Source organism: Aotus nancymaae, unplaced genomic scaffold, assembly GCF_030222135.1.
Source record: "Aotus nancymaae isolate 86718 unplaced genomic scaffold, 86718_ANA_hifiasm-v0.15.2.pri h1tg000025l, whole genome shotgun sequence".
Classification (NCBI taxonomy): domain Eukaryota; kingdom Metazoa; phylum Chordata; class Mammalia; order Primates; family Aotidae; genus Aotus; species Aotus nancymaae.
The window spans coordinates 35440212-35728569 of record NW_026988438.1 but is presented as its reverse complement, the minus strand read 5'-3'; the positions used below and the strand labels follow the sequence as shown (position 1 = coordinate 35728569).

General features: G+C 39.3%; 2 protein-coding genes across 5 annotated transcripts; one reads left to right on the top strand and one right to left on the bottom strand.

Annotated features, from left to right (window-relative positions):
- The first annotated feature begins 89435 nt into the window (after window positions 1-89435).
- Window positions 89436-224657, top strand: PALS2 (protein associated with LIN7 2, MAGUK p55 family member). 2 transcript variants are annotated; one of them, XM_021670160.2, is made up of 13 exons: window positions 89436-89622; window positions 143473-143591; window positions 166750-166902; window positions 174546-174698; window positions 175467-175694; window positions 186599-186640; window positions 188326-188457; window positions 190351-190450; window positions 190787-190855; window positions 192924-193085; window positions 201058-201260; window positions 202649-202777; window positions 217972-224657. In XM_021670160.2, the coding sequence occupies exons 2-13, from the start codon at window positions 143475-143477 to the stop codon at window positions 218146-218148; spliced, it is 1665 nt and encodes a 554-aa protein (XP_021525835.1). In that variant the 5' UTR covers window positions 89436-89622; window positions 143473-143474; the 3' UTR covers window positions 218149-224657. The 2 variants fall into 2 exon arrangements, with proteins under 2 accessions (XP_021525835.1, XP_021525836.1); XM_021670161.2 differs by lacking the exon at window positions 186599-186640 and having other exon boundaries at window positions 89437-89622.
- On the bottom strand, window positions 223706-287989 carry GSDME (gasdermin E). 3 transcript variants are annotated; one of them, XM_064380539.1, is made up of 11 exons: window positions 287760-287841; window positions 279057-279286; window positions 273606-273798; window positions 247647-247818; window positions 245864-245984; window positions 238941-239105; window positions 236749-236876; window positions 234762-234954; window positions 231293-231366; window positions 227562-227810; window positions 223706-226695 (listed from the first exon to the last, which is right to left on the bottom strand). In XM_064380539.1, exons 2-10 carry the CDS (start codon window positions 279265-279267, stop codon window positions 227577-227579), a joined length of 1491 nt encoding a protein of 496 aa, XP_064236609.1. In that variant the 5' UTR covers window positions 279268-279286; window positions 287760-287841; the 3' UTR covers window positions 223706-226695; window positions 227562-227576. The 3 variants fall into 3 exon arrangements, with proteins under 3 accessions (XP_064236609.1, XP_021525833.2, XP_021525832.2); XM_021670158.2 differs by lacking the exon at window positions 223706-226695 and having other exon boundaries at window positions 226890-227810; window positions 287760-287989; XM_021670157.2 differs by lacking the exons at window positions 223706-226695; window positions 287760-287841 and adding an exon at window positions 287411-287479 and having other exon boundaries at window positions 226890-227810.
- Window positions 287990-288358: the final 369 nt, after the last annotated feature.

Genomic DNA, 288358 nt, shown 5'->3' with positions numbered 1-288358 from the left:
TTGTATTAGGTTGCTTTCTAATACCACCTTCAAAGTTAATTTTATTTTATTTAGAAATATTAGATAGCTTGGGAGGGAAGTTTCCTGATAAATTTCGGCCGGTATTTATTCATACTTTCTACCTGTTTAACCCTGTGCTAGGTACTATGACAGCTTTCAAAGCTCATGATTATCTCATCTTGGTGAAGAGGTATTTCATACTTATAAGTGGTTTGCTAACAATGGAAGGAATTACATAATAAAACACATAGAGGAATAATAAAAAAGTAAGTGCCATGCAGGTCATAAGAAGAAAGATATCAAGATTGGACTGAGCTATGATGTGAAAAGGAAGGAGAATTTAAATGTTCAAAAAGAAAGAAGAGGTGATGAGATGAAATGCAGAAGTAACAGCAGGTGCAAATATGATCTATCTCTATTGTCCATATGGATGGGTGGACAATTGGCACATAGGTCAGTTCCAGCCCCTATTACTCTATACTAGTACCAGCTGTATGTAAGTCTGGCATCCTCACTGCTTCATGACTACAATAATGGCAGGGACCATAATGTCCTTATCTACTTAGTGATTTTAAGGGTGCCTGGCCTGTAGTACATGCTCAGCAAACATATGTTTAAATGTTTAAAGGAAAATTGGTTTGAATGGAAAAGCAAGTTAATATGGGGCATAGTGAGTAAATTCAGATTACTCAAGCCCCTGAAAGGCACCTGGGCAATTCCAGCTTCTTTGGGTGGGAACTGCTGGAGTCTGGCATGGGAGTGGCAAGACAATGGGATATTTGGGGAATTTATCAGGCAATAATGTTCAGAATGAATTAAAGGAGGAGAAAGAGAGAAATGAAGGAATAAAGGAGTTGTCTAATCCTCTACCTGTCACTCTTATCTCTCACCCTTCTATCTCATTCATGCTTCTAGAAAGATCTTTGGCATTTTGTTATCTTCATGTCCCATTCACTCCTTAGCTCCTTCAAACTTCTCTTCTGTTCCCACTTCACAGCATTTGACTACTCAATCTCTCTGCAGTATTTAACATCATTAACATTTATCCTTTAAAAATAGCTCTTTTTTATTACATAATTATTGTAACAAATTTAAACAATACTTAAAATGCAAAGAAGCAAGTAAAATGTACCCAAATCTCCTCTTCCAAAGATAATCACCATTAACACTTTGGGGAACATTCTTCCAAACCTCTCTCTAGTCTATGCATACATGCACAAGCAGATGGCTCTGTGCATAGAGATTTACATAAATTGGATCATGTAACACTCATTCCTTGCAGTAACTTGCACTGCTTTTCCTAAACAATAAATATAAATGTCAATAAGCATAAGCATAAGCCTGTGTAACTTTTGATGGGGCATTGTGCTCTAATGTGTCCGCAGCATTATTTATATTACAAGTTCTCCAGACGATGAATGTTAAGTTCGTTTGCAGTTTTTACTATTCTAAACAATGTTTCAGTAAAGACTTTTATGCATTTATCCTTTTGCCATCTGTATTGTATTATTATTATTATTTATATATTTATTTTGAGGTGTAGTCTCACTCTGTGGCCCAGGCTGGAGTTCAATGCTGCGATCTTGGCTCACTTCAACCTCCGCCTTCCGGGTTTGAGCGATTCTCCTGCTTCAGCCTCCTAAGTAGCTGGAATTACAGGTGCGCTTCACCATGTCCGGCTAATTTTTGTATTTTTAGTAGAGACAGGGTTTCGCCGTGTTGGTAAGGCTGGTCGCGATCTCCTGACTGCGTGATCCACCTGCCTCGGCCTCCCAAAGTGCTAGGATTACAGGCGTGAGCCACCATGCCCGGCCCACTTCTTCTTTAAATTCTGTTATACATTACACGTTTTTATAACCTGTCTCTATTGTCCATTGGCTCTAATTTTTCCTGGTCGTCCTGCCTCTCTGAGGTTTCTTGTCAGATTTCTTCATGGGTTCTTTCTCTGGCTTTGGCTTACCCTTTAAACATTCTTATATAATTGATTATCTTTGGCTCATTCTTACCCTTGTTCTATGTCCTTTTCCCAACCAATCTCATTTACTCTCACAGTTTAACTGCATCTAGATGGATAACTACAATTTCCATTTCAGGAACGATGTCAGGATCTTCATTGCTGACAGCTCAGTATATTCAGAAAACTCAGTGTACTCAGTAGCTTTACTCTTCTCTCAAACCTACTCCAATTCCTGCACACTCAGCCATTTTGATGTCTCATACAAAAGCTTGGGGGTCATTTCTTATTCCTTCTTCCCTCATTGCCCTCTGTCCAATGAATCATCAAGTTTGTGAATTCTATCTCCTAAAAAATATTATGAAACGCCTTAAGGTTTTCTCAGGAAGCTACAGAAAGATGTGCTATACCGAAACAAGGGGGTAAACCAAAGAAAGGAAGACATAGTAACCAGTATATAGGGACACCCAAGACAGGAAGCAGAAGCAGGAAATACCCGGGTTGACGGGGAAGAAAGTTCCAAGGCCACAGGTGCGCAGCCAGCCCGGGCAGGACGCTGTCTAGGTGGAGCAGGATAATCGGGGACTCTTGGAGGGATGTTGTCAAAAAGAAAACGAAACTGCTAGAATGTGTAAGGTGTTTGAACATACCGGGAGTTGTTATTACACTTTGACAAAATTTTGGAGATTAATTAAGTGGCGCTTTACAGAAAAAAAAAAAATATATATATATATATATATATATACATGGCTCAACTCTGACTAATAATTCCATAATCATAATTATGATACTGTCAACATAGAATATTGACTTAGTTGAAAACATGGATATAACTACACTGGAATGATGGAATTTTTAAAAAGTGGGTTCCACAGCAGGTCCACATTCATGAATTCAACCAACTGCAGATCACAGATATCTGGGGGAAAAAATGTACTGAACACATACAGACTTTTTCCTTGTTATTATTCTCTAAATAATATGGTATAACAATTATTGACATAGCATTTACATTATATTGGGTATTATAAGTAGTCTAGAGATTATTTAAAATATATGAGGGGATGTGCATATGTTATATGCAAATACTATGCCATTTATATCAGGGACTTGAACATCTGTAAATTTTCATATTTAAGGGAGGTCCTGGAACCAATCCTCCACAGACACCTAGGGACAACAGTATATGCATTACTTTGATTTTTAAAAATAAAAAGAAAGAAAAGTTGAGTCCAGGAGTGGTGGCTTATGCCTGTAATCCCAGCACTTTGGGAAGTCAGGGCAGGTGGATCATTTTAGGTCAGGAGTTCAAGACCAGCCTGACCAACATGGTGAAACCCTGTCTCTACTAAAAGTGCAAAATTAGCCTGGCATGGTGGCGCACACCTGTAGTTCTGTCTCCTAAAAATATTAGGAGAGAGGCTGAGGCAGAGGAATCTCTTGAATCTGGGAGGCAGAGGTTGCAGTGAACCAAGATCAAGCCATTGCACTCCACCCTGGGCCACAAGAGCGAAACTCCATCTCAAAAAAAAAAAAAGAGAGAGAGAGAAAAAGAAAAGTTGAGAAGATCCCAAATATTCAGCAATAGGCAAATAGACAAAAAATATGCCCTTCAAATAGTGGAATATAGGTCACTGTTTAAAAAACAAGGTAGAGATATATGGAAAACATTGAAAATTGTCCAAAATATATTGAAAAATGTAAAAGCAAGTTGCAAAAGGTCATAATGTTATTTTCAGAATGAATCAGATTAGAATAGTAACAAAACCATTCATGATTTAGGCGGTGAAATTTCATGTTTCATGTTACATAGTTTAGTAATGTTTTAATTTTGTACAAGGAAAAGGTTTTGATCTTTTTTTCTAGTTACGAAATTATAATAAACAGGTATTTCTCATATGTACCATGTCCCCTTCATTCCTAATACTTCTGCCTTTTGAAAAGCCCTTAAGTGGCTTATTGACAGCCCCAGAATAAAGTCCAAGCTCATTAGGATGGTATTTAAGACTTTCCAGGAAGGGCTCCTTACTGCCGTGTCTTGTCTGGGCCTTGGCCACTTTCTACCTCACCCTTAGGAGCTGTTTGCACATTCACTGCTTGTCACTCTTGTGCTCACCCTACCCTGCCCAGGTGACCTGTTTCTGCACCATGGTCCCTCCACAGACCTCTCCCTTCCCAATCAGCCTCCACCAGAGTCTAGGAATCTGCTGGGGGAAGTCTAGGTATCAGCTGCTTCAGGAAGCCTCCTCTCCCCGCTGAGCTAGGTTGGAGTCCCACCCCCAAATTCCCCAAAGCAGTTGGTGAATGACCTATCATAGGACTTACTACATTGTTCAGAAGTGATTATTGTTTGTACTAGCCTCTTCTCACTAAACTATTAACTCCAAAAGCATCAAGGCTGTGATTTGCTCATTTTTACATCATCAGAGCCTAGCATAGAGTCTAGCATTTAATGAACATTCAATACATGCTTAAGCTCATTGAATAATTCAGGCACAAGTTGATAAGAATTTGTTTTCTACCCACTAGGGTTAAACATTACTATGAAGCTCTACTTTAAGGGACAAGACACTTTGAAAAATGTCTGTGCACCGGCCATCTCTAATCCAGGATATGGAAGAATGGAAAAAAAGCAGGTACCACTGTTTTCATGCCAAACTTTGTGTGAATGTAGCAGCAATCATGCACCAAATGGTGGAAAGTGTGTGAGCAGGCCACTCGTGACACAAGTGACAATGCTCCCTACTCATTCCCTGTCACTTTCCTGAGCCTGAGACCCTCTCCTCATGTCATCTTAGCCACACAGGCATGCTTCAGAAGGCTTTTCTGTGGAGCTAATCTTTTGACAAGTTCTGAATCCAATCCATGGCATTCAGATTCAGAACCGATAGACCTAACTTGCCCATCATGGTTATACAGTAGAGCCAACATCCATGCTGAAGTCCAAGCAGGTTCCATTTATAACCAGAGTTCTTCAAACTCCACAAGTCTGTGGACTCAAATGGGGTCTCACTAATGGTAATGATCCCAGTTTTACTAGGTAAAATCCAAGTTTCTCTTATGATCTGCCCCCACCAACCTCAACTCATTCTGGTCTCTCCCTTTCTCACTCTTCTGCATCCCTATCAGCCTCTCCCCTTGTTTCACATCGATTACCTAAAGCGTATCCTAGAGCTTAGCAATGCCACAGATATAAATATCAAATATCCTGCATTTTTGAATATTTCTTATGTTGTAGCTTCTTGGTAGAAATAGAATGCAGTCAATCAGTAAAATAAATAAGCACTAGGTTTAAAGTAAACCATTGATAAAAATGAATACCTGTAAGTCACTCCAAAATAATGAGGATAGACTTTTAAAAATAGATCCTGCTTTGTTGATTTGGTTTTTCGACCATGTAAATATTTTACTTAATTATAAAACAAATTTTAAAAACCCAGTTCCCATAAATAAAAGAAACCACACAGACAGAAAAATTTCCAAGTAGTTTTAAACACAGTAACTTTATTGTATACATCCTTAGTGAAATATACCCTACTGAGAAAAACAATTGCAGAAATAAAATATGAAACTGTTTCCAGTATTCTCATTATTGGTGCTAGTGTTGGTATTCCTATTCTGAGACTGTTATATGTATATTGTGGAGGATTTTTTTGAGTAAGTATAATGGTATAATTGATAACAACAAAAAAAATTTCTGGTAAAGGAAATACGGATATAAGATTCATGAGATTGGGCCTGGCACAGTGGCTTACACCTGTAATCCCAGTACTTTGAGAGGCCGAGGTGGGTGGATCATTTGAGGTCAGGAGTTCAAGACCAGCCTAGATAACATAGTGAAACCCCATCTCTACTAAAAATACAAAAATTAGCCGGGTGTGGTGGCAGGCACCTATAATCTCAGCTACTCGGGAGGCTGAGGCAGGAGAATCACTTGAACCCGGGAGGAAGAGGTTGCAGTGAGCCAGGATTGTGTCACTGCACTCCAGCCTGGGCAACAGAGTGAGACTCTGTCTAAAAAGAAGAAGAAGGAAAAAAAAGATTCACGAGGTTAAGTGAAAACACTATAACTCTAAATCGAATTGCAAGTATTAATACAAATTCATGATATATTTTATTTTTAAAATGAATAGCACATTTCCTAGCTCTGTCACACTGAAAAGACCTAGAAACCGTAATAATCCAGTGGCAATGAGCTCCCTGGGTAATCAGATTGTGGTCTTCAAATGCTGTCTTCCAACAAGGAAATCAAGGTTCTTTGGAGAAATGACTGAAACCAAGCCTGGGATTGAAAAGTACAGATGAGCCTAAAGTATTTTGTCAGAACAGATAGCGCAGAATCTGTAAATGGCTTTCAGGGTGATGTCTAAGCAACCAACCTCAATAAGGAAATAAGTGCAGTGAATTCAAATACAGCATGTACATTTTAAATCATTGAGTTTATATTATACTGAAAAAAGAAAAATCTTGTTGTTCACTTTGGAGGATTCTTAGGAGCCAACTAATTGCTTTGAAAACTGGTAAATAAATAAAAATAATTAAGCATCGATCCTACTTTTCTACAAGAACTACACCTCAAGAAAACTAAATAATTGAGAAGGCATTATTGTTATAAAACTATTTTAGCTAAAAATGAAGAAGAAATGTTAGAATTAGAATATCCTCATTTTGCAACATCAAGTGAATTGATCTCATTTATAATAGCCATAAAAAAGAAGCAACCAGATATTATATATCATCCTATGGAAAACACAACATAAGTTAGTCCTACCGAAAAAAAGAAAAAATGAATGTAAATCTGATCAAGTATCTAAATCTAACTACCAATTGGTAAGAATTTAGGGAGCAGAGGTCAATGTTAAATAAACCACAGGGAAACAGTAAACAAAATCCAAAGTTTGGGAAACTCTACAAAAAAATGTTTTAACTCTTCTTTAAGGAAATTTCTAGGAAAAGAAATGGGAGTTAGAGGAGAAACCTAGAGACTGAAGGAAACAGGAAACCTAAGAGACATATAAACCAATCTGTACACTTGAAATCACAATGTATCGATTTTATTTAGATTCTAAACCAAACAAATTAACTATTTAAAAAGTATTAAGATAATTGAGATATTGGGAACACTATGTAGGTATTGATAATGAGGAACTATTGTTAAATTTTTAAATATGGAAACAGTATTATCCTTTATCTTTAAAGAAATTATTATCCTTTGTCTCTTCTAGAGATACCTTGTAAAATATTAGCAGATGAAATTAGATGATGTGTAAAGCTTGCTTCAAAATGATCCAGAGTAGGTATTATGGGTAGGGATATAGGTGCAATATGACTATAAGCTCCAAGTTGATAACTGTAGAAGCTGAGTGACAGGTATTCTGATGTTCATTACCCTATTCTCTCTACGTTTTCACACATTTGAAATTTTCCATGATGAAAGCTTTTTAAAAAGTAGATAAGTATGTGCCATCAAAAAGCGTGAGTCTGGTCTGGAAAAGACATCTTACAGCCATGTTCATAGCAGCATTTTTTTCACAACAGCCAAAGAATGGAAGCAACTCAAATGTCCATCAACAGACGAATAGGTGAATAAGATATAATACATCCATACAGTGGAATATTTGTCTTAAAATGAAGGAAATTCTGCCACATGCCTAAACATGGATGAAACCACAGGACATTATGCCAAGTGAAATAAGCCAGACACAGAAGGACAAATATTGCCTGGTTCCACTTATATGAGGTATCTGAAAGAGTCAAACTTAGAGAAACAGAAAATAGAATGCTGGCTCTCAGAAACCAGGAGGAGAGGGTTGGGAGTTGTTGTTTAATGGGTATAGGATTTTGGTTTTACAAGATAAAAAGAGTTCTGGAGATTGGTTGCACAACAGTGTGAATGTACTTAACACCACTGAACGGTATACTTAAAAATGGTCAGAATGTTAAATTTTATGTTATGTGTGTTTTTCAGTTATAAATCTCTATTTTATTTTTAAGTACATCTGGATCAGCACGATCCTGGGAGAATAGGCATGATCAAAGGAAGACATTATATAAGCAAGACAGTCTTGGGATCATAAAACAGAGACAGTCTTGGGATTATAAAACACTTAGATGGAGTTGGGTGTTAAAGAAGAAGATAAACATGGAAATGCAGTTGAGTTAAGGGGGGAAAAGGATGATAAGGAGCCACTGATCTCCAGAAGAGCCTGGATCCTATAGACACCTGTGCTGGTGTGTATGGAGACCCAAGTACATGAGCCCTCCATGTCCCAAGCTCTATATTACCTCCCTGTATTGATAGTGTAATGCCTGGACAGAGAGCCAGCAGAGCTCATTCTCCTAAGGACCTTCGTAGGTTGGCGTGAACTTGTGGTCAGTGAGCCAGCATGATATCCTGATTCTTCTCCCAACCTCTCACTCTCATTCCAGACTCCCCAGAAATAGTAGACTAGGAAAGATAAAAGTTAAAAATTGCCTTTAAACTTGATGGCTTAGTTTTGACATCTTAACTTGGAGAGGTACATGAACTTTTAGACTGAAATTAACCCTAGAGGCTAATTAATAAAACTTAACACCTAAATGCTTAAGTACTTTTTCAAAACATCAAACATTCTGCTAAAATATAATAAAGTATTAAGGCCAAGAAAGGGGTACTTTATATAATTGGAAAAAGCAGACTATTATGAAACACCCATTAACATTTTTAATACTGATGAATAATAGATTTTTATACAATGTAATTAAACAGAAAAAATAGTGCAGATTAAGCATTAGTGCTAAAAAGGATGTCAGCACTCTTTGCAAAAACATTATGGTGTATTCCCTGTTCAGAACAAGTGTTTGAAGCTAATGAACAAATATCCATTCAAAAAGATTTAGTAGCTAAGAAAATTAAAAATGAATTCTGAATCATTTCTATTCTAGATCGTCTGTTCCAGCGCCCTAATGAATTTGAATAGTGCAACTAAAATTGTAATTCTAGTTAGATCACTGAAGTTTTTTTAAGTATACCTATGCTGCTGTAGTAGTTAATTGGGCTGAAAAGAAGGGGTTGACTAAGGAATGCTGAGAAATGAATAGAATTATTTTTAAAAAATAGATTCTGTCTTACATAACCTTTTCCAGGCTATGTCTGCATATTCTTAATATGTTTTTAATGAAATATCTTTATTATCATTACTTTATCTTTAGCCCAAATGTCTACATCTAAGGTATTTTATTGTCAGTTTCAGAAGTATGAGAGGCTACAGAATGGAAAAGACCACTCAAGGGGCTGGCTAGAGGTGGGGTAGGGGGCGCAGAATGGGCCCAGGATAGGGACAAATTCTAATATCAAAGCAGAGTCAAGAGTATGAATATATTCTATCAATGCAATGACATCAGAGGATCAGGAACCACTCTCAGTGCCCTTCTTTGTATTCCCCTGGCACCCTGGACAAACCTCAAACATTGCCCTAGTAGATGCTATATTACAATTATCAATTTATCTACTGTCTCCTAAATGCTTCTTTAAAATTGCCCTCCTTGACTTATTTGACTTTGTGATTCAAGCCTCTGATGGTGTGTGATACGGAGTATGTATTTAATAATTGCTCTTGGGTATAGAATTAAAAGATGGAATGAATAGTACGTGGTTATCTTCCAAAGCTACTATCTTAGGCTTGATTTTTATCATGAGCTCAAGATCCATATTTCCAGTTGGGTGTTGGACAGCCCTGCCTGCATGCCCCAAAGACATTTTAAACAGATCCAAAGTCACAAGTCACTCACCAACCTCTCTCCCCACCCCCAACACTCGGCAAACCTGTTCTTTCTTCTATTCTTCCTATTCTTTTCCTCAAGTACGTCTTAAAGATTCAAGCAGGCAGAGAAGTTTACAGCAGATAACAGACGCTCATGAAAGAAATATATTTTTCTAGACTTTAGTCTGAACAGACTTTTAATACTGAAGTGATGGAGACCTCAACAATAATCTCAAACACTTCTAAGAAAATGAGATGGATATATGTGGGTTTGCTCCCTTGGCAGTCCTTTCCATAGGGACCTGCCCTATCCAAGCCCTCTGAAGTTCTTTAGGGGCTGCCAATTGCAGGTCTTCACTCCTCTTGTTCACATTTCCCAGTCAGAGTCTCGCTTCCTGGAACCAGCACAATGAGCAGAGACAGTAGTAGGTGGTTGAAGCCGAGTCACTCAATAACCAAGTATTTAAAATTCCAAGAGCTGGCCTGAGTACTGCTCCTCCCAAGGTCAGGGATATCCTTCCTCCTTAAATCTGTGAGCACTCAGGGATTCTTTTAATCAACACTGTTTTCTTGTGTCAAGAGTCTACTGCTAGAACCTAAAATCAAAGAACCCTGATACAAACAAAAATTAAAAAATAGTCAAATATGTATGCTGATATTTTAAATTGTTTTCCAAATGGCTAAAGAAAAGATAGATGTGGAAGTTTTATAATGAAACCCAGGATTTGAGACTCTAAAAGGAAATAACAGGTCTCAGAAAGAGAGGAAGAATCGAGGGAGTAAAATCCTGCCGTCATTTTCATTCTCTCTCTCTTTCTCTCTCTGTTGCATGCACACATGCACACACTCTAGATGACAAAGAAAAAGGGAAATATCTATGGAAACCATTGTGGATATCAAAGAGTTTGGGAGGAGTCCTTATTTTTAAAAGACGTGCAAAACTAGAAGAAGGGGCTCGGAATCAAGGCTAAACGCAAATGATCCTGTGTGAATAGAATTTCAAAGCTCAGATCAAGGTGAAGCTTGTGAAAAATCCTGATATTTGTAGTTGTACATGGAAGATGGAAACAAAAGAAAGTTAAAGAAAAAACTAACATTTTTTTGAGCACTTACTGTATGTAAGGCTCTGTCCTAGGTATTTTACATAGGATGATTCAATTGTGAAAAAAAGAAAAAAAGAAGGGCAGGGATACAGATGGTGAAGTCCTTTGTTTGAGGTCATTAATGTAACCTTAATAGAGGGAAACTTCTTCCCCTAAACTAGAGAAATTTTAACGTTTTATCTGTATCCTGACACTTATAGGCTGAATAAAATATAAATGGAGGCCACTTAACCATATGTCTAAATATTTAGAAGTTGTAAGTCAAGCTTGGCTCATGCCCAGCTCATGTTTCTACCCAAGGGCCCACAGCCATTCCAGGGAATCACCCTTGAAATGCAAAGCTAAAGGAGCCATGCTTTTTCCTGGATGGGGGCACAAATCTACTGGGATAGAGGCGAGATGGAAACTGCTCCTGGGCCCAGGAGCCCAGAGCAGGCACTAGGACAGGGACAAGCCTGGTCATCTGGTCATTATCACCATAGGGAGCCCAGCCGGCTAATTCCTTCAGCTGCCTTGCTTTTCCAACTGAAGCAGTTCGAAAGGCTTCCCAAAATTACTCCTCAAAAACATGCAGTCAGCTGATAAACCCAGTCTGCCCGAACACCTACTCTGGGATATTTGGGGTGGCCAACATTAAACACAGCAGCCCAGCTCTTTGCCGGGTTTCTAGACAGTGGCCATGATTTTCTTCTAACTAATACCCTGTCTTCTGAAGTGGGAGAGTTTCCTTATCCCCCTCACACGGCATGTGCCAGGGGTGTGGCTCACTTCCGCCTGGCTGCTCAAACCCCCAGGGGAAGCATGCAGATGGGCAGGTGCCGAGGCCGCGGAGAGTGCTTTTGGGCTCTGGCCCCACAGCAGCCTCTAGGACTCCTGAAGCCCAAGTGGGCATGTGTTACAGTGTGCTCTTTCAGCTCTGTCATCTGCAGACGGTTTGTGTTAGTCAGCTTAATAGACCCTCTGCCTTATCGCAAGGACGGGCAGCCAGTGTGACAGCTGAGTTCTTGTCCAGTGTACCAGAAGAATCAGATCGCATGTGGGCTTAAAGATTGAGTGCAAGTTTTATTGCGTGGTGGAGGTGGCTCTCAGCGAGATGGATGGGGAGCTGAAAGACGAATGGACTGGGAAGGTGGTCTACCCTGAAGCTGGGCCACCCAGTGGCCAGACTCTCCTCCAACCACCCCCAGCGAAGCTCCGCTGTGTGTCCACGTCATTCCGCAGTTGCTGGTCTGCCGGTGTCTGCTGGTGTGTTCCTCTGCTCGCCTCGATATCCAGCCACTTGTATCTGTGTCCGCTTAAAGTCTCAGGTTTATATGGACACAGGATGGGGGGCATGGTGGGCCAAAAGGCCACTTTATGGGCATGAAAACAGAAATGCTTGTCCTCATTTAGGTCCACAGGCACGGGCCCACGCGTGGAGCCTTTACCAGAGCTCTCTAGCTAGCACTCCCTGCCGCCCTCCTGTATCATTACCCCCTACCCCATCACGTGCTCAGCCCAGCGTCCTCTATCCTCCTGTGAGGCTGGAGTAGGGTCCTGTTCCCACATGTGTCCCTTTACCAAAATTTTCATTTGATCAATCAGTTATCAAATTTTCAAAAAAACCTTAGGAGATATAAAGAAAAAAAGGCATTTCTGTATCCACGTTTGTCATATGTAGAACCCTCTAAAACCTGTGACCAGGGCAGATGCCCCTATTGCTACATGTAATGGTGGTAGCATTTGTATCTATACACCTCTTAAAATGTAGCATGCAAAGTTGAAAACAGCATATAAATGTAATCTGACCAAGGCAGAATATATTGGGGCTATTACTTTCCGTGATCTGTTCTAGCTGTGCAGCCCAAGATTATTAGCTTTTTAAGCAGTCACGTCACATTGTTGACTCATATCAAACTAAGAATTAATCTAAACTCTTAGGTTGCCTTCAAAGGAACCCCTACCAAGCCAGTTCTCTCTTATTCTGTAATTGATGGTTTTGAATCTAAATGCAGGATTTTACATAGAGTACTATTACCTCTTTGCTTATTAGTTCTGAATTTTTGTATGTCATTTGTAGTGTTTGCCATCACTCTTTTACTTCCATCATGGGAAAAATCAGTAAGCTATTCTGTATCTTCATTCAGGTATTTGATTAAAGTGGTAAGTAGGGAAAACAGCAGGTGTAGAATCAATGAGGGAAGCTTAGAGACAGCAGGTTTCAACAGAGCTGTTTTGAAATGTTATTTCTAACAATTAGTTTTCTACCAATGGAATGAACTTCTTGGGAAGATAGGAGAAGAATTCAAGCAAAAGCCAAATGAGACTCAGCAGAGGCTATAGAAAGAATTTTGGGATATGTAGACTTCAAAGGACACTTCTCATTCTAAGATTCCATAATGTTATGATTCTAAGTTCAGAGTTATGAGAGAATAGCTTGGCATTCCTCAAGCCTATGTGGGATTCCTACAGGAAACCTTTCAGTGTCCACCACCTGATGCAATGGCTCCTTTTCAAGGTCGCTTCTCCACTGTGTCCCTTTTACTGTTCTTACCGTGGCCCACCTGTTTTTATATAGTAGTTGTTGGCCTAAGGGCCTCATTTCATCATAAGTTCCTTGCATTTAAGAACTACATTTTATTTATCTTTATTTCTCTTGTACCTGTAGAACCCAATATGTACTTAGTGGGTATAATATTAAATTGCAGGTAGGAAACAAGGGAGTGAGTTGGAGTTTGAATCCAGGAGACACATAGAACCCCCTCAGCAGGTGCTCCATGAAGGCAGAGGCCATGCCCATCTTGTCCTACTCCTCAGCAAGCAGCAGAACGTTTCACATGATACACACTCAGTGAAATGTTTGTAGAATGAAGGATGAGTTGACAAGTTTTCTGAGAAGTAATTCACTTTAATTCATTTCCTGAGTAAGTGATACAGAGTCAAGAAGAAATTATTTAGGCAGTTAGTGAGAGTAAGGAAGTCCTCAGTAAGGTTTTCCTTTTAATGAAAAGCAGCCCCCAAATCATTTTGTTTTCTAACAAAGGTCAGCCTGTAAAATCCAGTTGCAGCTTGCACAGGTGAATGCTGGCAGCTGTGCTAATAGGAAAAGCCTACCTGGGGGCCAGGAATGTCCAGCATGGTGGCTCCATCTTCCCCTTTCATTGTCAACCACCTGCACAGTAAGGAGCGGGCAACATAGCATCGGCCACATAGAGGCTCTACTTGCATAATAAAAGATTCCGGTGGGATGACTAGCTTCCTTGTGCACCATGTAAATGCCACACCTGGTCCAACCAATCTTTGTGTCCTATGTAAATCAGACACCGCCTCCTCAAGCCTGTCTACAAACCCTCTGCACTCTGCCAAGGGCCAAAGTCCCACTCGGGCACCCCTCTGTCTCACAGGAGAGAGAGCTGTTCTCTTTTCTCTTTCTTTTGCCTATTAAATCTCTTGCTCTTAACCTCACTCCACATGTGTCTGTGTCCTTAATTTCCTTGGCATGAGGCAACAAACCTCGGGTATTTACCCAAGACGAGGAGGCCGCTTCAGTAGGGCAAGAAGCGAGAGACCACAACAAGAGCCGAATCTGACATCCTTTTAGAAACACAACCTGAACGGCAAGGCCTCAGTTGTCCGAATTGTTCTGAGAACTCACCCTCAAACCTGCCTTAAGACTTTCCAACCGAGAATAATTATCTGATCTGAGAGCCTCCTGGGGTCTAACAGCTTCCACCTATCATAACCTTTTTTTTTTTTTTTGACAGTCTCTATGGAGACTGGATTTTTTTTTTTAATTGCATTTTAGGTTTTGGGGTACATGTGAAAAACATGCAAGATTGTTGCATAGGTGCATACGTGGCAGTGTGATTTGCTGCCTTTCTCTCCTTCACCTATATGTGACATTTCTCCCCATGCTATCTCTCCCCGACTCCCCACCCTCCGCTGTCCCCCCACTCTCCCCCAACAGACCCCAGTGTATAGTGCTCCCCTCCCTGTGTCCATGTGTTCCCATTGTTCAATACCCGTCTATGAGTGAGAACATGCGATGTTTGATTTTGTGTTCTTGTGTCAGTTTGCTGACAATGATGGTTTCCAGGTTCATCCATGTCCCTACAAAGGACGCGAACTCATCGTTTTTGATGGCTGCATAATATTCCATGGTGTATATGTGCCACATTTTTCCTGTCCAGTCTATCATCGATGGGCATTTGGGTTGGTTCCAGGTCTTTGCTATTGTAAACTGTGCTGCAATGAACATTCATGTGCATGTGTCCTTATAGTAGAACGATTTATAATCCTTTGGATATATACCCAGTAATGGGATTGCTGGGTCAAATGGAATTTCTATTTCTAGGTCCTTGAGGAATCGCCACACTGTTTTCCACAGTGGTTGAACTAATTTACACTCCCACCAACAGTGTAAAAGTGTTCCAATTCCCCACATCCTCTCCAGCATCTGTTGTCTCCAGATTTTTTAATGATCGCCATTCTAACTGGCTTGAGATGGTATCTCAATGTAGTTTTGATTTGCATTTCTCTAATGACCAATGATGATGAGCATTTTTTCATATGTTTGTTGGCCTCATGTATGTCTTCTTTTGTAAAGTATCTGTTCATATCCTTCACCCATTTTTGAATGGGCTTGTTTGTTTTTTTCTGTAAATCTGTTTTAGTTCGTTGTAAATTCTGGCTATCAGCCCTTTGTCAGACAGGTAGGCTGCAAAGATTTTTTTCCCATTCTGTTGGTTGCCGATTCACTCTATTGACTGTTTCTTTTACCGTGCAGAAGCTGTGGAGTTTGATTAGGTCCCATTTGTCTATTTTGGCTTTTGTTGCCAATGCTTTTGGTGTTTTGGTCATGAAGTCCTTGCCTATGCCTATGTCCTGAATGGTTTTGCCTAGGTTTTCTTCTAGGGTTTTTATGGTGTTAGGTCTTATGTTTAAGTCTTTAATCCATCTGGAGTTAATTTTAGTGTAAGGTGTCAGGAAGGGGTCGAGTTTCTGCTTTCTGCATATGGCTAGTCAGTTTTCCCAACAGCACTTATTAAACAGGGAATCCTTTCCCCATTGCTTGTTTTTATCAGGTTTGTCAAAGATCAGATGGTTGTAGATATGTTGTGTTGCCTCCGACGCCTCTGTTCTGTTCCATTGGTTTATATCTCTGTTTTGGTACCAGTACCATGCTGTTTTGATTACTGTAGCCTTGTAGTATAGTTTGATGTCCGGTAGTGTGATGCCTCCCGCTTTGTTCTTTTTGCTTAGAATTGACTTGGCTATGCGGGCTCTCTTTTGGTTCCATATGAAGTTTAAGGTGGTTTTTTCCAGTTCTATGAAGAAGGTCATTGGTAGCTTGATGGGGATAGCATTGAATCTGTAAATTACTTTGGGCAGTATGGCCATTTTCAGAATATTGATTCTTCCTAACCATGAACATGGAATGTTTCTCCATCTGTTTGTTTCCTCTCTTATTTTGTTGAGTAGTGGTTTGTAGTTCTCCTTGAAGAAGTCCTTTACGTTCCTTGTTAGTTGTATTCCTAGGTATTTTATTCTCTTTGTAGCAATTGTGAATGGCAGTTCATTCTTGATTTGGCTCTCTTTAAGTCTGTTATTGGTTATCATAACCTTTTGAGTCAAACTTCTGTTTCAGAGTAGGCTTGCCAGATTTAGCCAACAAGCAAACATCCAGGATACCCAGTTAAATTTGGATTCTAGGTAAACAACAAAAATTTTTTTCAAGATAACTGTGTTTTCCACCATCTTTGAGGCATGCTTATCTTACACTAAAAATGAAAAACTGCCATTATGTGAAATTCAAATTTAACTGGGTGATCTGTGTTTTATCTGGCAATCCTATTTGGGAGGTACATTCTGCACTCACTTTTCACAGAAATTGCCTTTTCTTAAACTGTCACTGGGCCCATGCCCTCCGTCTCATCCCCTTGCACAGCATAGTGTTAAATGCAGGCTGCAGATTATTATGGAAGTAACATTAAACATCGAAGTGCCATTCATTAGCCATCACACTGCATGTGATAAAACCTGTGATCCCATTTAGTACTTGCCCCCATGTTAGAGGGGTAACAGAAAGAAATTGAGTTCCTTTCCTCAGTTTTCACAGGAAGTCATTGTAAGAGCCAGAATTATGATCTAAGATTCTGAATTTGGAGGTTCTCTGAATTATATTGCCTCCCTGTGGAAGACTATATTCTCTTTTGCAGTCCTTCCTCTCTTAAAAGTCTTAAAATTACTTGACAATCCCCTCAGTGTATAGCTAAGGGCGAGAGGGGGTGGGAAGAGCAATGACATTTGCAAAAGGAAAGCATGGCCGGGCATGGTGGCTCATGCCTGTAATCCCAGCACTTTGGGAGGCCGAGGTGGGCAGATCACAAAGATCAAAATCGAGATCAGCCTGGCCAACATGGTGAAACCCCCGTCTCTACTAAAAAGGCAAATATTAGCTGGGCATGGTGGCGCATGCCTGTAATCTCAGCGGCAGGGAACTCCCTTGAACCCAGAAGGCAGAGGTTGCAGTGAGTCAGGATTATGCCGCTGCACTCCAGCCTGGGCGACAGAGCAAGACTTCATCTTGGAAAAAAAGAAAAAAGAAAAAGGAAAGTATCTGTTACATATGAGCTTTCCAGCAGACCACTGCTGTGACCTGAGGCACCTAAATCTGGTGACTCCACTTAGCATCAGAAGGCTAATTCCAAAATGCTCCTTTAAACAGCCCCTGAAGCAAGAGAACAAATACAAGTGATTCCTTGTGGCCTGTTTGTGCATAGCTCTGTGTTGTTCTAGGCCTTAGAAAGATTACAAAGGGAGAAAGAAGAAAAGAAGGAACAACAAGCTGGTTGGCTGATTTTTTTCAACCTTTAAGTCCCCTAAACACTTTAAGTGACATTCACAAATGGCTTAATTTTTGAAAGTTGTTTTTGTGCTGAAAGATTGAATGTTTGATGCCTCAACCCTGTGGCTCTCCCTCCAGCCCAGCCAGGATTCAAAACATCTTTCAGTAAAACCATCTGTTATTTAAAACATTCTTGAGTCTTAAAACATACAAAACTCAAGACCTAACTTCTCATGGAAACCCCAAACACATTCTTTTGGGGCTGGGTTCCTCACAGAGAGCGATTCATAAAACCTTGCTTATTATTTGGAAACAGGTCTGAAGTTGGTCCAGTTTTATCCTTTTCCTGGTTCATCACTCTAATGTATATTAGTGTGGGAACTGGTTATTAACTCCTGAAGCTTCTAGCTGTAATATTGGGCAGAATCCATTTTATTTCATAGCAATGCAGGAGAGACATAACTTCCAGATCAAGGTAATAGCCGTGCGCATGTAGAATTGAACCAGTTTTTCTTTGTCAAAAACTGTGCCACTATTGTCTGAACTATAATCCTGCTTGAAACCTGTTGGAGACCCAGGACATGAAAAATGTCTAGGAATTTTACCGAAAGATCGAGCCACGAGCACACATCTTCTGTGTTATTAAGTATTTGACAACAGGTACCAACCATAGTGACAAGCCCCAACAGTGTATTTTTTTACGGTGAAATATTTTAATGACTTTGGAATAGACTGGTCTGGAAATACCTTCTTTCTATAACTGCCGAGGTACACTGACAAACTCAATATTGTGGTTCAACGATGACAGCAGCTTTTTAAAGCCCTGGCTCACTTCTTTGCTTTCCCACCAGGCAGGCAGCCCCGGTGAGAGAAGCTTCACTTCCCAGCTGGGAGCCGCTCTGTGAACAGGGACACTTTGGGTCAAGGTCCTGCCAGTGTTTGTGTCTCTGAGCTCAAGAACTAAATAACCATTGCTGAACAGCCTTAGATCTTACTCTATTTTGGAAATAAATTAGCAATGTTTAATATTAATGAGGAAAAATTAAGATGTTCTTAATATAGGAGGTACATGTGGCTTTGCATGCAAACAATGTAGCTTCTAAAAGTTCTGATGAAAAGAAAGTGGTAGGCAGAGAGTAACATGATGTTTGCAAATGAGCCCAGCTAGATGAAGAATTTCTGTTCAATAGCCTGCCGGGGCTGTGGTGCAGGGGAAACAGCACGATAAGCTCCAAACTGCTTTTCTGCATGGAGGTAGAAGAATGCAAGATGGGGCAGCTGAGAGGCTGCCATGGCTTTCAAAGAATGAGCTCAAACTGGACCAGACCCTCTGGTGACAGCTCTCAAGAAGGAGGATCAGATACACTCAAAAATGAATGTCTGCATTTCCATTTTTGTGGCTGTGGCCAAATCTGTCCTGTTTCTGGCTGTGGGTCAGCATACTGAGGCAGGGCCCTCAAGATCACAAGCAATTTTGTTTTTGAAAAGCACCAGCCCATTGGAGGTGGATTTTCATGTGCCTGCAAGTGCCATCTAGTAAATGCAACTCACCAGCCGGGACCGTGGAGCACTGAACACACAATAATACAGATGTGGAGCTGAGGAGTGACTGGGTAGAGCCCGACTCTGACATCACCTCTAGGAAGGACAGTGTGGACAGCATCCCTCACGGCTTTACGCTCAGCTAGGGGATATTGATTTTTCGGTAGTTAAACCAAGCACTTCAGGGAACTAAAAATCCACGTGGCACAAAAATCCCTTTCTAGGTAAGATGTTTTAGTTTGCAAATCACCATGAGACAAGCTCAAGTAGAACAGAATCTTATGTTACAGGGCTTTCCAAACCACTCTGATTCTTTCTCCTTCTAAATACCAGCTCCAAGGAGAGCTGAAGGAGTGTCTGCCTGTCGAGGCACCGCAGCCCGGCTGGAGGAAGTCTTAGGCGGGATCAGCATCTATGGACAGCATTTTCTGTATCTGTTTCTGTGAGATGCCCGCGTTCAGCCTGGGGTCTGTCCTAAATGGAAGGCAATTTCCCTCACATTGCCATCCTGTCTTCACCAAGACAAATGCTGAATTGTTTGTTTTCTCAGAATGATATCCTGCGTACCAAAAACTCCAAGATGAAAATGAACCACCACCCCCATTACGGATTCAGTTCCGACATAGCAAGTTGCACAATCTCTTGGGACCACTACCCTTGCCAACCAAAAATTAAAACCAATTTGGCTACATAACAAGGAGCTACAAACATAATTCTTTTTTTCTTAATTTGCCAAGAATTTGATGCTCCTGCAAGGATGAAAGTGAAGCATTCAGAACTGTTTTAAGAGAAAAGAAATTGAGGCTGAAAACATGTTATTCCATTTTCTTTTTGCTGAAGAATCAAAACACTTGATTCAGACCCACAGCAGAAAAGGTTCATGAGTGAGAAGGTATACAAGTTGTACTTTATGCTACCAAAAGCACACATCCATGGTGTTGAATTAGGAAAGGAAAACATTCCTGTGGAGCTGAGAAGACACAGAGGCCCTACCCAAGAGAGTCTGTCAGAAACAGTAAGATTATAAACTGATTTTTGTTGCTGCATCCTTTTAAAAAGGCCTCAGAGGGATAAAAAGAAAGAAAAAGAAAAGAGAGTCTGCAACAAAGATGACTAAAAATGAATGTCCAATCATAGAAACTGTGGTAGTTATTTTTTATGTTTACTGAATCCCTGCTACATGCCACATCTGTTCTAGGTACTTGGCACGTATTGGTATGTTATTAATCCCATTTTACAGATGCAGATGCTAAGAAACAGAGAGGCTGTAGAACTTGCCCAAGGTCACACAGCCAGCAAGTGGCAAAGCCAAAATTTAATGCAGTCTAGCACCAAAACTTGTGTTCTTTCGTTCTTTCTTTCTTTCTTTATCTTTCCTTCTTTCTCTCTCTCTCTCTGTCTCTTTCTTATAATTTAAGTTCTGGGATACATGTGCAGAACACGCAGGTTTCTTACCTGGGTAGACACGTGCCATGGTGGTTTGCTGCACCCATCAACCCATCATCTACATTAGGAAACTCTCCTAATGCTATCCCTCCTGTAGCCTCCCATCCCCCTGTTATCCCTCCCCTGGTCCTCCACCCCCAAACAGGCCCTCGTGTGTGATGTTCCTCTCTTTGTGTCCATGTGTTCTCATTGTTCAACTCCCACTTATGAGTGAGAACATGTGGTGTTTGGTTTTCTGTTCCCATCTCTGTGTTCTTAATTAGCAGACTTTGCTGCCCCTCGGGATCCTTTAATCTTGTTTTTTCCACTCAGATATGATGTGATGAGATACGCATAATAAACAAAGCATTTGGGGTATCCCCAAATTTTGACATACACAATTTTATGGTAACGCAAATAGGGCCCCATATTGTTATTCGTAACATGGCATCTATTAACATGCTTTCCTATGAATGATAAAATCCGTCATCTAAAGGCATCCAATAATACATACAGCTAATCTGTTTAACTGAACATTTTTAAAGACTTAAGTTTTTCTAGACCTCCGCCCCAAAATTAATATTGATAGTGAATATCACTAAAGAACAAATATAAAGAGATTTTGTATTTCTGTTACAAATAGAAAATAAAATATAAATTTTAATCTTATTAATACGAATATTGCAATTTTTACTGGTATCATGCAAGTGAAATCTGCTTTTGAGTCTATGACCATAACTCTTGTGTTATTAGTAACAGATATGTGCACAGCATCACTCTTACGTAATGCAAATATAGATGTATTTTACATATGCCCTTTATCTACCCTTGCATTCTTGCTTGTTAAAAAATTATTCGTTGGTAAAATTTAAAAATAAACAGAAGTACCTGAGATCATGAGTTGCACATTTTAAATCACAACTATACAGCACATCGGTAACTATCAAAAGAAATCATAGCAGAATGGAAAAACATGAAGCAATGTCACTATAGATATAAACTTGAATTAGCTCTGATTTTTTTAAAAAAGAAAAAGAATTTCAGAACCGTATTTTATAATTATTAACCAACTAGTTGCTTGTATTTTATAACTCATTATAACACATCACCGTGTCTTGCTATTATGGTTAAGAGCAGGTGAACTGGATGAATTTTGCCACAGCCCAATTCAGCATTCATTTATTCATTCATTCAGCAAATACTGAGCACCTCCCATGTGTCAGGCTCTGTTTGCCCCTGTGGCATCTCCACCAGAGATTGAGTTCTCTATACTTCGAGCCCAATAAGAATGTTCAGTATATTGAATAATATAATTTTTATTAAATACTCTGGGCTTTGCTGCCTTTTTTCAGCTCTTTTTCTGGGCCTCTTTCCAAATGGGTGGCCCTGCTTTCTCTAGAAGAGCACAGTAGAAGTTAAAGACCTTTAATCCGAATCCAAAGTACCCTCTACAAATTTCGTTTCACTCCTAATTAAATTGGAGCTTAATAATTCCGAAATCTCAGGGACAAAGTACCCCAAGCTTGGTGCTCATTGTCACCTGTCTTTGGCTGTTTGTCATCAGCATGTCTGAAAGCGTCCGCGATCTCGTGTGTCATTGTTGGGAGGCAGATGGAGCAAAAATGAGCTGGGATGGTCACAGTTGGTGGAAGAAATCAACATTCCTCCTGAAAGGCAGACTACTTAAGAAATGATTCATGGGCTTTCACTAAAAAAAAAAAAAAAAAAAAGGCTGTTTACTCCTAACTCCAAAGTCTATTTGGGCTATAGGGAAGTCAAAGTCAATAGCAGAGAGACAAGTCAAGGTGGCAGACCTTGAGGAAAAAAGAAATTATGACTTTATTCTAAGTGCCATAATTAGAAACCTCTGAAAACCTCTCTCTCTCTGTCTCTCTCAGCTATGAATTTCAAAAATATGATGGATTTTTCTGCCTGAAAATAACAGTCTTAAGGATAAAATATCCTTGGGAAATCCAAGAGGAGGCAATTAGCCAACCTCTACAAGGCAATTAGCAGTCAATCAAAGTACTGTTTATTTGCTTTTTATTTAAAAAAAAAAACTTCATTGTTTACACGACTGCATTGAATTTTTATGAAGCCCATAATAGAAACTTACTGACTCATCAACAGAGCTTGAGTTGATTCAGAAAATGCTGCAATAAAAATCTCAACTTGGTATTTTGGGCCTTCTTATAAAAGACAGGGTTTCAGCAGCTCATTAAAACAAATCCTGGATGGACGCGGTGGCTCCACTTTGGGAGGCCAAGGAGGGCAGATCATGAGGTCAGGAGATCGAGACCATCCTGGCCAACATGGTGAAACCCTGTCTCTACTAAAAATACAAAAATTAGCTGGACATGGTGGCAGGTGCCTGTAATTCCAGCTACTCGGGAGGCTGAGGCAGGAGAATCACTTGAACCTGGGAAGCAGAGTTTTCAGTGAGCCGAGATGGTGCCACTGCACTCGAGCTTAGCAACAGAGCAAGACTCCATCTCAACAAAAACAAAAACAAACCCTGAAAACACACTTTATCACTTGAGACGTTTTTCGGGTTGTTGTTGTTGTTGTTTTGTGTGTGTGTGTGTTTGTGTTTAACAATCCTATATCTAGGTTTCTTTTCCTGTATTTAATCATTCAGTGGCATTCTTTGTTCTACCTTGAAATTACAAACAAACAATACACATCACAACTGCAAAATTCATTTAACAGCACAGTGGAGCACATGAAGCACAGGACTGTTGGGAGAGGGATTTTTAACTTATTATGGAAGCACAAAACAAGACGTGTCTAAGGCAGCAGGCTTTCTGCTTTCTGAACAAATGGAAACATGTTCTCTTCCATTGATGATGAGCCACAAGAGGTTGGAGGAACTGGTCTGGTTTAATCCAAAGTCACCTGAAGCCTTGTTTGAAGTTCATTAAGGCAATTCAATTCAATTCAATTCAATACAAATTTGTAGAGCTACCTCATGCAGCGAGGCAAGTGTGCTAAGGGCTATAGAAGCCACAGAGATACTTGAGAAAAGCCCGCCCCTCAGAGCTCAGAAGACTGACATCCCCAGCAGCATCATTTTAAAACCTTCATCTTAATTGCTTTTAGTGATCCTATGAAATACGCTAGGCATAGAACTACCTTGAAAACTAAAGCAAGCCTAAACTGCCTATTTCCTGGAACTTTTGGAACCTATATGTTTTAGATCAAAAGCAAGAAAGAAGAAGTCAAATATTTAATGCACCATTCACTTTGGAAACCTTTTTTTTTTTTTTTTCACATTCTTGGCTTTTATAGCTATGTTATTTTTACGCTAATGTATTTTCTCTGTGATAATAATTTACTAAGTTTTATTAAACTTATTTAGACTGCAAGTATAATTTCATTTTTTATCCTAAGAGTTCTAATTTTTAATTTAATTTTTAATTATTAAACTTTGAAAGAAATGATAGGGGAGATAGAGAATTAAATATTAAAACTTTCAAGTTTAATTCTCTATCTCCCCTATCATTTCTTTTAAAGCCTAATAATAGTAGCTAACATTTATTGCACTTGCTCAAAACCAATCAGCATACGAAGCACTTGAATATATTACCTCATCTAATCCTTACTCTATTTCTATGAAGTGGATATAATTACTATTCCACTTTTACAGACGATGAAATTGAGATTTCATGAAATTAAGCAACTTGTCCCAACCACACTGAGGTATGAATACTGGCTTATTTTCTTCTTCTCTGACCCACTCCTTCTTCCGTATTCCTCAGCTATCACATTCTCCAGCCTTTCCGACTTTGCGTTTATTTGCTTCCTCTACGCTCTTGGCTTCACGTGAACCAGACGGCAGAGCCATTCCCTGGACTTTGCGAGTCCCCAGCTTCTGCCCCAACTCTGAAGTCTCCATCCTTGCTCCAGGCCACAGATCATCAATGTCTACCTCAGGGGTTCTCAACTAGGAGTGATTTTGCTGCTCATGGTGACATTTGGCAGTGTCTGGAGACATTTTGGCATCACAGCTGGAGGTGGCTTGTGGTAGGGATGCTCCTGGTGCCCTGGATAAAGGCCAGGGATGCTGCTGAAGAGCTTAACAATTCACAGGAAATACCAGTCCCAAATGTCAGTAGTGCTAAGGCTGGGAAACCCTGACCTGCATTATCTACTCCATCTATAACATAGGCTCTGTGAGATTGTGAATTGTACGTTTCCACCATCTGTTTCACTGACTCGGTTATCTGTGGAACCTAATCTAACACTTTCATATCCCCAGTGGCCTAGCACAACACCTTATCCAGAACGCTGCTTAGTAGTAGTAGTAGTGATGAGTCATTCTTCTCTTTTTCAACACTTCCTTTGCTGTTCCACAGGTAATTACTGAATATCTTTTTGGGGTGGTACCAAGTTGGACCCTGGGGATAACCTGTAAGCAATAGAGACATGCGTCTGCCTTCAAGAAACTTATAGTCTAGAGGAGAACAGGTGATGAGTGCCAGGGAGGAGATCTGTGGGATCTATGGGTCTAGGGCCAGGAAAAAGCATGGCCGGGATAAATAACTTGGTGGCAGGGGAAACAGGATGGTGAGAGAGGATTCCTGGAGGAAGACAATTAAACATACACCTTAAGGATGACAAAGAGTTAAAGAAAGAAAAAGAAGTCTTCAGCTGGGCACGGTGGCTTACGCCTGTAATCCCAGCACTTTGGGAGGCCGAGGTGGGTGGATTACCTGAGGTCAGGAGTTCAATATCAGCCTGGCCAACATGGTGAAACCCCATCTCTACTAAAAATACAAATTTAGCCAGGTGTGGTGGCATGCGCCTGTCATCCCAGCTACTCAGGATGCTGAGGCAGGAGAATCACTTGAACCCAGGAGGTGGAGGTTTCAGTGAGCCGAGATTGTGCCACTGCACTACAGCCTGGGTGACAGAGTGAGACTCTGTCTTAAATTAAAAAAAAAAAAAAAGGAAGTATTCTAGGCAGGAAAATATTATGTTCAAAGGCCAATGTCAGGCATGTTGCTCATGTAAAGAGACCAACAGGGAGGCTTTGTGTGAGCAACATGGCTGTTTATTTACCCAGATGCAGGTGGGCTGAGTCCGAAAAGAGGGTCAGCAGAGGGCGGTGGGATAGGAATTGGTTTTATAGGCTGGGACAGGTGGTCAGTTAAAGGTGGTAATCTATTTTAGGAAGGATAAGGGCATCATCACAGGATGCATGGTCACGAGAGTAGGGGTCATCTATTGCAAACAGGCATAATCATAAGGGTGGAGGTTATCAGTTACAAGTAGAGGGGAGGGTGAGGTAAATTACATAGTTACAGGGGAGAGGGTCTTGAGAAACCCAGCGTCCAGGGGGGAAATTCCACAAGGCTGAGCAGGAACAATGATCGTAGGTTGCAGCAATTAGTTGAGGCAGGAACAAGTTGTTTGACTTCTTTCTGTGGCCACCTGGTTACTTGTGGTTACTTCAGACTTCCTGGCTTCTGGGGATCATCCAGAGGTATATGTGCAGGTCACCAAGGCTATAATGGGCAGGCTTGGACTTGGAGGGCTGACAGCCAAGAAATAAGAAAATAACACAAATATGAAGCCTATGGTCAGGCGGTGAGGGGAAAGTTAAAGGAAATGAAGGGCCTGTAGGCCACACACAAGTGTTTGAATTTTATATCAAGAATAACAGGAGAGATGTTGGGATGACTACCACCAAAAAAACAAAGGGTAAGTGTTGGCGAGGATGCAGAGGAGTTGGAACCTGTGTGCACTGCTGGCGGAAATGTCAAATGCTGCAGTCACTGTGAAAAACTCTATGAAGGTTTTGCAAAAAATGAAAAATAGAGTTATCATATGACCCAGCAATCTCACTTCTGGTTTTATACCCAAAAGAACTGAAATCACTAAAAATAAGATCTTGAAGAGATTTATGCACTGTCATGTTTAATGTAGCATTATTCACAATAGCTGAAAGATGGAAGCATCCTAAATGTCCACTGAAGGGTGGATGGATAAGAAAGTTCTATATACATACCTACAATGGCATATTATTTAGCCTTTAAAAAAGAGGGAAATCCTGCCATATAGAACAACATGGATGAACTTGGATGATGGTATGCCAAGTAAATATCAGCCATAGAAGGCCAGATACTGCATGATTCTACTTTATGAGGTATCTAAAATAATCAAACATATAGAAGCAGAAAGTAGAATGATGGTGGCCAGGAACTTTCGGGGTTGCAGGGAGATTAGGAGCTTTTCAATGGGGATAAAGTTTCAGTCATGCAAGATAAATGAGTTCTAAAGATCTCCTGTATAACATACGTGTCTATAGTTAACAATACTGTATTATATACTTAAAATTTTTGTTAAAAGGGGTCTATCCCTTAAATTTTTGTTCAAGAGTTAAGTGTTTGGTTATCAAACTGAACTTGGGTCTGCCCACCTGGTGCAGCAAAGTCCAACTTTGTAGAGAGTAATAGAATTTGCAGTGAGAGAAAGGGAGACACTTATTGCAGGGCACCAAGCAAGGAGAATTGAGCAGAACTTTCCAGTGGCTTGGGGTGAGCGTTTCTAAATGCGGGGAGACAGAGGTTACAGGCAAAGTCATAAATCAATACGTGGAGGTCATACATTCATTTGGCCTGAAAAGGCAGGACATCTCAAAGCAAGGACTCACAGGTCAAAGGTGGATTCAAAGATTTTCTGATTTGCAATTGGTTCCGGAGACAAAGCTTTGTGTAAAAACGTGGGGTCAGCAGGAAGAAATGGTGAGCTCTGGCGTGTGGACGTGACTTCCTCCAGGCCCTGGGGAAGAAGTTTATATCAAAGAGTGGCCCTCAGAGTTCAGTCCTCGGCTCCCTCTTATCTCAGGTCTATGTGCCAGCAGATGGCATCTTCCATTTGGTAAGAGTTTGAGTTTCTGAAAAACAATTCAGGGACACATGTTATGTTATCTTTCGTTTCTCTAGGGGACCAAACATTTTGTGACTCTAATTCTTTGACTATTGTTTTAAGGTATTATTACCTTCTTGCCTGTTGGGTTACTCATTTACTTCTCAAAGCTAGTTAAGTGCCTGCAATTTTACTTAAACTCAAGGTTTTTCTCTATTTCTACGCTTGGGGGGGTCCAGCAGGACCCTACACAAAGTTCCTATTCCACCTCAGTTCTTACCACAAAGGGCGGTGAGGCACAAACACACTTTTGGATGTGACGGATATGTTTATTACCTCAATTATGGTGATAATTTCGTGAGTGTAGGCATATATTCAAACTCATCAGATTGTATGCATTAAATACTATATGTGCAGTCTTTGGTATATCAATTATACCTCAATAAAGCTGTTTTTTTTAAAAAAAAGTTTTAAAAAAGAATTTTGGCTTAAAAGACAAGAAAGTCACCCTGGATGCTTTGTGGAGTCTGGGCTGGGAAGTTGTTGGTTGTAACAATCACAGGGAGGGATTTCTTCAGAGCAACAAAGTACTCCTACCATTTGATATTATGGTTTTAAAATATGTAAGGGATGGCTGAGGCCTTTAAATACTAATCAAGGAAGGTAATTGCAAAACGCAAAAGTTTAAATATTTTCCATTTTATTACACTCAGTATGAAGAAAGACTGCATTGCTACAAGGGCATGTTAGCCTAGGGCTAGAACGCTAGGAACAGAAAGTGAACATTCAGCAGTGTGACTTCAGCATTAGTGTCCAGACTTGTAGGTGCAGCCAAATGGTAGAAATAAGCATATTAGTCTACCATAACTTGATGGCACCAGCTGTTAATTTCATCCTGCCTAGTAGACATTCAGTTAATATTTTTTGCTGTGACTTGGATAAAATTGGATTCCATGCTCACCAAACAACTTTCTGATCACAATTTGGCTTCCTGTGAATCTTTTCTATGAGCATAAAATGTACAAATTAGCTGACAAACTTTTGGGTCTGGTTGACATTTCTATTTTTGCCATGATTAAGTTGGCACTATGATTGACAAACCCATATCCATTATGTTTGGTCAGGATAGCCAACACTTGTGGTTGTTTATCTAACATCCCTCTCCCCTTTCCCCATCTAGTCAGTAAAACTTTTTCTAATCAGTTACCTCTCTATGCAGCCCTTGTGCTTCTAGGCTAACTGACGCCACCTCCAACTCAGGGCAGGCCCTGATTGTTTTTAGCCAATAATCACATTACACCACAGCCACAGGAATTGATTCAGATTTTGGCACATGACCTAGCCCAATCTAAACTGAGTGAAACTCAAGAGTCTTGCCTAGAAAACTGGAACAGGAATGATCTCTATTCCTGAGGGTGAAGGAAGAAGCATGTCACTCCTGGACTTCACGGGAAGCCTGTTTGCTATTTTGATGCTTAATTTTATGTGTCAACTTCACTAGGCTATAATGCTCCATTGCTTGGTCAAATAGTCATCTAGATGCTGCTGAAAGGTTTTTAAATGTTTGATTTACTTTGAGTAAAGTAGATTACTCTCCATAATATGGATGGGCCTCATTCAATCAGTTGAAGGCCATAAGAGAAAAACAGTGGGGTTCCCTGAGGAAGAGGGAAGCTGGCTGGCAGGCGGCCTCCAGACAAGGCTTCAGCATGATAAGCCAATTCCTTAAAATAAATATCTCTCTTTCTTTCTCTGTTACTCTCTCTCACCACCTCACTCTCTCTCTCCTCTTGTTTCTGTTTCTCTGGAGAACGTTGACTAACACAGCTTCCACTAATACAGCTACTTTGGTCTGAGAATGAAGCAGACACATAGAGGAGAGCAGAGTGAGACGATAGGAGTCACAAGCCAGAACCTGGACCAAACCCAGTCCAAAGCCCACGTGTGTCAACCAGGATGATCTCAGCAGCCGGGGGCAGAAGACCGAACTACCTTCAACAGTGTGGAAATGTATGCCTTGCAAAGTAGAAATTCCAGTGGTAGAACAGGCTTCAGGTCAATTGATTGAGCAGCTCAATGATGTCATCGGAAGGCAGGTTCTTTGCTTTGCTCTACTATCCAGGGTGCCTCATAGCACCTCTGACACCCTCATACTTATTGGCTAACATTGACATCAGGGCTACTCACTTCCTCTGTCACATCCAGTGGAAGGGATTGGATTTCCATGGTTCTGTTTCTCAAAAATGAGTGTGATTCTTTATATTGCATTAGCCTAAATTGACATAGGTTCACCTGTTCCTGAAACAATCACTGTCAAGGGGGTAGGAAAAGCAGGGAGATTACCATGATTGATATTATGGTTTTAAATTACTCAAGACTGACCCTCAGAGCCTGGCCGGTTCCTGAACCTGCACTGCAGCTACACGAGGAGGATGGATGGACTGGACAGTAGGCAGGCAACAATAAGGCCCCCTGCAGACATCAACTGCTGCATTTTCAGATATATCAGCTAAAAACATTGCCTGTTCAAACACTTTTAAATTGGGTTTTTAGTGATTTACTACCGAAGTCGCCCTAACTGCTACAGCAGCCAATGAACCCATAGTCAAGGTCTGATGGCCGCTGGGTCTCTAGACAAAATCAAGTTCCTGGGCCTTGGGATTGAAGACCAGACCCAGACCCTATTTATTTGAGACAGGATCACACTCTGTCATCCAGGCTGGAGTGCAGTGGTGCAATCATGGCTCACTGCAGCCTTAATCTCTCAGACCAGCCCCTAAATCATAATGAGCTCCTGGGCTGCGTTGCCCTGTGAGGTCTTGTTCCCTAGTCCATGTGTCTACATTACTTGCACCCTCCTTTCACCCATACCACCTGTAAAACTCTCTGGATCTGTCACTCACCCAGCTCATTAGCACCCTCCGAGCCCTACATTCCATCATTAACCACCACAGGGCATCCCCTTCTCCCTGACCCATGGCCCCTGACTTTCCCTCATGTCTTGGGCATGGGTCATCAACCCAGGATTACACCCATTGCATGCTTGCCTTGCTGCCATTACTGGGCTCCCAGAGGGGGAAAAGTACCTAATATTTATCTGTTACCTTACTCAGCACCAGGTGAGATGCTTTCTAATGTAAGTCTCCTAATAACCTTAAGGAAAGGGTATCAGAATCCTTATTTCACAAATGAGGAAACCGTGGCCAAGGAAGGTTAAACAACTTGACCAGGGGCATGCTGCTACGAAGGGACTCAAATGTTGGTTGATCTTCCAAGCCTGCACTCTTTCTGTTGCACCATGAAAAATCAGGCCAGCCTAGTCCACTATAGAATCGTGTGTGTGGCCCAGTTTCCATTTGAAAGTTGTGTGTACGCTATACTATAGACTATTAAGTGTGCAAGAACATTATGTCTTTTAAAAATAATGTACAAAAAGCAGTATCATACTATGCATGTTATCCAGCAAATTGTTCTCACTTGACAATAATGTCCTTCAATGACGTACCTGATTCTTTTTTAATACTTGCATAACTGTTATTTCTAATTCAACGGTGCCCTATATATAATTGCTTATCCCTCCTTTTTTTCTCTATGCTTCAATGACCATTCTTTCAGACATTTTCAGTGGTGTGCTGGCAAATGTTTAACAGTTCACCTTTTAAATTAAAAAATAAAAAATGCAGGCCAGGCACAGTTGCTCATACCACATGCCTGTAATTCCAGCACTTTGGGAGGCTAAAGAGGGTGAATCACTTGAGCCCAGGAGGTGGAGACTGCAGTGAGCTGTAATCATGCCACTACCCTCCAGCCTGGGCAACAAAGCAAGACCCTGTCTCAGGCAAAAAAAAAAAAAAAAAGCAGCCATGATGTGTAACATTTGCTGATTTCCATGATGTAAATAATCCCATCATTGGAGATTTCAAGCCACCCATATGACATCATAGGAGGCAGAGACAGAAAGAGATGTACACCATCTGTTTACCCTAGACTGTCAGGTCAGCTCCAGCACACTGCAGGTGTTACCGTGTATATTCTTTTGAGTGTTTTACAACACAGGGAAGAAAAATATTAAAAGGCAATTATCACTTGCCAGACAGGGGAAACATAACTAGCTTATTAGCTATAATAAAGCTGAACTATTAATTAAATGCATTCCTTTTGGATTCTAAAGAAGGTTCTCTATCTGCTCTCTTAAATAGATTCTGTTTAATTTTTTTTTTTTTATTGCATTTTAGGTTTTGGGGTACATGTGAAAAACATGCAAGGTTGTTGCATAGGTGCATACGTGGCAGTGTGATTTGCTGCCTTCCTCCCCTTCACCCATATCTGGCATTTCTCCCCATGCTATCCCTCCCCAACTCCCCACCCCCCCGCTGTCCCCCCCACTCCCCCACAACAGACCCCCGTATATAGTGTTCCCCTCCCTGTCTTTGCCCGAGTGGTTTAAGATGCCATTTTATCATATACTGAATTTCTTTTTGTGTTGGGGTTAATTTCTGGACTTTCTCTTGTATTTCCATGGCATGTTTGTCTGTATATCGCTACTTTAATTTTACAGGTAGTATATCACGTTTAAGTATGAGACGAGAGCTACTTTCCTATCATAAATATACTTTTCAAACTTTAAAAAAAAAAAAAATAGATTCTGTTTAAAAGTCAAGGGAATTTCAACACCTTTCTTTTCATTTTTCCATCTGAGAAAATTATTTAGACTTGATGTATGACTAAAATATGTTTTAAAGATTCTATAGATTTGCTATGAAATTCACAAATTAGTATATTCAGACACAAACATGACAAAAGAATGCTGACAAAAGAATGCTCTTTGGGATGCTCGTATCATCCAGGCTGAATTACAAGTAGGTGCACAAAAGAACCACCTCCAACTTGAGGATGCATCAGAATCACCTGGAGAGCTCATTAAACAATTTATTGCTGGGTCCCACCCACACGGTTTCAGATTCCAAAGCCCGAGGGTGAGGCCAAGAATGTGCATTTTTCTCAAGTTCCCAGGTAATGCTGATGCTGCCAGTCTGGGGAACCACCACTCCACATAAACTCTGAAGCCAAACCTCAGAGAACCTTCTTCCAGACTCTTCTGTTACGTAAAATTCTGTCACTGGATCAGTTTCTTTCAGCTAGAAACTTTTCTTCTGTTAAACCTCAGAGAGATTTAGAAATAAGGTAAATTCTTAGTAATCAAAGTATTTGAGGCCACATGTGATAGGGAAGTGGCTCCAATTTGTTGTTACGAGGAAAGCACACTGAGGTTTGTTCTCTGAAGAGGAAGGGATGGCCTATGACTGCTATTAGTGCTCACGGAAAGGGTAAACTTTTAAAGTAGTATCCGTTAAAGAGCTCAGTGTCTCATTCACAGTGTTGGTGGGCACACCAGCAACATCTGCGTGTGGATCCTGTCCCTGCCAGTTAACTGACTGTGCAACCTCAAGCGACTTGCTTAACCTGTCAGTGCCTCAGTGTCCTCATCTGTAACATGAAGATGATAATAGTAATAGTTACCTTATAGAGTTATTACGAGGATGTGGTCGGTATAGAATCTGATGTGTGGGAATGACTTCGTGAGTGCTTGTATTATCAATTAGAACTTCAGTTATGTATTAAAAAGAAAGCATTTGGCTGGGAGCAGTGGCTCATGCCTGTAAACCCAGCATTTTTGGAAGCTGAGGTAGGTGAATCACTTGAGGTCAGGAGTTCAAGACCAACCTGGCCAACATGGTGAAACCCCGTCTCTACTAAAAATGTAAAACTCAGCAGGGCATGATGGCATGGTCTGTAGTCCCAGCTACTCGAGATTGTGCCAGTGCAAAAAAAAAAAAGGCATTCTTTAAGTAAGTGAATTTGGGAAACATTGAGTTAAACAATGTAAAGTGTCTTTTTTTGCAGGACTTCTCGGTGCTTTTTATGTGCCCATGTACACTGTGAATTTTCTAAAGGAGGATATAAAACCTACTGTTCCCAGGGATTATTTATTTAGCCACAGAACTTGTGTTGCAAGTAGCATTTTGAGGATAACGATTTTTAGAACATTGTTACAATTATGGTAAAAGACTGGTATTTCTTGACTTAAATATACACTTGATGGAAATCAGCATATGGCTTCAACCTAAGCCATGGGGATAGGATTGGGGTAAATTTAAAATATTCTCCTTACTCATAAGAATTCCTATAGCCCTTCCGAAGTGGTAACATTTCCCTCATTCATTCCTTCATTCTTGCCCGCATTCACTATTTCCAACAAATATTTTTTGAGTACGTCTAAATAACAGGCAATGTAGGTAGTGGGGATTCAAACACTGAATAAAGTATACAAAGTTCCTGTTCTCATGGAGTTTGTCTTGTAGAAAACAGATGATATACAAACAAGTAAACATATAGTATGTCAGATGGTGACAAGTACTAGGGAAAAAATGAGGTAGGGCAAAGGACTGAAGGGCAGTGAGCCATTTAAGCAGAGATCTAGAGGAAATGATAGGGCAAGCTGCAGGGACACCCAAGGAGGAATTCAGAACAGGAAGAGGAAAGTAAGTACAAACAGCTGTCTTAAAGTGGGAGCAAGCCTGATGGCGGAAGTCAAGAAAGTAAATAAGGGAAAGAGAGGAAAAAGAGAAAGTTGGAGGTCAGAGAGGACCTCACTATGGGGAAGACGATGCTAGCTGTCCCACTGAAGAGCAAATCGCCCCAAACTTTGTGGCTTAGAAGAACAATATTTATTTCCTCTCCCCTACAGTTTCTGTATGTGAGGAATTTGAGAGTGGCCTAGCTGGGCAATTCTGACTTGGAGTTCTTCAGGAGATTCAGTCGGGTGTCAGGTGGGACTGCAAACATCTGAAGCCTGGATGAGGCTGGAAGAGGTTCATCACACAGCCAAAGAATTGGTGTCAGCTGGTGCTCAGGACGCTCTGTTCCTCTCTGTGTGGTTTTTCCACAGAACTGCTTGAGGGCTCTGCTGTATAGGTCCAATGGGCTCTTCTTGCCTGCTACACAGACAAAACCGTTATTACTCAACTCAGTCTCCCCAAGAACTCAGAGGCTAGGGTTTTTATTGGGTAAGCAGGGGACTAGGAATGGGTGCTGCTGATTGATTAGGGATGAACTTATAGGTGTGTGCAAAAGCATCCTTGTGAGCTGAGTCTGCCTCTGGGTAGGAGTGGGGCACAGGACCAGCTGAGTCATGAGTCCCAGGTCTGGGTGGAATAGATTGGTTGCCAGAATGCAAAAGTCTGAAAAATATCTCAAAAGATCAATCTTAGGTTTTACAGTAGTGATGCTATCTATAGGAGCAACTGGGAAAGTAATAAATGTTATGACCTCTGCCGCATGACTTCTGATCAGCAAGAGACTATAGAAAGGCAAGCTAGGGGACGATAGCTGGTTATCATTTTGCTATGCCTACATCTTAGCAGAATTCAAGCCCCTCCCACAATTCTAATCTCATGGCCCTTCATTCAACTTACAAAGACAGTTTGGGACCCCAAACAAGAAGGGGACCCGTTTTAGGGAGAGGCTATTATTAATCTCACTTTAAAATTAAGCTGTAAACAAAATTTCTCCCATGGTTAGCTTGGCCTATGTCCAGGATTGAGCAAGGACAGCTGGCAGCCTGTGAGGCTAGAAGCAAGACAGTCAGCCATGCTAGACTTCTCCTGTGGTCATAATATTTGCAAAGGTGGTTTCACCACATGGTTTCTGGCTTCCCTCGCAGGAAATAATCCAAGAGACTGACACGGAAGCCGCAGTGCCTTTTGTGACCTAACTGGAAGTCACACACTGATTCCTGATTCTGCATAGAAGGAATTCTACGGGTAGGAACATCAGGATGTGAGGATCACTGAAAGCCATTTTAGAGGTGAGTTACTGCATCACTGCAAGGTCTTTAGCTTTTACTCTGAGTAACAGGGGAGGTTTGGCATAGAAGAGTAATTTGATCTGCATTACGTTTTACAAGAACTCATCTGTGAGCTGCATTGAGACTAGACCATGAAGGGGGTAGGTTGCAAGAGTCGCAGCAAGAACAGCTATGAGGCAATCTCAAGAATCCAGGTGAGAGGTTCTGGTGGCTTGGACCTAATGGTAGTGGTAAAGGTAGTAAGAAGTAGAAAGATCCTTCTGGCTGTTCTCTGAAGTTAGAGCCAACAGAATTCCTGATGGATTAAAGGTGTGGGCTGTGGAAAAAGAAGAGTAAAAAATGGCTCCAAGACTCTTGATCTTGGAGTAGCCTAATTGAATAGCTATTTCTCTCTTCTGTATCCTAGCACCAGGCCCAACCTTTGCCATGGAAACTCATGCAATTAGGAGGGGAGCTGCCAGGATGTTGATAGAATATTACTCAAAGTCTGTCTAAATGGCACTAATTTAACACTCTGGCATTTTGCATAAAGGAATCCAAGTGTCATTTCAAATAAAATATAGAAACCAAAATTGTTGTAAATCATTAAGAAATTTTAAGGCACGGATGTTCCCAAAACTATGGCTAGGTTAATTATAATCTCTCTGTCCCAATTCCCTTTTCCTGGCAGTTTTTAGATGACAAAATATTGCTCTTCATTTTTTGTTTTAATTCCGCATTAACAGAAAGAGTCCTGGAATCTGTCAGCTGCAGAACATGTTCAACCATTACACAATTTTAAATAATCTTTCTTTCCTTTATAATAAAGGCAATATTTACTTAAAACTTTTAACTTTTCCAAGCATTAAAAAATTGGTCCTTTGATCTGATGTCAGAAACTTTATGTGGAATATTCCAAATCATTGTAGAGATCACTATTCTACAGAACAATGTCAGAGTATATTTACAGCTTAATTGCCTGGGAACTAATCTACTCTAAAAACAGTTTGTCTTTTCTTGAGTTTTGAGACCCTTGCAAATTGGCAAAACAATGTTATTCAAATCTTCTGAGACTCTACATTTAATTCTTGGACAAGCTGTTTGAAAGGATGGTCATTCATTCACTCACTTAGTCAATATTGACCCCCACAGTTACATTTGAGTCTTGTTCTCTGTAGTAGTGATTCACAGGTGGACAAATCCTTGACCTCAAGAAGCCTACACTGTATTGAGAAAGACAGATGAGAAAACTGAAGAGGTGCTACTATAGAGTAAAAGCAGGCCATATAGGAACACATAAGAAAGGCCGTCAGCCCAGTCATGAAGAGTCAAAGAAGGGAGGTTATTAAGCCAAGAACTGAAGCACAGGGATGGGTGCAAGGGTGCCCCAAGAAAGAGGAAATCTGGCACAAGAGAGTGTGAGGCATACTCAATGAACAGCAAGCAATTTAATAAGGCTGAAGTTTAAAGTGAATGGTGGAAAGTGAAAAGACATCTAGAGAAGTAAGCTGGTGCCAATCCAGGGAAAGCTTAACATTTCAAGGTGTTTAGCCAGATGGCAATGGGGACTTACTGAACAGTTTCCAGCAGGGCACCATTAGAATTAGTTCATGTTCACATGTTCTCACTCATAAGTGGGAGTTTAACAATAAGAACACATGAACACAGGAAGGGGAACATCACACACCAGGGCATGTTGGGGCGTGGGGGCATCAGGGGAGGGATACCATTAGGAGAAATACCTAATGTAGATGACAGAGTGATGGATGCAGCAAACCACCATGGCACATGTATAACTATGTAACAAACCTGCACGCTTTGCACATGTGCCCCAGAACATAAAGTATATATAAAAATAAAGAATTAATTGGTGTTTTGGAGAAATCACTTTGTATATAGTTCAGAGCAGGGACGTCAGATAATCCAACCTTTGCTCTACCTCTTCTTCATCCTTCCATTACATTCAAGTAACTATCATTTCTTTCTCGTACCAGAGTATCAGTCTCAAAGAGCCTCTCAATCCATTCTCATAAGTCAACTAAAAATGCAAATCAGATCAGGTTACTCCATTGCTTAAACAATGATTTGGTATCTCATTTCCCTTACAAAGAGGCAAAAAATCTTAATAGGATTCACAAATTCTTGTTCAATCTGGTCCAAGGAACCCATCCAATCAACCCCATCTCTATTTCTTTGGTTCTTTTTTTTTTTTTAAAGATAGGGTCTCACTCTGTTGCCCAGACTGAAGTGTAGTGGCACAATCACAGCTCACTGCAGCCTCAACCTCCTGGGCTCAAGTGAGCCTCCCACCTCAGCGTCCTCAGTAGCTGGGACTACAGGTGCACACCACCATGCCCAGCTAATTTTTTGTAGAGACAGGGTTTTGCTATGCTGCCCAGGCTGGTCTTGGACTCCTGGCCTCAAGTGACCCTCTCTCCTAAGCTTCTGAGTTGTTGGGACTACAGGAGCACAGCACCACACCCAGCTTATTTATTTATTTATTTATTTATTTATTTATTTATTTATTTAGGTTTTTAGTAGAGACAAGATCTCTCTATGTTGTGTAGGCTGGTCTTGGACTCCTGACTTCAAGCAATCCTCCTGTCTTGGCCTCCCAAAGTGCTGGGATTACAGGTGTGAGCCACTTTTCCCAGCTGTCCTTGGTTCTATTCCACTGATGATGAGTTTTCTTCCGGTACCTCCAAGAGACTAAGCTCTCATTTCCACTTTTCAGGATCCCCAAATGGGTTGTTCTCTCTCATATTGGACACATCTGTCTGTGACTTTTATGCCTTATATTAAGATCTCAGCCTAAACTTAACCTTCGCTTTCTCAGAGATGGGATCTCTTGACTAAATGATGCCCCCCACCCCTACACTCTAGACCTCTTGTTTCACCAGTGCCCCTATCACTTAGCACAATACTGCTTAGTGTATCACTCAATCATTATATATTGAATAAATGAATGAAGATAAGGAGAGAATTAGGAGTTAGGAGGCATTGCCTAAACTGAAGGATTAGAGAGAAAGGATTTGAGTTTTGAATGGTAAGAGTGACTAGACTTGAAAATTAACTGGAACAGGGAAAAATAATTGGGAAAAAGAGTAGGCTCTTGTATTAGTCCATTCTCATGCTGCTATAAAGAACTGCCTAAAACTGGAGGTTTAATTGACTCACAGTTCCACATGGCTGGGGAGGCCTCAGGAAACTTAACAATCATAGCAGAAGGGGAGGCAAACATGTCTTTCATCACAAGGCAACAGGAGAGAGAAGTGCCAAGCAAAGGGGGAAAGCCCCCTATAAAACCATCAGATCTCGTGAGATCTTACTCACTATCATGAGAACAGCAGCAATGGGTAATGGCCCCCACAGTTTAATTAACTACCACAAAGCCCTTCCCATGACACATGAGGATTATAGGAACTGCAGTTTGATATGAGATTTGGGTGGGGACACAGTCAAACCGTATCAGCTTTTATGTGTTGGGTTTCCCCACTGTATTGTGCGAGCCTTGAGCAGTACCTGGGACATGGAAGAATACTCAACAAATATTTATGTCAAATGTATGAGGCTGGATGAGTGGAGGCCATCACTCAGGCTTCTGGTGTGGGCTAGTGAGCAGCTCCATTCCCCAAGAGAGGGAAAATGTGAGCAGAAGTGCTTGTTCAGAAAGTGCCTCAAACAGCACTACTCAGCTATTTGCTCTTGAAAAGATGGTACAAGTATTCAGAATGACATTCTATCAATAGAAAGGAAAGCGAATCATGATTATGTGTGAAGTATTACTGGGTTATAGTCAATATTTTGTGTTTATGTTAGTGTTATAATACCTTAAATTTTAACCGGATATTTTTGTTAGAATAACTTGATCTAGTTGACTTCATTTTCTGCTAAGTTGAAGTCGTGATTTCAGATGGGCTGCTCCAGAAACCTGTGACTGACAGTTGCAAAAAATTACTTCCTTCCTCTTAGAGGGGAAAAATTACAAAGATTTTCTAAAAACATCTCCACTGTGACCAGCTATACATCTTTGAATTTCAAAAAATGAAACACACAGAGTTTCCATTTGGAATAGTGAAAAATTTCTGGAACTAGATAGTGGTGATGGTTGCACAACATTTTGAATGTACTAAATGCCACTGAAACGTATACCTTAAAATGTTGACAGTGGCAAATTTTATGTTATGGGTACTTTACTGCAAAAAAGAAGTTCACAAATCATGTGTTCAGCAAAATTAAAAGTTTGACCATCTTAGGCAACTTAGTTAGATATTTTAGAAATGTGAGAAGCTTCACTCTGTGAAATGCTTTTGAAAATCATAGCAGCACAATGCTGTGGAAGTTTTTTTCTGGAAACAAGATTTGGAGCCCAACATCTGAGAAAGGAATGGAATTCAGGTTGTGTGTGACATGACTCTGAAAGTAAGAAAAAGAGAGTCTAAGTAATAACGGAAAACAATCACTTCACAAGCCTAAAGAAGAGGGATGTCCTTGGTTCTCTCTCCATTTAATTCTATTTGCTTCTAGAGTTGTACTCTTAGGGAATCTGGATTCCAAATGCAATTCTGTACTTAAGAAAAGGATATGGTCTATACAGTAGTTTTCAGCTTTGACCAACAAGAACACATTTATTTATTATTTTCCTTCAGGAATTGCATATTTTTGAAAGGTAATGTCTATTAAACAATATCAAAGTATTCTTATTAAATAAAAATTAACTCATTTTCTATTTTTGACTTCTTTGTTATATTATACACATAAACCCACTTATCTGGGTCACTGATTAACACTCTGTAGCCAGTAATACTACACTCAGTTGCTGTAACTTCAGGTATAAGCAAATAATTGACTTCCTGGTTATCTGTCAGTTTTTTAAATCTATAAAGCCTTTAGACATTTTAAAACACTGAAAATTTATTAGGTTTTTAAAACACTGAAAGTAGCTTTGGGCACCTCCCTTGTTACCATTCAGGATCCCTAAATAAAGATTCACCAGTCTAATAATTAGTGTTTATATCAGTTTATCTCAGTGGAGAAGAGGCATCTACCTTTAAAGGGCTTATCAAAATCACCTAAGGGACTTTCGCAAGCTACAGTGTGTATTTCCTTGAGGTCCTGCAGAGAAACTGATATGCCCTCCTTAGAAACAGGGGATGTGGGGATCTTTTTCTTTTTCTTTCTTGAGAATTACTACCATAGCGAGCCTCTCTTACTGAAGAGAGTGATGGTACCTTTCAAGGCTGTTAGGACCAAGTAAAGGGCGAGAATCACACTGATTTATGTAACTCTTCATGTGAGGCTTTCAGGACAAAACAAATTTCTAATGCCAAGTCATTGTCACGTGGCCTATAAACGATAACATGGGCCAAGAAACAGCACATAAAGTGCTCCAATAAATTGGAAGAAAAGTATTTAATGTCCATGAAAAAAAATGAGCAACAAATATTAGAATTAGCAACTAAAGACAATAAAACAATTATTATAATAATATTCCATATATTTAAAAGTTAGAGATATAGAGGACATAAAAACGACACAATATCAAACTTGTAGAGATGATACTACAATGTGTGAGATGAAAAACACTGGATGGAATTAACAGCAGGGCATACAATGCAGAAGAACAATTATTAGTGAACCTGAAGACACAGCAATGGAAACTTCAAAATACAATGAGAGAAAGAGAGTCAGAAAAATAAACAGAACATCAGGGATCTATGGGACAATAACAAGCAGCTGGATGTACATGAAATTGGAGTCACCATGTCTGCAGGTAAGCGGGGGAAACAGAAGAAATATTATTTTTATATGGAACAATGGTTCAAATTTTTTTGAATTTCATGTAAACTATAAACCCATATGTCTAAGAATCCTAACTAACCCCAAGCACAGGAAACATGAGAAAAATGACAGCAAGTCATATTATAATGGAATTGCTCAAAACAAGTGATAAAGAAAAAAAAAATCTAAAAATCAGCCAGAGGGGAAAAAAAGATATGCTACATGTAGAAAGAATAATAATAAGTATGACAGCAGCTATGTCACTGGGAAAAAATTCAAGTGAGAAGAGAAAAGAGCAAGATATTGAAAGAAAAACACTATTAACCTGGGATTCTATACCCAGAGAAAATATATTTTAAAATTGAAAGCTAATTAAAGACTTTTAGACAGGCAACAGATTAAAAAGTTGAAAAAACCAGCAGGCCCACACTACAAGAAATGCTAAGAAAATCTTCAAATACAAAAGAAATGATATAAGATTGAAATACAAAGGAATGATGAGATTAAGAATGGAACTCTGTGGGTAAATGAAATTTTTTCGTCACTTAAATCCCTTTAAAAGATGTAGGCTGTTTAAATAAAAATAATGGCAATGGACTGTAGGCTTTCTGACATTTGTACTGGTGAACTGTATGACAGTAACAGCCCAAAAGTCACATGAAAAGAAATCGTACTTGTTTCTTATCCTATGTCTGAAGTAGTAAAATATTTTTTAGTAAAAATGAATGTTTACTGATATATTTTTAAAAATCAGTAAGAATATGGAAGATTTGAACGATACTATTAGCCAACTTGACCTTGCTGACATTTGTAGAATACTCCATGCAACAAGAGCAGAATACACATTCTTCTCAAGTACACGCAATATTTACCACGAACAAGCAAGCACTCAGAGATTTCATCACCACCAGGCCTGCTTTACAAGAGCTTCTGAAAGAAGCACTACAAACAGAAAGGAACAACCAGTATCAGTCATCCCAAAAACTTACCAAAACGTGAAGAGTATCTCTATAATGAAGAATCTACATCAACTCATGGGCAAAATAGCCAGCTAGCATTAAATGACAATATTGAACTCACAAATATTAATATTAATTCTAAATTTAAATGGATTAAATGACCCAATCAAAGACACAGACAGGTAAATTGAATAAAAAGTCAAAACCCATCGGTACGCTGTATCCAGATCTATTTCACAAGCAACGACATACAAAGACTCAAAACAAAGGGATGGAGGAAGATTCACCAATTAAATGGAGAGCAAAAAAAAAAAAAAAACAGGAGTTGTAACTTTCGTCTCTCACAAAATAGACTTTAATAGTAACAAAGACTAAAAGAAATAAAGAAGGACATTACATAATGGTAAAAGGATCAATGCAACAATAGGAGTTAATGATTATAAATGTATATGCACCCAATACAGGAGCACCCAGTTACATAAGACAAGTTCTTAATGACTTATAAAGAGACCTGGACTCCCGTACAATAATAGCAGGAGATTTTGACACCACATTGTTTATATTCGATGGATCAACGACATAGAAAATTAATAGGGACATCTATGATTTGAACTTAGACCTGGAATAAGTAAACTTAGTGAATATTTATAGAATTCTCCACCCCAGATCCACAGAACATACATTTTTCTCAGTATCATATTACACCTATTTTGAAAGTGACTACATAATTGGAAGTAAATCACTCTTCAGCATTTGCATAGTATTTCACAGACTTAAATGAAATATTGGTTGGCTGTTTGTTTGTTATTTTCTTCCCTTGTTCCTTCCTGTTTCCGTTGTTAAGCACAATTATCAGCATAAAAGAGGTTTTTAATACCTATTTTTAGATTGTATTCCAGCCCGGGCAATAGAGCAAGAATCCTGTTCTCTCTACCCCTTTTTCTTTCTCTTTCTTTCTCTCAAAAAAAAAAAAAAAAAAAAAATTTACCACGGTAGACTATTTTCTGGGTATAAAACAAATCTCAATAAATTCAAAAGGATTCAAGTCATATTGAGTATGTTCTCTAACCACAGTGGAATTGAATAAGAAGACATAAACATCCTTGGAAAAGTCTTCAAATATATGGAAACTAAATAGCCCACTTCTAAACAACCCATGGGTGAAAAAAGAAGCAAAAAAAATTAGAACATATCTTCAACTGACTGACAATAAAAATTCAAAATGCTAGAATTTGTGTCATACTGTTAAAGTAATATTTAGAGAGAAATTTATAACAATGATCACAGTTTTTAGGAGATAGTTTAGTTCTATATTAGAAAAGAAGAAATATCTCAAATCAGTGATCTCAGCTTCAACCTTAAGTAACAAGAAAAAGCAGAGCAAGTTAAACACAAAATAAAAGAAAATAAATAAAGATCAGAGCAAGAATTAATCAAATAGAAAATAAAAAAAATAAAGTCAATAAAACAAAAAACTAGTTGTTTGATATCAATCAAATTGATTAGCCACTAGCTAGATTGATTAGTCAAAAGAGAAAGAAGTTACAAATTACCCTATCTGAAATGTGGGAGGTGGCATCACTGCAAATTCTACAAATATTAAAGGATAACAGTTGAATATTAGGAACAATTTTATACCAATAAATTCAGTAACTTAGATTAAATAGACAAATTCCTCAATAGACACAAACTATCAAAGCTTGCTCAGGAAGAAATAGATACCTGAATTTCCCTACAACTATTAAAGAAATTGAAATTGTAGTTGAAAAATATTTTGACAGAGAAAACTCTAGGCCCACATGGCTTCTTTGGTGAAATCCACCAAACATGTAAGGAAGAAATAATTCTATATAAACTTTTCCGCAAAACATTACTAATACCAAAACCAAATACATAAGAAAATTATAGATCCACCAGGTACAGTGGCTTGCACCTATAATCCTAGCATTTTGGGAGGCTGAGGTGGTCAGATAGCTTGAGCCCAGGAGTTTGAGACCAGCCTGAGCAACTTGGTGAAACCATGCCTCTACAAAAAATACAAAAATTAGCCAGGTGTGGTGGCACACACCTCTGGTCCTGATCTCTTGAGCCCAGGAGGTAGAGGTTGCAGTGAGCCAAGATCATGCCACTGCACTCCAACCTGGGTGACAGAGCAAGACCCTGCCTCAAAAACAAAAAACTATAGACCAATATCCCTCATAAACATAGAGACAAAAGTTTAGTAAATTGCACACAGTTTTTTTTTTAAAGGATAATAAATCATAGCCAACTGAGATTTATCCCAGTATGCACTTTTGGCTTAATATTAAAATTTTTTCTCATGTAACTTATATATTAGCAAACTTTGAAAAAAAAAAAACCTTTGATTATCTCTAAAGATTCAGAGCAAACATATAGACAAAATTTAATATCCATTTCCAATAAAAATGTTTAGCAAATTAGGAGTAGAAGAGGACATCTTCAGCCTGATAAAGAGCATCTAGAAAAAAAACCTGTAGATAAATATCATTCTTAACGGTAAAATGTGAATCTTTCCCACTAAGATCAGGAAAAAGACAAGGATGTCCATTCTCACCACTTCTATGTGACATTTTACTAGAGTTTCCAGTCACTACATTACGGCAAGAAAAAGAAAGAAAGATCACCCAGATTTGAAAGGAAAAAGCATGTTGTCTGTCTATTTGCAGACAACATGATGATCTGTGGAGAAAATCTGGTGGAATCTTAAAAAAAAAAAATTTAAGGGCCAGTAGAACTAAAAAGTGAGTTCAGTAAGGTTACAGTAAGCTTTTTCATTATCATTCATTCCTGATTGATATAGTCTCCGGTTTCAGAACCTTCAAACAACTACTTTCATTTTCAAGCTTTTATCAAAATCACATCTTTTAGTTCCAGTAAGTCTTCTCCAAGGTGGAGAATAAAGCATAGAAACATAAAGAATAAAACTAGGAGAAATTTTGTATTAAATGTTTATATTAAAAATTAATATATACCCAACTAATTATCACTAAATAATAAACATTGCCTCTATCAAAGGAAGTGAGCAAAGGAATAAAGTGGGTCTATAGAACTATAAATGATCAACAAATATATTAAAGAAGTCTATCTTAATAATCAAACAAAAGCAAATTTATACATCATGAGTGCCATTTTTCAATCTGTCAAGTTGGCAAAGTTTAAAATGCAATCCTCAAAATTGGCAAAGGTGCAGTGAGGTAAGCACTTACCAGTGCTGTCTTTGTCCATCCAGGCTGCTATAGCAGAACACTATAAACAATAAAAATTCATCTCTCACAGGTCTGGGGGAAGAGAAGTTCAAGATCAAGGAGCCTGCAGATCAAGGAGCTTGTGTTTGGTGAGTGGCAACTTTCTGGTTCCTAGACAGTGCCTACTTTCTGTGTTCTCACATGATAAAAGGAGTGAAGGGGTCTCTCTGCAAGCCACTTTTATAAGGGGACTAATGTGTTTCATGAGGACTCCACCCCATACCCAATCACCTCCCAAAGGCCCCACCTCCTAATATCATCACCTTGGAGGTTAGGATTTCAACATGTGAATTTCAGGGGGACACAAACATTCAGACCATAGCAAATGCCACTGGAGAGTGTGTCAAAACAGTACAAATTTTCTTGAAAACAATGACTCAAAGATTGGGCAAGAAATTATGTTTATCAAAGCATCATCTGTAACAAAAAGATCAGAAACAACCTAAATACCCAATAATAGGGATGATTAAAGTAATTACGGTGGCTTCACGCCCTAGAATATTTTAAAGCTGTCAAAAATCAGGTATTTAAAGAATAATTAGAAACAAGGAAAAATGCTTACGAAACAGTGCTGAATTTAAAAACAACTAAATAAGCACATGACCCAATTCTGTTAAATACAGAGGGAGAGAGAGAAACTGGGGAATGGAGGGAAATAAAACCAGAAGGAAATATCCACATGTATTATCAATGATTAACCTCTGCTGAGGGGACAGAGGATATTATTAGTAATTTATTTCTTTCCGTGTGTGTGTGTGTGTGTGTGTGTATGTGTATGTCTCCCAATTTTCTTTCATTATTAGAAAGATTAATGTTACTGAATTTTAAGTAAAAAATAAAAATAAAAAATAGGAGAGTGAAAAAAGAAAAGTAGAGAAACTTAATGACTTAAGCTTCTCATACTTAAGTATCTTCAATCTTACTTATCCCTCAAACTCTGCCAGAATTCATAACTGAGCATACCCTCTCAGATGTCCACAGATATTTGAATTAAAAAGCACACAATTAAATTAAAAAGCTCCTCATCTTTTACCACAAATTTGTACTTCTTGTTATTCTTCATCTTATTTAATAAGATCATTCATTCATTAATTTATTTACTTAACAAATATATATTGAGTGTGCACTATGTGGCAGGCACAGTAACAGGCAGTGGTCGAGGGGGTGCAACAATGAATGATGAATACGATGTGGACCCTGCCCTCAACAATCTTCTGGTATTGTGATTAAAATAGACAATCATGCTATGTCATACAACATAAGGTAGATGTTATGTAATGGGAATTTGAACAAGGTGCCACAAGAGTACAGAGGAAAGACAACTAAACTAGCCTCGGATGTTTATAAAAGTCTTTCTACAGCAAATAATACGTAACCTGAGTCCCAAAGAATGAGAAGAGTTAGGCAAGTAAAGGGGAACATGCAGTAGCTTGTGTTCCAGGGCAAGAGATCTGTTGACATAAAGGCTCACTCGGGGAACTGCACGAAGAATTTGAGAATTTAAGAAGGGGCCTGATCATAAAAATCCTTGAAAACCATTAAGGAATTGGGACTTCATTCTGTGTCCGTGAGATACCACTGAAGGGTTTTCACTAGTACTAAGTACTCGTATATCCATGAAGTTACAAATTCTGAGAAGCAGAGCTTCCTCTCTCCCAGATACCCAAGTCCACTCAGTGGACTGAGTCATGGCTGAGCCACATGGCTCCTAAATGAGAGCAGATATCACTTGCTCTTGTGACCATTACTGGCCTCTGCCATATTGCAGCTTCACCATGGTTGCTAGTAACTGCGCCAAAGATCTGTGAATGTCCCCATCTGTGAATGTCTGCATTCCTTTTCAATCACCCTAGCCTCTGATTCATTCAACCTTTATAATGCCTCTCCTGCTGGTCAGTCTATTGTGAAAAAAAAAGAGAAAAGTTCCTCTGTCTGTGGTTATGCTTTGTGGGGGAGGGGGCTGGAAGGAGGGGATGGTGTCCCACAGCAGGGTGGCCTGGGCAGAGTGAAAGCAGAGTTTAGTATCATTGTTCTATTGTTTGCATATCTAGCCATTTTGTCCTTGGGGAGCACTCCCACTAGATTGGATCAGAAGCTTCAAGTAATGACTACCATGATGTCCCTAAGACTAGTTGCTGCCCTCCAACACATAGAACCTACTGCAAAGTCTGGATATTTATGCCAAATTCTTTCTTCCATCAGGTGGCTTGCTCTCAGGAGAACTACAGTCAATCATTTTGATTTGGTTTGTTTAAAATAGCCCAGAGTCAGGTCGGGTGTGGTGGCTCATGCCTGTAATCCCAGCACTTTGGGAGGCCAAGACAGGTGGATCACGAGGTCAGGAGTTCAAGACCAGCCTGATCAACATGGTGAAACCCCATCTCTACTAAAAATACAAAATTAGCTGGGCGTGGTGATGCACTCCTGTAGTCCCAGCTACTCGGGAGGCTGGCACAGGAGAATGTATTGAATCTGGGGGGCGGATGTTGCAGTGAGCTGAGATCGCACCACTGCACTCCAGCCTGGGGACAGAGCGAGACTCCATCTCGAAAAAAAATTATGTAAATAAAATATCTCAGAGTCTGCCGTATAATATATATCTGAATGCCACTTGTAGAAACCCTTTGAGTTCTTTTCCTAGCAGTTTCTAAAGCCCCCTTGCATCAACAGAGCTAAATGGATACCAGAAATTTGTAGTGAAGTGGAATCTCCTGGTTCCATTTACTAACTGCATCTCTGTTATGGCCCAAACAAGACACAAATTGATCCTTACGCAGTGAAAGTTTTAAGGCTACAGACCAGAGGGAAGTGGAATTTAAGATGCTTTTTCCCTCTAGTTTCTTATTTTCATTTTCTAAATTTTTTTCAGAAACCATAGTAACTTGTACAAAATGTTCATAAAAATAAATAAGTACTACTATGATGAAAAAACAAAAAGAATAGGGTGGGTGTTGTAAGGGATGTGGGAAACAAGCATTCTCATATAACTTGGAAGGGAGTAACTTGCCTTTGAAAATCATTTGGCCAAAACTTTGCTACATTCTGTGCCCATCAATCTATCCCAGAGGTTTATTCCCTTAAAGCTATACAAATAGACACATAAGGATGTGCAAGGCAGCATAAGTTGCAGTAGCAAATATCCTAAATGTTCATCACCAAAGGAATGATTAAGTACATTCTGGTATATTCATATAAAGGATGTGGTACTAAATATAAGAAACAGATTTCTGTCTTAGTCCATTTTCTGTTGCTTATAACAGAATATCTGAAACTTGGTAATTTACAAAGAAAAGGAATTTAATTTTTGTGGAGGCTGAGAAGACCATGATTAGAGGGGCACATCTGGTGAGGAACTTCTTGCTGATGGGGACTCTGCAGAATCCAGTGGCAGCGTACTACCTCAGGTCTCTCCTCCTCTTCTCGTCTCCGACACCCCCACCCACTGTCTTATGGTGCTGATCTTCCTTTTCTTATAAAGCCACTAGTCCCACTCCCTTGATAACGTATTAACCCATTAATCCATGCATGGATTAATTCATTCAAGAGGGCTCCACTCACTGCTTAGACTTACTTTCTGCCCTTTACTTTGAAACATCCTTTACTTCCCTTTTCAATTAATGATAATTCATTAGAATTATCATTAATTGACGGTTTTATCTCTGCTACTGCTCCATAGGTTCAATGATAAAAAGGATCTTTTGCAAGTATAGCTCTGCCCTACTTAAAGACATTTTGGTCAAAGACAGACTGCATATATGACAGTCTATAAGATTATAATGGAATTTTTATTTCATATTTTTACTGTACTTTTTCAATGTTTAGATAGGTTTATTTTTTTTTCCAAATTTTTAGGTTCAGGAGGTACTCATGCAAGTTTTCTTACATGGGTAAATTGTGTGTCACGGGAGTGTGGTATACAAATGATTTCATCACCCAGGTAATGAGCATAGTCCCCAATAAGCAGTTTTTTGATCCTCACCCTCCTCCCACCCTCCACCCTCAAGTAGGCCCTCCTGTCTATTGTCCCCTTCCTTGTGTCCATGTGTACTCAATGTTTAGCTCCCACTTACAGGAGAGAACATTCAGTATTTGGTTGTTTCATCCTGCATTAATTCACTTAGGATCTAGGTATAGAATCATATCATCTGCAAAGAAAGACAGTTTGACTTCCTCTCCTCATATTTGGATGCCTTTTATTTCTTTCTCTGGACTGATTGCTCTGGCTAGGAGTTCCAATACTATGTTGAACAGGAGCAGTGAGAGTGAGCACCTTATCTGCTTCAAGTTCTTAAGGGGAATGCTTCCAGATTTTGCTTTGAGTATGATGCCGGCTGTGTGTTTGTCATACGTGGCCCTATTTTCAGATATGTGTCTTCAACGCATAGTTTGTTGAGGGTTTTTAACACGAAGGGTGTTGAATTTTATCAAAAGCCTTTCTGTGTCTATTGAGATGATCAGGAGGTTTTTGTTTTTAGTCCTGTTTATGTGATGAGTCATATTTATGGATTTGAACCAACCTTGCATCCCAGGGGTAAAGCCTATTTAATTATGATAAATTAGCTTTTTGATGTGCTGCTGGATCTGGTTTGCCAGTATTTTGCTGAGGATTTTTGCATCTGTGTTCACCAAGGATATTGGCCTGCAGTTTTTTTGTTGTTATGTCTCTCGCAGGTTTTGGTATCGGAATAATGTTGGTCTCATTGAGTGAATTGAGGAGAAGTCTTTCCTTGTTAACTTTCTGGAATTGTTTCAGTAGGATTGGTACTAGCTCTTCTTTATACATCTGACACAATTCAGCTGTGAATCTGTCTGGTTCAGGGTGTTTTCTAGTTGGTAGGTATTTTATTACTGATTTAATTTTGTAAATTGATACTGGTCTGCTCAGGGTTTCAATTTCTTCCTGATTCCATTTTGGTAGGTTGTATGTTTTCAGGAATGTATCCATTTCTCCCAGGCTTTCTACTTTGTGTGCATGGAGGTGTCTGTAGTTGTCTCTGGGGGTTTTTTGTATTTCTGTGGGGTTGGTGGTAATGTCCCCTTTGTCATTTATGTTTGTGTTCATTTACATCATCTATCTTTTTTTCTATATTAGTATAGCCAGCAATCTATCAATCTCATTTATTCTTTTTAAAAACCAGCTTTTGAGGCCAGGTACAGTGGCTCACGCCTATAATCCCAGCACTTTGGGAGGCTGAGGCAGGCAGATCACCTGAGGTCAGGAGTTTGAGACCAGCCTGACCAGCATGGAGAAACCCTGTCTCTACTAAAAATAAAAAATTAGTGGGCATGCATGCCTGTAATCCCAGTTACTCAGGAGGCTGAGAGAGGAGAATCGCTTGAACCCAAGAGGCGGAGATTGCGGTGAGCCAAGATCACACCACTACACTCCAGCCTGGTGACAGAGGGAGACTCCATCTCAAAAAACAAAACAAAACAGAAAAAACCCAGCTTTTGGTCTTCTTTGCCTTTTATATCGTTTTTTGTGTCTCAATTTCATTCAGTTCAGCTCTGATTTTATTCCTTTTCTTTTGCTAGCTTTGAGATTTAGTTGCTCTTGTTTTTCTAGTTCCTGTAGGTGTGATTTATTAATTTGAGATCTTTCAAACTTTTTGATGTGGGCGTTTAGCACCATAAACTTTCCTCTTAACATTACTTTAGCTGTGTCTCAGAGATTCTAGTGTACTGTATCTTCTTTTCCATTAGTTTCAAAGAATTTCTTGATTTCTGCCTTAATTTCATTGTTTACCCAAAAGTCATTCAGAAGCAGATTAATTTTCATGTAACTGTATAGTTTTGAAAGATCTTGGTATTGATTTCTTTTTTATTGTGCTGTGATCCAAGAGTGTGGTTGGTATGATTTTGGTTTTTTTGAATTGTTGAAAATTGCTTTAAGGCTGAGCATACGGTCAGTTTTAGAGTATGTGCCAGGTGCAGATGAAAAGAATGTACAGTCTGTTGTTGCTGGGTGGAGTGTTCTGAAGATATCTGCTAGGTCTGTTTGGTCAAGTGTTGGGTTTAGGTCCCAAATATCTTTGTTAGTTTTCTCCCTCGATGATCTGTCTAATACTGTGAGTGGGGTGTTGAAGTCTCCCACTATTATTTTGTGGTTATCTAAGTCTCTTCATAGATCTCTAAGAACTTGTTTTATGAACCTGAGTGCTTCAGTGTTGGGGGGGAATATATATTGAGGATGGTTAAGATTTCCAATTGAATTGAACCCTTTACATAATGATGTAATGCCCTTCTTGGTCCTTTTTGATTATTGTTGATTTAAAGTCTATTTCATCTGATATAAGAATAGCAACCCCTGCTCTTTGTTGTTTTCCGTTTGTTTGTCTATCTATAATTTGTATTGTATTCAAGATGTATTAAGAGAAAGCAGTTTGCAACATAGTTATATATAGTGTGGTACCATTTGAGGAGAAAGATAGGTGGATAGGTATATAGACTGATAAATTAAGATTAGCTAGCTACCTAGAAAATGAGATAGATAGGAGAGAGAGAGAGAGAGAGGTAGACAGAGACACAGATAGATAGATATGAATATGCATAGCAAATATCTGGAGAAATGTGGTGGTCTACTGTGACCTGTCACTTATCATTATGTACTATTGTACTTTTCACTGTAAGCTCATTTGCACTCATCCCATGTTTCCTGTGCTCAGTCCAATAGTCCCCAGAACACCAGGCCCTTTTATGAACTCTGACACTTGCTATTTTTTCTCCCTTCCTTTTCCTCCTCATCTGACAAACTCCTTAGGAAGGTTTCCAGCTCAGTGATGGCCCCTCAGTGATGTTGTCTTCAGGGTTCGAGTTCTCTTTTCATTATCTGTTAGCACTTTCCACATTTTATTGTCAGATAGATCGATATATAGGTAGATTTTTTTTAACATGCATACTTTCCTCACTAAAAGGAAAGCTTATCCAAACAGGAAAACCAAGACTTGAAGTCTTTGTATTTAAGAATCTAAAGCCATGCCAGGTACCTAATGAATACCTGCTAAATGTTTGCTATTGAAAAAATAAATGACTTTTTAAAATAAGAAAATCTAACCTCCTAGAAATAAGGAATTAGCATCGACACCATAATCTATTTATAAATCTGGAGTTTCTTTTTAAATAAATGTCTATTGAAAACAAAAACCTCCAGGGCAGGAAGATATTGAGGCCCCGTATTATTAAAATAAGGTGGCAAGTTAAATGGATGCTTTGAAATGTGAATATCTTGAGTAAATGTTCGGTCTTAGTCATTGCTTTAAAGAATTATTCTGCATTAAGCCTTAAAAATCTTTTTCCATTTCAACTAATTTTCCAACTTTTCTTTATATGAGGAAAAGATACAAATGACTGAATTTTATTGGCATTTGTCAGTTCTAATTATATATCCTATTTTAAAAAGAAGCAAATGATCACAGCGTTGGTTAAAGGTCATATATTCTGTGATCTTTTTTTAATATTAGGACTTCTATTCTTGTCTTGTTCTTTTACTGTAATTCAGACTTGAAAAAAAGGGTAAGTAAGGAAAGAAGCAAATTTGCTTGATAGCAAATGCTAATGGTAACCAACTCTCCCCAAAGAGACTACAGTGGAGTGTGAATAATGATATAAATCATAATAGAAAGCAAAAATCCATTCATTTCCACATATAGCATGTGTTGCATGATTTTATGAATGCAGGAGGCATATGGATATTTGATGGATATCATGTTGTATGGATAAAAGTGGTGTGTCTCACAGTCACTGCGGCCTTTAGCAAATGACAATGGAGCTTTTGTAATACTAATATGTTGAAATGTGGTGAATGCAAGGATGCAGATAAATGACAATATATCCTAAAATTTCTGTGGACAGTTGTGAGTTCAAATATCTTCTTCTATTGTCCCATGAATCTACTTCTTACGCCATATGCCCCAACATTTATTTCTAAAAGCATTGACTACTGGAATTGCAGTCTAATTGTTAGGAAGAATATTGTTTTGTTTGGGGAGATAAGATGAGATCTGTCTATTAAGTCTTCAAAATAAACTGCAAATGAATTTTTCTGTAATAAAAAATGACTTGCATTGATAAAATAGGCCATCGACAAATGATTGTTGCTCCTCATCAACATGGATAGATAGAAAGATAGAGATAGATAGACACATATAAAGCTCTCAGTACCTAGTACCAGTCCTTACACAAAATAGAATGCCAATAAATATTTGTTGAATTAAAGACTGGAATTAAGAAAAAATATATTTAGGCCACTCAGAGACATTAGTCTTCCCTTTTTCTAATACTAATCTAATTTTACATTTGCTGAGTGTTGGTGATTCTTGCAAATGTTGTCACACATTCTCTAGGACTTAGCATTGGGGTCCTTCTCAACTTCTTTAGAAGTCAACAGAGAAGCGCCTGAATTTTCAGCATACCAGCACCCACAAACTCTGCCTTCCACTGCCCACCCTACTCACTGAGCCTCAAACAATTTCTTTGGTACTCCATTTGTTTGCTTTTGTGACATTTGTCCCAGGAACTTAAAAAGTATCTTTGTTCATGTTTTTATTGAATTTCAAATTTCAATTGTTTGGAATAAGGAAAAATTTTGCTGAAAAACAAACCTTCTACACTTTATTCCTGAATAATCCAGTGATTAAATAGGATCAGTTGAATATGGCATTTTACTTCTCATTCTAATAAAGAAGTAATAAGTTTCATCTGAGTTTTCAAAATTGAGAAAATTTTGAAGTGAAAACATGTAACTGAATTCATTTTTGAAAATTATTTCTGTTATGACATGATGATTTGAAAAGTTTTTCACAAAACAGCCACGGGGGTCTCTTTAAATACATGATTACTGCTCTCTGCTGCTTAAAACTTTCAATGGTTTCCCATTGACCCTACAACAAGGTCTGAACTTCTCACCCCTGCCTTTAAGACCATGCCTGTCCCATCCACATGTAATTCACCAGTCTTATCCCACACCCTTTCTCCTCAATCCTCAGACTCAGCCATTTGAGCTTCTTTCTGCTAGACTTCCCTCTGCTGGGACCTTCTCACATGGTCTTCCCCAGCCTGCCACACTCTTCTCTACAGGCACCGCCATCTTGACCATACCTGCAACCACCTTCACACCTTTACCTGGGTTTCAGCATAAAATTTACCTCCTCACGTTAATGCTTTGGTTTCCACAGGTTAGCAGTTCCCATAGCATCTAATATTTTTCCTTCACAATTATTTCTATAATGTCTGTCATCCATGCTGAGCTGGACATTCTCTGAGAATGGGGATTGTGACTAACCTTGGCACTGGTGTATCTTTAGCTCAAGCACCATATAGTACCTAACAATGAGTGACATGGTGTTGTTGAATGTGAAATATTAGAAATTACCAGGGTTCAAATATAATACATTCATTTTTAATCTAGATCTAAATGATGGACAAACACTAAATAATGTTTTCTACTGCCCAAAATTCCATGCCTAGAGTCATACTGGACCAGAAGGGGTTGAAGGCCTTCAGCTATGAAGAAAACAAGCCAGAATAAAATTCTTCTTTTTTAAATATTTTACCCATTGTCTTCCTGCTGAGAACCCATAGAGTTCAGCATTGCTTTTTAGGTTTTTTTTTTGTTTTTAGGTTTATTATGAGTTTAGGCACCTTAAGTATTTCAACATTTTAGGGATGAAAGAGAGAAGCAGGGAAGTAAGACACCTCAAAGAGAACGTTGAATCTGACTCACTTTTAACTGCAGACCTTTAGCTGAGTGAGGTCTGTTGGAGAACACTGCCACTGGTCCCTCTGTTGGAGATAGCTTGACTCACAGCTCCTACAGAAAGGCATGCAGCTACCCACCAGCATGTGAACTCCTAGGGGTAGAAAGTGTCAGGGACTTTTGGTCTTTATATCCAAGTGCCTGCACAGCAAGCACACTGGAAATGTTTGGGGTACATTTTTACTATGTTTACTGTGTATCAGGTTTTTCAATTACAAAAGTATGTATATACATGGGTGTGTGTGTGTATATATATATATACACTTTAGTAAATTATATATAGCGTGCATATATATTTATGTAAGTATGCATACCTTATATAACTAATAGCTTTGAAATATTATTTACATACTATACAATTCATTCATTTAATGTATTCAATTCAAAGGTTATTAGCATATTAACAGAGTTGTGCAACCATTACCACAATCAATTTTTTTTTTTTTTTTTTGAGACAGAGTCTCATTCTGTTGCCCAGGTTGGAGTGCAGTGGCAAGACCTTGGCCCACCGCAGCCTCAACCTCCTGGGCTCAAGCGATCCTCATAATGCAGCACCCTGAGTGACTGGACTACAGGTGTGCACCACTATGCCCGGCTAATTTTTGTATTATTTTGTAGAAACAGGTTTTTGCCATGTTGTCCAGGCTGATCTCAAACTTCTGGAGTAAAGCCATCCACCTGTCTCAGGATCTCAAAGTGCTGGGATTATAGGCATGAGCCATCACACCCAGCCACAATCAATTTTAGAACGTTTTCATCACCCTGTAAAGAAATTCTGTACAAATTACTGGTCATTTTCCATTAACCTCCAATCTCCCAGTGCTAGCCAGTCATTAATTGACTTTTTGTCTCTATGGATTTGTCTGTTCTGGACATTTCATATCAATGGAATAATATAATATGTGGGGTGGGGTTTTTTTTTTTTGGTGACTGCCTTCTTTTTTTACCTTAATATTTCAAGATTTATCCGTGTGGTAGCATCTCTCAGTACTTATTTTATATAGCAAAATAAAGCTACTTTATATTTATCTATTCATCAGTTTACAGATGTTTAGATTGTCTTACTCCTTAGCTATTATGAATAATGTTGCTGTGAACATTCATGCACAACTTTTTGTGTGGATATATTTTTTAATGTCTTGGATATATACATAGGAGTATAATTGCTGAGTGATACAGTGATTCTATGCTTAACCATTCCCACCAGCAGTGAATCAGAGTTCCAGTTTTTCTGGACCCTCACCAACACTTGTTATTTCCTATGTTTTCATTTATAACCACCTTGGACAATGTGAAGTAGTATATCATTGCGATCTGGGTTACTTTTTTCCTGATGGCTAATGATATTGAGCATCCTTTGATGTACCTACTGAACATTTATATATCTTCTTTGGCAAAATGGCTATTAAGATTCATTGCTTTTTTTAATAGGGTAATGTTTCTACTACTGACATGTATATATTCTGGATACAAGCTCCTTATTAGCTATTTGATTTGCAAGTGTTTTCACCAATTCTTTTCCCTTTCTCGATGGTATTCTTTGAAACACAAATTTTTTTTTTTTTGAGACAGCGTCTCACTCTGTCATCCAGGCTGGAGTTCAGTGGTGCAACCACAGCTCACTGCAGCCTCAACCTCCCAGGCTTAAATGATCTGCTCACCACAGCCTCTCAAGTAGTTGGAACTATAGAAACACATCACCATGCCTGGCTAATTTTTTATTTTTTATTTTTATTTTTGTAGAGGTGAATTTTTGTCTCACTATGTTGCCCAAGTTGGTCTCAAACTCCTGGGCTCAAGTGATTCTCGCACTGGGATTACAGGTGTGATCCACTATGCCTGGCCAAGTTTTTAATTTTGATGAAGCCCAATTTATCTACTGTTTCTTTTGTCATTTGTGCTTTTAGTAGTATCATATCTAAGAAAACTTTGCCTGACCCAAGGTCACAAAGTTTTACTCCTAGATTTTATTCTAAGAGTTTTATGGTTTTATACCTACATTTACTTTTTTGACCCATTTTGAGTTAATTTTTGTGTATAGTGTAAGGAAGGAGTACAACTTTATTATTTTATATGTGAATATTCAGTTTTTCCAGTATCATTTGTTGAAAAGTTTGTTTTTATCATTGAGTTGTCTTGGCACCTTGTTGAAAATGAACTAACCATAAATGTGAGATTTATTTCTGGTCTCTCAATTCTAGTCTATTGGTCTATATGTCTATCCTTATGCCAGTACCAAAGTGTCTTGATTACTGTAGCTTTATAGTATGTTTTGAAATCAGGAATTATGAGTCCTTCAATTTTATTCTCTTCTTTCAAGATTGTTTTGGCTATTTGGTGTCCCTTGCATTTGCATGTGAATTTTAGGATCAGCTTGTCAATTTCTGCAAGAAGTTTTTCCGAGATTTTAAGAAGAGTTATATTAAATCTGTAGATCAGTTAGAGAATATTTCCATCTTAACAACATTAAGTCTTCTGGTTTATGAACATAAAATGCCTTTCTGTTTATTTAGACCTTAATTGTTTTCAACAATGTTTTGTTGTTTTCAGGATCTAAGTTGTATATTTCTTTTGTTAAGTTTATTCCTAAGTATTTTATTCTTTTTGATGCTGTTGTAAAGAGGATGAATGAATCTCATAAGCAAATTAGCAAATATTTATGTTATATAATATAATTTGGATGACAGTAGGAATATGGAGCTATTTTCTTGGGCATTAGAAATCATATTGTATTACTTAGGCAGTAGTCTACCTTGCCTTCTCCAAAGCATGTTCTTTGTTTTTTTGTAAGCATGTTTCTATTATTGTTGTTATACACATAAAATGTCTAACTCAGTGCTTGAATGATTATTGCTTTCTAATAAATAATAGCTATTTTAATATTATTATCATCATTAATATTAATTCAAAATCCTCAGATCCAAACAGCTCCAAAACCTTTTTTTTTTTTTTGATAATACACATGCAGTGATCTGACCTGAGGTCTTTTAACCTTTAAGTTCAAGAACACACATGCAGGTTTGTTACATAGGTAACTTGTGTCATGGGGGTTTGTTTTACAGATTATTTCATCACCCAGGTATTAAGCCTAGTACCCATTAGTTATTTTTCCTGATCTCCTCCCTCCTCCCACCATCCACCCTCCACTAGGCCCCAGTGTATATTGTTCCCCTCTATGTGTTCACGTGTTCTCATCATTTAGCTCCCACTTATAAGTGAGAACATGTGGTATTTGGTTTTCGGCTCCTGTGTTAGTTTGCTAAGGATAATGACCTCTAGCTCTATCCGTGTCTCTGCCAAAGACATGATCTCATTCTTTCTATGGCTGTATAGTATTCCATGGTGTATATGTACCACGTTTTGTTTATCCAATTCATCATTGGTGGGCATTTATGTTGATTCTATGTCTTTGCTATTGCCAATAGTGCTGCAGTGAACATATGTGTGCATGTGTGTTTATAACAGAATAATTTATATTTCTCTGGGTATACACCCTGTAATGAGATTGCTGCATCGAATGGTATTTGTGTCCTGAGGTCTTTTGGTAGCAAAATCTTATCTGAACTGACTGAGAAGTCATTTGTATCTTTATTTACTGTATAAATAACCATGTGTTTTGCTCTCTAAATATTAATGTATTTATAGTGAGAAAAGATATTTGGCTCAAACTCCTGACCAAGGTTTTCCTATTTCTTGGTCTGAACTCCAAAGGACGTTCTGAATAGAAAAACAGTCAAGTGCCAAGTTAGACATCACAGATACTTAAATGCTAAAATATGCAATAAGGAAAGAGATTATACACACAGACACACACAATTGTATTTAAGGAATATATTACACAACATATGCATATGTATATCACACAAAACATATAAGTACCATCCATTATTCATGAAAACAATATTTATGGAGTGTCTACTATATGCCAGGCACTATTCCCAGCCCTGAGGGTATAGCAGTAAACAAAACAGAGATGTTTGGCTGGGCGCGGTGGCTCACGCCTGCAATCCCAAAACTTTGGGAGGCCAAGATAGGAGAATCTCTTGAGGCCGGAAGTTCAAGACAAAACAGAGATGTTCCATTTTCATGGGACTACTATGTTAGATTACTTTGTATTGACCACAGCAACTAGCACAATGAGAAGCAAACAGGATATGCTTAAACCTCCTGATTATCATGGAAACACTATCCGCATCCATCAGGACTTGATCAGAGGGCACAGTTCCCTGAGAGTTATGGAAGAAGAGGCTTCTGTGTGAAATCGACCTCAGAGAGTTGCAGGAGAACCTGGGGAAAGATCTAGGGAAGTCATTGGAGTCACTGACTTATCAATCTAAGAAACCAACATACCTAGCCACAGCAGCGGGGCAGAGGTCTTCAGTCAGCCTCTGGGGTAGGCTGGGGCAGCTGTTGGCCAACAGTTGAGAAGAGAAGCTGGAGAGGAAACAGGAGAGCAGGACCCACTGACACCACCTGGGCATTTCTTCATCTGTTCATCACTGCTCTGTGACAACCATCAGAGATTAATGGCCACTCCAACTGCCATCCCATCTCATGCATATTCTACAGAGACAAGATTTTCCCAGCATAACCAGGTTGACACAGTACAAAACACCACACCTGCCATCAAGATGACAATATGTGGTGTGGACAGACCCTAGGGTGGTCCTCATAATTTCTGCCTTCTGATATCTGTGCCTTTGATTAATTCCCTCCACTCGAGAGCAGGTGTGACCTGTGGCTTTCTTCTAATCAATAGAATGCAGCAAAGGTAATGGATGTCATTCCTGTGATTATGTTGCATTATGTAAGACATTCTTAGCAGATTAGGCAAGCAAGACTCTCCTGCTGCCTTAAAGAAGCAAACAACCGTGTTGTGAACTGCTAGAAAGAAGGTCACAGACAACTCTGTGATCTGTGAAGGAGCAGCATATCGAGAAAGACAAATCAATCATGGAAATCACACATTCTCACTTCCAGTTTCTAAATATACTGTTTCTTGTTCCATCCTAGTACAGAGTTTCTCAACCTCAGCACTATTAACATCTTGGGCCAGATAATTTTTTGTAGGAGACTGTCTTGTGCGTTGTAGGAGATGTAGCAGCATCCCTGGTGTCTTCCCCCAAATGCTCACCACCCTCCCCCCATTGTGACAACCACAGATGTCTCCAGACTTTGCCAAATGTACGCTAAGAGGTAAAAATGTGACCGCGTGTGGTGGCTCATGCCTGTAATACCAGCACTTTGGGAGGCCAAGGAGGGCATACCACGAGGTCAGGAGATCGAGACCATCCTGGCCAACATGGCGAAACCTTGCTTCTACTAAAATGCAAAAAAAAAAAAAAAATTACCCAGGCATGGTGGCATGTGCCTGTAATCCCAGCTACTTCGGAGGCTGAGGCAGGGGAATCACTTGAACCCGGGAGGCGGAGATTGCAGTGAGCTAAGATCGTGCCATTCATTGCACTCCAGCCTGGTGACAGAGGGAGACTGTCTCAAAAAAAAAAAAGAGGTAAAAATACTCTAGTTGAAAACCACTATTCTTATATATAAGAGCTACTGCAGCACTATGTTTTTTGTAGCCAAAGGGAAATCTTAAAAAAGAGAAAGATAAGCCTTGGGCACAGTTAATTTGCACACTAGAAAATCTGTTTTCTAACTATACACCCCCAATTTCATAGCTGGTGTTTGCAGCCCTAGGTCTAGTGTTTTATTCCACTTTGCCCACCAGTTGATAATGAACAAAGTGCTCATGTGAATACAGTATAGGTACAAATTGTCTGAAAAAGAAAACTATATTTTTAACAATACGTGTGGAAGCATTTGACTTAACCATTAAATAACACAGTGTAGATTTAAGTTCTGTTTAAACAGCTCCCATTCTGCAGGAGAATGCGTGAAAAGACAGACCTTGGGAGCTTCTGTACAAATAACTAAGCATACAGAGGGTCTTTCGAAAATATTTGCTTGAGATTTCAGAATATTTTCTCATCATATTTCAGCATATGCTGCTGTGCTATATAAAGTGTTATGGCCCAGGTGATATTTTTGGATACTAACGCTGATATGAAATCCTATAAGTAGCACCAATTAGGCACAGAATTATTTTGAAACAGATGCCCTATATATAGTGCTGCTAGCAAAACCAGTCTTTTGGTAACAGAGCTCTTTTAAAGTAAAGTCAACCAGAGTAAGAATTAATGAGTGGATAAATTCATTCTTGCAACCAGTCTTTATTAAGAAATGACTACACATCAGGCACTTTTGTTGTTGTCAGAGACACAATAGGTAAAGGGAAGGATTTAATGGCTAGGGCTATGAACATGACAGGCTCATTGTCTCATGGGAGAGACAGAAGAGTAAATGGATGAATAGGTGAAGTCAGTACTGTGATAGGCCATGCACAAGGCACTGTGGGAGCTGATGGAGAAGGCATCTAACTCAGCATGGAGACCAGTGGTGCTCCCATAAAAAGTGAAGGATTTGTTTGTTGTCAGCCAGTCTAAGTGAAGAAGCTGGAGAAATTGTGTGCCAAACAGAAAGACTGATAGAAAGGTGATTCAGGTAAGACTGAAGAAGATACCACGTGTATCCAAGTGGAAGGAAATGAAGCTGGGTGGGCAGGAGGGGCCAAGTGATAATGATGATGCCTTTTGTGACATTATCAAAATGTTTAAGTGCATCCTGAAGGTGACAGGACCCACTCTGGATTTCATGCAGGGCTGTGATATGACTGAATTTGCATTTCTGGAAGAGCTGACCTCTATATGAAGCATGGACTGGGGCCGGGCAAGTCCTGAGGCAGGAAGGCTGGGCTGTTAGGAGAGTGAGGCTCGAGTAGTGCAGAAGATATTCACGAAAGCAGAAAGGGAGAGAGGCCCAAAAGTCTCAGCAAGCTCTCACCTCCTCAGCGCTGGTCTGGAGAAGCGACAAAGAGGAATGAGTTCCTTTTTGTTTAAACAGACCTTTATGTTTTGGGAAAAGAACAGGGTGAGTAAGTGCTTCACTGGCAGAACTCTGCGCCCCATCAAAAGAACAATTCATATATGGACAAGCCACTGACAAGGCCTTCAGAGCCTGCCTCTCTTGAAAAGGGAAGAAAGGCAGAAAGAATTCGCCTACTTGGGTTCTAGAGGGAGGAAATATACCTTCCTAAATGTCTTATATAATTACTTTTATTACAGAGAATATACATTTACTACTCCTATAAGAAAAGATGTTGTTTGGAACACATATTCATCAAAAAGGAATTATCATATTGTACTTTACAAAGTCAATCTGTCTACTGCTGTCAAATAATGCCCTTAATATCTCTGAGGAAAATCACTCATGTAGATATGCATGTAAACCACATGTCATTTTTCTCCCCTAGGCCTAGTCTGTAGACATCACTCAGTGTAGCAAACAATAAGGTATCTTCTATTTATACATTTGTGCTGAAGAAGAACTGCTGGATTCAATTATATTTCAAGTGGCAGAGCGATAACCCATAAACACGGAAAGTAATGAGATGTTCAAACTAGGTACTTAAACACTTTTGGGACATGTATTTATTGTGGATATCAAGGTGCTCTTCTGCTGTAATAAGAATTTTTAGGTGTATCATGTTGCTGACTTGACACCAGTTTTTAATTTTAAGCAAAGACTTATTCCTCACCCATTCTAGGCCCAACAAATGGGCTAATTTTAAAATGATGGGAAGCAGAGATAGAATATGATAAACTTATGTATTATATATATATATATGCATGTATATATAATACATAAGTTTATCACATTCTGTATATATATGCATGTATATATAATATATAAGTATATGCATGTATATATAATATATAAGTTTATCACATTCTATCTCTGCTTCCCATCATTTTAAAATTAGCCTATTTGTTGGCTAATATATATATATATCCCTGAAAGACTTAAGACTTTAGAGTCAATTTGCTCAGAAACCACTAGACCTATGCTTATCATTGCCTACATCATTTAAAATGGAATGCACTCTAGATCAAGCCTGAACTGGCAGAACTGCTCCAATTGTTTCTATTTTCAAGTTATCTAGGCTGATCTAAAGTTTAAATACATTTTTAAGCTTAATTAAATGAAACACTTAAATTATACAAGCATTTAATACTTAGTTGGAAATTGAAAAACAGATACCATGAAATCCCTAGGTAAAAAGAAAAATCCAGCAACATCTGCTAGTTCCGTTTCTCTATCACATGGGATGGATGTGTTTATAAAGACTCAAATCTTTAAATAACCAAATGCCTCTGAAACGATTTTTTTAAAAAAAGTAATTTTTTGCTCAGTAGTGCTTTTTCAATGGAAAGGCCTGGAGATCCTTACAGAGCTGTTCCCTGAGGATATTTTGGAACGTATCAGGATGAGACAGCGCCCACCACAGGTGTTCCGATCATCACTACTTGAAACTTAGAAACTCTGGAAATGGTAGGGGAGAACCTAACTCCTGGTCAAGGCTGTGCCAGAAATCAAAGAGTGCTTACAATTTTGGTATGAATGTTATAGTGATCCATTTATGGAGGTTTTTCTACCAGACGTTTAGCAGTGCTTTTTTATAGTGTTGAAAAGGGAAAGTGATTTAATAAGTTATGGGGTAATTATAGGACAAACATACCCCTACTCAATAAAAATTGCTTTAATGAATTAATAAGCAATCAGCAAGAGCACTGCTTCTTACAAAATAAAGCATGAGAAACAGAATTTGAAAACTGTAAGAAACTTTGGCTTCTATCTTGGCCTCTTGTGGCACCACACACATCCAATTTTAGAGACGCGAGACCCAGGGAGGTGAAATAATTTGCCCAAGATCCTGCAGTTAACTTAGTAGTGAGACCTAGAGATACAACACAAGAGAGGAAATTATTCATTTATTTGTTCACTCCCTAGTGAATTGGCTGACTTATTTATATATACTAGGACCTCCCTTTCAAAGCCTGTACATTATATGTATCCAATAAAAGTGAGTGAAATTAATTATCTCGCTTATTTATTTACTCATTTATTCACTCATTCATTCATTCATTCATTCACATCATCTTTATTTAAATACCTTGCCTGTGCCAGGTGTCAATTATATCATCATTTGAATATTTTTCTCCTGCCAAATAAAATATACTAAATCAAATACATATGTTCATTTCTTGAGCAAGAATTAAAATTCCTATATGAAGTCATATCATTAGCCTGTCTAGTACTACACTCTGCCTCCAACACAATTTTCTAGCTGGGATTCTTGTGGGAAAGTTGAATCTCCCCATCCCAAAGCCCACATAGCCTATTATGCAATGCTTTGCATCACCGTGGGATCCTCAATTGACTGACTACCTCAGCCTGTCAGTTAATGCTCTGCTTCATGAGATTTGACTACCCTCCTTATGGTAGTTTACATAACGGCAAATGTTCCCTGGTAACTGCAAAAGAATTCAGCTCTTTCAAAATAGCTCTAACTGTCAACCCCATGAACAACTCGCTAAATTCCATGGTAAGCATAATATAGAAGTCTTCTGTTTACCTTTATGTTATTTATGGCATGTGTCCTTTGACTTTATTACTTTAAAAAAAACTTCCTTAACTTTTTAATCTGTTGAGTTTTCAGCCCAGTCCAGTTTTAACCTTTCAAAAATCAGATTGGCCTAGCTTAGCATATTATCATACATATTCTTGCTTAGCTGAACAGTTTTTAGATCAAACATTACTAAGTGCTTTTTGTCATTGTAGCATTCCACACTACATCCTTGTGTGCTTTCTATAAGCAAAGAGGTATTATATTTCACCCTGGGTCATATGCATTATGTAAATTAGCTTGCTGTATCAAATATAATTTAACACATTCCGAACAGAATTCTAGATCTGTCAAGATGACAATCACTACACTTTTATTTTCTATTAACCATGAGTTCTCAAACTTAAGTGTGCATGAGGGTCACCTGAAGGATTTGTTAAAACACAGATTGGCAGGTAGAAGCAATCGATTATCCACCGATGGATGAATGGATAGACAAAAATGTGGTGTATACAGACAACAGAATATTCATCAGCCTTAAAAATGAAGGAAATTCAACACATGCTATAAGGATAAACTTTGAGTACATTATGTTAAGTGAAATAGGCCAGCCACAAAAAGACAAATGTTGTATGATTCCACGTACATGAGGTACCTTGAGCGATCAAATTCATAGAAACAAAATGTAGAATGGTGGTTGCCAGGCACTGGGGGGAGTTGAGAATGGGAAATTGCTATTTAATGGGTACAGAGTTTCAGTTTTGCAAGATGAGAAGAATTCTAGAGATTGGTTGTGCAACAATGTGAATGTACCTAACACTACTGAACTGTACACTTAGAAACGGTTAAGATTCTCATCATAAAAAAAAAAAAATTAAAAGTGGCCAGGTGCAGTGGCTCATGCCTGTAATTCCAGCACTTTGGGAGGTCAAGCACAGATTGCTTGGGTCCAGGAGTTTGAGACCAGCCAGGCAACATGGTCAAACCCCATCTCTACAAAAAAATACAAAATTTAGCCAGGTGTGGTGGTGCATGCCTGTAGTCCCAGCTACTGGGGAGGCTGAGGTGGGAGAATCGCTTGAGCCTTGGAGGCAGAGATTGTAGTGAGGTGAGATTGTGCCACTGCACTCTGGCTTGGGTGACAGAGTGACACCCCATCTCAAATTTTTAAAAAATAACTATGTGAGGTGACACCTGTGTTTATTAGCTTGATTTAAGCATTCCACAATGCATACACTATTTAAAACAACATGTTGTATATGATAAATATATACAATTTTTACTTGCCAATTAAAAATAAATTTTAAAATGATTACATGGAAAATGTTATGTTCTGTGTATTTTACCACAATTACACACACACACACACACACACACACAGATTGCCAGGTCCCACACCCGGAGTTATTGATGTAGTAGGTCTGAGGTCGGGCATGAGAATTTGCATTCCTCATCAGTTTCCAGGTTGTTCTGATGCTGCTGATTCTGGGCCCATAGTCTGAGAACCACTGTGATATAGTTTGGCTGTGTCCCCACCCAAATCTCATCTTAAATTGTAGCTCCTACTATTCTCATGTGTTGTGGGGGAGACCCAGTGGGGAATAATTGAATCATGGGGGCGATTTCCCCCATACTGTTCTTATGGTAGTGAATAAGTCTCATGAGATCTGATGTTTTTATAAGGGGTTTCCCCTTTTGCTTGGCTCTCATTCTGTCTTGCCTGCCATGAAAGAAGTGCCTTTTGCCCTCCACCATGATTTTGAGGCCTCCCCAGCCACGTAGAACTGTCAGTCCATTAAATCTTTATTTATTTATTTATTAGTCTTTTATTTTATTTTTTCTTATTTTTTACTTATAACATATATTACCTTCTCTGACCAAATGCACATTAAATATTTTGTATATAACATCTCAGTTTATTCATTAGGAAACCCCTTCCCTTGCTACATAGGACCTATTATCCCTTCTTATGCCCAATGTTATTATCCTTGCTAATTTATGAAGAATTAAAATACAACAAACTTATGAAGGCTTCAAGAAAAAAATTGTCCCTTGTGTAGTTCAAGTGCTGAAAAAAATTAAAAAGAAAAAATTGTAAGAGTACAGACAACAGATGCTGGGGGGGATGTGGAGAAATAGGAACACTTTTACACTGTTGGTGGGATTGTAAATTAGTCTTCCACTTGGAAGGAATTACTTCTTCAATCATTGTGGAAGACAGTGTGGCAATTCCTCAAGGACCTAGAAATAGAAATTCCATTTGACCCAGCAATCCCATTACTGGGTATATATCCAAAGGATTATAAATCATTCTATTATAAGGACACATGCACACGTATGTTCATTGCAGCACTGTTTACAATAGCAAAGACTTGAAACCAACCCAAATGCCCATCGATGATAGACTGGACAGGGAAAATGTGGCACATATACACCATGGAATACTATGCAGCCATAAAAAACAATAAGTTAGAGTCCTTTGTAGGGACATCAATGAACCCAGAAACCATCATTCTCAGCAAACTGACAAAGGAACAGAGAATCAAGCACCTCATGTTCTCACTCATAGGCGGGTGTTGAACAATGAGAACACATGGACACAGGGAGGGGAGCATCACACACTGAGGTCTGTCGGGGGGACTAGGGGAGGGACAGTGGCAGGTAGGAAGTTGGAGAGGGAGGGATAACATGGGGAGAAATGCCAGATATAGGTGATGAGGATGGAGGCAGCAAACCACATTGACATGTATGCACCTATGCAACAATCCTGCATGTTCTTTACATGTATCCCAGAACCTAAAATGCAATTTTATATATATAAATGACCTCCAAACTTTGGTTGGATTGATGGGATAATTTGTTATGAAAAATTTTTTTATGTTAAAAATCTTAGCACATATCTGAGCTGGGGATCCCCACGCTTGATAGATGGTGTGCTGATGCCCAGTGACTGACATTTGATCCTCTTTATTATGTTTTCAAATATTTGACTATTGATATTTCATTGACAATGAATCTCTTTTTATTTATAAATTACTCAGTCTCGGGTATGTCTTTATTAGCAGTGTGAGAACAGACTAATACGCACTGCAATGAACAAAGTTAGTGATGACTCCAGAATTTCTGTCTAAAAGGAGTTTATGAGTAACAGTCTGGCTGGAAGAAGGATGAGGGGATTTGCCTTGCCAGTTAGCATAGCAAGCACAGTGTCTTCAGATTGTATATTTATTTGCAGAAGCTTTCATGGGAGAGCTAAAGAGATGACGACCAGCTGCACACACCCCCAAGTCTCTTCTTGGTGACACAGCTGTACCTTGCTGATTGCTCAAGACATCTCATAAATCTTAAGTATAATGAGGAAAATATAAGAACTTGGCATTTTTCCACTTAACCAATATATTCTTCTTTTTTAATTTCATAATTTTTCTTTTAAATTGGGAGAAGAGTAAGAAGGCATTGGAAAAAGAAGATAGGAAAATATGAAACAATCAAATGAAGAGCTGTGTATCGAATAGCTACTGCAAACAGAAAAGATATTTATTGTTTTGTGAAAATCAAGCATGAAGCAATGTGATAACCCCTATCAAACTAAAATTCCTAATGCTCCCTGGGGAGGGGTAGATCAGTAGTCTCATCAGTGCTGCTGAGAGTGTATATTACTACAAGCACCCTGGAAGGATTTGACCAGATATGTGAACTATCCATATTCTCTCACTTAGTAATTCCACTTATAGAGATCTATCCTAAATAAATAAAAGTATAGAACATAAGAATATTTAGATGATGTAATGTATACTAGCAAAACATAGAAACACCCTAAATGTTAAGGTGGGCACCAGAGAGAGGCTGGATTAATTACAGCATATCAGGACGACAGAATTTGCAGCTATAAAAGGCATCTGTTATTTTAGAGTAGCCTACAACCTTTTGGTGGAGAAGGTGGACCTCAGCTTCCCTTATTCTGCTTGTTTCAATCGAGAGACCTCCCTATCACCTTCTCTGACACAGAGGAGGTGTTCACGGCTCAGTGAAAGTCAGAGTCCTTTTGTAGGGACAAATGTGGATGCTTGACAAGAGAAGACCTCTTTCCTTGTGAGACTGCAAGCTGCAAGGGCAATGAAAACCTGGTTAACACTGAGGAAAGCAGAGGCCATAGATGGGGAGAGAGAAAGATTCCCATCAATGTCGTTTGAGTCCCTGGATCTTATCATACCTGACTAACAAGGCTGCTTTGACTTCTCAGATATATGAATCAATGAATGCCTCATTTTTCCTTCTTAAACTCACAATCAAAACATTCTTAGCTAAAACATTGTTATTTAAAAACACATTTTATGTGACTGCATATGAATACACATTATATTATTAACTCAATTTTTATATATACACATCTTAAAATGTGTATATATAAAATTTAAGAAAGATTAAAATGCTTTATGAGGTTGTAGTTTTAAAGATAATCAAATATTTTTACTTTTAAAGATTATTCACTTTAAAAATTTGCCAATGTTTTAATTCCCTGGCCATTGAGTATTCTAAGAGAAAGGTTTATTGCATAAAATATAAGCACATATTTTACTGGTCAGTTGTAGAAATAAAAATTGTACAATGCCTATGTAGGGAAATCTGGCAATATCTAACAAAATAACACATGCATTTGTCTTTGACCCAGCAATGCCAGTTCTAAGACTCTCTCCCAAAGATACAGAAGCAAAAAGCATGAAAAGATATGTGCACAAGCCTATTAATGGGAACACATTTATAACAGGAAATGTTTGGAAACAATCTAAATTTTCCTTGATAAAAGACTGATTGAATGAACTCAGGCACATCTATACAGTTGAATACTATGTAGCTGTAATAAAAATAAGGTCTTTCTGTACTGTATTATACAGAGATCTCTGGGATATACTAAGTAAAAAAAAATTAATGTGCAAAACAGAAAATAGTATATATAATTCCCTTTTGTTTAATAAAAGGGTAAAACTAAACAATAGAAGAATAAATAAAAAACCAGTACACATGATTAATATAAGGGAAAAACAAAATGAAAGCATAGTGAGATACCTACCAGAATGAAAAAAATTAGTAAGACATAAATTATCAAGTGTTGTCAAATATGAGGAACAAATGGAACTCTTCTACACTGCTGGATAGAAGAAGTGTGCATTGGAACATTCACTTTTGGAAGTTCTTTGGTAGTATCTACTAAAGCCTGAACATACACATACCTCATGACCAGCAAATCTACTCCTGGGAGTATACCCACCAGAAATGTATATGTGTTTCAGAAGACATGTTCAAGAAGGTATTAAGAAGCACTATTGGTTAAGCCAGAAATGAGAAACTCATTTCTCCATCAACAGCAAAAGGCATAAACAAATTATGGTATACTATATATTCAATATGATAGATTATGGTAACAGTAGTAAAAAAGAGAGAACACTTCTACTATACACGACATGGATGGATGTCATAAATATATTGTCAAGTGAAAGAAACCAAGCACAAAGAACACATACTGTATTATTCCACTTACAGTTCAACATCTGGCAAAGCTAATCTGTAGTGTTTTAGAGTAGTTGTCTCCGGGGAGAATGGAGAGTATCAAGCAGGAAGGGCACAGGAGCAGTTTCTAGGGTGCTGGTAACATTCTGTTCCTACACTTTGATGGTGGATACACAGGTATGCTCAGTCTATAAAACTTCATCAAACCGTACATTTGTGATGTAAGTCCATCATTGTATGTATATTACACTTTTAAGACATTTAAAAACATGTAAGTAATTACATCTGAAGGGAAGGAGGAAAAGGGTGGAGGGGATGGGCTGGGAAACAAGACTTCTTTGATTCTGTCTTTTATATAGTTTTGGCTTCAAAATCGTGCATGTTTTACATATGCAAATAAATCAATTATGTAAAAAGTAGAAAAATGTATAGATGCATGTATTAAGTGGAGGTAATTAAAACTATGTTTGGCCAAGTGTTAAATTCCAAAAGAGGTGTATGTATGTATGTGTATGTGTATGTGTGTGCATGTGTGTGTATTTTAGGGTTTAAGTAAGTTTGAAAATGGATGAGGCCAAGTCATATGAAATTTAGAATGATAATTCTGGATTTGGCCTAACAGCTTGAAAATAAATCATAGATGCTAAAAGCTCAAGCCCTAGGGAAACAAAGAAGGAAGGTAGAACAATAAACAGCTGGAAAAGTGCTCATTATTATCCAAAACTAACAGATGTACTGTGGTTAGGCACATACTAACCTAATGGTCTTTTTGGAGCTGACAAAAAATGTGTTTGAGAAGCCGTAACATCAAGCCAGGCAGCTCTTTGAGCTGAGCAGTAAACTCATTGCCCAGACAGAGCCCAGTTCCACTTGTTTGGCTTTGGGCTGAGTCAGTTATTCAGTATATTTAATAATACTGACCGCTGCAAAAGTGTGTAAAATGGTGAGTGAAAAAGATAATCAAATGGTTCGCAAATTTTTAAAATCAGAAACTCTAGCTTCTTCTGCCAGCTACTTGAAGCCCAAGAGTTTCCCAAATGGTCCTAACTATTGAGAGTGGAGGATAATGGGAAGACGGCTAGAATTTTCATCTTTGAGAGAGTCAAGGAATGTTATTATACAGGTGCATCTGATGAGCAACTGGAATCCAATCTGCAGAGAATTCTGACCCACAATGGATCCTATACCACAAATGGGGTCAGAAGTTTAAACAGTTTTCTAGTTTGGGGGTTCAGTTCAAATCTAGCTCTGTAAATTCAAATTTTGTGTCTTTGGCCACGTATCTTAATCTCCTTGGGTCTCAGTTTGCATCATCTGTAAAATGATAAGGAACACTGTTGAGCTGTTCTGGGATTAGATCCGTTAAGGCACATGAAAAACTTAGTACAGTCTCAGTGTTTAAGACATGTTAACACTACCCCTCTACCACACTGTATCTTACCTTCATACGTTACTAACTAGCAAAAGGTGAATGGAATGGACAAACATCTATTCACCACCATTATTCACCGATTATTATATGCTTGGTGTTTTATTAAGCATTTAAATGGTATAAATTTTTATTTATTTTCTTTAATCTTTACAGAATCCTTATGAGGATTCCAAGTGAAGAAGTGATGCTCAAAATCACACAGCAGATAAGTGACAGAGCAAGGATTTGAGCCCAGAGCTCTTGGTTCCAAAAAATATCTTTCTGTGTCTGTAGGAAAGCAATCATCAGGAGGAGAAAAAGAACCATATCAGAAGGGTAGCCCATAATTGCCAAGAAAGCATTCATTGGCCATTCATAAATTAGCTCCTACATGTATATCAAGAACTAAGCAAAAGGACTTTCTCTTTCTAAGAGTAGACAGAGACAGTTCTATTTGGAAGATGGAGGTGGCTGGAATGAACAAAGTATGGTAAGCTGGAGTTGGGGCCTGGAGAACAGAGTGCCTGACACAGTAAGTGTCTGTTGAATGATATTTCTATATTAAATATCTATGAAGATATTTAATATAGGAAAAAAAGGGTCCCCAGTCACTATAAGTCCCTGGGTTAAGCTGAGGTCAGAATTTAGCAGACCAGGACAAAAAAAGGACTTAGGCCAAAAGAAATTATGTTCTAAACCAAAGCCAGGAATCATAGAAGGTAAAATTTAAATTGCCCTGAAAAATCCAGGAAAGATAAATGGTTGCTATATATATAACCAACAGGTGGGCTCATTTTGATGTTCGGAGCTCAAGGTTAGCCAGGGGTCATAAGTAGAGAAGAATACGTGTATAAGGCATCAACCAGTGCAGTTCAGGCTGGTCAGTATAATAAACAGAAAGGGAAGAAAATACAGACTAAGCATAAAGGCATAACCAGCTTTCATCTGTGAATCCCAGGATAGTGATGTTTGCTCACTGTTCTGGTTTTAGATAATAGTAGTAAGAGTAAGTGTTGTTTCATGAAACTTCCAAAGTGTGTTCTAGATCACACTGTAGAATATATTATTATTATTATTATTTACTGTGGACCATGGCCCAAATATTTGGAAATCTGCTTTAGGGTCTATGCTACCTACTAGAAAATTACATCCTTGTCATTGGTAGCTAGGGAAATTAGCTACAGTAGTTGATTAGGAAAGAATTATGGTCCAGATATGCCTCAAGGGCATATCTTTGATAAAAATCACCATGTTCCAAGGTCTATTTTCACAGCTCCATGGGTAAGGAAATTTGACTATGCAGTCTATGAAGAGATGATCAGTATTTTAGGACTGACTCATTTATTAATTTCCAAAAAGAAATATGGATGCCTGAAGCCATTTTGATAATATGCTCCCTGTGGGAAAAATCTGCCTGAGATATCACTTAAGAATGTGGCTTGGTGCACATTGAATCAGAGTAACAGTAATTAGTTTAATATTTTAAGTGGTGGTGACATTTGGGTAGGGAGCCTCTCTATGGTAATAATAATAACAGCTAACATTTGCTGAGAGCTTACTGTAGGTCAGGTACTGTACTCATTTTATACCTCACTTCATCCTCACCCTGTGAGATTTTTCACTGCAGAGATATACCTGCCAAGTAGGTGACATATTGATGTCAATTAGTCAAACTACTCCTCTTCTGAACACAGGCTAACCAACTTTCTTTGACTGTATTTTCCCAAACTCTGTTAATCCTGCTTGCTAACACTGCATTCCCAACCTTGCCTAAGCACACTCCTAAAGGTACCCAAGGAGTGCCAGCGGGCACACCAGCCACACAGAATAACATGGAAAACATTCAGATAATCAATCTTACTTGATGGTAAACAATATCAAGTATTTTTATATGAAATGAATTGGATTCATTAGAAAGTATAATGCAAAATTCGCCAGGTGCGGTGGCTCACACCTGTAATCCCAGCACTTTGGGTGGCTGAGGCAGGTGGATCACCTGAGGTCAGGAGTTCAAGACCAGCCTGGCCAACATGGTGAAACCCTGTTTCTACTAAAAATACAAAAATTAGCCAGGCGTGATTGCACACACCTGTAATCCCAGCTACTCAGGAGGTTGAGGCAGGAGAATCGCTTGAACTCAAGAGGCGAAGGTTGCAGTGAGCCAACACTGTGCCACTGCATTCCAGCCTGGGCGACTGAGTGAGACTCTCTCTCAAACAAACAAACAAATAAACAAAAAACAAGCACAATGCGAAATTTCAATGAAATGATGTTTAAGGATAAGCTTACAATAAATTTTACACTTGAAATAAAAATCTTGAGCTCTCTTTTTTGGTATTTAGCGCAAAATTTTGAAAATCATGATACTGCACACAATGGCAACACAAAACAGCCGAATAGGCTTAAGTTTCCTGAATTATAATCACGTATTTGTCAGTCTCCCTACAATACTTCCCAGTTCTCTTTGATTAAATGGGGTTTTCAAATTTCATGAGCCTTATATTGACAATCAGCTCTTAGGTTCTATCTATAGATAACTAGTTTTATCCTTTAACATTTTTTCAAAATTAGAATTTATTATCTTTTTCTAACTAAAAAAAAAAGGAATACAAATTTATTGTAGAAAGTTTAGAAAACCTAGAGGAACATGAATTCAAAATTTGGAAGTGCCTTAAATTCATCAAATAGAACTAAGATTATTAACCTGCTATGTGCCTAGGCTACATTGTGAGCTAGATAGTAAAAATCCTTGCCTTAAAGATTTTCTTCTCCTTTATTCTTGTAGATATGAGTATAAACATAGACAAATATACAAATACACACACATGCATTTTTATAAGATTGGGATACTACTAAATGTATTCTTTTATTAGGTGAATTTATTTAATAGTATGTTATAACCATTATTGTGTTTTTTTATTATATTTTTATATACAAAATAGTTGTTAAAAACTGCATGGTAATTTATTTTTGGGACATGATATATTATCTAATAAACCTCCAACTTCTTGTTGGTTGTTTTCAATTTTCCATTCTCATAAACACACAGGGATGAATTTTTATAGACAAATTTTTCTGCATATCTATGATTATTCCCTTCAGATGAATTCTTTTCAGAGCCACAGGATCCTCTTTTGGTGTCAAAGATTGTGGATGTTTTCAAGGCTTTTGACCCATTGTGAAATAGTATCCCAGAAAGATTTATACCAGCTTGTATTTCCAAATGCAGTTTATGATGTGTATTTTCCCATATCCTCAATAACATTAGGTATTTATTGAAAATTTTAAATCAATTCATAGGTGAAAATTGGTTTCTTGTTTTAATATGCTTTTTCGATCTCTTGTGAAGTCAAACATTTATTGGCCTCTGTAGTTCATCTTTTGTGAATTGCCTTTTCTTGTCTGTCCCTTGGCCATATTTCTGTTGGGGTGGTTATGTTTTTCTTTTCTATTGTATAGGTTTAAAAAAAAGTATATAATGACTTTTTGTCTGACACTTAGGATACAGCTATTTTTCCTAGTTTTTAACTTGTTTTTTAATTTATTTACTGAGGTTTTTTTCTTTGAATTTTTGAATTTTATGTGGATACATTTATCAAGAATTTTATAACTTCTGTTTCATAGCTTAGAAATTCCTCTACCACCTCTGCATCTATTACCGTTTTATTTCTTTATAACTGAAGAATAACATCGTAAAATGTGTTGGACATGTTCTGAGTATCTTCCAGGTTTGAGAGAAGTCCTATGATCCTTCAGTTTTCAGAAGAAGGAATTAAGGGGTCTGGGGGGTGGGTGATGTGCAAGGCTAGAGACAGAGATAGAGAAACAAATGGTGGATAGTGCTTTGAGGCATGCATATTACTGGATTTTCTTCCCAGAAAAGATCAAGGCTCTAATCCAGTGGTTTTAGATAAGGCCCAAGAACTTGCATTTCTAATGAGTTCTAAATTGGGGCTTGAGGCTTCTCTAGGTGAGAGCCAATTGGTTCTCACATTTAAAGCAAGAAAACAAGAAACAAGAAGCATATTAAAACAAGAAACCAATTTTTATCAAATTGGTTAAAATTAATGTAACAACCAATTTGAACTCATTTATTTCATCCTTTTCTAATTGAATGACTTTCTCTAATTTGATATATTAAAATAAGCTTACATGGCCTGAGCAAATATTTTCTGATCTCTGACCCCACTCAATAGTGACCACTCAAGGCTCAGCCAAGTAAGAAAAACCTTGTCCAGGCACTAAGTTTCCAGCAGGGCTCCATGGCTCCCTGAACCAACCTGTGCTGCTCCAGAGGTGTCAGTGGTCTGGTCTGCTTCTCACTGAGTACTGGAAGAGTTAGGTAATCTTACTTTCCTGCCTGAGCAATCATTGTGTAGATAACCTCTGTGGTGAATGTTGATTCACACTTTCCTCTGAGCTAGAAAGCAGTTCTTTTCTTTTGAAGTAGCAAACCAAATTTCCACTTCTGAGATTTGTATTTATTTTTAAAAAATAGAAGATGATGGCAAGTCCAACCTCAAAGCCAGTTAATACCACCCTGCCTTTCATCCCCATCCTCCTTGTCTAAAAGGCAAGCCCCTCGACCTTAATCTTCAATCCATGCTGTCCTTTGCGTCCTCCTCAAAGTCTGCTTTGCTTTGTTTGCACTGTGCATTCTGAAATCCCTTTTTCTACTTCACTTGAGTCCCTCTGTAGTTTCTCCTACTTTCCCCCAATCAGGGAGTCATCCCAGACCCCTTCCTCATTCCTCACATCCAGACATCCAATCTGGGAGACTATGTCATCTCAGTGTCTCTCAAACTGGCCCAGGCTTTGGTTCATCACTGTTATTGCCTTAATTCCAGCTCTCAAGGTCAGTCCCCTGGAAAGCCAGTATGGTGTAGAAATAAACACACACACAGGATTTGGTATCAGAGAGACCTGTGCTTGGATCTCACATCCATTGCTTATTAACTGTCTGACACTGGGAACAATAACTTGACTTTTTTGAGGTGGCCTCCTGTTTAAAATGGGGGTCATATCTATGTCATGGGCATGCTGTGAAGGTTAATAAGATAGCATGAGTGAAAGCACTTCACATTCTGCCACCACAGGGTGCATTTTCAACAAATATTGGTTTCCTTCCCCACCCATTTGTTTGTTCTTTGGTTTCCATCAATGTTTCTTGACAGGTTCTCTCATCTCCAAACAAAAATACACAGTACCAACCAGAGCAGCCTTTCTAAATTGGATGACTAATTTTTTAAAAAGTAATTCAATTTTACCGTTGCTCATAGGACAAAGTCACTCCACAACGTGCTCGCTCCACTCATTGTCTTTCATCTGCATTTCATCTTCTATGCCTTCCTACTAGATGCTTCCTGAACTGCACACATCAAGCTATTTCATACCTTCCTGAGTTCCCAGTTCTCATCCCTATCTTAAATATCTTTACCTTTTCCCAATCTTGTCCAACAACTCCTTGCTGCTTATTCCTTAAGTACCACCTTGGCTGGGCACGGTGGCTCACACTTGAAATTTCAGCATTTTGGGAGGCCAAGGCAGGAGGATTGCTTGAGGCCAGGAGTTCTAGACCAGGCTGACCAACATGATGAGACCCTGTCTCTACAAAAAATTTAAAATTAGCTGGGTGTGGTGTGTGGTGGTGCAAAAACCTGGTGGGGGTGAGTGGGAGTTGCGGGGAGATCACTTGAGCCCAGGAGTTTGCGGTTACAGTGAGCTATGATCATGCCACTGCAGCCTAGCCTGGGTGACAGAGCAAGACCTGTCTGTTTGAAAAAAAAAAAAATCCCACCTTAAGCATCTCCAACTCTAAGAAATTGTCTGTAAATTATTTACATAATTCATCTTACCTCCTTTTTTGTTTCTATTATACTTTATATAAAACATAAGTACATCCTTTAAAACACTGCAGTGTAATAATTATTTGTGTGTCCATTTATCTATTGGATTGCATTTCTTGAGGATTAAGAGCACAAGTAAAATACCCTTACATAGCCAACATCTAATAAAGAGAAATATTTTAACTCTAACTCACATAGACTGCATCACCGTTTATACAAAATTAAAATGAACTCACATTTCACGCGTGATGTAACTCTTGCTATATTTTGAACAAATTTTATGATTGTGCTTTGAAAATTATTTAGCTACAAGTAACTGCTTTAATTCTCAAAGGGCTATGATTTCAAGGCAGTTATTAAGCAGACCCCAAATTCTTCCAACATAGGAAACCTGACCTAGAAATTATTGTTAAATATAGTGAAATAGTAACTTAATAACATTTTTGTAGCTATTTGACAAAATACTTCTTCTCTTAAAGTTGCCATTTTTAAAAATTTGTTTTGGAACCAATAAAGAGGTTTTCAAGTCTCAAATATTTTCATACCCTTGAAAAGCTCATAGGCCATAGGACTGTTCTTAATGGTGTACAATTGACCACAACAATGGTTCTACTGATACATACTAGGTACTAAATAATTAAGTGTTTTCATGAATTAACAAATAGCTATGGCTCTTTTATATTTTTAATATTTTGCTGCCATTTATTTTGCCTTTGCCAGCTGCCTTGTACTGTACTAATTAGTTTTCATATGTTTTAACTTAATGCTCACTATTATCTCCATCTTTACAGATGGAGTATTAGGAAACTTGTTCACTCAGTTAATTGACAAAAGAGCCAAAAATCACCAGACTGCCTGACTCTCAGGCCAGGTCTTAACCACTAGATAATCTTTAGTAGGTCCATTAAACAATCTGACTTAGAGCTTCCTCACTCATAAACTGGAAATAATTATATATTTCTCGAAATATGTATATTTTGAAAAAGAAGTGAAAGGAGTCTAGCATCGTACATGGAACATAGTTGGTATTCAATAAATAATGTTAATTTGTTAGGGATTGAAAATAGTTCCCCTGTGCTGGGATAACGAGTGAACTTGGCACTCCTATTATCTGCTCACACAGCGGCCTGAACTTTCCCTGTTAGAGCACCAGTATTGAATCTAATATACTTGTCTGTTTCATCGTCTCCCCATCTAGACCGTGAGCTCTATAGGGACAAGAATCGTATCTGTCTTTGCCACCTTTGTAACCGAGTTCCCAGCTCATTATTCTGACATAGGTATTAGGTGCTTGAAATCAATATTAGTTGAATTGTTAATTTAGAAAGCATCTACCTGGTAGTAGGATTCCTTTCCTTTTGAAGAAAGGCATCTAAGTCAAGTCTTATGCTCATAAGTAGCCCACTCTCTAACTGGGATGAAAAAGTCATAGGATGGTATTTCGAAAGCAATACATAGTCAAATCATTTATACAGTAACAGCTCACAAAACCTTACCACTTTTTCTCTCTGTCAAATCCCATTAAGAATATAATATGAAAAAATGGCCTTAATTTTACTAATATTCTTTAAGCATACTAAGATATGCTTAAGATGTAAGAAGAGAATGAAAAGCATTAAACCCATAATGATATGCAAATGATATTGATCTAATCAGTCATGTTTGCTGTCATAAAGAAGTCCACATGATTACAAAATATTTCACATATTGTGTGAGCATTATGATAGTGTACATCATCATCATTAAACACCCATCTGTGTAAGGCACCCTGGTAGGTACTATGAAAAAGACTTTAATTAAAACAAGTTAAATCCCTACACTGTGGGAATCAAATTTATTCAAATAATCCTCTCTGCTCAAAAAAAGAAGTTCCATAATACTTTAAGTTTTAAATTTGAAGAATAATAATTTGAGCAGCTGGAACCTATCCTATTGACACTTTCATTAACCTTCATAAATCATAGAATGTAAAAAGGTGAATCCTAAAGAACACTGACTCAACCAAGCACATATTTGTCATTTATTAATTTAAACTTAATTTAGTTACTTACATTTACACTAACTTTTAGATATTCTTTATACATGATGACTCTGAACACTTTACCATGACTCAACTTTCTTTCTTTCTTTCTTTCTTTTTTGAGATGAAATCTCACTCTGTCACTAGGCTGGAGTGCAGTGGTACAATATCGGCTCACTGCAACCTCCGTCTCCAAGGTTCAAGCAATTCTCCTGCCTCAGCCTCCTAGGTAGCTAGGACTATAGGCGCACACCACTGCACCGGCTAATTTTTTATATTTTTAGTCGAGACAGGGTTTCACTGCATTGACCAGGCTGATCTCGAACTCCTGACTTTGTGATCTACCCGCCTCGGCTTCCCAAAGTGCTGGGATTATAGGTGTGAGCCACCTCGCCCAGCCCATATTTCTAAATTTATTATTTAGCTTTCAATTTTAATTACGGTATCTTTTTTCCAAAAAAAATTCATCTAGTCACAGTTTTTAGTCTTTTAATTATAGATTCTGTCTTGGTATAATGGTGTATTTTCTCTTTTAGATTTAAATCGTTAGTTCATCTGGAACTTATTTTTTGAATGGTAATGTTAACATGTTTTTCAAATTATCTTCACACTATTTATTGAGTGATCCAAACTTTTTCTATGAATTAAAGATAATCACTTTTGCATTCCTAAATGTGCATATATGCATGGGTCTATTTCATGACTACTTTATTTCATTAATCTTTGTATTCTTTCTCTAGTACTGTATGTTTTAATTGTTTTGGCTTTGTATTTCGATTTCTGGTATGACACATTTTTGTTTCAATTGTGAATGGAATATTTTCTTTTTCAGTCTAGTTTTCTATCTGGCTATCATATATACAAAAAAATGCATTTTATAAATTTTGATTAGATCTATCAAATCTTTCTTTTTATTATTTAGCTCTTTTAATTGATTATCTTGGGTCATCTAGGGAGACAATTTCATCATCAGGAAATAATGATAACTTTATCTCTCCTTTCCAGTATTAATACCATATCCCGTATCCCTTTTCTTTCTTATCTTATTGCACTAGCTAGAACTTCCAGATCAAGGCTTAGCAATAGTAGATAAAATGGAAAATTTGTCCTTTTGGGGAGGAAAGATGATTTAATTAAGAGCATTTTGGCTGGGCTTGGTGGCTCCTGCCTGTAATTCCAGCACTTTGGGAGGCAGAGTAGGTGAATCACCTGAGGTCAGGAGTTCGAGACCAGCCTGACCAACATGGAGAAACCTTTTCTCTACTAAAAATACAAAATTAGCTGGCATGGTGACACATGCCTGTAATCCCAGCTAGGAGGGCTGAGGCAGGAGAATCACTTCAACCCGGGAGGCAGAGATTGCAGTGAGCAGAGATTGTGCCAGTGCACTCCAGCCTGGGCAACAAGAGTGAAACTCCATCTCAAAAAGAAAAAAAAAAAGAGCATTCTTAGCTTATAATTATGCACCAAAGTTAGTTAGCAAATGACTACTTGCTGTCCTACAACTACAGTTTTGCGAAAATAATAATAGCAGTTATACTCTTCTCTGAAAAAGCAACTATATCAGGCATTTGATAAGTTTAATTAATAATCCTTAAAACATCCTGCAAGGTAGGCCTATTATACTCATTTTGCATATGAAGAAAGAAAGATTCTTATATACTGAAAAACATTCCTAAGGTTACTCAGCTCATAAATGGTAAATCTAGAAGCAGAATCTAGAGTTCTCTGATTCTAAACTCTTCTTTTGTACCGTATTACCTGCACTATATAAATACTATTACGATTTAATTCTGATATATACAAATGGATCTCTCTCATTAATCAATTGTATAGGGTTGCAATGATATACTTAACATATCTCAAGTAAATATTCAACTTGTGAGAATTATAATGCTGACTTTAATTTAAAAAATAGAATTAATCAAATAAATATTGAGTACTTACAATATGTCAGTGTCTTCATAATTATTTACCTAACTACATCATATAATAATATACAGGTTGAGAATCCCTAATCTGAAAATCTGAAACTTCCTAATGCCAACATGCTGTCACAAGTGAAAAATTTCACATATAAGTACTTAACACAAACTTTATTTTATGCATAAAATTATTTAAAATATTATATAAAATTACCTCATTATACGTATAAGGTATATGTGAAACATAAATAAATTTCATGTTTAGACTTGGGTTCTATCCCCAAGATATCTCATTATGTATTTGCAAATATTCCCAAATCCCAAAAAATCTGAAATCTGAAACACTTTGGTGCCAAGCATTTCAGATAACAGATCGTAAACTAGTATTGATTAGATTGCGACTTAGCATTTCATAAAGGTATAACTTCTGCCTCAAATAAATAGTCTGTAAGTCAGAACTCTATTGGTGACAAGTGATGGAGGCTCAACTCAAATTATCTTAAATTTTAAAAGGTCTCAGGGATTTATGTAACCAGAAAAGTCTAGAAGGCTGGCTGGCTTCAGGCATGACTGAATCTTCCCTTTCTTGAGTTTCTCCAAGTGTTCATTTGCAAAGAGAAAAAAAAAAATTACCTTTCTTCCTACTGCAGTAAATTAAACATCCAAGATTTTCTTTATTTAGATAACATGTCTGCTTATTGTATTAATCCCTATGGCTGAAGGGATGGGGCACTCTGATTGGCCAGGCTTGGGTCACATGGCCATTCTTATAATTTAAGAGTAAGGTGAGGGTATGGTGATTAGTAGTCCCATCAGAATCTAATGCAAAATAGATAGCCTTTCCACAAATTTTACATTGTTAAAATACACAATGCAGCAAGTCTGCAGATTGTGGTGGAGAATCTGAGTTAAATAACATGCTACAGAGAACCTCTAATTGTGGTGACTCGTATTCTAAGTTATTCTAGTTGAATTGACCTGAGAGTTACAAAGCATTCTGTGTATGAAGTGTGGGAATGAGCAGGAGCTTTGCAGGAGAGCTGCCTTAAACACTTCCTGGTTCTGGAGCCTGAGCAGTTAACTCCTCTTCACTTGTTTTCTCATTTATAAAATGGGAATAATAGTAATGATCACCATGGGATGCTCCATATGAAGGGCATACACCAGTGTCTGCCACACAGGCGTGAACTCAATAGATAGTCATTATTGACTATTATTACCAAAGCAGGATTTTTTAAAGATCTTGTCTTTTATATTTATAAACAGCTGGGGAGGCTGAGGCAGGAGAATTGATTGAACCTGGAAGGCGGAGGTTGCGGTGAGCCGAGATAATGCCATTGCTCTCCAGCCTGGGCAACAGGAGTGACACTCTGTCTCAAACAAAACAAAACAAAACAAAGAAACCAGATGATATTTTAAGGAAAAACTAAATGCCCTGTAATTCTTAGCATTAAGATGGCATTGCTTTAAAATGGGCCATTAACTTCCCAGATTGTTAACAGCCAAAACAGCTTGCCATGGCTTCCCGGACTCATTTACATACACCTCGACTTCCATCGTTTCCAGTTCCCTGATCCTATCCATCTTTCATTCATTTATTTAACAAAAATGTCTTCAGAGCCTCCTATGCATCTTCATGAGTTGATTTTACCCTCATGACCTCTCCTTAGTCCTCTGGAGGAGCATCAGCCCCACAGTTTGACCCTTTACTTTTGTGCTTAATCACCACTGACACTCTTTTTGTCTGTCGTGCCAGAAGACTCTTCCAAGAGACCTCTACTGCCCTCCAGGACTTCCTGCCTCTCTGCATTTTCAATGGGGAAAGGTATACTCTATACTGACACCATGTATGTTTACAATTTTTTTAAAAGAAGTTTTTCCTGTTTTCTTATTTCTTTTAAATCTTCTTTTTGATACTTAAGTAGAAGGATTTTTTTTCAGCTCATATATAATGGAAGAGGTAGAATTTGGAAGCCAATTTTAAATGAGGATCTAAAAGGGTTAATTACATATAGAGGCTGTCTCCAGGTGAGATAAAGTCAACCTGCTCAATTAAGGTCCCCGCTTGTAAATCTGATTGTCCTTCCAGGAGCTTTTCATCTGTAACTTGCACATTCAGGAGCAAGTGTTCAATTTTAATTAGCAACATTTTCCACTTAATTTTCTTTAATTTTAGAAGTCTACCAACTAACAGGTTTGTCTGTTTGAATAAATGAACAGGTACTACGGGCAGTACTATGCCAAATGCTACGGGGATTCCCCTGTACACAGCACCCTGAACTGTTACCTGTAAGCAAGAGGTGGATGGGGCTGAGTGCTGGTAAAAAGAATCCACAGATAAAGATTTGAAAACATAAATGATGCTTTTATGCAGAATAGGAAAGGAGCTATAAGATGCAATTAAAGTGCCATAGGAGTTCAAAGGAGAGCAATTATAGTAGTCCCTTCTTATCCAAGGGGGAGTCCATTCCAAGCCCCCCAGTGAATACCGAAAACCATGGATAGTACTGCACTATGTATATATGTACACCATAATAATCTATATATATTATAAATACTACATAGTACTATATGTACATATATACTACATAGTACATATGTATACTATATATACTACAGATATATAAAAAATTTAAATATTATGTAAAATTATCTCAGACTATGTGTATAAGGTATATGTGAAACATAAATAAATTTCATGTTTAGACTTGGGTCTCATCCCTGAGATAGCTCATTATGTATTTGCATATTCCTAAATATACTCTCTCTATATATATATATACTGTATTCCCAAACATACTATATATATACTACATATATATAGTGTGTGTATATATAGTATATAGAGTACTATGATTTTTTTCTAGACATACAAACTTATGATAAAGTTTTAAATTTATACATTAGGCATGTTAAGAGATGAACAATAATAACTAATAGAAGAATTCTAACAATATACTGTCATAAAAGTTACATGAATGTAGTCTCTCTCCTTCTCAAAATATTGTACTGTACTGTTAAAAACTGAGGAAAACTGAAAGCCTGGAAATTGAAACCATGAGTAAGGGGAGACTGGGGGACTACTGTACCTCTGTTTGAAGTGAGGCAGAAAGGGTTTCATGGAAAAGAAGGGTGTGAGATGAGCATGCATGCCTAGATTTTGACCAGCAGAGATGGTGGAAGGCAAAAACAGGGGTAGGTACATAAACATACAAGATATGACTAACTCGAATACCCAAACAGGGAAGCCTTGACTATCATTATGAATAACCTCGTGAATGAAGTCCCACAGGCAGTGAGGAGACAGGGATAAAATGACTGGCACCTGGTTGTCAGGTACAGATGAAATTAGGGCAAGGAGGCCCTGAGGCAGGGAGATGAGTTAGGAGAGTCTGGAGGGCCAAAGGAAAGAAACAACAGAATACATTCCTATGACTTTAAGAAGGTGGGCTACAAGGGATTTGAATATGTGTTTGTTCAGGAGACAGTAAAGATGGTAAAGGAAAGGAAGGTGCCAGAAAAACCAGCAGGAGCAATAGCTCATCTAGATGGAGATTTTCAACAGTGAGTTGAAAATATGCCTCGAGGGAGAATAGATACAGATGTGGAAGCACTGGTGCTGAGTCCTGAGGATCCCTGGGATTCTCAAGATAAACAGTCCTATCTTCTCTTTTTACAGTTTCTCCTCAAAAATTTATTTCATTCTTAGCAGAACATTTTTCTTTAGGAAGTAGGAGAAGATAATGCAACAAGGTAAGGGTCAGAGATGAAGCTCCAGGTGGTATGATATCAGAGAAGTCAAAGGAAAGGAGAGGTTTAAAGAGTGAGGGTATGAGAGATTAACTTCCTCAAACACTGCAGAGGAGTTCAAGGGCATGAACACTAAGCTAAGACCCTCACCTCTAATTCTGTCATATACAATTAAGACACCTGGCATGGCACTTATTACATGATATTTTTCTTATTATTCTTCACCATTAGGTAGGGGCTACTTGATATTGTTTTTTTTTTTATTTTCAGTATGTTTTACTAATAAATCAGTGAATGAATGAATGAGCACAAGAATAAAAATGTTAATTGTGGTGGAAAGAGTAGTTTCAGTAGACAAGTGGGTGTAGAAGCCCAATTCCAATGCCTAAGATAAACAAATAATGGTAAGAAAAGTCAAGGAGATATGCTGAGATGTGTACTTTTTTTTTTTTTTGACAAATTTCCACTTCATATAATTTTCTTTTTTAAGGAAAAACCAAACAACCACCAAAATTCAAGTTCTTACAATTCTTGGCTTTAATTGTGATGATTAAAAAAAAAAAAAAGAACTGCCATTGTATCAGGAAATGATCTTTCAGACAGCCAGGTTAGAAGAGAAAGTTCTGCTAAGACATTTCTGTTTGAGATTGTTGACCCAGTGGAACTTTTGGAGAGATTTAGATCACAAGAAAAACCTCTGACATGTATCTGTGAAAGCAAGATTAAAACAATAATGTACACAATCGACTGAGGTCCAAGGGTTTGTAACCCAGTGCCAGTCGGGATGCTCAGAGCTGGGAACGGCGATCTTCAGGCAGCCAGGTGAGACTAATCTGGAGAAGCTTTAGGAAGGAGATAAATTTAAGCTGTTTTGAAAGGGGACTATTCTAGTCAATTGGCAAAGAGTCTTAAAGCACAGGATTAGGAATTTTAATTTGATTACTCGAGGTAATTTGGAGCTACCCCAGTGTTTTGAGAAGACTTGATATAAATGTTGTTTGGAAGATGATTCATTTCCATAGCTCTTAACCCTGGCTGCATGTTAGAGTTACCTGGAGAGCTCTGAAAAATCCTGGTGCCCAGGCTGTGCTCCAGGGCAATTAAGTCTGGGGTGGCACCAAAGCATCAGTGATTTGTTTCTTAAAAGTTTTCTGGGTGATTCCAATAAAGAGCCAAAAATTGAGAAGCACTGCTCTGAGTATAGGATAAATTGCAAGGAAACAAGAGAGAGGCTAGAATTAGAAAGGTTAGCAAGAAGGCTGGAAATTGGAATCTGACCTAGCTTTGTGAGCAGAGATAAAAGGGGTGAAGCTAAATAAAGTATTCTGAAGGAAAACTTGGTTGGACTTGGTGATGCATGCCAGTTGCATTTTTATATAAAGCTATCCTCCAGGAGTGTCACTGCTTTTACTATGATGGATTAGTTGAAAAACAAGCACACAGGACTTGCTTTTGCTAAAATTTGGGGCTTTTACTATTAGGAAAATTCCCAATTTCTGTAGGAGCAAAGCAGGCCAGAAAAGAAAATGTAACACGTTAAAAGTATATGTTGTTTATATTTAAAGGAGGAAACAAAATTGAGTGAGGGGTGCTCCTGAATGAAGAATCAAAATTCAGATTTTAAATTAAATCACTGTTAGGAGATACCGGCTGTGGTAAAATTATGATCCCTTTAGAGTAACCTTGAAGGAAATGAAAAGTCAGACTATTAAGGACACTGAAGAGAAAGACTCACCATCATTCTCAATCATATCATTCCCCTTTCTTGGAATGAAGAATTTGTAACAGGTATGGGAAATGGATGGTGGTATCTCAGTGTAATGACCTCTCAGAAAGCTGAGCTGGGAGGCAATGATGGCAGTTCCAATGTTTTGTTGAGAACACTTTAAATTTATCCTAGCATGTCCCACCTTTAAAGTTTAGAGAAAGGGCAGAGTGTTATAAAGTAGGAGAATTATTTATAAAGGAAGTAGTGCTTCCTAATATAACTGTATATGAGTATTTGATAAAATATAGACACTGAGAGAGGAACTTCACTGGCAAGAGCTTCCTGAAGGGAAGCAATCGAAGATAGTTATTGGAGCAGAATCATTTTTTCTGACTCTAAGGATGAACCTGAGTCTTACAGCAGTGATAACCTCCATCTGATAGCTGCTGTCATTACTTAGAGAACAGACTTGCAACTGCAAATGAAAGATAATTGTTCCTGTATTCCTGCTCCCAAATGCTGGGTCTCTGGTAGATGAAGAGATAAGGGAGTTGGCCAGGAGTGGTAACCAGCTATAAGTCAGGCAGGTCTGCATGTAATTTGAGAGGCACAGCCTCTCCTAACACTCCTTTCCTAAAACTTCCTCAGTCAACATCTTTTTACTTGTAGGGAGCAGGGGAAGAGTAGGTAAAGACGTTGTTTCCAGAAGACTCCTGAGAAAATAAAAGTGCTCTATTAGGAATCAGTAACACATCTGGAAATGACATTCAGACCCCACCTCCCACACCAACCCCAGGAGCTTAGGGCAAGTAAGTAGCTGGGTCCACAGGGATGTGGTAAGGTACGGGTCAGAAGGGAGAATAGTTCACAAGCCTGGGTAGGGCACAGCAGGGAGGACCCATGGGTGTCCTGTGGGAAGCAAGTGAGCTTGGGGCAGCAAGAAAGACCTGAAAGGTCTTGCTGACACCCTGAGAAGACAAACCTCATCCTTCCACTTTGTCTCTGCCTTGGGCTCCGAGCCCACTCTGCTTCATTTCATCCAGCCAGCCTGACTACAGGGGACCCAAAGCTACTCTGTGCTCTGGGCACGTTTGAGTCTCCCTAAATGCTTCCAATTATCTTTGCTTGGGTTTGCTGTTCCAGGAAAGAAGGTTCTAAATTAACACTGTACAAGGCCCCCCTGAATGTTGGTTTGCAAAATTAATGATCCTAATGGAAAAGGAAATTAATCTTTGATGCTTGGTTGAGGATAAAGACAAAAACCACTGTTTTGGACACTGGGCCTTCTTAATACATCTCATCAATAGTATTTTCTCTTTCCCTTCCATGCCTGCCACATTCACAAAGAGAGGAGACAATACAAACTATAACTCCATCTCTGAATTCAAAGGGCCATGATGCACGCGCTTATTCTGCAAACATTTATCAATGGTCTGGTTTGTGCAAGGTGCCCAAGAAGCCAGGAAAGGCTGCACAGAGGAGGCCACCTGATACACGCCTCACATGTGAAGTTTGACTTGCACTTTCTGCAATCATGGTTTAAAAAGACTGCAGTAAGCATCTCGTAAGATGTAAATTACATTATTCAATTTTAGGAAGAACACAGTTTTTCCAAAAGCCTCCCGTCACAGGTCTGAGAGTTCACAGAGGTCTTTTAAGAGGATCGGAAGTTCTCTGGCTGACTTGCTGTGTTTTTCTAGCCAGAAGTCTCTGCTGCAGTGCATTGCTCAGTTCCTTTCAAGTGAAAAATTAAATCTGCACTCTTGTCAAAATGTGTCATTTACACACCCGGACACTCATCATAGTTCACCAGGCTCTACGCAGAGTCCAGGCTGAAAGGATGCCATGCCCTCCCCAACCCCACCCTTTCGAGGTCTGGGAAGCTCAGATGCTGGGGATGAGCTGAACAACTGTGTCCAGGGAGTGTCTAGCAAAGCCGGCCCCGGGAGTTCTACGGGAGCCTCGGTGTCATGAAGAGTCAGAGTCCATTCATCTCCTCGGGTGTGAATCACACTGCCCGGTAGGGCCTTTGGGAGAAAATTCATGAAGGACACAGTCAGCGCCTTAGAACCTGCCAAATACACATCAGAACCAGGGGTGTGTGTGAAGGGGGAGGGGGAGATTTTTCCAGAGGCTTTTCTTCCAGTTCCATTTCTCTTTTGTGCCTCAGGACCGCGTTCTTGAATGTAAAACTCTCAGAAAGGGCAGGGCGGAGCCTCTTTTATGCCCGCGGAGTATTTTGCCCAGCGGTAAACTCTAAGTGACAGCGGCGATTTCAGTTCGGGAGACCCGGCGGGGACTGGGTCAGACAAACCCTCTCTCGCGGGCGCGGCAGCGGCACCCAGGCTGGCGCAAGGCTGGGAGCCCCGCAGCTAGGCGGCCCTGCGCAGAGCGCAGTCAGGCGTGGAGCTCGGAGGCTGTGAGGGGGCTCCACCTGGGCGCCGCGCCGCGGCGGGAGGGGCGGGGCCCGGCTTCCCGGAGGCGGTGGCGCCTCCTCGCGCCCGAGCGCGCGCGCGCCCCAGCGTCCGGCGCACGCGCGAGGCCAGCAGGCAGCGCGCCCCGGCGGCGGCGGCGGCTGCTGGAGGTGGTGGAGGAGGAGGGCGGCTGAGGGGAGGCTGGACGCGCGCGCGGAGGCAGCGGCGGGGGCGACCGGAGCTGGGGCGGAGTGGGGAGCGAGGGAGGGAGAGGAGGGAGAGGGAAACGGAGGGCAGTGAGAGACGCATTTCCAATTCCCAACTACAAGCCGCGAGTTTGCAGATGGGGCTGCTCGGCGGTGCCTGTGGCTGAGGGAGAGCAGAGGCGGCGGGGAGCGACCGGGAGCAGCGGCGGAGGCGGCTGAGGTGCGAGCCATTGCGAGCCGGTGAGTTTTCGGGGCCCCCACCCTGCTCTGGTAACGGTCGCGCCGCGCGCCGGGCCGGCCGGGGGCGCCCTGTTGCTCGCCGCGGCGCGCCACGCGGGGACCCTGGCCCGCCCCGCCCCTCGGCACCTGGGCTTCGGCGGGCGGGGGGAAAGGGACCCGGGAGCCAGAGGCGGCGCGGGCAGGGAGGCTGTTCGTCGCCCCCGGCCCAGCCCGCGCGGAAGGGGCGCTCTACCGGGCCCCTGGCTCTCGGGCTGCGGGCCGCGGGGCGGGCCGGAGCGCGGCAACGTGTCTGGCCCATGCTGCTGGCCGCCGCTCCCCACGCGCTCCCTGGCGCGGCCCCGGCTGGGGCTAGGGCCGCAGACGCGCGGGGCCCTTCTGGGCGCGGGGCTCGGGCGCCGACACCTCTGCGGCGGGAGTCGTGGTGGAGCATGAATGGAGAGCCGGCATGGGGGCGGTGTTTCTGTGACTGACACCTCCGGGGTCGGTCCCGAGAGGGGGCGATTCCTCCGGCACCCGGTTCTTTCCCCAGCTCGGAGTTCCTGGCGGGCGGGGGCGGGGGGAGGCTTTCTTCAACTACCGCCGCTACTTCCGAGGTACAAGACTCCAGTTGTTTGGCCAAAGTGACTGTGGGCCGAGCACACGCTGCTCCGGGGGCGTTCGCTGCTGAGGTCGTGCTCCTCGGTCCTGGGTACATTTGTCTGAAACCGGATAGGTGTCGGGGCTTTTTTTTTATTTTGGCTGGGTGGAGGGTCAGCAGGGGAGTCGATTGAGGGATCTGACCGTGTGGTGACGGGATGTGGATTGGTTGGTATATGTTTTTTGCCGAAGGACTTTTTAACAGTTTATTGGGAGTTTATTCTCAGTCTTACCAGTTTCTGGGATTGCAGCTCGAGATTACATTTGTTAAACTTCCATCAGCTGGGTGTGCATCTGTGTAGGGAGTCGCGGGTGAAGCGAAGAAGAGAACTGAAGACTGACGGGGAAGCTCAGAAAATTCTCCGCATTACTTATAAACAGCCGGTTAAGGTCAAGCTACCCACATTTTACTCTTTCCTGCGCCTTTGGAGAGTGCTGGAATTTAGCTTTGTGCTTCAAGTGGTCTTGTAATGTAGCTGAGAACGTTTGGGTTGCGTTAAAATGCTCTTCAATTGGAGTATGATTTAGCAGCCATTTCTTCCCATGAAATCTTGCAAATCATTTGTAAACTTATGTTGGTCGAATATATCAGGCGAGGTAACATTGTTAGTAATGCGGTAGTTTCCTTACATAGGTATAGCAGTGGACCTCAAGTAATATTGCTTATTGTAGGCTTCTACTGTGCAGTGATGACAGAGTGGTAGGCCTGATTATAGTTCTGTCTTCTGAGGCCTTATTAACAGTAAACAAAGAACTTTTGTGGGTTGTGTCATTTTGAGGTCATTTGTACCTTTTTAATGTATCATCTATTTAAATAGGTGTTTATATACGTGTTCACACGATGTGTTACCCTTTAAGGTCCATGTTTCTTATATTCTAGACTACGGTTACATAATACACAAATGGTAACACTTTTAATTGCTCAGTTTTGTCCTATGGAGACTGCACACCATCTTCATGGAAGAGGTGTGTATGTGTTCTTACTGATGCCACCGAATTCTTTTCCATCTGGAATGTCAAAATGAATTATTTTACATTCTAGATTAAATCAACACTGGAAAAATGAAGGTGCTTAAGCAAGTGTAGTAGCTCTATATAAGACAGAATCTTTTTTTTTTCTTTAGACCAACTGTTGGATTTTTAAAAATGAATCATATTTTTAAACATTTGAGGGAGCAGTTTGCTTCTTTCTCAGTCTCATTTTAGGCTGAAATTGTTCCAGAAGACTACATAGCCTGCTTCTTTCTCTCCCCATTCCCCTCTTTTTAGCTTGAGATAACCAAGAAGACATAATTGTGATTATGTGTTAAAAAAACCTTTTTAAAAAGTTTTTAAAATTGAAGTTGCTTGTTTGAATATTTACTATCCCTTTGCATACTTTACTACTTAATAATGGATTGGTAGAAGACAACAGATGTTTTAATTAAACGCCTTTCATATTTTTGACATCTGAGCTTTGTTAAAATTGAGTAGCATCAGCAAATTATTGCTGAGAGAGTTACAAATCATACAGGGTTAGTGCTGGTCAAAGGCGAGTTGTACAAGACAGCAAGAAAATAAAAAGAGGTAAAAGAATCCATTTATACTTTTGACATCGCTTACTCCACTATAAATTACCTATTGCTAGGTGACTTTCGAAAAAGAATATCTTGCAAATCTCTCATTAGGTATATAATAGTTAATAATTTTTCTTTCCAGAGTGATTCATTTGATAAATGACTACATTTTTTTTTTTTTTATCAGAACTCTACTTCAGGTAAGTATAGTTAACCATGTAAGCAATGTGCCGATATTTATTTCGGGAAGAATTAGCAGTTACCCGTTTGATAAAACAAATACTAAACTGTTTGGGAATATGTCAGTTATTCCTTAAAAATTATGCTGAGAAAAACTACGCTAGTTTTGTTTTAACTCTAGGTTCTTTCTTTAGAAAAGTGGTCTTCACATTTATAAATATAAGAGCAGATAAGTACAAGAGATCTCTTCTCTGATACGGTGCTATTATTGATTTAAATATTTTATTTTTTTGTTGTAAGGACCAGTTTTGCTTAGTGTTCCTGTTGAGTCTCACAGAAGCTGCAGTGATTTTCCTCCTTTTCTGTTACTTGTATCTGACCACTGGGGGGAGACTTTACAATCCAACTTAACCATATTCCTCCTTTACATATACCTTGGCTGCTAATCATCCTGGGCACTTTGCCAAACTGCTGGTAAGTGTGCTGAGGAGGATGCACTCAGAAGCAAGGTTCAGTCAAGGTGTTTAATGACTTTTTCTTTAACTCCTACCACACTCACAAAGTATCATTCTTTATAGACTCTGTTATTAACAGTTTAAGTATACATCTAACATAATGAAAGATAAGATTCCTGAATACATTATAGCTTTCAAAGATCTGACTTGACTTGCATTAATCTTAGAAGCAGTGTAGGTTTAATTACTTGCTTAGTATACACAGATGTTAGTTGTCTGGAAGGATCTGGAAAGATCATCACTCTTTGGTGATGTGTAACTATATCCAAACCTCTTTAAACAAATTGGTGTCTTCTTATAAAAAGCTTTTGGAGAAGATATTGAAGCATCCCATGTACCTAATTTTAGTGTTCATTTCACCACAGAGGGGAAGTTCTTCCTCTATCATAGAGCGAGAAGATTAAAGCCCACAACTTTCTTGACCATGAAGCTGTGACCATTCTTACCAGGGATAATAAAGTCAGAAACCTGGTTTCTACTTTTTCTTTTCTGATGGTATTTAACTTTGTTAATGTCCAGTTCAATAATAATGAACTCAGTAAACAGGCTGTTACATTTATGGTGGTTTAGAAAGAACTTAAGTTTTATGACCTTCCTTAATTATGATAGACTAATTCAAAGACCTTTCTGTAATCTTTATACGGTAAATTTATTCACAGAGTAATGAACAAAACAAAATTTGAAGTCGTTTCTATTTTTCCTTCATCCTAGGTTATTTTCCTTTTTTCTTTTAAGATGACTGCTTTCATCTGAAAATTCTTTTTTTTCCTTTTTTTAATACAGTGTACTAGAAGAGATACTTTCTGCTTAGGAATATATTCATTTCTGGCCAACTTTAGGACTGTGTTAAGGACTTGGGAATGGAAGTTTCTAAAGGCCTATCTGTCAAAGTTATCACTGACTCAAGGCAAAATGAGAATTAAAGATAATATAATGAGTATTTCATAAAGCTCAAGTTATTTTAAAATCCTTTCTACTGCTTGCTAGGTTTTTTTTTTTTTTTTGAGATGGAGTTTCACTCTTGTTACCCGGGCTGGAGTGCAATGGCGCGATCTTGGCTCACTGCAACCTCCGCCTCCTGGGTTCAGACAATTCTCCTGCCTCAGCCTCCTGAGTAGCTGGGATTACAGGTACGCACCACCGTGCCCAGCTAATTTTTTTGTATTTTTAGTAGAGACGGGGTTTCCCCATGTTGACCAGATGGTCTCGATCTCTTGACCTCGTGATCCACCCACCTCGGCCTCCCAAAGTGCTGGGATTACAGGCGTGAGCCACCACGCCTGGCCTGCTTGCTAGTTTTGTACATGATCTAATCCGTCCTTTGCTAGTTTACATCTTTTCCTCTTAAATCTATCATTTCTATACCCTCTTGCTCCACTTTTTACTATATTTCATCTACATTGCCCTTCATTTTGTTCCTCATCAATGCCATGACTTGCTCCTAACTTAGGGCTTTTGCACTCTGTTCACTCTGTCTGGAACTCTTCCTATGTCATTACACGAGTGACTCCTTTTCATCATTTCATGTTGTAGTTTAAGTATCACCTTTGCAGACAAGCATTACTACCTAACCATCCTTCCAGAATGACACTAGGCTCATCTCCGTCTATCCCATTACATTTTTTATTTAAAAATTTCTTCACGCCTGTAATCCCAGCACTTTGGGAGGCCAAGGCAGGCGGATCACCTGAGGTCGGGATTTGGAGACCACCCTTACCAACATGGAAAAACCCCGTCTCTACTAAAAATACAAAATTAACTGGGTGTGGTGGCGCATGCCTGTAATTCCAGCTACTCAGGAGGCTGAGGCAGGAGAATTGCTTGAACCCAGGAGAAGGAGGTTGCAATGAGCCAAGATCATGCCATTGCCTGGGGAACAAAAGTGAAACTACATCGCAGGAAAAAAAAAATCTGCAAACCATTTATCACTATCTGAAATTATATTTTTGTATTATTTTATAATCTACATACTCACTGGAATATAAGCCCCATGATATCAATGATCTTGTCTCTTTTTGTTTTTGTTTTTGAGATACAATCTCACTCTGTCGCCCAGGCTGGAGTGCAGTGGTGTGATCACAGCTCACTGCCGCCTGAACTCCTAGGCTCAAGTGATCCTCCCACCTCAGTCTCCTGGTAGGTAGGACTACAGGCAACAACCACCATGCCCAGCTAATTAAAAAAACTTTTTTTTGTAGAGATGGAGTCTCACTATGTTGCCCACGCTGCTCTCAAACTCCTGACCTCAAGGGATTCTTTCACCTCAGTGCCTCAAAGCACTGGGATCTTAAGCAAACTACCACACCCTGCTAATCTTGTCTCTTGATTAACATTATGTTTCAAGGACTTAGACCTGTTCTGGCACATAGCTGTCATTAAATAAATCATCCTTTAAAAAAATCTGAGGTCATGTTCTTCCTGAGGTTTTGATGTTAAAATGCCCCTTTATAAAATGATAGTTAGAGTAAACAGGTCTCTTTTGGCCATGTGATAGAAATCCATTCTTGCTGTTTTAGGTAAGGGGGATTTATTGTTAAGAGTCAGCCAATGTCCAGTGGAATGCAAGGACTAGGACTCCAGTGCCTGTAGGGCACGTTTTTTTCTTTTCTCTGTTCTTCTCTGTGCATTTGCTTCATTCCTTCTCTGGCTGCAGAAGACCACTTCCTAGTCCTCTTAGTGGAAAATATGGCCACCAGCAGCTTCTGAATTGTCATGGTACCAGCCTAGGAAACTAGAGAAAGGTTCATCTAATTCTTCCCTGTTCAATAAACTGTATCTCATTATTAGAAGTTGGTTTTACTTGCTGTAACCACACGTAATGGGATTAAACAGACAGTCCAATAGGTGCCCCTGTAATAATTAATGTTTGTACCTATTCAACAGCTGCAAAACATCCAACTCTCCTCTTTTTAGATTTGATCTTGAAATCTGAAGTATCTAAAAAGCATTCTCCTGGAGATATACAAAAGAAATGTGGTATCTTTCATGGGGATGATTTGCAGTTTGATTGAGGAAGACAAAATATATACAAAAAGGAAAGAAAAATAGTGTGATGATAATGGAGGAACTGGTAGAAGTATTTGCAATTTGTATGATAAAGAAGTCTAACTTCCTTAATATATAAAGTACCTACAAACCAGTTAGGAAAAGACTAACCATCAAGTGGGCAAAGATCATGAACAGAGTAATTCTCAGAAAAGGAAATGCAAGTGTTTTGTAAGCATATGTAAAGGTATTCAATTTCACACATACAAATATTATAAATAAAAACTATAAGATACTGTTTCACCTATTAACAGATGAAAAATGTTTGATAATACTTTTGAAGAGGATAGAGGTTAACACGTTAACGGGGGTTCTCACATTGTTGGTAGAAGCACAAATCAAAATTTGATGTGATTGAAATTTATGAAGAGCATTAAGGTAAACAGAAAAGGCTGGAAATATGCATTAATTGATAGAGATGTTTGTGGGAGGGTGAAAAGTTAATACACAACTTATTTGACAACGGACTTGCATTGCTTTGTTTTTGACTTTAGTCATAAACAAACTCAAACAGCAGGCCTCTTCCCCAAAAAGAGATATACCTTTTGGGTGGTATTTAGTTACTCTTCTCATCTTCTGTATTCCCCTTTCTTCTTCTCCAATACTGGTAAAGTTGTTTATAAATCACTGAGATTTTCAGATACTTTGTATCCTTCACACAGCCTAGCACTTTGTTAGCTACTTAGTAGCACTAAGTGAAGATTTAATTGAAGGAGCTTAGCTTATTGCCTTTTTATAGACCCAGTTCATAATTTTATGCTTTTGGAAGAAATATTTTATAAAAAATGATTTTGAATTTCGTTTGATAAATGTACTTAGAATATTTATTAGAATAGGCAATAGAGCATTTTTAAAAATAAATCTTGGCTGATCATATAGCATATTAGCAGAACTTTTTCATAGTTCTTTTGTTCTGTAGGATATTGTTAGATATTAGTTGGGTAGGATTAATATTGTTAGAAGATAGAATAGGGCAGCTGGAGATACGTGGGACTTCTAAAGGAAAGTTTGTGAGAAAGTGTGGGGAAAATGATTCTCTGAGCAGACTAGGGGCCATATGCTTAGGAAAGGAAAAGCGAAGGGTGAGAGATTCTTTTAGAGAAATTCTATGGTGGAACTCAGGGGTACATTTTGGGAGAAATTTTAACTTAGGAAAATACTAAGATGATTTAGTTAAATGCATACTTGAAGGATAGGTACATACTTTGTATGTTGCTCTGTAGGTCATTTTACCATGAAGTGACTCTGGCGGGGGTTCTTTACCTAAGTGAGCATCAGAATCCTTTGGAGCTATCCTACACTAAAGGATTCTAATTTAGTAGGTCTAGTATGGGGCAGGAGCATGATTATATTGTTAAAATCTCCAAGAACCACTATTTGAGTGTAAATACATCCTGTGGAATATTCTGTTTTAATAATGAAATCATTCAACATAGCTTTTGAGGTTATATATCATTTAGATAGCTCTAATGCAGGAACTTGGGTCTGTCTCACCAGGTCAATACATTTGCAGATATCTCATTGATTCCCATTGCTTTACTCTCTTGCGTATTCTTGCCTCCTCTGCCTTCTTGTTTCTTTTCTACTAATGAATGTTCAGGCATGGTTCTCCAAGATGGCCATCATTAGGTGGCTTCATCCATAATTTATCTTTTCAGTAAAGAACAAATTATAACATAGCGCTTATATAACTGGCAAGTACATTCATCACATGAGTAGATGATTTATGTGTTTTCATTCATATGAGCCTTGGACATATATATCCAGTTTTACTATTTGAGCTTTTTTGTTTTTTCTTCTTGCTATCAAGAGGTTGATGTTTAGTCATAGTTAATGTTGACATAAGCATTTGGCAATATTATTGATACCACCATGTTTCAATGTGTGTTAAATGCTCTCCACACATTGTCTCATTTGCTTGTTGCAGATTTAAAAATTATATTTTTTAAGTTAGTAAAATCTTTTTATGATTTTATTAGTTTTCCATGACTTTTGTGACAAATTGCCACAGACTTAGTGGCTTACAAATAAATTTATTCTCTTACAATTCTGGAGTCCAGACATCTGAAATCAGTATAATTGGGCCAAAATCAGGGTGTCAACAGGGACATTTTTCTTCCAGAAAATCTAAGGGAGAACCCATTTGTTGCCTTTTCCATAGTTTCTGGTGGCTTCTGGCATTCCTTGGCTTGTGGCTGCACACTGCTGTCTTTAAGGCCAGCATTTCAAATCTCTCTCAGCTTTGTTTTTCATCTCCCTGTGTGTGTGTGTGTGTGTGTGTGTGTGAGAGAGAGAGAGAGAGAGAGAGAGAGATCTCCCCACTTGTGAGGGCATTTAGTGTCCTCTGGAATAACTTCCCCATCACAAGAGCTTTAATTGAATCACACCTGTGAAACTTTCCAAATGTGGTGACATTCCCAGGCGTCAGAAATTAAGACATAGCTATCTTGTGGTGGGGGGGTGGGGAGTGGGGGGGCTTTATGTTTAAATTACCACAATGGTAATTTAAATGGTTCAGAAAAGGGAGGAGGAGCTGATAAGTGTTTTTGTCCCATCTTCATCCCTTTGTCAGTATTTCTCAATCGGGGTGATTTTGCTGAACTCTCTCCGGGAATATTTGACTGTCACAAACATTGTGACAGGTGTTGCTACTGCTATATATAAGGTATAGGTCAGGGATGCTGCAGACAGTGCACAGGACAACCCCCCTTAACAAGGAATCATCCAGCCCAAAATGTCAGTAGTGCTGAGGCTGAGAAACGTTATTCTAAAGGCATCTATTGCCAACAGCTTTTTGTGGGATGTCCAGAAAAAAGTCTGATGCCTCTATTATGTGTAAAAGCCTTTAATCTCATTCGATCAGAACTGGTGGTAGTTTTGGTTAACTGAAAGTGATTTAAGTGAAGAGTCAAAAAAAAAAAAAAAACGATTCACACGTATCTTAAATAATATATTACTTAAAAATGTACATTCATGTGTCAGTCTTTGAGTATGCATCTTTTGCCAGCGCTGTGGGTCATCGTTCTTCTATAAGCCAATGCATTATCACTGATTACCAGCTTTGGAGTGAGAACTTAAAAGATTGTGAAGCAATCTGCATATAAAATACGGATACCTAATGTTTTATGACTCCTCAATTGTTTATACTTCTTTACCCTTAATTTTACAGCAGTTTATTTTGTTTTGTTTTGTTGTTTTGTCACTTGCTTTTTTGGGGATCTTTCCAAAGCATCTACTTGTTTTTTTGTTGTTATTTTGTTATTTTTTTTTTTTTTTTGAGACTGGAGTCTCGCTCTGTCACCCAGGCTTGAGTGCAGTGGCACGATCTTGGCTCACTGCAACCTCCTGGGTTCGAGCAATTCTCTACCTCAGCTTTCCAAGTAGCTGGGATTATAGGTGTGTGCCACCATGCCCAGCTAATTTTTGTATTTTTTAGTAGAGACAGGGTTTCACTATCTTGGTCAGAATGGTCTTGAACCCCTGACCCCGTGATCCACCCACTTCGGCCTCCCAAAATGCTGGGATTTCAGGCGTGAGCCACGGTACCCTGCCCAACTTGGTTTTCATATAAAAAATATAACTCCCATCATCTTGTATCAAACACAATATATGATGCATATAAAGAAAATGAAACTATTTAGTAATAATGGCTTACTAAGGAATTGGGAGTACTAATTCTAGTCACAGCTCATTTGAACAGCATCCAATCTGGTGATATGGTGAGGGTGAATGTCAGTTGTTTACAAATTCTTGGATGTTTCAGAAAATTTTGTTTTAGTTCTATAATGACAATTTATAAATCTATAGAATATTATAAATACTTTATTGGTATTAGCAGCTTAGTGCTTGAGTTACTTTTCTAAAAGAAACATTACTTTTTTTCATTAACTGTAATAAATACTATTTGAAGTTTGAATGTGGCTATCTTCAAGTGGATTTGTCTTTTATTTACTAGAATATGTATGTCTATATGCATATAATAAAATGTTAATGGAAAATTTAACTTTAGTTACATAAATAAAAAATTATTTGCCTTTTTTATTCCTCTTTAATATCCTTCTAGCTCCTTATATAAGGAGCTGCTCAGACAAGAAACTCAGATAATTGGGTTTCTTACAAAGAACTTTGATATAAGAAACTCAGATAATTGAGTAAAGAAGTTTGGTTTATTAAAGTTGCTTATTTTTGAAATGAAATGATAATCATGCTCTTTTTTTTTTCCCCCTGACATGGAGTCTTGCTCTGTCCCCTAGGCTGGAGTGCAGTGGTGTGATCTCATGATCTTGGCTCACTGCAACCTCTGTCTCCCGAGTTCAAGCGATTCTCCTGCCTCAGCCTCCCGAGTAGCTGGGATTACAGACATGTGCCACCACACCCAGCTAATTTTTGTATTTCTAGTAGAGATGGAGTTTCGCCATGTTAGCCAGGCTTGTCTTGAACTCCTGACCTGGTGATCTACCTGCCTCAGCCTCCCAAAGTGCTGGGATTACAGGTGTGAGCCACTGCACCCAGCAACCATACATATTTTTAGACAAATCAATTTAAATGCTTTTTATTTTTTAACTAGTAATCTTTTGAAATGGGGGCAAATGGAAAAAAAGATGTAAGCCACATTTTTAAAAGGTCGGAATATCTTGTGAAACAAAGTAGTCTCAGTATGCCCTCATCAATCCTTAGCATTAAGTTCTTGAAAACCGCTAGGTAGAGAAATTTTTCATGAAGGAATTTAAAATGTTACAGCGTAAATAAGGTTAAGGAGACTGAGTAGTGAGTTAACCTGCAAAAATTTTGTAAAGTTTTACTATTCACCCAATTAAAATGTTAAATTTATCAAACAGATTATCATTTTATGCTATTCAACTTGGAAATACCAGGTACTATTCAATTAGTTTCCATTCACCGTTACTTTCTTTTTTTTTTTTTTTTGTGATAGCCATTCTAGTGATGTGAAGTTATATCTCATAGTTTTGATTTACATTTTCCTAATGACCAATAATGAGAATCTTTTCATGTGCTTATTGATCATATCTTTTTTTTTTTTTTTTTTTTAGAGAGAGAGAGAGAATAGGAAGGAGAAAAAAGGAAGAGAAAGAGAGAGAGAGAATGGGGAGGAGGGAGAAGGAAAAGAAAGAGGGAGAGAGAATGGGAGTATTGCTTTCTTGCCCAGGCTAGAATGCAATTTAGTAATGGGTATTGAAAACCTCTTTTATACTGATAATTATACTTAATGATGTAATCAGGAAGGAGTAAGGGAAGAAGATAACAAACAAACAGCCAACCAATATTTAATTTAAACCTATGAAATGCTATGCGATTACTGAGGAGTGATTTACTTCCAATTATATAGTCACCTTTGGAATAGGTGTGAGGTGGTAATGTATGTTTTGTGTATTTGAAGTGGAGAGTACTATAAATATTTATTAAGTTTACTTGTTCTGGGTCTGAGTTCAAGTTCTGAATATCCTTGTTAATTTTCTATCTCGTTGATCTATAGAATCGTTAGCTCTTCTTGTTGCATTGATCCTTTTGCCATTATGTAATGTCATTCCTCGCCTCTTTTGATCTTTGTTGCTTTAAAGTCTACTTTATCAGAGGTGAGAATTGCATCTGCTGCTTTTTGTTTATTAGTTTATTTTTACTCTCTGTTCAATTGGTAAATCTTCCTCCTTCTCTCTGAGTCTTTGTGTATTGTTTCATGTAAGATGGGCCCGGATGCAGCATACCGATGGGTTTTGGCTTTTTATCCAATTAAAATATATGTAAGTTTAGTACCAGCATTTGATGCTAGCTGGCTGTTTTGCCCATTAGTTGATGTGAATTTTTTATTGTGTTAAAGTTCTTTGCTTTTTGATATATTTTTGGAAAGACTGATATTGGTTGTTCCTTTATATGTATAGTGCTTCTTTCAGAAGCTCTTGTAAAGCAGGCCTGGTGGTGGTGAACTCTCTAAGTACTTGTTTGTTCGCAAAAGATTTAATTTTTCCTTCGCACATAAAGCTTAGTTTGGCTGGATAGGAAATTCTGGGTTGAAAGTTCTTTTCTTTAAGGATGTTAAATATTGGTCCCCACTCTTTTCTGGCTTGTAGGGTTTCTGCTGAGAGATCTGCTGTAAGTCTGATAGGTTTCCCTTTATGGGTAACCTGCACTTTCTCTCTAGCTGCCCTTAGTATTTTCTCCTTCATTTCAACCCTAATAAATCTGGCAATTATGTGCCTTGGGGTTGGTCTTCTTGAAGAATATCTTTGTGGTGTTCTCTGTATTACCTGGAGTTGAATATTACCCTGCCTTGCCAGGTTGGGAAAATTTTCCTGAATGATATCCTGAAGAGTATTTTCCAACTTGGATTCATTCTCTTCATCACATTCAGGTACACCTATCAAACGTAAATTAGGTCTTTTCACATAGTCCCATATTTCCTGGAGACTTTGCTCATTCCTTTTCATCCTTTTTTCTGCATTTTTGTCTTCTCGTTTCATTTCACTGAGCTGGTCCTCGACTTCTGATATCCTTCCTTCCGCTTGATCAATTCGACTGTTTAAACTTGTGCATGCTTCGCGAAGTTCTCGTGTTGTGTTTTTCAGCTCCATCAATTCACTTATATTCTTCTCTAAATTGTCCATTCTCATTAACATTTCGTTAAACCTTTTTTCAAGGTTCTTAGTTTCTTTGCATTGGGTTAGAATAAGTTCTTTTAATTCACAGAAGTTTCTTATCACCCACGTTTGGAAACCTGCTTCTGTTATTGGAATACCGGTGTAATCTATTAAGCCTTGTTCCGTTACTGATGAGGAATTGCAATCCCCTGTAGAGGGAGAGGCATTCTGATTTTGAGTATTCTCTACCTTTTTACGCTGGTTTCTTCCCTTCATTATATATTTGTCCGTCTGTCGTCTTTATAATTACCGACTTTCTAACTGGGTCTCTGACGTCCAACTTGTTGATTCCCTGCGCCGAAATCTGAGCAATCCACTGAGCCGGCCAAAAGAGCGGTGTTAAGATTGATGGTGCTTTTCTGCCCGGGAATATCCGGACTCTGCACCAAGAACTGGCGTGCTAAGGCACCAGCAAAACCGCCACGCCGGCCACAAGAGTCGCCCTGGCGACCCGTGGAGCTCCTCCACTGGGAATCTCGTGGTCCGTGAGCAACTAATATTCGTCTGAAAGTGTGGCGTCCTCTCGTTCTTTGCGCTTTCACTGGGAGGTACGTGCCCGAGCTGCTAATCATCAGCCATCTTGGATCTACTTTCTTGAAAGAAACTTTTCAGGACTTCCAAAAGGCCCCCCTGCCCCTGAAAAAAAAAAAGTGCTTATAAATCCTAGGAGGTATTTTTGAGGGTATTCAGATCCCTTCTTATGTTCACTTAAAAGTTATTGATTCCAACTTCTGTCCTAGAGATAGCGTAACTTGGATGTTTGAGATTTAAAAAAAAAAAAAAAGCCTTTAGTAACCTTTATTTAACTTTGCTCAGCTTGCTATAGCCAAGTCGGTATTTATAGTTTGTTTCCATCCTTGATTATTTCATGCCAGTACTCATCAGAATGTAACCATGGAACACTGACTTGGCTGTCTCTGTCCTTATTCTCATCTCTATTCCCTCCTTCCCAATAGACTCTGCAATTCTAGATTGAAGGCTGCAAATTTATTTTGTCTCTTCCTCTGTTACCTCTTCTAAGGAGTGTGTACCGCCAATGATCTTGTGCTCCTACTCTGCCATTTATCTAGTTCCCTTCTCTTTTATCATCCATACCTGGAGTTCTCTTTTGCAAAATATCTCCAAAAAGAGCAACTTAGAATTTGTTATTCTCCAGTAGAAATTTGTGAAGCAATCTGCATATAAAATCTAGATTTCTAATGTTTATGACTCAATTGTTTGCTAAAAGCAAATCTGTTTATATATGTATATACTGGCATTACACAAAATAAAATGATTATATAATTTATTTGAGGGAAGAAACAGTTTCTTTGTATTTCCCAAGTCAAGCATCATCCGTGAACATAGATAGGCTTTGCTTATTATTATTATTTTTTTAATTGAAGATGTTAGGGGAAAACACAATTTAGCTGTATAAGTAGTGTTTTATCATGTGTGGCAGACTGTAAGCTCTGAAAGAATTTAGAAGAAATGTTCACCTGTAGGGAGGGACTTGTTACTTACTTCATTGAGTTAATTTTGAGATGAGTTAAGCGACTCATTTTAGCGCTAAAATTTTGATTCTACAAAAGAAGTAAGTAGGTCATAAACTGGGTAAGTAAGGATTAACCAAGCAAAAAACTATTCCTTAGATGGAATGAGTAACATGAGTGAAGGCATTTAGGTGGGAATTAGATACGTGGTTGTACATTTAGGAAGTAAAACTATCAATGTGTTTAGAAAAGAGAGTTTATATTAAAGAATAAGAGTGTGTTAGGTTGAATAGATGGAAAGCTAGATATTAAGAGAAATTTAAACATCACAGATGACAGAAAAATCATGTTTTTCTTTTTTTTTTTTGAGACGGAGTTTCGCTCTTGTTACCCAGGCTGGAGTGCAATGGCGCGATCTCGGCTCACCGCAACCTCCGCCTCCTGGGTTCAGGCAATTCTCCTGCCTCAGCCTCCTGAGTAGCTGGGATTACAGGCACGCGCCACCATGCCCAGCTAATTTTTTGTATTAGTAGAGACGGGGTTTCACCATGTTGACCAGGATGGTCTCGATCTCTTGACCTCATGATCCACCTGCCTCGGCCTCCCAAAGTGCTGGGATTACAGGCTTGAGCCACCGCGCCCGGCCGAAAATCATGTTTTTCTAATGCAATCTGGTCATTAAAATGCTTTTTTAACGAGATTGATGTGATAGTCTTATCATGAGTGGATTATAGTGAAGAGGAGAATGGTGGGAAGAGTCTTGTGGTGAACATTTAAAGGTGAATTAAGGAGAGCCTGAAAGACACTGGTGGCAGAGGGAAGGAAGAGTAAAAGATAAATATAATTCACCATGGCAAACCAAATGACATAGGGTATCTTGAGGTTTTCAAGGGATTTCTAGGCAAAGGCAGTCTCTGGATTTTCAGGGTTTGGAGATTCCCTGCCCCCATCCCCCAAGATTCTAGTCTCTTCACCGAAATAAACCCTGGTCTTGTTTTAAAGGTGGTTTTTAAAGGTTATTTTCTTTTTAAATAAGTTGTTATAGTCCCTAAATTTGAGCAGGTTGTTCTCATATTTGACTAAAGGACGGAAAAGTTCTTTAGAGACTACCTACTTGGGTAGTTAGTCAAAAATCATTTATCCCTGCATTATATACTGTTAAAAACAATGGAAGGACATTAACTGGAAAGACGATGGATGAGTGTGGGTACTGTCATATAGGGGAGGGGAACGAGCAGAGGAACTGTAAAAAAAAATAGAAAAAAAAGAACAGAAAATAAAGATACTGATAGTAGTAAGGAATATACAACTTTTTTTTGTTTGTTTGTTTTTTAGACAGCGTCTCCCTCTGACTCAATTGAGTGCAGTGGCCTGATCATAGCTCACTGCAGCCTTGAATTTCTGGGTTCTAGTGATCCTCCCAGCTCAGCCTCCCAAGTAGCTGGGACTACAGGTCCACACCGCTATGCCCAGCTAAATTTTTGTTTTTTAATTTTCGTAGAGTCTAGGTCTCACTGTATTGCCCATTCTGGTATCAGAACTCCTGGTTTCATGCCCTCCTCCCTTCTTGGCCTCCCATTAGTGCTGAGATTACAGGCTTGAGACATCATGCTAAATTTTGTGGGGAAATGTGGAAAGTATGTGGCTTGATTCTCAAAAGAAAGCTTTCACTTTACTTTTGGTCTGGGCCTTCCTCTCTGACATCTTCTTTTCAATTTCATAAAATAACTCTATAGCAAATACATCTTAGAACCACGACCATACTGTCTCTAGAAAGCCAAAATATTATGAGATGTTTAGTAGGTGAGCAAGAAAAGTGGAGTGATCCTGTTGCCAGAAATAGCATAGAGCTAATACAGTCTGATCTATTTGTTATTTAGAATATACGAGTGATTCTTTAATGCCCCCTATGGCACATTTGGTAATACTTGAAGCCATCTTCATGTATTACTTGGTAATACTTGGTTGTCACATCTAGGGGTGGGATGCTACTGATATCTTGTGGGTAGAGGCCAGGGTTGTTACTAAGCAATTCACTGGGACAGACTCCACAACAAAGAATTATCTGGCCCCAAATGACCGTAGTGCCAAGATTGAAAAATCCTGGAATATAGAGTAAGCACATTCTTCCCTGGACACTTTTAGAGACATAGGTCAATTTTTTACTTCCTTCTCTTCTAAACTTGACCAGATACCGTCCTACCAACAGCTTACAATAACATACAGATTCTTACATTGCATTCTTAAGGGTGTATCTTAGACACTTAAATTAGACAAACAATTTTAAATATTTTTATCCATCTTCATTTAGGGTTGCTATTTTGGGCTGTTTATTTTTCTCTTTTACCAATTTAACTCTTGAGGGATCACTCTGTTTTTAAATTCTTGATGGCCTCGTGATGATTGTTTTAGGCATTCTCTTTTACGTTTTTCATGTGCTTCATGTCCCAGGTCTAGGTTGAGCTAGTTCTTGAGTCCAGGGTTTTTTTGTATGGTGTTTGAACCTGTTCTGATTTTTTAATATATAAAAGTTTAAACAAGATGCTTAAGGGAAAAACTATCTTGGAGTTCTTTTTGAATAATTTTATTCTTGCTTACAGATAAAGATTGCCATACATATAACAGCTGCATTTGGAAAGCCTTTATAGTGGTTTATAATAGTAAATGGAAAACACTGAAATTCTAGAATGAGACAAAGTTTGCAAGAACTTCTATTTGGCTTTATTGTTTTTGTTAAGCAGACCAAAATAACTCATAATATGAAGATAAAAGTTGAATGAATGTATCCATAATTGAGAAAGGGGTATGTTTTTAGAAAAAACAATTTATTTTTTTCCTTATCCCACCTACATTTGATGTTGATGTAAACATATTGGCCATTTAACATAAAATATAATTGCGTTCTGCCTATGTATAACAACTATACTATACAATAAAAAGAGATGGAAAGCAAAAGTATTTCTATGCTGTAGTGGTCAGGATGTGATTTGTAGATCCAAATTGTGTGTCTAGGGGTGTGTATGTGTGTTTGGAAAATTTGGGAGGCAAAATTCTTGAGTAAGTGCGGATCTTCTTTTAGTAGACACTTCTTTTCTGCTTTTTATACACATCAGTTATATCTTCTTCCATTTTCATTTGTACAGGTGTTTCATTAATTGGCCTCCCATCACATGCAAAACTGAGTTGCCTTATTGATAAATCAGTTGTTAACAATAGGCTTTCATTAGTTTGCTAAGTAATATATTCTTGAGCTGTACCACTGAACCATTCCACGCCACCATTACAACTCTACATGATTAATTTTTTGAGTCTTAACGCCTTTCTTGGGCTTTCTGTCAGCCACAGAAAGTGTTAATGTTGCAGCTGCTGCCTCACCAAAGAAGTATCATGTACCTCATGTATGTGCACACAACCAGCATTAGTAAATCTGTTTTAATTCTGGAGATATGTTACCTAAGAAACATTTTAAGTGTATGAAAAGACTACTTTTCTGAGCATAGGAATTTCAGGGCAGTCAAATCATTTCTGTATCCCTTGTGCTACAAGTTAGTTTACCTGGAAGGAGGAATTTATGTTGGTTAATGAGTAGCATAGTTCTCCCATCCCATTACTTATTTATGATCAATTTATTTTTAATTAAGGTTTTAACATTATTAATGCTACATGGCATGCAAAGCTAAATCAGCATGGAAGAATGAATGTACCATGAAAGTTAAAGGTTTCTATCCCTACTCTTCATAGAGTTAATCATGGTTAATAGTTTCACATCTAGTTATATTAGTAATTAGTAAAGTGGTTCTCAGCAATTCATTACTGGCATTTTGGGCAGTACTATACTTTGCAATGCAGAATTGTCCTGACCTAAACACTACTAAGTGTTTAGTGTCCCTTAATATTTACTTTTCTACCACAGTTACTGAGACCATCAAAAATGCCCTGGCACATTTTCAAATACTCACTGGGGAGAGGTGGTATGGTAATTTAAAAAAATATACTGTATGTCTTAGAAAGCGTATTTTTCAATTTTACACAGTAACTATTGACTCTAGTATAAAAGAATATTTAAGTGTACATAGACTTCTTGAGGGAGGCCCAGAGAAAATCCACTTGCGTGGAATGGTGCTTACTTCTAAAGTCTTAGATTATAAGATTTTTCAATCTTATTTGCTTTCTTTCCTGATAGTATTACTTTCTTGTGTTTTCAGCTACTTGTCTTTTTGTGTTTTTTGATTTTTGAATTGTGTCCTCTTGCTTGGCTGGGTTTTATTGAAGGAAATTCTGTGCAACCTGGTTAGAGGACACATTCTTTCCAAGGTTTGCCAAGGCTTTTCTTTGGCACCTGTGGAAGCTACTGACCCAAGACCACTTTGTAATTTCTCTGCTTGGGGTGTTCTGAACTGGCTAGGTATATTTGGAACCCTGAATCCTTGAGAGTAAGCTGTGATTACTAATTCTCAGGTGATATTTTTTCTACTAATGTGGAGCCCAATCTGAGACAGGCTAACTCCTTATTGTCTTCCCTGGCCAACAGACAGGTTTTTATTGGACTACTCTTACAAAGTAGGGGTTAGTCCTGTAAGATCTCAGCTTCATGTAGGTAGGTCTAAGTTGCATTCTTCATTTTGAACAGGCCAGGGCCTAAGTGGCAACCTCTGAATACTGGTTACTGAAATCAGTAAACATTCCAGGGCAGTCATAACTTCAGTACCTACTTATTAGTTTGTTTTTTTCCCTTCATCTCGGCCCACAGGTGTATTCTTGGGAACTTTTTTTTTTTTTTTGGAGAGGATGTTTTCAGTATTTTATTTAGTATTTTTAGATGTTTTGTGAGAGAATTGTTTTCAGATTATCAAATATACCTTCTTGCCAAACCAGCAAACCTTTCTTACCTGTTTTCTAACTTCAAAGCAGTTCCTAACACTTCTGGTTTGCTAATCTGTTTCTCTTTTATTTCTGTCTCACCTCTCCGCCAATATTATTGCTGTTTTACTCTTTTTAAAAATTATATACCTGTTTTGTCATTTCAGTGGGAACTGAGGAGGGAGGGAACGTAGGCATGTGTGTTCAGTCTTCCACTTTAACTGGAAGTGTGTCTAATAGTTTTGAGGTCTACTATGCCTGTTAGGCCACCTAATCTGAGGAGTTGTCAATATAAATGCCTTTCCATGTAGCTGTAATTTTGAGTTTGAACTTAAAAAGCATAGTCTTTGGCTGTAAAAGAGGGACAGAATCAGGAATGCAGAATGGCATTTAGACCATTACGCAATTGAGCAAGGCCTCACTGAGGTGGTGGGCAGTGTGTAGCTTGACTTACATGGACTGTTATCATAAAGTCTAACTATATATAGCAAATCATATTACAATGATGAGAAACCAGAATTTTAAAATTTCATTCAATGAATATTTATTAAATCTGGTGTGTCTAGAGTAATATTAAGAATTAGAGTACAAAAATAAATAAGATGCCATATCCTCAGTGAGCCTAATAATTTTGTATTGGAGACAGACATGTACATTAAAATACAGTTCTCATTATTCAAGATAGTTATGGTTTATAGTCTCTGCAAATACTAAAGTGTTGCTTTTAGGGGAAATGCAGGGTTAGGTTCCTGCAAGCCTTTGGTCACAATATTTTCACCAACTGGTCAATATATAGCTGTCTTTTGTGTGTATTTCTCTTTAAAGATACCTTATTACATATTATTGATTCATTAACATTGTACTTAGCCAAGCTCACTTGTAAGTCATGCCTAAACAAAGCTTATCTAATACATAGATATTTTCTGTAAGGCACACCAGAGCCTTCTCATGATAAAGAAACACTAGATAGCACTTCAGTGCTATGATTGGGGACCATTTTGTGAAATCACAAATAACCAACAGAAAAATGAAAAAAAAAATGTGGCACAAAATAAACTATGAAAAGGATACTTGTTTTTAGTATAAGAACTAAAACAAGAAAGCAGAGTGTTGCTTTGTTTCACATCAGCTGGGACTGTGCAATGTTGAGTGACTCAGATTTTTCACCACTCTGAACATATCCACTAATGACCACAAAAGCTCTATGAGTATTGATTATTGGATTAAAAGTAAATTTTAGCAAGTAGGCAAATCTGCAAAAAAAAAAAAAAAAAGCTTATGTTTTCAATTTTTTATGGTGATTATTGAATCTATTGACAGAATAATGAGGATCAACTGTACTACATAATGTAGTAACTGCTCTGTATTGTAAATCTGCTAGGATAGGTCAGGGAAGGTTTCATTTGAGACAATTAAGGTGAAGTTACAGCAGTATGAAGCAATGAATCTTCAGAATGGCAAATGTTCCAGTGTGGTTGGAATAAAAGGGCCCCTATAAGGAGAGGTAAGTGGGGATGTTTGGACTAGCCAGCTACCAGAGGAGGATGTGAAGGCCCTTATGCTATATTAAGGTATTTTGATTCTATAGGTGATGGGAAACTATTGAGTGATTTTAGCCAGGGGAGAGAAACATGGTCATGTTTATATTTCAGAAAGCTCACACTGCTAGTGGTATTGTATAGATGAAGTAAGGAAAATAAATACAGTCATGCCTTAGAGATATCATCGGTTCAGTTTTGGACTGCCACAATAAAACATATCACAAGCAAATCACACAAATTTTTTGGTTTCCCAGTGCATATAAAAATATGGTTACAGTATACTGTAGATTACTAAGTATACAATAGCATTATGTCTAAAAAATATACAAACCTTGATTTAAAAATATTTTAAAGCTTAAAAATGCTAACAATTATCAGAGCCTTCAGAGAGTTGAAATCTTTTTGCTGGTGGAGGATCTTAACCTTGATGCCAGTGGCTGCTGACTTAACAGAGTGGTGGTTACTGAAGGTTGGAGTGGCTGTGGTAATTTCTTAAAATAAGACAGAAATAAAGTTTGCCACATTGATGAACTGTCCTTTATCGGTAATATGTGATGCTGTTTGAGAACATTTTATCTAAAATAGAACTTGATTCAAAATTGGAGTAAATCCTCTCAAATGCTGCTGCTACTTTACTAGCTAAACTTATGTAATATTCTACATTCTTGGTGTGATTTCAACAATATTCACAGCATCTTCACCAGGAGTAGATTCCAGCTCACGAAACCACTTTTTTTTGCCCACTTGTAAAAACCAGCTCCTCTTCTATTGAAGTTTTATCATGAGATTGCAGCAATTCAGCCACATCTTCAGGCTCCACTTTACTTGTCATTCCTTTACTATTTCCACCACATCTCCAGTGACTTAAGTCTTGAATCCCTCAAAGTTGTTGATGAGAGTTGGACTCACCTTCTTTCAAACTCCTATGAATCAACATTTTGAAGCATGTTTTGACCTTCTCCCATGAATCACAAGTGTTCTTAATGACATAAATGGTGAATCCTTTCCAGAAGGTTTTCAGTTTGCCCACATCCATCAGAGGAATTACTATCTATGGCTGCTATCATCTTATGATATGTATTTCTTAAATAAGATTTGAAAGTCAGGATTACTCCTTGATCCATGTGATGCAAAACAGATGTTGTGTTAGCAGGCATGTATTCATCTCCTGTGCGTGTCTGTCGGAGCTCTTGGGTGACAAGGTGAGTTATCAGTGAGCAGTAATATTCAGTAAACCTTGTAAACTGATGTGCTTTCATCAAGGATTTGTTCCATTTATAGTGCACAGTTAGAGTAGATTTAGAATAATTTTTACAGGACATAGGATCTTTCAGAATGGTAAATGAACATTGGCTTCAGCTTAAAGTCACCAGCTCTGTTAGCCCCTAACTAAAGAGAGACTGTCTTTTCCAAGTATTGAGGCCAAGCATTGACTTTTCACTAGCTATGGAATCCTATATGACTAATATAAGGCTATTTTGTCTGCATTGAAAATCTGTCTGTTGTATAGTATTGCCACCACCTTCATCAGTGATCTTAGCTAGATCATCTGGGTAACTTGTTGCAGCTTCTATGTCTGCACTTGCTGCTTCACCTTGCACTTTTATGTTATGAGATAGCGTCTTTCCATAAACCTCATGAACAACCTGTGCTAGCTTCAGGCTTTTCTCCTGTAGCTCTTCAGTTCTCAGCCTTCATAGAATTGAAGGGAGTTAGGGCCTTACTCTGGATTAGGCTTTGGTTTTAAGAGAATGCTGTGACTGGTTTTCTCTCCAGACCACTCAGACTTTCTCCATGTCATCAATAATGCTGTTTTGCTTTCTCATCATTCCTGTGTTCACTGGAGTAGTACTTTTAATTTCTTTCAAGAACATTGCCTTTGCATTCACAGCATGGCTGTTTAGCTCAGGAGGCCTTTTCAGCCTCTGCTTTCAACTTGCCTTCCTTATTAAAATTAATCATTTCCAGCTTTTGATTTAAAGTGAGAGACATCTGACTCTTCCTTTCACTTGAACACTTAGAGATTATTGTAGAATTATTAGTTAGCTTAATTTCAATATCATTATGTCTCAGGTTTTAAGGAGGTCTGAGGAGAGGGAGATGAAGAATGGCCGGTTGGTAGACCAGTCAGAACACATGCATTTATCAACTGTCTTATTGGGGATGATTCATGGTGCCCCAAAACAATTACAGTAGTAACATCAAAGAGCACTGATGTGATGAATATGCTGATTACCTTGACCTGATCACCATATATGTTTTGAACTGTTACCCCATGAATATATACGACTGTTGATTTAAAAAAGATTACTGATCATAGATCACCATAACTGATATAATAATAATGAAATAGTTTGAAATATTGTGAAAATTACAAAAATGTGACACAAAGACATGAAGTGAGCACATGCTGTTGGAAAAATGGCTTTAATAGATTTGATATTATGGGGTTGCCACAAACAGTTTTTTAAAAAACAAAATATCTGCAAAGGTCAATAAAATGAAGTGCAGTAAAATGAGGTATGCCTGTAGAAAGTTTTAGATGTTCAGGTGAGAGATGATGAGAGAGTGAACTAAGGCAGTGACAGTGGAGATAGAGAAAACAGGATATTATTTGAGAAATATGCAAGATTTAAATTGAAAGTTTTTCGTGACAGATTAGATAGAGGGAATAAAAGAGACTGAAAAAGCTATTCATGGGTGCTATTAAGATAGGCAATACAGGAGGAAGACCAGATTTAGTAAGTAACATAATTTCTGGACATGCTCATTTTTATGGTGCCCATGGGAGATTTTTGTGGAGATATAGGCAAGGAAATATGAATCTTAAGCTTGGGTGATACAGCTTTGAGAGACATCAGATATTGATATGTATTTGAATGTCTACTGTGTGTCAAGGCACTGTCATAGTGCCAGAGGAGACAGAACAATGAATGAATTTTTAGTGAGGGGAAACATAACAAGCAAAAAATAATTTCAGATTAGTACTGTGATGAAAATGAAATTAATAGGATGAAGAGTATGTAAGGGTGGTAGCATCGTTTACAATGGATGTTCGGGTTCACTTTCTGGTGACGTAATAGTTACACTGTGACAAAATGAAGAGAATATTGATACGCGTGTGTATCTCTGGGAAGAGTATTTCAAGGAGAGAGAATAGAAGATGGTAAAGATGGGAAATGAGAGATGGGAGATGAACTGGTCCAGTTTGAAAACAGAAAGCAGCCCAGTGTGACTGGAGACAAGCATACAAAGGGAAAGAGTTGGGAAGTTGAACACAGAGAGGTACAGAGGGTACCAAATCATGAAGGCCCTCAGTGGCCATGGTCAAGAATGTGGCTAGTTTTCTAAGTACAGTGGGAAGCCTTTGGATAGTTTTAGCAGGAGAGTAACAAAATTTGTTTTATGTTTTAAGATGATGGCTCTAGCCACTCTGGGGAGAATATTATTGAGAATTAGAGTGAAAGTAAGGGAACTGATCAAGTGACTACTGCATCAGACAGGCAAGAGATGATGGTGGCTTAGAGTAGGGGTACAACAGTGAACAGGCAAGGGAATCAGATGGCTTTTCTTCAGCCAGCTCCATCATGACCAAATTGAAGAACCAGTTTATCATTGGATCTGTTAAGAATTCTAGGTATTTTTCTAAGTACATATATAAAGTATTATTTTGAAAACAGATTAGATAGAGGGAATAAATATCAATGATATTTATTCTAAAATTACATAGTTTTGAGATTCAAATTAGAATATATGATAAAATATCTCAGTGATCCTATAGTCCTATTTCACATTTATGGATGTTTATTGGTATGTAAAACATTTTCATACAATTTTGAATCATTATACTACATATTTTCTTATAATAATGAAGTTTTAACTTGCTTTGTTAATTAGTGGTTGGGTGAATAAAAATGTATTGAAAGCAGGACTACTACATTATGAGAGTAAATTGGCAGTAGTGCTATTTGTTTCAGCTCTGTTTAAAAAGGAAAAAAGGAATCTCCATATATCTAGCTTTCTCCTCTGTGAGCACTGCACTTTAACAAGATAATTCTGGACATAGTAGGAAGCATGGACTGTGGTGGGGAGAGATTGTGGATTAGTAGACCAGTTAAGAGGTTTTTAAAGTAGTCTAGACAAGAGAAGATCAAAAATTCTAAACCAGACAGTGAAATTTTTAGATTGAAATTGTGATGAAAGATTGCTTTGAGACTTTTATGAAGTAGAATGAAAAGATTTGAGGAAGAATTAGATGTCAGGGGCTTAGGGAGAAGAAAAAAATGGATAATACTGAAATTATAAGCATCAGAGAATGGGTAGTTAGTGATGTCATCATATAAATGACAGGTGGAACCTATATTCAGGGTAGGCTTGGTTAGAGTCAGTGAGTAGTTTTGAAAATGGTGAATTAAAGGCACCATCTTTGGGACTCCCAGGGGAAAAACACGAAGAAAGCAGTTGAAGAAAGGTTGAAGAAAGGTGAGTGCTGTAACTAATACTTGGAAATTATCATCATATAGAAACTAGTTGAAGCCTCAGAAATAAATGAGATCACTCAAGAAAAGAATGAAAACCTGAGAGATACCATCAGCAGTGATAGTCTCTCCTTAAGTAGGATGAGGACAGAATATGTGATTGGTTTGTCAGTTGTCATTCCTGATCTTTTCCAAGAAGTTTGAGGAGAGCAGTGGCCGAGATGTCACGGGTGGAGAACTGGAAATATAACGCACAGAGCAGACTACTCTTTGAAGGGTGTGGTGGGGAAAAGGAGGGAGATAAGTCTGTGACTTAGAAGTGGGGTTCCATATAAGGATTTAAAAAAGTTATTAAGGATGGAGAAGATATCAAAACATTTATAGAAGCAGAAATATCAAATGAAAAAATATTGAAGTTTTAGAGGAATAACCCATGCATGGATCATGGTTCCACAGTGGGTAGGAAGGAGTTGATTCATTGACAGGTAGTAGCCTTGTAGAGGAGAAAGGGTATACTTTCTCCTGAGATTTAGGGAATAGAAATAAGGAATGGTGGTATTGTATTTGATTCAACAAGTGAACAGGAATTTCAATAAATCATAGGTGATAGACTCTTTTTTCTTTTTTTCTTCTGACAAAATAATCTTTTGACAATTTAGAGTGATAAATGTTTGAAATAGAGAATATGAGAGAACTTGAGAAGGGGCAAGTAATAGAATTGTACAGCAGTATTTGGGAGCTTGTTTCTTTTTGTAGGACCAGGGCAATTTGAGAATATTGCAATACTTTGGGATAAGAATAAGAAGGAAGGCCCTGAAATGGAAGAAAGAGCTGTGAGAAATAAAAGGTGAAGGGAGGTGATTACCTCATGATTTGCCTCGGGCTACCTACGCTGAAATATGTGCAGGCAAACTATAGCCAGGCCACTGGGCAGATCTTTTCACTGAGTCCAGATGTGAACTACATGATTAATGCTGTTTTATCAAACCAAAATATATAAAGGAAGTTCAAGCAGAAAATTATTTTTTTTTGTTTTTTGTTTTTTTTTTTTGATCAAATTTTTTATTGTGTTTGCTCTAAGTGGGGAGCATTGATTATTATCACTGAGTGATAAGACTGATGGGTTACTAGGGAATTATTATGCATTGGGAAAATTTTACTCCATGGATCATTTCTCTTAGTTCGAGTAGTCCAAGTATATTTCACAAGTTCTAGTCTCATTAGCTAATCTTTGAAAACAAAGTTCTTGTTTGAGTAAGTATAGAAAATGCTGTATATCATAACCCTGCCTTATAAAATCCCAGCACGTGTCAGCATCATGAGGCCTCTAAGCTTCTTTTTTTTATTTATTTTATTTTTTTTTTATTAAGAAAGAAAGAAAAAAAGAATGAAGAAGAGGAAGAAAAAGGAAGAGAAAGAGAGAGAATGAGAGTATTGCTTTCTTGCCCAGGCTAGAATGCAGTTTAGTAATGGGTATTGAAAACCTCTTTTATACCAATAATTATACTTAATGTAGACAGGAAGGAATAAGGGAAGAAAATAACAAACAAGCAGCCAACCAATATTTCATTTAAACCTATGAAATGCTATGCGATTACTGAGGAGTGATTTACTTCCAATTATGTAGTCGTCAAGCAGAAAATTATTATGGAAAAGGACTTGTGAAAAATTCTACAACATTTGGAAGAGATACTTTCATGTAACTTAAATTAATGAAGGACAAGTTATTTCTCTTTTTAGTTCATTTTGTTAATCAGTGTTTTTCAAAGTGTACCCAGCTCAATCTTTAATTGCCAGAAGTAAAGGGCTAGGAAGGATATCAAGTTGTCTGTAGTGTTGATGCTTGCCATAGGGAAACTTGCAGTGAGAAAAATGTATTAAAATAGTACCATTGTTCAATTGTAATTTCATCTATTTAAAGTGTTCTTTCACCTGTAGTCCCAGCTACTTGGGAGGCTGAGGTAGGAGAATTGTTTGAACCTGGAAGGCGGAAGTTGCAGTGAACAGAGATAGTGCCACTGTACTCCAGCCTGGGCGACAGAGCAAGACTCCATCTCAAAAAAAAAAAAAAAAAAAAAAAAGTGTTCTTTCACTATATTGAACAAATTATCAGATTGCCTAAGTTTCTTATGACCAGAAGTCTTTCATGTAAGAAATGTGAGGTTAAAACTTAAATAATCTGTTATTCTTAGATTGGATAATCTGCTGTTAGGACCTCTTTGGCCTTTGTAAATTTCTGAAACTATGCTAAATAAATAAGGCAATTATGTGCAAGGTTTTATCTGGACACACGGAATCAAAGTTTTCTAATATTTGGATTGTCTTTTAATATTCCATGCAAGGATTCTGTGTGCGTTGTTCCTGTGTTTCACTGTCTTGTTAATGTGAGCATTCATGTCCAGAAGGGATGACTGGGAGGTATTATACCTTTGAAAAAGATAATTTGTTTCCAGCTTATTTTTAACTGTCAAAAATATTTTTTGTGCTTATTTTTAATGCAGTGCTTTGTATATACTTTTATGAAATACTTTTCCTGGTACTTTAGAGGGTGACATAAGCAAAAGTAAACAACATACTGAGTGTTGAATGAGGTAGGAATAAAATATAGTCATGCATCACTTAACGAAGGGGATACATTCTGAGAAATGCATCATTGGGCGATTTCATGATCGTGCAAACAGAGTGTACTAACATAAGCATAGATTGTACTAACACACACATAGATGGTATAGTCTATATACATGCAGGCTATTATGGCCTATTGTTCGCAGGCTACAAATCTGTAAAACATTTTACACCTGTGGCTTACTATGACTGGAGCTTGCAGAACTGGAAGTTGCTCTGGGTGAGTGGTGAGTGAATGTGAAGGCCTAGGACATTATTGTACACTACTGTAGACTATAAGCACTGTACACTTACGTTACACTAAATTTATTTATTTATTTGGGGATGGAGTTTCACCCTTCTTGTCCAGGTTGGAGTGCAGTGGTGTGATCTTGGCTCACTGCAACCTCTGCCTCCCGGGTTCAAGTGATTCCCCTGCCTCAGCCTTCCAAATAGCTGGGATCACAGACGTGCGCCACTACGACTGGCTAATTTTGTATTTTTAGTAGAAACGGGGTTTCACCATGTTGCCCAGGCTGGTCTTGAACTCCCGACCTCAGGTGATCTGTCCACCTCAGCCTCCCAAAGTGCTGGGATTATAGGCATGAGCCACCGCGCCCAGCTTACTGAATGTATTTTTTAAAATTTTTTCTTCAATATTAACCTTATCTTACAAAAGTAGCTTTTTTACTTTATAAACTCCAACTCTTTTGTGATAACACTTAGCTTAAAATACAAATGCACTGTACAGCTGTTTTGTTTGTTTTTGTTTTTGTTTTGAGACAACATCTCGCTCTGTTGCCCAGGCTGGAGTGCAGTCGCGCAATCTTGGCTTACTGCAACCTCCACCTCCCAGGTTCAGGTGATTTTCCTGCCTCAGCCTCCTGAGTGGATGGGATTACAGGTGTGCGCCACCATGCCCAGCTAATTTTTGCATTTTTAGTAGAGATGGAGTTTCAGCATGTTGGCCAGGTTGGTCTCGAACTCCTGACCTCAAGTGATCCACCTGCCTTGGCTTCTCAAAGTGTTGGGATTACAGGCGTGAGCCACTGCTCCCAGCTCTATAAGCTTTTTTCTATTATTTTCTTTTTAACTTTTTAATCTTTTTTGTTAAAAACTAAGACATGAACACATTAGCCTTGGCCTACACAGAGTCAGGATCATCAATATCAGTGTCTTCTACCTTCACATCCTGTCCCACTGGAAGGTCTTCAGGGGCAATAACACCCATGGAGCTATCTTCTATGATAATAGTGCCTTCTTCTGGAATCTCCTGAAGAACTTGACTGAAGATGTTCTTGAGGAGGTATCACTCTTTTAAGAAATCTGTTTATGGTGGTTTCTTTAGGTTTGTTTCCTTTTTTTTTTTTTTTATTATCATGGATTTGCTTGTAAACAGATCTATGAACATTCCTCTCTAGTAATGAAAACCTTTCGTTGTTGGGGTTCATGTTTTCAAACTTTTTAAGGAGCTTGTTGAAGTCTGCGAAAAATTCTGCTAAATCCTTTACTGTACATTTTCTTGAGAGAATTTTCCAACTGCATTATAATCTTTTGAAACCACTGTTGTATATGTGGTCTGTGGTCAACTGAAACAATGTTATGTGGCACAAGACTGTTGAAATTGATGAGGTAATTCTACTAGCTTATAAAATATCTTACATATCAAGATCCATGTTGTTTCCCCGAATCAAGGACGAAGAAGAAAAAGAGATGTTATTTTAAGTAAAACATATAATATTCAATTATGAATTGTGTTTGATTATAGTTTTTGAGCCCCAGTTTCTTTTGAGAATGGAATTGGTAGTTTACCAGTTAAGGAAAATGATTTAGAGTGACACTACATAATCATAGCAATAAGTAGGTGGAGTTCATTTTGTGTAAGTTAAATCTTTACATTTACAAATGTAAAGAACAGCCCTTTAAAAAATTGAGACTATTCTTTATAGGTTTTTACATTTTAGTTTTTATATCTTACATTTTAGTTGAATGTTTTACTGAAATATATTTCATGTTATAGTATATATAAAAAAGAATTAAACAAACAGTGTCATCTAAGGATAACTTTGTCTTCTCCAGGTTTCTGTCCTGAAGGGAAAAAAATCTTGCCTGTTTTTAGTTCTAGAAAAGTGGTTATAATTATTCGATTTTTCAACACGCAAACTAGTTAGTATTTACATATGATATATTCTTTTTTTAGGTTTTTAATTTTCATTAAAACTATTAATGCACATATGGATGAAAGATCAGAGGTGATCCCCAACTCTGTTTCTGTTTCTTCCTCCCAGGAGGCTACTACATTGAACATTTTTAGCTGATTCTTTTGGTATTTAGCTCCATATCAGTAAATGGTGTGTGTATGTTGCTGATTCTTGATTTTTTTTTTTTGGTTTTAACCATTATGGAGGATGAGGATTTAGCTCTTTTTTTTATTCTCCCTCACCACATATACATATCATATACTCTTCCAATCTCTCAGTTCTTTCAACATAATATATTAGTAATTTTGATTAGATAAGTATTTGTTAGCAGATCCATTAGTAAATTATAGTTGCTGTTCTCTATTCCTGTATTTTCATTTCCTCTGACTTAATAATTTATTTGCTTCATTTTTTTGTATATATTACTTGGTAACTCCCAAATCTGTGCTTGTTTTCAAAATCAACTTTCAGTGTGTTCATTCAAATTTGTCAACTTCATTTTCTTGAAGATGTCACTCCTGGAGACTTCTAAACTGAATACGGACTCCTTATTCCTTATAGTTGGTGTATATATGTCACCATTTTCTCGGAAATTACCTTTGCCTTTTTCCTGAGTTGGGCCTTCTAGATCCTGTATTCTGTATCACCCTCTTTCTGTTTTGCTTTTTTCATGCTTAGAGAGCAGCATGTCTTGTCTTTTTTTTTTTTTTTAATCCTTCTTAGGAAAAGTGCTTGTGGTAGGTTAATTTTGTGAAGCCTTATGAGCAAGCCTGAAAATTATTTTTAACTATCCTTCTCAAACTCGATTGACAGTATGTCAAGGTAAAGAATTCTTGGGGGAAAATGTTTTTAAAGGCATCATTACATCATCTTCTATCTTTAGATGTCAACACTGAGCAGTTCAAGATAATTCCTGATTCTTGACATGTGATTTTTTTTTCCTCAGTATTCTGATATATCACAACAAAATACCTTAATATCAGTCTGTTTTCATCTGTTTTGCTAGGTGCTCAGTGTGCCATTTACTCCAGCAACTTTAATCTTTCAGTTCTGGAAAATGTTAAATATTTTATTATTTTTCTCCCCTCCATTTTGTCTCTCCTTTCTTTCCAAAACCCATATGGTTTAGATGCCCTCTAATCAGGTTCTCTAATTTTCTTCTATTTTTCTATTCCTGTGCTTTTCTACTTTTTGTGGTATTTCCCCACGTTTATCTTCCATGAGTTCTATTGAATTTTTTCTTTCTGCTTTTGTATTGTTATTTTCTAAGAGTTCTTTTGTTTCCTCTGTAACTATCTTATCCTAGTTTTATGAGTATGATATTCATCTTTTTCTTTGTTAATTTTTATGACTGTTGCTTTATTTCAACCTGAGTAGTTTTAACCTGTTTATTTTAATCTCTTTTGTGTACTAGGCTTTTCTCAGCTATTCAGTTATCCCAAGATTGTTAGCTTATTAAGAGTGGGTGGCTAAAAACTTGATGATCTGATTTCATGTTGAATGTCACTGTAGCCAGTTTGTAGCTGGGTTATTTGGGGGTAATACCTGATCTTCATGTCTGTGTCTTTCCTGTTGACTGGTCATATTCTGTAAAATATGAAGAAGACTTCACATCTGCCTGGAAGGTAAAGACCAAGCTGAAGGTTTCAGATAGTCAAGAGGGAGAATCAGGTGGAGGGGTTTGTGTCAGCATTTAATAATCCTGTGTTCCATATTATTTCATTGTCCTTGGTTGAGAGGTACCTCTTATCTTACTCTTTCCAGAAAATAAGCTCCTAGTTTTCAGTCTTGTGTGGTGGAGGAAGGTGGGTGATATGGTTTGGCTTTGTGTCCCTACTGAAATCACTTCTTGAATCCCATAATCCCTACTTGTCATGGGAGGGACCTGGTGGGAGGTAATTGAATAGTGAGTGAATTCTCACAAGATTTGATGGTTATGTAAGCATCTGGTATTTTCCCTGCTGGCACTCATTCTCTCTCCTGCCACCCTATGAAGACGTGCCTTCTGCCATGATTGTAAGTTTCCTGAGACTGGGGAGCCATGTGGAACTGTGAGTTAATTAAACCTCTTTTCTTCTTAAATTACCCAGTCTTGGGTATTTCTCCATAGCAGCATGAGAACAGACTAATAAAGTGAGAAATTATTCCTTTGCAAACCAGGAAGTGATCCAGCACCTTGATCCTGTACTTGCCAGCCTTCAAAATTGTGAGAAATAAATTTCTGTCATTTAAGCTACCAGGCTATGATATTTTTGTCATAGCAGCCTGAATTAACTAAGACAGCGAGCTTAGGACTAGCTGAAAAAACCAGCAGCTTTGCTCCCAAAGAGTTGGGGAGTGACTTGATTCAGGCTAGGACAAAGAGAGAGGACACACATACCAAACCTGTGACTTTGCTAGTGAAAAGTGCTGGGTTTGGTTGGAAACAAATGGAGAATACCTGCTGCTAATTTGACATTGTGGCCCAGGAGAAATTTAATAGGGAAATCCTAGAAATGAGAGAGCCATGGAAGGGCTAAGATGAGCTCTCCACATAGGAAGACCCGAGAAAGCCTGGAAAAAAGTGAAAGCTGAGGGGGGACTTGAGAACTGGCTGCAACTTTGAATGCATTTCCCAGTCTATCACAGATCAACTCACTGAGGGTGAAGGCTTACAGGCTTGAGGTTTTTGAACACAGCCTTTGCTGATTTGACACAACATTGGCTCAAATTGCTGTTGGAGCACAATATTGGTCCATCATTAAGCTCTACAGACATAGGTGCAACCCCAAGAGAATCAGACTAAAATATATAAATAAGAATTAAAATATTAATCAGGGGCCAGGTGCCATGGCTCACGCCTGTAATCCCAGCACTTTGGGAGGCTGAAGCAGGCAGATCACAAGGTTAGGAGTTGGAGACCAGCCTGGCTAACATGGTGAAAATCTATCTCTAGTAAAAGTACAAAAATTAGCCAGGCATGGTGATGAGCGCCTGCAATCCCAGCTACTCTGGAGGCTCCGACAGGGTAATTGCTTGAAACCGGAAGGTAGAGGTTGCAGTGAGTCAAGATCATGCTGCTGCACTCCAGCCTAGGTGAAAGAGCGAAACTGCATCTCAAAAAAAAAAAAGTTAAACAGATGTCCTGACAGCATATGTTGGAGGGAAACCAATTCTGCAGTTTAAGTTTAGACCAATTATTTTAAAACTCAGTAACTCTGAAAACAAAATAAATCTAGAGTTACTGTTAAGGGTTCCATATTCAACCCCAAACTGCTAGACATGCAAAGGAAAGAAACACCAGGAAAATGTGAGCTATCAACGGGAAAAAAGAAAGACTGGGCTCAGTGTTAGATTTAATGAAGACTTCAAATTGGCTATTTAAAATATATTGAAAGAATTAAAGGAAAATATAGTCTAGGCCTGGTGGCATTTGTTGTAGTCCCAGCTACACAGGAGGCTGAGGCAGGGGGAGGATTACATGAGCCCAGTAGTTCAAGGCTTTGAATAGCCACACGGTCTACCCTGGGAAGCAAAGACCCTGTTTGTTTCAAAAAGAAAAAAAAAAAAAATCTGTGAACAAGATGTTAACAGGGCACAATAAATAGAGAACCTCAGTAAAGAAGCAAAGTCAAAAAGAACCAAGTAGAGGTTTTTAGATTTGAAAAGCACAGTATTTCAAATGAAAATTTCATTGGATAGGCTCAGCAGATTTAAGGTGGCAGAGAAAATGCAAAGATCAATATAAAGTATTAATTCCAAGAAGAGACAGGAAAGAGATTTGTAAGACTAGTGAACAAAGCCTTGGAGATCTGTGGGACAATGTCAGACATTCCAACATACATGTAATGAGAGTTTCAGACAGAAAAAAAATTTGACATAATCCTTCCCAAAGAGATAAAATAAAAAATTTTATTTTTTACCAAATTTTGGTAGAAAATAAAACTTAAAAAGAGTTTCAGTGAGATGAAGTAAGCACACTATACCCTAACATGGCAGAGAGATTGAGCACTGGTCCCTTTTGCTTCTTATAAGGGCATTCCTGCTATCATGGAGGCTCTACCCTCATGACTTAGTCTAACCCTAATCACCTCCCCAGAGACTCCACCTCCAAATACCATTCCACTGGGAATGAGGGTTAAAACCTAGGATTAAAGCATATGAATTTGGGAGGGACACAAATGCCTAGGCCATAGCACTGATAAAGCTTTGGTTATCACCAGCTGAGCCCTGGGGAGGTACATGGGGATAGCCCCAGGCAAGAAGGCCACAGAGTCACACTGTTCTTACCTCAAGCTCTAGCAGTTTTGCAAGCGTAAATGCTCCTCAATTTTTTAATGGCCTTTGGGCAATTTTCAGCACCCTTAAAAGGCTGTTTTTGATGATGATGTCCAGTTTTATATTGGCTTTTTGCAGAGGGGAACTGCCAATTTCTTCATGCTAACATTATCAGAACTTGAGTAATGTGTTTTTAATAAAAGATTTTCAAAGTTGTAATTTTACTAAGCTTTCATGGTCACAACTTTATTATCAAGTGAAAGAAATCATTGCGATATGGCAGTATTGTTTCTAATAATGCAATTCATTAGGATGTTCACTGCAGCATTTCTTGACATGGGAAAAATAGAAACAACTGCGATGTTCCTCAACAGAAGCTAAATAAACTACACTCATTCTATGAATGTACAACAGCTAAAAGAATAACATGATTTCATATGTACTAACATGAAAAATTCTCCAAAACACATTTTTCTGTGGGAAAATAGGCAAGTTTCATATATTATTAATATAGTAAGATATTACTTATAACACATATCTCATATATATTTATATAAATATAGAAATGAAGCATACAAAACAATACTTCATATTTTCTACAGATACAAATATGTAAATACATAGGAATAGGTCTATAAAAACATAAAACAAAAGCAAAGTATAACAGGCATTACCCCTAGGGAAAGAGCAGAGATTGAAAGCTGACCAAGTTAAAAAGTCTCTTGTCTCTTAATTAAGATAATACCTGAAATTTTTTACAAAATTAATCTATTTATGTCTACCTGTGTAATAAAATAATTTAACATATGGATTGCCCAAGCTATCAGCTATATATTTGGAAAGTAAACATCATGAAGTTTCCTAGAGGTTTCTAAACAAATTCACAAGGATTAAAGAAAGCCATTTTACCAAATAAAATAAAGCATCCTTATATGAAAGATTTTATTAGGCAAAACTTGCTTGGCATCATTTCCAAGTGATGGGTTTTTCAACCCAAAGATAATCTGCTTATATAGAACATTTCATCTTTTAAAATCCCATGCCTTGTATATTAGTTTGTACTTTTTTTAATCATGGATTTCTTTCCTAGTAAGCCATTTCAGTCTGTGTCACATTAAATAATATCTTTTAATAACTTTCACAGGTACACTTTAAGTTACAAGATTTCTTTAATCCCTACAGTTAAGAATTACTATGAATGAAGCTTATTAACAATTACTCTTAATTCTTTAAATTGTCATCTTATGAATCAGATATTTTCTGCCAGAAATACTTTACCCTAATCACAGCCTTCATAGATTTTAAAAAGGAAACAGACTTCAAGACATTGTGGCAATAAACGGAAATAATTTATCTTCCACAGTTCTTTTAAGAACAGAATGATTTTATAGGTGATAGATGAGGGCCTTGAGATGCTATGTCAAAGTGAATTTAAGTTCTATCTTTACATTTTGAGCTCTGGCTTTTCATATGCTAGTATTTGCTGTTGAGATTAGTTTTGTAAAAACTAATTTTTTGAACAGTTAGTATAGTCACAAAGAGATGGTTGAAGAGATTGAGTTGCAGAATATAGATAAAATGGAATAGCATTTATTTTTTAGTAGCCGTTTAATTCGGTGTTTTTTTTTATTTTGAAACAGGGTCTTGCCATGTTGCCCAGACTGGTCTTGAATTTGGACTTAAGCAATCCTCCTTTCTCAACCTCCCAAAGTTCTGGGGTTCTCAGAAAGAGCCACTGCTCCTAGTCTATTTAGTTTTAATATGCAGGTTGAGTATCCCTAATCTGAAATGCTTGGGACCAGAAGTGTTTCAGATTTTGGATTTTTCTGGATTTTGGAATATTTGCAAATACTTAATAAGTTGTTTGGGGAGAGGACCCAAGTCTAAACATAAAATTTATTTATGCTTCATGTACCTTATGTATATAGCATGAAAGTATTTTTGTAAAGTATTGTTAATTTTGTGCATGAAACAGGGTTTTGACTATGACCTGTCACGTGAGGTCAGATGTGGAATTTTCTACTTGTGGCGTCATGTTGCTGCTCAAGACATTTTGGCATTTGGAGCAGTTCAGGTTTTTGGATTAGAGATGTTCAACCTGTATAAACTTATGAATTGTATCAATGTTATTTATATTTTTCATATAAGGAGATAAATTTGTGGTTAGATTTTTAAAAAATACTACATTTGGCCGGGCGCGGTGGCTCAAGCCTGTAATCCCAGCACTTTGGGAGGCCGAGGCGGGTGGATCACGAGGTCAAGAGATCGAGACCATCCTGGTCAACATGGTGAAACCCCGTCTCTACTAATACAAAAAAATTAGCTGGGCACGGTGGCGCGTGCCTGTAATCCCAGCTACTCAGGAGGCTGAGGCAGGAGAATTGCCTGAACCCAGGAGGCGGAGGTTGCGGTGAGCCGAGATCGCGCCATTGCGCTCCAGCCTGGGTATCAAGAGCGAAACTCCGTCTCAAAAAAAAAAAAAAAAAAAAAAAAAAAAAAAAAAAAAAAATACTACATTTGAGGAAAATGAGATTAGAATTCAGAATTTAGTTTTCACTTTATTTTAATCACTCCTTTTGCCATACATGTCCTTAGCATTTATACTGGAGTGTTTTATGTGACAATTCGTTGTTATTATTATAACATATAATGAAATGAAGCCCTCTTAATGAAAATGTCATTGCTACAACCTGTTTAAAGGACAGTATGAAAATATCTGACAATTGAAAAATCATGTGTCCTTTGATCTAGCAATTCTACTTTTAGCTCTTAGTGTTTACTTGCTAATATGTGTTCAGATATATAGATATAGATATAGAGCTCATATGTGTGTGTATGTGTATTTGTTTTTGGATGCTGATTGCAACAGTAATTACAACTGCAAAAATGGAAGCAACCTGTATGTCTTTCAGTAGAGGACAGACTAGATAAATTTTGATGCATTTGTACAAAGAAGTACTAGGTATCTCTAAAAGAATGAGCTTCAATATGGAAAAATCACTAAGATCTTATTAAATAGAACAATTGCATTCATGTAAATAAAAATGGATATATTCAATTTCTTCAGAAAATTTTGTGTAAATTTGTCTAAAAGACTAGAAAGATCTCTGGGTGAGAATACAGTTTTTGTTTTTTGATTTTTAAATATTTCAATATAATTAGACTGCATCTTTTACTACATACATGTGTGTTTATATACACGTACTTACACATATTTTTATATATATATGTGTGAACCTATAATTGATTTAATGGATTTTTTAAAGTGTTATATATTGTTTTTTTGTTTTTTTTTTTTACTTGTTTTTCATCAGATCTTTGGAGTCTACTCCATTATCTCCTGATATTCAGTGCTATCAGTAATAAATGTCATGCAGGTTTGATTATTGTTCCTTTTACATGAACACTTTTTTTTCTGGAAATCCCCACTTTTTTGTATTTTAAATATTCTGCGGTTTTACTTAGTGTTTCTAGATTTGGGCCATTTTCATTCCATCTGCTCTGTACTTAGTAGGCCCCTTCATTCTAAAGTTTTCTATGTCATTTAAACTCAGATACATTTTCTTCTGTTTCTTCTCCAACTGTTTACTCTCACACTTTTTCTGTTCTTATGAAACTCCTTTTTTTTTTTTTTTTTTTTTTGAGACGGAGTTTCGCTCTTGTTACCCAGGCTGGAGTGCAATGGCGCGATCTCGGCTCACCGCAACCTCCGCCTCCCGGGTTCAGGCAATTCTCCTGCCTCAGCCTCCTGAGTAGCTGGGATTACAGGCACGCGCCACCATGCCCAGCTAATTTTTGTATTTTTAGTAGAGACGGGGTTTCACCATGTTGACCAGGATGGTCTCGATCTCTTGACCTAGTGATCCACCCGCCTCGGCCTCCCAAAGTGCTGGGATTACAGGCTTGAGCCACCGCGCCCGGCCGAAACTCTTAAAAGGTAATTGGATTTACTTCTGTGTTCTAACTTTACTCTCATTTTCATCATTTTTGTTCTGCATTTGGAAGATTAACTTAATTTGATTTTCTGGGTTAGCAGTTTCAGCCTTATTCTATGATTTAGTCTGCTGTTACATTTTAATTTTAATTTTTTTTTTTAAACACTGTCTTGCTCTGTTACCTAGTAGTGCAATCACAGCTCACTGTAACCTTGAACTCCTCAGCTCAAGTCATTCTACTGTCCCAGCCTCCCAAGTAGCTGGGACTACAGGTGTGTGTCACCATGTCCAGCTAATTTATTTATTTTTTTTTTGTAGAGACCAGGTCTTGCTGTGTGGCCTAGGCTGGTCTCAAATTCCTGGCCTTGAACTGTCCTCCCACCTCAGCCTCCTGAAGTGCTGGCATTACAGGTGTGAGCCAGTAGGGCCAACCTTAGATTTAAATTTGACAGTAATGTTTTTAAGTGCCAGGAACTTTCTTATTTTTTGGTTGCTCCATTTGCTCCCATTTAGTGACAGCTTCTTTTATGAACACAGTAGTCTCTCATGCATCTCTGAGAATGCTAACAAAAATAAAATTTTAAAGTTCTCTTCTATTTTCAGCACCATCTGTTTTTACCCCAGTTTAGTTTGTTTAGCTTTGCCCGCTATCACTGATGTTTTCTTCAGATGCCTGGTGATATAATTGCTGGTTGATATTTATAAATGAAGGACTAGGCTGATGATTCAGAATATGTATCTGATGAGGATTTCCTCTGTATTTGTGTAGGCTGCTCCTCCCATTCCCCCCACCAGCCTTCTACCTGGAATGGGAGGCCATGGACAGGCACTGAGTAAGTGGTGGGTTCGTTCCCAGGCACACTGCTCCTTCGGAGTTATAGGCAGAGAGCAGGTGGGAGCTCTTAAAATAACTAAGTTAAGGAGAATACCCTGGATATAGGATATATTAGGGCAAGGCTTTAAGTGGAAGAACAGAAAGGAAGAAAGTGGCACCACCCCTACAGTTATTGGAAAATGTAGTAAGGGGAACTTTTGTTTGTTATAACACCTGTGGAAAACAACAGGCATTTTCTGAAAAAGGGAATTTTTTTCACCCTAAATGCCAGTTGTTTATTGTCTAAAAACCCCTGCTTTAGTGCATTCACTCCTAAGCCCTCTCTCTTCCTCCATCCCTCCTCCTCTAGTGTCCCTTACAAGGAACCAGATTTACCTCAGCTCTCTTTTTTTTTTTTTCAGGCTCCCACTTCCCCATTCAGAGCCCTCCCCAAACAGAACAAACACCCACTGTCTTTGAAAAGAAGTTTGTGGTATTTAGTCAGGTCAAAATGTGGGCTCTTCTATATGGGATTCCTTAATTGCCCGGAATGACTGCCTCTCCACTGTGCTTGCACTTCGTTGTTGTGGTTGACTCCAAGCTTGGATTTTTCTCTAGGAATGCTTTAAATTCAGCTCTACGTTTGTTTTAACTTTAAATACTGATCATAAATTCAGTTTAGTTTTTTCCACTAGGGTACTTCCACTGCTGTCTCCCCTGGTTTCTCATCTTCTTAGCCCCCTGCCACACCCATCAAATATCAACTGCTTTCCTGTATTTCCACTATATTAATAATGCAGTAGGAAGTATTCTAAGAATTTTCCATGTATTATTTACCAATAACAACCCTGTGAGTTAGATACCATTGTCATTCTCCCACTTAACAGGTGAAAGAAACCTACTTTAGGAGGTTAAGTCGTTTACCCAGGTTTTCAGGACTAGTTAAGTGTTAGAAAGCAAGTTCTTAACTACTGTGCTGTATCATCTTTTTTCTGTGATTACTTCATGGTGTTCTTATCACCAGTTTCATACATGTGTTTATACATTTTGGTCTACTCTAATAAATTGAGTTTTTGGAGAACAGATAGTTTGTCCATATATTTTCTTCAACATCTAACCACATGCCTAGCATCCAGCTCTGAGTAAATACTGATTGAATTAGCTGGGCACAAAGTTCTGCTGTTTTTCTTTGATTTAGTATAATATTACTAAATTACAGTTTCAATATATTAGAGAGGGAAGGTATGGACAGCATATTGTCATTTTATAGAAAATTGTTTTTCTTAATTTAATGTTTTAAATGAACTCGGTGGTCATGGTCAAATCAGTATATGGAAATAGTTGTTTCAAAATTTAATCTTAAGAAAATGAAATTTCAATTAGTTCTTTTTTCTTTATCATCTCTTGCAAATGTAATTTACAAAAGAATGTTGGTGCCGTATTGCAAAAACATTAGAAATAGTGAAGATGACTTATAAGTGCTTCCTTTAAGATTATGCTTACATCTTTCCAAATACTGCATAGAAAAATGAGATTTTGTTTTTTATTTCATGGATACTGTAAGTTAGGCAACATGGATCTGGTGAAGTAATTATTTTATCTGTAAAATATAAGAGCTGAACTAATTTTTAACATCTTTATGAATGCTTAATTTAGCTGTCATATTTTCAATGGAAATTCAGTTTGTTGAGTTAAATGGGTGTAAACTATCACCTAATGTGGTTACAAAAGGATTTTTAAGTATTAAAATAGGCATGGCCTAGTGTATTAAGAATACCTCATTTACTTACAGTTCTAAACCTGGGTAGAAATGCTTTTGTAAAACAATTGTTACAGAAAACTTCTGGGACAGAATATAGGTGAATAAATACTACTTTTATTACATTTGCTTTACATAATGAACTGTATTGTAGAGAGCTAGAAATGCATTTGTAGGCAGGAAGTATTACTGTAAAAGCTTGCCATTTTAGTAGATTAAAGATACCACTTCTATCCTTATGCCTTGTACTATTCATTGGAAGTTAATAGCTTTAAGATTACTACTCTGTAAGACAAAAATAAAAATAAAAATAAAACAAAAAAGAGTACTACTCTATAAACGATATCACCTTTTGCTTCTAAGCATTACACAGTTTTACTTATAAATCGTAATATATAAATTTAAAGCTATTCTTGATTTTTGTTACAGAAAAATGTAACATTTTTGTGGCTGTAAACCTATGCTATCAAGAACTAATTATGTACCAGATGTGGCCTAGTTGTTGGGGATGCAAAGATGGTTTCTGCACTCATCACTTAGAATTTAGAAAGGAAATTATGCATTAAATAAATGTCAAAATATTTAATTATGTAGGTTTATCAGAATTAGGAAGTATAGAGTACTATGAAAGTATGTAGTAGGAGAATTTATCCTAATTAGGGCAGTTAGGAACACTGATATTTTGCTCTTAAAGGGTGAGTGTGAATTAGGTATGCAAAGGTGGTTGTGCACAGGTGGTGGTAGGTACAGGGAGGGCTTTGCATCAGGGCTGGGGAAATACTGGTATGTCTAAAGCTATAGGGGGTGGTGCCCATTGAAACTAGCAATATATTGAAATGCTTATGGCCATAAAATCACATTTTAATTAATTCCTCATGGGTTTTGTATAGATACCAGGCTGTTGAGATAGTCTGGATAAGATAGAATGATGGCAAGAACTCATTAGGGGGTGATGGAAAGAAACTGATAGATTCTAGATTCTAGAAATATTTATGAGGTAGAATTTACTGCTTCCTTTGCTGTGTTTGTTTCTACTCCTACCACTTTTAAGCTTTGAAATACTTTTGAATATTTTTGTCCAGTGTTTCTCTATAGCTATTCTCTTCGTTCATGTGGTTTTTTGCCTTTATTAATACTTTGCTGCTGTTTTAATAGAAATTGTGAAGAGAAAGAATATTAACTCAGGTAGTCAATCTAACATTTTACTGAACCCTACCCCACTGATTTGAAATGTCACCTTTATTCTATATTGTTTCATTCAACTACTCTGAAGATTTGTCTGTTCCTATGACAATACTGCACTATATCAGTAAACAGCGTTTTTACAGTTGGTAGCTGGTACCTCCTTTATGTTTATGCTTTCTTAAACCATATTGGCTAGTTTTACGTACTTTCTTTTTCAGGTAAATTTTAGGATAAATTTTACCCAAAATACTTTTGGGATTTCTATTAGGATTTATTCATTTTTTAAAAGAACAATTTGTAGAGAATTGGCATTTTTACAGTATTGAATCTTCTTATCTCAGAACATGGCCTCTCCATGTATTCAGTTTATTTTAAATCTCAGCATAATTTAAATAATTTTCATATCTGTATGAACATTTTAATTTTAGCCTTATTTGGTTATTACTGTTATTTAGGAAAATTATTTATTTTTCTGTATTGCTCTTATGCATACTCAGCCAAATTCTCACAAATAACTTTACTAATTTTTTTCACTGATTTCTTCACATCTTTCTGCAGTTCCTTGAGACTGCACTTATATCATCTGCATTTCTTAAAATGCTATGTCTTACTACATTAGTTAAAACTGAAACTACAAGTTTGAAAAGTAGTCATCGTAGTGGGCATTCTTGTCTAGCCCCTGACTTTAATAGGAAAGCTTCCAACATTTCTCCATTAAATGTGATGCTTCCCATAGAACGTGGTGTAAAATGACTGATTTCCTTGTCTTTTTACTAAGGTAAGATTTTTCCATCAGAAGTGGGATTTGAATTTTATCTCATTTATCTTAAGTACTGAGATGAGTTTGGGTTATTTCCTTATTCTATGATAATATATTAAATTACATTATAATTTTTTAACTGAGTTTTGAAGTCTTTATAGAAATTGGAAAGCTTTCAATCTTTTCATTTTAAAAATGTGAATTACCTCTATCTTCAAGGTTTGATAGAATTTATTCTTAAGTCTATCCAGACCTCATGCCTTTTTGAGAGAGGACCCTTGGAAACCTTTCAGTTTCTTCTGTTTGATCTATTTTCATTTTTTACTTCTTTCTTTGATATTTGACATTTTCTTAGAAAATCATCTACTTGACTAGATTTTTAAAATAAAGTTATTCATTGTATTCTTAAAAGAGATTTAAAAATCTCTATACCTATAGTTATTTTCTCATCTCATTTCTAATGTTACTTGTGTCTTGCCATTTTTTTAAATTAATTGACACATGATAGTTGTACGTATTTATGGGGTACTTAGTGATGTTTCAGTACATACAATGTTTAGTGATCAGATCAGGATAATTAGCATATCCACTGTCTCAAACATTTTTCATTTATTTGTGTTGGGAACATTTGAACATCCTCTCTTCAGCTATTTGAAAATGTATAATATTGTCAAGTATAGTCACCTTATGGTGCTACAAAACACTAGAACTTATTCCTCCCATCTAGCTGTAATTTTTTGTCCTTCAACACATCTCTTTCTAACCCATCTTTCCCCCTATTCTTTCCTGCCTTTAGTAACTTGGTTCTACTTTCTGCTTCTCTAAGATCAACTTTTTTAGCTTCCATGTGTGAGAATATGTGATGTTTAACTTTCTGTTCCTGATTTATTTCACTTAATGTCCTCCAGTTCCATCCAGGTTGCTGCAGATGATAGGATTTTATTCCTTTTTATGCTGAATAATAGTATTCCATTTTATATATATATATATATATATATATATATATATATATCACATTTGCTTTAGCCATTTATCTGTTATTAGACATTTTGATTCTGTATGTTGACTATTATGAATAGTGCTGCAGTAAATATGGGGGTGGTACAGATATCTCATTAATATACTAATTTCTTGTACTTTGAATAAATGCCCAGTAGTGGCATTGCTGGATCATGTGGTAGTTCTATTTGTAGATTTTTGAGGAATCTCCCTACTGTTCTCCATTGTGGCTGTACTAGCTTACATTTCTACCAGTAGTGTGTAAGACTTCCCTTTTCTCCACATCCTTGGTTAAATTTATTCTTAGGGATTTTTTTTCAGTTATTGTAAATATGATGACTCTCTTGATTTTTAATGTGTGTCATTTGTGTACGGAAACACTACTGATTTTTGTGCGTTGATTTTGTATTCTGAAACTTTACTGAATTTATCAATTCTAAGATCATGTCATATGTAAACAGTAACAATTCGACTTCTCCCTTTCCAATTTGCATGGCTTTTATTTTTTTCTCTTTTCTGTTACTCTTACTGGAATTTCCAGTACTGTGTTGAATAAGACTGATGAGAGTAGATACTCTTGTCTTGTTGCAGTTCTTAGAGGAAAAGCTAAAAGCTTTTCAACTTTCAATGTAATATTAGCTGTGGGTTTGTCATATACGGCCATTATTTTGTTAAGGTACTTTTCTTCTATACCTAATTTATTGAGTTTTTATCAGGAAGGAATGTTGAATTTTATGAAATACTTTTCCTGCATCTATTGAGATTATTATGTAGTTTTTATTTTTCATTCTGTTCATGTGTCACATTTATTGATTTGTGTATATTGAACCATCATTGCGTCTATAAATCCCACTTGATCATGTTGTATGGTCTTTTTCATATGTTGTTGGATATGGTTTGATAATATTGTTGAGGATTTTTGAATTTATGTTCAGTAGGGATATTGGTCTGTAGTTTTCTTTTTTTGTGATGTCCTTTTCTGGTTTCAGTATCAGGGTTATGCTGGCCTTGTAGAATGAGTTTAGAAGAATTCCCTCCCCTTCAATTTTTGGAATAGTTTGAGAAGATAATTTAGTGGTGAAGCCATCCATTTCTGGACTTTGTTTGGAGACTTTTCTTATTACTGATTCAGTCATATTTCACATTATTGGTCTGTTCAGGTTTTCTGTTTCTTCTTGATTCAATCTTGGTAGGTTTTATATGTCCAGGAATTTATTATCTATTTTCTCTAGATTTTCAAATGTATTGGCATATAGTTGTTCATAATAGTCTTCCGTGATCTTTTGTATTTCTGTAATATCAGCTGTGACATTTTTTGTTTCCTATTTTATTTGGATTTGCTGAATTCTTTTTCTTAGTCTAGCTAATAGCTTGTTGATTTTATCTTTTCAAAAAACCAACTTTTTGTTTTGTGACTTTGTATTATTTTAGGCTTTGACTTCTTTTTTTTTTTGAGACAGAGTCTTGCTCTGTCACCAGGCGCCAGGATGGAGTGCAGTGGCACAATCTTGGCTCACTGCAACCTCCACCTCCCTAGTTCAAGCAATTCTCCTGCCTCAGCCTCCCGAGTAGCTGGGACTGCAGGCGTGTGCCACCACGCCCAGCTCATTTTTTTGTATTTTTAGTAGAGATGGGGTTTCACTATGTTGGCTAGGATGGTCTCCATCTTTTGACCTCGTGATCTGCCCGTCTCGGGCTCCCAAAGTGCTGGGATTACAGGCATGAGCCAGCACGCCCAGCCTTTAGTATTTAACTTCTGATCTGATCCTTATTATTTTCTTCCTTTTGTTACCATTGAGTTTGATTTTTTCTTGTTTTTCTAGTTCCTTCAGATGCATCATTATGTTATTTGACACCTTTCTACTTTTTTGATGCAGACATTTACTGCTATAAACTAGTCTCCTACTACTTTTGCTGTATCTCACAGATTTTGTTATGTTGTGTTTCTATTTTTATTCGCTTCAAGGAATTTTTAAATTTCCTTTTAAATTTCTTTATTCACTCATTGGTTATTCAGAATCATGTGGTTGAAATTCCATGTTTTTGTATAGTTTTGTGTGTTTCTCTTGTTCCTGGTTTCTAGTTTTATTTCATTGTGGTCAGATAAGATATTTGATACTATTTTGATTTTTTTAAAAAATTTTTGTGACTTTTGTGCCCTAACATGTGATCAGTCCTAGAAAATGTTTCATGTGCTGATGAAAAGAATGTGTATTCCCCAACTATTAGGTGAAATGTTCTGTAAATGTCTGTTAGGTCTGTTTGGCCTGTGGTGGAGTTTAAATCTGATGGGTCATTTTTGATTTTCTGTCTAGGTTATCTGTCTAATGCTGAGAGTGGGATGTTGAAGTTTCCAACTATTATTGTATTGGGGTTTATCTCTCCTTTTAGATGTAATAATATTTGCTTTATTTACCTGGTGTTCCAGGATTATGTGCATTTATAATTGTTATAGCCTGTTGCTTAATTGACCCTTTAACTACAGTGTTCTTCCTTCTCTCTTTTTACAGCTTTTAAAGTCTGCTTTTTCTGAAATGAAATAAGTGCAGCTTTTGGTTTTCATTTGCATGGAATATCTTTTTTCATCTCTACATTCCCTATGTGTGTCTTCACAGTTGGAGTGAGTAGGCAACATGTAGTTGACTTTTTTTTTTTTAATCCATTTGGCCAGTTTATATTTTTTAATTGGGGAATTCAATCCATTTACAGCCAAGGGTATTATTGATAAGTAAGGACTTACTCCTGTCATTTTGTTGTTTTCTTTTCTTTTTAAAAAAATATTCCTTGTTTCTTACATTCTCTTACTGTTTATTTTTGTGAATGAGTGGTTCTCTGTAGTGATGTTTTGATTTCCTTGTCTATAACTTGATGCTTTTCTTTTGCTGTTTTTAGAATTCTTTGTCTTTGACTTTTGACAATTTGAAAATAATATGCCCCAAAGGGGACTGTTTAGATTTTTATCGATTTGAGGACTTTTGTGCTTCCTGGATATGGATGTCCATTATCTCCCAAGAATTGGGAAGTTTTTTTTACAACTAGTTCTTTAAATTTTTTCTATGATGTTTCCCTTTTCTTCTTCTTCTGGAACTCTCATAATGTATTTGTTCACTTAATGGTGTTCTTTAAATCCTGTAGGCTTTCTTTATGCTTTTTATTTTTTTTCTTTTGTTTTTTTCTTTCTGTGTAGTTATTTCAAAAGACTGTCCTAAGTTCAGAAATTCTTTCTTCTGCTTGGTCTAGTCTTATGTTGAAGCTCTTCATTGTATTTTAATTTCATTCATTGAATTCTTCAGCTCTAAGATTTCTGTTTGTTTCCTAATATCTCTTCACTGAATTTCTCATTCAAATAATCATTTTTCCTAATTTTGTTGAATTGTGTATCTGTATTTCATATCGCACTGAGTTTCCTTAAGATTATTATTTTGAATTCTTTTTCTTATATTTTGTACATTAATAATTAGGATCTGTTATTGGAGAATTACTGTATTCCTTTGGAAATGTCACGTTTCTTTGTATTTTCATGTTTGCTGTAGGTCTGCATTTATTTCTACACCTATGGTAGAAAAGTTGCCTTTTCCAGTTTCATGGAGTTGTTTCACAGGAAAAAACTTGGAGGATTAGTTGGGTTGGGTACATTCACTTTGTTTCTAGGTAGACGCAGTAGTGTAGGCTCTTTGCAGATTCTTCAACAGTAATCACTTTTAGTGATGTTTGTGTTTCAGTGGCCTAGGCTGCAAGAGTTTGTGGCAGCAATGGTACAACTTTGCCAGGGATGGGCTCACTGGGCTGTTTCTCTGGTTGGGGGTGCACGAGTGAATGCTGTGATGAGGCAACTAAATTGGTGTCTGGCTTGCTGGGATTATGGCCATGAGGCTGTTACTCTGGCTGGTGGCATGGGCACATGCCTGCTCAGCAGGCTTGGAGATATGATGCCTGGGTTGGGGCCATTGGGCTATTTCTCAAGTTCTGAGTGTTGGTGTGCAGCCACTTGACCAGTCTGGGGACATGTTTTCCAGAGGAGAACCCAGTAGTCTGTTTTTTAGGTCCTGGGGCTGGGTACACAACTGCTCAGCCAGTCTGTGGGCGTGTCTGTGAGTTCAGGCCTCCTGGAGTATTTTAGGCTCTAGGTGCCAATGTGCAGCCAGTCCAAGGACATCCTCCACAGAGGCTATTCTGCCAGGCTGTTTTTCAGGCTCAGGACATGGGTGTGCAACCACTTGGCTACCATGGGGACATGTCAGCTGCTCAGTTGCTCAGGGGCCTCTGCTGCTCAGAGGAGGGCATACAGTGGTTTGGCTGGCTCAAGGGTGGGTTTGCCCTGGGTGTGTCCACCAGACTGTTTGGCCAGAAGTGCTAGCAGCAGAGGTTGGTTTCCTTGCTCTGCAGGACCAGAGTCACAGCAGATCCTGGACTCATGCTCTATGTAGCTGGGGTTGTGGCATTCAGATGCCTGTGTGAGTTTAGTGGAATGAAAACGGAGCCCCTAGGCTGGAAAAGTACGGGGTGTACTTTAGAAGTGGTTCTGGTCTCAAGATGATGGGTGACATGCTGCAGCAGCTTGGCTTACAGGGAGGAAGTTTGGAGTGAGGAGTGCAGATCTTGGCTCCCAATCTGGGAAATATAGTTGTGTGAATTCACAGCAGCTCCCCAAACTGGGTTCAGGGCTTGCAATTACTGGATTCTCCCATAGTAAGGACTGCAGGTGTTTGCAGTGGGAGTGTAGGCTGCTGAGGTTCCTCTGATTACCTTCCCCCACTACCAAGCCACTGACCCCGCCCCCACTACCAAGCCCCTCACCCTGCCCCACAAAAGGAAGTTGCTCCTCACTCTGGGCCATTCCAGGTTGGCAGGATGGGATGGCAGAGGCAGGATGCCTCCATGCTGGCCTTGTAGGCTTCCAATCATCACAGGTACCTCTCCACTTCCCTGCTGTACTTCAGCACTCTCCTTCAACACTCCTGTCAAATCTTAGCTGTTTGTTTATTGCCTTGATCCTTTCTTGAAGTGGAGGAATGTGCACCAGACACAGTCAGCCATCTTATTGACATCACCCTTTGTGTCTTATTTTTTTCTTAATTAGACTAGCTAAGTATTTGTGTATTTTAATTGGTCGTTTAAAAGAGGCAACTATTTATTGAGTTACTGATCAAATCCATGTCTTTTGATTGGTTGACTTTTGCTTTTCCTTTTATTAATACATTTCTGGATTTAATTACCTTGTAAATTTTTGTCTTTCATGATCCATAACAGTTTACTCATACTTTCCCTCTCTTTGCCATTTTTTAATGGGAGTATTCTTTCTTCAGCTTGATCTTTGTGTGTATTACAATTTATCTTTTTTTTCTCTCTCTCTCTCTATTTCCTAGTAATTCTGTTTCTCTGGAGGTTCGTGCTTTTGTTCGTTGAATTAGGTTAGTCTAATTCATGCTTCTAGTTTTCATAAGTGATTGGTGATTCATGGCTTATTCTTATTGGTAATTGAAGGGTGAGATTAAATCTATTGATTTTTCTCTAGCTCATGTAAAAATCGCATGTATGTGTTATTGAATCTAGTGTCTGATTAAAGTCTTTATCTCCTCTAGTGATTATGGAGAAGGAGTGGAACTTGTAGGTAACTTACCTTTTGAGTTTGGACTCTTTCCTTTCTTCCTGTGATCTCTAAGTAAATGGGAAAAACTTAGCTTTTTCTCTGGCTCCTATCTTAGCTTTGTAAGGCTCTCATTACTGAGAGGCTCTTATGTTACATATTATGTTTTTACACATACTACAGTTGTCTTGTGTTTTTTGATATCTGAATAATTATTATAGATTTATGTTTTAATATTTTATAGGACTAAATCATTTTGTTACTTTTTTAAAAAAATCATGGAAGTACTTTATTTGAAGTTTAGGGAAGAAAGACTTTGGTGACACAGGACAGCTATTCCATTTTAAGCAATGAAACAGCAGGAGGGATTTCTGTAAGATGGTAGCAACTCAGATTCCATTGTTCATAATTTTGGTGAGGGACTCTGCAGAATCACTTTTACTAAATTGGGAGTAGGCCCATCTCCCATTACTTGTTATAATTTTCTCAACATGTTTTTTCTTTATCATTTCACATGCTTTTAGGATTATATAGTTAAAAATAACTATGTATTATATTTTGACTATAAATCCACCAAATATACAAACTAAATTTGGGAATGATTGACAGCATTATAATATTTGAGATTTCTTTTCCAAGACAAAGGATGTTGTCAAGTTTATCCATTTCTAGATTAAATTCCATATGATTAAGAATCAGTAACAACTTATGAAGATCTTTAAAATAACCGAAGATCTATTTCACAATTACTATCACTTCTTTACTGACTTAAACACCAATTTTAAAAAAAACAAGCACCTCAAGAATCAATATGGAAGGTACATTAAAAAAAACCTTCAGTACAACTTGAGTTATGAACACTGACGAGACATTTGATAACATTAATGAATTACTGTTCATTTTTTAGGTATTGCTAATTTGATAATTGTTGGAAACGGGTTTATAACGTTGGAAAAAATCCACACCGAGACAATGGATAACTCAGCAAGGCTAGTTTACTCCCTGCAGGAAGGGCGCAACTTGCTGGCAGTCTTGCCACAAGAGCACCCCTAAACAAAAGAGACAGGGACATTTATAACTTTCATAACCTGATGCAAGCACCCTACTACTGTGTCCAGTTTCCATTAGCCAGAATGGGAGCTCACATTCTATGCTTGACCCGATTGGCTAAAAACTTGGAAATTTTCTAAAGAGGTAAAGGCAGAGGGAGAACAAAGGAAAAGAGGAAATAACTTGAGGAATGCTTAAAGAAGTGATAACATTTCCAAACAAGGAAGGGGAATAAGCTATGACCTAAGATTTGCCTGGGCTTGTCCAGGCATGTCTCGGCGAATATCTAGGTTAAAGTTTAAGAACTAAGAACATGGGATGCACTTATTTCTATATTATGACTAACAGCTACTTTAAGATTATTAGCAAAAGCTTTAAAGTAAATTAACCTTTGAAGAAACTATTATTTATTCATAATGAACTAAAAGGAAAGCTTTGAAGAGGAACCTTTTATTGATTCTTATTTCCAACAATACTATTGCTAACAGTATTTTGGTTATGCTGTTTAAAAAGAGTGCTGATCTGCTGGCCGCAGTGGCTCACGGCTGCAATCCCACCAGTTTGGGAAGCCAAGGCAGGTAGATCACAAGGTCAGGAATTCAAGACCAGCCTGGCCAATATGGTGAAACCCCATCTCTACAAAAAATACAAAAATTAGCTGGGTGTGGTGGCAGGCACCTGTAGTTCCAGCTACTTGGGAGGCTGAGGCAAAGAATTGCTTGAACCCAGGAGGGGGAGTTCGAAGTTAGGTGAGATTGCACCACTGCGCTCCAGCCTGGGCCACAGAGCGAGACTCCATCTAGGAGAGAGAGAACAAAAAGAGTGCTGATCTTTGAGACATATACATTGAAATAGGATTTCTGGAATTTGCTTCAAAGTTATATAAGGTAGAAAGTATATAGGGGTATGAAACAAGATTGACCATGAGTTGCTAATTGTTGGAGCTGATAATTATGTGGTTTATTATATTATTCTGTTTCCTTCATATATGTTTGAAGTTTTCCATAATAAAAATGAAAAACAAAGACAAATGTACAATGTCAAAGAAAAGAATAGTAAGTAATGAGATGTACTGCTAACCACATTTATAGCCACAGAACAAAACTACTTTTAAAAATTGATTCTATTGTTTCCTGCCCACTTAACAGTAATCTGTTGACCTTAAGCAAAACTATGAAGTAGGTGTAGTTTATATTCTTTATTTCCTGTGTCATCTTTCTTCTTCTTAGTCCAATACTTGTTTTCCTTCTCATTTGTCAAGTGCACATTGTGCTCTTGTTCACCTCTTTATCTTCAAATATTGTCATTCAAGAAACTCCAGCAGATGAACCTGTCCAAGTTAACATACAAGAGAAGAATGCTTTGTGAGGGAGATCAGGGATAGAAGACAAGAAATAGGTCTGATAGAGTATTAGAAAAAGATTTGAACATTTGGAAAAATGCTGATAAAAATGTGAAAAGCTTGTTGAAACATTTGGAAAAAACTTTCGAGAGTTTAATATGAAAAACACTATTTTATTTTTTAAAAAATTGGGAGTCTGAAGATAGGGAAGGTAAAAGCTGAAACCTCTAGTATTCTAACAGAAAGTAGGTAATTTCCAAAATGGGTCAATCACAAAGTAGCAATATTAGCATATTATCAAGAAGGAAGAGACCAACACATCTGATTAGAAGAAACAATTAAGTTCCTAGTAATTAGTTCTGGGAGTAGGATAAGTTCGGAGAAGGGTAAACAGCGTGGAACAGAAAACTGTGTTTTATAAGCCATTTAGTAGTACAGTCTGATTTTTAACAGTATCTGTATTTTGTTTTAATAAAAATAAAAGTTAATATTAAAAACAACTTCTGTATTTATTGTTGATTTATTCTCAGAAACATCAAATAGAGATAAAATAATAAGATTATAATGTTGAATGAGGGGAAGGGTGTAGCTTCACTCTCTTACATGTACATATATTATCCCAGCACCAATTGTTGAAAAGACTATTTTTTTCTTTATTTAATTATCTTGGCACATTTGGAATCAATTGACCATAAATTCATGAATTTGTTACTATGCTCTTGTTTAGTTATATGTTTGTCTATATGCTAGTTCCACATAGTCTTGATTACTGTAGCTTTTTAGTAAGTTTTGAAGTTGAGAGTGTGAGGTCTGCAACTTTGTTGTTCTTTTTGAAGACTCTTGGCTATTCTGGATTTTTTTTTTTTTTTTTTTTTTGAGTGTCCATATGAATGGAATGAGCTTGTCAATTTCTACAAAAAAGGAAAAGGCAGTAGAGATTTTGATAGGGATTGTATTAAACTTGTAGATTAATTTGGGAACTTTTGCCATTTTAATAATAAGTTCTCTGACCCATGAACATGGGATATCATTACCTTTATTTAGGTCTTCTTCATTGTTTCAGTGGTGTTTTATAGTTTCATTGTACAAATTTTGTACTACTTCTGTTACGTCTATTTCTCAGCATTTTTTTTTTTTTGATGCTACTATTAAAGAAACGGTTTTCTTAATTTCATTTTTGGATTGTCACTAGTGTATAGAAATACACTATATGTAACAACATATTGATTGTTTTATATTGATCTTGTATCCTGAAATCTTGGTGAACTCACTTATTAATTATAATAAATTTTTGTATATTAGGTTTTTCCATATATAAAATCAAATGATCTACAAATAGAAATTGTTTTACTTATTGCTTTCAAATCTGGATGCCTTTTACTTGTTTTTCTTTTCTTTTTTTGCTTAACTGCCCTGTCTAGAACCTCCAATACCTCCAATAACCTCCAATACAAAGTTGAATAAACCTGTCTAGAACCTCCAATAACCTCCAATACAAAGTTGAATAAAAATGCCAAAAGTATACGGCCTTGTTTTATTCCATATTAAGAGTAAAAGCACCATTAAGTATTATGTTAGCTGTGGGTTTTTCAAAGAAGCCATTCATCAGAGTGAAGTATTTTCCTCCTGTTTTTAGTTTAGTGAATATTTATATTATGAAAGGGTTTTAGGTTTTGTCTAATTATTTTCTTTGTCTGAAATATCATTTGGTTTTGTTCTTTGTTCTATTAATAGAGAGTATTGATTTTTTAAATACATTGGACTACTCTTGCATTCCTGGGATAAAGTGAACTTACCCATTATGTACAATTCTTTTTATATGTCACTGGATTCAGTTTGCCAATATTTTAAGATTTTTGCATCTGTATTTCTAGGAGACATTGGCTATAATATTTCTCTGTGTGTGTGATGTTGTTGGGTTTAGTATCAGGGTAATTGGTCCCATAGAATGAGTTGGAAGGTGTTTCTTCCTCTTTTTTTTTTTTTTTATTGGAAGAGTTTGTGGAGTATTTATCTTAATTCTTTTTAAATTATTTCATAGAATTCAGCAGCAAAGGCTGGTTCTGGGCTTGCAGGAAGTTTATTATTCCTAAATTAGACTTTTTAGTTGTAAGTCTATTTGAATTTTGTATTTTTCCTTGAGTAATATTTTTAAATTTGAAAAATAAAAAGCAAGTGAAATGTTCTAAGTATGTATAAAGTAGTCTGATAAAGTCCAAATTGCATATACAAATCTATTCTGCTACTAATTCCTGGGAAGTCAATTTGAAACTCATACTGTTTAACAATTTCATTTTTGAAAATGTTATTTTTTAAAAGAATATTCTAAATGTCTATTTGCATTATTAAAATAATCTTACTCCATAATGGTTTGAAATTTAAGATTTCTTTTGTTTTTTTATGTTGCTTTTATCTCAGCAGCAATGCAGCAAGTCTTGGAAAACCTTACGGAGCTGCCTTCATCTACTGGAGCAGAAGAAATAGACCTAATTTTCCTCAAGGGAATTATGGAGAATCCTATTGTAAAATCACTTGCTAAGGTATATAGATTTATTCATAAGATTACTGAATTATTTTGGACATAGTTTTTACAGAGATATTTTCAGATATTACTATTTTAGAATTTGGCTGATATATTATTAGGTTTAGTTACCAAATAAAAACACTTAGCACATAATGAAATCTTAAAATATGCAAAAATTAGACTATTTTTGCCTTTTCTATTCTGACTTCAGATACAGGATTAAATGACTCTTAGTTTTGGCATAATGCCTTTAAGCTTTAGATAAATCATACCTGCACAGTTGTGTTTTAACAGGGCCTGTGAAAAAGATCCTGATCCTATTTCCATTTTCAACAATGGCAAGGTACTGATTTTCTTCTTTTACATTAGACTGTGTATCTATTTTTCACTTAAATTCTTGACTTCATCTAGTGCTTTTTTGAAATTTTGTTATTTGTGGCATAAGCCTGATACTTTAGGTGTGTTTGCCTAGTCAGCTCTGGAGTTATCTCTTTAACTCATTGATAAATATACTTTACAACCATTTTTGTTAAATTATTATGTACTAAAACTTAATGTATTACCTACTTTACAACCCTGCTATACTATTCTTTAGAGTTCCCCAAGTGATTCTTGCTTTCAAGAATCTATGCCACGTGCCTTCTTTGACCTTTTGTTCATATAGGCCATCTTGTTCCTTTTACTTTTTGCTCTGTGAGAATGTTGATTTCACTCTCTTTTGTTTCTTAGCCACAGTCTATTACTTGTTTTCTTCAAAGACTTCTGAAAAACAACTTTTACAAAGTTTTCTACTAGTGAGTAAGTTAATGATGCAGATTCTTTTTTTTTTTTTTTTTTTTTTTTAAACGGAGTCTTGCTTTGTTGCCTAGGCTGGAGTGCAGTGGCATGATCCTGGCTCACTGTAACCTCTGCCTCCAGGCTTCAGGTGATTCTCCTACCGCAGCCTCCGTAGTAGCTGAGACTAGAGGTGTGTGCCATCACTCCTGGCTAATTTTTGTATTGTTAGTATAGGAGGGGTTTCACCATATTGGCCCCGCTGGTCTCAAACTTCTGACCAGAAATGATCCACCCACCTTGGCCTCCCAAAGTGCTGGGATTACAGGTATGAGCCACCACACCTGGCCAATGATGCAGATTCTTTTTATTTACATATTTACTCATGCCAAAATCATGTTATGAAGGCCCTTAAGTAGAAACAAATCTACTTGCAGATAATCCAAGTGGAATTTTTATTTTAGTCATTTTTTATTATACTCTTTCCAGTGTTCATTAGATATTTTTATATTTTAATAGTAATATACAGGGTATTGTTTCAGATTTAAACTTGTCTTAAACATTAATTCCTATCATGTTAAAATAGAGTAATAGCTCCAAGGTCTGTTGAAATTAGTAGGAACTGTTTCAGTTTATATTAAATAGCTTACCTGAGTTCTTATTGTACTTTTAAAATAGTTTTTTGCTCTTCTCTTGATGTTTTTCTGTTGATTGTCAGTTACTGTCCATGTGTCTGTTACACTGTTAGCTCCGTGTTCATTTAATTTACAGCTTTTGATCTATAGATTTAAAAACTATGTAATAAGGCATTTATAACATGCTTACAGTTTACAGAGAGGAAAAATACACTGTTTTGTCTTCACAACATCTGTAAATTTAAAATACACTATTTTATCTTTCAACAACTTTTGAATTGAAAACTAAGACTCAAAGTAAGTAAGTGTTGTACCTAAGGTCTCTCTGCTAGCAAATGGCAGATAAGGTTTAGGCCATGTCTTCTGTCATCAAATTCTGTATGCTGCCTACTACAACACAGGTTGATAGTGTATGTGTATGTGTGTGTATACTTAAGAACTGGTGTGAGTAAAAATTTATTGGTTTTGTGCCATTGATATTGGCCTTTCAGAGGATCATCTTGTTTCTTATGCTTAACAATTGCAATGGTTGGATGACTTTTGAGCAGGTAAGGTGCTACTGTACTCTTTTGATGATAAAAATGAAATAAAGCAAATAATTACCCAATAATATGCAACATTCAAGCAGATTTTTAATAAGGAAAAACATTGGTAGCTCAATATTCCTACAATATAGGTTAAAAAAATCCCAGGAATAGGGGAGGAATTCTGCTTCCAAGAAAGAAATAGTAAGTCACAGCAGGTCAGCACTCTCAGTATAACAAGTAGAGGGAAAAAAGAGACACACATTGCTAGATATGCAGAGAGGCAGGAATATCTGGCTGCTAATCATGAGAGAAACAACAGAAGCAGTCCCATAAATGGTTCTTTTGTTAGCATTTATACACAAGACTTTGAAAACAACTTATTAATGTATTTTTAATAGAAGAAAAGGGAGAAAAAATAACATGTAAAATATTATTAGAAAATCAGAATAAAAAATAATCAAATGGACATTTTAGGATAAAAAATATAGTATCCGAAATTAGTTCACTTATAGAAGAGTAGACACAACAGAAGAAGGAATAAGTGAATTTAAAGATAGATTAATAGAAAATATTCAAACAAAAACTAATAGAGAAGAAAGAATTAAAAAAGATAGCAGAATATGTGAAACATAGTGAAATATGTAATATATATGTAGTTTGTATTCCAGAAAGAAAGGAGAGAGGCAAGAAGAAATGTAGGCAGACCCTGTACTTTTGCATTTCACTTTATTGCCCTTTGCAGATATTGCCTTTTTAATAAATTGAAAAGTTATGACAACCTTGCCAAAGTCTGTTAGCACCATTTTTCCAACAGCATGTGCTCATTTTTTCTGTGTGTCGTATTTTTGTACTTCTTGCAGTATTTCAAACTTTTCATTATATCTCTTATGTTGATCTGTGATCAGTGATCTTTGATGTTACTCATAGTTATTTGGGGTGCCATAAACCATGCCCATATAAAATGGTAAACTTAATAAATGTTGTGTGTTCTGACTGCTCCACCTACCAGTCATTCTCCTCTCTCTCTCTCTCTCTCTCTCTCTCTCTCTCTCTCTCTCTCTCTCTCTGTCTCTCTCTCTCTCAAATCTCCGGTTGCCTGAAACACAACAATATTGAAATTAGGCCAGTTAACAACCCTCTGATGGCCTCTAAGTATTCATATGAAAGGAAAAGTTAAACATCCCTCACTTTAAATCAGAAGTTAGAAATGATTAAGCTTAATGAAGAAGGCCTATTGAAACACGAGACATGCTGAAAGCTAGGCCTCTTGGGCCAAATAGCTAAGTTGTAAATGTAAAGGAAAAGTTCTTAAATTAAAAGTGCTACTTCAGTGAACACACAAATAATAAGAAGGCAAACCACCGTATTTTGGTGATGCAAAATAGTCTGATTGAGTAGTCTGGATAGAAGATCAAGACAGCCACAGTATTCCCTTGAACCAAAGCCTAATTCAGAGGAAATCTTTAACTCTTCTCAATTCTGTGAAGACTGTGAGAGGGGAGAAAGCTACAAAAGAAAAGTTTGAAGCTAGCAGAAGTTAGTTCATTAGGCTTACAGAAAGAAGCCATCTCCGCAACATGAAAGTACAAAGTGAAGCAGCAAGTGCCAATGTAGAAGCTGCAACAGGGATTCCCAGGCAAGGTGGCTGAATAGGAACAGCTCCAGTCTACAGCTCCAGTCTGCAGCTCCCAGTGAGACCATTGCAGAAGGCGGATGATTTCTGCATTGCCAACTGAGGTACCAAGTTCATCTCAGTGGGACTGGTTAGACAGTGGATATAGCCCGTAGCGGGTGAGCAGAAACAGGGTAGGGTGTCACCTCACCCAGGAAGCACACGAGGTCGGGGAACCACCTCCCCTAGCCAAGGGAAGCCATGAGAGACCATGCCGTGAGGTACAGTGCTATCCAGCCCAGATACTACACTTTTCCCAGGGTCTTCATGATCCGCAAACCAGGAGATTCCCTCTAGTGCCTATACCACAAGGGCCCTGGGTTTCAAGGACAAAACTGGGAGGCCGTTTGGGCAGACACCGAGCTTTCTACAGGAGTTTTTTTATCTGTACCTCAGTGGTTCCTAGAACATCAGCAAGAAAGAACTGTTTACTCCCATGGAAAGGAGGCTGAAGCCAGGAAGCCAAATGTTCTAGCTCAGTGGATCCCACCCCCATGCAGCCCAGCAAGCTAAGATCCACTGGCTTGAAATTCTCGCTGCCAGCACAGCAGTCTGAAGTCAACCTGGGATGCTGGAGTTTGGTGAGAGGAGAGGCATCTGCCATTACTGAGGCTTGAGTAGGCAGTTTTTCCTTCACAGTGTAAACAAAGCCACCCTGAAATTCTGACTGGTTGGAGCCCACCACAGCACCTCAAAGCCAGTGTAGCCAGACTGCCTCTCTAGATTCCTCGTCTCTAGGCAGGGCATCTCTGAAAGAAAGGCAGCAGCTCCAGTCAGGGGCTTATAGATGAAACTCCCGTCTCCTTGGGACAGAGCACCTGTGATAGGGGCATCTATGGGCACAGTTTCAGCAGACTTAAATGTTCCTGCCTACCGGCTCTGAGGAGAGCACCAGATTTCCCAGCATAGCACCTGAGTTCTGCTAAGGGACAGATTGTCTCCTGAAGTGGGTCCCTGACCCCCATGCCTCCTGACAGGAAGACACCTTCCAGCAGGGGTCGACAGATACCTCATACATTAGAGCTGTGCCTGGCATCTGGCAGGTGCCCCTCTGGGACAAAGCTTCCAGAGTAAGGAGTAGGCAGCTGTCTTTGCTGTTCTGCAGCCTCAGCTGGTGAAACCCAGGCAAACAGGGTCTGGAGTGAACCTCCAGCAAACTCCAGCAGACCTGCAGAAGAGAGGCCTGACTGTTAAAAGGAAAACTAACAAACAGAAACCAATAGCATCAATATCAACAAAAAGAACCACCACACAAAAACCCCATCCAAAGGTCACCAATGGCAAAGACCAAAGGTAGAAAAATCCACAAAGATGAGGAAAAACCAGTGCAAAAAAAGCGGAAAATTCCAAAAACCGGAACGCGTCTTCTCCAAAGGATCAAAACTCCTCACCAGCAAGGGAGCAAAGCTGGATGGAGAATGAGTTTGATAAATTGACAGAAGTAGGCTTGAGAAGGTGGGTAATAACAAACTCCTCTGAGCTAAAGGAGCATGTTCTAACCTAATGCAAAGACGCTAAGAACCTTGAAAACCAGTTAGACGAAGTACTGACTAGAATAACTCTTTAGAGAAGAACATTAATGACCTGATGGAGCTGGAAAACACAACACGAGAACTTAGCATACTCAAGTATTAATAGCCAAATCGATCAGGTGGAAGAAAGGTTATCAGAGATTGAACATCAACTTAATGAAATAAAGCATGAAGACAAGATTAGAGAAAAAAGAATGAAATGGAACTAAAAAAACCTCCAGGAAATATGGGACTATGTGGAAAGACCAAACCTACGTTTCACTGATATACCTAAAAGTGACAGGGAATGGAACCAAGTTGGAAAGCACACTTCAGGATATTATCTAGGAGAACTTCCCAAACATAGCAAGACAGCCAACATCGAAATGCAGGAAATACAGAGAACACCAAAAAGATACTCCTTGAGAAGAGTCAGCCCTAAGACACATAATCATCAGATTAACCAAGGTTGAAATGAAAGAAAAATGTTAAGGGCAGCCAGAGAGAAAGATGGGGTTACCACAAAGGGAAGCCCATCAGACTAACCAGCAGATCTTTCTGCAGAAACCCAACAAGCCAGAAGAGAGAGGGGGCCAATATTCATCATTCTTAAAAGAATTTCAACTCAGAATTTCATATCCAGCCAAACTAAGCTTCATAAGTAAAGGAGAAATAAAATCCTTTACGGACAAGCAAATACTGAGGAATTTTGTCACCACCAGGCCTGTCTTAAAAGAGCTGCTGAAGGAAGCACTAAATATGGAAAGGAAAAACTGGTCCTAGCCACTGCAGAAGCATACCATAATGTAAAGACCATTGACACTATGAAGAAACTACCATCAACTAATAGGCAAAATAACCAGCTAGCATTATAATAACAGGATCACATAACAATATTAACCTTAAGTGTAAATGAGCTAAATGCCCCAGTTAAAAGACACAGACTGGGCTGGGCATGGTGGCTCATGTCTGTAATCCCAGCACTTTGGGAGGCCGAGGTGGGTGGATCATGAGGTCAAGAGATTGAGACCATCCTGGCGAACATGTGAAACCCCATCTCTACTAAAAATATAAAAATTAGCTGGGCATAGCAGCACACACCTGTAGTCCCAGATACTTGGGAGGCTGAGGCAGAAGAATCACTTGAACCCAGGATGTGGAGGTTGCAGTGAGCCGAGATTGCACCACTGCACTCCAGCCTGGTGACTGAGTGAGACTCTGTCTCAGAAACAAACAAAAAAAAGAGACTGGCCAGGAGTGGTGACTCACACCTGTAATTCCAGCACTTTGGGAGGCTGAGGCAGGTGGATTACGAGGTCAGGAGTTTGAGACCAGCCTGGCCAAGATGGTGAAACCCCACATCTACTAAAAATGCAAAAATTAGCTGGATATAGTGGCAGGTGCATGTAATCCCAGCTACTCAGGAGGCTGAGGCAGGAGAATTACTTGAACCTGGGAGGTGGAGGTTGCAGTGAGCTGAGATTGTGCCACTGCACTCTAGCTGGGGTGACAGAGCAAGACTCCATCTCAAAAAAAAAAAACTGGCAAATTGCATAAAGAGTCAAGACCCATCAGTCTGCTGTATTCAGGAGACCCATCTCATGTGTAGTGACACACATAGGCTCAAAATAAAGGGATGGAGAAATATTTACCAAACAAATGAAAAACAAACAAAAAAAGCAGGGGTTGCAATCCTAGTCTCTGATAAAACCCCATCGTCTCAGCCCAAAATCTCCTTAAGCTGATAAGCAACTTCAGCAAAGTCTCAGGATACAAAATCCATGTACAAAAATCACAAGCATTCCTATACACCAATAGTGGAAAGCCATAGCATGAGTATACTTGCATTCACAATTGCTACAAAGAGAATAAAATACCTAGGAATACAATTTACAAGGGATGTGAAGGAACTCTTCAAGAAGAACTACAAACAACTCCCTAAGGAAATAAGATAGGACACAAACAAATGGTGGAAAACCATTCTGTGCTCATGGATAGGAAGAATCGATATCACGAAAATGGCCATACTGCCCAAAGTAATTTATAGATTCAGTGCTATTCCCATTAAACTACTGTGGACTTTCTTCACAGAATTACAAAAAAAATACTTTAAATTTCATATGGAACCAAAAAAGAGCCTTTATAGCCAAGACAGTCCTAAGCAAAAAGAACAAAGCTGGAGGCATCATGACTTCAAACTATATACTACAAGGCTATAGTAACCAAAATGGCGTGGTACTGGTACCAAAACAGATACATAGACCAATGGGACAGAACAGAGACCTCAGAAATAACGCCACACATCTGCAACCATCTGATCTTTGACAAATCTGACAAAAGCAATGAGGAAAGGATTCCCTATTTAATGAATGGTGTTGGGAAAACTGGCTAGCCATATGCAGAAAACCAAAACTAGACCCCTTCCTTACACCTCATACAAAAATTAACTCAAGATGGATTAAAGATTTCGGTGTAAGGCCTAAAACCATAAAAACACTAGAAGAAAACCTAGGCATTTCTAGGTTTTTATTACCATTCGGGACATAGGCATGGGCAAAGACTTCATGATTAGAACACCAAAAGCAATTGCAACGAAAGCAAAAATTGACAAATCGGATATAATTAAACTAAAGAGTTTCGACACCGCAAAAGAAACTAACATCAGAGTGAACAGGCAACCAACAGAATGGGAGAAAATTTTTGCAATCCATCCATCTGACAAAGGGCTAATATCCAGAAAGTAACTTAAACAAATTTACAAGAATGAAACAACCCCACCAAAAAGTGGGCAAAGGATATGAACAGACACTTCTCAAAAAAAGACATTTATGCAGCCAACACACATATGAAAAAAAGCACATCATCACTGGTCATTAGAGAAATGCAAATCAAAACCATAATGAGATACCATTTCACGCCAGTTAGAATGGCGATCATTAAAAAGTCCGGAAACAGATGCTGGAGAGGATGTGGAGAAATGGGAATACTTTTACATTGTTGATGGAAGTGTAAATTAGTTGAACCATTGTAGAAGACAGTGTGGTGATTACTCAAGGATCTAGAATTAGAAACCATCTGACCCAGCAGCCCTATTACTGGGTATATACCCAAAAGGATTGTAAATCATTCTACTATAAAGATATATGTACATGTATGTTTATTGTAGCACTCTTCACAATAGCAAAGACTTGGAACCAACCCAAATGCCCATTAATGATAGACTGGATCAAGAAAATGTGGCACATACACACCATTGAATACTATGCAGCTATAAAAAAGAATGAGTTTATGCCCTTTGCAGGGATGTGGATGAAACTGGAAACCATCATTCTCAGCAAACTAACACAGGAACAGAAAACCAAACACTGCATGTTCTCACTCGTAAGTGGGAAGTTGAACAGTGAAAACATATGGGCACAGGGAGTGGAACATCACACACTGGGGCCTGTGGAGGAGTCGGGGGCAAGGGGAGGGATAGCATTAGAAGAAATACCTAATGTAGATGACAGGTTGATGGGTACAGCAAACCACCATTGCACATATATACCTATGTAACAAACCTGCACGTTTTGCATATGTATCCCAGAACTTAAAGTATAATGATTAAAAAAAAAAAAAAAGCTGCAACAGGTTATCTAGAAGATCTAGCTTAAGATCATTGATGCAGGTGGCTACACTAAAGAACAGATTTTCAATGCAGACAAAACAGCCTTGTATTGGAAGAAGATACATCTAGGGCTTTCACAGCTAGAGAGAAATCAATACCTGCCTTCAGAGGGACAGGCTGACTCTTTGGTTAGGAGCTTATGTAGCTGATGACTTTAAGTGGAAGCCAGTGCTCATTTACCATTCTGAAGATCCTAGATCTCTTAAGAATTATGCTAAGTCTACTCTGCCTGCACCCTCTAACTGGAAGAACAAAGCCTAGATGACAGTACATCTGTTTACAGCATGGTGTGGTGCATATTTTAACCCCACTTTTGGAATTACTGCTCAGGAAAAGTTTCTTTCAAAATACTATTGTTTATTGACAACACACCTGGTCACCCAAGAGCTCTGATGGAAATGTACAAGGAGAGGAATGATGTTCTCATTCCTGTAAACATAACATCTGTTCTGCAGCTCATGGATTAAGAGTAATTTTGACTTTTGGATTGTACTTAAATACATTTTATAGAACTACAGCTGCCATAGATTTCCATTTCCTCTAATGGATCTGGATAAAGTAAATCGAAAACCTTCCAGAAAGTGTTTACTATTCTAGATGCCTTTAAGAACATTTATGATGTATGGGAGAAGGTCAGAATATCAACATTTACATGAGTTTGGGAGAAGTTGAGTCCAGTTCTTATGAATGACTTCGAGGGGTTTCTGACACTTTTCGATGTGTTGGAAACAACAAGAGAACAAGAAATAGAAGTGGAACGTGAAGATGTGATTACATTGCTGCAATGTCATGATAAAATTTGAACAGATGAGGAGTTGCTTCTTATGGATGAGCAAAGAAAGTGGTTTCTAGAAATGGAGTATACTCTTGAAGATGCTGTGAAAATTGTTGAAATGACAAAGGATTATGAATATTACATGAAGTTTAATTGATAAAGCAGAAGCAGGACTTGAAAGAATTGACTCCAATTTTGAAAGAAGTTTTGCTTGGATAAAATGCTCTCAAACAGCATTGCATGTTGTGGAGAAATCTTTCATGAAAGGAGAGTCCATCGATGTGGCAAACCTTATTGTTGTCTTATTTTAAGAAATCGCCACAGCCACCCAAGCCTTCAGCAACCACCACCTTGATCAGTCAGCAGCCATCAGCATCAAGGCAACACTTTCCACTAGCAAAAAGATTTCAACTCTCTGAAGGCTCTGATCATTAGTATTTAAACGTTTAAAGTATTTTTAAATTAAGGTATGCACATTGTCTTTTAGACAAATTGCAGTTGCACACTTAATAGATCACCTTATCATGTAAACATAACTTATATGCTCACGGAAACAAAAAAATTTGTGTGACTCGCTTTGTTGTGGTTTTTACTTTATTGTGGTTATCTGGAACAGAAACTGCAGTATCTACGCTATGCCTATACTGCTAGTAGGATGTTGAAGCCTTCCAACTATAATAGTAGATTAACTTATCTCTTCTTGCAGTTCTGTCAGATTTTACCTCCCATATTTTAATGCTCTTTTGTTGAACACACATTCATTAAGATCGTTACATCTTCTCAGAGAATAAACTCTTATCATTATGTAATACCTTTGTTCTCAATAATTTTTCTTGATTTGAAGTCTGCCCTGTCTGAAATTAATATAGCTACTGCAGTTTTCTTTTAATGTTAGCATGTATACATCTTTCTCCATACCTTTAGTTTTAATATCTCTGTATCTTTCTATTTAAAGTTTCTTGTAGACAACATATAATTTGATCTTCTTTTATTCACTCTGACAGTCTCTTTTAAGTGCTTTAGATCATTCATGTTTAACATGATTATTGATGTAATTTGATTAGTATCTTTTGTACTGTTACTGTTTTCTATTTGTTGCCTGCTTGCCTGCCTTCCTTTCTTCCTTTTTTTCCTTGTGTCTCTCATTTTGTTTTTAACTAAACATTTTATATGATTTCATCTTTTTCTCCTCTCAGCATATTAATTAGACTTAATAAAACTGTTTAGCGTTCCTCTTTGAGGAAACATACGTTTGCAATCTAATCTACTTTCGAATAACACTGTACCACTTCATGGATAGTGCAACTACCTTATAAAAAATACTGTTTCCAGTTTCTGCCTCCTGTCCCATATAATATTGCTTTCATTCATTTCATTTATCCATAAGCTGTAATAATCAAGTACATTATTACTGTGAATAAAACTATTATCCATTAAATCAATTAGGAAGAAGAAAAAAATTTTGTTTTACCTTTATATTTTTCTCTGGCATTCTTTATGTAGACCTGAGTTTTGGACTTAACGTCATTTCCTTCTTTCTGATGAATGTCTTTTAACATTACTTGCAAGACAGGTGTACTAGTAACAAAGTTGCTCAATTTTTATTTGTTTGAAAAAGACCTTGTTTTTTCCTCTAACTTTTGAACGATAACTTCACTGGTTAGATAATTCCAGGTTGGTGGAGTTTTTTTTTTTTTTTTCTTTCAACATTTTTAATATTTCACTCTATTCTCTGCTTGCTGCTTGCATGTTTCCTGAGGAGAAGTTCAATATAATTCTTATGCTTGCTTCTCTACAGGAAGGTTTCCCCCACACACACCCAGTTCTTGCAGTATTTTGTTTTAAATTTTCTGCAGTTTGAATATAATATACCTAGACTTAGAATTTTGGGTTTTAATCCTGCTCCTTCTGTGAGCCTCCTGGATCTGTGGTTTGGTGTCCATCATTAATTTAAGAAAATTCTCAGTTTCAGATTTTATAGCATTTTGGATTTTAGATTTTTGGATTAGGGATGCTCAACCTATATCATGAATAGTGCTGCCATAAACATTCTTGGACACACTTTTATGTAGACAGTTTTTATTTCTCCTGAATATATAACTGGGTAACTCAGTTTGTCAATTTCTATAAACATGTCACCTGGGATTCCAGTAGACATTGCATTGGATCCATAGTTCATTCTGGGGAGTATTGCCATTTTAACAGTGATAAGTCTTCTCATCCATGAACATTTATTTAAATCTTTAATTTCTTTCAACAGTGTTTTGTAATTTTCAGAGTGTAAGTTTTATACTTATTTTGTTAAGCCTAAGTATTTTATTCTTTTTGATGCTGTTATGAATGGACTTGTTTTTTAAATTTCATTTTCAGGTTTTTCATATTTCCATTTGCTAGTGAATAGAAATATAATTGATTTTTGTACATTGATCTTATTGCTGAACTTATTTTTTTATTCAAATAATCTTTTAGTGGACTCCTTAGGATTTTTTAAATACAAGGTCATGGCATCTGAATATAGACAGTTTTATTTCTTTTCAACCTGAATGGCTTTTATTTTTTCTTGCCTAATTGTCCTGGCTATAACCGCCAGTACAAATGTTAACTAGAAATGATGAGAGTGGACATCTTTGTCTTGTTTCTGATCTTAAGGGAAAGTATCTAATCTTTCACTAGTAAATATAATGGAAGTTGTGGATTTATACTGCTATTCTAAACCTTGATTTTTTTTGCATAAGATTTTATATCAGTACCTATGTAACATACTTCATTCCTTGTAAATGTTCCATAATATTTTATTGTATGGATATGTCAGGTTTTTTGAGTCAGCCTTCTGATATTTAGATGGCCTTTCTCTTACCAGTTATGCTGTGATGCATATTCTTGCTACATGTTATTTTGTATACACACACACACACACACACACACACACACCCTCTCTTTAGGTTAAATCTAAGAAGAATCACTGTAATTTTGGTAGATATGATCAATTTGCTTGCTAGTGTATGTTCCCACTAGAAAAATACGTCAGAGTGCCTGTCTTCTCCCACATTCTCACTAACATGATGTGTTATCAGAATTTTTATCCTTGTCAATCTGATAAAGAGAAAAGGTATTTCATAAAGTTTTAGTTTGCACTTCTCTTATGAGTGAAGTTGTGTGGCTTTTCATATGTTTAAGACATATTTGTTACACAGTAGGGTGACTATTGCAAATAACAATGTGATACATATTTCAAGATAGCTAGAAGAGAAGATTTTGAATGTTGCCACCCCAAAGAAATAAATATTTCAAATAATGGATGTGGTAATTACCCCACTTGATTATTATACTATGTATATACATGCATTGAAATATCACATTATACACCATAAATATGTACAATATTATGTGTTAATTAGAAACATAAAATTAAAATTTTTAAGACGGGTTCTTGAATTTTTCTGTCAATTTTGTGTTCAAACTTTTCACCCAGTTCTCTTGAGTTGTCGATCTCTTTTTTTTTTTTTTTTTTTTTTTTAATTTTATTGCATTTCAGGTTTTGGGGTACATGTGAAAAACATGCAAGGTTGTTGCATAGGTGCATATGTGGCAGTGTGATTTGCTGCCTCCCTCCCCTTCACCTATATCTGGCATTTCTCCCCATGCTATCCCTGCCCAACTCCCCACCCCCCCGCTGTTCCCCCCTCCCCCCCAACAGACCCCCGTGTATAGTGCTCCCCTCCCTGTGTCCATGTGTTCTCCTTGTTCAACACCCACCTATGAGTGAGAACATGTGGTGTTTGATTTTGTGTTCTTGTGTCAGTTTGCTGAGAATGATGGTTTCCAGGTTCATCCATGTCCCTACAAAGGACGTGAACTCCTCGTTTTTAATGGCTGCATAATATTCCATGGTGTATATGTGCCACATTTTTCCTGTCCAGTCTGTCATCGATGGGCATTTGGGTTGGTTCCAGGTCTTTGCTATTGTAAACTGTGCTGCAATGAACATTCGTGTGCATGTGTCCTTATAGTAGAACGATTTATAATCCTTTGGATATATGCCCAGTAATGGGATTGCTGGGTCAAATGGAATTTCTATTTCTAGGTCCTTGACGAATCGCCACACTGTTTTCCTCCGTGGTTGAACTAATTTACACTCCCACCAACAGTGTAAAAGTGTTCCTATTTCTCCACATCCTCTCCAGCATCTGTTGTCTCCAGATTTTTTAATGATCGCCATTCTAACTGGCGTGAGATGGTATCTCAATGTAGTTTTGATTTGCATTTCTCTAATGACCAGTGATGATGAGCATTTTTTCATATGTTTGTTGGCCTCATGTATGTCTTCTTTTGTGAAGTATCTGTTCATATCCTTCGCCCATTTTTGAATGGGCTTGTTTGTTTTTTTCTTGTAAATCTTTTTTAGCTCATTGTAAATTCTGGATATCAGCCCTTTGTCAGACGGGTAGGCTGCAAAGATTTTTTTCCCATTCTGTTGGTTGCCGATTCACTCTATTGACTGTTTCTTTTGCCGTGCAGAAGCTGTGGAGTTTGATTAGGTCCCATTTGTCTATTTTGGCTTTTGTTGCCAATGCTTTTGGTGTTTTGGTCATGAAGTCCTTGCCTACGCCTATGTCCTGAATGGTTTTGCCTAGGTTTTCTTCTAGGGTTTTTATGGTGTTAGGTCTTATGTTTAAGTCTTTAATCCATCTGGAGTTAATTTTAGTGTAAGGTGTCAGGAAGGGGTCGAGTTTCTGCTTTCTGCATATGGCTAGCCAGTTTTCCCAACACCACTTATTAAACAGGGAATCCTTTCCCCATTGCTTGTTTTTATCAGGTTTGTCAAAGGTCAGTTGGTTGTAGATACGTTGTGTTGCCTCCGACGCCTCTGTTCTGTTCCATTGGTCTATATCTCTGTTTTGGTACCAGTACCATGCTGTTTTGATTACTGTAGCCTTGTAGTATAGTTTGATGTCCGGTAGTGTGATGCCTCCCGCTTTGTTCTTTTTGCTTAGAATTGACTTGGCTATGCGGGCTCTCTTTTGGTTCCATATGAAGTTTAAGGTGGTTTTTTCCAGTTCTGTGAAGAAGGTCATTGGTAGCTTGATGGGGATAGCGTTGAATCTGTAAATTACTTTGGGCAGTATGGCCATTTTCACGATATTAATTCTTCCTAACCATGAACATGGAATGTTTCTCCATCTGTTTGTGTCCTCTCTTATTTTGTTGAGCAGTGATTTGTAGTTCTCCTTGAAGAGGTCCTTTACGTTCCTTGTTAGTTGTATTCCTAGGTATTTTATTCTCTTTGTAGCAATTGTGAATGGCAGTTCGTTCCTGATTTGGCTCTCTTTAAGTCTGTTATTGGTGTACAGGAATGCTTGTGATTTTTGCACATTGATTTTGTATCCTGAGACTTTGCTGAAGTTGCTTATCAGTTTCAGGAGATTTTGGGCTGAGGTGATAGGGTCTTCTAGATATACAATCATGTCATCTGCAAATAGAGACAATTTGACTTCCTCCTTTCCTAATCGAATACCCTTTATTTCTTTTTCTTGCCTGATTGCTCTGGCTAGAACTTCCAGTACTATATTGAATAGGAGTGGTGAGAGAGGGCATCCTTGTCTAGTGCCAGATTTCAAAGGGAATGCTTCCAGTTTTTGCCCATTCAGTATGATATTGGCTGTCGGTTTGTCATAAATAGCTTTTATTATTTTGAGATATGTTCTGTCGATACCTAGTTTATTAAGAGTTTTTAGCATAAAGGGCTGTTGAATTTTGTCGAAGGCCTTCTCTGCATCAATTGAGATAATCATGTGGTTTTTGTTTTTGGTTTTGTTTATGTGGTGAATTACATTTATAGACTTGCGTATATTGAAGCAGCCTTGCATCCCCGGGATGAATCCTACTTGATCATGGTGGATAAGCTTTTTGATGTGCTGTTGCAATCGGCTTGCCAGTATTTTATTGAAGATTTTTGCATCTATGTTCATCATGGATATTGGCCTGTAGTTTTCTTTTTTTGTTGAGTCCCTGCCGGGTTTTGGTATTAGGATGATGTTGGTCTCATAAAATGATTTGGGAAGGATTCCCTCTTTTTGGATTATTTGGAATAGTTTCAGTAGGAATGGTACCAGTTCCTCCTTGTATGTCTGGTAGAATTCGGCTGTGAACCCATCTGGGCCTGGGCTTTTTTTGGGTGGTAGGCTCTTAATTGCTGCCTCGACTTCAGACCTTGTTATTGGTCTATTCAGGGTTTCGACTTCTTCCTGGTTTAGGCATGGGAGGAGGCTACTGTCCAGGAATTTATCCATTTCTTCCAGGTTTTCTAGTTTATGTGCATAGAGTTGTTTGTAATAATCTCTGATGATGGTTTGAATTTCTGTGGCATCTGTGGTGATATCCCCTTTATCATTTTTTATTGCATCTATTTGGTTATTCTCTCTTTTCTTTTTTATTAGTCTGGCTAGTGGTCTCTCTATTTTGTTGATCTTTTCAAAAACCAGCTCCTGGATTTATTGATTTTTTGTAGGGTTTTTCGTGTCTCTATCTCCTTCAGTTCTGCTCTGATCTTAGTTATTTCTTGTCTTCTGCTAGGTTTTGAGTTTTTTTGATCTTGCTCCTCTAGCTTTTTCAATTTTGACGATAGGGTGTCAATTTTAGTTCTCTCCTTTCTTCTCATGTGAGCACTTATTGCTATATATTTTCCTCTAGAGACTGCTTTAAATGTGTCCCAGAGATTCTGGTATGTGGTGTCTTCGTTCTCGTTGGTTTCGAAGAACATCTTTATTTCTGCCTTCATTTCAGTGTTTATCCAGTCAACATTCAGGAGAAAGTTGTTCATTTTCCATGAGACTGTGCGGTTCTGGGTTGTCTTCTGAATTCTGAGTTCTAACTTGATGGCACTGTGGTCTGAGAGACTGTTTGTTATGGTTTCCGTGCTTTTGCATTTGCTGAGGAGTGATTTACTTCCAATTATGTGGTCAATTTTAGAGTAGGTGTGATGTGGTGCTGAGAAGAATGTATATTCTGTGGATTTGGGGTGGAGAGTTCTGTAAATGTCTATTAGGTTTGCTTGTTCCAGGTCTGAGTTCAAATCCTGGATATCCTTATTAATTTTCTGTCTCGTTGATCTGTCTAATATTGACAATGGTGTGTTGAAGTCTCCCACTATTATTGTGTGGGAGTCTAAGTCTCTTTGCAAGTCTTTAAGAACTTGCCTTATGTATCTGGGTGCTCCTGTATTAGGTGCATATATATTTAGGATGGTTAGCTCTTCTTGTTGCATTGATCCTTTTACCATTATGTAATGTCCTTCTTTGTCTCTTTTGATCTTTGTTGCTTTAAAGTCTTTTTTATCAGAGATGAGAATTGCAACTCCTGCTTTTTTTTGTTCTCCATTTGCTTGGTAAATCTTCCTCCATCCCTTTATTTTGAGCCTTTGTGTATCCTTGCACGTGAGGTGGGTTTCCTGGATACAGCACACAGATGGGTTTTGGCTTTTTATCCAATTTGCCAGTCTGTGTCTTTTGATTGGGGCATTTAGTCCATTTACATTTAGGGTTAATATTGTTATGTGTGAATTTGATCCTGTCATTTTGATGCTTGCTGGCTGTTTTGCCCATTGGTTGATGCAGATTCTTCATTGTGTTGATGCTCTTTACCATTTCGTGCGTTTTTGGAGTGGCTGGTGCTGGTTGTTTTTTTCTATGTGTAGTGTCTCCTTCAGGAGCTCTTGTAAAGCTGGTCTGGTGGTGATGAAATCTGTGAGTACTTGCTTGTTCACAAAGGATTTTATTTGTCCTTCACTTATGAAGCTTAGTTTGGCTGGATATGAAATTCTGGGTTGAAAGTTCTTTTCTTTAAGGATGTTGAATATCGGCCCCCACTCTCTTCTGGCCTGTAGGGTTTCTGCTGAGAGATCTGCTGTGAGTCTGATGGGTTTCCCTTTGTGGGTAACCCGACCTTTCTCTCTGGCTGCCCTTAGTATTTTCTCCTTCATTTCAACCCTGGTGAATCTGACGATTATGTGCCTTGGGGTTGCTCTTCTAGAGGAATATCTTTGTGGTGTTCTGTGTATTTCCTGGACTTGAATATTGGCCTGCCTTGCTAGGTTGGGGAAGTTTTCCTGGATAATATCCTGAAGAGTATTTTCCAGCTTGGATTTGTTCTTTTCATCACATTCAGGTACACCTATCAAACGTAGATTAGGTCTTTTCATGTAGTCCCATATTTCTTGTTGACTCTGTTCATTCCTTTTTACCTTGTTTTCTTTAATCTTCCCTTCTCGTTTTATTTCATTGAGTTGATCTTCAACTTCTGATATCCTTTCTTCTGCTTGGTCAATTCGGCTGTTGAAACTTGTGCATGCTTCGCAAAGTTCTCGTGTTGTGTTTTTCAGCTCCATCAATTCACTCATATTCCTCTCTTAAGTTGTCCATTCTCGTTAGCATTACATCAATTCTTTTTTCAAGATTCTTAGTTTCTTTGCATTGGGTTAGAACATGTTCTTTTAGCTCACAGAAGTTTCTTATTATCCATTTTCTGAAAGCTGATTCTGTCATTTCATCACACTCCTTCTCCGTCCAATCTTGTTCCCGTGCTGGTGAGGAGTTATGCTCCCTTGTAGGAGGAGAGGTGTTCTGGTTTTGAGTGTTTTCATCCTTTTTGCGCTGGTTTCTTCCCATCTTTGTGGATTTATCCACCTATTGACTTTGTAGTTGCTGTCTTTCTGATTTTGGTAATTTTAAGTCTGCAGCAGCTGAACTCATAAACCCCCTTTTCTTCCCCCCAGGTGTTCTGGCCCAGGGATTTAGGGCTTTATGCTTTTCAGCTGTGTTGCTACCGTTTTCCCTGCCCATAAGGTGGCAGTCTAGTCACACTCAGCCTGCAGAGGCTTTGCTGAGCTGCTGTGGGCTCCGCCCAGCTTCCGTGTGAGCTTCCCTGCAGTCCTGTTTATATGGGTGTAGTTAGAACTGCTTCCGCTATGCTGGCCCGCCCCTGTAGTGACGGAGTCTCTGTAGTGGTGGGTTGTCTTGGTTACGGCAAATTGCCCCGGGAACTGCAGGGTGTTTCCCGATGGAGGACGCCCCTCCCCCACTGAGCTGGATCGTCCCTGGTTCAGTCGTGTTTCCAGTGGGGCCCTCTTTGCCAGGGAATCTCTTGGCTTGACTCCCTGCCTCAGCTCTCCTTGCTGGCCCAGAGGGGACAGAGTCTCGTTCACTTTGCTCAAGGAGCCACTGCTCCCTGCCCCCGGTGCAGGCCGAGCGGCTGCTGCGGTCCAACCAGCAGCGCTGGGAACCTGTGGAGCTTCTCTGCCTGTGAATCTCCTGGTCTGTGGGCAGTTAAAATCCGCTGCCCTGTGTGCCGCTGCGTCAGCTGAAGCAGCGGCTCTGAGATTCGTGGCGCGCCTTGCCCGGGGGTCTCTTGGCTTGGCTCCCTGCTTCAGCTCCCCTTGCTAGCTCAGAGGGAACTCTGTCTCTCTCGCTCTGCATAAGAAGCCACTGCCCCCCGCCCCAGGGCGTAGGCTGAGCGGCCACGCCACTCAAACCAGCGGCGCTGGCCACCTGTGGGGCTTCTCCTCCTGTGAATCTCCTGGTCTGTGGGCAGTAAAAATCCGTCTGGAAATGCGGCGTCCACTCACCCTCTGCGCCTTCTCTCGGAGCTGCAATCCCGACTTCCTCCTAAGCGGCCATCTTGGATCCGAGCTGAGTTGTCGATCTCTTTCTTATTGATTTGTAGAAGTCCTTTATAAGTAGGGAAATTAGGTTTCTGTCTTGAATATGAATTGTATTTTGACCCTAGTTTTTCATTTGTATTTTGACTTTGTTGATTTTTGATGAGAAATTTAAAATGTTCATGAAGTTAATTTTATTGGAACTTTTTTGAAATAATGTATATAGCTTTCAGATTTTGTATTATAGTTAGAAATATCTTTCCCTCTCAAAGCTTATAAAAAGATTATTTGGTATTTCCTCTGAATACTATTAAAGCCAAGCTTTTAAAATGTTCTTTTTTCTTTTAAAAATTTAACATATTCCCTTCTCTAGTTTTTTGACATCTGTGTGGTTCTCCCTACAAATATCTCTAAGAGTAGCTCAGCGGTGTTATTTAGAAGTTTCCTGACTATCTTGACATGTAACTCATCTAATCCTGGAACTTATATATTGGTTAACTAGGAGATATCTGTTATGTTCCTTACTCAGTAGAGAATTTCATTCTGATTTACTTACATTTACTCATCTTTTTTTTTTTTTTTTTCAGAGCAAAGCTCATTCTTTCTGATATAATGTATGCAGAAGCAAAATAGGAAATAAGTTCTCCATTCTCTGTCTCATTTCTACTTTCCGTTCAAAAATTCTTTTTTGTTTTTGAGTATTTGAGAACATGTGTTCATCTTTCATGTTTTAGGTCTCTAAAAGAAGAGGATGACTCCTGATCACAGCCAGACTTATTTCCAATTTACTTAGCTTTTTCAAGAAATATTTAATAAGTAACTACTACATACTTAGCCCTTTTCTAAAAAGATAACAAAATTTATGATAACGCCCTTGTGTTTTAGAAAGACCAGGTTTCTCCACATAATGTGATTATTATTAGAGAATAATATTTGTCACTTTAGATATAGCCCATAACTTCTGTTTGTAAACATGGTTGGATTGTGTTTGAGTGAAATACCCAGAAGTTCTGAAAGAACATTTTCTTCTCTGAAGTTCATTTTTCAAAGGTTCAGTAGTTAATAAAATTCTCAGAACTGAATCTATAAGAAGGCTAGACCATATTTGTACCAGCTGCAAATATTCAATGCCAGTCATAGAATGTTCTTCCAACCACTTGTGGCAAGTAAAATATATTTTTGCTGAGTTATGCTAGTGTTCCAATAATGCTCTTTACAAAAAAGAAAGGAACTAAATTTATTTATTTAAATGTATATGGCTCACTTGCTCCTCTGGTTTTTCCGTGTGTGTGTGTGTGTGTGTGTGTGTGTGTGTGTGTGTGTGTGTGTATGTGTGTTTTCTTTGTCTTTATTAATAAACATGGACCAGCATTTGCTTTCTTAGAAAACGTAAAATTGATCCTGGTTGAACCCAAGTATGTTGCTTTTCCATGTTACTATATTTATAGCTGCAGTTTATAAAAAAAACTTTTTTTCCTCCCTCCAATTTCTGTATTTTTTAGTGAGATTCTTTTCTTCCATAGAACCAGACTGTGAGGCTGTTATGACAAAATCTTCAGATATTTTGGGGTTCTTTTTCTAACATGATTCTGCCCTCTCACATGACTCCCCCTAACTCCCTCTATCTTTGTTGCCATTAGTCTTTCCACATTCCTACTTTTCCTCACCCAATTTGGGAGCGTTAGGTTAATACACATACTAAGGAATGGAGATACATTAGAGTTTTCAAGTTGATCGTTTCTGTTCTTTGACTTGTCCCAAAGTCCTGAATTAAACCAAAGACTGCTGATGTCTAAAGTACTGATGCTGATCTTGTAACATTTTCCTGAAGAAATAAATGGTCTTCTTACCTCTTACTTAGAGAAAAGGAGTGAAAGTCCTAAGGGACAAGTGGTATTTTGAACCATAGAAGTATAAAATAACTATGAGGATAGATATGATGTAACGGAATTAACACATCTAGACTGGAAGAGACATGCTAATAAGCAACAACTAAATTAAACTAAGATGTATGTCATACATTTAAGTGAATGAGACTAATGCATCATTTATTGTATTGAATAATTAACTGCAAGTTATTGTTAGAGTGGCTCTCTATATAAAGATGAAGTTAAATAAGCTTTAGTGCATAGGAGTTCAAGTCTTGGTATTAGTACCTGACTCTGCTGTTTGTTTACCAGTAATGTGAACTCAAGCAAATCACTTCACCTTTTTTTTTTTGCATTGGTTTCTCCATCTGTGGCGTGAGTATAATACACCTACCTTTCCTGAATACACACGTGCACACACACTACTTGAATATAGTATCCAACACACAAAGCCATTCAATAGATGTTAAGCTTCTTTCCTTCCTTTTTTTTTTTTTTTTTCCTTTGAAGCTTTCTTCTTATACTAACATAAGAGTATTGGAGTATCACAAGGTTAAAGGTGCTAAATCAGGTAGTGGTTGTTTATGCCAGCAAATATTTCTGTCTGAACAATTGGCAATTCTAGCTTATTTCATAAGAGTTAACTAATTTTGTAGATTATTTTTTGTATTTTTTTCAGTTGTGATAATCTCTTTATGATAAATATTGAGTATCTTCATTTTCCCATCATCTGGTTTATATGTTCAGAAAATTACAAATTTACCCATTTTCATTTCTTGTGGCATTTTCTAGTCTATTTTTTTAAATCTAAATCTCATAAAACTTTTTCCTCTATTTAAATTACATTTGGTCTTTTGATATTTTTCTTTTCGTTTAGTAAGAGTTTTTTCTTCTTTCTCAGTATTTCGTATGACTTTTAGAATTTCTTCTTTTAAGGTCTTTCTTTAAAATTTTTCTTAATATATAGCTCTCCTTTCCACTTAAGCACTTATTTTACTCTTACAAATTACCTAGAAAAATAGATTTAAACAAGAAAAATTGTCTTTTAAAAATTAGAATGTTTTATTTGGACTCTGAAGGGTCCACTCCAAATGGTAGAAATAACATCTAAAGTATTATAGTTTAGGTATCTGAAAAGGTTTAGTTGATACGGTTACCACTTGAAATGTGGATTTTTCTTTATCAATTCTTGAATTGAATCTTAAAATATAAGATGTGCCATCTTAACATGGTGTTATTTATGAATTAAATCTTAATAATTATACTTTTCCTGTCTTCAAAATTATGTAGCAACCATTTATCACAAAAGCAAGGAATGGTTAAAAGATGGATCCCGCTTAGTGTCCATTCTCAGTTTATAAAACTCTGCTTTACTCCTAACATGAAAGGATGATTAGAATTACTTACTTTCTGCGACAGTGTGGTTCATGGTCTATTTTCTGTGGAAAAGATTGTGAGATTGAGAAAAAAACAACTTTAGTTATAAATGACAGGAGAGGATCATTTCCGTAATTAAATTATATGGTATTTCAAAAATCCAATTTAAGGGCCACCTGCTCTAAATTGACTTTTTTTTTCTGCTGGTTTTCAAAATTGGAAGATAGGAGCTTCAGGATTCTGGTGTTTCCAAAATAATTTTTATCATTTAAAAAATATTAGCATATATAATGATTACATTCCTATTGTTTTTATTATGCTTAATCATTTATTTTAATGAATGTAACAATAGCATCTAGAGTTTGAGCCTTGACTCTAGGAAGTCATTAGAAAATTCTCTTGGTGGTAAGGGACTGTAATAGGTTTTGTAAATAGTCAGCTGCCCTGTCCAGTTTTTTTATGGTTTAGCTATAAAAGTGAGTTTTTCATGACTTTCAAGATAGAACCAGAGGCCCAGATTTATTATATTGCATTATATACTTACTGTTAAATCTGTATATTGCCTCTGATTGAAATACTAAATTTGGTTTACATGAATTAAACCTCCAAGTAATATATTTTAAAACTTTATGAAAAAGAAAGAAATCAAGAAATAAACCACTGTCTGGTGCAAAACAAGTAAGTATTATTACTTTATACACTGTTAATCTTTTCAGGCTCATGAAAGGCTAGAAGATTCCAAACTAGAAGCTGTCAGTGACAATAATTTGGAATTAGTCAATGAAATTCTTGAAGACATCACTCCTCTAATAAATGTGGATGAAAATGTGGCAGAACTGGTTGGTATACTCAAAGAGCCTCACTTCCAGGTAACTTTCCCTATCACTCCACTCCCAAGTTCCCAAAGTATTTCTCTTTAACATTTAAGTTCCAGTTTAAGGTGATGTTTTCTTCAAATATCATTTAGGGCTATAATTGGTAAGTATGTAAATTCCAACCTTGATATCTTAATGTCCTGTTATGCTGAGAACACATTAACAGATGTTTGTAACTATAATACTACAAAAATATACACTGTCACAGAAATACATCACAGTGGATTTTCCTTTGTGCCATTAGAGAAAACCTTAATTCACCATTAGATCACATGCTGCAGCCATTTTCCTCACTATGATAATGGATTTTTTTCTTCCTCACTACCATTCTGTTTCTTAGTCAATACTTTTTAGTATTGCTTCTCAAGATTGTTGTGCAGTCAGTGACCACGGAACATAAGAGAGCTGTGAATGCACAGAAACTGTTATATAACATAATCTCCACAGGTACTAAATATCATTTTAGCAATGGTATGTACCAGTGAAGAGTTCATCTGTTTTACGAAGAAGAATGCATTTCAGAAGAGAAAAGGCAGGAAAGATTTCTTGTAAACTTATTATAATTAAGACAATGTGGTATTGGGGAAGATGTTAGAAAAATTAACTCATTTAAAAGAATAGAAACCCCCCATAAGTACATCCAGCCAGATATAGCAACTTGATTTATGACAGGGACATTGCATTTTAGTGGAAATAGAATGGTGCTGGGATATAATAAAATAAGTGTCACCTGCTTTCCCCTGCAAATCTTAGCACTGAAAATCAAATGGTAACAGCCTTTTGCTCTTTCTCAGCCAAAGACTTTATGTGACTCTTCAACAATGTTACTGCAAAATATGAAGGTTTATAGTGAGATGGTTCCTATATAAATTATCTTAGGTACAACAGAAATATGAACACATGTCAGAGACATCTCTTGTGCAGGTCCCAGTGGATTGAGTTCTTATAAAGGCATACAAAGTTATGTGGACTTTATCCTGAGGGCAGTGGGAAGCTTTAGGTATGGAGGGGGAAATGAATAGGAAAGGAGGATGGGTTGGGTATTAACCAGGGAAAGGTCAGGTTTGTGGAACAAGGTAAGTTATAAGGCAAGAAATTATGATGGCAGTACATATAGATAATAAAAGAAACTTAAGGACTTTCTAGTTTTAATTAGTAAAATCAACAGGACTTAGTGATTGGTTGTTTATGACAGTTGGTGGAAGAGAGATGTGAGAAGTTGACAATACGATTTATGACTTACACAATCGAGATAAGTAAAACTCTAGAAGAGAATGTTTTGGACATTTTTATGTTAAGGAAACTGGCCGTCTTAGGTTTGTGATATGTTGAAAGCATCTAAGTTAAGTTTCCAGGAATGCTACATATTAATATTTATAATTTAATATATAAGCATATACATTATATGAAGTTTAACATGAAAAATTTTAAATACAGCAAACAAAAATACAAAAATTAAGACACTGCCTTTTTTCTACCCAGATTACTACTCTACTGTCTTAGTGCATATTTGTCCATATTTTTCTGTGCACAATTGCACATATATAATTTTTTTTACTACTGTGAGATCATTTTCTCCACAAGCTGTTTAACTTAACCTTTTTTTGGTTATTGATTTCTAATTTTCTATTTCACTGAACTTCCATTTTATATAATACACATACCATTTGATACCAAAATATTATTTATAGGTGGTTTGTACATATGAGTGTCCAGTCTAGGTCCATGTGTGGCAGCTGGTTGCACCATCCCTTTTCCTATTGATTATGACATTGACCTATTGAAAAGACCAGGCTATTGTCCTGCAGAATGTTCCACTCCCTGGATTTGTTTAGTTGCTTTCCTGTGGTGTTGCTGTTATCTTTTCTATAAACAGAAGTTCTATCTAAAAGGTTGATGATTCAAGTTGATTATTTGGAACTAGAATGCATCTTAAATGATACAATGCAACATGAATTAAACTGTATTCAAAGCTGTAATACCTGTTGGCCCACCACAGGGCTGAGATTGGTCTTTTGATTAAAGGTGGTGATGGCCTAATTCTTTCTTTGATTGCTAGGAAGTAATCAATTGTGTTATTATCCTAACATTACACAAATTCTGTTTTCTATCAACCAGTACCTATTGATGAACACAAATTAATAATCTTTGCCTAAGTCAGTATTTTCTTTTTTTTAACTTTTGTTTTAGGATTGGGGATTCATGGAAGGTTTGTTACATAGGTAAACACGTGCAACAGGGGTTTGTTGTACACATTATTTTACTACCCACTTATTAAGCCCAGTACCCAATAGTTAGGTTTTCTGTTCCTCTCCCTTCTCCCATCCTCCTCCCTCAGGTAGACCCCAGTGTCGTTTTCTTCTTTGTGTTCTTAAGTTCTTATCATTTAGACCCCACTTATAAATGAGAACATGCAGTGTTTGGTTTTCTGTTTCTGCATTAGTTTGCTGAGGATAATGGCCTCCAGTTCCATCCATGCTCCTGCAAAAGAAATGATCTCATTCATTTTTATGGCTGTATAGTATTCCATGGTGTATATATATTAGATTTTCTTGATCCAGTCTGTCATTGACAGGCATTTAGGTTGATTTTGTCTCTTTGCTGTTGTGAATAGTGCTGCAATGAACATTTGCATGCGTGTCTTTATGGTAGGAAGATTTATATTCCTCTGGGTACATACCCAGTAATGGGATTACTGGGTCAAATTGGAGTTCTGCTTTTAGCTGTTTGATGAATCTCCATACTGTTTTCCACAATGGTTGAACTAATATATATTCCCACCAACAGGGTATGAGTGTTCCCTTTTCTCTGCAACCTTACCAGCATCTGGTATTTTTTGACTTTTTAGTAATAGCCATTCTGACTGGTATGAGACGGTATCTCATTGTGGTTTTGATTTGCATTTCTCTAATGATCAGTAATATTGAGCTTTTTTCATATGCTTGTTGGCCACATGTATGTCTTCTTTTGAGAAATGTCTGTTCATGTTCTTTGCCCACTTTTTAATGGGCAAAGAACTTGTAAATTTGTTGAAGTTCCTTATAGGTGCTGTATATTAGACATTTGTCAGATGCATGGTTTGCAAATGCTTTCTCCCATTCTGTAGGTCCTTTACTGTGTTGATAGTTTCTTTTGCTGTGCAGAAGCTCTTCAGTTTAATTAGATCTCATTTGTCAGTTTTTGCTTTTTTGTGATTGCTTTTGGTTTCTTTGTCCTGAAATTTTTGTCCTTTCCTATGTCCAGGATGGTATTGCCTAGGTTGTCTTCCCGGGGTTTTTATAGTTTTGGGTTTTAAATTTAAGTCTTTAGTCCATCTTGAGTTGATTTTTGTGTACAGTATAAAGAAGGGGCTAAGCTTTAATCTTCTGCATATAGCTAGCTGGTTATCCTAGCACCAGTTATTGAATTGGGAGTCTTTTCCCCATTGTTTATTTTTGTTAGCTTTGTCAAAGATCAGATGGTGGTAGATGTGCCACCTTATTTCTGGGCTCTCTCTTTTGTTCCATTGGTCTATGTTCCTGTTTTTGTACCACTATCATGCTATTTTGTTTACTCTAGCCTTGTAGTATAGTTTGAAGTTGGGTAATTTGATGCCGCCTGCTTTGTTCTTTTTGCTTAGGATTGCCTTGGCTATTCAGGCTTTTTTTTGGTTCCATATGACTTTTAAAATAGTTTTTTTCTAGTTCTGTGAAGAATGCCATTGGTAGTTTGATAAGAATAGCATTGAATCTGTAAATTGCCTTGAGCAGTGTAGTCATTTAAATAATATTGGTTCTTTCTATTCATGAGAATGGGATGTTTCTCCATTTGTTTGTGTCTTCTCTGAATTTCTTTGAGCAGTGTTTTGTAATTCTCATTGTAGAGATCTTTCACCTCCCTGGTTAGCTATATTCCTAGGTATTTTATTCTTTTTGTGGCAGTTGTGAATGGGATTGCCTTTCTGATTTGGCTCTTCGTTTGGCTGTTGTTGGTGTATAGGAATGTTAGTGATTTTTGTACATTGATTGTTGTATCCTGCAAAATTTGTATCCTTTGCTGAATTTATCAGCTGGAAGAGCTTTTGGGCTGAGACTGTGGGGTTTTCTGTATACAGAGCTGTCTGCAAACAGAGACAGTTTGACTTCCTCTGATCCTATTTGGCCGCCTTTTATTTTTTCCTCTTGCCTGATTGCTGTGGCTGGGACTTCTAATACTATGTTGAATAGAAGTGGTGAGAGAATGCATCCTTGTCTTGTGCTGGCTTTCAAGGGAAATGCTTCCAGCTTTTGCCCATTCAGTATAATGTTGGCTGTGGGTTTGTCATAGATGGCTTGTATTATTTTGAGGTATGTTCCTTCAATACCTAGTTTATTGACAGTTTTTAACATGAAGAGTTGTTGAATTTTGTTGAAAGCCTTTTCTGCTCTACTAATTATGTAATTTTTGTCTTTAGTTCTGTTTATGTGATGAATTACATTTATTGATTTGCAAATGTTGAACAAACCTTGCATTCTGGGGCTGAGGCTTACTTGATCATGGTTAATTAGCTTTTTGATGTGCTGATTGATTTGGTTTGGAGGTATTTTGTTGAGGATTTTTTTTTTTTTTTTTTTTTTTTTTTTCAATTTTTTTTGGAGACAGAGTCTCATTCTGTCACCCAGGCTAGAGTGCAGTGACACAATCTCAGCTCACTGCAACCTCCGCCTCCTAGGTTCAAGCGATCCTGCTGCCTCACCGTCCTGGGTAGCTGGGACTATAGGCACACACCACCATGCCCAGCTAATTTTTTTGTATTTTAGTAGATAGAAGGTTTCGCCGTGTTGCCCAGGCTGATCTTGAACTCCTGAGCTCAGGCATTCCACCCACCTCGGCCTCCCAAAGTGCTGGGATTACAGGCATGAGCCACCATGCCTGGCTTTTTGAGGATTTTCACATTAATGTTTGTCAAGGATACTGGTCTGAAGTTTTCTTTTTTTGTGTGTGTGTCTGCCAAGTTTTGATATAAAGATGAGGCTGACCTCAAAGAATTAGTTGGTGAGGAGTCTCTCCTCCTCAGTTTTTTGGAATAGCTTTTCTATAGGAATGATACCAGCTCTTATTTGTACATCTGGTAGAATTCAGCTGTGAATCCATCAGGTCCCAGGCTTTTTTTGGTTGATAGGCTATTACTGATTCAATTTCAGAGGTTGTAATTGGTGTGTTCAGGGAATCAATTTATTCCTGGCTCAGTCTTGGGAGGTTGTATATGTCTAGAAATTTATCTCTATCTCTTCTAGGTTTTCTGGTTTGTGCGCATGGAAGTGTTTGTAGTAGTTTCTGATAGTTGTTTTTATTTCTGTAGGGTCAGTAGTAACATTCCCTTCATCATTTCTAATTGTGTTTATTTGGCTCTCCTCTCTTACCATCTTTATTAGTCTAGCTAGTCGCCTATTTTATTAATCTTTTCAAAAAACCAACTCCTGGATTCATTGATCTTTTTTTTTTTTTTTTTTTTTTTGGCAACAGAATCACTGTGTTGCCCAGGCTGGAGTGCAGTGGTGTAATCTTGGCTCACTGCAACCTCCACCTCCCAGGTTCAGGTGATTCTTCTGCCTCAGCCTCCCAAGTATCTGGGACTACAGATGCATGCCACGACGCCCAGCTAACTTTTGTATTTTTAGTAGAGACGGGGTTTCACTATGTTGGCCAGGCTGCAACTCCTGACCTCAGGTGATCTACCCACCTCTGCCTCCCAAAGTGCTGGGATTACAGGCATGAGCCATTGTGCCCAGCCTCGCTGATCTTTTGAAAGGTTTTTCTTGCCTCAGTTTTCTCCATTTCAGCTCTGATTTTTGTTGTTTCTCATCTTTTTCTAGCTTTTAGGTTGCAAATCAACATTTTCATTTGAGCTTGCAAAATAACGTTTTTCTATTCTACATTATTAGCTAGTATTCTTCCATAATGTTGAACTTCTCGTCAACTGGGCTGCTCAGTTACCCTATAATGCATTTCCTACTAAAGAGGCAGGAATGTACTTCATCCTTTTACTCAGTTTCACAGTGAATAGTTAAATTTCAGTTTCAAGTGGTAACACGTGAGTTTTTTCATTCTACATTTTTAAATAGCATTGTGGATCTTTGGATTTTTTATTCAGTGTTTAAATCCTTTACAATTCTTACTTTTGATTTTCAAATTGCCATGACTTTGACCAGTTATGGGCAGATTTTTTTACTGTTAAAATCTGAAGCACATGCGAGTTCTGAACTAGAGGCATAAAATTAAGAGTTGTCAATGTGTAAGTAGTGGCTGACCTCACAGGAGTAAATAATACTGCCTAAGGAGGATATAGGGTGGAAAACTAAGCAGCCCAGGTTAGAGCTTTGAGTAACTTCCAGCATTTATAGGAAGAATCTCTACATAGGGATTTGTGAGTTGTTTTTATTGAATTTTTTCTCTAGTCTTTCACATTGTTTTATGAAATGACCAGAAATGACCAGTTATCCTGATTGCTTTTCTTCTGAGCCTGTTAATATTTGCTTCTATTTTGATTTACTGTTTTTGAACTTGCATTCCATCCATCCCCCCAAGAATGTTTAACTTAGCTTTATGTTGAATATGCACAGTTGCAGTAAAAATTACTTTAAAAAAAATTTTTTTTTGAGACAGTTTTACTCTTGTTGCTCTGGATGGAGTGCAGTGGCATGATCTCAGCTCACTGCATCCTCTGCCTCCTGGGTTCAAGCAATTCTCCTGCCTCAGCCTCCTGAGTAGCTGGGTTTACAGGCATGCACCACCACACTCAGCTAATATTTTGTATTTTTAGTAGAGACGGGCTTTCACCACGTTGGCCAGCCTGGTCTCAAACTCCTGACCTCAAGTGATCTACCCTCCTCAGCCTCACAAAGTGCTGGGATTACAGGTGTGAGCCACTATGCCTGGCCTAAAAATGATTCTTTTAGAATAAGAAACAAAAAAATAATATTTTAGTATTAAGAAATTCCCAGAAAACTAGATCAAAACTATCCATGCTGATAGTACATACATAGTAAATATAGGAGGTAAAAAATACATTTGGGACCATTACTGACTTGCTTTTTTCCTCAAAAAAAAAAAAAAATGTTCCTTTTATAAACTAAAACCTTCATTGGTAATATAAAATTTTTTGTCACTGATATAAGATGCTAATATTTATCCATTTTCAATTGGACATCTTTTAACAGGCATTTTGTATGTATAAAAAGTATATTACTGACAGCAATATTAGGTTAAAATGTCATTTGAACTTGAATTTTTATGATATTTCAGTAAGTAGGCTTGATAGTGAATATTGAATGATATGATGACAGTAGTGGCAATGAAATCCAGTGCTTTCATTGCAACAGACTGGAACCTAGATTCAGTTTCCAGTGAACTTGCCAGTTTTTAAAAAGCATCATTAAACTCTGTCAAACTCTGCACATCTCAAACAAGGAATATGATATTGTTTGATGATAATAAAACTATTTTTATATATCTTAAAAATTATATATTTATTTGATTAACCTGATATTTGGGAATTAATACTGTGTGCCTTGGGAATTTGTAGTACCTCATTGGGATAATGAACTAACAAAGTACTTTTAGTAACATATTTCATCAACATATTGTAAATAACCACAGGCTGTTTTGACTCGTTATAGTCACTGTTGGAGGCTCATGATATTGTGGCATCAAAGTGTTATGATTCACCTCCATCAAGCCCGGAAATGAATAATTCTTCTATCAATAATCAGTTATTACCAGTAGATGCCATTCGTATTCTTGGTATTCACAAAAGAGCTGGAGAACCATTGGTGAGTATAGAAAAATCACTGCCCTATTAAATCTGAAATATGATACAATTTGCAGTTCATTCACTACTCTATTTTGTTGTTGGTTTTTTTTTTCCATAATGTTATGAAAATTGTATTCTTGTTTGGCCTGTGTACATAGACACAGCTGATGCTCTCTCAATTTGGTTTAACCTGCAAAATTAAACCGAAATGAAAAGTTAAATTGAGCTAGAAGTATGGCAGTGGGTAGCAAAAATGTCAGAAGATGACTACTACATTTCTTCCTACCCTTTGAAGATATGAACTACTCTTTAAAGAAATACTGATAGTATCAAAATACAGAAGGAAGTTGTTATTAAAAATTGAAGCTATACTAGGACTCTCTAAGTAGTGTGAAGCTTACAATTTCCTGGTAAAATTATTAGTTCTGAATCCTGACTATAAGAACTATAAGCTCCTGAAGTCTTAAGTTAAAAAAAAAAAAAAAAAAGAACAAAAAAAAGAACAATGAGTTCCAAAAAGGAAAAGCCAGGAATAAGTCCATCAGAATGCAAAAATACCTTTTCTTGCTCTCTTGAGTTTTCTTTTAGCCTGTAAGATATGTCCTATCCACTAGTATAATAACTAGTTAACAGTTTAAAGGGAATAAAATATTGAGACAGGAGAGAACATGGGAAAAGTAAGAATGATTTATTTTACCTAGTTTTAGGATTATTTGCTTACATATGTTCGTGAATACTTAAGCATTTCTCCCTAATAAATGAGAAATCTCTTTCTTATTTCTTGTAGGGTGTGACATTTAGAGTTGAAAATAATGATCTGGTAATCGCCCGAATCCTTCATGGGGGAATGATAGATCGACAAGGTCTGCTTCATGTGGGAGATATAATTAAAGAAGTCAATGGTCATGAGGTTGGAAACAATCCAAAGGAATTACAGGAATTACTGAAAAATATTAGTGGAAGTGTCACCCTAAAAATCTTACCAAGCTATAGAGATACCATTACTCCTCAGCAGGTTAGTAATCAAATTTTTGATAGTATTAAAAATACTTTAATGTTTTTAACTACAGTGTTGGCTGTAACTGTCATTTGCTACTATTTCACTAAAGAAAAGAGAAAAACAATTGATTTGTTCTGAAATGCCTGATTTTGTCATGGGTGAATTTTTGAAGTTTTAAACAGTAGTATTTTACTATTATAAAGGAAGTAGTAAGAAAATTTCTTTGTAAACACCAGGAACCTTGGCATAGCAGAAACTTACAGCTAGGTATCAGACGAACCATAAAGTCTTTTAATTATGAATCTAGCACACATTTCTGACAGCTGTTATGTTCAGGCATTGTATTAGGCCCTGGGAGAGTATAAAAATCCAGTCCAGATCACCTCTAGCTTAGTGTTTGTGATGAGTGAAATGACTTATGAGGCCAGAAAAGAGGATGAGTATAAAGAAAATCTTGGACCCCTGGTTTGCACACCTTTGGTCTGTATTTTAAAACTAATTTTAGGTAAAATAAGTAATTGAACAGGAAAATGTTTTAGTGATAGAGATTGTCTGGCCTTGGTATGTTAAGTGAATTCAAAAAGAAGAGAAATGAGATTATGTAACCAGGTGGCAGATTTTTAAGGTGTGAGGTGATTTGTGAACAACAGCTCTAATGAATGGTTAAGATGACCACTTAGGTTCAAATACCAGTGCTGCCAATTATCAGCTTACTTTCTGTGTGCTTCATTTTTCTCATCTATATAGTTTGGGATAAAATTTCTTTTCTCAAAAGGTTGTTAAGAGGATTAAATGAGTTAATTCATGTAATGCTCTCACAGCAACACCTGCCACATAGTGAGCGCTCAAGAAGTGGCTGTACTTCTGTGGTGATGAGGCAATGGTGGTAACATGGAATTGTAAAGGAATAAAGAGTAAAAAAGTAATTGCAGAGGAAGAATTGAAAATTATGATAGGAGTGTTGGAACCAAAGAGAGGGTTTTCAAGCCTAAATAATGTAGCAGTAAATGCCTCTAATGTTCAGGTTTATTCCAGAAATGTATTGTTTGATGTATGAATGAAATTATAAGTTTTGTTACATAAAATGCTGCCAGTGTATCTTATTTCATATTGTTAAAATGAGAGTTTAAAAGTCTAGTTTTTACATTTCCATACAGTTATTTGAAATAACATTTCATTGAATGCCTATTTTAAACTGTTTCTTTCAAAGGTAAGGATAGATTATTTAGTCATGAATATTAGCATGTAAATTGAACTTCTGAAAATAGATAGGCTTGTAATTAACTTTGGTTGAAATAAAGGTAGTTTCGTGGTCCTTAAGGAAAAAAATTGTGAAAAATAAATGATATTAGTACTTAGACATTTCATATCACTAGTACCTCTGAAGCTACCTTTATTCCTCAGTTGGCACATTTCCTTTTGTGACAGCCTGGGGCATTATCTTGTACCTGCATAGATCGGAAGAGTAAAATCAAGGATTTACATATTTTATTTATTATGTGTTAGTTGTAGTAGGAAGATTTTCTTTTTCTTCTGTGGTCTAAATTCCAGAATTCCTCTAGTTCACCATGGCTATAATAGACTTAAAGGCAAAATAAAACTTTGTAATATTAATAACTAGATCTTTGGCCCAAATTCCTACATAGATTTTGCATCTGGTGAACTAACTGAATACCATGAAATGCAAGGATGTTTAGCCTTGGTTTAAACATAGGTTTTCCCTATTCTATATCTTCTCAAACTCTGCTTTTCACTTAGCATTTAGAGCTGGGGGAAGGAATTAAAGTAGGAGAGGAGGAGTCATACAAGCCTGGGGCTGTCTCAGGCCTGTCCTTCCATAAAGAAGAAAAGGAACTATAACACGAAGGCTTCCAAAAGAACATCCAAATTGAGCCTTTTTTCTTTTTTAAATGAAAAGAGGAATATTACTCATATGCTAGAGTAATAGGCATAAACCAGGGCATCTGCAAACCATGGGCATCCTACTAAGATGCTTTAGGGAAGCAAGGGCATTTTGCCTCTTCAGCTGTCACTAAAAGCTCCACTGTGTAGTGCTGTGGAGCCTGTCTCAGCTCTGGATTGCTGCGAGAGCAAATGCAAGCCAAGAACTCTTCCCTATCATGGTAATGTTTTTCAAAAGCATGGTCAGTATACTATCTTTATCAGAATCATTTGAGGTGCTTGCTAAAATTCGAGAATCTCCTATGGGACATAAGTATCTATGTTTTATATTTTGAGGACCAGAGTGAGTTAGAAGTAACCAATTCTGAAGTTCTTCAATTTACATATAGCTTACACTCCCAGAGGCTATTCATAATTCTATTTGTTTAAGGCCAACTGATGAAATTCTTTCTTATTCTTTGGGACCAGCATGACATGGACAACAGTCCTGTAATATATTTTTTATATGTAAGAAAATATACATTAAAAATTCTCAACAAAATAGTGGCAAATCAGATTTGATTGCGTATATAACAAAGATAAGACAACATATCCAAGTTGGATTTATTATCCCAGGTGTGCTAGGGGAGTTTCATATTAGAAAATCCATATGTAACTTTAGCATACTAACAGATGAAAAGAGAATAACCTCAATGGAGAATTTGATAAAATTCAAAGTATTTAAGTGATAAAATACTAATCATTTAAAAAATGATTAGTAAATTAGGAACAGAAGGGAAACTCTTTAATTTTATAACCCAAAAAAAAAAAAAAAAACTAGAACAAACATTATTCTGAATTAACTAATGTTAGAAGTTTTCCCTTTAAAGTCAGAAACTGGCCTTTCAGCTGGTCTGCCTGAGACCTCTAGTGCCAACCCCAATACCCCATAAACTTTCATTTCCACTCAAGAAGTTCCACTTTGGTTTTCATTATAAAACAAAAAACTTTCATAAACCAAGAAAACCTTGCCAAACTTCAAGCACAATTGCACATTGGTAAAAAGGAACTGCCCTCAGATGATGTAGCAAACATCTCTTACAATGGATGATTTAAAAAAAATCTTTAGTTCTCCTTAAAGAAAGTAGGAATCAGCAATATCTCTGATATTAAAGAGGTATGTTTGCAAACCAGGGAATGGTGATCTGCATGAACAATTTCACTGTTCAGTCATGTCTAGCAGCAAACACTTTCACCATTATCAGCCATGCTGAGACAAAGCACCTAACAGAAATGCCACCTAGTGTCTTAAAACAGCTTAATGTCAACAAGCTTAAGGAAACTGGCAGAAACTGGATGGAAAAGTACCACTTACTATTGGGGAAGGGGTGATCTTGTTCAGAATTTTAATGAAGCTTTCAACAATGTGGCAAACTGAATTGATTCAACTTCTAAAAAATAATAAAATTTCAAGAATTTTAACTGCTTTTAACATTTTGTTTCATATATGATAAGATGTAAGTTTATGATATTTTAAATTCCAAGGCCCTTGGACAGTGCTACTTTTAAATTATTGATTATACACAGTTATTTATTTGCAATTATGTAGCCAAAGAAGCCAGAAAATAGTTTAAAACAAAGGTAAATAAAGCTTTTGCCTAGTTAAAAAAGAAAGAAACCAGGAAAGGATGCTCACTAGCACTACTTCTATTTCATATTTTCTTGAAAGGTCCATAAGTACAGTATGACAAAAATAAATTATAAAAGCAAAATGTTTGGAAAGGAGGCAGTAAAACTTCTTATTTACAATTAAGAGTTTTTGCGTAAAAACCCCTCAAAGCTATGACTTATTAGAAATAATAGAGTTTACCAAGTACCTGAAAATAAGATTAAGACACAAAACTCATTTGCATTTCTGTATACCTCAGCAAACATCTAGAAATGTAACTATGACATCATTTACCGTAGAGTCAGAGAATGCCATATTTATGTCTAGGAATAAATCTAACCAAAAAAATTCAAGACCTCTTCACAAAAGAATTATGAAGAGGATCTAAATAAGCAGGTATATTATGTCATGGATAGGAAGACAATATTGTGAAGATGTAGTTTCCACACATTTACTTGTAGATTTAATGGAATTCCAGTCAAAATTTCATCAGGGTTTTCCGTGGAATTTAATAAGATGAATAGCCAAGACACTCTTGAGTCCAAAAAGCAGAAATGGGGTCTTATTATTAATGTGTAGGAATTGAGATACTGTGTTGGTGGCATAGGAATAGACAGCATGGTCAATGGACTTTCAGAGAGCTCAGAAACAGATCTATACTTGCATATTACTTTGATATATGACAGAGATACGTCTTTCAATGTGGAAAGGAGAAATGATTCAATGAATGGGAGAAACCTGGTTATACTTAGGGATACTGTTTGAAATTGTGTTTCACTCTACATATGAAAATCAAGTAAAAGAGGACATGTGTTCAGTAAACATATAAAAATATATTAAAAATCATAACATGATATATCATTTATACCATTTAAGTTGGTAAAAAATTATAGCTGTGAATCCACAGCATTTTTTTCTACACTGGTGGCAATGTATATGGGTATAAACACATCGGGGAAAAATGTTTAGTATCTCTTAGAGTTCAACATTCACATATATCAAGCTACAATAATTCCCTAGTGCAATTCTTATGTATGTTCAGCTGGAAACATGTTAATAAGCATGTAAACCTCCAAAGATGCCATGCAGATAGCATGATGCTATTTTTTTAAGTTTAAAATACTAAATATATAATTTTAAAGAGTACATATAAATGCAGTAAAACTATGTACAAAATGAAATGCAAGGAGTTTTTGAACCCAAGATTCAGGGTGAAGTGTGCCTTAGTTGGGGAAACCAGAATGATGGGATGGGATGGAATGAGGGCAGGGGAATCAAGTAGGATTTTAATGTTGGTTTTAGGTGGCAAGTGCATAGCTATTATATTATTAAAACTAATTAAATCAATAAAAGCAGTCCTTGCATGAACTAGTGATATAAGCTTAAGAATTATGATTAGTATAATTCAGGCCTAGGTTAGTAGGTTTTTGTTTTTACCTTTTTGTTTTTTGAGACAGAGTCTAGCACTGTGACTCTGGCTGTAGTGCAGTGGCGCGGTCTTGGCTCCCTGCAACCTCCGTTGCCCGGGTTGAAGCAATTTTCCTGCCTTGGCCTCCCAAGTAGTTGGGACTACAGGTGTGCGCCACCACACCCGGCTAATTTTTGTATGATTTTTTAAAATAAAATTTTTTATTTTGAGGCTTGAATTTATGGCCCTCAGATATTTATCTCAAAAAGAAATGTGAATTGCCTTTCACAGCTTTTTAACCCAAACATATATTCTTATCTTGCTACTCAAAAATGTGTGTGTACATCTGTATTTAACCAAGTAGACCAAGTTCATATACTGAAAAAGTTTAGAAAAGTTTAGAAATAGAGTGTCCTTTCTCAGCTACTGTTGTGGAAAATCTCTTAGCAATGATAATCACCTTGTTCACCATTTTGTCACTCAGTCTGAAATGCAGATTCAGATGGGCCTGGAACTGTGGTTTAAGAACTAGGTTCTGTAAGCAACATTTGCACCACGTTTAGCCAACACATTCCCAAAGAGTTACTAGCCACCTTTTAACATCAGGGTCAAGGTAGAGCTGTTTTTCTAGCCATTTCATCCAATTTCTTTTCTTCTGCTAATTATAGTCATTTGCATAAGCATAGTGTATTGCTGTGCAATATTTATTTTCTTAATACTTTTACTCTTTTTACTTTTTAAAAATGCCCTTGAGATAAAGTTTATATATGTAACATATAAAGTGTACAATTTGATATGTTTGGACATACATAGTGGACCCATAAATCACAGTTGAGATGATGAACAATCCCAGAAATTTATTTTGTCCCTTTTTTTCTTTCTTTTTATTTGAGACAGCACCTCACTCCATCACCCAGGCTGGAGTACAGTGACATGATCACAGCTCACTGCAGCCTCAACCTCCCAGGGCTCAGATAATCCTCCTACTTCAGCCTCCCGAGTAGTTGGGACTACAGGACAGGCATGCACCATCACACCTGGCTAATATTTGTATTTTTTTGGTAGAGACAGGGTTTCGCCATGTTGTCCAGGCTGTCTTGAAGTTTTGTGCTCAAGCTATCTGCCCACCTTGAGGTGCTAGGATTACTGGCATGATCCACTGCGCCTGACCTTCCGGCTTCTTTGTTTGTGTCCACTTATCTTTCCCTCCTGCTCCCTTTTGCTCTGCCATCCCCCACTCCAGGAAACTACTGCTCTGCTTTTTGTCACTTTAAATTATTTTGCATTTTCCATATTTTTATATAAATGGAATACATGTATTCTTTTTTTTGGATTTTGTTTGATTCGTTTGTTCAGCTTCCTTCAGTCTGCGTAGTTGTTTGGGGGATTCATTCATGTTATGTATCTTGAGAGTTCATTTCTTTTTATTGACCAATGACATTCCATCGCATGGCTGTACCACAGTTTGTTTATCCATTAACTGGCTGATGAACATTTTTTGTTACCATTTTGGGGCTTTGATAATTAATAAATAAAATAAAGCAAATAAAATAAAGCTGATACGGACATTTACATGTAAGTCCTTGAGTAAATACCAGGAATTGAAGAATTGGGTCATACGGTAGGTATATGTTGAACTTTTGAAGAAATGACTAAACCATTTTCAAAAGTTAGTGTACCAATTTAAATTTCCATCAGCATTATATGAAAGTTCCAATTACTCTACATTTTGGACAACATTTGATATGGACAGTCCTGAAAATTTTAGCCATTGTAATAGTGTGTAGTAGTATCTCATTGTGATTTTAATTTGCATTTTCCTTGACTAATAATATTGAACATATTTTATGTGTTTATTTGCCATACTTAGGTCCACTTTGGTGAAGTATCTTCAAATCTTTTGTCCATTTTTTGTTCAATTGTTTTATTTATTTAGTTTTGAGTATTCTTTATGTATTCATGATACAAGGGCTTCATCAGAATTGGGATTTGCCAAGACTTTCTTCCAGTCTCTATCTGTCTTTTCATTCTCTTAACAATGTCATTCAAAGAGCAGAAGTTCTGAATTTTGATGAAGTCCAGCTTATCAATTTTTTTCTTTGAGTTATCCTTTTAGGGCTTTAAGAAGTCCTTGTATAACCTTTGGTCATAAAGATTTTCTCCAATTTTTTCTCTACAAGTTTTACAGTTATATCTGTGCTATATATCTGAGTCTATCTATGGTTCATATACTGTGTGTTCATTTTTATATAGGATGTGAGGAAAGGATCAAAGTTTATATTTTGCATATGAATATTCAGTTTTTCCAGCTCAGTTTGTTGAAAAGACTATTTCTGTTACCAAATTTGGAAAAACTTTGACAGTAGTTTCTTCAAATATTTTTTCTATGTCTCTGTTTCTCCTGTCCTTTGGTGACTTTAGTTACATGTATATTAGGCCCCTTGATAAGTTGTCCCTTGGCTCACTGATTAGTTCATTTATTTCAGCCTTTTTTTTCTGTGTTTTTCATGTTGGATATTTTCTATTGCTTTGTCTTCAAGTTTACTAATCTTTTCTTTTGCAATGTCTAATCTGCTGTTAATCACACCTAGTGTGTATTTTTCATCTCAGATATTTGACTTTCATTTCTAGAAGTTCAGATTGGGTCTTTTTTATGTGTTTAATATACTTAATCCTTCCTATAGCTTCTTGAACCATGAATATAATATGTAAAGTTAAAACAATTACTGTAATGTCCTTGTCTACTAACTCCAGCATATTTGTCATTTTTCTGTAAATCTTAATTGATTGATTTTCTCCTTGTTAATAGGTTTTATTTTTCTCCCTCTTTACATGCTTGGCCATTTTTGATTGGCTGCCAGAAATCATGAATTTTACCTTGTTGGGTGCTGGATATTTTTGCATTAAAAATATTCTTTTTTTTTCCTTCCAACTTTTAGGTTCAGGGAGTGTGTGTACAGGTCTGTTACATGGATAAATTGTGTGTTTCTGGAGTGTAGTGTACAAATGATTTTGTCACCCATGTAGTGGGCATTTTACCTGATAGGTAGTTTTTCAGTCCTAACCCTCCTCTCAGTCTCCACCTTCAAGTAAGCTGCAGGGTCTGTTATTCCCCTCTTTGTCTCCGTATGTACTCAATGTTAGCACCCACTTACAAGTGAGAACATGCAGTGATCTGGTTTTCTGTTCCTGCATTAATTTGCTTAGGATAATGGCCTCCAGCTATGTCTGTGTTGCTCAAAGGACATGATTTTATTTTTATGGCTGCATAGTATTCCATGATGTATATGTACCACAGTTTCTTTATACAGTCCACCATTATTGGGTGTCTAGGTTGATTCCATATCTTTGCTATTGTGAAAAGTGCTGTGATGAACATATGTGTACATGTATCTTTATGATAGAATGATAAATATTCCTTTAGGTATATATCCAGTAGTGGGATTGCTGGGTCAAATGGTAGTTTTGTTTCAAGTTCTTTGAGAAATCTCTAAACTGCTTTCCACAGTGGCTGAACTAATTTACATTCCCACTAGCTGTTCCCTTTTCTCTGCAACTTTGCCAACATATATTTTGACATTTTAGTAAAAATTATTGTTAAGCTTTGTTCTAGGGTACAGATGGTTCTTTTAGATCTTGCTTTCTAAGATTTATTAGGTAAGATTGCAGGATGTAGTTTAGCTCATAACCCCTTCTAAGTATTGTACCCCATGTCTTATGAATTATGAAGGTTTTTCCACTTGGCCTGGTGCGGACAGAAACTGTTTTTGACTGTATACAACCTCCATATGTTGTTCCCAATAATGCTTTCACATGACTCTCTACCACCATTGAGGAAAGAGCTACACAGAGGATACAGGTAGCTTCTTCATACACATGCATTGATTAAGTACCCAGCTGAAAACAGAGGGAGTCCCTCACCATGCTCTTTCTGTGCAGTCTTTGCTCACAGATACTGTGTTCCATGCGCTGTAACCACCTTGATCTCCCAGGTTTCCCAGTTCATATACTCATCTTGAAGACCACGAGGCTTTACCTTTCTCTCTTCCTGGGTTGAAGCCTGGAAACTCTCTGTGCAGTTAGCTGGGGCATTTGTGCAGCTCATCTTGTTTCTTCCATCTTTTGGGGTCACTGTCTTCATTGCCTGATCTGTGACATCTTGAAAGACATTGTTTCATATATTTTGTTAATACAGTTTTTAGTTGTTTCAGGTTGGAGGCTCCTTGTTATTTCATCTGAAGCAAAATGGGAGTCATTTATTTTTATTACATTAAAAATTTAATTTTTGTATAAGTGAATCATTCCCATGATTCAAAAATCAAAAAATGTAAATATGTATTCAGTCGAAATCTCTCTCCAAATCCTTCCCACTACCAAGTTAGTCCTCATCCCCCACCAAGTAAAAACCTATTCTAAGCCGGGCGCGGTGGCTCACGCCTGTAATACCAGCACTTTGGGAGGCTGAGGTGGGCAGATCACTTGAGGTCAGGAGTTCGAGACCAGCCTGACCAATATGGTGAAACCCCATTTTAAAAAAAAAAAACCTATTCTATTAGTTTATCTTTCCAGAATTTCTTCATATGCAAGTAAATAAAAATTACATATCCTTTTTCACCTTCTACCTCCTTTTTCATAGAAAGTTTGCATAGTATACATGCTATTCTGAACCTTATTTTTTTCACTTAGCCATGTATCTTGAGGATATTTTCTTACTGGTGCATAGACTTCACACACACACACCCCCCTTTTTAATGACTATATATAGTGTCCACATCCTGTAGACATACCATCATTTGTTTAAAAGTTCCCTTTTGTTAAACAATTAGGTTGCTTTCAATCTTTTGCTATTAGGAATAATGTCGGAGTTAATCATCGTGTGCATAACTCATTTTGCATGTATCTGCATAACATAGCTGTTGAATACATTCCCAGACATGGATTACTAGGTCAGAGGGTTTATGCATTTGTGTTGCCAAATTGTCCTCCCAAGAGGTGGAACCATTCTTCCACAAGGCTATTAGGAAAATGCATATTAACCCACAGTTCTATTTATAGGAATGTTATGAAATAAGGATTTCTGCTAATCTGATAGGGAAAAAATGTTATAAAATAGTTTTAATTTGTATTTCTAAGTGAGGTTGTTGAACATCTCCTATGCTTAAAAGCCATTTCTACTTCCTTGTCTTTGTACTTTAAATTGTTTTGGTCGTTCAGTTCTTTATAGTAATAAGAATGTGAAATAGAAATATTTTAGTAGATAGTGTTAATGCAACACTTTAAGTTGCATTTAATAAAATATAATTATACTAAATCTAGTCATATGTTTAATGGTTTTAGAGTCATTACAAAATGGTTAGATCAAAGGTTGGGTTAATTTTTCAGACAAATTTTTAAAGTTCAAAGTAAAGTCAGGTTAATCTGAGTTTTTGACCAGAAGAGTAATGTTCTAAAACTACTTTAATAAATGAAGAAAAATAGAAATTGTTCTAAAAATATTTTACCTTTGAGAGATGTGGTTTGTATTCCACAAACAAAATGGCATTTCCAGAACAATTTGATGGATGTTGGAGAAATGATTATTTGAAATTTGGACTATCTTGTAAAGTCCAAGCTTTTCGGTTACAAAATATATTCTGTTCCACATGTAAGAATGATAATCATCTTCATGGTTAGATGACAGGATTCTCTTGCTATTCTTCAATCAGTGCATCTTTCTTGAGAAGTAAGGAGTATGCAGGTATTTTTATAACTTTACATACCAACTCTTTTTCTCTGCCTGATCTCCAATATCTTTAACTTTTTGTTCTATCATTTATAACTTGCAGTTATTATACTTTGTGGACAATTAATTAGGGAATTAGTTGCTTTACCAAATGAGTGAAGTAATAAAATGGGCTAGTAGTTTGTTTATATTTTCTTAATTTATTATAAATTAAAAGTCCATTACAAATATATTTTTAGAGTTACATCAATATGGAGAGGCATCCAGCACACATCCATCAGGTATGATGTCATTCCAGAACATTTTCTGGTACTTCATTTTTCTGTCTTATCAGCCAACTAAATTTTCCTTGATTAAATTTAATTATTTTGTGTTTTTTTGTCCCCATTGTCAAAACATGGAGCTGCATGACATCATCAGGTTATCCACTTATCGCGCTTTAGTAATCTTACTGTTGTTTGTATGCTTGCTTTTTAGATCTAAAATTATATATCAGGAAAACAATTATTGACCTGATTTTTTTAAGGATTAATATTTAGCTTTTCTAGAATAGTTGAAAATGTTCTGAATGCTTTCTATGAAAATCATCTAATTATAACTAACTACGATTTTATTCTATGTTCCCAGATTTAGTTATTTTAAAAGTGTTTTGTATGCATCAATTACAGTACTTTTTACCACACTAATAATCTATCTACTTGTGTTATTTGAATCTTGTTTGGTTAGAAAAGTATGATAAATAGAAAAATAACATTGTTATTTTGACTATGCACTTTCTTGCTTTTTAAAGTTTACATGCTGATTAATGCTAAGGCAGTTCTTTAGAAGATAAAATTTGAATTTCTGTATATATGTATTAAACAATTCTGTTTTAAGAAAGCAGTTGGGCTGGGCACAGTGGCTCATGCCTGTAATCCCCATACTTTGGGAGGCCAAGGCAGGCAGATCACTTGAGATCAGGAGTTTGAGACCAGCCTGGCCAACATGGCGAAACCCGGTCTCTACTAAAAATACAAAAATTAGCCAGGTTGGTGGCACATGCCTGTAATCCCAGTTATTTGGGAGGCTGAAGCAGGAGAATCACTTGAACCTTGGAGGTAGAGGTTGCAGTGAGCCAAGATCACGCCACTGCACTCCAGCCTGGGTGAAAGAGTGAGACTCCATCTCAAACAAACAAACAAACAAAAAGCAATTGGTCTGAACTTTCCATCAAATACTAAAAATGCATAATTTAATTAGAATTTAAATTAACGTGAATAAGCAAAATAATCCAAATTTTGGAGATTATAATTAACAGTGGTAACTGACATACTTTTATTAATAAAACACATGTAAAAGAAATGTGTATACACAAATGAATTTAAAATGGAAAATAGTTTCAGTACTTTTTTAGTATTTATCTTACAATGAATTTAATGTTTACTTAAATTTAAGATGAGCATATAAATCAGAGCAAGATGATTCAAAAAAAGTATTTAAGGTGATGAAATATATTTCATGTATGATTTCAACGTGAACTTTTATTGTTTAATTTTGGTTACAGGGCCTTTTCACAAAGTTCTAATACTTCCGAAATATATATACCTTAAATCAACACCTATATTATTTTAGGATGTTAATTGGATCATAGCATTTACTTGCATTAAAAATTATGCAGCGTTGGTTGGAAAATCAAGTGAAAAAATTGAAGCAAAGTGGAAGAATGGTGGGATAGAATTTCTAGATTAGCAAACTCTTGTTGATTTAAGGTTAGATGTTAAAATAGAAATGAAGTTTTATATTTCTGGTACCAAAATCTGTTAATATTCTAATACCTTAACTTCCATTTATGAGAGATAAGTTCATTATCAGAGGTACTAAATACATTGTCAGTTATAATTAAAATCAGAGTGGTTTGACAAAGATTTTAAAAAATCAGTGGCAAATGATATAACTATAGTATTTTTAATTCTGCTATGTGTTTTAGGTATTTGTGAAGTGTCATTTTGATTATAATCCATACAATGATAGCCTAATACCTTGCAAAGAAGCAGGATTGAAGTTTTCCAAAGGAGAAATTCTTCAGATTGTAAATAGAGAAGATCCAAATTGGTGGCAGGTTAGTATGCTTCTCAGAATTTCCTCAACTACTTTTCTATTTTTAATCTTAGATCTGATCAATATCTGAATATTCAGGAAGAATATTAGTATTTGTATTAATATTAGCATTTGTTACAATGAATTTTCCCACATGAACAGCTCCTGCTTCATGGCTACTAATTTTGTGGACGTGAGATCAAATTGGGAGGGAATTTGCAAGTATCTCTTAATAAGTGCAGAATTAACCAGCCTTTGGCACTAACCCATTGGTTTAGGGATTAGACCAGTTGGTTTTTTCACATAGGTAATTGCCTTAAAATATGCTGTTCGGCAAGAACAACTCAATTGGGACATCCCTTTTCAAAAGATATTTGGGTTTTGTTATTTTAAGTAGGAGTCTTTTACTGTGAAATAGTCTTTCTCTTGTCTCCTCTCCCTCTTGTTTGTCATGGCAAGTAAAGCTTAATTTCTTAAGGTCTTAATGTGTATTTGCTCTCCTCTTCTCAGATACTGGGAAATGAAGGTTTGCTCTATCAGTTTGGTTTGGGTTTGGATTAAAATCTGTGTATATGGAAAGAGATGTATATTATCACTGCATTTTTCCCTCCTTTTTTCAGAAGATCTGTGTAATGGTATTCTTTTTTTCTTCTCCTAATGTTGTAGCTTTCAGAAACCCCTAGCAGCAGTAATAAGTCTGTTTTTGTAATTGTTTGTATTAGCTTACAACCACAATATTCAGAACTGGAGAAACTGGCAAGTCAGGAAGTCTGAAATACCTTAAACTATCAAAGCAAATGAGAGTCTTACTAAAGAACAAGGATTAGGAGGAAAGGATCCAGAGCTTAGCACCAAATTCCAAAATTAACTGAGATATTGGTAACTCACATTAGATCTAAAAAATGTATCTACTTCTAAGGGGAAACAAATCACAGAATGAGAACAATCTCACTAATGTGTCCTTAAATGTAAATTAAGACATTATTATGTATAAGTGCTCTATATGTTGAGACAGCTAAGAAATGGGTAAACAGAATCCATGATTTCGAGAGGTCTCCACTGAATTTTTTAGATCCATCATTTAAAAAAATCTCTCTGGCTGTTTCCTTTATCAAATTATTCCTATTTTTTTTCTTTTTTCTTTTTTCTATGAATACAATCTCTTAGTTTTATCTTCTTACCTGTCACCATTTTCTCAGTTTCTCCCTGCATTTTGATGGTCAGTTACTTTAATTCTGTTTTTCAGGATTTTTAATTGCTAAAAGTGATACCAGATTTTCTATGCTAGTTATAAGGTTAGAAATACTAACTGTGAGATAAACCACGAACAGCCAGTTCTCTAGCCAGTATTTTAAAATATTTCTCTTTGGAGCTTATTTTAAAAGTTAGCTATTTTACATTAGGTAAACTTTTGCCTAGTTTAAATTTACAAACTCTTGAGATATTCAGATTCCTGGTAGCATAAGTTAAAATCTACACTTTATATTCCAAATAGTATCTCCTTTTCATATGATTTGGCCTGAAATACTGACATAGTAGGATTAAGGTTGACAGTAAATGTCTTACTAAAGGGTGCTAGATAAAATGTCCTGTTCACACATCTTCTTATAGAATAGCATTTATTTATTTTCCTTTTCTAACTTAGTATTATAAATAAAAATTTTAGTAATTTAATATGTATTTTGGTTCCCAAATTTCATTACCAGATGACAGATATGAAGAATTTTAGGTGCCAGTTGATTCCTCAGTGCTGAATTGTTTAAATATCTTAACTGACAATGCTATGGTTTTAAATCACAAGGTTGTTTTTAAGAGCAAATGTGACTTTTTTTAATGACCACTACTTGTCCTATGTAATAGAATATGATCTCAAATTTTAGTCACTGAGATATACAATTCATTAATTTGATTCTAGGCTAGCCATGTAAAAGAGGGAGGAAGCGCTGGTCTCATTCCAAGCCAGTTCCTGGAAGAGAAGAGAAAGGCATTTGTTAGAAGAGACTGGGACAATTCAGGTGATGAGCTCGACACAATAAGTAATAAGCAGTCCTTTGTGGCCTCCTTTCTTTGTCTCTTTTGTCTGAATAAGCAAATGAATGTATTTTAAATATATCTAGAATGAATCCCTCCCTCTGCTTTATTTTCTATCTCTTATAAGTAATCTTTTTATCCCTTTCTGCCACCTGCTGGTAGAGTATCAAAATTCAGTGCCTTAACTCACCCCCACCCTCTTTTGCTTCCTAGGATGCAACATTGGGAAGATAATTCTCCCACCCGTATAAAATACTATAGGGCAATTTTTTCATATTCTGACATGCTGTTTAAGTTATATTTGTTTTATCATCCTTCAGGACCTTTTTGTGGAACTATAAGTAGCAAAAAAAAGAAAAAGATGATGTATCTCACAACCAGAAACGCAGGTAGGTTTTAAATACTTTTTGAGAAGTCCAAGTGAAGTAACTGTGTATCATTTTGTGTGGAAGAAACTCTGAATATACAGTTTAAAGTGAATGTAATTCAGATTAGTACCTAGTTGCAAGGGGCTGGCATATGAACACATGGTGCAATATGATATAAATTATTTAAATCTTGATACTATGTATACTACCATGTGCTTTATTTTGTGAGTATAGTTTACAGCAAAACAAATTGGTTAGGATTTTTGCTTGTCTTAATGAAGACACAATAGTATAATTGAAACTGTTTGTCCAGAGAATTTTGAAATAGTAATTTGTGTGCCATTTCTAAGGGGTAGAATGCCTTTATCAGGATGTTACAAAAATTACGTTTAAGGGCAACTGGTATCCTGCTATAACACTAACCATGATACTTTTAGAAAAATAGCACTGGACCAAATAAATCTTAGTCTGCTTTAGTAGATTTATTTCTTAAATATTTTAGTCATGAAGAAATATTTTTAAAAAGAAAGAAATGGTAACTATATGAGGTGACTGATATGTTTAATAGCTTAATTGAGGTAATCATTCACATTGTACACATTCATGAAACCATCAAACTGTACACTTTATATACAATTCCTATTTGTCAGTTATACCTCAGTAAAGCTGAAAAGGTTTTTAAAAACAATGTAAAATAAGACCTCAGACCTGGATTGGCTACTTCTTTACTATTAAAAATAAATAAATAAATAGGAAGGAAGGGAAAGAATGGAAACTACTATATTTATTCTTCCCAGTTACAGAGGATGACAAGAGTAAAAAACAGCTCTATAAATCAGAAGGAGGCTTAATCAAAGGAGCTGGCAATTTTAAAAGTACTTTCTTGACTTCAGAGCTACCTCTATGCTGGTAATATACTAAATAGCAAACCATATAAGAAATAATACAGAAGGAAGAAGTGGGCTTGTTTCTCTTAATATTGGTTTAATCTACTGTGGGGAAATTGTGCAAAGAAAGAGTTGCTATTAGTATAATAAGCTAAGGAAGGAGTGTTATTACTACAGATTGAGAGTTACAGTAATAACAAGTAATATAATATTTCAAATCACTTTGGCCCTATTATTCATTAAATATATGCCCATAAGGCTTTTTTGCAAAATAGAAAATTTGTAATTTTCCCACTATTACAATTTTGGCTTATGTTTCTAGTGAAAACGTTTGGATCTAAAATTTACATGTAAATTTCAAAATCTTAATATTTAAATATATGTTGTCAGTAAATGTCAGTATGTTGAATTTTCTAATCAAACTATAATTGTAGATTTGCCATACACTATTTATTCATTTATATAATTGGAAGATCACTCGTTCTTTGGAACTCATTTAAGCAACTACAGTAAGTTTACTCCTGTCCTCCCTGTTTGATACATACTTTTTATATAAACTGGTCTATAATTTGATTATTTATATTAAAGAATTTTTACTGACAAATTGATAAAAGGTTTCAGTGGATACAATCTCTGATAAATAAGGATAAAACATACAGTTTTTCTAGCTTGATTAGACAAATTTTTAAGGGCAAATGGATGAAAGTAGATGTTTAAAGCAATATATAAAATAATTTACGGACCAGGTGCAGTGGCTTATGCCTGTAATCCCAGCACTTTGGGAGGCTGAGGCAGGAGGATCACTTGAGACCAACAGTTTGAGACCAGCCTGGGCAACATAGCAAGACCCCATCTCTACAAAAACAGTTTAAAATCAGCTGGGTGTGGTGGCTCATCCCTGTGGTTTCATCTACTTGGGAGACTCCTTTGAGCCCAGGAGTTCAAAGGTACCATGAGCTAAGATTGCACCACTATACTCCACCTTGGGTGTCAGTGAGACCCTGTCTTATAAACAGTAATAAAATAATTATTATTTATTGTCCTTTGCCAAATTTGTAAAAACAAATGTGTGCTAAGTGGGTACAAGTCAAGTGATATTTAACTGTTAAGACAGCTAAGCCATTACTAGACAGAGTCGCAGAGATTATTTTCATGTGTATAAAAGATGACTGAATATGTTTTCCAATTCCCTTTACATTCAGAATTTGATCGTCATGAAATCCAGATATATGAGGAGGTAGCCAAAATGCCTCCCTTCCAGAGAAAAACATTAGTATTGATAGGAGCTCAAGGTGTAGGCCGAAGAAGCTTGAAAAACAGGTTCATAGTATTGAATCCCACTAGATTTGGAACTACGGTGCCATGTAAGTTTTCTGTGTTTTCCTTGCTATGCAATTGGCAGGAAAGAATATGGGCATATGGAGGAGGGGGATTATTATCATTAATTATTGCTATTCCCAAATAAGTTTTCTCTATGACAATGAAAAAGAACAAGTAAAAGACATTGAAAAATTTAGTAATTCTGCAGCTGTCTTGAAATAGTGCTGCAGTGCTGTTGGCTTTCTGTCTGGTGACAGTTGCTTCTCTAAGCTATTCAGTTCAGAAATGTTAGCATTAAATGCGTATATTAGAATTGTGGCAAGATAGACATTTAGGATTTTCTTGTACTGATGTATATCTGAAAAGTTGGATTTTTCAACCATTTTAATGTAAAGAAAAAGGGAAAGTTTCTGATCCTCAGACATACCCAGTGTGGCAACAGCTGTGTGAATGTACGTAGTCTGGCTTGTAGCTCTCAGTTGTGCAAGGTCATAAACCTGATTTTTGATAACACATCAAGAGTGAATTCACCTTTTACTACAGACAGCATTAAGGTTACAAAGTCTGATGTATAGAATAAAATAATACTGATGAGAAGTACAACCATTAAGGTAACTAAACACTCATTTTAGGTCTTTGCATTCATTTCTCTATTTGCATACTTACATAGAAAGTTAAATAATCTTGTCAGAACTATGCTTGATGAGAATGGAATTAGATCAAGGAGTTGGATGATGTTAGTGACTTACTGTAGTGACTAATAGACACTTGTCTTTGTTTTTGAAATATGTGAGCCTTTACTCGTGAACTTAGATGTTCTCTCCCTTGAAGAAAGCAGGAGACAAGCTAACATTGCTTTCATAACTCCCTTTTCTTTGCTTCTGTTGGTGACCAAGTCCCCTTTTTACACAGCATTCCTTTAGGTATATTAATGCCTTTAAGCTGTTTTGAGTCATATCCTAACCTAAGTTCGCCCCCCCTCTTAATTGAATTTTAGGTTTTGTCCAGCATATTTTGGGCCTAATTCTCAGTGAGTACTTTTATGGCTAAAATTCTTAAAAGTTAGGGAAATAACCTTGTCATTGCCCCCATGTGCCGCTTACAATCCCTTCAGGGCAAGTCTTCAGATTCTACTGTGTAGGCATTGAAAATCACTAAATTTAGACAACTCCTAGTTTAGTGGTCAACAAAACAAAAACTGCACTGTAATTAAAGTATATGTTAAAGTTGCAATTGTGAAAAAAAGAAAAAGTTTTTTGCTTTTATCAAATTAATATGTGCCCAATATTTTCAGCAAGTAGTTCATAAAGACATATAATGGGAAAAAAATAATCCCTTCTCTTCCCCTGCCTCACCACTGGCTTATTTATGAGAAACAGTCACTTTTCATTCTTTTTGCTATTTCTTTTGGTAGTGTTCCATATTTCTTAATAATGTCTTTAGTCTACTGTTCCCTGATTTAGCCAGTTTAGGCCTTATCTGTTTACTTCCTGACTATCCTTCCAATATAAAGATAGCTCTATTTTCAGTTAGTTCAATTTTACTTTCTTAAACAGCCTTTTCCCCTTGTGTGACCCAGGAATCTCTGGAATTCTGTTTTTCCTTATACTACCTGATTTTATATACATGTGTGTGCCTACAGTGTTTTGTTGTTTTTTAAACCAAAGACTTGTTTATTCCAGTAAGTTGTGTTTTTTTTTTTTTTTTTTCTTTTTCTGGAGATCTCTGTCTCAGAAACCTCTGTCTTTCTGCTTCGATGAGGACTACATGCTGTCTCTCTGACTGCCGAGCTGTTAATACTGGAGTAGTTAGTTCCCTTTGTTGTTACCCTGGGTTGAAGCAGTTGTTCCTAGACCCCATTCTCTCTCTCTCGGTTTATCACCTTGTTTTGCTGGGGCACATCCTCTTGTACGGGGAATGCAATGCCTGCATCTTTGTGTTTTAAAATGTATATTTTCTGCCCTTTATTTGACTAATTAGCTGAGAATAGAATTCTGGATTGTAAAATTTAAAAGCTATTACAATGTTTGCATCATCTCCAAAAGATTCTCTGTACCCATTTCCCACCAACCTCCTCAACTGCTGCTGCCATGAGCAATCATGAATCTTTCTGTCACAATAGATTTACTTATTGTGGACATTTTCTATGCTAGAGTTATACAATATGTGGTATTTTGTGACTGGCTTCTTAAAATAATGTCCAGTCTCATCTGTGTTGTAGCATGTATCAGTACTTAGTTTTTTTTCCTTGCTAAGTGATATTCTATTTTATGACTATAACACATTTTATTTATATATTCATCAGTTGATGGACATTCATTTTTTTTTTTTTTTTTTTTAGCTATTGTGAATAATGCTGCAGTCAACTTTTGTATACAGGTATTTGTGTGGACATACACCTATTTCTTTTTTTTTTTGAGACGGAGTTTCGCTCTCGTTACCCAGGCTGGAGTGCAATGGCGCGATCTCGGCTCACCGCAACCTCCGCCTCCTGGGTTCAGGCAATTCTCCTGCCTCAGCCTCCCGAGTAGCTGGGATTACAGGCACGCGCCACTATGCCCAGCTAATTTTTTGTATTTTTAGTAGAGACAGGGTTTTACCATGTTGACCAGGATGGTCTCGATCTCTCGACCTCGTGATCCACCTGCCTCGGCCTCCCACATACACCTATTTCTTTTGGGCATATACCTAGGAATGGAATTTGTGGGTTATATAGTGACTATATGTTTAACCTTTAGAATAACTTCCACACTGTTTTCCATAGTGGCTGTACATGTATCCTTTCACAATCCCAGCAGTGTATGAACTTTCCAGTTTCTCCACATCCTCACCAACATTTGTCATCTGGCTTTATAGTCATCCTAGTGGATGTAAAGTTGTGTCTCAATTTGGTTCTCATTTGCATTTCCTTAACGGCTGATAATGTCAAACAGCTTTTCATGTACATATTTACCATTTATGTATTTTTGGAGAAATGTCTCTTCAAACTGGTTGCCCATTTTTCAATTAGGTAATCTTTTTCTTAAGCTGTAAGAGGAGGTCATATTATATTCTGGGTATAAGTTCATTACTAGGTACATGATCTGCAAATATTTATATTTTCTCTCATTCTTTGGTGACTTCTAATGTTTTTGATGGTGTCCTATGATAGACAAAAGTTTTTCATTTTGATGAAGTCCAATTTTATGTATCTTTTGTTGCTCATGCTTTATGTATCATATCAGATATGATACTATATCAAAGCTTTCCCTAATCCAAGGTCACAAAATTTTATGCCCATATTTTATTTTAAGAGCTTAATACTACTAGCTGTTACATGCAGATTATAGGGTCAGTTTTGTGTTATATGTGAGGAGAGAGTTCCAACTTTATTCTTTTGCTTGCACATATCCAGTTGTCACAACACAATTTGTCAAAAAGAATAGTCCTTTCCTCCAGTGAATTGTCTTGCCATCCTTTTTGAAAATCAATTGATTGTAAATGTGAAGATTTATTTATGAACTTGCAATTCTGTTCCATTAACCTAGATGTCGGTCCTTATGCCTGTCCCACATTGTCTTGATTACTGTATATTTGTATTAAGTTTCAAAATCAGGAATTGAGAATCTTCCCAACTTGTTCTTTCTTTTTAAGCTTGTTTGGGCTCTTCTGGGTTCCTGGCATTTCTGTATAAATTGTAAAGTAAGCTTCCAATTTCTGCAGACAAGGTAACTAGAATTTTAAGAAGAATTATATGGACTCTCTAGACCAACTTGAGGACTATTGCCATCTTAACAATATTAATTCTTTTAGTCTATAAGCGTGAATGTCTTTCCATTTATTTAGGTCTTTATTTTAATGCTATTTGTGGTTTTCATTGTACAAATTTTATGCTGCTTTGTCACATTTATTCCTGAGTATTTTATTCTTTTTCTATAGCAAAAGGTATTTTCTTCTTCTTATTATTATTATTATTTTTTGGATTGTTCCTTGCTAGTGTGTAGAAGTACAACTGATTTTTGTGTATTGGCTTTGTCTTTTAGCCTTATTCACCTCATTGATTCTAATGATGATTTTTTTGTGTGGATTCCTCAGGATTTTCTATATACAAAATCATGTCATCTGCAAATACAGTTTTACTTGTTCCAATCTGTTTATGTCTTTGCCTTGTCTAATTGCCTCAACTAGAACCTGCAGTATAATGTGTAATAGCGTAATAGAAGTGGCAAAAGTAGACATTTTTGTCTTGTTCATGATTTTAGGGAGAAAGGAGAAAGCATTCAATCTTTCCATTTTAGCTGTGGGTTTTTCATAGAGGCCTTTCATCAGCTTGGAGAAGTTCCCTTCTGTTCCTACTTTGTGGGCTTTTTGTCAAGAAAGGGTGCTAGATCTTGCCAAATGCTTTTTATTTGTCTGTTGATGGGTCATACGATTTTTGTTTTTTATTGTTTTCTATTCATTGATTTTCATATATTGAACCAACATTGTATTATGTGGTAAATTCCATTTGGTCATGATGTGCCATCTTTTTTATATACTTCTAGATTCAGTTGCTTGTAGTTTGTAATGATTTTTGCATCTATATTTATAAGGGATGTTGATCTATAGTTTTCATTCCTTGTGATGTCATTGTCTAGCTTTGATATAATATAGGACTTATAGAATTAGTGGTGAAATTTTCTTTCCTTTTTCATTGTTTCGGAAGAGTATGTGAAGAATTAGTTATAATTTTTTCAATGTTTGATGAAATTCACTCATGAAGCCATTTGACCCTGAGCTTTTCTTTGTAGGAAGTTTTGATTATTAATTCAGTCTCTTTACTTGTTAATAGGTCAACTTGGATTTTTATTTTTTAATCAGTTTCAGGATTTCTGCAGTATTCATAGTAATATATTTTTTTCATTTCTGATTTTAGAAATTTCAGTCTTCCATCTTTTATTCTTAGTCTTTGTAAAGATTTGTCAGTTTTGTTGATCTGTTCAGACAACCAAATTTTGCCTTTGCTGATTTTCTGTGTTTTTTCTGCTTTCTAATTTTTGCTATAATCTTTATTATTTTCTTCTTTCTATTTATACTTTGGGTTTATTTTACTCTCTTTTTTTTTTTAAGTAGAAAATTAAGTTATTGATTTGAGATCTTCTTTTTTAACATAGGCATTCACAGCTATAAATTTCCCTCTAAGTAATGTTTTAGTTGCATCCAAAAGTTTTTGGTATGCTGTGTTTTTGTTTTCATTCGTCTCAAAGTACTTTTGATTTGTGTGGGATTTTTTTTTTATATATAAACAGGTTCAATGGTGCATTTCTCTGTAGATGGCTACAGAGACTTTAAAACTGTAATCCTGAATTACAGCTATGCAACACACCCATTAGCCAGATCTAAAATAATAAACTGGCTTCTTACCACAACTATTCTGTTCCAAACCTTCTTCCCTCCGCAATGACCCTAAATCCTACATGAAAACAGTTACTATGGCAGAACTGGAACCTATCTTTGTGACCCAAAGTAAAAACCAAAGAAGAAATAGCAATTCATTGGTTAGTTGGCGAAACCAAGAAATGCAGTGCCCTTCACTGTGCTGCTTCCTCTTACTCGTTTTGTCCCTATTCTTCAGCACATCCATGTTAGCTCTTAATACATTTGAATTAGCCATATGATTCAGCTCTTTAGAGCTCACCACAGTGCTGATCTTTTTCCCATCAGTAGCTTTTAAGACAATTGTCGAGGGCTTAAAGCCCTCCACAGAACCTTTTCTTAGAATGGGTTTAGTTCAACCATCATACGTCTTCAAGGTAATGAACATGCTGCTGGGCAACTGGCACTCTGGAAGAGCCTGGTCAGCTCTGTCTGTAACTGTGCTCTTCAACAGCACCATCTACTCTCAAAGTATTTTCTTTCACTTGTGATTGCTTATTTGATCCATTGGCTGTTTGGGAGTATATTGCTTATTTTCAAATTTCTAAAATTTTCTGTTACTAAATTAAGGCAATTTAACTTTCTTTATATATTACAAAATGATCCTAAAATAAAATAGAAAAACATTGATATTTTAGGGAGATAGGCTATGTTATATAGCCTATTTTCTTTTTAACATTGGACTCTTGAGCTTAGTTAACAAATGAAATATTACTTTGTTGATTGTTTCTTCATTATTTGAAGAGCAGCTTAAATTAAGAATTTTGCCTATCATGAAAAAATTACTTCTAAAAAATAACATCATGTAGTTGCTCAGTGTAGAAGTCTAAGGAATCAATTGTAGTCAAATCTTCATGTTCTGATTTCTCTGTTCTGAAATATAAAGCAGTTTAAATATGTGGCAACATAGATTGTTTTTTGGAGTGTTAGTAGAGAATAGGATTGTAGTTAAAATTCGCGTGAAAACTAACATTTCTCTAAGAATTAAAATTCCCTCAGCATGGAGGTAGGGATAACACATGTACATATACGTATTTATTTCAAGCAGCACATTCCCCTGTATGGTTTCACAATAGGACTCCCCTCCTCAAAAAAAAGAGCCCACTACTTTTTAAAATTAATGTACACAGTGTTGAGCCAAGTCCTATTATGCATTTATTTGGGGAGTCAAAAGTTGCCTTAGAAGTTTTACTCTACACCTTTGGTGAATAATTCCAGCAACCTTAAACATCACACAGTTTTGAATATGAATATGACTATCATAGCATCTTGAAGATTCTCAAAGATACTATAAACACTCTTCACAGTAGTCTAAGATGACTACTCTCAAGGTTGAGCCAGAAAACAAGGGAAGGGGAGTCCTATTATACCTAATGATCTCATTTGACTCTTATTTTTGAGCATTAGTTTGAAGTTTATTTTGTTCTTAAAAAAGTTTTCTCTGTCTTATGCTTATTGAAAGTAATCAGAACACTGTCATCTTTTTATTTGGATTACTTTCTTAGTTTAATTTGGTGTACTTAATAATTCCATCAGTTATTCTGCAACCACTTAGCTAATAGAAGTAGGATACATCTTATATCTGATCCATCCAAGCCCAGGGTAAGGCTAAGCTTGAAATAACACACTCAAAAATTAATTTTCTTCTTCAAAGCTAATGTTAACAAAGTTGTCAGAGAGTACACCTTTGCAACAGTTTAAAAAATGATAACCATTCCTAGCACAGACCAACTTGCAAAGGGTTGTGTCTCTGCAAGTATTCAAAGCTCTAAAATATCAGACAAAAGGATCTCTTGCTTCTAAATTTTGACTTGAGCTATTCAGTCTCTCATTCTCCCAGAAATAATATGTCGGGTCAGAGTAGAGAAGGTTAATAGACCATGATAATAATGAGGTGGCTAGCTCTACCCCTGAATTGTAAAATAGAACAATTAACAGTTGGGAATATCAACAAACAGGAAGCTGAAAGAAAGGGTTGGTTTTGAGGTAAGATATAGGATAGATAATTTGTGGGTAAAACTGCACTTTAAAAAATTGGTATTACAACTAAGAATAGGTGAACTTTGCTCACCTTTTGGGGCACTTAGGAAGTGTTAAAGTGGAAAGAAAGGATGTAATAGATTCCTAAGAAGTAGAGTGCTAGTCAATTGAAAAGATACTCACTTGCAACATGCCTCACACTTATTAACACTTAGCATAATTAAGAACTTCATTGAAGGCTCTGCTGCTAGGTAAATATATTTTGAGTTTAAAGTGATTTTAAGAATCATATTTTTGGATACAAATTTTATGTTGGGGATTACCTCTTAAAATATTCCTCTAAGGTATCAAGAAACTTTTTCTATTAAAGGGCCACATAATAAAGTTTTAGGCTTTTCAGTCCATACAGTCTGTCACAATTACTGCCACCATTTTAATGGGAAAGAAACCATGTATGATATGTAAACATGAGTATGACTGTGGTTCAATAAAACTTTATTTACAAAAATAAGAAACAGATCAGATTTGGCCATAGGCTGTAGTTTGCTGCACCAGGTAGAAAAATGTTAAGCTACCCTGTGTACTTTAGTTTATTTTTTATGCCCTACAATTTCTTTGTACAAAAATCTCAACATTATTTAGTTACTTCACGGAAACCAAGGGAAGATGAAAAAGATGGCCAGGCGTATAAGTTTGTGTCACGATCTGAGATGGAAGCAGATATTAAAGCTGGAAAGTATTTGGAACATGGGGAATATGAAGGAAATCTCTATGGAACCAAAATTGATTCTATTCTTGAGGTTGTCCAAACTGGACGGACTTGCATTCTGGATGTCAACCCACAGGTAAGCTGCTTTGATTCCAAAGCTGTTTTTAATATTTTGTTTTCTGTGGAGTTTTTTCATGTGTGTCAGGGGATGGTGGTTTGGGGTTGTTTGTTTTGTCAGAGTGGAAAGGTGGCTCTTTCTTTCTTTTACCTTTGGCTGGTAGAGAATGTTATTATGTATACATAGCTAGTTAAGTAAATCTCTGAACAATTAGCCAACAGAGGCTTGGGTGGCAATAGAAACCGTGTGATTAGATCTATGGTGGAAGTTTAGTATGTGTTTATTTACCTGTTCAGGTAATGCATAAATGCTTGTGTTAAGAAACGTTAAGTTTAAAACTCAAGTCTGCAATAAAAAGAATAAAAAATCACTCCCCCTCCTACCTGACACACACACATACCTCTACACTATTCATTTTATTCTCACTCTGTGTTTCTCTCTCATCTACCCCTTCCCACTCCACTGCACTCAGCCCAACCTCACTTCCATACTCAGAGATAAGAATTGTTGGCCGGGCGCGGTGGCTCAAGCCTGTAATCCCAGCACTTTGGGAGGCCGAGGCGGGTGGATCACGAGGTCGAGAGATCGAGACCATCCTGGTCAACATTATGAAACCCCGTCTCTACTAATACAAAAAAAATTAGCTGGGCACGGTGGCGCGTGCCTGTAATCCCAGCTACTCAGGAGGCTGAGGCAGGAGAATTGCCTGAACCCAGGAGGCGGAGGTTGCGGTGAGCCGAGATCGCGCCATTGCACTCCAGCCTGGGTAACAAGAGCGAGACTCTGTCTCAAAAAAAAAAAAAAAAAAGAATTGTTAATAGTTTCTTATGTATCTTTCTAGTCATTTTATTATGCCTTAAATACAAATATACATAAGGTAATGGGTTTTCTGTTTTTGTTGTTGTTTCGTTTTACATAAATGGAAAAATTTTATATAGATTCTTCAGGGGTTTTATTATATAGTACTATTTCTTGAAGATCTTTTTATGGTAGTTATTACAGAGCTTTTTTTCTTTGTAATTGCTATATAGTACTTTATAGTATGAATATATATTCATTTATTTAACCACTCTCCAATTAATCAACATTGAGGTTCTTTCTACTTTTTCAATATTAACAGAATTCTACAATTTAACATAAAAAGAGTTTACATCATTCTTGATTTTTGGATCATTGTTTTATACTTTCCTTTGTTCAAGAGAAACAGACTGAGTTCAGAACAAAATAAATGGATCATTATTTTAAGAAAGTACTATATGGAATGAGAAGGACAGAACAGGGATAGGTATTAAATTATGTCCTTTAATCCACAGGACAAGTGCAAATAGTCTTTGATTTATACTAAAGGTAGCAGAATTCTGGTTCTCTATTATTATAAATTGGCTTATAATTATTCTTTTAAACAGGCACTGAAAGTATTGAGGACATCAGAGTTCATGCCCTATGTGGTCTTTATTGCTGCTCCAGAGTTAGAGACGTTACGTGCCATGCACAAAGCTGTGGTGGATGCAGGAATCACTACCAAGCTTCTGACGGTGAGCTAGCCATGCAATTTTCCTTCTAAAATTTTTCCTTTTCTTATGAGCATGTTTAACTCTTATCTTTTTTTTTTTTTTTTTTTTTTTTTTTTTTTTGAGGTAGAGTCTCCCTTTGTCGCCTGGGCTGGAATGCAGTGGTGCAATCTTGGCTGACTGCAACCTCCACCTCCCAGGTTCAAACAATTCTCCTGCCTCAGCCCCCTAGGTAGCTGAGATTACAGGCATGCACCAATACAATAAAAATTTGTGTATTTTTAGTAGAGATGGGGTTTGACCATGTTGACCAAGCTGGTCTCATCCTGACCTCAGGTAAACTGCCCACCTCGGCCTCTCAAAGAGCTGGGATTACAGGCTTGAGCCACCATGCCTGGCCATCTCTTATCTAATTATGCTTATGAAATAAACCTACTGTATAAGGTGCTACAGAATAAAAATTCATTAGATGTAGTTAGGTTCTGGAAAAGTATTCTTTTACTTGAAAATTATTGTTCACTTTATTTAAATCAAAAGTTTAGTTCTCCTTTGTAAAGTAAAATTGACCAATATTAAAATATACATATTAATTGAACCCCTTTATTTTGCTATTGGGGTAACTGGGCTCCAAGACCATTAGCAGTCATGTTTATTATATGGTTTATCATTGGTAGAGTCAGGTATTCTGATGTTTAGTTTCTATTACATGTTTTCTCCTTTTTTTTTCCTTTTTCATTTATGGAAATTTAAAAATATATACAAAAGAGGGAAAAAATGAGCCCCATATGCCCATCACCTGGCTTCAATAATCATGGCAATTTCTTGTTTTAATTAGACCCCTCCCCACTTCTTCCTCACCTTGACTTATTTTGAATCAAATTTTTGATATCATGTCATCCATAAATACTTCAGTATTTATATCTAAAAGATAGACTTTTAAAACGTAATACCATTAATATACCATTAAATATCTTACTGTTATCTACATGCGGTCTATATTTGAATTTCCCCAAGGTTTTTTTTAAGTTGATTTGTTCAAATCAGGATTCAAACAAGATCAACACATTGAATTTGTTTGATGTCATCTAAATCTTTTTTTCCAGCCTAATTGAGGTATAATTGACACACAATAAGCTGTACCTACCTAACGTGTCCAGCTTGATGAGTTTCACTATATATTTATACTCATGAACACCATTACAGCCAAAATTTGAACATCTCCATCATCTCCACACATTTCCCTGTGCTCCTTTGTAACCTGCTCCCTGCACCCTTACCCCACCACTCTCACCTTTCCCCCGACTGTACTTGATCATATGCCATGAATCAGGTAGTGTTAGTGTTCTTTTTCAAGTTGATACTTGTCTCTACTTTCTGAATATATGCAACATCCTTATAATAAGTGCTCAATGTCTTTGCAAATTCTAACATTTGAGTCAGCTCTGGGTTGCTTTTGATTGAATTATTTTTCTCTTTATTATGGGTGTATCTTCCTGCTTCTTTGCAATCCTGCTAACTCTTTTTGGATGCCATACGTTGTGAGCTTTGTTCTAGGATGCAGTTATTTGGAAACAGTTGGCTTTTTTCAGGTCTCACTTTTAAAATTTGTTAGGTAAGACCCAAGCAGTTCTCATTTTAGGGCCAGTTATTCCCCACAAATAAGGGAAGTCCCATTTGGTACTTCTACCACAGGGCCTGTCATTCATGAGGTTTTCTATTCTGGCTAGGGGGGAATAGGTACCATTCCTGGCTGGGTATGAGTACCTCTAATCCTTTCTGGGGGTTCTTTTTCAGCTTCAGGTCATTGTACCTGTGTGCAGGTTGGTACTCAGCTGAATGCTGGAAGGAGACCTTCTGCAAATCTCCAAAGTCTGTCTGTGCTGCTCTTCCCCTCCAGCATTCTGTCCTGCAAACTCTTGCCACCTGGGTCTCCATGGACTCAGCTCTGTCTTCAACTCAGAGTCCTGTAGGCTCCTCTGGGCTCATTCTCCCCAATCTACTGCCCAGAAACTCTTTCAAGCCAGTAAACTGGGGTAATCCTAAGACTCACTTCATTTGTTTTCTATCTTTCTTGGATCTCTGTTTTTAATATTTTTATATATAGTGTCTTAAAAACTGTTGTTTCATACATTTTGTCCATAAATTGTTAGGTGGGAGAGTTAGTCTGGTGCCTGTTACTTCACCTTGGCTAGAAGCAGACATCCCTTTAGTACCTCTTAATCCACCCTCCCTCCCCTCTCTTTTCACATTGCAATTTAGTTGTTAAAACAAAATTAGGTCATTTATCCTACAGCATGTTCCATAGCCTGGATTTTACCCATTCTGTCCCCATTGTACCATTTTCCTCTATCCCTTCTATTTCCTGTAAACTGATAGGTTGCTCTATAGGGTTGGTCAGACACAGATTCAGGTTATTCAGGTTTTTGGTTGGTTTGGTTGTTTTTTGAAAGAAAAATTCATAAGTGGTACTTGTTTTATTACATCATGAGGCATATGTCAGGCTGTCTTTTTGTTATAAGTTTTATCAGTGGGGGGTCAGAAGTTGTTAGCCTAATCTATAAAGTTCCTCAGTAACTCTTTACCTACTGGTTTTAGCAAACTTTAGTGATCTTTGCTTGGACAAATTACTTTCTTAGAGATAGGAAAGTGGTAGTCTTCTGAATTTGTCAGTCCTTCTACATTTATAAACTAGAATTCTTAAAAGGAACTTTTCGTCATCAAGTAGTTGATTATCGGGAGAGAGATCCAAGATGGCTGATCACTAGCAGCTCGGGCACTTAGCTCCCAGTGAAAGCGCAGAGAACGAGAGGACGCCACACTTTCAGACGAATATTTGTAGCTCACGGACCAGGAGATTCCCAGCGGAGGAGCTCCACAGGTCGCCAGAGCAACTCTTGTGGCCGGCGCGGCGGTTTTGCTGGCGCCTTAAAGCGGCAGTTCTTGGTGCAGAGTCCAGAGATTCCTGGGCAGAAAGGCACCATCAACCTTAACACCGCTGTCTTGGCTGGCACAGTGGATTGCTCAGATTTCGGTGCTGGGAATCAAAAAGTTGGACGTCCGCTCAGAGACCTAGTTAGAAAGTCGGTAATTACAAAGACAACAGATGGATAAATATATAATCAAGGGAAGAAAGCAGCCTAAAAAGGCAGAGAATACTCAAAATCAGAATGCCTCTCCCTCTACAGGGGATCGCAATTCCTCATCAGTAACGGAACAAGGCTTAATGGAGAACGAGTGTGTTCCAATAACAGAAGCAGGTTTCAAAATGTGGGTGATGAGAAACTTCTGTGAATTAAAAGAACTTGTTCTAACCCAATGCAAAGAAACTAAGAACCTTAAAAAAAGGTTTGACGAAATGCTAACAAGAATGGACAATTTAGAGAGGAATATAAGTGAATTGATGGAGCTGAAAAGCACAACACAAGAACTTTGCGAAGCATGCACAAGCTTAAACAGTCGAATTGATCAAGGAGAATAAAGGATATCAGAAGTCAAGGACCAGCTCAGTGAAATGAAACGAGAAGACAAGATTGGAGAAAAAAGGATAAAAAGGAATGAGCAAAGTCTCCAGGAAATATGGGACTATGTGAAAAGACCTAATCTACGTTTGATAGGTGTACCTGAATGTGATGAAGAGAATGAATCCAGGTTGGAAAATACTCTTCAGGATATCATTCAGGAAAACTTTCCCAACCTAGCAAGGCAAGGTAATTTTCAACTCCAGGTAATACAGAGAACACCACAAAGATACTCTTCAAGAAGACCAACCCCAAGGCACATAATTGCCAGATTTATTAGGGTTGAAATGAAGGAGAAAATACTAAGGGCAGCCAGAGAGAAAGGTCAGGTTACCCACAAAGGGAAATCTATCAGACTCACAGCAGATCTCTCAGCAGAAACCCTACAAGCCAGAAAAGAGTGGGGACCAATATTTAACATCCTTATAGAAAAGAACTTTCAACCCAGAATTTCCTATCCAGCCAAACTAAGCTTTATGAGCAACGGAAAAATTAAATCTTTTGCGAACAAACAAGTGCTTAGAGAGTTCACCACCACCAGTACTGCTTTACAAGAGCTTCTGAAAGAAGCACTATACATATAAAGGAACAACCAATATCAGCCTTTCCAAAAATATATCAAAAAGCAAAGAACATTAATACAATGAAAAATTTACATCAACTAATGGGCAAAACAGCTAGCTAGCATCAAACGCCAGTATTAAACTTATATATATTTCAATTGGATAAAAAGCCAAAACCCATCAGTATGCTGCATCCAGACCCATCTTAGATGCAACAATACACAAAGACTCAAAGAGAAGGAGGAAGATTTACCAACCAGAGAGTAAAAATAAACAAATAAACAAAAAGCAGGAGATGCAATTCTCGCCTCTGATAAAGTAGACTTTAAAGCAACAAAGATCAAAAGAGGCAAAGAAGGACATTACATAATGGTAAAAGGATCAATGTAACAAGAATAGCTAACGATTCTATAGATCAATGAGATAGAAAATTAACAAGGATATTCAGGACTTGAACTCAGACCCGGAACAAGTAAACTTAATAAACATTTATAGAACTCTCCACTTCAAATACACAAAACATACATTACCACCTCACACCTATTCCAAAAGTGACTATATAATTGGAAGTAAATCACTCCTCAGTAATCGCATAGCATTTCATAGGTTTAAATGAAATATTGGTTGGCTGTTTGTTTGTTATCTTCTTCCCTTATTCCTTCCTGACTACATCATTAAGTATAATTATCAGTATACAAGAGGTTTTCAATACCCATTACTAGATTGCATTCTAGCCTGGGCAAGAAAGCAATACTCCCATTCTCTCTCCCTCTTTCTTTTCCTTTTTCCTCCTCCCCATTCTCTCTCTCTCTTTCTCTTCCTTTTTCCTCCTCCCCATTCTCTCTCTCTCTTTCTCTTTAAAAAAAAAAAAAAAAAAAGTAGTTGATTATTCTGAGGTATGGTTCATACAGGAAAGGCAGGATATGTGTTTGATACTGTCCCTTTGTAGGTCAGCTTTCAGAATAATGAGTTTATTCCCCAAGAGCCTCTATAGGTGTCAGGTGACCAGCTGCGGTTGGCTTTGTTTTTAGTTTCATGAGCACATAAGTTCAGACTTATTTGATGTGCTTTACTCTGTGCAATGATTATTCTTATTGATGCTCAGATTGTCCCATCTTTGACCAATAGGAGCTTATTCTAGTTGGCCCTTGAGACCTTTTTTTTCATGACTCTGATAGTGTTGGATAGCTTCCTTGCTGTCCGGTAGAACAAATGTTCCAGGCTCATCTTGTTCATTTTCTATTCTAGGCCGGGAATCAGCCATTTTTCCAAGACACTTTGGTTTCTTTTAGGGTAAATGGTGGTTTAAGACCATAATACTAACAGTGCCCATTGTCAGAGTTGATCATTGCTTCTTGGTAGACCTTTTTATGTAGACAATAACATATATGTTTTTCTCTTTGTATGTTTGAAGGAAAATATATCATGAATTCATTCTGATATTTTCCAATCAAATTCAAGATTACAGGATTTTTATTTTATATGTCTAATTCCTTTCTCTTATCCTGAATATCCCAGTTCTGAAAAACACTGGAAATGTTGGAATTAGACTATCAAGTAATTGCTCATTTGCTTTATTCCACAGTACAAACATAACATTATGGGAATAAGTATATCAACACAACCACCTGGTGGTTGATATTACTGTGAACACCCCCAAACCCCCTGCCTAGTTCTTTCTCTCTTTAGAGTATATCCAACTAAGTATATACAGTCAGATCACTATATTTTAAAATCACTTAAAGTACCTCCACTCTGTGTATTTAGCTTAGTTACTCTTTTTTTTTTATTGCATTTTAGGTTTTGGGGTACATGTGAAGAACATGTAAGATTGCTGCATAGGTGTATACATGGCAGTGTGATTTGCTGCCTTCCTCCCCTTCACCTATATGTGGCATTTCTCCCCATGCTATCTCTCCCCAACTCCCCACCCCCCGCTGTCCCTCCCCTATTTCCCCCCAACAGACCCCAGTGAGTAGTGCTCCCCTCCCTGTGTCCATGTGTTCTCGTTGTTCAACACCCTTCTATGAGTGAGAACATGCGGCATTTGATTTTGTGTTCTTGTGTCAGTTTGCTGAGAATGATGGTTTCCAGGTTTATCCATGTCCCTACAAAGGACGCGAACTCATCGTTTTTGATGGCTGCATAATATTCCATGGTGTATATGTGCCACATTTTCCCTGTCCAGTCTATTATCGATGAGCATTTGGGTTGGTTCCAGGTCTTTACTATTGTAAACTGTGCTGCAATGAACATTCTTGTGCATGTGTCCTTATAGTAGAACGATTTATAATCCTTTGGATATATATCCAGTAATGGGATTGCTGGGTCAAATGGAATTTCTATTGTAAACTGTGCTGCAGTGAACATTTGTGTGCATGTGTCCTTATAGTAGAACAATTTATAATCCTTTGGATAAATACCCCGTAATGGGATGGCTGGGTCACATGGAATTTCTATTTCTAGGTCCTTGAGGAATCGCCACACTGTCTTCCACAATGGTTGAACTAATTTACACTCTCACCAATAGTGTAAAAGTGTTCCTATTTCTCCACATCCTCTCCAGCATCTGTTGTCTCCAGATTTTTTAATGATCGCCATTCTAACAGGCGTGAGATGGTATCTCAATGTAGTTTTGATTTGCATTTCTCTAATGACCAGTGATGGTGAGCATTTTTCATGTTTGTTGGCCTTCATGTATGTCTTCTTTTGTAAAGTATCTGTTCATATCGTTCTCCCACTTTTGAATGGGCTTGTTTGTTTTTTTCTGTAAATCTGTTTTAGTTCGTTTTAAATTCTGGATATCAGCCCTTTGTCAGATGGGTAAGCTGCAAAAATTTTTTCCCATTCTGTTGGTTGCCGATTCACTCTAATGAATGTTTCTTTTGCTGTGCAGAAGCTGTGGAGTTTGATTAGGTCCCATTTGTCTGTTTTGGCTTTTGTTGCCAATGCTTTTAGTGTTTTGGTCATGAAGTCCTTGCCTACACCTATGTCCTGAATGGTTTTGCCTAGATTTTCTTCTAGTGTTTTTATGGTGTTAGGTCTTATGTTTAAGTCTTTAATCCATCTGGAGTTAATTTTAGTGTAGGGTGTCAGGAAGGGGTCCAGTTTCTGCTTTCTGCATATGGCTAGCCAGTTTTCCCAACAGCACTTATTAAACGGAATCCTTTCCCCATTGCTTGTTTTTGTCAGGTTTGTCAAAGATCAGATGGGTGTAGATATGCTGTGTTGCCTCCAAGGCCTCCGTTCTGCTCCATTGGTCTATATCTCTGTTTTGGTACCAGTACCATGCTGTTTTGATTCCTGTAGCCTTGTAGTATAGTTTGATGTCCAGTAGTGTGATGCCTCCTGCTTTATTCTTTTTGCTTAGAATTGACTTGGCTATGCGGGCTCTCTTTTGGTTCCATATGAAATTTAAGGTGGTTTTTTCCAGTTCTATGAAGAAGGTCATTGGTAGCTTGATGGGGATAGCATTGAATCTGTAAATTACTTTGGGCAGTATGGCCATTTTCACGATACTGATTCTTCCTAACCATGAACATGGAATATTTCTCCATCTGTTTGTGTCCTCTCTTATTTCGTTGAGCAGTGGTTTGTAGTTCTCCTTGAAGAGGTCCTTGACGTTCCTTGTTAGTTATATTCCTAGGTATTTTATTCTCTTTGTAGCAATTGTGAATGGTAGTTTGTTCTTGATTTGGCTCTCTTTAAGTCTGTCATTGGTGTATAGGAATGCTTGTGATTTTTGCACATTGATTTTGTATCCTGAGACTTTGCTGAAGTTGCTTATGAGTTTCAGGAGATTTTGGGCTGAGACGATGGGGTCTTCTAGATATACAATCATGTCATCTGCAAATAGAGACAATTTGACTTCCTCCTTTTCTATTTGTATACCCTTTATTTCTTTTTCTTGCCTGATTGCTCTGGCTAGAACTTCCAGTACTATATTGAATAGGAGTGGTGAGAGAGGGCATCCTTGTCTGATTTCAAAGGGAATGCTTCCAGTTTTTGCCCATTCAGTACGATATTGGCTGTTGGTTTGTCGTAAATAGCTTTTATTATTTTGAGATACGTTCCGTCAATACCTAGTTTATTGAGGGTTTTTAGCATAAAGGGCTGTTGAATTTTGTCAAAGGCCTTCTCTGCATCAGTTGAGATAATCATGTGGTTTTTGTCTTTAGTTCTGTTTATGTGGTGAATTATGTTTATAGACTTGCATATGTTGAACCAGCCTTGCATCCCCGGGATGAATCCTACTTGATCATGGTGGATAAGCTTTTTGATGTGCTGTTGCAATCGGCTTGCCAGTATTTTATTGAAAATGTTTGCATCTATGTTCATCATGGATATTGGCCTGTAGTTTTCTTTTCTTGTTGAGTCTCTGCTGGGTTTTGGTATCAGGATGATATCGGTCTCATAAAATGATTTGGGAAGGATTCCCTCTTTTTGGATTATTTGGAATAGTTTCAGAAGGAATGGTACCAGCTCCTCTTTGTATGTCTGGTAGAATTTGGCTGTGAACCCATCTGGACCTGGACTTTTTTTGGGTGGTAGGCTCTTAATTGCTGCCTCGACTTCAGACCTTGTTATTGGTCTATTCAGGGTTTCGACTTCTTCCTGCTTTAGGCTTGGGAGGAGGCAAGTGTCCAGGAATTTATCCATTTCTTCCAGGTTTTCTAGTTTATGTGCATAGAGTTGTTTGTAATAATCTCTGATGATGGTTTGAATTTCTGTGGAATCTGTGGTGATATCCCCTTTATCGTTTTTTATTGCATCTATTTGGTTATTCTCTCTTTTCTTTTTTATTCATCTGGCTAGTGGTCTATTTTGTTGATCTTTTCAAAAAAACAGCTCCTGGATTTATTGATTTTTTGAAGGGTTTTTTGTGTCTCTATCTCCTTCAGTTCTGCTCTGATCTTAGTTATTTCTTGTCTTCTGCTAGGTTTTGAGTTTTTTTGATCTTGCTCCTCTAGCTCTTTCAATTTTGACGATAGGATGTCAATTTTAGATCTTTCCTTGCTTCTCATGTGGGCACTTATTGCTATATATTTTCCTCTAGAGACTGCTTTAAATGTGTCCCAGAGATTCTGGTATGTGGTGTCTTCGTTCTCGTTGGTTTCGAAGAACATCTTTATTTCTGCCTTCATTTCATTGTTTATCCAGTCAACGTTCAAGAGAAAGTTGTTCAGTTTCCATGAAGCTGTGCGGTTCTGGGTTGGTTTCTGAATTCTGAGTTCTAACTTGATTGCACTGTGGTCTGAGAGACTGTTGGTTATGGTTTCCGTTCTTTTGCATTTGCTGAGGAGTGATTTACTTCCAATTAAGTGGTCAATTTTAGAGTAGGTGTGATGTGGTGCTGAGAAGAAAATATATTCTGTGGATTTGGGGTGGAGAGTTCTGTAAATGTCTATTAGGTTTGCTGGTTCCAGGTCTGAGTTCAAGTCCTGGATATCCTTATTAATTTTCTGTCTCGTTGATCTGTCTAATATTGACAATGGGGTGTTAAAGTCTCCCACTATTATTGTGTGGGAGTCTAAGTCTCTTTGCAAGTCATTAAGAACTTGCCTTATGTATCTGGGTGCTCCTGTATTAGGTGCATATATATTTAGGATGGTTAGCTCTTCTTGTTGCATTGATCCTTTTACCATTATGTAATATCCTTCTTTGTCTCTTTTGATCTTTGTTGCTTTGAAGTCTATTTTATCAGAGATGAGAATTGCAACTCCTGCTTTTTTTTGTTCTCCATTTGCTTGGTAAATCTTCCTCCATCCCTTTATTTTGAGCCTTTGTGTGTCCTTGCATGTGAGATGGGTTTCCTGGATACAGCACACTGATGGGTTTTGGCTTTTTATCCAATTTGCCAGTCTGTGTCTTTTGATTGGGGCATTTAGTCCATTTACATTTCGGGTTAATATTGTTATGTGTGAATTTGATACTGCCATTTTGATGCTAGCTAGCTGTTTTGCGTCTGATGGGCTTCCCTTTGTGGGTAACCCGACCTTTCTCTCTGGCTGCCCTTAGCATGTTCTCCTTCATTTCAACCCTGGTGAATCTGACGATTATGTGCCTTGGGGTTGCTCTTCTTGAGGAATATCTTTGTGGTGTTCTCTGTATTTCCTGGACTTGAATATTGGCCTGCCTTGCTAGGTTGGGCAAGTTTTCCTGGATAATATCCTGAAGAGTATTTTCCAGCTTGGATTCATTCTCTTCGTCACATTCAGGTACACATATCAAATGTAGATTAGGTCTTTTCACATAATCCCATATTTCTTGTTGACTTTGTTCATTCCTTTTTACCCTGTTTTTCCTAATCTTGCCTTCTCCTTTTATTTCATTGTGGTCAATTCGGCTGTTGAAACTTGTGCATGCTTCGCGAAGTTCTTGTGTTGTGTTTTTCAGCTCCATCTATTCACTTATATTCCTCTCTAAGTTGTCCATTCTCGTTAGCGTTTCATCAAATCTCTTTTCAAGGTTCTTAGTTTCTTTGCATTGTGTTAGAACATGTTCTTTTAGCTCACGGAAGTTTCTTATTACCCACCTTCTGAAGCCTGATTCTATCATTTCATCACACTCATTCTCTATCCAGTCTTGTTCCCTTGCTGATGAGGAGTTGTGATCCCTTGTAGAAGGAGAGGTGTTCTGGTTTCGGGTGTTTTCATCCTTTTTGTGCTGGTTTCTTCCCATCTTTGTGGATTTAATCCACCTGTCATCTTTGTAGTTGCTGACTTTCTGATTGGGTCTCTGAGTGGACGTCCGGTTTTTTGATGATGAAGTTATTTCTGTTTCTTAGTTTTCCTTCTAACAGTTTGGCCTCTCTGATCTAGGACTGCTGAGGTCCACTCCAGGCCCTGCTTGCCTGGGGATCACCTGCACAGCTGCAGAACAGTAAAGGTTGCTACCAGTTTCTTCTTCTGCTTTGTCCCAGAAGGATACCTGCCAAATGTCAGTCTGAGCTCTCCTTTATGAGGTGACTCTTTGGATATACAGGGGTCAGGGAGCTGCTTAAGGAGACAGTCTGTCCTTTATAGGAGCTCAAGTGCTGAGCTGTGAGCTCTGTTGTTCATTCAGAGCTGCTGGGCAGGTACATTTAAGTCTGCTGCAGCAGAACTCATAAACCCCTTTTTTTCCCCAGGTGTTCTGTCCCGGGGAGTTAGGGTTTTATTTATGAGTTTCCGCTGTGCTGCTGCCTTTTTTTTTTCTCAGGACTGCCCTGCCGCAAGGAGGCAGCCTAGTCACTGTCTGCCTGCAGAGGCTTCGCTGAGCTACTGTGGGCTCCGCCCAGCTGCCGTGTGAACTTCCCTGCAGACCTGTTTATATGGGTGTAGTTAGAACTGCCTCGGCAATGGTGGCCTGCCTCTGTAATGACGGACTCTCTCTGTAATGGCGGGTTGCCTTGGCAACGGCGGGCTGCGTCGGCAATGGCAGACTGGCTCCGTAGTGGTGGAGTGCCTCGGTAATGGCGGACGCCCCTCCCACACACAGCTGGACCATCCGGGGTTCAGCTGTGCTTACTGTGAAACTCTCAACCCAGAGTGTTTCCAATTGCTGTGTTTTTGTTTTTGTGGGGGTGGGACCAGCCGGGCCTGATCACCTGGCTCCCTGCCTCAGAGCCTTTTGTTTTTTAGTTGAACGGTCGGCTCTCTCCCAAGCGTTCTGGTCGCCTGTTGAAAAGGCGCCGGGATCTGTGTGATTTCCCGTGTGGCAACCCACTGCGCTGGCTGAAACAGTGGCTCTAAGATTTGTGGTGCTTTTTTGCCCGGGAATCTCCTGGCCTGGCTCCCTGTTTCAGTAACCGCCCCCCGCTTTTTTTTTTTTTTTAATCAGATGAATGAGCAACTCTGCCTTCCCGGAGCTTCCCAGGACCCAGTCCTGTTTACTCTGTACTGGGAACCGCTGCGCCGGGGCTCCGGCAAAACAGCCACGCTGGCCAAAACAGCCACGCTGGCAACCTGTGGGGCTCCTCCACCTGGGAATCTCCTGGTCTGTGGGCAATAAAAGTGCATCTGGAAATGCGGCGTCCACTCACCCTCTGTGCTTTCACTGGGAGCTGCAATCCTGAGCTGCTCCTAACTGGCCATCTTGGATCTTCCCTCTCTCAGTTACTCTTTTTAGTGTTTAAATTGCTGTGTCTTCAGCTACTGGGAGTCTATTCAACTTGGCTTCTGAGCCTTTTTAACACAATTCTAGTAGTGTTTGATGATTCCTTGCTTTCTCATATGACAAGATGTTCCAGATTATTCTACATTTTCTGGCCCAGACCTGGAACCAGCCATTCGAAGTCCTTATTTCTTTTAGTGGGAGATAGTATTTAAAGATAATTTAGTCAATAAGGGTGTACATTAAACTCAATTTGACATTGTTTTTAGACCTTTTCAGTAGCCAGAGGTAGGAAATAATTTTTTCTTTTTTTAGAAAACATACATCATTAGTTCAGTTTGATAGCTTCAAATGAAATTTTTCATTATTCTTACTTTTTTGGCTTTATGTTTGCCTTTTTTCCCCTCTTATCCTGAAAACCCTGGTTCCTGATGATATTAACATCATTTCTTATCTTACATGTATGTAAATAGAAACTAAGTACACGTACACATGTAATTTCTGAGTAATATCTGTATTAACAATATGATTATTGAAAAGTTTTAAGTTTCAGGCTTTTGTTAATTGTTCTTAGGATATATCACTAGATTTTTTTTTTCCTTCAACTTTTAAGTTCTGGGGTTCATGTGCAGGATGTACAGGTTTGTTACATAGGTAAATGTGTGTCATGTTGGTTTGCAGCACAGATCAACCCATCACCTAGGTATTAAGCCCAGCATCTATTAGCTGTTCTTCTCCCTCCCCCATGCTCCCACTCTGACAGGCCCCAGTGTGTATTATTTCCTGCCATGTGTCCATGTGTTCTCATCGTTCAGCTCTCACTTACACCCCACTAGATATTCTTTTAAAGTCACTGAAGTAATTCCTTGTTGTATGGTTAAACCACCAACTTGAAACATAGGTTTATTTGTTTTATTTTGCTTCTGATTTTAAAGAATTGCTTTTTAAAATTTGAATTTAAATTTTGTTGTATAACTCTATACAACATTTGTATCGCTCCAACATAAATCTTAAAACAAATCTAGCTTTTCTGTGCTCTCTACACTTTGTTTCCTTCCACCCACATAGGCTGCCACTGTTGGTAGCCATTTTACCATATTAGTTTCTAATATAAGCAAGTGTGCCTGTGTATCCGCCTTCCCCCTGTTTTATACACAAATAGTAGCTTATATACAAAATGTGTCTGCATTTTTCCATACTACTATATCCTGGAGACCACTCTGTAGCCAGAGAGAGAATCTTTATTCCTGTTCCATCTGTATGGTATACTCCATTATTGTTAACAGGCTTTGTTTTTTAACAAATCAAATTGCTAATGGCTGTAATTGGCAAGGATTGCTTTCAAGTTGAATTGTGGCTTGTGTATACATCTATAATCAAATACATTTTAGTTGTTTCAAACTCATTTAGAAATCTCAGTATTAGCTGAAATGTAAGTATTAGGGTTCTTCAGGTCTAGCAGTGAATCCAGTTCTCTCTCTACACTTTCTACACAATGACATTCTTGGGTGCTTCCATCAACATCATTTACATTTATGCCATTGTTCTGCTAATGATTTATATGCAGCTAGCCCAGACCTCAGAGCTCTGATTTTATAACAGTCACTTGCTGTACATCTCCACTTGGATGTCTCACAGATATCTTAAGCTTACCATATTACAAAGTAGCACACTTTGTTTCCCACAGAAATTATGTTCTCCCCACCCCTCAACTCTGCATCTCACACATCCACCCATTTACCTAAGTTAGAAACCTAAGAGCAGTTCTTGACTCATTCCTTTTCCTCCCTTTTCAAGTCCTGGATGATGTAAAAAGCTAATCCTGATGATTGTATCACCAAAATAAATTTCCATTCTGGTGTCATTTTCATCTCCTCTGTTACCACCATCACCACCTCTCTGACCTGGATTCCTGCCATCAGTCTCCCTGCTTCCACTCATGTCATGTCACATTGTCACTTGGGGTCTTTCCATCTCATATGGGTCCTTCATGACCTACCTTGTTCCCCAGCCCTTCACCCATTCTGGTCTTTCAGTACCTTAAACATCCGAAGGTTGTTTCCTTCCTCTGGGTTTTTCCCTGCTATTTGCTCTACCTGAATGCTGATCTCCTTATTTTCATTTAGTTCTCAGCTTAACTGTCATTTACTACTCAGTCTCTTTCCAGTCACATTATCTAAAGTAGATCTCTTAAAATTCTTTGCGCCTGTTTTGTTTCCTTCATGGTAATTATCACAACTTGCAATTTTTTATGTTTATTTCCTCTTTATTTCCTTCACTAAAGGATAGAAATCCTCTGTCTCATTCATTGTCATACCCACTGATTCTGAAACATAGTAGATACCTTAATAAGAACTCAATAAATATCTGTAGAATATGTAGAAATACAGTAAAATTCAAAACACCATCTTATGAAAAGCTTTACTTGCTTAGGTAGAACCCATTGCTTATGTACTCCCCACATCATTTCAAAATGACTAAAACTACTTCATGAAATATAAACAGTGCCTGGACAAAAACGTAAATAAATGTATGTGAGTGTGTGTTTTGGTGGAGAATGGGTAGCATGTAAGATTAATCTTCAAAAAACACTTCTAAGATTCTCTGACCTTATCTTAAAGAGAGGTAGCAAATTTGGCTTTGAGCTTAACAACCACTGCAAATTGAGTTCTATGATGTTCAGTACCTAGACCATAAGATAAAAAAATCTTTTGAAAAGGATGATACAGTTGAGCTGGAAACCAATCACCTGCAGTAATTCTGTTACCGTAGATTCATAGTCTTTTCATTAGAAACTTTATCCTAATATCAATGAAACAGAAGATGCAAAATACTCATAAATGTAAACATGAGTGTTGATGGAAAGACTAAGATGTGAACAGATGGCAGTGTCATCTTTAACATGCTTTATGGATTAGATTTTGAGGATTAATACCAGAATTACAAGAAATATATCTAACCTATTATATCCTCTTCTAGTTGGAGTTTGAGCAAGTAAATATGCATTGTAATACAAACATTTCCTTTTAAAACTCTTCAACAGGACTCTGACTTGAAGAAAACAGTGGATGAAAGTGCACGGATTCAGAGAGCGTACAATCACTATTTTGATTTGATCATCATAAATGACAATTTAGACAAAGCCTTTGAAAAACTACAGACTGCCATAGAGAAACTGAGAATGGAACCACAGTGGGTCCCAATCAGCTGGGTTTACTGATGATTCAGTAAGGTTAACAATGAAAATTAAACTTTTAAAAAAAGTGACTGCAACAAATAAACCTTCTACTGAGAAAACACATCACAGATAGAAGATATCTGCCAAGTCCAGGCATTTTTATGGTGTAGATTGAAATAACAGTACACTGTTCTGAATTTTTATATAAAATGTGGTTGGGAAGGTGTACTAATATATAATTTATCTTAATTTTTCTAACTTTGTATGAATAATCTTTCTATTCATATCACATAAAGAAATGCGTTGAAGCATTTTGTATATGTTTTGATTTAGTACCCTTGCCTTTTTCATCAAAGGAATTTTCAAATCATTCACTCTAACATTGGTCTCACATTTTCACTGTGATAATGAATATTACTTGAAATAGTTTTGTAAAGCTGTCATTTAGTTCAGTATTCAAATAGTGAAGGGTTAATCTTATCAGAAGAAAATAGTTACTGACCTTCCTTATAAATTTCTTACAAAAGCAGAATTTTAATGTCAGTGTTATAACTAGTCTACTACCATCTAAATCTGATATCAAAAGTCTGATCAGTTTACATATTTTCATTATTTCAGAGATGTCTGGCTATCCATTCTAATTTAAACAGATACATTAGTTTTGTCTCTTCATTTCTATCTTTACTGAAAAATTGAAGAGCAATACCTTGCACTCTCTTATGAAGTTATTCTTTTTATTTGTTGCAGTGATATGCTGATGCTAACTAATTTAACATGTACACAGTAAGCTCTGGGGCTGGAAGCAAGGTCATGCAGACTGAGAGAGTGCCTTATCCTGTAAAACCTTACAGCAAAATGCCACTTGAAAGTTTATTTATTTTCACATGTAAAATTTTAACTGACAAAAGGAACCCACTACTTTAAACAACGTTTTTATTAGAACATGGTCAGCAAATGTGTCATGCCTCTGCAAATTTTTGTTATGTTTAAAGATGCCTCTAAGTTTGCAGTTGGAGGTTTTTGTGAATAATCAATGTGCTTTTAGAAATGTGATGTGATCCTTAGGGTGCCTGTTCTGTCTGTTGTGTTGAGAACCAAATCCATTGAACAACTTAAAAAATTTGGAAATAATTGTCAGCTATTTTGTATACATACACACAAAATATATACATTATATAATATGTATATTATGTATTATATAATATATATTAAATAATGTTTTGTATATTTTTTACATATCTGTTAAGAAATGTACTTTTTTTTTTTTTTTTGAGATGGAGTCTCTCTCCGTTGCCCAGGCTGGAGTGCAATGGTGTGATCTTGGCTCTCTGCAACCTCCACCTCCTGGGTTCATGAGATTCTTGTGCCTCAGCCTCCCAAGTAGCTGGGATTACAGGTGTGCACCACCATTCCCGGCTAATTTTGTATTTTTAGTAGAGACAGGATTTCACCATGTTGGCCAGGCTAGTCTCAAACTCCTGACCTCAAGTGATCCACCCACCTTGGCCTCCCAAAGTGCTGGGATTACAGGCATGAGCCATTGTGCCTGGACAAGAAATGTACTTTTTGTTTAATGATTGCGGAAAGAAGTTCTCCTTTAGATACATTGACTTATATAAATTCCCACATACACCTCAGTTAATGTCTTCCTTTAGGATTCTTGGATAATAGAAATTCTTTGTAAAACATATTCAGAGATGCAGTTCATTATTAAATCACAGTAACCATATACTATATTGTTGCTAGCTTTCCATTAAACACTATTCACACTTTAAAGGCTTAGGTACTTAAATATTGATGTTTATCTTTGTCTGGTGTTAGGCGCCAGACACGTGACTGCTGAATTTGTTTTTTCCCTCACCAAAGTTGTCATATGGAATGCCAGCTGGGAGGACTTTGAGGGAAAAGAAAATATATGACAGAAAGCAGTATTCACACATTGTTTAAAATATTTTTTACAATAAAATAAAACACCCAAGTTGTCATATTGTTAAAGTTGGAAAGCTATAGGTTTTTCTTTTTTTTTAACTGTATATTTCATGGCCAGAACACAAATTCACATTTCTTATCCCTGGACAGGAAATTGGTAACAAAATGGATTGTACTATTTTAATAACTGTGGAAACTTTTAAACTACATGTATTTACACCAAATTCTTGGCTTCTCAAAGCAACATGAATCAAAGCACAGTCAAGGTGAGGCCCTATGACTTAGTGTTTCAACACACACTGGAAATTTTAAGAGAAATTTCAGTTCTGCAGTCTCAGGAATCGTGCTGTATTGTCTAATGTACTTTCATGCTGCAGCATGGAGCCTCTTTAAACAGCTTTGGGATAATTATAGCAGCACAAGAAGTTTATCTGCAAAATATTTCAATTATCTTGGTACAATAGATGACTTTTACATCATGTATATTGTTAGCCTTATGTGATATAAAATGTATTACTTAGAAAATATACTTAAAGAATTATTTCTATTATAAATGGTATTCATGATTAACTACTTAATTAATGCTCATTAGATTTCTCCTAATATAAAATGAAATGATAACAGTTTAGTTCATTTCAGTCTAGATGCCAATGCTAACAATAATATATTTGGATAAGTTCATTGCATCTCAATGAAGAATCATTGAACTTGAAACCCAAGTCCCATATGAATCTGCAGGAACAAGCAGTGCTCTGCTGGGGCAAGAAGCTCCAGAGGTCCTGGGTTCTTCCTACGTAATGAGAGTATAGCTGTGATCAAGGAAATATGAACTTCTCTTTTGGGAAGATCTGAGGTAATTAGCGTTATAAAAGAGAAAATGGTTTAGAGTGATGTTGAGCAATTGATAAGAGTTGAAATACACACATTCATATGCTTTTGGGAAACATGATGTGCCAACACATTAATGTGCCTGAGGGTTCCTTGTGGACAGATGAGTGTCCACATTTCAGCACTCAGGGCATGACTGTACACAACCTAAGACTATACATATATATTTTCATTTTTAAATGTGCAAATATCCGTAGAGGTGATGTTCCTAGATAAGTCATTTAACTGTAACTAGAGAAATAAATGTGATGGCCCTAGAAAGTAGAATTTTCACTTTCATTACAGCCATGCCTTTATTATACAGTCTCCATTTCTGTGTAATATTTGGATATCACATATCGAATACATCAGGACTTTGTTTATTTTGGCTAACTTTATACAATTGCTGAACATAGCTTTCTGAAATAGAAATTGTATTAGAAACCCAGTATGCCTACAGCAGTAGTAGCCTAATCCCTAGATTCTAGACTCTAATAAATTTATAGTAGTCTTTAAGAAGTTTCCTTTAAAGCAACAAATAATTAAGGCAAATTTAGATAATATCCCAAGTTAGCAATAAAATACAACCATGTGACGTTACAGATTATGTCCAGTTACTAACTGCTTTGACCATAATATCCCAATGACAATAAAAAATTATCCTTGCTTTAAAAATTATTAAATGGTACTTATTTTTATGTATAAGAAGTGTCATGATCCCAGTGATTGGAGTTGATTTTCAAGGTGGATAGCCATAGAGTTAGGTAAAATTATTTTGAATTGGCAAACTAAAGATAAAAATTTTGCAAATTGCTCAAAATCATAATCTACTTACATTTTACTTTTATAACTTCTGAAACAGCACTCAATTATCCAGAAATCACATGCTAGACAGCCAATAATTTTGTTATCAGTGAACCTTAACTAAACATGAAAAAGGCAATCCTGAAGTTTTATGTACATAGTTCATTTTTAAAATGTTTGAGTTGCCATATATTATGTATGTGTGTATATATATACATATATATATGTACACAGCTCTGTGTATATGTAAAGTTCTCCCAAAATACATGAATATAAAACTGAATGTATTCATTCATGTAATTTTAACTAGCATTCTAAAATTTTAAATTACTCCCATTTCTTAAACATTCTGAAAATTTTTTTAGTTTATTTTAAAAGGCTCTGGTTCCACCTTGAAGCTGATAATCTTTCTGAAAAATATATGAGAAGTTAAGCTCAGAAAGTGGTCATTATCATAATTTAATTTTCTTAAGGAAAAAGAGGAGGGTTCTGGATAGAAACCTCTTGGGAAATTCTAAAACTTTGGAATGAATCTGTAATATGATTCAGGCTGAGATTATGGTACCTGCCTTTGTCTTATTTCAAGAGGTTTGCTGTGAGAATTCCTGTAATAACATCTGGAATGTATCTAGAGTTCTGGGAGAAATTCATTCTTTTAAATAATGGAATTATAGTATATAATACAAATGAATACTCACAAAATTTAAGAATACATTTGAATAATAATTCAGCATCTGTCAGTTTTTATGCAGGTTTATACCTGAGGAAGACGACAGTTCTGTAATTTTTTAAGGTAAGGTTATTTTTAAATTGCATTTTTGTTCTAGCCTTTTGCAATTTATAGTCTTTTAAAAATATTTTTCATAATTCATCATGTTACCTTCTGTGTTCTTGGAATGTTTTTTGAAAAATACACAGATTCAAATGCATATCATGAGTCCTTAATATACTAAACGGGGAAAGAATGATATTTCTAAAGTAAGAAGCATGGTTCACACCACTTTGGGAATACACTGCAGTACTTTTAAAAAAAAGTATTCTCTAGTGATAACATTAAAGACAGGGTACTGGCCAAGATCCTAATTCTGACGTCTGTGTGATCTTTGATGAAATTTATATTTCCCTTTATCATTACTATTCTACTTGTTAAGTGAGGCTAAGTTAATATTTGCCTTCGCCTTACAGTTTATAATTTGTAACTGTGATGTGGCAAATGCTGAACTGAAAAATCCTTATTGAATTACTTTATCTGTTCTCTTTTATTTTAAAGTGTACCTTTTTCTGAAGTAATGTAGTGAATAGTGAATACCGCTCAGGAATTCTTCTTCCAGTTTTAAAATAACCCCAAAGATACCGTTTCAACTGGAAGAGGGTCTGTTCTCTCTTAGTCCTAATCAGAAAGTCCCTTTTAGCTTATGATCCCATATTAAAGCCAAACCTTTAGCAAATCTGTGCTGCCAACCAGATCACTCACAAATCAAACAAAATGTAAGCAGGCAATCCAGTACTCAGTTACACCAGAAGACTCTGAGCTTTGCCCCGGAAAACTGTCCTACTTTATTATCCTTATGCCTGAAATCACTGCAGCCCTATTTTTTTTTTAACCCATACCATTAATTTTAAAAGGCCTCTATTTCTTTATAGAAAGAAACATTCACAGTCAGGTCTAGTTAGTGAACCTCAAAATCCAGATATTAATCCACTTTAGTTATTACTTTCTAATTGCTTCTCAGTCATTGGCTAATAAGGGAGTGGTGTGATAAATTTGACTTATCGTCACATACAAAAGTTGGTCAGAAGGGATAGTTCTCTTCCGTTCTTTTTTCCCCTCCTGGCTCTTACTGTTTTCTAATCTCCAGTGTAAATGGAATGAACACATCTATAGTTAAGGTAAATGCCCCTTATAAAATCAGAAGATTGAGTGATTTACTGCTTGTAAAACAACTGTTTTTGAATCCCATGAAATAGGTGGTATTGCTAACACAGAACAGAAGCCAAAAAGGTCTTAAAATTAGAAATAGATGTCTTTATTGTACTTCAGCCAACAGCAAGCCAGGAGTAGGAACATGTATAAATATGACAGGCCATATATGAAATTTGGCTCTCCTCCTATCAAAGTGTCCTGGAGCTTGGAGGAAGCCTTAAACAGGAAAAAAGTATACTCATCTGATGTATGTAGAAACTCATCAGCTGCAAATTACCAACGTTAAACCAGAAGTCATTACCAGTTATGTGTGGTTTTCATCTTATCCTTGAATAGGAGAGGTGGACAGTAGTGTAAGTAACATTGCTTTAAAGACACGAAGCTTGTCCTGGTAAACATGGTCCAAATGAGAAATGCCTCCATCGTTTCAGGTAGAATCAGATTTCAGCCATAAGCTTAGCTACATCTGTATTTGAAATACAATATAAATATTTCTTATGTCTCTGTATCCTCTTTTAAAAAGAATTGCTGACTGGCTCCCGTTTCTTCAGTAACATTGATTTTTTTTTTTTTTTAAAGAAGTAGTATCTTGGACTGTGTTGTAAAAGAATGAGCACTAGCTTTAAGCAGCAAGTGCAATTTCTCCATGTTATGTTGAGCTCTGTTAGAGCCTATGATGAGTATTTGAGGTGAAACCTTGCTGTGGGAATTTTTTATTCCTCCTCCACGCCCCCCCTCCACCCCCACCAGTTCATTTTGGTAAATCTTTTCTTTGAACACAGATGCATGCTTTTTTTAACCTCTAGTCTTTGAAGTGACTGTAGAAGAGAACTTTAAAAAAAAAAAGGAGGGCAGAATGCTTGTTAGCAATCTGAAAATCAAGGCTGAACAAGCTGCTTAAGTTTCTGATTAAGAAGTTTAAAAATAAAAACTAATTGCTACTGCTTTCCAGGTAATTGTATTACTGGTTTCTGTATAAAAGAAACATTATTGCTGTTGTACAAATAAAATTTTTCCTGCAGTACAATTAAGTATTGATTTTTCAGAAACTGACCCTATAAACCTTTTCACATAATTCCATGTGCTGTCCAAAACAAAAATAATTGAAATGTCTAATCCATGAGATTACATATTCCTGGTAAGATATTTTTGTATATATAAAGAAATATTTACTCATAAAAATGTGTTTCATTTATAGGTAGAACTAAGGTTTAGAGATAATGGAGAATATCTGATTAGCTTTGGTAATTTTTTATTTTACTGTTTAACTTTTAGGTTTGGGGGTACATGTGAAGGTTTTGTTACATAGGTAAACGTGTCACAGAGGTTTATTGTACATATTATTTCATCATCCAGATACTGAGCCTGTACCCAGAAGTTAATCTTTTCTGCTTCCCTCCCTCCTCCCACCCTCCCCACTCAAATAGAACCACTTAGAAGTGAGAACATGCAGTATTTGGTTTTCTGTTTTTGCATTAGTTTGCTGAGGATAATGGCCTCCAGCTCCATCCATGTTCCTGCAAAAAACATCTCAGTTTTTATGGCTGCATAGTATTTCATGGTGTGTATATATATTACATTTTCTTTATCCAGTCTGTCATTGACAGGCATTTAGGTTCATTCAGTGTCTTTGCTATTGTGAATAGTGCTGCAGTGAACATTTGCATGCATGTCTTTATGGTAGAATGATTTATATTCCTCTGGGTAGATACCCAGTAATGGGATTGCTGGGTCAAATGATAGTTCTGCTTTTAGCTCTTTGATGAATCTCATACTGCTTTCCATAGTGGTTGAACTAATACGCACTCCCACCAACAGGGTATGAGTGTTCCCTTTTCTCTGCAACCTTACCAGCATCTGATAGTTTTTGACTTTTTAATAATAGCCATTCTGACTGATGTGAGATGGTATCTTATTGTGGTTTTGATTTGCATTTCTCTAATGATCAGTGATATTAAGCTATTCTATATATGCTTGTTGGCCACACGCATGTCTTTTGAGAAGTGTCTGTTCATGTCCTTTGCCCACTTCTTTTTAATGAAGGGAGCTTGCTTTTCTCTTGTAAATTTAAGTTCCTTATAGATGCTGAGTATTGGACCTTTGTCGGATGCATAGTCTGCAAATATTTTCTCCCATTCTGTAGGCTCTTTACTCTGTTCATAGTTTCTTTTGCTGTGGAGAAGCTCTTAATTAGATCCCACTTGTCAATTTTTGCTTTTGTTGCAGTTGGTTTCGGTGTCAGTGAATAGTGGCACTTTTTAAAAAAGATTTAATGAGGAAGTTGGAGATATCTAGTTAGAAGAAACCTCTGGAGGCCCAATTCCATCTCACTGTAAGCACACCTAGCCCTGCCACGCCCACATCTCTACAGGTGTCTGACAAGATGCCTGGCAGTAACCGGAGACTGTGAACAACTGTAGTAGCATAAAGCTACCTTCTTAAGGTATTAGTTCTTCTTTAAGAACTAATAGCTAGTTCTTAAAACAATCCAGCATGTCAACTGGCTGGTCTTAGAGCAGTTGTGCAACAGCGAAATCCCTGAGTTTACCGTGTGATATAACCCGGACTTTCGGTGCTTGCTGGGATGGCGTCTTTCAGTCTTAAGTCTTTCATTTTCATCTGGTTTTTGATTTGGAGGATAAGACATACAGAATTCTAGCAGGAATAGAAAGAAAAAATCTCTGCCTCTTCTCCCAACCTCTAAGTCGCTCTCTCCCTAAAGGAGCCACCGTTAGATTTCATGTGAACTCTTTAAATGAAAATTTCTGTGCATATTGGTAACAGGTATCTTTTTACATAAGTAGATTCATATTACATCTTCTGTTTGCAATTTAGTTGTACTTAGAAAACCGGATAAAAGGTAGGTAGAGTGCCACGATTTTGGCACAACTGCTTTCACTTTTGCATATTCCTTTCCAGTTTGTATATAAGACATTTCTGTATAGCGGTTGCCACTATATGCCACTTTATAGCTTCTATAAGCATTTCCATGAAGAGTCTTATTTTTAGTAGCTGTGATGAAAGGGTTATTTGCTTTATTCTTCCTTGTTAACATTCATTAAAATCTGAAGGGAAGAAAGGGAATAAGTGGGTGATGTTGCAAGGAAAAAATAGGTGCTGCATAACAACATGTTTCCAACAACCGCTACCCCTCATCCCCGGAGGCTCAGATCCTGTCCATGGAATCAGGGACACAGGGAGCCGGTCCAAGCTGTTTATAGAAGGACATCAAAACAAGCAGAATCAAAAGCAAAATAGACATAGTTCAAAGTTTCCTTTAATAGAATACCCAGAATACATAGGAAATCAACATGTGCCAGACATAGAATTACTATGTTCACCAAAGCATGGCAAGGTCAAATAATAAATGCATATAGCTAGGGTCCCAGGCAGGGGTGCGTTGCTGTTAGATTTTTTAAAGTAAAGTATGATTTTGGTTAGCAGAGGAATATACTCTTAAGAGCATTTACAATTCATTTTCCGTCATCAAGTAACATACAGCACATCTAAAACGTAGCCTCTTATGTGCAGAGAAATTGCCTTCCCACAGCATTCACAATGTAAAAAGAAATTCTTTTGATTAAAGAGTCAACTCTCTCTGTGTAACAAAAAAAGTGGAATGCAAGTGACAGATGGACGTATTATTGTGCAGAAAAAAAGTCTGAATGAATGTATGCTAAGAATTCTCAGCCCTCCCAGCTCTTTAGGTGCCGGAACCTAACTCAGATGCTGGGTCACCAGCACAGGAGGGCCTCTGATAAGAAAAACTGTTTAAAGAGTACCTGGTGGCTAAAAATGAGGTCATTCATAATGCAAAATGCCACCACTTCTTAAACTTTTGTAAATTTGTTTCATTGGTCAACTTTTAACATGCATCTGACCTTTAACAATTCTGAAAAATACTCAGCTTTGGCCAATAACATGTACTTACAGTTCATATATGACATCATGAATGTTCTCTGCCTAAAGCACAGAGTCCATTCAGGGTTATACAAAGAAGCAGTGGGAAGATTTTAGAGTCCTTCAGAATGACGGCTTTCACAGATGACTTCAGTCTCTCCAGGCTAACGTCAGCTAAGGCAAACAAGCGCTGCACGATCCCAAACCTTTCTTTATCTTTCAGGGGAGCCAAAGTTGGGTCTTCAAGATCAGATACTCCATCATCAGAGAGAGCACGAAGCTGAAATAACAAATTCACTTTTAAAATGTTCTTAAAAATCTACATTGTTGGACAGTAATGCACTTCTAGGTAATTCTGGAGTTGGGGGAGGGAATCTGTCTTTTTTGTTGTTGTTATTGAGACAGAGTCTTGCTCTGTCACCCAGGCTGGAGTGCAGTGGTGCAATCTTGGATCACTGCAACCTCTACCTCCTGGGTTCAAGCGATTCTTTTGCCTTAGCCTCTCAAGTAGCTGGGACTACAGATTCATGCCACCACACCCAGCTAATTTTTATGTTTTTAGTAGAGACAGGGTTTCACAATATTGGCCAGGCTGGTCTCAAACTCCGTAACTCGTGATCCACCTGCCTCAGACTCCCAAAGTGCTGGGATTACAGGTGTAAGCCATCATACCCGGCCAACTATGTCATTTTAAAAATTCCCCAAATAGAGCAGGAAAACCCTTGAGGCGTAATATACAATATATTTGATCCAGGCCAGAATCTCAGGCTGGATTCTATCCAATTTGCCTAGGCTCCGCTGTCTGAATCCCTACTCTCTGAACTCTTTCTACTAGTCCCATTAAGTCCAGCACATTAGAAAGGTCAGACTGTATCTTGCTCATATAAAATAATATGTCTAGTTTTTATTTTAATGACGATATTAGAATTTCTTATATATTTGCATGAATTCCTCAAAGGTAGGTACCATAGTTTAATTACGCTTCTTGCCTCAAGAACCTTTTCCCTTGCTATTCCCTTCTTCCAAATTTCGGTATTGATCTCCCCTTCTCGTCACTGAGTTGTCAGCTGAAATGCCACATGGAAGGCCTTTCCCAGTCCCTTTCCATCGATCTACTCCTAGCCCCAGAACTCAGCCTTACGTTACTCCATTATGTTGTATCCACAGACTTCCTATATCTTAAGTAATATGTTTGTTTGATAGTGTTTAGTCTGCTTTCCTTATTAAAACCCTAAGCTGCTCCTGAGACCAGGGACCTTGTCTGTCTTGCTCACCACTTGCCTTGCCTACAACACAGACACTGTTCTTCACAGAGGTCACTTCGGATGCCGCTCTGGTTCTACCTGCTCAACACATACTTGAAATCTTTGATTTGCTTTTAGGGTCTTGATCTGTGCCTGTAATACTTTTTCAAAAATCTTCAGCAATTACAAATATGCCAGTAGATTTCATTAGGCACTCAAGATCTGATTAATATAGGAGTAAAATCTTAAATTAAAAATGAAATAAGCCTAGAAAGTATGCCTTAATTTTAAGAAATCTGAAGGGAATCCAAAAGAAAAAATTCCAGAAATGTCCTGAGCAGTGGTGACTATCCTCAAAGTCATGCAGCTTGTCCAGGTGACTGAAGGGTAGCATTCACTGGAATGTAAAAGTACTTGTGTGTTTATTACCAAAATCAACCTCATGAACCTTGTAGATTCGCCAAATACAACTCATAGTGTTACCATTAGGCTCAGACTGCAAACGATTGATTGTGCTTTAGAGAGTAGATTAGACCTGCTCTTTAAGCACAGCATCACACCCCGGTGATTTAAGGAGGCGCCCCACTGGCACAGGCTGGAGACTGTCAGCAACCTGGCAGGCTCCCTGTCCTTACCGCCTAGCAGGAGAGAGCTGCACAGCATCCAGCTTCCTTCTCTAAATCTCCACCAGCCCCTTTGCCCATAGGTATTTCTAGGTATAAAGGGGAAACAGTGACCCAAAGGCTGGTGGAGTGAAGCTAACATTCTCTATTGATTTTAACACCCTTTCACCAGTTCCTGGAAATGTGTTAGTGTATCTGGCACTGTACTCCCAAAAGCCCTTCAGAAAGTCTCTCAAAGTTACTCTGGCTACTAGACAAGAAAAGACAGGGCTGCAGATGGATTTTGTGGCCTGTTGTAAGTAAATCCCTTAAAGAAACTTGATGCTAAAATTCCTTCAGGAGGCAGGTGCCTCGATGTCTTAAATACAGCTATTGCAAATCTGAGGGGAGATATGTGAAGACCCCCCAGGAAGGTGTTTACAGAAAAAGGAGGTCTCTGTGTTGAGCAGCTGCCAAAAGGCAAACAAGTGCCTGTGGTGGGGTTTTGTGCAGAAGCAGAATACCTTCCATTCTGAACTCCAAATGTGTTCTAGCTACTGCTCTTAGAACACCAACAGAGCAGAACTTGGGGGTAACACAAAGGTCCTGAGCTGATCTGCAAGGAGGAGGACAGCTAAGTGAGTTTGTTGGAGAAGGGGTTAGATAACATGGGCTTGGCAGGATTTTCTTTTTTCTCTGCTTCAGCTGCAGTTGGTGAGTCTGTAAATACTTGGGAAGGACTAACTTAGCAAATGCTGAGCACTCAGTTGCTGCAAGAGGAGCTAAGATCTGAAAGCAGAGCTGCTGTTTTGCTCATCATTGCATACAATTAGAATAATAAGTATTGTTTCCATAACCAGACTGTGCCACCAGCCTTTACCCTCAGCTGTCCCAGGACACATGCTGGCACGTTTTCACGTCCCATTTTTGCAGTCAGTGTGTAAGAATGCAGGTTCCTCTGGGCCTGTGGAATTTTTTAGTTGTGAGTGATACCTGATCTGCTCCTTGGAATGGCACCATGCTGCATAGTCTTCTAATGTCTTTGCTATGCATAAAGGCACCAACCACATTGCACAGTGTCCCCAGAGTAGATGTATACCAAATGTCAGGGTCCTATCTAGGCAGTCTTCTATCCCAATACCTGCTTCCCAAATCTGACAACAGAGCTCTGAGAGAGCTTGGGCCTTGGACTTTAGTAATTAGGCCTTAAAGTAATCAGACCATGTGTGCTCAGCTCCTCTGCCCCAGGCTGAGCAGCACCTGCAGAAGCTACACAAAACTGGCTGCCCCAGCAGGGTGGTTTCAGGTCAACCTAGTGGTGGTTCTTTATACTAATGGCCCAATCTATAATTTAAAAAGGAAAAGCTTAACCTTGACTCTCAAGGGCTAAGCTCATCATTACCTGACTCTTGCTCTTACAATGACATTTCCAGAGGGCACCAAGCTAATGATATTCCTAAAAGAGGCTAAAAGAAGCTATGTCTCCCTGGGACAAGTCAGTTTTGGATACCTTCCTGGCGAATCTGCTGCAGAGCTCAATCAAGCCACTCTCAGCACAGAACTGCCACTGCAAATAACATGGTGTCAGGTCCCTTTCTTGCAATGTAACACCAAGCCTTGGCCAAAATTATCTCCAAACAATGGGAAAAGTATAAGATTTAGAGTCTGAAGACAAGGATGGGGTCCTTGCCCTGCTAACAAGTTGTTTGGACAAATCATGTCCCTCTGGGTCTCAGTCTTCCCATGGGGTGGGATGTGTATAAAAGTGGGGTTAATAACAGTACTTATTTAATCTACCTTGAAGAGCTGTTGTGGATGAGAAGTCCTAGAGGTGTTTTATCAGCTGTTGGATGTCTACCCCATCATCATTTCCCCATTCCTATCCATTCTAAGGTCCCATCTGGGAGGTTACTTACCAAGTGGCACAGTGTGGGAATGATCTGGAGTTTGTAGCACGTGCCCAACAGAGCTGCTGCATTATCTGGCATTTCTGCAGGAGATAAAAATCACAGTCACCGTCCATAAAAACAAGTTCATGGGAACAGAGCCAGCCTCTGATGGCACCTAACTTATATTTTAGTACTTTCCTGCCAGCCAGGCAGGGGAGGTACTCAGCAGTTGTTGAGTGAGTGAATTGGTGCTAAATGGGCAGAAAAGACCTTAGAGAAAACAGATGTAGGAACCCAGCTGCCAGCTCTGCATTCCACCAGAGGATACTCCTTGATATTCAATTTACCAAATGGAAAGAAATGCACAGACTCCGAGGGGAATCAGCGTGGAAAAGTAGACCCTGCAATCTGGTGACAGAAGAGTGACGTTTGAGCCCCTCCACACATTCAGGCTGCAGCCTTAGGTATACCTCTCTGAGCCTCAGTTTCCTCATTTACCATAGTTGTTTTCTTTTTTGCGTATGTCAGAATAATATGTAAACTATAAAGGGCTCTACCCTTGTCACTAATCATTTTGGGGAGGAAAATGCAGTGTAGCTTGATCAATGCAGTGTGGCCTGAGGCCAACAGCAGCAACAGCAGAGAGTTTGGAGCAGAGCTGTGCCAGGCCAGGGGCTGCACCAGAAGGGCCCTTGCCAAGCCCCAGGGAAAGGAAAGCCAGGTCAGTGTTGTTCAAAGTGGATATTAAACACCACCCAGGGAAAAACAGATACAGTTCCTAAAAGGACCACAATCCCTTGAGGGTACAACCTTTGAGCTAAAAAGGCAAAAATGAATGAGTCACCTGCTGAATCAAGTAGCCGAGGGACTGCTGAGGAACTGAGTTGTTCCTGCCATGGTTTAGCAGCCTTATTTGTGAAAGGCAGTGTGTTGCTGAGGTGTGACCCAGAGAGTGCAACAGAGGACTGCTCATTCCCAAGAGAGGGTGTAGGGTGTTAAGGGGGTGGGGCAGCATTCAGGGGGATGATCCTGCCGGAGAACCTGATGCGATATTCAAATGTATGTGCATTTGTCTGAACAGCTTCTCAAGTAGGCGCTTACCCCAAAGCAGGAAGACAAAGACAGAAAGTATAAGTGGCCTAGCGTATCCAGCTGAGCCCCTGTCCACAGCCATCTCATCTGCCATTGCTGCCCTGCCTTCACTTTCCAGGGTGGCTCCTGGGTGCCAGGAAACCATCATCCTCATCCCTTATTCTTGGAAATACCCAAGTCCCATATTACTCATTTAGCCGCTATCTTGAGCATGGTACACTAGCTGCCAGGGGCACAGGAATGAAAGGACAGCATCTAAGTTACTGAGCTTACCCACTAATTTTACTACTTAACTGATTTCCTGGAGGGCCAGGACTTGATATTTTCTCCTACCTCAGTACCTAGCAGTGCCTATAACATGGTGTAAGCTTGTTAAATGTTTCTTGAACTGAAATGAATTGTTTTGGTTGCTCTTCCATATACCAATTCTGTTTTACTAATGGGATCCAAGGAGTTCGGAGCTTGGGACTTGCTTAAGGTTACAAAGTGGTGGAGGAAGTGTTCCAGGAGACAGGTCACATGTGGGACTGAAGTGCTGAAAACAGCTATTAGAAAACCAAAAACTAGTGTAAGGACCTAAGAAGACCCCATTTTCTATTCCAAGCACTTCTAAGGAGATTCTAAGGAGAGAAGATTATACTATCTAAGAGGAAACAAAATCAACTCAGAAGGGCTGAGGATTAGCAAGAGCACAAATGGAAGGGCTTTACGCCAGCCTGGCTTCCGCTGGGACTGACATACAAATGAGATCACAGTTCAGAAAAATAAAAAAGGGCAGGATTGGTTGAAAACTTTAGGTGCAGCTGACAGTCTCAAGATTTCACTACTTCTGAGCTTCCAATTCAGAAACAGTAAGTCTGTCTCACATTATGTGTCAACTGTGAGTGGCCTGCTGCCTGTGTGCAAGCTTGGGGAGATTTTTTCTTTTTTTCGGAGACAGGGTTTTACTCTGTCATCCAAGCTGGACTGCAGTGACATGATCAAAGTTCACTGCAGCCTTGAATTCCTGAGTTCAAACGATTCTCCACAGCCTCTCAAATAGCTGGGACTACAGGTACACACCACCATGCCTGGCTAATTTATTTTTTGTACAGATGAGGTCTTGCAACGTTGCCTAGGCTGGTCTTGAACTCCTGGATTCAAGTGATCGTCCCACCTCAGCCTCCCAAAGCACTAGGATCACAGATGTAGGTCACCACACCCAGCCAGTTGCAGAGAATTTGATGCTGTGTCTAGGCTCAGGGAGTAGAAGAGACTGTGGTGCATTCATGATGCTGGCCCTGTGTTACCTATTTGATATCACTGATCCAGCCTACTGACAGAAATGCTGAAGTAAGTAATGGGGTATATGAGGAAAAGGCGTCTCACAAGTTGGAGAACTCTGGCTCTGTTAGCTCCTGACAGAATGCCTATATTGAAAGACACTCATACCCTGATGTTAACACTGGGAAAAAGTTTCTAGTGGAGTTCTACAGGGCTCTATCCTATGTCCTGTTCCAGCTTACCAGTCAAAACTTTCATCCATGAGTTGGAACAAGACAGCATGTATTTATCAGCACAGAGTTGGGAGAGGCATTTTCTCAGATTAACTGTTTAAACACTAAAGCTTACTGGGTCTGTGTGATGCTGGGGAGGAACCCTGAATGTATCAGAAACTAAGTGTCCTGACTAATATCACCACACAGGGAAGCTGTGGGGACTGGTTTGCCACAGCTGGCTTTTCTGAGAGGTAAAAGGAAGCCCAGCTTCCTCACGAAGGATGCCCATCTCCTGACAGGCGCTCTGGCATGGTGAGTTCTGGATGGGAGTAGTACAGAGGTGGCAGAGACTGCTCCACAGTAACTGGATGGCCACTCCCCTGGGAGGCCATTTCAGGACCAGTGAAGAAGCTGTGGAGCTGGGCCCAGCCACAGCTCTGCCTCCCAGCCTGGTACCTTAGATGGTTGGATACTCTCTGCGGCCCCCTTGCCCCAGACAGGGGCTTGCAGGGTGGGGAATAACAAGTTTGCAAAGAAGAAGATCAGAAGCACTGAAACGCTGGGGTAGACCAGTTGCCAAATTAAAGTTGCTGCCACTCAGCTCTGCCAGGGCTCCCATGTGAACCACAGGCTGTCAGGGAGACGCTTGCTTTTGTTGGCAACGGGGCACACACCACCCACAGCCCTGGACGTACTGCTGTGGCCCTCCGGGAGAGTAGGAAGCTTGTGCCGGACAGAAAGGCCTCCTTCACTCTCGAGTCTGAGGTTTCCCATCAACCTTCCACCTCTTACCCTCCCTGTACCAAAAGGGAGGGACCTGCATGTACCAAATCCTCCACAGTTACCATCCGCATGTCCCCAGAAGCATAGACAGTAGGCAAAGCAATTTTAAAGTGGCAGCAACCATTCCCTTCTTTTCTCCTTACCTGCGAGGGCACTGACCAAGAAGTAGGCCGTCGTAAAGAGCCGCTTGCTGCCCGCATCCTCAGGGCCTGGACACTCACGCTGTAAGCTGCACCCCACCAGTTGCAGGAAGGCCATGAGGTCCTGCTGCTGCCGGGGCGTCAGCTCCCCGAGCACCACCAGTGGGGGCGAGAGGCCGCTGACCACGTCATCACACTGTAGGGCAGGGAGAAGAAGGGGGATGGTCAAGACACAGCTGGAGACCAAGCGCCACAGCCTGAGCCTCGCCTCACCAGACACACAAGCCCCGGCCCTTGCCCTTCCCTTAAGGAAAACACTACACACAGCTCTCCTCTACGTTCAGAAATTGCTAATCCGTGGGGCTACATGTCACTGAAGGGACAGTAAGCTGAACCTGGCCCACGAGGGTGGGGGACGTACTTGCTGGAACTGTGGCATAGAACCTTCCAGGGCAGGGCAGGGTCTGTCGGGTAGTGCCAGGGACCAGAAACAAGTGGTTATACACAGAACTGGGAAGGGTGATGTACAAACATCGTCCCTTCTTGGTTCTCAAGTGTTAAACTTGGTGCTCCAGCTCCTAGCCATGTTCCCACCGGACACTGGGCAGCTGTGTCCATCCCCACAGGGCCCGCTGTGGAGTGAGGCGACCCTGCTAGAGAGCCAGGTCGGACCACCCTGCCAGATCTGCACCACCCACAGCCTTGGTGTCCAGATCCAGTCATCTGACAACCTGACCCCGCCCCTGCTCCCATCCGGGCAGCTTGTTTCTCCAGCATCTGACAGGGTAGCTGAGGCTCTCTCCACAGGGTGCTGGCCTGACATTTTCCTCTTAGAAGAAGTTATTTTCGGAAGTAGAAGTCAATGGGCTTTTCAAAACACTGTGTTCTCCCTGGGGCTGAGCTCCCCACCCTCTAGAATGCAAATGGCCTGGGCTGTGGGACTATTTCAATAACAGGTTCCATCACTGATAACCAGGCTCTTTCAGCACAATCTAATTTCAAGAGGAAAAAATAATGCGAACACTTCCCTGGAAACCATGAAGCATTAAATCAGTTATTCAAACTCCCTGCATAATATAATAGAAAAACAAAAGAACAGAAAACAAAACTATAGTCAAAATCAGGTTTATAAAGCCTCAGCCTTCAGGGAAGGAGGACACAGAATCTGGGTGGCGGGAGGGTTGGCAGCTTGTGTGGCTCTCACTGTTTTCACAACTAAGAGCTAAGGAACTTGACCTCCCCAGGAAATCCTTCTGCTGCAAAACAGAACAATGCAAAGCCTATTTATTTCTCTTCTGAATGGAACAGGTTGACTTGCTAGATTCTGCCACACGGCCCCCTTGCATTAGTCTGCGTAGTGGCCCCCCAACACACATGTCACCTGGAACCCAGGAATGTGACCTTCATCTTTGCAGATGTAATTAAAGTAAGGAAGTCAAAATGAGACCATCCTAGAGCCGGCTGCGCCCTAAACCCAATGATGGTCTCTTCATAAGAGACAGTAAAGGAAGAGACACAGAGACACAGAGGGGAAGCCCGTGTGGAGACAGCAGAGACTGGAGTGCTGCTGCCACAAGCCGAGGAACACGAGGAGCTGTTGGCAGCTGGAGGAGACAAGGCAGAATTCTCTCCTAGATCCTCTGCAGGGAGCGTGGCCCTGCAGGCACCTAGATTTTGGACTTCGGGCCTCCAAAACTATGAGAAAATAAATTTTTGGTTTTTTAAGCCCTCAGGTTTGTGGTAATTTGTTGAGGCAGCCCTAGGAAACTAACACTTCCCTCTGCCCCTGAAGCCACCTACTTGTCTGCACTTAGAAAACCCAGGACCCATGAGGCAGAAAGAAAAGAGACAGCTGTAGAGTGAAAAGGAGGTGGGGAGACATTTAACAATTCCATCCTGCCTCAAAGCCTTGCCCCAGGAGGTCTAGCCTGTCTCCTGTTCCAGAAAACCCCAGAAAACACTGACTGCCTTGAGATGTCTCAGTTCTCACCACTGGTTCCAGGACCATGAGTAGTTCATCATCAAACAGGACCGCCTGGAAGATGTCGCTCAAAGCTGTCTGTTGTGGCTCTGGCAGCTCCACAAAGGGATGGAAATTCCTCTCCAGGAGCGGGGTCGCTGTGAAAACAAAGAACACCCAAGTCTCATGACCCGCGATGCGCATCTCGCGACGTCCCACCGCAACTTCTGCTTTTTATAGCTAATCGTCATCAGTTCTTTCATGGATATTCCCAGCTGCACAGTCAGTCATGGAACTCAGAAATAAACATCAAATTACACACCACCCTGCATATTTTTCAATAACCAAAGGGTGGGGGGAAGAGAGAGAGAGACACACACGCCCAGTTTTGGATTTCAAGCTTCACTCTTCTCTGATAACTCACTAAATCCTTAATTAAGTCTAATCAATTATTTTCTGGAAAAGTTATTTAAAGTCCTCTTTAGCATGATTTCTCTGGAAGTAAATTATCAAAGCTGAATTACTAAACATAAGTCAGTACTTTTACGATGCTTTAGAGCCATAGAAATTCCAAAATACATTATTTTTCATGTCCTTTCTTATAGTACATTGCAGATTTTCTATCCTTTAATATTTAATGCCCATTTTTAAAGGGGCTAGCACCCTATCTTCAGGGCAAGCACGGCTATTCTACCTTTTTCATCCTCCGCTTCCTCACGCATCCTCAAGCTGAGCACTGAGCTCCCCGAGGCTGCTGCCTCTGCTGGATGCTTAGGGGCCTCTCCCCTTAGAATCTCTTTTCCTCTCTCTCTCTCCTCTCTCTCTCTCTCTCTCTCTCTCTCTGTGTGTGTGTGTGTGTGTGTGTGTGTGTGTGTGTGTGTGTTTAAGATACTCAGAAGCTTCCTGTAAATTAAGTCTAGTGGAGACTTTGTTTTTAAAGATGTGATAAACGTTTCCTATGCAGGGATGCACACTAATACAAGAATGTACCCCCCATGAGGATGGAGAATTCCAACAAGCAGTTGTACAAAGCCCCACACAGGGGAACACAGAACATCAGGAACCAACATATTCCAAAACTGCTATACACACGACTGCCTTTGCCAGTCCCAGCCTAAGAAGCTGTCCTGGTCAGTCCAGTCTCTGAGGGTACAAAGACCAGGCAGCCCCCACCCTCCTCCTGCTGCCTGGCACACCCAGCTCCCACTGCACCCAGGCTGACCAGAATGGCCCATGCGAAGGGTGAGCCTGTGGGAGGACAGAAGGATGCTGCAGCGTGGGATGACCTTTGGCTCCCCAGGGGCTGCAAGGCCACTGTTCTGTGGTTCACAATGACATCCTTTAAGTGCCAGCTGAAAATTGTATCCACTTACCCATGGCAAAAAAAACGAGGATAGGAAAGCCATATGTTAAAATTAGGCCTTTGTTGTCATTTCTTCAAATATTGACATTTTTGCTACAAAACAAAAGCATCCCCTGGTTTGGGACCCATCAAAGCTCCACGGATGTCATCACCAGGGCTTCTTGCTCACTGTCCAAGCCAGAGCACTCTGCGCAGCTCCTAGCTCTCTGTGCGAAGCCCTCACCCATTTGTTTCCCCTCTTCCTTGCCCATCTTCTCCTACTATGCACGGCACCCCCACACCCCGCCCCCCACAAAATAAACCAGCTTTTTAAAGCACAATATGCTGTGAGGAGCAAAAGGAATTGCTACAGGCACATCCTGGGCACGGCCCCTCTTCCTCTTGGGCACCATGTGGCCCATGCCATGTGGATAAAGAGCCTCCAAGAGAGCATTTTGCAAGGTTGACAAAGCATTGCTTGTCTCGGCAATGAAGCCCAGAATATAATGAAACAGATGCAAAACTTGGGTTCTCCATCCTCGTGGCTGATGAGCTATTCTTAGTAGTCAACAGGGCTTCTGTGCTTACAATGAAAGAAAAATGCCAAGCCCCCGACTGCCTCACTCCTCAGTCTCTGACCCCTGCCCCATGGAGGCTCATTCTCCCCACCCTTCCTAAAATACAGCACCCACAACCCGGGGCTCCTTAAGATCCAACCGAGGTGAGTCCTGCTGAGTGGACTGGGCCTCGGAGGCATCACCTCTTCTCATAGGTTTTCCATGAGTCACTGAGGGGTCACTGGTGCTGAAGGCCACACCACCTCTTGGGATACAGGGCTCAGTTGGCCCTCAACTTCCTATGCCTGCCCTGCTGGCAATACCTTGCTTTAAAACACTTAATGTCCCATCCTGGGAAGATATCCCATGCCCAGCATCTGGCATGTCTATGAATGCAAACTCTCGAAAGACCAGGGGGTCCAGGTAGACAGAGTCAATTCTCCTCTTGTTCTCGAAGCCACTTTCCTTCCCTTGGAGAAGGCAGAATTCTGCAGTGCAGGAGAAAAGGACAAGTTAGGTTCAGGACAAGGTCAGCCCAGCCTTGATGGCACATCTTAGACCTAACTCAGAGTGAGGCAGGAGACCCAGCCATCTTCTCCAGAAAATTTCATTCCTACACACATTATATTGCTTGACCAAAAGCCCAGCCACTTCCAACAAATAAAGAAACGGTTGTTATTACCTAAAGCTCTCTAATATGTATTCTCTGAACAGACAAGATGCCATCTTTAAAACACTGGAAGTATTACTTTACCCCGATTTGAACAAACTGCTTCCAAACAAATGAAATCTGACATGCATCAAACAACTAGGAAAATCTGAAGACTGATATTTAAAAAGTATTGCCGGTATGCTCAGGTGGCCACGTAGTTACGTGATTATATGTTTAAGGAACCTTAACATTTCTGTGTTAATATACAGAATAATACACAGCAATAAAAAATGAAATACTGATGTGTGCAATTAATGAATTTCACAAACATGTTGAGGGAAAAATGGCAGACACAAAAGAGTACATTCTCTATGAATCTATTTCTGTAAAGGCAAAACTAGTAGTTTTTCAAAAGCCTTATCATTTCAAGCTACTGAGATATTTATAGATGAAACAATGTCACGCCTAGGATGTGCTTCCGAATAATCCAGCAGGAGAGGAAGGAGATGGCGACGTTATGGCTGAACACGAACTGCCCTAGTCACTGACGCTGGATGGGCGGGCACACGGGAGCTCACTATATCATCATCTCTACTTCTGAACATGTGGGAAATGTCCATAATAAAAAGGTTTTTTGTTTTTGTTTCTCGAGACAGAGTCTCGCTCTATCATCTAGGCTGGAGTCCAATGGTAAGATCTCGGCTTACTGCAACCTCCGTTTTCAGGGTTCAAGCAATTCTCCTGTCTCAGCCTCCCAAGTAGCTGGGATTACAGGCACGTGCTGCCACGCTTATTTTTTTTATTTTTAGTAGAGACACGGTTTCACCATGTTGGCCAGGCTTACCTCAACTGATCCACCTGCCTCAGCCTGCCAAAGTGCTGGGATTACAGGTATGAGCCACCACGCCAGGCAACAAAAAGTCTTTTAAATAATGAAAAGGGCCAGGCATGGTGGCTCACGCCTGTAATGCCAACACTTTGAGAGGCTGAGGCAGGCAGATTGCTTGAGCTCAGGAGTTTGAGACCAGCAACATATCGAGATCCTTCCTCTACAAAGTATTTTAAAATGAGGTAGGCATGGTCACAAATGCCTGTAATCCCAGCTACTCTGGAGGCTAAGGGAGGAGGATCCGTTGAGCCCTGGAGGCAGAGGTTGCAGTGAGCCAATGTCGCACCACTGCACTCCATGGGCAACAGAGCGAGACCCTGTCTCAAAAAAAAAAAAGGGCAAAGAAAGCAATGTTTTCTCAAACACTTCCACATTTGAGAATCCAGCTAAGGTATCTAAGGTGTAGATAAAAATGAAAGTTTTTATGTCCTTGCTAAGCAGAAACAGTGGTGAGCTCAAGAATTAGGGTTCTCCTTATGCATCTATTCACTAACTTGTGTACATAGGCAAAGGGTATGGAATAAAAATGTGGCTGGGTCCAGTATGTGCTGCAATGTGGAAGGCATGATATTAGCACACAGTTTCATTTGCTTGTGGGCATTAATGGTGCTCATAAAGACAGAATGGAAAAGAAAAGAAGAATGGCTGTCTAGAGACAAAAGGAACAGTCCCTGGCTCTACCCAACTGGCCCACACTCACCAGCATTCAGGGTGCCCCTGCTCCTCCACACTTGGTGCTTAGCCACTGGGGTGCAGAAGTGTGAACCAGCATGTAGGTCATGACTTTGTTCCCTGAGGACAGGAGCCTTGACCATTCACACAGCCTCAAATCCTGCTGGAAGCCCCACGAGGTCCCCAAAATAATGTGGAACCAACTGGCATTTTAGGAATCCTCAGCACCAACCACAGTCTCGCCTTCACCCATGCACAGCTCCCTGAGGACACTACCAATTAAATTCCTTCATTTACCAGCCAGCCAGTAAATATGCAATGATGCCTCCCTACACGAGACCCCATGCTCACAGCCACAGATACAAAGGACTACAGTCAGGCGTTGATGAGCATGGTCAGAGTGGGGACGGGGCTTGACTGGGCTGAGGCCAGAGTGGCCAGTGGAGGGAGGGAAGGAAAAACATCTCTCCTCCTGCTTATCCTAGGTTCATGGCTGAAGCCCCTATCACAACAGACAGACTAACAAGAGGAAAAGCATGCGGGTTTACTGAATAGCAGTTTTACATGACATGGAAGCCTTCATAAGAAAATGAACATGTGAAAAAAATAGTTAAACCTGAGTACTTTTATGCTAAGTTTGAGGAACAGTGCTAGAGAAATATGGCAGGACAGAGCATATGATGGAATGGCCATTCATCCAGGAACTCAGCAAGGCCTGTCTTTTCGCCTCTCTGTGTCCCGTGCCGGGAGAGAAGACTGCTCCTTTCCTCCAGGTAGAGGGAGAGCACCTCTCCCCTGAGGGTGTGTAACCTGCGTCAGGGGAAAACTGGAAGATCCTTCTGAGGTTTTATGACCTGCTACACAGAGAAGCATCAGGGAAAAGTCACAGTGACCTTTCTGCTTCTGTCACCTTTTCAAATACCTTCACTTTAAAATATCTCAGGGTTGCATGTCCTGAACCCCATTACAGGGAAGGACGACCAGAAAAGGCTTCTCAGCTGAAGCAGCATCTAAGCAGCCATCTGATGGTGGCACAGGAGTGAAAGAGGCGGGAGCACGCCCAGAGAGAGGCGCAACAGGCCTGGGGGTGAGACGGGGCACGGCATGCCCCAGACCTCAGTGAGATCATGGGGCAAGTGGTGCTGGTGAGCAGAGGGAAGGCGGGAGACCCATGCCGGGGCTGGCCCATGAGGTGTGACACGGTGCAAACTGCATTCTGGGGACAAAGAGAGCCACAGAAGGGTGTCTGAGCAGGTGAGTGAAGTGATCAGATTTTAATTTTAAAACAATCCCATTAGTTACACTGCTAGGATGGAACAGACAGGAAAGAATCAGAGTAGCCACTTACGAGTCTGTGGCAGAGCTGGGCGCAGCAGCACACCCCTGTAGTCCCAGCTGCCTGGGAGCCAAGGCAGGAGGATCACTTCAGCCCAGAGATCAAGGTTGCAGTGAGCTATGATCGCGCCACTGCACTCCAGCCTAGCTCACAGAGTGAGGCCTTGTCTTTAAGGAAAGCGAGGTGGGGAAGCAGGGAGATGGTGTTAGGGCCAGTGGGGAGATATGCACAGATTAGGTGCAGCGTGGGAAACACAGGTTCACATCCACAAGGAATCCAACTGGAAGTTGGTGCTGAAGGACGCTAGCAAAGGCCAAGCTGTCTAAAAGTGCAAGGCGAAAGGTCCAGAGGATGGCAGGGTGCTTCCAAATGGCCCTAAGTGTCTCCTCAGAGGGGAGCTGTGGGTGAAGAAAGGGGTCTCACTGCAGCTGGCATGGCTGAAGCACCTGGCCGGGATGCAGATGGAGTCTGCCTCCCTTCAAGGTTTCAAACGACGACCAGGATCCCTGTCAAATGCAATCCCACCAGGAAGGTAGCGAAAGTGGGCAGGCATGTCTTCTCAAGGGCCCTTCCAGCCACCGCAGGTTTATGTCTATGAAGCTATATCAGAACATTCTGTAGCAAGAGCATCAGAAAACAGATGGATGGGCAAAAAAAAGAAAAGAAATAGCAGAACTGGTTTAAAACCAGGCAGTGAGTCACCCGGAACGTCGGCCTGACCACCAAGCCACGGCAGGAAGGAGCCACGGAGCCGCCTCCCAGGCCAGGGCGGGAAGGAGCCAAGGGAAGGCCGAGATATCCCCAGGGTACCTCTTCTTAGCAGCACAAAGAGGAGTTTATTTTCAAAGACAGCAGGAGCCAGAAAAGATAAAAGCCTTGAAATTGAAATGCAAACAGGAGAGCCCTGCCAGACAAGGCTCTTTCAAACCTCATCTGAGGAGGGGGGCCTCCCCAACAGGGCTGCAGCACGGGAGGGTCTGGTCACCTCCTGGGACAAACAGGAAGAGGCTCGCATGGGGACCACAGCCTAGAGTGGCAGCCCGGGCCTGGGTCCCCGCCATCTAAGGGTCCGCAGAGCACTCATGGGCATTCTACAGTGTGCGCCAAGATTTCAGAAGGCCTAACAGAAGTGATGCATCCTTCAATACAGCCAAGATACGGAAATAACGTAAATGTCTGCTGATGGACGAGTGGATTAAAAAAACGTGACCAGGTGTGGGTAATCCCAGCACTTTGGGAGGCCGATGTGGGCGGATCATGAGGTCAGGAGATCCAGACCATCCTGGCTAACACAGTGAAACCCCGTCTCTACTAAAAATACAAAAAGTAGCTGGGCGTGGTCACGCGTGGCTATAGTCCCAGCTACTTGGGAGGATGAGGCAGGAGAATTGCTTGAACACAGGAGGAGAGGTTGCAGTGAGCCGAGATCACACCATTGCACTCCAGCCTGAGCGACAGAGCTAGACTCCATCTCAAACAAACAAAAAACAAAACGTGATGCATTTATACAATGGAATGCTTTTCAGCCATGAAAAAGAAGGAAAGCCTGCCATTTGTGCCAGCATGATGGACCCAGAGGACATTATGCTAAGTAAAATCATCCAGGCACAGAAAGACGCATACCACATGGTCTTCCTTATACTTGGAACTGAAAAAAGCTGAACTCACAGAAGCAGAGGGTAGGATGGTGGTTGCCAGGCACTGGGAGAAATGGGGAGATGTTGTCAAAGCATGCAAACCTCCAACTGTGAGATGTTAAGTTCTGGGGGTCCAGCATGGTGACTGGAGGTAATAGCACTGCAGTGTTTACTTTAGACTTACTGAGAGGGTGGACAGTGTGCTCACTACATGCGTGCAAATGCTAACTATGCTGGATGACAGATGTGTTCATTAGCTTGACTCTGTAGCAATCACGTCGCAATGTCTATTGAATCATCACTTGTACATCGTAAACATCGTTTTTGTGTGTCAGTCATACCTCAGTAAAGCTGGGAGGGGAGTGAGTGACACATTGTCCACTGGCCATCAGCAAGACTGGACAGGACCACCAAGGCTGACATATGGGGGCTGGAACCCCATAAGTGCAGCTGGTGACCCTACTTACCACATACGAATATCAGAGACTGGAATATGATCATCTTCGTAATGCAGTATTTTGGAAGACAAAGTCTTTCAAAGAGAAAGAGTAATAATAATAACAAAAATGCCCTGGAGGACACAAATTTGGAAGCACGGGCCTCAAGGAAGTCAAGACACCTGGTATTCTCAGCATTTCTTGGTCCCTGACCCACCTCCTTGTCCAGTTTCTTCAAACTGACACTTTCTCTTTATGCCACCTCAGATAAATCATTTCACCGCCCTGAAATGCAGGCTGCTCCATCTGCAGAGTGAGAGAGGGAGGCTCAGTGCCTTCCTTCTGTGCCTCGCCCGTTTCTCCCAGGGATCCGCAAACGCCCTGTCGACAGCAGCACACGAGGACACTGAGCGTTCTGTTTGAGTCCCTGTAGTGGTCGCTGAATGGTGTGGTGACTCGTGTGGGCTTAGCGAGGGCAGGAGGAGCTGTCTCACGGGAGACTGCCCCCCTTCCACAAATGGGGGAGGAGCAGGAGGCGGCAGCAGGCACGTGCACGGTCTGTCACGGCACTTTTAAAAAATGCCGTTACAGAAAATGTCAAACTGCACAAGAATAGAGAGGAGGAGAAAGAACCTGCTTGTGCCCACCGGCCAGCTTCAACCACTGTCACCTCTCAGCCACGCCCCCTTCCCACGGCAGCTGCCCCCGCACACGCCCTTTACGCTCCACCCACATTATTTTTGAAGCAAACCACAGACATGTTACCATTTCATCCGTGAATGTTTCAGTGTATATCTCTCAAAGATAGGATGACTCATTTTTATAAATATAATATCATTGTCATACCTAAAAATCTTAATTTATGATGTTACAGTTACCCACTCATGTCCCTAAGGAGCAGTCACAGAGTTTTCTTGAGTGAACCAGCCTCTTCTCATTGGAACACAAGGGAAGGGGCTGTGAGCACCTAAAATGAGCAGACACTCCCTGAACCAAAGCCTGGGTTTTCTTCCGTGACAGCGGCAGGGTCTCTGCGCTTTCAACACACTTGTGATCAGCAGAGAAAGGTCAAGTTCAGCATGTCTGGCTTCATACTTGGGGAGGGAAGGTGGGGTAACAGTGTTGGTGATAACACTATTAATAGCAAAGGCGGAGGAGTTAATAAATGACCTCTGTGCCAGGCGCTTCACAGGCCTCATCTCATTAAATCCTCACACAGCCCCGTGAAGAAATGCCCTTCACCTTCCAGAGACGGGGAACCAAGACTCAGCAAGATTCAGTAACTTGCCTGAGACCTCATAGGACATCGTGGCACCAGGGTTGATGCCCAGTCTGACGCAGAGCCCAGGTTGATGCCCAGAGGGCACAGCCCAGCACCTGCTGTGCTGGTGGAACCTCACCCCGCACCAACGTTGGGGGAGAGGAAGGTGTTGCTCCAGGCACCCCTCAGCACACCCCTCCCCTAGTACAGCCCGCGTGTCCAGGAACATTGCCATGAGACAGTCTACACTCTTCAGACCTCCTTCCTTCTCTTCCCACAGTCTCCAAAGCAGTACGCATGTACCTCAGGCAACATGCTGTGTGCTGGGGGATCCCTCGACACCCTTAGGAGGCTGCACTCACCGAACTGGCCGTCTAGTTTCACATACAACTCAATGACACCGTAGGCAATGGTGGTGGCAGCTGGGATCTCCAGCACCACATTGGAGTCCTTCATGACATTCCCATCCTCCGTCGCTGACACCTGTGGGCAAAAACACACACTCCCACCTGTGCACTCGGGCTCTCCCGGCTGCTCTGTTCCCCACTGCAGCCAGCCTCATGCCTTGTATACGTGATGCTGAGAAATGTGCACAGAACCGAGTGGAACGGAGGAGCCAGCCAGCATGGGGAATGGGGCGGCTCAATCCTTCTTGGCATCACTACACACATTCCTAGAAAAATGGCCAACCTCGTGGTATCAAAGTGAGATTCCAGAGTGTGGGATACAGTGAAGTTTGGTCTGCAGTGCTGTGCAAAGATCATACGACACATAAGATCACCTCCCAATTCCCTCCATCATGAGTTATGGAAACAGCTGAAATCCTAGTGAGAACCTTAAGCAGTAACAAAGCTGGAGTGGGAGAACCTAGCTGAGAGGACCCCTGCCCCCTGCACCTCACTCCAGACCCCTGTGGATGGTGCACGGTGCTGAGAAAACCAGGAACAGAGAGGGAAGTGGGGAGAGGGCAGAGGGAGGAGACGCAGGAAACGCCAAGAAGTCAGGCACCGAAGCTCTCGCCTTCAAACCCTCTTACAAACAGGACCCCTTCCCACAATGTCCTGGTGAGAGGAAGATGATGATCTATTTGTTTGCCAAACACTGGCAATCAGAGAATGTTTTTTTAGCAACTTGATCCTGGTCAGAGGGTGTTGCTTTGGATCGAGAAATGGCAGCCAGCCTCCTGACTCTCAAAGGCTCCAAAACGCTGGCAGGTGGTGACTGTGGCAGAAGCAGCGGCAGGGCTGGCCTGAGCCATCTCCCACAGCGCCTCCCTCTATGAGCTATCCAGCCCGCCTCCCTGCCCATCCCAGCAAGAAGGCCAGCCCCAGACCTCTACCTCCAGCTCCTTCCAAATACAACTTTCCTGGTTCCTCTAGACAAAGCCAAAAGTTATCCCAAGAAGTAAATTTCTAAGAAATTATCAGCCACCATGGCAAGCTGGAGGGGAAACGCTTTGGAGTTGACAGCCACCTTGTCCACTGAAGTTTAGTACTGGCTCATGATGGGTCAGCTTGGTAAGACTTAAGTCGATAACTTACTTACTCCAGAAAAAACTATGTAGAGATAGCTAGATCTTACGTGCCCTAACTCAACCCACAAAGGATTTGCAAGAGCTAATTCCAAGTAATCACTGTGACAGCTCCGGCTCTGAGAGGCTCTAGGGATTCTCTTGCATTTGGCCTGGTCAGTGTCTGTGTATCTGTTTTTCTTGGGGGAAACATCTGCTGCCCACAGGGAAGAGCACCTGACGCCGGCCCGCCTGGCCCATTCGAGTGCCTGTGGCCCTGCCCTGCTTCAGGAACAGACACATCCCGGGATGGTCTGGTGAGACGCAGCAAATCAGGAGCAAGCCTGGAGCTGCCAGCACCATAGGGAGAGCCCATCCAAGACAGGATCAACCCAGGGAAGCCGGCTCCCTATATCCCCAAGGCCTGGATCCAGCAGTGACTGGAGCCCCTTACCCCAAGTGTTTCAGCTACACAAGCCAATACAGTCTTGCTCATTTAAGCCAATGTGAGTTGGGTTTCTCTTAACTTGCTACAGAAAGAGTCCTGATTAATGAAGACACGACCCAAAGAGGCCCCCAACCAAGGTCTCCATGACTGCCCAGCCATGACCGCAGGGCAGCCCGGCCGCACGCACCTGCACCGTCTTGGTCTGGATGCCCACCATGCCGCCGCACTTCTCCTCGACCTGCGTGTGCTCGGAGATCACACACTTCTGCATCGTCGTGATCTTCTGTATCAAAACGCACAGGACCTCATTCCTTTCCTCCAGCACCTGCTGGAGCACAGGGTTTCTCAGATTTATTGTTCTGAAAAAGAAAAATTGCTGTGAGTGGCCTAGTGCCTCAGGGGACATTGGTGTAGCATGAATTTCCTGTTGCACAGCAGGCAGCTGAGGAGTGAGCAGGTGACAGCCAGGCTTTGTTGATTTCCTGGTGATGAGAGAGGGGCAGGTTACCTGGAAAGGCATAAACCAAACTCTTGAGGCCACCTCAGAGCTGCCAGGCCTCTGGGGGCTAGGCTAGATGCCAGAGGGAAGGGGGCTTTCAGTCAAACAACAGCGCTGGTTGTCAAGGAGAAGAAAAGAAAACCAACCAGGGCCGGGCGCGGTGGCTCACACCTGTAATCCCAGCACTTTGGGAGGCTGAGGCAGGCAGATCACTTGAGATCAGGAGTTAGAGACCAACCTGACCAACATAGTGAAACGCTGTCTCTACCAAAAATACAAAATTAGCCAGGCATGGTGGCGCACGCCTGTGATCCCAGCTACCAGCTGAGGCAGGAGAATCACTTGAACCCGGGAGGCGGAGGTTGCAGTGAGCTAAGATTGTGCCACTGCATTCCAGCCTAGGCGACAGAACAAGACTCTGTCTCAAAAAAAAAAAAAAAAGGAAAAGAAAAGAAAACTAACCAGGAAAGAAACTGCAATCTATCTGCCTTAGACCCTTGAAACTCCACTTTGTTATTTAATCAGAGCTAAGGGATGTCAGATGTCACAGCCGTGGCCCAGGAAATCCAGGGTTATGATTGGAGAAATGATGACCAATTGCTTCTCACTGAGAAAGGAATAGCCCTAAAGTACAAGTAGCAAGGAGGAAATTAGATTTGAACTGAAAGGAAACTTCTTAACCCGTCTAGGAAAGATGTTTCATCTCTTAGAAGGGACTTGATGTCATATTACACATAGGAAAACTGAAGCTGATTATGCATGGCCTGTCCAGAGTCACTCGGCAGAGATTTGGGGCTCCCACTCAGCCACTCGAAATTCTGCAAAATTTCAGGAGCAGACTAAATTTTTATTTACAGGAGAGGATTTCATGCTTAGAAGCAAATGATGAAATAACCTCTCTAGGGATCTCATTCAATGTTACGTGTCTATAAAATGGACAGGACAAGAACCAAATTAGGGTTGGTGACAGCACAAGAAAAATTATGGTATCCATTCTGGTCTTTTTTTTTAACAGGTTAGTTACCTTAAAAAGCTCAGCACCCGTCCCTGACCACACACGTGATAAGTCACCATCCTAGGCAGACTCAGATTCTCTGGGCTTCAGAAAGTAGCCCTGGAACTGGACTGAGTAGCTAGGAAAGTCCCGTCTCAAGGTAATCACCTGCCCAGAATAGAAACAACTCAAGTGTCCAACAGCAGATGAATGGAGAAACAAAATGTATTCCAGTCGTATCATGAGATACCCATAAAAACAAGTGAAGTTCTGACACCTGCTGCAACATGGGTGAACCCTGAAGACATTACGCCAAGTGACAAATGCCAGGGACAAAAGGACAGTATTATATGGTTCCTCTTATATGAAATATCTGGAATAGGAAATTCATAGTGATAGAAAGCAGACTGGAGGTTACCAGGGCTGCAGGGTGGGAGAATGGGGAGTCACTGCTTGACGGCTGCAGAGTTCCCACTAGAGGTGATGAGAAGTTCCAGGAATGGAGAGTGGAGATGATGGCATGACAGGGCGCGTGTAATGGACACCACTGAATTATACACTGAAAAATGGTTAAAACGGTAAATGTGTGTCTTATCTATTTTACCACAATAAAAAATAGATAAGACATAGGAAAAACTGGTTCAATCTTCGTACTGGTTAAGGAAACTCAAATGATGACAATGTCTCACACATAATAAAAATCTATTAACAACCACAAAGCTGCCGAGAGACTCCATTTCCAGGAAGGAATAGAAAATGGAGCCTGAAGCCTGCACGGCTGGGGTTCAGATCTCAGCTCTGCCCTTGCACTGCGCAAGCTCGAGTGAAGGAGCACCTCTGCACCTAGGTTTTCTCGTGGAGAAACTGTTGGTAACAGGGCCCCCCTCCTCACAGGGTTATGTCAGGGTTTAGATGAGACGCATGCAGTGAGCCATTGGGGTGTGCCTGGCACAGAGTTAAATGCCACACACACACTAGCTGGCTCCACCCACCTTCCCGTGTCCCTCTATGAGGCTCACAGAACAAAGCCACAGTGTGTGCACTGGGTGGGAATTATGGGGCACTGAACTGAGGCAGGTGTACTTTCCCACATCACTCCCTTCTTGAAAGCCTTCAATGGCTACATCCCCCGTCCCGTGCTCTCCCAGGCTGAGGTCCCATGTGATCTGCCCGGCCCCCTGCTGACTTTACCTTCCAGCCTTCTCACTATGCCTTAAAAATGCCAGGTGCGGGCCCACCCCAAGGCCTCGGCACGCATTCCTTAATGGCCACAGTTTACTGACTCATTGGTCGCCTCCTTGGGGAAGCGTTCCCTGAACCCCCATCATGCTATCACACACCCTAAGATCACTTATCTGGAGAGCACATTTCCAGAGGATATTTTTCTAGCTCATTCCTTTATCTGCTCATGGCCTGACTCCCACATCGAGATTATAAACCCCATGGAGGTGGCGAGGGTGCCAGCCTCTTAACTGTGTATCTCAGGACCAGGATCGGTGCCCAGTACATAGGGAAGAGCTCAGGAAATATTTTTTTAAATAAATGAGTAAAAACTTGTGGGGTTTTGCTGTTTTTACATTTGCTTGAATGAATGTGTACATATGTATTTGTGCATCCACGTGTGAAAGAAGACACGGAAGGTGTGGGAAATGAAGGATCTGCAGCTTCGGCTAAAGAATGGTGTGTAGCAGACGCAGTCTTCCTCAGGGATGGCATGTCTTGATCCCGTAGGTAAAGATTTTAAGGATAAAAGCCACTGTAGCCACCAGTCAGCACATATATTCAAATGTTCTCTTTCCAATGTTCTCTTCCTTCTATTGTTCAAAATTCTGTCTTCTAGCAGATTCCTGAATGTCTGTCTATACATACCCTCACTTACAGCTAAGGTATGGGCTCCTCCCAGCTAGACACACGTCAGACATAGCACCGCCTGGTGACGACCCTGCAACTGCCGCCTGTAGGAGTCTGATGTGACTCTGCTGGATTGGAAATTGCAGCCCTCCTACCCGCCCTAAACACAATCCACCAAACACTGGACACTGCTCCCAGCCAACGTGAAATTGTCTGAAAATAAAAAGCTCAGCCTAGACCACTCAAGACTCCATTGCTTAAAATGCCCACCTCCCTCCAGAACCCCCACCTCAAACACCAAAAGAGAAGGGCAGCTGCCTACGCAGGTGGGCAGGCAACTGCCTCCTGCATCTGATGACAGGGCAGTTCCGAGATGCTGGCTGACTCGCTGCCCTCAAAAGATCTCTGCAGGGCGGCCCCACTGCAGTGCAGGACAGAAGCTCGCCCAGGGACAGAGACTGTCTCCAAGACTAGGATTCGGGTGACCAGAGAGACAGGTATCACACAGCCACAGCTCATGCAGGCCGCTGGGATTCCTTCCCTGGGCTACCAAGGCCGGGCTGCAAGGACCAGCAGGCGGCATCCACCTAGCAGCAAACACTTCCACCCAAGACACTGGGATTCTGTTTCCCAAGACAGTGCTGCCACCTTTTGGAAACCAAATGCTGGACAAATCTAATCATCTTTAGTTAGGAGAGGCCCCACAGGGACAGGGGAAGCTATGTATCAGGAAAAATGGATTGTTCGTTTGACTTTCTGAAAAGCAATCTCAGAAGGAATTCTTCCCCACCTCCTCCCTGAGTCAACTCCGTCAGGCCCCAAGCACGAAGGAGAGCCGGTATCCTCCTAGGGACAGTGTTCTCAGCTCAACAGCTCAAGGTCGCCAGCCCCTGGCTCTGGCCCTTCTTCCAACAGAAATCACCATGCCACAGGGCTCCCCTGCACCAAGTGAGGAAACCAGCCAAATCTCAATGCAATCTGCATATTTTATAACCTTTAGTATATGCATTTAAAGAGGTCCATGGGTTTCTTCAACTGCAATGGAGTTCATGAGACAAAAACATTTAAAACGCTCAAATGAGGGTTTCAGAAGACAAAAAAAGAGAAGACTCAGAGAGGTTGATGGCAGTAACCAAAGTCACACAGCTGGGAAGCCCAGGTCTTTTACAATGGCCCACATGACCACACCCATCACTGCTGTCTCTACTCTGGGTGAGGGCACCCTTGGGCTGTACTGAATCTTCATCTCTATTAACTCGTATTCCTACGTTAATTTCTACATGTAAATATCCTGCCTAACGAGACCAGAGGATGGAGGCTGAAAAAGCAAGTTATACTCAAGTCCTCTGGAAATCTTTATCAGAATATTCATGCCTGGTCAGGCGCGGTGGCTCACACCTGTAATCCCAGTGCTTTGGAAGACTGAGGTGGGTGGATTACCTAAGGTCAGGGGTTTGAGACCAGCCTGGCCAACATTGCAAAACCCCATCTCTACTAAAAATACAAAAATTAGCCAGGTGTGGTGGCAGGCACCTGTAGTCCCAGCTACTCAGTAGGCTGAGGCGGGAGAATCGCTTGACCCCGGGAGATAGAAACTGCAGTGAGCCAAGATCACACCACTGCACTCCAGCCTGAGCAACAGAGTGAGACTCTGTCTCAAAAATAAAGAAAAAAGCATATCCCTGCCTGCCTGTCCTCCCCGAGCCCATCTTGCTGTCCTCATGGCTGCCGCCCTGTGTCCTCTGACAGTTCTTCCCTGACTTGTCCTGACTTCCGTCCTCTCTCTTAAGCCCAGTAAGAGCCACTGAACACAGACAGAATGGCTTTAGAGACACAGAAAACTGTTCGCAGTGGTCATCTCTAGAGGCTGGGAGAAGCTTTTCACCTGTTCTCTTTTGACCTTTTGACATTTAAACCATGTGAAGATTACCCAGTCCAAGAAAAAATTGTATTTTAAAAAAAGGCCTTCTGGACAGACCGTAAGCTCCTGAAGGACAAAGTACCTTGCTCCTTTTATCGGCGCCTAGCCCTGTGCTATCCAACTAGCTGGGGGATAAATGAGTAATTTCTCACTTAAAGCCGGGCAGGGTTGAAATGAGACCTTCTCCCCAAGTCTAGCCAGGAGCCAATGCCCAGAGACAGGGAAAATGCGGCAGAAGCTCGTTCATGACGAAATGAGCAAGCAGGTGTCCTTCATTCTCTTCACACATCTTTCTAAGGGCATCCTCCTTGCTCTTGCTCAGGGCGGCAATATGAAATCAAGAACAGGAGGCCGCCGAGGCAGAGGCGTATATCGTCAACACAAAGGACCACCCCCAAAGGAGCAGGTCTGGAGGCAGGGGAAGGGGTTCACATTCACCGGGAGAAGAGCGCCCTTTCCTCACTCAGGGGCTTGCGGAACCCCGCCCGCCCAGTTCTACTGAGAGGTCGCCCTTCTGCCCGTACCTGGCAGGTTGGTGTAATACAAACACCCAGAATCAGCCCAGAGTCGGTTCCCTGCTCTATCTCCAATAAGGTTTAACGTTCATCCCCTCTAAGTCTCCTGGTGAAATGTGATCCCCAGCGCTAGAGGTGGGCCCTGGTGGGAAGTGTCTGGGTCATGGGGGTGGATCCCTCATGAATGGCTTGATGCCCGCCTGCCTTGCAGTAATGAGTTTTCACTCTGAGTTCACACTGGTTGTTTAAAAGAGTGTTACCCTCCCCCTCACCCTTTCTTGCTCCTGCTCTTGCCATGTGACATGCTTGCTCCTCTTTCACCTTTTGCCATGATCGGAAGCTTCTGGAGGCCTCACCGAGAGCAGATGCTGGCACCATGCATCCTGCATAGCCTGCAGAGCCATGAGCCAAATAAACCTCCCTTCTTTATAAATTCCCCAGTCTCAAGTATTTCCTTACAGTAATGCCAACAGAGTAACACACAGTCTCCTCCTAGCTGGGTTACTGCTCCAGCCCTGAAGCTCAGTTTCCACATCTGTAAACTGAGAATTTGCTATGAGGGTTATGTTCAGTAAGTTCTTGCATAAAGTGACCCACACTCTACCCAGCAGATGGCAGGTGCTCCGTAAATGTATTTTTTCCTTCCACCATAGGCAGGGAAGCCAAGTCAAGACCCCTTTTCCAGGATGGTCAAATAAATGGCCAGAATTTTCAGGATGCTTTATAAGGTGAGCCCTGAGCCAGGGAGGGCACCCTGAAAGCAATTAAGAGCACGACTCCATGGACACAGGACGGAAGGTGGATACAGGACGTGGGTACACTCAACACGGCAGCTACATGCTACAGGACGGGAGGTGGCTGGAAGGCAGGAGCTGCTGGGAGGCGGCATGCAGCGATGGAGGGAGGGAAGCGAGGCTCAGAGCCCAGCGTGGCTGCCGGGGACGAGAGCAGCCCAGCAGGAAGGGAGGCTCCGGCTCTTCCAGCATCCATCAGCTCCCTAGGCCCAGCCCTAATGAAGCCACCTCCTCTCCCAGCCTGAAGCTTTAATTTCCATTTTCTCTGCTTCTAAGGCTTTCAAGAGCCAAAATGCAAACTCACAGAGAAGAAACCCATAGACAACTTTTCAAAGCCTGACAATATTCAAAAGGAGGGAAGCAGCTTTCTTTTCCAAAGCATAAAGGAGGTCCCCGGGATGCCTCCTGCAGAGCCATGGGAGGGCAAGCTTTGTCAGGCAGACCTCACAGCTCAACTCTCCTTCATTCATCTCCTCAAATACCTGAGTCCTGCTATGCTCCAGGCACCAGGCCAGATGCTAGCTTCTCAGGGAACAGGCCAAGGCAGCCACCACCAGCAGGGTCCTCTTACACAAAAGCCCTTGATAATAACAGTGGCCTCGAGGAAGAGTTTCCAATGGGAACTCCAGGGAGCCTGGTAAGGCTCTCCAAACTCTAGGGGACGTCACAGCAGAGCAGGAGCTTTTGTTGAGTCTGCTGTGGAGAAATTATCAAACTAGAAGGGACTCAAGGGGATTATCTAGCTCTGGGCAGAAAAGCAATTTCATCTTCATTTTCACCTTGATCAATCCATCAGCTATTACTGCCTGGCTGTAGGAAAAGGATTCTAAGGCTGAGTGCGGGCTGGAGGACAGTAAGGAGCAAGAAAGCTGTGATTAAGTGGCATTGTTGATGGACATGGGAGGGGATGGCCCTGGTCACCTGGAGCTCACCCAGGGTCTCTGCTCATTAGTGGAGAATGCACTCAAGAGAGGTGACAGGCCCACCTGAGCCACATGGCCTGTTAGTGGCAGTGCCAAAACCAGGACCTGCATCTTCTGACTCTGAGACCAGTGCTTTTTCCACTACTACACTCTTCTAAAAACCAACAGGAAGCAAAAGGTACAAATGCAGACTGAGGAAACGGCACGATCCTGCCAGAGCTGCTTTCCACATCTCCCCAGGAAGAGGGGTGGGGACATGACAAGAGCGTCCGAAGATGGTGGCCAGCCAGCTACTGCAAGAGTATTAAGCAAGAATTACTGACCCACAGAAATGGAGAGATGTATTGATGATAAAGGCTTTAGTAATTCCAGAATTTCTCCCAAGGGTTTTAAAGCTACAGTTTACAAAGGAGCACACGTGTGTTAATAGACCAGCGGTAGAGTAGGAAAGTCAGGTCCACAGACGTTGCCTATAAACTCCTTGGCTTTGCCCTGTGACATTTCATTAAATGGGAAAGTCTGCGTCTCTCTTGATAACCAACCCCCTCCAGTCTACAGAGGTGGCGAAGAGTTTTATTTCAGTAACTGCCTCCTACAGTCCTGGAACACACACGCCACTGCCTCCTTCAACTGCCGATTTCCCCTCCAAGGGAGGCTCCACTCACCCTTTTAAAGTCTGTAAGCTTTTTGACAACAAAGGGCAGGAGAGCAGCACTCAAACAACAACTGTGCTGAGCACCCTGTACCTGGAAGGCTCCAAAACCCTCCCACACTACGAGCGGGGGTGCCACGAGCTGCCATCTCCAGCACCGTTCAGGAACTAGGGGGCCTGTAACAGGGGAGGAAGAGACGGGGTGCACCCAGCCCTGCCCGTGAGTCTTCATTTGTCTCTTCGCCATTCTTGGTTACTCCATTTTTCTTATCAGGAATCAAGGGCAATTCTGGCCAATGAGACCTGAGGAAAGTCTGTTAGGAGTTCTCAGGTTTTTCTCCCTCTTAAAAAGGGACACAAAGGGCCGGGCGCGGTGGCTCACATCTGTAATCCCAGCACTTTGGGAGGCCGAGGCGGACGGATCACAAGGTCAGGAGATCTAGACCATCCTGGCCAACACGGTGAAACCCTTTCTTTACTAAAATACAAAAAATTAGCCAGGCATGGTGGTACGCTCTGGTAGCCCCAGCTACTGGGGAGGCTGGGGCAGGGGAATCGCTTGAACCTGGGTGGCAGAGGTTGCAGAGAGCCGAGATCGCACCACTGCACTCCAGCCTGGGCGACAGAGCAAGACTCCATCTCAAAAACAAGCAAGCAAAAACAAAACAAACAAACAAAAAAATGACACAAAGAAGAGGCCACTTCTCTGCCTCTGGCCCTTTTGTCTGCAACATGGCTGCCATTTACGGGCCGAGAGAACTTGAGCTGCCAGGACAAGCAACAGGTGGCGGCTGCCACAGGGGCCCATGGAGCCACTCAGCAGACCTTCTGCTGTGAACCATTCAGTCCACCAGACACACCCTCTTTCAGCTGTTTTCCTAAACGAGATAACGACAAATGTTCTTTGCAACCAGACACCCTAACTGGTGTATGAAACAACCATCATCCTCATTTCACAGAGAGGCAAGAAGCACGAAGAACTTAGAAGCCAAGGGGCTGGGTGAGAAAGCAGCTCAGCACCGTCCACCCTGACACTCTGTGCCCGTCTGCCTCTCCCTCCCAAACCTTCCTGGGCCCTGCATACAGAAGGCACTTAATGTGTGCTTGACTGTTAAAGAACTGGCAGTCTTTCTGTTGAACCCATGAGAGCTTCCCAGAGTCGGGCAGTGGATCCTTTTGGAAACCAAAGCAGCCGCCCACTGGCTCCCCAGCAGCTACCAGCAGTCCCCACTTCAACCACGTTTCATAACAGAAGCTTCCCACACATCAGAGATGCTCAGCCCACAGCCGGGGGTGCAGGAAATCTCTAGAAACCTCAACTCCTGTGTCCTGGGCCTCCGCTTCCAAATCAGTGAGATAAGCCCTGCCCTCTCTTTCTCTCTCTCCCTCTTGCTTGTCTGTAATGAAGATGACTTCAGGATTGTAAATTGCTGGGAAAATCAAAACTGGGGTAGAATGCTCGCTGCACATTGCTGCCAAAGTGGCCAGGCCACCCGCACACCATGACTGCTCTGCCCCTATCCACGTTAGAGTCTCTCATACCTTATCTTACTCACACACGACAACCCGTGGAAAGAAAAAGGAAAAAATGACTGAGCAACCGTAGACGTTCAACCCTTTAGACGAGTCATGAATTAACTGCTTCCAGTGGATAAGATGCAGCAAGATGGAAGATGATAAACCAAATGCAGCTGACTTCAAGCTAAAGCCTTGGGAACATCTGTCTCTTTCCAAGCTCTGTGCACAGAAATTGGATTGGAAAAATCATGTGTTTTGTGAACCTGGTTTTAAATCCTGAATCCAGGCAAACTAATTAATGTTCACATTCAGGCTCCTCAGTTGCAGAATAAAGATAAACCAACTATCCGTTCAAGTACACAGGGCTCAGTGTGCTAAAGGCACCGCGCCGGACCCCACAGTAAAGGAGGCAGGCGCGCTCCTGGAGGGGAACAGACACAGACACAGGCACAGGCACTTCCGACACACTTTACCCTACAGCGTGGCTAGTATCCCACCAGGGCTGATGTGGCTCCTGAAGGAAGTGGGGTCTAACCTGAGAATACTGAGGAACTGGCCGGGCGATGCAGGAGTGAGTCTGTGTGTGTCTTTCATGTGTCTGTGCAGACAGGAGGAGTGAACGTCAGACGAGGATTGGAGGTAGAAAGAGCCTGGAGTTTTACTCGCAGGAACTGAAATAAGCTCCACCGCCTGACCTGGAGAATGTGAGGGGAACTGATGAGAGATGAGGCTGAAGACTGAAAGCATGGCTCTGTTGCACAGAGGAGCCTGTGGGCAGTCCTCCTAGGACAGGGGAGAGCACAGAGGCATGGCTGCGCAGTGAGGGAATCTAACTGGCTGCCCCGTGGAGAATCAATGGAAGGGGAGGGATGAGAGCAGGTAAGAGATGGTTGGTGGAGGCCTGCACCATTTCCCAGAGAAACTGTCATGAGACTGGAAAGAGGTAAGGCTGATATTTAAGAGGCAGGATCCACTGGTGAGAGACAAGGTATGGGAGAGAAGGTGAAGAAGGAGCCATGTCTGATACTCAGATTCCTGGCTGAACCCACTGGACTCATGCCTCACCCAGCAGCTCGTTGGAGGTTGAGAGATGAGAAGTGCAGTGAGGGCTGAGTCTCGGCATCAGACACTGCACGAAAACCCCAAGTGGAACCAACATCTGCTCGCCTGAATTCTAGCTCCTGACCCATTCCAGCCATCCTGATTGTAGACACTGCAGCTCAGCAGTTCTGAGACACACATTTTTTTCTTTACATTTTAACGTCTCTGAAATCAGGATGCTTTACGATTGATAGGTGGCACGGTTTAATTGGCAGTGTTCTTTCTCAGCAGTACACGGAATAATGGTGCCTCTTTCAATAGATGGCATCTTGGATTTGAAGAAATACAGTAATACCTAACAATCTTAGAAGAAAATAGTACTTGAATGACTTTTCTTAGGACTTAAATCCTACCTAGTTCCAAAAAGATCTGAAGTAACCTTTAAAGCTCATCGGACAAGGTGATTTCTGTAAAAAGACAAAAACCACTCCCGAGAACAAGTATTAGAGGGTCCCCAGCACATCCTTCTCTACAGGGAGCCACATTTACACTGTGAAAGGAAACAACAGAAGTCAGACAAGCTGCCAGGGGCTCACTAACACCAAGACCAGGAGACAGAATCACTTAGAAAAAAAAATACTAAATTGGCAGAATTTCAGATAGCACAGAGATGAGTGAAGCCTTTCTCAGGAAAGACATCTTTTAAAGAGAGTGGATTTGGTGGGGACTTGAGCTTCACAGCTTTGCTTCCACAGAGAATATGGTGACCAGGACAAGGCCCATGAAGGCCTTACTGATACTGCTCAAGGGCTCCATATGTCTTTACTTAAGAATCAAATCAACATCTCCCGCCACAAACAAAACATGTACAAAGAACAGCCTGTGTGCTTTGCAGACTTCTCCGTAGCCCAGCTACGCATCTGGATCAGCACGTATTTTGGGGAACACAGGCTGCTGCTACATGCAAGAACCAGAGCCCTGCCAATGTTCACTGAAGGTGTCAGTCGCTCCACGGTGGAGTTCAGAACGGTGACTGAGCAGGTGCCTGTCTCCTCCATGGGAGAGGAAAACAAGAGCTCAGAGGGAGCATCATGCTGCACGTTGGAAACTCCAAGGACTTCACCTCACTCCTGCAGCTCTGCAGCTCCCGGTCCGGCTCTCAGCAAGCTGCATCACACCCTCCCTCCCCGGGAGCTCTGACGTTTGCCAGGCTTGCTAGCCAGGCTCTATACTTATTGCTAGTGGTAACACTAATAGTCACGATTAATGAGGACTTGCCACATGCCAGGCACTCCTCTACGTGCCCTGTTCATATTCTCTGAGTTCTCACAGTAACATCTACCCTATTTTGCTGATAAATGAAATTCTGGGTCATGAAGGTAGGACAAGATGCCGCCTATGTCTTGGTTTAAAGAAAAAGATCTTTGGGTAAGCTGGTTAGGAGGTGGCATAGCAGCATTTATTATGTTATTCCTTAAACTTTCCCTCTGTTTCCACCACCAATTGTTTTGATTTTTTTTTTTTTTTTTTTTGAGACAGAGTCTTGCGCTGTCACCAGGCGGGAGTGCCGTGGCACAATCTCGGCTCACTGCAACCTCCGCCTCCCGGGTTCAAGCAATTCTCCTGCCTCAGCCTCCCAAGTAGCTGAGATTACAGGCACGTGCCACCATGCCCAGCTAATTTTTGTATTTTGGTAGAGACAGGGTTTCACTATGTTGGCTAGGATGGTCTCGATCTCTTGACCTCGTGATCCATCCGCCTCGGCCTTCCAAAGTGCTGGGATTACAGGCGTGAGCCACTGTGCCCGGCCAATTGTGTTGATTTTTAAAATGAGCCTGAAGTTTACCACCCTGAAGTCAGCCTAAAAATATCTCCACCTGCCAATACCAGGAGACCAGCATAAGAGTTACTGCCAGCCCCTCCCCGCCAGACCTTGGGATGCCCTGGTTTATTCTGACCACTTACACCCGCCCTGGAAGGAGAAACACAGCAAAAAGAGAATCAAGGAGAGGACCACAATCAGGAAATTCACATCTCCAAGTACAGGTGGACAGAAGTCTTCATTGTTAGGCACAAACTGTTTACTAAAAATAATGATGCCAGTGTGGAGTAAAGCACAAAGACAAATGAGATCATTTCCAAACCATCTGCTGGCCATGGGGAAATTGATCAGGTAGGAAGGAAGCTCAGTTCAAACTTTGTTTTTTCTAAGAAAGACATGGGTCCTGAAATCTTTCACCTTAAAAAACTCTTACAAAAAAGTTCAAAGGCCAGGAGCAGAGCATGATGGCTGAGCAGAAGCCTCCTGTGATTGTCCTCCTGACAGGAACACCAAATTCAACAACTATCTATACTAAAAAGCACCTTCATCAGAGCCAAAAATCAGCTGAGCAATCACAATATCTGGTTTTAGCTTCATTTTGCTGCAAGAGACACTGAAGAGGGTAGGAAGGCAGTCTTGAGTTGCCAGCACCACCCCTCCCCTATCTCTGGACAGCAGCCCCGTGGCACAGAGATAATCCGTGTGCTTGTGGGAGGGAGAGCACAGCAACTGTGGGGCTTTGCGTTGGAACTCAGTGCTGCCAATACCAGGCAGAACTCAGCCAGTGCCCACTCGGGGCATTTAGAGCAGCCCTACCCAGAGGAGAATCCCACATGCCAGTGGTCAGAATCTGAGTTTTGGCAAGCCTCACCACCATGGGCTAAAGTGCTATGGTGTTTTTAAATAAACTGGAAATACAGTCTAGGCCACAAGGACTGCAGCTCCTAGGCAAGTCCTGGAGTTGTGCTGGGCTCAGAGCCAGTGGATCTGGGGCCTGGGTACATGACCTGCTGAGACACCAACCAGGGTGGCCAAGGGAGTGCCAGCCCCGACCCTCCCCCAACTCCAAGCAGCACCACACGCAGCTCCAAAAGAGATCCCTTCCTTCCCCTTGAGGAGAGAGGAGGGAAGAGGAAAAGGACTTTGTACTGCAACTTGAATACCAGCTCAGCCACAGTGGGATAGGGCACCAGGCAGAGCTGTGAGGCCCCCACTGCAGCCCTAGCTGCCAGATACTTCTAGACACATACTGGCCCAGAAAGTAACCTTCTGCCTTAAAGGCAGGACACAGCTGTGACAGGATTCTTAACCTTCTGACTAAACAGCCCTGTGCCCTGCATAATCAACAGCAGTAACCAGGCAATACATGCCACGGGTCTTGGATGAGACTCTGAGACACGCCTCCCCAGCTGTGGTCAGGTGTGACCCAGCACTTTCACAGCTGTGGTGGCCATCAGGAGAGATTCCTTCTGCATCAGAAAAGCGGAGAGAACAGCAAAGAGGACTTTGTCTTGCAGCTTAGGTACCAGCTAAGCACAGTGGGACAGAGCACCAAGCAGGCCCTTCAAGTCTCCAATTCCAGGTTGTGGCTCTTAGATGGCATTTCTGGACCTACCCAGGCCCAGAGGAGTACTCACTGCCCTGAAGGGTGAGTCTCAAATCACTAGCATTTGACTGAAGAGCCCCTGGCCTTAAATGAGTATCAGCAGTGGGCTGGCAGTGTTCCATGTGGGCCTGTGGTGGCGGTGGACATGGGGTGAGAGTCCTCTGCCTGGGTAAAGGAGAAGGAAAAGTGAAGGGACTTTGTCCTGTGATTTGACAGCCAATTCAGCCACAGGAGAATAGAGCACCACACAGATTTCTAAGGTTTCCAACTCCAGGACCTGACTCCTGGACAGCATCTCTGGACCTGCCTGGAGCCCCAGGGAACTCACCTTGTGTCTGGGGAGAAAGACAGACACAAGTCTGGCGGCTTCACCACCTGCTGATTATACAGCCCTAGGGCCTTGAGCAAACAGAGGCAGGAGCCAGGCAGTAGTTACAACAGGCCTTGGGCAAGACCCAGAGCTGTGCTGGCTTCAGTTCTGACCAGTGCAGTCCCAGCGGTGGTGGCCACACAGTTACCTGTGTCACCTCTCCCCCAGCTCCAGGCAGCTCAGCATAGAGAGAGACTCGGTTTGTTTTGGAGAAAGCAAGGTAAGAGAACAAGAGTCTCTGCCTGTGATCCAGAGAATTCTTCTGGATGTTATACAGGACCACCAAGGTGGTACTGCCCCAAGTTTCTAAGAACCACAGAGTTACTGGGCTTTGGGTGTCTTCTAACGCAGATAACAGCTGCAGTGACAAAAAACTTACATGACAACACCCAAGTACCTTTGTATACCTGGAAAGTCTTCCTAAGAAGGATGGGTACAAACAAGCCCAGATTGCAAAGACTACAATAAATACTTAACTCTTCAAAGCCCAGATACTGACAAACATCCACAAGCATCAAGACAATCCAGGAAAACATGAATTCACCAAACTATATAAGGCACCAGAGACCAATGCTGGAGAGACAGAAATGTGTGACTTTTCAAACAGAGAATTCAGAATAGCTGTTTTGAGGAAACTCAAATTCAAGATAACACAGAGAAGGAATTCAGCATTCTATCAGATAAATTTCAAACAGAGAATTCAAAATAGCTGTTTTGAGGAAACTCAAATTCAAGATAACACAGAGAAGGAATTCAGCATTCTATCAGATAAATTTAACAGAGTTTGAAATAATTTACAAGATTCACACAAAATTTCCAGAGTTGAAAAACACAATTGACATACTGAAGAACACATCAGAGTCTCTTAATAGCAGAATTGATTAAGCAGAAGGAATAACTGATGAGCTTGAAGACAGGATTTTTGAAAATACATCAGAGGAAACAAAAGAATAAAGAAGAATTAAACACACCTACAAGACCTAGAACAGAGTCTCAAAAGGGCAAATCTAAGAGTTACTGGTCTTAAAGAGGAAGAAGAGAAAAAATAGGGGTAGAAAGTTCATTCAAAGGGTAATAGTGAGAATTTCTCAAACCTAGAGCAAGATATCAATATCTAAGTGCCAGAAGGTTATAGACACCAAGCAGATTTACCTCAAAGATGACTATCTCAAGGCATTTAATAATCAAACTCCCAAAAATCAAGGATAAAGAAAGGATCCTAAAAGCAGCAAGAAACTAACTGCATACAATGGATCTCCAATATGTCTGGCAGCAGACTTTTCAGCAGAAGTCTTAAAGGTCAGGAGAGAGTGGCGTGGCATATTTAAAGTGCTGAGGGAAAAATATACTTAAACTACAATAGTGTATTCAGCAAAAATATCCATCAAACATGAAGGAGAATATAGACTTTCTCAGACAAACAAAAGCTGAAGGACTTTATCGACACCAGAACTGTCCTGCAAGAAATGCTAAAGAGAGTACTTCAATCGGAAAGGACATGAATGAGCAATAAGAAACCATCTGAAAGTCCAAAATGTGCTTGTAATAGTAAGTACACAGAAAAAACAGAGTATTATGACACTAACTGTGGTATGTAAACGACTCATATCTTAAGCAGAAAGACAAAAAGATGAACCAATTAAAAATAGTAAGTACAATGCCGGGGGCGGTGGCTCACGCCTGTAATCCCAGCGCTTTGGGAGGCCGAGGTGGGTGGATCACCTGAGGTCAGGACTTTCAGACCAGCCTGCCCAACATGGCAAAATCCAATCTCAACTAAAAATACAAAAAATCGGCCAGGCTTGGTGACAGGTGCCTGTAATCCCAGCTATTCAGGAGGCTGAGGCAGGAGAATCACTTGATGCCAGGAGGCGGAGGTTGCAGTGAGCCAAGATCATGCCACTGCACTCCAGCCTGGGTGACAAAAGCAAAACTCTGTCTCAAAAAAAAAAAAAAAAAAAAAAAAAAAAACTACAAAAACTTTTCCAGACATAGATTGTACAGTAAGATATAAACAGAAAAAAAAAAAAAGTTAAAAAGCAGGGGGACAAAGTTAAGGTGTGGAGTTTGTATTAGTTTTCTATTTGCTTGTTTATGCCAGCAGTGTTATTATCAGCTTAAAATAATAAGTTTACAATAATGGGATAGTATTTGCAAACCTCAAGGTAATCTCAAATATATAACATACAAACATACAACATACACAAAAAAACAAAGCAAGAAATTAAATCATACCACCAGAGAAAATCACCTTCACTAAAAGGCAGACAGGAAGTAAAGAAAGAAGAGAAGACCACAAAACAAATAATAAAATGGCAGAAGTCCCTACTTATCAATAATAATTGAATGTAATTAGACTAAACTCTTCAGTCAAAAGACATACACTGGCTAAATGGATTGAAAAAAATAGACCCAATGATCTGTTGCCTACAAGAAATACCCTTCACCTATAAAGACAATATAGACTCAAAAATAAGGGATGGAAAAAGATATCACATGCAGATTGAAGTCAAAAAAATAGCCGGAGTAGCTATATTTATACTAGACAAAATAGATTTCAAGACAAAAACTATAAGAAGAGACAAAGAAGGTTACTAAATAATGATAAGGGGTCAATTCAGCAAGAGGATATAACAATTTTAAGTATTTATGTACCCAACACTGGAACACCCAGATATACAAAGGAAATATTATTAAAGCTAAAGAGAGAGAGACAGGCCCCAATATAGTAATACCTGGAGACCTCAACACCTAACTTTCAGCATCTGACAGATCATCCAGACAGAAAATCAACATCAGACTTAATCTGCACTAGACCAAATGGATCTAATAGATATTTACAGAACATCTCATCCGACAACTGAAGAATACACATTCTTTTCCTCAGCGCATGGATCATTAGCAATGAAAGACCATATGGTAGGCCATAAAACAAGTTTCAAAACATTAAAAAAACTGAAATAATATCAAGTATCTTCTCTGACCACAACGGAAAACTACATAGCAATAACAAGGGAGAATTTGTGAAACTATACAAACACATGGAAATTAAACAATATGCTCCTGAATGACCAGTGAGTCAATGAAGAAACAAATTGAAAAATTATTTATTAAAACAAATGATAACAGAAACACAACAGCAAAATCTATGGGATACAGCAAAAGCAGTACTAAGAGGAAGTTTTTAGCTGTACATATATCAAAAAAGTAGAAAAACTTCAAATATAAAATCTAACAATACATCTTAAAGAATTCGAAAATCAAGATCAAACCAAACCCAAAGTTAGTGGAAAAAAAGAAATAGTAAAGATTAGAACAGAAATAAATTAAAATGAAGAAAACAATACAAGAGATCAATGAAACAAAAGGTTTTTTGAAAGATAAATGAAATTGACAAAACTTTAACCAGACTAAGAAAAAAAGAGAAGACCCAAATAAATAAAATCAGAAATTAGAAAAGAGACATTGTGGAAAGAAAGTTGCCCAGGTGCCATGGCAAGAGACTGAAGGTACAATCTTTCCCAGTATAATAAATAACTGATTATTTAGATATAGTAATGATACCAAACATATTTACTGATTACTTAGTTATAGCAATGATACAAATTAGACTTAGATAAATCACATAATCGATTATATACTCAGTCTTACTACATTATGATTCTCTATTATTAATCTTTGCTTTAGTATTACAGTGTAGGAACATTTTTAGCCTTACAGTATAGAAATAATAGTGTGAACTATAATTCGGAACTGAAGGGACATTGTGAGAAATGATCAGGAGGCAAGAATAAATGCCTTGCGGTAGCGCCAGCGCCTGGGAAGGCGCCCATTACTTAGCAGGCAGGCCTTGCAGTAAGGTCAGAGCCTGGGGAGGCGCCAGTTGCTTAGCAGGCCATGAGAGGGAGTTTCCCTTTCACTGGGGAGTTCAGAGAACACTCTGTTCCATCCGACTCTCAAGGAAGGTCTGACACTAGCCAGGTGGGCCTGCAGACATCCAGGGCTTAAAACACCTCTCCGTGGTGCTGTGCTCCAATGGTCACCATCCTTGTCCACTTTCATGTCCCACTTTCCCACCTGATACCCCTTTATAAATTCTTAGAAGAATGGAGAAATCCTAAAAGCCTTTGATCTCTCTAATAAGTGCACAGAAAGATACCGACATATGTGCCTCCCCTCCTTACAGCGGCTAGGTGAGAGGGAGGGGCCCTCTGTACTGTACCCACGTGACCCCCTGTATGCTCACGTGACCCCTAAACTGTACCCATGTGGTATTATAAAAATGTGATTTGCTTGACCCCTACCAATCATGTTAGATGAGTCACTCTCCTGCCCCTGCCCCTCTGCCTTGTATACAATAAATATCAGTGTGCCCAGTCATTCGGGGCCACTTCTGGACTCCGTGACTTGGTAGCAGTGGTCCCCCAGGCCCAGCTGAATTCTCTTATCTCTGTGTCCTTGTGTCTTTCTTTCCTACTATCTATCCTCTCTGCACGCAAAAGAACTCCAGCGGGGCTGGACCCTACAAGACATCACAATCAATACTACAGAATTTCAAAGGATCATTAGAGGCTACTATGAGCAACTATACATCAATAAATTGGAAAACCTAGAAGAAATGAATAAATTCCTAGACATAAAACCTACCAAGATTGAACCATGAAGAAATCCAAAACCTGAACAAACCAGTAACAAGTAATGGGATCAAAATCAAAATAAAGTCTCCTAGAAAAGAAAAGCCAAGGAAAACCTGATTGCTTCACTGCTGAATGTTACCATTTAAAAAAGAATGAATACCAATCCTACTCAAACTATTCCAAAACCAGAGGAGGAGGGAATACTTTCAAACTCATTCTAAAAAGACAGTATTACCTTGATACCAAAACCAAAGACACATCAAAAAAAGAGAACTACAGGCCAGTATCCCTGATGAACATTGATGCAAAAATCCTCAACAAAATACTAACAAAATGAATTTAACAATACATTAAAAGGATCATTTATCATGACCAACTGAGATTTATCCCAGGGATGCAAGGATGGTTCAACATATGCAAATCAATCAGTGTGGTACATCATATCAACAAAATGAAGGACAAAAACCATATAATTATTTCAATTGATGCTGAAAAGCATCTGATAAAATTTAATATCCCTTCAAGATAAAAAAAAACCCTCCACAATAAAAGCCATATATGATAGACCCACCAGACAGTATCACACTGAATGGGGAAAAACTGAAACCCTTTCCTCCAGGATGTGGAACATGACAAGGATGCCCACTTTCACCACTGTTATTCACCATAGTACTAGAAGTCCTAGCTAGGGCAATCAGACAAAAGAACAAAAGGCATCCAAATTGAAAAGGAAAAAGTCAAATAATCCTTGTTTGCAGAAAACATGATCTTATATTTGGAAAAACTTGAAGACTCCAGCAAAAAACTATAGAACCAATAAACAAATTCAAGAATATAAAATTAACATACAAACATCAGTGGCATGTCTATATGCCAACAGAGAACAATCTGAAAAAGAAATCAAGGAACTAATCCCATTTACAATAGCTACAAATAAAATTAAATATCTACAAATTAACCAAAGAAGTGAAAAATCTCTACAATGAAAACGATAAAACACTGATGAAACAAATTGAAGAGGACAAAAAAAAAAACATGGGAAGATATTCCATGTTCCTCGATCAGAATAATTAATATTGTTAAAATTTCCATACTACTCAAAATAATCTATACTTTGTAGAGATTGAATGCAATTCCTACAAAATACCAATGATGTTCTTCACAGCAATAGAAAAAAAAAAAGCTATCCTAAAATTTATGTGTAACCACAAAAGACACAGAATAGCCAAAGCTATCTTGAGCAAAAAGAACAAAGCTGGATGAATCACATTACCTGACTTTCAAATTATACTGCAGAGCTTTAGTCATTCAAATAGAATGGCAATGGCATATAAACAGAAATATAGACCAATGGAATGGGATGGAGAATCCAGAAACAAATCCATATGTCTACGGTGAATTCATTTTCAATAAAGGTACCAAGAACATACATTGGGGAAAGGACAGCCTCTTCAAAAAATGGTGCTGGGAAAACTGGATATCCATATGCAGAAGAATAAAACTAGACCCTATCTCTCGCCATATATAAAAATCAAATCAAAATGGATTAATGACTTAAATCTATTCAAACTATGAAACTACTACAAGAAAACATGGGGGAAACTCTAGGACATTGAAGTGGGCAAAGATTTACTGAATAACATCCCATAAGCACAGGCCTCCAAAGCAAAAATGGGCAAATGGAATCATATCAAGTTAAAAACTTCTGTACAGCAATGAAACAATCAACAAAATGAAGAGACAACAGAATGGGAGAAAATATTTGTACACTATTCATGTCACAAGGGATTAATAACCAGAATGTAAAAGGGGCTCAAACAACTCTGTAGGAAAAAAAATCTAATAATCCTGTTAAAAATGGGCAAAAGATCTAAACAGACATTTCTCAAAAGAAGACATACAAATGGCATACAGGCATATGAAAAGGTTCTCAACATCAATGATCATCAGGGAAATGCAAATCAAAACCACAATGAGTTATCATCTCACTCTGGTTAAAATGGCTCTTATCCAACAGACAGGCAATAAAAACTGCTGACAAGAACGTGAAAAAAGGGGAATCTTGTACACTGTTGATGGGAATGTAATGTAAATTAGTACACTATGAAGAATAGTTTGGAGATTCCTCAAAAAACTAACTAAAAATAGAGCTACTGTACTATCCAGCAATCCAACTGCTGGATATATACCCAAAAGAAAGGAAATCAGTATACTGAGGAGATATCTGCATTCCTACATTTATTGCAGCACTAGTCACCATAGTCAAAAGTTGGAAGCAACCTAATCATCAACAGATGAATGGATAAAGAAAATGTGGTACATACACACAATGGAGTATTATTTAGCCATAAAAAAGAATAAGATCCTGTCACTGGCAACAACAGAAATGGAACTGGAGGTCACTATGTTAAGTGAAATAAAATAGGCACAGAAAGATAAACTGCATATGCTCTTACTTATTTGTTGAACTAAAAATGAAAACAATTGACCTCATGGAGATAGAGAGCAGACAGACGGTTACCAGAGGCTGGGAGGGGTGGTGGGACAGTGGTGGGGGGTATAAGGATGGTTAATGGCTACAGAATTAATCAGATCTAGTATTTAATAGCATAACAGGGTACCTAAAGTCAGTAACTGTACATTTAAAAATAACTACAAGTATATCATTGGATTGTTTGTAACACAAGGGACAAATGCCTGAAGTAATGGATATCCCATTTTACATGATGTGATTATTATATCAAAACATCTCACGGGATATATTTTCCCATTAAAAAATTCCTCATTAAAATGTATGTCATATATGCCATAAATATATGTGTATATATATTTATGTAAATATATGTATATTTATATTCAGTGTAATTTTAAAACATTTCAAATAATTGTTGTCATTGTCATAACACTGCTTTAATATACTGGTTTCACATAATTTATTTAAATCGGAAGTCGAATAAAGAACCAAACTTCTCATTACTGCACATGCATAGAAAAATGTAATCTGCTTTACTTAAATTCTCTTTACAATATGACAAAGAATATGGGCCAGGTGTGGTGGCTCACGCCTGTAATCCCAGCACTTTGGGAGGCCGAGGCGGGTGGATCATGAGGTCAAGAGATCGAGACCATCCTGGTCAACATGGTGAAACCCCGTCTCTACTAAAAATACAAAAAATTAGCTGGGCATGGTGGCGCGTGCCTGTAATCCCAGCTACTCAGGAGGCTGAGGCAGGAGAATTGCCTGAACCCAGGAGGCGGAGGTTGCGGTGAGCCAAGATAGCGCCATTGCACTCCAGCCCGGGTAACAAGAGCGAAACTCTGTCTCAAAAAAAAAAAAAGAATAAAAGTGGGATATGCCGTTATGGTAACACCCTCCTCAATCCTCAAATACCCAGGAAAGCAAAACATAGCATGGCCTCTGGAAAACAGCTGGGACCAAGGCCCAGAACTCAGGGGAAGGAGCTGAGCACATGCTCCAGAGTCCACTCACTTCCAGACATTCAGCCAGGAGAAAGCCTTCAGAGATCACCTAGTCCAACTATCTCACCTACAGCTGGGGAAACTGAGGGCAAGGGCAGACGTGGCTTACAAGTCCACCTAAGTTATTGACCAGGAATAAACTTACCAGAAGCAACAAACTGGTGGCAGAGGTGGGGTGGGCTGTGGCTTTTATACTTAACGTAGTGACAAATGGCAGCTGACCACAGAAGACAAGGCAGACAAACACAGAGTGTATTACAGAATAACGATGAAAGACCTTATTAAAAACAAAAATTAAACAGCTTATCACATGAATCTGAGTCCCTCTAAAAAAGTCTCAATAAATTTGTTATTCTCCATCAAAAAAAAAAAAGTGTGTGATGTATCTTAGAATGGTTTCCATCAAGCATGCTTAAGATTTGATAGAGATGGCATCCAGAGGGGTCGGCTCCAGGTATCCGGAAGGTTAATTCTGTGGAACGCCTTCCTGCCCAGCACAGGCTTGTTTTTTCAAGGACCAAGTTTGTTTTTGTTATGTACACACATTTCATAAACAATAAAGCTAATATTCTGATCTTTGAGGCCTAAAATAACTTGTAGATGACAACTTATCTAAATGACCTGAAATAAAACTGACTGTAACTAAGAACGAACAGTACTTAAGCATCACAAATCGCCACGCCCTAGGTCACGCATGTATCAACAACGCCTTATCAATCCCCACGATGTTATCGGAGTCCAAAGACAGGCAGACAAGGTGGATAAGAATTTATTACTCCAGCATGAAGTCACAAAAATGTTAGCTTTACTGGTCTCCATGCCAGGAGCAGAAGCCTTTCCTTCCCACCCCTGTCCTCCCCTCCCCTCCCCTGTAGCTCACCCCTTCCTCCTAGCAGCCTAACAAGGGCAAGGTGATTCTGTGATAAGATTCTTCTTTGGTTTCTAGTCCTTTTATTTATTCTTTATCTTGCTTCTGGTGGCGCCACTCCCTGGGGCATCCCTTCCCCCATCACCTCTACAAGTAATAGGACTCCTGAGTCCAAGTGCTCTCATCCCTGTGTGCAGACACCTCAAGGTGAGCAGGCCTGTTACGCACATGTGCCTGCTCAGGACACTTTCTATCCCACGATTCACTGACTCGGGATTCTCCCTAGGGACTGGGATTCAGATTCATGCCTCTGCCTTTACATTCTGTGCTATCATTTTAATGACCTTTACATGATTTACAGGAAAGAACAGGAGCTTTGGAGCCAGGAAATCCTGGGTTGAATCCCAGTTCCAACATCCAACTTGAGCTCTGTGTCTAGGAACAAGTTACTTCTCCTTCCTGAGCCTTGGCGCCATCAAGTATATAAGGAGAGGCTTTGCAGAGTTAAGGAGAGGCTGTATATAAAGTGCCTGGCACACAGTAGGTGCTCTGTGGATACCCCTTTCCTTCCCCTCCCCTCCTCTCTCTCTCTCCACTTAGAACTGTTGGCTCTGGCTTCTTTCTCTCCAGAATGTTTCCTCCCATCTCTTCTCGCTGACCCTCCTCATACGCTTTCTTTCGGCAAGAGCTTCTACACCTGAATCATGAAGAGTGTTTAAAAACCTACATCGGGAAATGTGATTATAGAGCATTGCCAAACTGCGCTTCTTGAAATAGAAATAACAAGACTGCAAAATGCAGCTGAGCTAGAGAGGGCTGCGTGAGACTGAGGGAGCAGAGAAGAGGCTCTGGATCCCCCAGCTTCCCTTCTCCCCTTCCCCAGTGCCACCAGATTTGGCAAATGAAAATGTAGGACACGCAGTTACATCTTCATTTCAGATAAATATCAAATACTTTTCTAGTGTGTCCCAACAATTGTAGGTGAGAAGGAAAATGTGACTCCAGCAAAGATCAGCTGTAGAGAAAGGAAAAGAAAGATCATGACCACCAGAGATGGAGGCAGCTGTCCCTTCCACCTGCTGCTACCAGAGAGAACTTCAAGTTCTCTGGGCAAAAGAGAACCCCTGGCGGAGTCAGAGCTTCGTGTGGTCGTGGAGTTCTAGAAAGTGCCAGTAGGCAGTAAACACACGGCCATGGGCCTTCAGCTCCAGTAAGCATGGGCGGTGACTGGAGAGGGGCTTGGGACTTGAAGTCGGCAGCTACCCAGGCACCCTCAATGTCTGTACAAAATCCACCCAGGTAATGCTATGTGAGTCTTAACATATTTATTAATTTTTAAGCTTAATTTTGTGGGATGAGCACATATTTAATATTCCATATAATCTTTAAAATGTTGCTAAAGATGAAATAAGCCAGCAATACTTAAATACAAGTGAATTTTCTCTTCATTTATTTGGATTTGATTGTTGCCTTAAAAGAATGAAGGGCAATAAAATTACACAGGAAAATGCGCCCATTACTGTACAAACTGAAATATCATCCCTGCTGAATTACTGCAATAACTTCTCAACTAGACTCCTGGCTGCCACCCATCCAGGCTCTTCTCAACTCAGCAGCCAGAATGATCCTTCTAAAAAAATATGTCAGATCACGCCGCTTCCCTGGCCAGAATCCTCCCCTCGCTCTCAATGAGCCTTTCCATCGAGCCTCTCCAGTGGCCTTAGAGGTCCTGTGGGACTTGGCACCCCACTCCTTTCGGTCTCTCCAACTCTCCCCTCCTGCCCTCCCCTTGCCCACTGGACCCAGGCCACCCTGAGCACAGGCCACTGCCCACAACATCCTGCCTAGATGTCCCTGTGCCTTCCCTCTCCTCCTGCAGGACTTTGCCCTCATGCCAGCTTCTCCATGACACCTTCTCTGGTCATACTTTCTAAATCCATAGCCCCCATTCCTAGCACGCCCTAGACCCTCTCCCCACCACTGATTCCCATCAACCTACTGCACACTTTACTGTCCTCACTAGAATGCAGGGCAGGCATTTTGACATTTTGTGCTCTGCAGCCTCCCCAGAATGTAGAACAGAACATGGCACACGGGATCCACTTGATACAATTATTTTTTGAATGTTGAATAAACATGAGAATAATGATGAGCTATACTGTGGTAAAATGTATTTACCGAAAGCCAAACCATGAATAAATGTGGGGTTTTCTTCAAGATTTCAAAGACTAAAAACAGCTCTTGTTTTAGAGCTTTTTTTATAAGCCTCTCACTTGCTCTCTTTTTTTCATCAGAAAATTATAATGAGCTGGAAGGGGGTCATGACTTTCTGGCTTCTAAAATTAATATTCAAAAACGCAGGACAGAGCGTTTTCACCGATGGCATTAAATCATGCGATTGAAGGAAGTACCTATATGCCTGAAGTAACATCCTTTGAAAGTGCTTCCCAAGCCTCCCTGCCTCAGGCTGAGAACAGTCAAGCAATTCCAGACTAAAGAATGTGCTTCTCATAACGTTTCAGCACAAGTGCATTCAAGACACATTTATCGATCAGCAGAGATCGAATCTGTCACCCTTTTAACAAAGGTCCAACTGAATGACCTTTAAATGTGAGATGTGTCAAAATCCAAAATGCCAAGCAGAAGGCTCCTTACCTCTCGGCAGAGTCTCTGATGAGCTGCTGCAAGTCCACCTCCTGCTTCCTCAGGGTTCCAAATGAAGACTGGCTCTCCACACGGCTGCTTCCCGCCACGTTCAGCTTGACCTTCCCCAGTGCGGTATGCAGGGTTCCACTCACATGGTTTGCAAACTTGCTTTCATATTTTACAAAGTCCGACTCCACGACCACTGGAATGGAGGAGACAAGCAAAGGAAGCTGATGATAAGGCCACCTCGGTGTCTTAGGTCATTTAGCTTTCCAAGCCTGTGCAGAGCGCCCTGGGAAGCAGCAGGCTGGCACTCAGATGGAAAGCCGGCAGCCACGCTGTGTGTGTAAGAAAACAAGGCAGCACGTGTGTGTGTGGACTGCGGGCACGCTGTGGACCAGCGGCCAGGGCTCCATTAGATGCTTTTCTCTTTCGCTGGTTTTCAATTCCAATACTATAGAAAGGTGCACAGAAAGCCCTAATGAATAAAATGAGCACCTGTTAACCACTATCCAGGTGGATCAATCGTCCATTTTAAGTGTGGACTTTTCCAGGGTGAAGACTGAAAAGGAACTAGACAAGGATGACACTATGCAGAGAGAGAACAGCAGCCCCTATCCTGGACGGAGAGGATGGCCTTCCTCGGCCACCTAGGCCTGTCTGGGGGCATCTTACCTTTCCACCCACCAGTCTTGGGAAACAATCCCCTGGCCCTTATTACCATCTCCAACCAAATTACTCCCTTCCCATATTTATGAATCTATCTCTGACATCTATCCAGTCATTCAGTTCCTTATCATGCAATTTCTTATCTCTGATTTCCTGATAAAGTCAGTGGACATGCCCTTTTTTTTAAGATGGAGTCTCGCTCTGTCTCCAGGTTAGAGTGCAGTGGCACACACTCAGCTCACTGCAACCTCCGCCTCCCAGTTCAAGCGATTCTGCTGCCTCAGCTGCCCGAGTAGCTGGGACTACAGGTGTGCACCACCACGCCCAGCTAATTTTTGTATTTTTAGTAGAGACAGGGTTTCACAGTGTTAACCAGGATGGTCTCGATCTCTTGACCTTGAGATCTGCCCGCCTCGGCCTCCCAAAGTGCTGGGCTGTGAGCCACCGTGCGCGGCCAACACATCCTTTGTAAAATGATAAATGTCTGATTTCATATCTGAGCTGCCAGCCTTCTCACATCTCCAGGTTTCTACTTTAATCCAACCAAAAACCAAAACCAAAAACCACCCTAAACATAGTCTCTCTCTGCATGGTAGCTCACATCTGTAATCCCAGCGACTTAGGAAGCTTAGGCGGGAGGATCTCTTGAGGTCAGAAGTTCAAGGCCGGCCTGGGCAACACCAGCTACCCTGAAGGCTGAGGTGAGGGGATGACCTGAACCCAGGAGTACAAAGTTACAAGTGGGCAGTGATCATGCCACAGCACCTTAGCCTGGGTGACAGAGCAACAAATCTTATCTCTAAGAAAATTTTAAAAATAATAAAAAACAATAATTTTAAATAGTCTTTATCAAGGAGACATTAAGACTCCACTAGAAACTTCACACTTGGCCTTTTCCGTTGTCCTGACCCAAGGCTCTCCTGGGCTCCCAGCTGCACTTCACAAGGGATTCAAACCCCCCTGCAGTCTGAAAGTCTTCTTTCCATCCACTCACTGCCCGGATGCCTACACTTCACCTACACTTCTGCCACTGCAATCAAGAAAACCCACTCCTCAACCAGGGTTAATCAGAGGTAATCACCATCCAGTGACCTTTGAAATTTATAAAATAGAGAATCATCTCCCATACAACAACCCCTGAAATAAGAATGGTATAAAATGTACTCTATTCAGGGCTTTTGTTAATATCTCATGGAAAACAAACACTTTGGGAAATGCTTTGGGAAGAAAGGCAGAGTCAGATATAAAGAGGTTAGGATTATATCCCTACTCTAATATTACTAACTAGGAGAACTTGGGTAATAGTCATTTCCCTGAACCTCAGACTTTCATGTGCAATCTGGAGATAATTAGTGGTACCTACCTGATGGGTCCTGCTGCAAGTTTGTGTATGTAAAGCACGTAAGGCAGAGCCTCACACACAGCAAAGGCTCAACCTCTCCACGTGTTTAGGCCAGAGAAATATCACTTTCTGATAAACAGGACAGTCCTAGGTTCTACGAAGTACAGCAAAGACAGAAATTCTATCTTCAGGACACGGGTCTGGTCTTAGGCTTATTACCACTTCTGGAAACTCTGTCCCCAAGACTGGACTCCACAGCAGGAAGGAACAGTCAAGAGTTGTCTCTGTGTTCTGAAAAACCACTCTAGCCACTCCTCCAAAGATGATGTCATTTGTGCACACTTATGCATCAAGGCATCAACTGTTGCTGGTGGAAGGGAAGAAATGAGGGGACCAACAGGCCACCACTTAGACTACCAACACCAAATCACCACGCTACACACTCACAGCCCCGGGCAACACACGTGCCAGTGAGGTTGCGAGTGGGAAAAAATAACAAAGTTGAAGCATCCTGACTCTGCCCAGGAGACAAAATAGAAGACACTTCTCATCACCACCCTAACACCAACAGGACACAGAATCCAGGATGAGCTCTGACCCCAGATGAGGAGCATGCTCAGGGATTCCTCCCCTGCAGTGACGGCCACTGGTCTCACCAAAGCAGCACAAGTCTCTGTGATCTTTCAGGACACCACGAAAGAGGCATTTCACATCGCAGAACAGAAAAACTCCAATTACTCAGGAGTTCCTGGTCTATTTTGTCATTTTTTTCCTCTTGTTCCTTTTCATATTTAGTTATTTCACCATTCGATAGAAGTTCTACCAGAAAACACACAAATTCCTGAAGGGGAGGTTGATGAAAAATTAACATCAATTCATTTGCCTATTGCGTGGCAGCTCTGACGAGCTGACTGCAGACAGCACTGGCTGGAATCCTTTCCTGGAAGAAATCTTGAAGATTATCTGCAACTCAAATTATCCCCTCTACCTCTTTTCCCCTATAATAGAGATGCAGTCACAAAATTAGAGAATTCTAGAGCCGAAAGAAGATTCAGACATCATTTTGTCCAATAATTAAGAGTTGATGATATTTTCATATATCACCACGTTCCAAAAAGTAATGTAGCAATGAGTAAGTACCAAGTCTTCAAAAAGTTCCCATCCTCTGGTCCAGTAATTCTCTAAGAATGTATGCTAAAGCAGTTGCCTAAAAAACTACAACAAAAATAAAATAAAAATGCTCACTGCAGCCTTATTAATTATTATTATTTTGGAGACAGGGGCTCAGTCTGTTGCCCAGGCTGGAATGAAGTGGCACAATCATGGCTCACTTCAGCCTCAACCTCCTGGTTCAAGTGATCCTCCCACCTCTCGAGTAGCTGGGACTGCAGGTGCATGCCATCATGCCCGGCTAATTTTTCTATTTTTTGTAGAGATGGGGTTTTGCCACATTGCCCAGGCTAGTCTCCAACTCCTGGGCTCAAGTGATTCGCCCAGCTTGGCCTCCCAAAGTGCTGGAATTACAGGCATTAGCCACTGCACCCAGTCTCAATGTTATTTATTAAGCACTAAATTGTAATGGTTAAGCAAATTAGGGTACATATACTCAAAGGAATATTATGTGTTTGTTAAAAATTGTATTTAAAAATATTTAAACCTATGGGGGAAAACAATGTTAAGTAAAAAATAAATAAGGAGTATGTAAAAATTATATACAGCTTTTTTTTTTTGAGATGGAGTCTCACTGTATCACCCAGGCTGGAGTGCAGTGGTGTGATCTCGGCTCACTACAACCTCTGCCACCCAGGTTCAAGTGATTCTCCTGCCTCAGTCTCCCCAGTAACTGGGATTACAGGTGCCTGTCACCACACCCAGCTACTTTTTGTATTATTAGTAGAGATGGGGTTTCACCATGTTGGCCAGGCTGGTCTTGAACTCCTGACCTCATGAGAGACCCAACTTGGCCTCCCAAAGTGCTGGGATTACAGGCTTGCACCACTGCACCCGGCCTACAGTATATTTTTAATTTTGTTATGAAAAATTAGATGCAGAGAAATAAAAGGCTACAAACCAAGTGTTAATGGGAATTAACACACGATGGTAGAATTTTTCATTTTTAAAATTTCTTCTTCATCCCTTTCTATATTTTATACCATACTGTAACAATACATCTGACCCCATTTTTGATGTCTGACTGCTGTCAGTTTCTGAGGCCCCATTGCTCCTTCTCTTTCTTCTGCACATCTGGACAAGGTGTTAAGAGCTTCCAGGTGCTCTGTCCATGGTATCAGTGAAACCTCAAACCACATCAGCCCATCCCCCATGCAAGGACCAGTGCCCATGTGCACTCACTAATCACACTAAAAGCTGAGCCCATCCTCATCCCCTTCTCTGTAGCCATTTTTGGACCAGCTTTAGAGCCTGTCCTACTTTCCCCAGAAAGCATCATTATGTGAATACTAAAAATTTTCACACCTTCTTGATGGGTATGTGGCATCATCAGTTCAACACCAAACCACATTTGGGGTGGGTGATCCACCCCACTTGTGCTGAGTGGCCACAACATGTACAGTAAGCATGTCTTACTTTTATACTAAAACCACTATTATAAAACCTGGGGATGGTGGGTGATACCTGTAATCCCAGCATTTTGGGAGGCCAAGGTGGGAGGATTGCTTGAGCCCAGGAGTTGGAGGCCAGCCTGGGCAACATAGCAAAACTCCAAATTAAAAATGAAAAAATTAGCTGGGTGTGGTGGCGCACACAATGCGTGTCATGTCAGGCCTGCAGAATTTTGGTCATTTTAAGAAAGGATATGTTTTTAAGATGACAGACAAACAGGAGAATTCATTATTAAGTATCTAGACTCAAGGCAATACGTGCATAAAAGAAGAATGATTGCTGGGCACGGTGGCTCACACCTGTAATCCCAGTACTTTGGGAGGCTGAGGCGGGCGGAAGGTCAAGAGATCGAGACCATCCTGGCCAACATGGTGAAACCCCGTCTCTACTAAAAATACAAAACTTAGCTGGGTGTGGTGGTGCATGCTTATAGTCCCAGCTACTTGGGAGGCTGAGGCAGGAGAATCACTTAAAAACCGGGATGCAGAGGTTACAGTGAACAGAGATCGAGTAATCCTAGCACTTTGGGAGACCAAAGTGGGTGAATCACTTGAGGTCAGGAGTTTGAGACCAGGCTGGCCAACATGGTGAAACCCTGTCTTCACTAAAAACACAAAAATTAGCTAGGCGTGGTGGTGGGTACTTGCGATCCCAGCTGCTCAGGAGGCTGAGGCAGGAGAACCACTCGAACCCCGGAGGCAGAGGTTGCAGTGAGCCAAGATTATGCCATTGCACTCCAGCCTGGACAACAGAGACTCCATGTCCAAAAAAAAAAAAATCATCATCTGTTCTGGTACTAACTGTAGAATATATCCAAGGAAACATACCTGGACTCGGAAATTGGTCTTCTTTGAGTACATCGCCAAGGGTGATGGATAAAAACTGGTACTTGGGTCTCTGCCAGCACCAGAATCTCTTCTTTTTTGTCACCAGACTTAGAAGCTGTAACTTATCAGAGTCATTCAAATTTGATACTGCAATCAGGTCACCATCAGCATCAACTTCTCTAAGAAAATTCTTTGTTGCTTTGGCAAACATTTTGAAAGCTCCAGATTACCTGAAAAAGTAAAGTTATCCTAAAAATCAAGTGAGAAGTTACTATTTTGTGGCTTTTTTCCCCTAAAATTACTGTATTTCTCCCTATTCACAACAGTTCACATGAAACAGTATCTTCTTCTTAGAAGACCCTCTAGTTTGACTTTAGCTGATAATAAAGAACTCAAATAGATAGTGAAAGAACATACATGTACCAGTCAGGATATGCTAGGGTATGCTTCAGAAACAAACGATCCCTAAATCTTAGTGGTTTATAACAATAAGGGCTTATTTTTTGCTCATAATACATGCTCAATACAGGGGTACAAGAGAGTTTTGTTTATTAGGGTTATTCAGGGATCCAGACTGAAGGGAAAGCCAGCATCTTGAACATTATCAATCATTATCCAACAGGAAAGAGAGTTCTGGAAGGTTTCACACCAGCAATTAAATCTGGCCCAAAAGTGACACAAGGCAGGTCCCTTACAACTTGTCAGAACTAGTCACATGGCCTCAGCCAACAATAAAGGCCAGAAAATACAATTTTATCAAGAATCCGCAAGGTAGGCTGGAAATGGCGGATGATACCTGTAATCCCAGCATTTTGGGAGGCTGAGGTGGGAGGACTGCTTGAGCCCAGGAGTTGGAGACCAGCCTGGGCAACAGAGCAAAACTGCAAATTAAAAATTAAAAAATTAGCTAGGTGTTTTGGTACATACCTGCGGTCCCAGCTACTCAGGAGGCTAGGGTGGGAGGATTGCTTGAGCCCAGGAGTTCACAACTGCAGTGAGCCATGATAATGTCACTGCACTCCAGCCTGGGTGACAGTGCACAATCCTGTCTTAAAAAGGCAGAGAGCTGGGAATATTTGTTGAACAACAACATACTGACTACTGCAATAGATAGCTTACTTATGACTACTTCTTTGAAAGGTCAAAGGTGCTTTTTCTCTACACTGTGTGATTTCTCATATTCAGAAATAGAAAGTAACTAGCTATGGCTTTTTAACCCAGAAAATAAAGGCACTGTCATACTTTAGCAGGAGGGGAAAAGAAGAGACACATTGGAAGATATAAAAAGGAAAATACTAAATTCAGTGGAAGCAGTAGAGTATTTAATAAATGCTGTTGGAATAATGGGCTAACCATCTGGAAAGAAAAAAAATTGAATTCCTCTCTCATACCATATATAAAGCAGATTCTCAATGAAATCAAGAGGTTTATTTGAGGAAAAATGAAACTGAAAGTACTAGAAAAAATAGAGAAATATTTGTACATCACAGGATGAGAAGGGCCTTTAGAAAGACAAAGGGCAAACTGAGAAAACAACTGCAATATTTATGACAGGGAACAAAAATTCTTTATATTTTTAAAACTTTTATAAATCAAGTTTTCAAATACCGTACTCCAAGAGAAACACAGGCAACAGTTCTAAACCATTCACAATACACAAACTGCCCATAGCCCAATACATACATACGCTCACATATATAATAAAATATTACCACACAAAAAGAAAGTAACATTTTTAAAAACTATCCATAGTCAAAATGAAAAGCTCTAATGGACAAGAACTGTGTTTTATTTTTACTTGCACCCTGGTGCTTGACACACTTGCAGAGTCACATAGCTCTCTTAGGATTTAAGAGATGAGAGTGAGCTCAGACTTTAGTTCAATCCACTTTAACATGAGTCTCCTCCAGGGCATGGGAAACCATTTGTCTTATGGATCACAAGTTCTTTTCTGAAGTGTCTTTTCTTAGATTATTATGAAGCAGTAGCTACCCGACCCTGTTCTTGTATATCAACACTAGGAATGAACATTTAAGGAAGAAATTCTAAGACATGCAAGGAAGTTTCTTTCCGATAAGGTGAACTGCAAAGCCGCATAACTAAGGATGCTCAGGCTGTCATCTCTCATTAGTCTGTCACTGTGCTATGCTTAAGAATCTTGCATTCAATGGAATACTCACTTATTTATTTATTTACCAAATAATTAACTGAATCACTCACTAATTTTTCTTGAGTACCAACTATACTAGATACTGTGTTTAAGCACTTAGGATACAGAGACAAAAAATAATTTCTCTCCTCAATGAGCTACTACTTTGATGGCCAGATGGAGAAATAAACAGCTTAGTTTTATGTTAGCTACTGGCAGAGACTGTTCCAGGGAAAGAACCAAAAAAAGTCTCATTGGAGAGAGGCATAGGGCCACAGAAGTCTTCCTGAAGGAGCCTCCTGAAGGAACAGTATGGATGCTGCAGCTGAGGGCAGTCATTATGAAAGCACAGAATTTGCAGAAGATGGTGGAGAGATGGGGAAGACAGTGCCAGGAAAATGGGTTACTGGTGAGCTTGAGATGGCCCAGGAGACCTTGTGTTGTATTGATCTGCCATCCACCAATTCGATAAACTGGAATGACTGGTCAAGCTCTGAGCTTGACTCTTGCACTGGAATGCAGCATTCCAGAGTGGAGAAGGACCAGGGACAAGGCCAGGGAGGCCCCCGATCCTTGTCCTGCATCTCCTTCAGGGGAACCAGGGAAGCAGGAGCCATTGGAGGGTGTGAGATCAGAATGGTCCCTTAGAAGAAATCTTCTAGAAGCAAAATAGGAAAGGAACTGCAGGGGAGCAAGATTAGAGACAGATAAAAAGTGACAATGCTCTGGACTAGGTCAGTGGCAGGAGGACAGAAAAGACACTGGTGGCCAGGAGTGGTGGCTCACACCTGTAATCCCAGCACTTTGGAAGGTCAAGGTGGGTGAATCACCTGAGGTTGGGAGTTCAAGAGCAGCCTGACCAACATGGAGAAACCCCGTCTCTACTAAAAATGTAAAATTAGCCAGGTGTGGTGGTACATGCCTGTAATCCCACCTACTCCGGAGGCTGAGGCAGCAGAATTGCTTGAACCTGGGAGGCGGAGGTTGCAGTGAGCCTAGGTAGCGCCACTGCACTCCAGCCTGGGCAACAAGACTGAAACTCCATCTCAAAAAAAAAAAAAGAGAAGACACTGGTTTGGTGAGGGGTGGTGATGAAAGAAAGAAGGCTCCCTGGGGCGTCTTCCAGGTATCTCAGGTGCGGGCTGGGGGACGAGAAGGAAAAGCCAGTTACCAAGAGAGGAAATTCGAAAGGAACAGATTTACTTTGCCAAACACGGGACTGGGTCTCCCTGACGGCCTGTGAGAGCTCGTCCTGCCAGCCCGGGAGAAGAGCCAGAGAAGGATCTGCTTTAGTTGACCACTGTTGTCAGGATCTCCACTGTTACGGCTTCTGTTCTTTGCTGGGGCAAGCTGAAAGAGAGTTCACTCAATTGCCTTCAGATCCAACAGGTTTCTGTAGAAACCGAATCAGGCTTGCCATTAAAAAACAAAATAGAACCCATCTGCTGTGGGTGGGAAAACTTTAGTAAAGACACCTGTCCTCCCCGACAGGGTTTATATGGTAAAAAGAGGAAATTCCTAAATTGATTTTTAATTTTTTTTTCCAGCTAACATTAAACAGCTAATTTGCCCTCTTGGCAGGGTAGGGTACTTTAGGGAGAATGACTAGAGGTGGTTATTTATTGCTTTGCAGGTTTTTATTAGACTCAGACTTTCCAATCATGAGACTCGGAGAATACTCTCCTAGTGAAGTAAAGTTAGAGGTTTCTTTATTACTATTATGTGTGAATTACACTTACGTGGCTCAAAAATCTAAATTATGTAAAAGGACACACTGAGAAATCCCATTCCTGCCCATGTCCCAGCAACGCTTTCACCCCTCTCCCCTTCAGTCATATTTCCTTCACACTTCTTTATACAGGTGTAGTTAAAAGGAGTCTGCACACTGCTTAGCACCTTGCTTTCTGCCACATACTCCCTCACGCAGAGGTACCATTGTGCACTTGACTTGTCCCATGTTGCTGACCACTTGGGTTATTGCTAAATTTTTGTTATATTAAAGATGTCAGCCAGGCGCGGTGGATCATGCCTGTAATCCCAGCACTTTGGGAGGCTGAGGTGGGCAGATCACCTGAGATCAGGAGTTAGTGACCAGCCTGGCCAATATGGTGAAACCTGGTCTCTAACAAAAATACAAAAATTAGCTGGGCGCGGTGGCAGGCATCTGTAATCCCAGCCGCTTGGGAGGCTGAGGCAGGAGAATCGCTTGAACCAGGGAGGCAGAGGTTGCAGTGAGCCAAGATCATGCCATTGCACTCCAGCCTGGTAGACAAGAGTAAAACTGACTCAAAAGAAAAAAGAAATGTCCCCAGTGAATACCCCATACAGATGTCCTCTTCATAAACAAGTGTATCTGAAGGGTAGATCCCTAGAAGAGGGACTGCTAGAACAATGGGTAAATGCACCTGTAATTTTAGGAGTTGCGCTCTTCTGTACTCTGACCAATAATGCACAAAAGTATCCATCTTAGCAACAGTGTATCATTAGACTATTGGATTTTTGCCAGTTGTAATAGGTGAGAAATGGAATCTCAGCCTAGTTTTAGGTTATTTTAATACAAATAAAATCAAGCATCTTTTATTTTGTTGAAAGGTTTTCTGTATTTCTTTTTTTAACTATTATATCCTTTGCTCATTTTCTATTCTTGCTTTTGGCTATATTTCCAGGAACTTTTGAAATAATAAATCAACAAAAATATAGGCTAGGAATGTAACACAACAGAATGTTTCATGCAGCATTAGGGGGGAATACACTGCCACCATCTTTCTCAAACACCTAAGGTAACTAACTAGTCAGCCAGGAAAGATTAAACAATATGGGCAGGTCCAAATGAATGAAGGATCTAGAACCCAAGTTGCCTGACACAGACAAGTATGGTCATGTCTCAGCCAAAAGTCAGACTTTGGATTCAAATTTCCACGACACTCCCATTTGGAAGAAGATGAAAATGGCCTAAGGAGACATCATGCTCAAATAGCTCACGGCCTAAATACTCACTGCACTTCACAGTTGTCACGTAGATCACGGGCTCTCACAGAAAACCTTAAAAGCATTATTAGCGGCCAGGTGCAGTGGCTTATGCCTGTAATCCCAGCACTTCGGGAGGCTGAGGCAGGCAGATCACCTGAGGTCAGGAGTTCAAGACCAGCCTGGCCAACATGGTGAAACCCCATCTCTACTAAAAATACAAAAATTATCTGGGCATGGTGGTAGGCACCTGTAATCCCAGCTACTTGGGAGGCTGAGGCAGGAGAATCACTTGAACCCAGAAGGCAGAGGTTGCAGTGAGCTGAGATCGTGCCACTGCATTCCAACCTGGACAACAAGAGTGAAACTCCATCTCAAAGAAAAATAAAATAAAATAAAATAAAAAGTTATATTAGCAAACAGTACTTATTCACTTGTCTGTCTGGCTTCCCAGCTCAAAGCAGATGAGAACTCAAAAAGCGAAAGCGAATACAGTAAGGATATCCTAGCTCAAGTCAGACTCCTGGATAAGAAACCAAGGGGGAAAACACCAAGAAAGCAAGACAGTGACACAAAGTGAGCAAAGCACACAGCCGAGTAGAGCCGCTGGAAACAAAGAATCTTCAAAATAGTTGCCAATGTAATAACCGCAGGAGAAGATAACTATAATCACTACTGCCTGTGAAGACTGATTCAGAGTCATTTTTGAATTAGAAGAGAGACCTCATTCTTTCTCACACTCCATTCAGGATTCTTAAGAGCAGCTCTGGTTGAACCCTGGGCCTCTGCTGGAACAGTTCTACAGAAGAAACCTCAACATCAAAATACTCTAGACAAAGAGAGGGGCAACTGTTGAGTGCCTGCGGCTTACTGCTTTACACACAATTCCTTATTTAATCTTCACAATAACTCCATGAACTAGGCATTGTCCACATTTTATAGATGAGGAAGCTGAAGTTCAAAGATGTTAAGTAAGTTGCCCAAGATCACAAGAAAGAGAGGCATCTGGGAGCTGGCCTGGTACTATTAGGCCCTGGTGCTGCTGACTATGAATAATGTCACAGAGCATCAATATCAGGCAGGTCTACTCCTGTCATGATGAATCAACATGAAAACAAGGCTGCTCTGTAATCGTACCTGAAAACAGACAAAGCATGAACATGCTCAAAGCACAAAAATGATCTAATACCATCCCCCTTCCAATCATTAGCAGTCCTAATGAGTGACTGCTGCTTCTCGACCAATCACAGCTATAGCCTCGCTCTGGCCTTCTCTCCTTTTTGACGAGATTTATGAGGATACTCAATCACAGAATTTCGCCTGCTTCCTGACCACATCCAATTCAGAGCAAAGCCCTCTTTCCTCAATTCACCTACTACATGCCCAAACGCTCTGTCCGTTCTAACACCTCTTACTGAAACATCTCAGGGTTCCCCGTGAGGGAGCTCACTGCAAGGAGAAATAAACCAGCCCATTGACCTGTCAGTGTGTTCCTGGTAGTCTTTGGAGGGCATTGAACACCACGTAGAGAATTAGTGCTCAGCCAAGATTCCAGCCCAGCTCTGCCTGACTCCGAAGCCTGTGCTCTTGGCCACTCTGCTCTGCTGGCTCCCTGTTCAGCTTTTCTCTGTTCTAATGTGGCCTCACATGATTCATTCTGTAGCATAAGAAAGTGTCCTTGAAAGGGTGAACCTCAGTTATGGTGGAAACAAAAATCATTGCTATGGAACATGTGTCATCTCCTCTCTACTTGCGGAGATGAAACATGGCTGTACTTGTCTACTTGTCTCATTGTTAACAATTTCAGCACACTTCGAATTAGTTTTAGTTTTCTAGGTAGCAAAGTGCAATTAGGTCTATTAAACTAAAACAGAGGTATCTTTTCATATCTTCTGATGCCTACAGCCAGTACCTGAGCTCATTTTTAATGAGAAGACAAATTAATATTTCATCATTTCTTTCTAAAATAAAAATCAGTATGTGAACTCACTGATGGTCAGAAGACAGGCATGAGCTTGAAAAGAGAGGAGAGTGAGGCGGCAAAGGCTTTGGGGAAGTGGAGTGGGTAACAGAAGACAGCCTGGGTAAGAATAGAGAAGATGCGGTGTGGTGGCAGGAACCTGTGGCCTCAGCTACGTGTGGACGGGAGGCTCTTTTGAGCCCAGGATTTCAAGGCCTCAGTGAGCGAGGACAGTGCCATTGCACTTCAGCCTCGATGACAGAGCCAACCTTCTCTCAACAGCAATAACACCAAAGAGCCTAGCTAAGGGACAGTGGCTTAGGGGCTGGGCCCTTTCTCTCACATCTACCTGATGGCCTGGGCTCAACTTCTCCCAGCCCCTTTCCTTTAGGAAAAAAGCTTGGTGGTGGTGGTGGATTGTGAAGACAATTTCACTCTTCAGCTTCTTCTCCAACCCCACAGCACTCCTTTCATTCCACTTGGATTTGGCCATCTGTCTGTCCGGCCGCCTGCCTGCCTCTGGAGGACAGCGACCCCAAGGCATCCATCCCTTTCACTACCCCATTCACTATACTGGGCAGAGTCGAGTCTGGAGGAGTGGGCGGTGTGTTCAGTCAACAACCCACGCTTTTCTAAGAGGTGCCCTCTCGACTTTCCTCTCTGGGGTGCAGATGGCAAGCGGCTCTTGAAAGGGTCAGGGGTCCAAAGGTCGAGAGCCATCCCAGCGCTTGCCGGGCACACCAAGGGGTGCTTGGCCTCCTCCCCAAGCTCGGGGCCCTCTAGATACCGGAGCAGGGTGGTTAGGGACTCTTTTCCCTCCAGAGAGACTGAACTCCGTATCTGCTCCAAGGCCCGCTTCCCCACATACGCGCCCCCGAACCGGGAGAGCCTCCGCAGCACCCAGAGGAGAGACCGACCGCAAGACAAAGGATGGACGAGTGGGGAGGGGGTGCCCTGGCAGCGGGTGGGAAAACCAAAGTACCAGCTGCGCTTGCAACATCCAAGGAAGGAAGTGGCGGCGGGGAGGGGATGCTAGTGCGAGTGGGGGCGGGACGCGGTGATGGGAGGGGGACCGGGCCGGAAATGCGGGAGGCGAGGGGCGCGACGGGACCCTCCATTCCAGCGGCCGGGCAGCCAAAGGATTCGTCTCCCCTAGGAAGGAGCGAGGGGAGGGGGGTCCCAGAGAGAAAGCGCCGCGCGGCCTCAGCTGCCCCAGGCCCGGGACACCCGAAAAGGAGCCGGAGCTGAGCCCGCAGCCCGCGCTCGCTGCGCACTTACCCGCGCGCCCGCCGCTGGGTCCCCGGCAGCCGCGCGCCACGCGCCAGCGGAGTCGGAGGAGCCTGTGCTCGGCCGCTCGGGGAGGGCAGAGGGAGGGCCAGCCCGCCGGGACCTTTGCTCCGTCCTAGTGCCCCAGGGCCGCGGGACTGGCCGCCAGAGGCGAGAGGCGGGAGGAGAGGGGAGAGGGGCGCGGGGCGGGGGCTGCAGCTGCAGTTAACTGCGGGGCCGAGCCAGACCGCCCAGAAGGCCGGGAGAAAGCCGCTTCCCCTCCTTCGTGCGACTCCCTGGGAGCTGGATTGCTGACGGCCCAGGGCTCGGTCACAGTCCCCGCGCACTTTTCGGGACTCACCGGGAGATGTCGGGCCTCTCGGGAAGAGTGGGCTACGCCCGTCTTCCGCGGTCGCCTCGCCTCTTGGCTGCGCGGGACCGTGGGGTTTGACAGCGGCGCCTCCTCGCGGGGCCGGACCCACCACCAACAGTGGGTGTGGACTGGCACCGCGGCTTCACTGTTCAACCAGGGAAGTCCCAGGCCTGTCCAGCCTGTGGGCGCCCCTAATGCCCGTGCCTGGAGTAGTATCTGGATGTGTGGTGTGACTGTGCCCACACTTAGGCCCGACGCTAATCAGTGGTTCATTTATGTAAACTCCACTCTAAGCTCCTTGAGGGCAAAACCAGGCGCTCTCACACAGTGGGTGCTCAAGGAATGCTGAACGAGGGAATCTGAGCAAAGCTTGTGCTCGAGAATTGCTTTCTGATGGACTGCCTTAATTAGATCTTTTTGTAACATTAGGACCAGCTCAAACCGATTAACCATTGCTTAAGTTGTTAAGGTGAGGCAGAGCTAAAATCTCCCGGGCACGTGCAAGAGGGAAAGCTTTCGAACTGTGAACCCACGCGCCCCGCGGAAGGCTGCATTGGCATCACCTGGGACTGCTTAGAGATCCCAAA

What these genes read in the sequence shown, in the direction of transcription:
- PALS2 (XM_021670160.2), top strand. Translation starts at nt 143,475, where the DNA reads ATGCAGCAAGTCTTGGAAAACCTTACGGAGCTGCCTTCATCTACTGGA. An exon ending in TCAAAGAGCCTCACTTCCAG is followed by an intron (nt 166,903 to 174,545) that starts GTAACTTTCCCT and finishes GACTCGTTATAG; the next exon opens with TCACTGTTGGAGGCTCATGA. An exon ending in TTCTGGATGTCAACCCACAG is followed by an intron (nt 201,261 to 202,648) that starts GTAAGCTGCTTT and finishes TCTTTTAAACAG; the next exon opens with GCACTGAAAGTATTGAGGAC.
- GSDME (XM_021670158.2), bottom strand. Translation starts at nt 279,267, where the DNA reads ATGTTTGCCAAAGCAACAAAGAATTTTCTTAGAGAAGTTGATGCTGAT. An exon ending in ATTAAGTGTTTTAAAGCAAG is followed by an intron (nt 236,877 to 238,940) that starts GTATTGCCAGCA and finishes TTGTTTTCACAG; the next exon opens with CGACCCCGCTCCTGGAGAGG. An exon ending in TTCCCACACTGTGCCACTTG is followed by an intron (nt 227,811 to 231,292) that starts GTAAGTAACCTC and finishes TTGTTATTTCAG; the next exon opens with CTTCGTGCTCTCTCTGATGA.